The 288,358-nt window shown below is 40.4% G+C and overlaps 3 protein-coding genes across 5 annotated transcripts in view; 1 reads left to right on the top strand and 2 right to left on the bottom strand.

Annotated features, from left to right (window-relative positions):
• The first annotated feature begins 80,492 nt into the window (after window positions 1-80,492).
• Window positions 80,493-211,920, top strand: FBXL7 (F-box and leucine rich repeat protein 7). Of its 2 annotated transcripts, none has more exons than XM_054164331.1 (4): window positions 80,493-80,727; window positions 117,502-117,591; window positions 204,095-204,706; window positions 209,279-211,920. In XM_054164331.1, exons 1-4 carry the CDS (start codon window positions 80,691-80,693, stop codon window positions 210,013-210,015), a joined length of 1,476 nt encoding a protein of 491 aa, XP_054020306.1. In that variant the 5' UTR covers window positions 80,493-80,690; the 3' UTR covers window positions 210,016-211,920. The 2 variants fall into 2 exon arrangements, with proteins under 2 accessions (XP_054020306.1, XP_009907486.2); XM_009909184.2 differs by lacking the exon at window positions 80,493-80,727 and adding an exon at window positions 107,675-107,720.
• Window positions 211,921-231,988: 20,068 nt separating this feature from the next.
• On the bottom strand, window positions 231,989-258,987 carry MARCHF11 (membrane associated ring-CH-type finger 11). Its single transcript, XM_054164211.1, has 4 exons — window positions 258,238-258,987; window positions 256,963-257,118; window positions 239,587-239,779; window positions 231,989-232,629 (listed from the first exon to the last, which is right to left on the bottom strand). Exons 1-4 carry the CDS (start codon window positions 258,541-258,543, stop codon window positions 232,307-232,309), a joined length of 978 nt encoding a protein of 325 aa, XP_054020186.1. The 5' UTR covers window positions 258,544-258,987; the 3' UTR covers window positions 231,989-232,306.
• Window positions 258,988-285,864: 26,877 nt separating this feature from the next.
• Window positions 285,865-288,358, bottom strand: part of ZNF622 (zinc finger protein 622) — a 7,580-nt gene continuing 5,086 nt past the window's right edge. For both annotated transcript variants that reach the window (XM_054164329.1, XM_009909183.2), the window contains 3 exons: window positions 287,810-287,922; window positions 286,870-287,013; window positions 285,865-286,282 (listed from right to left, as the gene is read on the bottom strand). In XM_054164329.1, the coding sequence (XP_054020304.1) occupies window positions 286,155-286,282; window positions 286,870-287,013; window positions 287,810-287,922 (385 nt within the window). In that variant the 3' untranslated portion in view covers window positions 285,865-286,154. The remainder of the gene's footprint in view (window positions 286,283-286,869; window positions 287,014-287,809; window positions 287,923-288,358) is intronic.

Raw genomic sequence — 288,358 nt, forward strand, 5'->3', positions numbered from 1 at the left:
TCCCACCTGGTGATATTCATCTTCTGTTTGGAGTCCTTCTGGTTATAATTATGGAAAAAAAGTTATTTCTGATACACCAATAAATGTGCTCACTTGCTAGTCCTAAAAAAACAACTCCCTGCAATTATGAGTGTGGTGACTGCACATACTAAGTGATAGAGTCAGTGCTGAAATTTTTGTTGTCATAACTAACCTTTTAAAATGTAGAATTTCAAATAAGCACCATGCTTGGTTTGTAGTTTATGCTTCAGATACTTCAGAACACATACTACAAGTTGAAAACTCATTTCTGCCATGAAAATGGATGATATGGGTATTTGGTGGAATAACATTAGGCTTTTTTGTTTCTGTCCTGTGTGTAGTTTTTATGCTGGAAAGGCATGGAGCACTGAAGTTAGCATCCTATTTCCTGCATCTGCTGGACTTTGAAATTAACTTGAGAGTCAGTATTTTTATTGTCAGAAATGCAGAGATAAATAAATGGGAGTTAAATGTCTCTTGCTTTTTACTACAGAGTTGAAACAGGATGAACTTCCTTGGCCACCTAGGCATACATTGTCTTTTTCTTATCTAAAATTAAGTTTAGAAATAAACATTTTTATTCTGAGATACAAACATCCTTCCTGATTAGTTATGGAATTAATTAAACTCTAAGTCCACACTCTAATACTTTTCTGAAGGCTGTGGAATCTTTGAAAAGCTAGAGAACATACAAAACTGCAGTTGTAATATGACTGACTTTCTGGGGAAGAGTTTCCAAGCTTCTAGAGAGGTTTTAGGCAAAATGCCAGTCTGACTCTAATACACTTACATTTTATTATTTTTATAGAAGCTCTTTAAGGATTGATGTAATTGTCACTAGTGCAAGTATGTCTGTTGTCATCTGCTACACACTTGCTAGGTTTGCTATGGCCCCTAGAGGATTTTGGCTTTGGGCTGAGTCTCTGTTCAGGCCTGCCTAGGGCTCTGCTACTCAAGGACTTAGACCCTGCTCCTCAAGAATTAAAAGCACACTGGGAAAGCTTCAGTCTTGCAAACAGATGTTTTATTTCCCATAGGAAGTGATAGCTGCAAATGTGGGAGGTTTTTGTTTTGTTTTATTTTGGGTTTGGTTTTTTTTTCCCCCTCTAAATAACTTTAAGCTGTTTGAGAAAGAAGTTACCATGCCCAAAGCCTGCCTCAGTTTTCCCACTGTTGTTCTAGGACATGTTTAATTCAGAACCATGCCCCTTCAGTCAGACAGAACAAGGTTCCTTCTCTCAAAGAGCATGAATATACTCTCCTTCTTGGTAAGGTGACCTGTAGTTTTTAGAGCAGCCAAAACTGAAGGAAGGTGAATGCAAGAAATGTCTGCTAGTTCTTCCTGGTTTCTCTTCACTGGTACCTTAACTTTTCTTTCACTTCTGTGAAAATGTCACTGCTTTGGTAGCAGCCTGGTGGCTACATTCAGCTGGTCTGGTTCCTTTAAGCCTTAAAGTCATTCTATCAGCATGAATTGATCTACTTTTAAACAAAAAGCTTTATTTATACCATTAAACAGAACAAAAAATATTATTGTCCTTGGTCTTGGTGAGAAACAATGAGACCTTTGTGATGGCTCATGAAATGAGGAGGGGAAATAGTTACCTGAAACAATCAGCCTACATCAGCTGTATGCTGTGCTCAAGTTATTCCTGCACAGGTTTGAGTGTGTTGCTCCATGGTGATGCACTGTATTAAATTCTGGGTGGAAAAGACATCTTTCTGGGTTAAATAAATTATCTTCTGGCTAGGTAATTATGCCTTTCATCTGAGCAAGAGAAAGGTGATAAGATGAAGCAGGTATGCCTCTGCACTGAAGCAGTCAGTGTGGGAATGAAACCCAAGGGGCAAATCTTGGGCAAAGCAGCCAATCCTAACCACACCCAGAGCTGAACTACTTACTGTCACAACTTAAACTCCTTTAGGATTTGCTTATTTCAAATGCTGGAGATCTAAACCTCATCTAAACAGGTCCTGTGAGTTTTGAGAAGGTTAGATCCTGTGACTTCTGAAAACTGCAGGGTTCAGTGATACACAATGCTTCCTGCAACCTGGCTTGTTCCCAGGAGCTAAAACCTGCTGTTTCAGTGGCTCAAAACTCCAATGTACCTGTGCTCTAGACCAGGTGTTAGTAGTCACTATTGCAAGTCCTCAAGCTTAAATTAAGTAATATGATGCTGCTTCTGTGTCTTCTCCTTAAATTCACTATAATGTGACGGTAATGAAGTGGTAACTGTTAGTGAGTCTGAATGTAGTTGTACTCATACATATGACTCGAATATGTGCATGTGTATATATAAGTATACTGAAGGCTAGATGTACAGATGTACACTTTTTCTCTGCTTGTGCAGTGAAGACATGTACATGCACAATTTGATATCCTTGGATCAAATATAGCCTCTTCCTACTGTCCTAACAATTTCCATTCTGGATAGTACTGGTGGTGTGAGATGGCAAAGTGAGGAGAGGATCCTGTCACTTGTCTATGTGAGCTTAGCTCCAAGAAGCTTGAATTGGAGATGAGATTTCATTAGCCAAGTGAGGCTGCTCCTCTCGTCTTTCCCCTTTTTCCCTCTGCCTTAGCTGCATTGGCCTGAGTAGGACTGAACCCTCTGCTGATTGATGCTTTCTGTTATGCACTGATCTGCTCTTTTTTTTCCACTCCAAGTTAAAACACAGCCTAGCCTTGGCATATGACTGTTACTCAGACAAGTCTATACCATGTCTTTAATATTTTAATTTCTTGAGAGGAAGTGGATTTCTTCAAGTAAGCAACCTGTTTCATGCTCTGGCTGAATCTTCCCACAAGTTTAGAACATGGGTTTTGGTTCTATCATGCTCTGTAGCCTTTCTCCCTAAGAACACAGGCCTGCAGCTACTTTCTGTCTCTCATTGGAAGGGCAAGGCTACCTCTGAATGGCTCATAGCTTAATTTTCCCAGATTCAATCCCTATGCATTTAATTCTGATTGGTTTTTGCATCTTTGCTGTGTTAGCAGTTTCAAAGAAATCAGTAAAATTCTAAAATCTAACATGTAAAATACACAGACCAAGATCAGCCACTTGGCACTTCCCCTGCAGCTCTGAAGAATCAGTTGAGCTGAGGCAGTTTCACAATGTTGGTTTAATTTTCTTCTTTTTCTTTTTTTTTTTTTTTTTTTTTTTTTTTTGAGTCTTGGAACTGTATCTAGGAAATCTAGCTCTAGGTAACAGTGATGGTATCTGTAGTGGAACCAAATCTCTTCTGTGGCAGAATTTTCAGTTCTGTTTGTCCTCTTTAATCCTTTCAGTAGTTATGAAAAGTTCACTACAATCTCTCTTTCTTGAGCCTGATGAAAGATATGAGGAAACCTGACCAGTAGATGAAAGAGCCAGAAGAAGAAATATTTCTTACCAGAGAAGGTAACCAGTGAAGTTTAATAACTGGCTACTGTTTGTATTTTGTAAAGCCCAAGTTTGTTTTGGGCTGTGAGAGACTTTATGTTTAGGGCAAAAGGTTTCTTGAAAGAGAAACAAAGCTAGAAAGTGTTTCAATTTTTCAGGGCTTTGATACAAATATGGTACTATGTGACTTGGAAAAGGCTATACCGATTTGCACCAGTTGGAGAGGAAGTGACAATACCGAGGCATGAGCAGAGCTGTGACTGTTTAATTTCTTCCGCATCATGGGAAGGAAAAACTGTGCTTGAGGTTTCTAATGCATTGATGGTGAATTTTGGTACTTGCCATGATCACTGTACTACCTGGGAAGTAAGAATTGATCAACAGGAAATATTTTTTTCTTTCCCTTCAATATCAAAATGCTTATCAGTCAGAATTCAGCTTTGTCCCTACAGTAGCTGCTGTGTTGCTTTGTACTACTGTGATTATTGGTAAGGAAGTGAGGATTTCTATTAGTTTCCTGGCATGAAGGCTGGATAATTTTTTTCTGCACTGATGTGAAGAAAAATGAATGCAGTGTGTGAAAGCTCATCTGAAAAACTTAATGACTCTGTTCTGCTTTTGGTCAAACAGTTTTTAGCACTGTCTTTGCTGTCTTGGCAGGGGCACAGGAAGAAATATGATCTTGTACAGAATCTTAATCCTTGCTGGGAAGCCCAAGCACAGTGCTCCTGTGAGTGGCAGAAACTACCACAGATCAAGCATCAGTAGTTGGTCACTTGGCTGAGAGTAAAGCCAACACCTTCAGTCAGCTTTCTTGATAAGGCAGTTGATAGTGGTCATCCAAGTGGATTAGGCCCTCTGGGAAGTGTGTCTCTGTGGCACTTTAATAACTTAGATGATTTGTTTGCCTGAGGTACAGTTCATCACAATAAAATATTTTTTTAGACATAGTATTGTTTCTGCTTCTTCCTCTCCTATGCAACAAAATGCAGGGCTGTGTTTATTTTTAGTGCTTTGTGATTGTTATCAAAGCCTTTGAAGTCAACTATAAGATTAGTTACTAATTTGAAGTGTGTCACTTAGAAAATGTCAGATATCAAAGGATTATTTTTTTTAGCAAATACAGTAACTTGTGTTGTAGCTGTCTTCCAGCAAGCCTTATGGAGTATATGAGCTACAGTGTCAGCTGGTCCAAAAAAGAGGGTGTAGTATAGTATAGCAAATGAAGAGGCTAGGATTTATCTAACAATCAGTGACTTCAGAAATAGAAACACTTATCAGAGGGGATGTCATGGCTAGTTCTTTTTACAGAGTGGATGGTTATAAAAACATCTAGAATATATAGATAATTCTAGCTATATTCTGTATGTTGAGAGTGCTGGATCCAGTATCCCAACAGAGAGGAGGCTGCCATAGCTCCATGCTCTTTGCTTCAACCACTGATGGGGCTGAGTGAGTATTCCATGTATGTGCATGCACACACCACCCTGCACAACTACCACACACACATGTCCTGCTGACCACATAGACCAACACAGGCAGGTATGCGAATGGCAACACTGGCCTCATGTTATTCTCTCTGGCTGAATAATATGAAGGTCTCTTATTGTGAAACACTAATACATAATTATATATGTACACAACATTCATTATATATTATTAAGATGTTAACTATGTATCCTATAATTAATATATAATTATTTCTAGTAATTATAGAATTGCTGTCAATGGTTACCATTAATTATTACTAATATGGTTAAATATATAGTTATGTTTGCATATGTATATGTACAATGACAATCTTTCCAACATCTAGGCTTAGGCATGCAGACTACCAGATAGCCACCCCTGGACTCTTCAGTTTTTAGCATGTGAACATATGAGCCCACAGGTCCCCCAGTTCCCCTCCTGCTATTGGTGCAGACCTCTTCATGCACACACCTTGCCAGGACCCCCTGGATTCTTCAGATTATAAGTCCACTTGGCTATTGGAGAGACACAGGCACATGAGGTGGGTCTCTGATTGACCCCCAGGTCCTACAGCCTTTTGAGCAGCTGGTTGGACTCAACTGATTCTTCCATAGCCAGCTCCTCCAGTGGTCTCACCTTTGAAGACAGACAGCCCATTGGCTCCCAGTGTGCTTCACCTACTCACCATCATGCATTACTTGATATTTGCAAAGGGAGCAATGATGTGCTCCCTTACAAACCTGTATTTGTGACAGTTGCAGGTAGCTGGAGTCCTGAATACACACATGCACATGCATGCACCCAGAATAGAGAGTCATCCCCTCAAAAAACCAAGAGTTTAATGAGAAAACAGCTCTTTCTGTCCCACCTGGGAACTGTTGTGCTTCTTAAGAACTGTTTAATCATTAAACACACAAGGAATGGTCTTCCCAGCAGAACATGATTTATGCTTTTCAACTGGTATGAAAATTTTCAAGCAGTGAAACTATTTTCCCTACTCACCTGGTATCAATAAAAATGAAGGCTTACTTGCAACTTGTCTAATTATTTTTCTTCTTTATCTAATTTCATATGCAAATTGATAGACGAGTGACACACTTGAGCATCACACTTTTTTTCCCCACCCTTTTTGGAAAACAATATCTTCATATATAAGTAGAAGAGTAATACATTTATTCTGTACAGGACTGTTTTTGGGAAGGAGTGAAAATGTTTCATGGGAACATCATAACAGGGCTCAGAGTGAATTTGTATAATAAAAGTTGTAAATCCTTAAGATTACTCACTAGCATTAGTAGAATCCTGCAAGGAAATCAGCCCAAATCCTCTTCCTCTTTCTCCTTTGTTAAAATGTTAGAATGCACCTCATTAAGACTTAATCGTTTTAATGGAAGAGAGGTTTATTTTCAGTTATGACTAGGGACTTTACTATGGCAAAATTGATAAATACATGTGCCACATGCAAAAGATTAAGTTTGTCATTGAAAGGCATGGATGACACTTTAATGGGAAGGAGGAACAGCAGAGGGATAAGGGTCAGTGGGAAGGAAAGTATTTGGTAGTCAGTAAGTGTACAAATAGTCATGTAGCCTCGTTGACATGCATCTCCTTTGCACACGTTTGAAACAGAGTTTGACATCAAGGAACATACCGCCGTCAAAAGTAAGAAAGGGCTAAATGTTGACCTTGCCTTAGGGCTCCTTTAGGCTTATTAAAGGGCATCTGTTGCCCTCTAGTGTTCCACCCTGCACTTCAGCTCTTACTGGTGAGTGCCTCCTCAGAAATATTGGGCAGGAAATGTGATGTGGCTGTAGGTGGAGCATTCAGTAGCATCAGGTGTAAAAAGGACTGAGAAAGTTTTGTCTGGGAAACTTTACTAAATATATGTCTGATTTAATTTGGCTCCTAGTTCACATGAAAACTGAGGTAAACCAGACAGCACTCTTGATTTCACTGAAACTTTTACTGTGATTGGGAATTGGGAGCAGTACAAAGCCTTTCATTCTGAGGGAAGAGTTCAGTTCAAGGCACAGTTCAGTAGGCAGTTGAGTGATTTCCTCAGCACTTTGCTCGGTTTCTGTGTCCTTCCTTCAAGGGGAGCGTGCAAACATATACAAAAACTTCTTATAAGGTTAAATTACCAATACTGAACTCTGAAATGTCATCTGTGCACAGAAATCAGGAGAGATCTGAGTCACAGAAGGGGTTTATGAGGCCAGGCCCAGGTCACAGATGAGAATCAAAAATATGTGATTTTTTTTTTTTTTAGACTGATATCAAAAACCCCAATGTAGCATGTATATATCACATGGGTTTATTTCCCAGTCACAGTCATGCATTCTTTCAAGAAATCTTGCTCAGTCATAATCCTGAATAAATCCACATGTGTTTGTGTGTTATAGGGAGCATTGTTAAGGGGGGGTTGGGGGACAGTTGTGGTTTTTGGTGTTTTTGTGGGGAAGGGTTTGGGGTTTTTTTGTTATTTTTGTTTGTTTGGGTTTTGTTTGTTTCATGAACCACCACTTAAGATGCTATGCTGCACTCATGAGACCTCTCATTCAGTCAACAAGCTTTTGGTTTCTCCTACACCTGAATTCACAGAATCACAGAATGTTAGGGGCTGGAAGGGACCTCCAAAGATCATCTAATCCAACCTTCCTGCCAGAGCAGAATCACCTATATCGGGTCACACAGGAACACAGCCAGGCGGGTCTTGAATATCTCCAGAGAGGGAGACACCAAACTCCCCTGAGCAGCCTGCTCCAGTGTTCTGTCACAGTGAAAATTTTTTTCCTCGTGTTTCCTTTACCTCAACATCCACCCATTACCCCTTGTCCAGTCATTGGGCATCACCAAAAAGAGCCTGGCTCCATGCTCTTGGCACTCACCCTTTACATATTTATAAACACTAATGAGGTTACCCCTTAGTCCTCTCCTCTCCAAGCCAAATAGCCCCAGCTTCCTCAGTCTCCTCACAAGGAAGATGTTCCACTCCCCTAATAATTTTTTGTGGCTCTGCGCTGGACTCTTAAGCAGTTCCCTGAGGTCCTTCTTGAACTGAGGGGCCCAGAACTGGATACAATATTCCAGAGGCAGCCTCACCAGGGCAGAGTAGAGGGGAAGGAGAACTTCTTTCAACCTACTAACCATAGCCCTTCTAATACACCCCAGAATGGTGTTGTCCATAATTTCTGGACTACAAAGACAGTACTGAAGAAAGATTCTACAAATGCTCCTAATTTGTGAGTAAACTAAATATTTTCTTATAAAGTTTCTGTTAAGGTTTGTGCCAAACCACTCTGTTTTGTCACCAGCAAGCCTCCTCTCTTTTTAAATTAAGTTTTGTTTCTACATTTCTAAATTCTCTAATTCATGTAAACAGTTCAAATTGTCCTCTGCTAATAACTAGATGCTTTAACTGCCAGATGTATTAAAGGTAATATGACTCTTTACTATGGGAATAACATAGTTGCTTATGAAAACTTAGAACCTCTTATGTCTCAGGTGCTACATTGAGGTATTTAACTCTGTTGTAATTTCCATCTACATTTTGCTCTCTGTCTGCAGTGCCATAAGGAGAATCCAGCAGTAGGTTTGGGAGTGAAGTGCTGTCAACAGCAACACCTCTTGCGGATTATGTAAACCAAAAGTATTCTGATTTCGCACTTTATTGGTTATGTCTCTGTGAAGCAAAGAAGCATTAGCACAGCAGGGAGGTCTTGCTAAGGCAATGTGAGAATTGAAATGCGATCAAAAGTCTCTTGGTTACTTCCTTTCTTTTCATTCCTACTGAGTTAATGTAGGTGAATCTGCTCTGTGAGCCTGCTCTGTGAGTTGGCGCTGGTTAGGTACAGCTGGCTTTTAATGAATAGAGGTCATAGTGCCAAAAAGCCATCCTGCTTCACATTATTATGGTTTTCTCCGCTCTTTCTGGAAGGAGGAGGAAATTTCCAAGCAAATGGGATATTTGCAGAATGTTTTGTGCTTTATGCTATACCTTCTTTTCTGGAATATTATATGTGTCTAACAGGTGCAGACATTAAATCAAAAGGTAAAAATGTAAAGAAAAGCTCTGGTAACTGGTAAATACATATGTATTCCAGTTTACTTAACACTTGCTCAAATCTCTGACAGCTGGAATGAAAATGCCTTATTAGAACAAGGTGTGATTTTCAAGTCTGTCTCAGAGCTGAGGTTTGTTGTAGATGTGCAATTCAAGTCTTATTTTAAACTCGCTTGCTTTTAAAGGATCACAGCTTACTACTATAGATAAGGAAAACAAAGCACTAGAATGTATTCTTCTGGGGAAAACTAGGATTCTGATACAGGATGCTGAAGACTTTTCCAAGGAACTTTTTATTTATTTATTTATTTATTTTGTAAACCAATGCTGAGGTGGAAAGGTGTCTGAATAAGTTCATTTATTTGCATGATCAGCTAGACTGGAAAATTACTAAGTTTTATAAACAGTAAAAACAGTAAAGAAGCAAGAAGTTTTCCTGTGTTATTTGTAAGCTTTTCTGTTTTTATAGATTGGACTGCATATTGCATTTCAGTATCTGAAGGGGACCTGCAGGAAGGCCAGGAAAGGACTGTTTATAGAGGCATGTAGCAATAGCACAAGGGGTAATGGTTTTGCACTAGAGCAGGGTAGATATAGGTTGGATATTAGGAGGGAACTCTTCACAATGAGGGTAGTATAATACTGTAACATGTTGTCCAGATACCTGGTGGAGGCCCCATCCCTGGAGACATTCAAGGTCTGGCTCGATGGGACCCTGAGCAATCTGATCTAGTTAAAGATGTTCCTGTTCACTGCAGGGGGGTTGGACAAGATGACCTTTGAGGATCCCTTGCAACCTGATGCATTCTATGGTTCTGTTTATCCTGTTGATTGTGAAATGAGGCTGTTGAAGCACCTTCTCTGAGAAAAGTGACCAGTGTGTTCAATTATTATCCCAGGAAGAAACAGAGAGAGGAAATGCAGAATTCTGGTTTTAAGAACAGGGACTTAAATAAGAAGCAATTAAGGGAGATAACAGCAATGGTTAAGGTGGAGTCAGATTTACTGGTCTCCCTGATCTTTTCTCTGGGATGATGAGAGAAAAAGAGAAACTTTGTGAGTGCAGAATTCAGATGCATTTCAAGTATCATCCAATGTGCTAAATAAAACTGAAATTTCTGATATCCATGAATACCTAAGTCTGCCTCAGTGTCTCCTTGAAATACAATTGCTGTCCAAACTATTTGGTTGATTGATTTTGGGTTGGGTTCTTTTGCTGCATGTTTTCTGTTGTGGTTCTTTTTATTTTATTTTCTTATTTTCTTTTTTTTTTTTTTTGTTGTTGTTGTTGTTGTTTTGTTTTTTTTTCCTCATTGAAATGCTACTCTTGAAATCCAAGTGGTGTAAGCCTGCCAAATTTTGCGTTGTCTATGGACTGCCACAGGATGGCAATATTATTTCTGTGCTTAGTGAGACATGAGTTGATTTTTAGCAAAATATGAGCTTTGTACTGAAGGCAAAGACTCATGGAGATAACTTCCTTCTTGGTAAAGGCTGGCATGTGTTAGGCTCACCTAACCTAAAAATGAGGTTTAAACTGATTTTGGTGTTGCAAACAAATACACGGTGCCATGTGATACCATGCTGAGTTTAGATCCATTTGGTATCCTTTCTATAGAAATAACATACCTTTATAATAGCCTAATCTGAAGCATGTACCCAGTAAATGAAATACCAAGCAAACCACACTGCTCATTTTAGTCCATATTTCACAAAAGGTAACTGGACTTCTGTTTTTAATTAACTATCCCCTTCTATCTTCAGTCTAAGCACTTGTCTGGTTACCTGGACTGGTGTTCGGTGCTGGGGTGTGACTCCTAAGAATTTCAATGACTGCAGAGTGCAAGTATCATCACCTGTGAACTGTCCATCTTTTTTTTTAAGTAGTGTGATTCTTTGACTACATGTTGCAAAATTAGCTGTGATGTCACCTTCCCAAAGTCTAATGCAGAAGTTCCAAGAGTGAATAAAGGAAATATAATATTACTGGCTATGCAGTTATCTTTGGATGGTCTCCAGGTTGAAGACATTTTTTCATTGTAAACTATTAGAAGTCTCAGTGTGAGACCATTTCTTTGGACCCACCACAGGGAACCCATGAATGCCAAACCCAGAGGAGGAGGAGAATTATTGTCAAATACTCAAGAAAACCCAGCAAGTGTGGTTTCATCACCACATAAATCCCCACTTAAGGCAGTTTTGTTGCATGGCTTCTTTGTCAAGCCTCTTTTTAAAGCTCCACTGGAAAAAAAAATTGAAGTAAAAATAAAAATGTGTAAGAAATTGGCTTGGACAAGTGGATTTTCAGTTCCTAGTGCAAGTGAACTAAATTCTTGCTCAAATGGCAAGTGCAAGGTCCTACACCTGGGGGCAATCCCAAGCACAAATATAGGCTGGACAAAGAGTGGCTCAAGGGCGGTCTTGAGAAGGAGGACTTGGGGGTGTGAGCTGAAAAACTCAGCATAAGTTGGCAATGTGTGCTTGCAGCCCAGAAGGCCAACTGTATCCTGGGCTGCAAGCACATGTGGCCGACTCACGGCTGTATGAAAAGAAGTGTGACCAGCAAGATGAGAGAGGTGATTCTCCCTCTCCACCCTGCTTTCATGAGACCCCACCTGGAGCATTGGTGCCCTGTGGCAGTACATCCAAAATGTCTCCCATCCACCTCCCATGGAGCTCAGATATGGGGAAAACAGAGAAGCATGGGAAAAGGGAGCAGGGGGAAGGCACCTACCTCTCCCCAAGGCTGTGGTCAGTGGACACACATGTGCCCTTCCCCCCAAGCCACATGTCAGGCACAGAGCCCCATGCCAGGGCAAGCCTGGGCATGTTTAAGCAAAGAACTGATGATAATCAGTTTCTGCACTTTTCAGCTTTTGGAATATGCTTTCTGGTAATGTTTACGACAACAAAAATTAGCATGGGTTTAAATGGGTAAGCTGCAGAGCTCTCTCTTGTTGGTTTTTTTCCTCACCACACATGGCCCACTATCCCCTACCTCCATGGAGACAGCAGGGAAGCTGTCATGCCCTCCCACAAATGTTCCAGGCTTGTCTCTATCAAGCCTGTTTTTTCCCATTCTCCACTTCCAATCTAGTTTAGAGCTCTGTCAATGAGCCTGGTCAACTGCTGTGATAACATCCTTCTCCTTCTTTGGGAGATGTGTAATCCCCTTTGCTGCTGGCAGGCCTGGCATCATATAAATTGACCCATGATCAAAAAAACCCAAAATTTGTAAAGGCCTGGTGGGATGCTTTATCCTATTGTGTTGAGGGGTTAATGTAGACAGACATCACAACTCAGTGGAAATGTTGAGGAGCTTCAGTTGCTTTTAGGCTCCCAAAAGGAATGAAGGATGACTTGCTAGCTAAAACGTGAAAAAGATTACTTGATCAATGCTGGCTCACGTTGGTAAACTCAACATGAGCTGGCAATGTGCACTTGCATCCCGCAAGGCCAACCATATCCCAGGATGTATCAAAAGAAGTGTGACCAGCAGGATATGGGAGGTGATTCTCCCCCTCTACTCTGCTGTTGTGAGACCCCACCTGGAGTTTGGCATCCAGTTCTGGTGTCCCCAGCATAAGAGGGACATAGAGCTGTTACAGTGGGTCCAGAGGAGGGCCATGAAGATAACCAGAGGGCTGAAGAACCTCCCCTATGGGGACAGTCTGTGAAAGTTTGGGCTGTTCAGCCTGGAGAAAAGAAGGCTCTTGGGAGAACCTATGGCAGCCTTCCAGTACCTGAAGGGTGCCTACAACAATGCTGGGAAGGGACTTTTTACAAGGGCTTATAGTGACAGAACAAGAGGCAATGGCTTTAAGCTTGAGGAGAGTAGATTTAGACCAGACATTATGAAGAAATTCTTTACAGTGAGGGTAGTGAGATACTGCAACGTGTTGCCCAGGGAGGTCATGGATGTCCCCTCCCCAGAGGTGTTCAAGGCCAGGCTGGATGAGGCCTTGAGCAACCCGGTGTAATGGAAAGTGTCCCTGCTCATGGCGGTCCCTTCTAAGCTAAACCATCTTATTTTCATTGAATAAAAATCATAGAATCAATGAATGACTTAGGTTGGAAGGGACCTTAGAGGTCATCTACTCCAACCTCCCTCTCAACTAGACTTAGTCACTCAAGGCTTCATCTAACCTGATCTTGAACACCTCCAGGGAAGGGGCATTCACAACCTCTCTTGGATACCTATTTCAGCATCTCACCACCCTCATACTGAAGAAAAAGATATAGTATCATGCAGTAACTGGAAACTAAAGCCAGACTATTGCAGACTGAACAGACTATTTAATATGGAAGAAATTAACCTTTGGAAAACGTGATGAAAGGGTAGTGGTGACTTCTGTACTGACAGACCTGTCCATTCCAGTCTGCCTGAAAGACGGGATTTTTCTGGTTTGTTTTAAGTAAGCCTTATGTCCCATACTTGCACATTTTATTGGACCATTCTTTTCTGGCCTTACTGTATGAACACTAATGTCTCAAGAAAAGGGTCTTCTCAGTACCTCAGCCTCAGTTCTGCTTTTGATTCAGTTGATATTGCTCATGGCCCTGAAGCACAGTGCGGATAGTTTGACAGCTGGACTCTTAATCTTAGAGGTCTTTTCCCACTGCAACAATTCTATGATTTTATGATTGAGACAATGGTTTGCTGTTTCCAAAATTTATGATGTTGCTTGAATTTTTTACAGAAATTTGACATTCCAAACCTGAAATTTGGAAAGGTGTGGGTTTTTTTCTGTAGCATGTATTCTGTATTTGTTGCCTCCAAACATAACTGGAGGCAAATCACTGAAACCAAGGCTTCCTTGTTGTGTTTTTGATGGAGAAAAATATAACAGTTCTAGGGGTTGGAGCCAGGCTATCATGTATTTTTAAAAGATCTCTAATGAGTAAAATGGTAAAAATTATGTAAGAAGAAAAAGCTTCCATGGTGAAAGAAATTTCCTAGCAATGCCAGCGGCTTAAACCAAACTGTCTCTGGAAAAGTCTTCTACGAACGGTTGGCATTGGGTTTTGGAGGTGACAGGATACTTTGTCTGTGTTGGAGATCTCACCTTCTTTACCATTTCCCTTCCACTCTTCCAACTCTCAGACATATTTTCTTAGTTTTAGTGGCACCTACCCAGTAGCAAGTTTGTGTAATACTTCACACAAGCACTTCTTGCAGAAGGTATCTGAAGGTATGGATGGTGTCATGGGTGTTCTTGAAGTCTCTGGTTTTACCCTTTCTCCATTCCAACTGACATCCTTGTTATGCTAATGACAGAAGGAAATAGTTGACTAGTTATATTTTTAAAAGGAGTTATTTATTATGTACAAGTGATGGTAATTGTCTTTTCTAGCCTCCAGTCTTTCTCAAAAAGTATGCAGTAGGAAAATAAAAGCACAGAAGCAGTCATATTGAAACCATTGACTTTGAAACTTCTGGCTGAAAATCTAGAGGTTGTTTAACCTTTAAAAATATTAAAATTTAAAAGAAGAACTGGTGCAAACCAATATTAATCTTCCATTTTGGATAGCCTGTATTTGTAATACTAGTGAATTTTTCAGTGATTAGTCTTAAATTGAACGGAGTACCTGCATTATCTGTGAGTGACAGCTTTGCTTTCTTCTGAAACATAATTTCAGACTGGACTGAGCTGAAGTTGGCACCATTCCCTGTGCTTCCCATGATATCAAAGTGCACCATATATTTTAACTTTTTATTAGCTTCTGCCAATGAAAACAAAAGTTGTAATTAATAGTCTCAGTAGTTCTGTTGCCAGTGGTTCCAGGCCACAGTCCTTGGTTTGTTTTATGCTGCAGATGCATACCTCTGAACCTTGTTAACAATTTTTTTTTTCCTTACCAATGATTAAACACTACTGCTGTCCAAAGAACTAGCCCTACTGCAAAAAGAGAAGTGTCATAGATTGAATTGAATCTGCTGCTTTTATTCATACCGTGCTGCACTCATGCCAGCTTCAAAGATTAAAGTACTGGCTGGAGCAAAGTATTGTGGAGCTTGAAGTTCAGATTGCAATATGGGAGGCTTCCTGTTCTGGTTGCTGCTTCTGGGTTCTGGGTTCTTGGGTGTTGGCTCTCTTCTGCAGGGATGGTGGGGAGATGTGTGGGTGTGGGGTAGCTCCCTGGTTTTGGTTGTCTGTTTTGTGCTGTTTTTTTTCCCTGTGTTTCACTGTGCTTATTCTGCAAATAAGATAAGCTAAGTAATCATGCATTCTATTAATAGAATAATCAGATTATTAGCTAAGGTAATTGTGCATCATGATTATATCTTACAATATGTTAAGCTCTTATCTCTTTATCTCAGGTCTGAGTTTTGTGTGTTACTTTTCCCCTCAATTTTGTGTTGGGGAAGCACTAAACCGTTACAAGAAGAAAATAAATCACAGCCATTAAAATTTATAAGGCATTTACAAACACTTTAAAGGAACTAAGACTCTTTTTTTATAGTGCTTAGTGACTGTACAGCATGAAATTTCAAATGGAAACTGCAAAGTTAAAAGATCTATCTGTAATTTGCCATGTCATTTCCAATATTGACATTTCTAGATTTCATCTACCTTTTCAGAACTATGATTGAAGATAACTAATTAAATGTTCTAGTGCTAGCTCAGCATTCTGTGAACACCTGAGATGTCCCAGCAGGTAGTGCCTAATGTGTCTCAAATTTAGCTTTGTCTCCTTTTTAAATATGATTCTCCTCCCTCCTCTGATTCTCCATTCACCTGGTAATATGCTGTTTTTACATTTTCTCATCTGTATTTTGCATTTATTACACTCCTCTATACCAAGTCATTTTTTCCAGTAGGAGACTTTGACATGCTCATGTAATTCAGGTAATTCTTAATTATGCTCCAATGGGTCCTACCTCTAGAGGTCTTGCATTGCTGATAGGATGTCTAGGAGGACAGGCTCCCCTTATCAAAGCTATTATGAAGCACTTCTTAGTCTCTGAGGAGGTTATGGAAGACACTTCAGTACTGCTGAGCAGCAAAATGGAACTCCCTTTAGTCTGTGACAAGAACCAATGAACAGGAACATACTTACTCTCCATATCATAGTTTGCTTAATAAAATGGAGGCATTTGACATCTTGACAGCTTGTCATCGCTAGAACATTGTCTGTTTGGATAATAGAAAAAAGTAGTGAGACAAAGCAAACATATTAACCTTCATAGTCAAGCACTGAAACCACTTGGAACTATAAGCTTTCTCTGTTCCCATAACTTCTTGCTATGATTCTTTTCCACTGGTTTACATAGAAACATGCATCCAGCAGGACTGTACATCTGGAGTATTCTGTATAGAGAAATGACTCTTTGTGTGGAAGAACTGATGGGGTAATACTATGTGTTGTGAAAAGTAAAACTGGAAAATTAAAACCTGACTGTCTTAAAACAGAAATATCATCTATTTGCACTTTACAAAAGCTTACTAGAGTTCATAAGCAGACAGTGGCATTTCCTTGCTTCTCTTCATTACTGGTATTTGTCATCCAAAAAGCTGATGTAGTCCATGGTTAACTTGGGATCATTCCGACAATTTTATGCATATTAGTAGAAGTAACCATATTGAAAATATCTCCAGTCCATCTTGCAAGATATCTGTTCTGCAGTGTGTATGGATCTGAACTGTGTTCCTTCAGCAGGTATCATGCCAGGAAAGTTTAGAAGCAGGCAAATGACTTACAGAATCACAGAATTATTTGCCTTTAAAAGGATCTCTAGTGGTCACCTGGTCCAACCTCATGTCTAGAGCAGGATGAACTCACATCATGGCCACCAGCACATAATGTAGAATGAAGAGATATTATTTAACTTCTTAGTGAAAAAAGTGTGTAGTCTTGCCCACTGCACACAGAAGTAGTTAATCTTGCTCTGAGTTACTAGCTATAAGCTGCATTAATGGGAGCATGCTCGATTAGTCACTATCTGGTAAGCAGCTACCATCACAGCTTTACAAAGGTGCAGCTATCATTTAGAAAGAACCAAAAAAAGCCCTGAAAGACAGCTTGGCTTTGGCTCTTTGAAATGGTGTATTCTTTGAGGAAGCACAGCATATGGGTACAAGTAGCACTGTGTAAACAGCAGTGTGTGGTAGCACCTAACTGACAGTCTTCCTGGCCAAAAAATATGCCCTGTTGAATCTGATGAACTATTTGGAAGCTCTTTCTGAAGCCATCTTATGGGGAAAATTGCAAGCCCTTCATTCTTGCATATGAAATCTTGTGAGTTCTGAAGGCATGCATCTGCTACTGACTGTTCATCTGCAAGAGGGAAGACTCTGAAAATCTATATGTAAAACTGCTTTTTACAAGTTGTATAGCTGGCAGGGTGTGGTAAATGCTAATAATGAAGGCTTAGGAAAGACTTTAATTAAAGTAAGAGCTCCACTAATTATGTTTGAGGCTACACAGTTTGGAGCCAAATACTGGAAAAAACTTTCAGACTGTTGGAGGAGACAAAAATAATTACAGTCCCAGTCACAAGTTGAGGTCATTTATTTAAAAGGAAATACTTAGTGCTGTGGTGATTCATAATTTATATGACTGGGTACGCTTTACATAGCTGGACTTGTAATGTGATATTCACTTTTACGCTTAATGTTATTATGTTCTTAAAAAGAGACTGTGCTCCAAAGAGCTAAAATTAAAATTCCCTAACAGCAGGTGGTGGCATTCTTCACTGAAAGCAAGCTTTATGATTTCTTTTGCTGCTGTGAATCCTGGTGGCACTTTGAAAGCTGTTCAACACAATAGTGTGGATATTGCATATTAGTTCCTGATTTATTCTAATAATGTGAAAAGCAGAGGAAGATGTGGTTTGCTAGCAGTGCTGTGGTTCATGGAATGATAGAGACAAAATTTTAAGCTGCTCTTGTGCAACACTGGCAAATTCCTCCTATAATGACAGCAGGTGAAGTGTGAACCCACCATTACCTGTGGGCTAATGATGTTTCCATTCTTGTTTAGATTTCTCAGTCTTGGGCTGAAATGCAACACAGATGAAACAAATAGCCATAGTTACACTGACCTTTGTTAAAGGAAGTTGCTTGTCCCAGGCCAGATGTATATTTTTGCATCCGTGTTCTGCAACTGTATGGCTTAGGTAGCACCATCATTTTAAGTAAAAAGGTGCAAAAGTTTTGAAATATAATGAAAATTGATTTTTTGGTGTGGTGGAGAGAGGATTCCTTATGGAAAGAACTACTTCAAACTTAACAGTTGTACTGGAATGTTTATGTATCGGGACTGTAGGTTATCAAATTTGACCTGCAAATAGCAATTACAGACATGTTTATTACAGTATAATAATGGAATGAGAAGATTGAACTAAAAACAACCTAATGCAGCTTCCTAGTGTTTGCTTAATAAAATCTGTTACTGGGAAGTAGAAAAGAAAGCTATAGAAACCTCTATATTAATTGTGTGTATCATTGTGAATATTGGACAATGTTGTCGCATAGACCAACAGACAGTAATATGAGAAACTAAACCAAAAGCTGTTCATTTGTTGTTGCATTGTGTGCTTGTTTTAAAGTTATCATGGGAAGCTAGAGGGATTTTTTTCAGTCCTTTGTATTTTTATTTGTAAAGTACTTATTGCCATTCACTTTCATCATAAGCAGTTTAACAAATGTATTCCTTCTGCAAAATGGAACTGAAATGGGCTGATAACCATTGTTGAAAAACACATTTTAAGGGATGAAAAAAACATTAGGCAAACTAAAACCCGTGACTTGAAACAAGACATGAAGCTGCCAACCCTTGTAATCGAGTTCAAACTGTCTTATTTGAATGTTGATGTATAAGGAATGGTTTTCCTGTGGTAAAATACAACAGTAGAACCACAACTGGAAAGCAAGGGGTAATATTTACAGAACATTATCCAGATGGAGTGGAAAGACTTATTTTTCACTTCATAAATTTTTCAGGTTTGAAGAGTATATTTTATGTTTTCTACTTTTGTAACACATTTGTGCTGTGTCTGTGGAATGGAAGCTCCTAATTCATAATGGCTGTTTGAGAGATCTTCAACTACGGTGACATTTATGAGCACAAGACTATTTTTATTTTGATCTTTTTTTCCTAATTTTTTGTATATTCCAAGGAATAGAAAACATTTCATTTTCCTTTTATTAATCACTTTAAATATGCTAAAGTAAGAAAATGAAATCTGGAAAGAACTGAATAGACCACAGAGCATGAGAATAATTTCTTGCTAATTATTTTTTTTTTAACCTCACAAACTGGACACACTACCCTTCATGTGCAAATAGAGGGGAATAAACAATTCCTTTAGCTTTCTATCATACATCATGTATGTAGTTGGTTTTCTGTGCTGCAAGGGCACACTGCTGACTCCAGCTGTCTGTCTGTCAGGTATTCTTTGCATACTTTCTAGTTTATCAGCCCCTGCCCTGTGAGTTTATTCCACCCATGTGTAACGCTTGACACCTCAATTTGTTAGACTTCTCAAGCTTCCTTGCCAGACATGTTTTCAGGTTTCTAGGTTCCTCTGAGTATCAGCCTCCTCCAGTGTATTGATTCCTCCCAATCTGATATCTTGCATCTATTTACTGAGAGTTCATTCTGCCAGTAGTGTGAGGATTGCTGATTTTGGCTTATGGGTCCCTTCGAATTTAAGATATGCAATGATTCTATTTAATTTACCAAGGATATTTAGTTTTGCTGTCACCAGTATCTTTGTGACTGCATCTTATGTAGAGATATACATAACTCTTCTGGGTCAGAAAGTAGATAAATCTTTCAATGCACTGTCCTTTAATTGTATGTGGAGAAAACACCAAACAAACACACAAAAAGAAACCAACAACAAACAACAGCAACAACAAAAAAAACCCCAAACATTGCCAACATTCTTGTCACAATTTTTCCCTTAACATATTTTAAAACTCCTTCTGTATTGAGTATCTGTCTTTAATTTTGGGTGGAGTGTAGGGTAAGAAGTGTGAAACTCAAATTCTAAAAGTGTTTAAAACCAGAATCTGAATATTTTCCCATTTGTTCAGCATTTTTTTGTAAGAGTTTGTTTCAGAATGCTTCTATAGAGCTGACAGACAGGTTGTGCCAAGGGAGGCTGTCCCTGTGATGGAGATGTGTCTTGTCACTTCTATGTTCTCTGGGCATTCCTGTCCACTCTCATTAAATTCAGAAGTTTGCTGGGTATATCCTAGCCTGGAGCTTGGCAGGAATTTTTCCTGGTGTTTGGTTCCTGATCTAGCCCATTATGCTTGGACTGTCTGTTTATTTCTTAACTTGGTACTGCTTTCATACAACCAAGCTATTTTTTAATATCATTGATCTTTGGTTGCTGGAGACTGTGTGGTTCTGAAAAATCCCCCAGTGAGGGAAAGCCCAGGTAAGACAGATGTGGCAATACTAAGGTGGATTTGTTGTCAGGTGGCTGATGGGCCTGGCTGCATCCATTCTGAGATCTTCAGAACAAGCTGAAGGAGACAGCTTCTCAGTCTTGGGTATGCTGTCTTGTCTCATAGGCTGAATGCAGTGTTAGCTATATGGCCAGTGTGGATATCAATACCGAACTGTACCCAATATGACAACTGCTCTCAGAGCAGTAAAATGGGATAAAGTCACCTATCTGTTTTTGGAGAAGCAGGGCCATCTGGGACCATCAGCTTTGGCTGAGTCCCATCTCTGCTTGAATTATCTTGTTATTGCACTCCTTCATGCTTTCATGGCAGAGAAGTTAAAAGTTGTCATTCTAGAAAGCCACCTTAGGGTTAGTGGGACCTCAGCTACCAAAATAATTTGTATTTCAGCTAGAGAAACTAGTTAATGAGCTGGCCTTTGGATATGGGTGGTTGCTCATGCATGGCCATATTACTCAGCTGATGAGTCTGCAGGCACACAGCCTGATTTTGCAGAGCACTGGTTTGCAGAGCAGCTTACAGGGAGAGTTAACAAGAAATGTCACAAGAAATGCCTGGTCACCAGATTTATCTGATTCAATGGTGTTCACTCAGGAAACAGGTGATTCTTCACTGAGGTGTGGTTTCTAATTTTTGGATACAACTAGAATATTTTGTTGTTTCTTTCAGTCTCATGATTGCTAATGGAAACTGAGGTGATGTAGGTGCCACACAATACAGTTCTTTTTGGATACATATTAGTTTTATCTCAGCTGGAGCAAGCAGAAAGCATTGAAAACGTAATGCTAGTTACCATAACCACTGAAAGAGTCATTGTTTCATGGAGTGACAAAAATTAAGAAATAAAGCTAAAAAAGCCCCAAAGCACAAACCAAACCCTTAGGTGTTCAACATACACAAAATGTATGACAATGTAATGATTTTCTTAAAACTTGTTGATAGCTAGCTTTGATCATTGAAGAATGGAGTTAATAGGCAGTTATGAGAAACTGAATCATCCCACTGTGTTTGACTTCAGATTTCAGAGCCATCTTTTCACATCATATATAAAGACACCTCCTCTGCAGAACGCAGCCACTTAAGATTCATTCAAATGGCCACTGGATGCCAGTATTGCTCTGCAGAAACTTGTAGTAGAAAGCTTATTTTTGTGACTAATAATGCAAGGGCTGCTCTAATGTCAGAACCATTATATCACTTGTTTTCTGAACTGAGATAAAGTGCCATTAAAGTGCTGGAATGAAACATAAACTTCATTTTACTTTCTTGTGAGGCTGAATACAGAGGAGTTGTTGATTTATATTTGACTGGTATTAAAGTACACGAAATTTTAGAATCATGCAGAGCAGCATACATCGTAATGAAAATAACATCATCTTTGCAGTTGGTCCTTTTCAGACTGTCATTGATCTGCTCTGCTGCTGGTCTCTGCCACTTTGAAAGAGCTTGCAGGACAAATAATTTTTTGCTAATTCAAGACTGAGAATCCTGATACTGACTGAATAAATCTGTAACATCTGTGCCAGTTTTAAAAATCTGATACGCACATGAGCAGAATTCCAGGATGGGCAGGACTTGGGAAATTGAAGATAGTGACTTCCCTCCTTATGGCTAGGAGTTCATGCTTGAAGGCATGGTGGAGAGAGAACTTTATTCACTGTCCTAATTGTGTTAAAATGTTTGTCAAGGAGATGCTTCTAATGACTATTAGATGCTGAAATGAGGGTCTGCACTGCTTGTTGGTTTTTTGTTTGTTTGTTTTTAGAGAGATGCCTTTTGCTGGTGAAGGCTCGGAAATTGTGAAGCTGCCAACTTGGCTGCTATTGCCACAAAGATCAGAATGCAGAATACTCAAAGGAGCATGCCACTGTTCACTTCATGCTGTACATTCATTCAACATGGAGACACTGAGTTTGGCAAATGTAACGGCCATATTGAAACATTTGAGTGGGAAAATATGCTTCCCGTTTCATGTCAGTCCAATGACTGGAGATAGCACACAAAAATCATTGCACCCCAGAGGAGCAGTCCCTGGGTAAGTAATCAATGGATGAAATGGAAATGATGATGACTTCATTATTCAGCCTTTACTTGCCATGCTTTTATTTTGCTTTGTAAGTAACATACCTTAGCAATAACATTAGTCTGTTAGTAGCTGGATTTAGTTCTGTGGGAGAGGAAAACAACTTCTTTGAAGTTTTATTAGCTGATATGTAGGAATGGAAACAAAAAAAAGTTTCTATAAAATCCTTCTGTCGTAGGGGAAGTGAGAGGCTGCTTAACTGGAGGTTCCATTTGTTGCATTTTAAAGGAATCATTGTAGGAAGAAGACTGTGAGGCACAAGCCTAACTTTAATTAGGATTAGTGTACTGATGAGCTGCCTGTCTAGAACACAGAATGCTGTTGGGGATTAAGAGGTTGAAGTAACTCTGATGGCTTATATAGTCAGATGCCAAAAACATTGTGCTATTTAGTAGTTAGTTACTCTGACTTCTGTTCTTGGTAGTCTTGACGTGCAGTGTGCATTGTGACTCACTGTGAGGACTTCTAAGGGTCTTTTCCCTCTGGGATGTGTGGCTGCTGAGGTCCATGACCAGTTTAGTGGTGGTGCAGATGAAGGCAGGCAGATGCCTCTGTGTGATGCTTGTTCTTAACTGCAGCCCTATCAGTAGAAGGGCAAGAGGCTGAGCCCAGAGTTTGCAAGAGTAAGGAATGGTGCAGGCAGAATCCTGCTTGGGGGAATGCAGCAGGCAGGCTCTGGGTAGAGGGTTTGATGAGCACATCTTCCACATGTGGAGCAGGGTGTCTGAGTAGCCTGTGGTGTGAATCAGAAGTGGTTCAGAACCATGACATGCTCTCATGAAAGCCTGGGATTCTTCACTTCTGGCTGAGAAATAGTGGAGCATTTTGTGTGACCTATCTCAAGAAAGATTTAAACAGCAAAGCAAAGTAGTTAGGCAAGAATTTTCTCATGTGTTGCAAGAAAACAAAACCAAACAAACAAATGAAAGGGGGGTGGGATGGGGGGCTGGGGGTGGGAGGAGGGTGAGGGAAGAATTGAAATGTTTTAAAAAAAGGAGAGAGAATGAAGGATCTGTGCAGTCCAGACAAAAGCTGGAGCCAGATGCAGAAAAGAGGGCTCTCTGGATTTGGAGATGCTCTGACCTCCTGCAGCTTGTGTAAAGGAAGTCCTCCAGAATGGGAAGAGAAAAAAGCCTTGCAGAAACACCAGCCTGTTTTCATTGCTACAACATCCCTGATGTTCAGAAGCATAAGTTCTTTTGTAAAAGCAATATAATTATTTTCTGGAACCATTTGGAACTGAATTTGATTCCTAATCTGCATAAGTTTTGGGCGAGGAGAATATAATAGCCAACACGTATGTCCAAAATCTGTGACATTTTTACCCCGTTGCTTCCAAAATCAGTTTTATTTAAAAGCCTTACTGTGTGCTATTTATCTATCTATTTATTTTTAGAAATACTTAAGGAAGCAGAGCAGTTAAAAATCTATAAAGTGCATAGAATGCAGCATAGAATACAGACATTCTTGTTTCCTTTTTTCTTAGTGTCATTTAAGATTGAGACAAAGCTAAACAACAGAGAGAAATACTACTTTACATAAAATGCAATGTTTCTTTTGTGGTGTGTTTTTTTTCCCTCTTTAAATAAATTCTATTCTTGTCTGGCAATAGACAAAAAAAACACTTTTCTGAAGGAGCAGTCAAGAGCTGATCCATTCATCTTTGCAAAAACTCCCCAAAAGCAGAAACCCTTCAAATATGCCCAGGTCCCTACAGTTAGCTCACAGAAGCTAAAAGCTCTGTTAAACTGTGTACTTGACTTTTTTTTTTCTTGCAAGCGTTTCCCCAGAGGCCTGGGGCTCTGAGCAGACATTACTGTTCAGTATCAGAATTCTTTGGCAGTGTTGAGCACTACTTTAGCTAAAAAAATTTTCTAACATCAGTAAAAACCCAGACTGTAACAAAACAAATAAAAAATTTCCTTGGATAACAAAGGGCTGCTAAATGCCCTTTTATTATACTCTGAAACTCAGGATGCAAAGACTTCCATATATGACCCTCTTAGCATCAGAGAGATTGACTTCTACCACACCTCAAAAGACTTAAAAAGACATTTTTTGTCCACCACCTCCAAGGGCTGAAATTCAGAGGCATCACTGATAGGTTTTGTGGTAAAAACCTCTTCTGTACATACACAGAGGAGCACAATGGGACAATGGCAGTGGGAGATGCAAGTAATACCCTGGTCAAGCTGCTCCCAGACCCATCTCAGGAAGCATAAGCCTATCAAAGTCACATCTCCACAAGTTAGAGGAGCACAGGGGCCAAAGGCAAGCAGGAATGCATATTATGGACTCAGAGGAAGGTTGAAGGTTCCTTCCAGACAAATGTGTCAAGTCAGAACAGAATAGAATAGAATTAACCAGATTGGAAAAGACCTTCGAGATCATCACGTCCACCCCATCACCCAACACCATCTAATCAACTAAACCACTGCACTAAGTGCCTCATCCAGTCTCTTCTTAAACACCTCCAGTGATGGTGACCCCACTGCCTCCCCAGGCAGCCCATTCCAATGGCCAATCACTCTTTCTGTGAAGACCTTCCTCCTGACATCCAGCCTAAACCTCCCCTGCTGCAGCTTGAGACTGTGTCCTCTTGTTCTGTTGGTGGTTGCCTAGAAGAAGAGACCAGCCCCCACCTGCCTACAACCTCCCTTCAGGTAGTTTTAGACAGCAATAAGGTCTCCCCTGAGCCTCCTCTTCTCCAGGCTAAGCAACCCCAGCTCCCTCAGCCTCTCCACATAGGGCTTCTGCTCCAAACCCTTCACCAGCTTTGTTGCCTTTCTTTGGACACGTTCCAGCATCTCAAGGCCTCTATTATGGCTGTCACAGGAGAGTGTTAACCCTGGTGTCCTGTTGTGAAACACCTCAAGGTAAGTCAATGGGAGCTACTCTGCAGAGCACTGTTGCTATTGGTCATATAAAAATTCCCAAAACAAAGCCCAGGAACAGCTTTTAACACTTTCTGAAAAGCAAACGAGGGAACTGTTATGGGGAGTTTGAATAGGGTAGCTTGGTAGAGGCTGTATTAAACACCATCCAGGAAGGCTGGCATCAAAGTCTTGTGGCTTGTTTGTTTGTTTTTAAAATCACAGAATCAACCAGGTTGGAAGAGACCTCCAAGATCATCTAGTCCAACCTATCACCCAGCCTTATCCAGTCAACTAGACCATGGCACTAAGTCCCTCATCCAGTCTTTTCTTGAAGATCTCCAGGGATGCGGACTCCACCATATCCCTGGGCAGCCCGTTCCAATGGCAAATCAGTCTCTCTGTGAAGAACTTCTTCCTAATATCCAGCCTGAACCTCCCCTGGCACAACTTGAGACTGTGTCCTCTCGTCCTGTTGCTGGTTGCCTGGGAGAACAGACCAACCCCCACCTAGCTACAACTTCCCTTCAGGTAGTTGTAGGCAGCAATGAGGTCTCCCCTGAGCCTCCTCTTCTCCAGGCTAAACAGCCCCAGCTCCCTCAGCCTCTCATCATAAGGCTTGTGTTCCAGGCACTTCACCAGTTTTGTCACCCTTCTCTGGACACGTTCCAGCAAGTCAACATCTCTCTTGAATTGAGAGACCCGGAACTGGACACAGTACTCAAGGTGTGGCCTAACCAGTGCTGAGTACAGGGGAAGAATTACCTCCCTTGTCCTGATGGCCACACTATTCCTGATACAGGGCAGGATGTCATTGGCCTTCTTGGCCATCTGGGCACACCCCTTTGTTTTTAAGGGCTGTTTCCCAAGGAATTGTCCAAGTTAGTTCCTTAAATAAGATGAAGTCTGACCTTCGGATGTCCAGTGTGGAGGTTTTGTTGATGCCCCTCCTGGTTTCATGGTATATTGAAAACTCTATTATTTCATGGTCACTGGACCCCAGACACCCTCTGACCACCACATCTCCCACCAGCCCTTCTCTATTTGTAAACAGCAGGTCGATCAGGGCTGCACCCCTGGTAGGTTTATGTAACAGCTGGGATAAGCAGCTATCCTCCACACACTGTAGGAACCTTCTAGACTGCCTCTTCTCTGCAGTGTTAAATTCCCAGCAGATGTCTGGCAGGTTAAAGTTGCCCACAAGGACAAGGGCAAGTGATCTTGAAGCAGCCTCCAGCTGCTTAAATAATAATGAACCATCTCTTTTTCCTGGTTGGGTGGTCTACAACCACCAAATTAGTTGAAGGCAGAAGTGCTGAGGTACGGATAGGCTGAGCCTTGCTGTTACTTCTGCCTCAGAGTGGTTCCAAAGATTGTTTATAGGTATGGTGATAGGTACTTTATAAATATAACTAGAAATAACTAGAAATATATATATATATATATATATATAAAAGCCTGGAGTATTGCAGCTCCAAGCCTAATCATAATGAGGATGAGCATGTGCTCCAAACAGATACACATATACAAACACCCACGTGCCACACATATGTGCATGTGGCTGGATGTGTAGATCGGCACAGATGCACTCAGCACACAAACCCAGAAATGGCACCAGTGGCTTCACCCTGCTCCCTTTGGTGAATCAGAGCCAATGCCTGTTAGTGGGAAACACACACATGCATATGACACAGCTGGGAACCACATTTGCAACTTTCAAGCAACTATCGCCCACAGGCACCTGGTGAGATGGGATTAAGGATCTTCATAGAATCATAGAATTCCAACAACTTAGATTGGAAGAGACCTTAGAGGTTGTCTACTCTGAACTCTCTGCCATGGGCAGGGATGCCTCTCCATTAGATTCAACTGCTCAAGGCCTCATCTAACCTGGCCTTGAACACATCCAGGGAGGAGGCCCCCCACTACCTCTCAGGGCAACCTATTCCAGAGTCTTGAACAGTAGAAGACATTTTTGTAATTTAGAGTGCACATCCTATACCTAGTTATCCTATTTCCTGCAAGAAAAAGTTGATCTTGATCCTTAATCCAGTGCTGAGATATGTTAAGACTTTGGCTTATGTGTTCTCCTGAAGTTCACCTTCAGAGCATTATTCAGGGTCTCAGCTCATTGGAAACTTTTTGTGAAAGGCTATGTAAGAAGCACAGTGTGTGGCAGCCAGTATACTTTGGAGACAGACTTGTGATACCTAGGGATGAAGGAGTGCCTGATTGCTCTTCTGAATACACATTTACTATCCTTTAAATGCAGTTTTTCTAATGGTAGCCTTTTGGGTGGCATAAATTAGGATTCTCGCATAAGTTCTCAAGCGTGTCAGTCATGACAGAGATACCCGTTCAGTTCTTGAAGCTGCAAAATAATCTTAGCAAAACATGCTACAAAAATGTCATTTACTAACATTTGAGACATTGTACAGAACTCCATCTAACTAAGGGGCAGTAGTGGTAGATGGCTGTTCCATTTTAGGTCCCTTCCCCCTCCTCCTCCTTCACTGTAAACCCTTAGCTGAGGAAAGCGGTTTCTGTGTGAAGCTTTGGGGAAGAATGTTCACCTTTCTTCAGCATCCATTTTCTTTAATATTTTAAGAAATTTGTTGTTTATCTCTTCAGTGTGCCTAGTTAAACTGTTCAGATTCCATTCAGATGCAGTGTCCATTCTAGGCAAAATGTTTGTGAAATACCGGTAAGTGTATATGTTTCTTTTATTTAGTCCTTGCTAGGGAGGATGCTTTCTACGAGCTATAGCTCTGAGAAAGATGTAATAAGCAAATATTTGCCATTTAGTGTACATTGCTGTAGCCATGACTTCAGTCATGTTAACTTAAATTATCTGAAGTTTGCATGTCTAGGCTGTTTCTCCATTAATTATAAAGGGAGTTATGAGACAAATCTAGTTGGCTACTTCATGTGATTAGCTGAACATTTGCTGTGGTTAAATAAAGCAACTGAATGCATTTCCATACTGCTTTAAAGTGAAGGTTAACCTGAAAACAGGAAGAGTTATAATCTAAGCACTTACAACCCCTCAGCATTTCTTCCTTGAAAGCCAGAAAATTCAGTACAAACCTATGCTCATCTTTGCTTCTTCTGTCTTCTATTTAATAAGAGCTGCATCCATCAGCTCCTGTTTTTCAGATACAGGAGTTGTTTTTTTTAGGAACAATAGACAATGGGCCATCTTCTTTTCTTTCCTTGAATCAATTTAATTGCATATGTTTCCCAGACAGTACTACTGCTAATGCAACAAAGCACATGTGCGTGCTGCTAAAACTCTTGTAAAAGACAGATCAAGATTTCACATTTCTGCAGAAGGCAAACACAATTAAATCCTTGCAATCAGCCCATGTTTGCTCTGCTGTTCTAGAACTATTAATGTTTTATGGAAACACTGGGATTTTATGTACATTCATCCTTTAAACAGAAGAATAGGTCTTAATCCACTGAGGACTTGTCTTACTAGAGCTGTGAATCCTCTGGCCGTTCCACTCCTGCTGTGTGTAGCTTTCTGGAATATGGGAGGACATGCACACCAGAGCTCCGCTGAGCTCCAGTGCAGACGGCACCTGAAAGGCGACAGCTTTGTTGCTAAGCAGACTGCTTAAGAGTATCAAATAGTAACGTAGTTACTGCAGTATGTTTCTGATTAAAAAGAAAAAAAAAAGTTCATTGTGCATTCCTCATTCCCAAACCACACTCAGTGATGCCAAAAGAAGCAATAAAGTGATCCTCCTTACTTAGCAAAAACACAAGAAAACCTACTAGTGCTGAGAGGTTAGCGTCCAACTTTGATACATAAACACTATGATCCTTTACCTTATTGCTGAAGGGTTCACTGATAAGGGGGGAATCTATGCCATTGTTCAAGTGGTCTAATCAGATCATGCCTTCTGGCTTGAAAATATTACTGTGGTTTGCCTTCCCCCTCCCCCCGCCTTCCTTTTGCATTTTGTCTTTATTGTTTGTTTGTTTTTCTCTTTGATGAAAAGCCCTTGAAACAGCTATTAAATAAAAGCAAACAGCTGACAGTCCTTTTCTTCCATGAAAGCATGGAAAGATAGGTCTGCCTTTCTATGAATTGCAAGGGAAGGAGGAGAAAATTATGCTAAATATCTGAGGAATGATGAAGTAAGGCGAGCTGTGCACTCTGACTTTTTGGATCAGCTGCATAACTCATTGATTACTATAACAGTTTGCAGCTGGGGATACTGCTTGACTCTAATATGAACTGTAGTGGTAGATGGAAACATCCTGGTGAGTTCTCTGGCTAGTGTAGTTGTGAGGCCTCTGCTATTACTCATAATGGCTTGTAAATGCTTCTCTGTTGCTGTTAAGAAAACCAGTATAGTTTTAAACAAAAAGCTTGAGTGACTTCTGACTCCTGGAAAGGTCTAGACTGATGACCTGCAGTTCCAATTTTGGTTAGGTTTGATTTTTGAAAATTCTTTGGAGTGGCATGCACACTGCAACCTTCTTTGTGTTTTCCTAACCATTTCCTTTGCTCCACACACAGGAAAACTGTAAGTAGAATCTGAATTTCAGAAGAACGGGATTATGTGTTATTGTCCTCTCACTAAAATGATTGCCAGTAGTTCAAATAATGAAACATTTTCATTTCTGCCTTGCTCTTCCCTTTTCTTTTGTCTATTCTGACTATTTTTCTCCCTGTCTTCTTCCCCAAATTTTTCTTCTTTACTTAGCCTCCTGTCCTGCCTGAACATTCTACTGTCAGGTTTGAATTCTAGCCTCTCCCAGTTTTAACAGTCCCTACGTCCTGGCAGTTTTCCCTACTGTCAGTCTTCCAGATACTGTTAGAAGAGCACAAGCTCTGGGACCTAGGAAGCAGGGTAACAGTAATAGAAGCAAGTGAGTCTCTCCTAGGAAAAGTAGAATGACTGAGATATGCTGATGTCCTTCCAAGCTACTAGTGCTCACAGTTGCATTGGAATGCAATAGCAGCATTTGGAATGCATGATGTATGGTTTCAGTAAAGAGAGATAGCCTAAATGGAAAGAGGTTTTGGAAACTTTTCAAGCTAAGTTTTGAATTTCAGGGGTTTAGCAAAGTTCATAAATTCCTTCCCTAGATATTTAACATTTTCGTTACAGTTTGCATAGTATATATTAAGTTTTGGTAGCTGTGTTTTTCTGAGAAGTCTGCAGTTCTGCTTTTTAAGGGACCATTTCTATTCCTATGTTACTGTAAATAACTGCTGTCTGTACCAGATTTCTCTGCTGGCTTTTCTCATTTACTTTCAAAAGATTCTGAGCAGGCTTCAGTGCAGTAATGTTATGATCTATAGGAGAAGCTGTTAGTGAAAAATGTGTTTTCAGCACAACAGTATCCTACTTTAATTGTAGGACTGGCATAACTCTAACAGTCTTATTTTTTCCACTTAACCTTTTGAATACTAGAAAAGATATTTTATCCAGCATTTGTCAGTTTCAATATAGCAAGTATTTATTGGAATGGCATCACTGTACTGGCTAGTGGAAAAGGAAGAGAATTTTTCTTTCTTTCTTTCTTGAACATGAGGAACATGGTGTACTAAATAACATGTACACGTACCAAGTGGTTTGCTACCTTTCAATCAAGCCTTCTGTTCAGTCTAGCATTTGCATCATCAAGAGTATCCACTTTCCCCTTTCCAAAGCCTTGCGGCTTACATAGTACAGGCTGTTTCCCAAAGATCTAACTTTTTGTCATTGTTGCAGCTACTAGAGGTAAATTATCTTTCCCATAAAAAAAAACAGAGGGAAGGAGGTCAGAATAAATACTTGTGTCCCATGGTTAGTATCCTTAGAATGGGCTGAGATGAAGAATGGGCTTGAGGGCTTAGAAGCCTCGCAGAATGTTAGGTGGCAAGCTTGGCTATGAACCATGTTTTGTCTTTCCATAGCACTACTTTTCCTTGCTCAAGAAAGCCCATTTCACATTTTGGTTTTCTGGCTGTCTTTTGGTATAAAAGGAATATTCCTCTCCCCTCTTCTCCACCCCCTTCCCCCCCACCAAAGCTTTTAGTTTTATTTTTCTTGGCTTAGACTTAATGTTGGGTTTATAAAATAAATAAGCTGCTGAGTTTTATAATAGTTAGAAATATAAAATTGACTGTAAATATAGAATTGACTTTCATAAAGCTAAATAAGACTGTAAATGGGTTTAGAGAGGGTTGAGAAGAGGATTCAGTTAAGGGTTGAAGCTTGTTAAGTTTTTTTTTGTTGTTGTTTTAGTTGTTTGGTTTGTTGTTGTTTTTTCCCCCCCCTTTTCTGTTGGGTGTTGTATTTCCTTTCTGGGTGCTGATGTGATGGGGTCCTGTATGTGCTTGTGGTGGTGCAAGAGAAAAGAAGTAGTTTGTCCTGCAAAAGATAAGAACGAACTGGGGAACAAAAGAGAGCTGTTTACTGTTTGCTCACACAGCATTTATCAGGCTTTGGAAGATGGCCAAGGTCAGTGGATGGAACTAGCAGAGGCCTCAGGAAGTGAGGAAAATCTCTCCTCCCCTGTACAACCCTGTGTTTCAGCCATGAGGAACAGATGCTCCCCTGTCTGAAGGAGAGAGTCTGGGAGATAGACACCATGGTGTACCTTGTGATTTTACTTGCATGACCACGGGGAGGACATGAGGAAATGGGGTGGAAAACCCACTACAGTCCTAGCTGCACAAGTACGTGGATTACAGGGGAAATCTTAAGAATCTGAAACTTAAGAATCTGAAGAATCTGAATCTTAAGAATCTGAAGAATATGAAGAATGCAGCCTGTTTCCAGTGGAAAAATCACCTAAGAAGAGCACACAAGCTGATACTGCTTCTGATTCTTCTGAAAGGACTCCCAAAACATCTTCAAAAGATGCAGGTGATCCCAGAGGGGCTGTGGTGATTAGAGAGCCCTGCCTCCAACCAGATGGAGGACAGAGACAACTGGGTTTATTGGACTGTATGGAACCAATGGCTTGGCAGGTTGAAGAGATGGAACCTATCTGTGTTTCAGAGGTCCCTTCCAACCCAGTTCATTCTATGATTACAAGAGATTTTGCACGTAAAGCAGCCAATTAAAAATGCTAAACAAGCTGAGCAATCCTCTGACATCCTTTGCTATGTGGGTTGCTCTTTTTTGCTGTGAATTTCTTTCCAAATCATGTGAGTCATAAGTATATTTCTGCTCTGGGTTTCAGTTACTTCAAAGGCATGATGATACTCTGTACAGCTAATGCTAGGTCCCTCCTCTTTCTCTATTTTATGTCTTAGAACTGACAATACTGGCACTCCCTTCTAACACAAACTTTTTCCCATATTCCAGAAAATGTGTTTGTCTCTTTTATGAGAATATGTATTACTTGTTGAGGAGATATTCTGTGCATATTCCCAAGCAACAGACTAAAGCAAATATCACTCAGCTGGAAAACCATGAAACCTGGGCAGTTTCTTTTTGCCTGGAAAAAAACTGCTATTTTGCATGCATTCTATAAAAACTTGGTTCCACTAATTGTTAGTTTACTGCTGCCATAAAGGACTTAAACTTACTCCCTTTCATGAAGATGTGCAGCAGAAGCCCTTGGTTACAGGTAAACACCTGTAGGTGCAATTACCTGTAGCTAATACCTACGGTAATTGTAAATTGCCTCTAAACCCCAGAACTAATCCTTTTATCCTTCCCTGCAAAGTTCCCCCCTGCAATGCCCACCTACATATCCAAATATACGTTTGGGGGGCTCATCTCCAGTGTCTGGGCTAATGTCTGATTGTTTTAAAATACAGATATATATATATATATATATATATATACACACACATACGCTGACAGCATAATCATTATCTTGGTGAAGAAATGCTTAGCTGCTAAAATGTGGGTTAAGTTTTGTAGCTTTCTGCTTCATATGACTATGTTTCATTCCCATCAGAACAGGCAAAATTTTCAGGCTGTTCTATAGGCAGGCAAATTTGGAGCTTGTAGTTACTGAATTCATTTAAACAGAAATAATGGGGTATGGTTGTGAAAAAAGGATGTCACAAATTTGTGATGGTCTGAAAATGTTGTGATATTGGACTCAAATGGCCTAAGACAAAGACAGTGAGAAACTCCAAGCCATACCCAGAACTAGATCAGCACTGTTTCAGCACTGCTGAAACAATTTGGCAGAAAAATCCCACTCTCAGGTCACGTTACAGCCTTCTAACAGCTGTGTGCTCTCTTCATCCAAACCCATGAAAAAGACCTGTAATTCATTGGCAAGCATGTTAAATTATTTACATGTGTTACTTGGAGCATTTGAAAGTTAATTTTAGAGGCATGATACTAGCCTAGGTGATAATGTAATTCATAATGCCCAGTATTTCCTGTTGTAAAAATTGCGCACTCAGTTTTCCATTTTTATTTTTTTCTTTGCTAGATTTAACAGCTTGAACAGAATTTTTCCATTTTGGACATCTGTCTCAAGTGGATCTGTAGGTAGGGAAATGAGCTAAAACTTCTTTGATGAAGACTAAACAATTTCAAAGAACCAAGTTGATGATATCTTCTCCTTTCTTGAAGTTTAGCAGCCTTGTACTTTGAAGAAATTGCTTCATGTTTAGTAGGAGGCTGCCTCCATATGAAATATTTTCTTGTTCATCTGGGGAAGGGTAAAAATAATCTCAACTTGGTTAAAAATACTTTTAAAATTCTGTGAAAATGGCAGTTGAGTCAAGAGCAGACACCTGCAAAATTTAATTGATAATTAATTCACATGACTGAATTACTCCACTGTGTGAAATACGATGGGAATACAGTCATTGAGAGTTAACAGTTCCTTACAGCACTGATACGGTCATACCTTGTCTTTTCCTCTGGAAGGTGAGGATAAGCCCTATTCAGTGTATGGCTACAGATTCATTTTCGTGAGCCCCTCATGTTTTAGTAATAGTGCTGTAAACATAACCATATTGTGTAGTAAAGAGAGTACAGGGTGGTACATTGAGCAGCAAGCAAACAGCAAAATGTTGAGCAACTTCTCTGTAAAGGAATGCTGGTCACGCACGGCTGGTCTGGTGAGCAATCTGTGGACAAACTAGTCAGTGGATGTAACACAGTACAATATCTTCTGTGTATACACAGACATATATACATGCACATACATATATACACAGTCTCAAGCTGTGCCAGGGGAAGTTTAGGCTCAAGGTGAGGAGAAAGCTCTTCACAGAGAGAGTTGTTAGCCATGGGAATGGACTGCACAGGGAGGTGGTGGAGTCACCATCCCTGGAGGTGTTCAAGAGGGGATTGGACGTGGCACTTGGAGCCATGGTCTAGTATTCATGAGGTCTTGGGTGACAGGTTGGACTTGATGATCTTTGAGGTCTTTTCCAACCTTGTTGATTCTATAATTCTAAGCTATATGCACGCATGTATCACTACATGCAGAGATGTATGTGTAGGAAAATATAGGCTAGAGCACATAAAGATTAACTTTGTAATCACTTTTTTTTTTCATATATGTACTGCAGAAACACAGGAAAATATTGTAACAAAGAGCAAAATTCTAATCAAAAGGTTGATTGTATTACTCTGTTAAAAGCCATATTAATGCTGTTTAACTTATTTCTAAAAATCACTGTGTTAAATTTGTAACAAAATCAAACTGCAGGTTTAATTTCTTTTGGAAATAAAATATGAACAAATGTTTTAACTGTTGATAAGGTCTGAATTTCAGTTTCCCCATGGTCCTAGGACAGATGTTTCAGATAATGAAGTGAGTGCTCCGTTAACTATAATACAAACTTGAGTGATCAGTGGACAGCCAGAGTTCAAAATATCCCCATTGTTTTAGATTGTTATGCCATTCACTAGGAATCTTTAAGCAGGATTTTGCTTTGGCCTTAAATGGTGTAAGCTGCTAGTCCTGGAATTTCCCTGCCCTTCAATATTTATTTGAAGCCTAACTTTAATATTTCTTTTTCAGTTAAAATTCTTTTTAGTGTAAAAACGAAGCTGATAATGGTAACCAAGAATGTGTCTGGTGTTAGAGCTGGCATTCTGACAATGTCTGTTCAGGAAGCAAGCTTCTGTTACTCTGATTTATGTGTTGTGAATCTTTTCATTTGTGACTGGACCCCACCTGGAATACTGTGTCCAATTCTGGAGCCCCTATTACAAGAAAGATATGGATGTGCTGGAATGTGTCCTGAGAGGGGCCACGAGAATGATCAGAATGCTGGAGCACCTCTCTTATGAGGACAGGCTGAGGGAGTTGGGATTCTAATTTTGGAGAAGAGAAGGCTCCAAAGTGACCTTATTGTGGTCTTCCAATATCTGAAGGGGGCCTACAAGAAATCTGGTGAGAGACTTTTTAGGATGTTGAGTAGTGATAGGACTAGGGGGAATGGATCCAAGCTAGAGAAGGGTAGATTTTGAGTAGATGTTAGGAAGAAGTTCTCCACCACGAAGGTGGTGAGACACTGCAACAGGTTGCCCAAAGAGGTGGTGGAAGCCTCATCCCTGGATGTTTTTAAGGCCAGGCTGGATGTGGCTCTGGGCAACCTGATCTAGTGTGAGGTGTCCCTGCCCGTGGCAAGGGGGTTGGAACTAGATGGTCCTTGGGTTGCCTTCAAACCCTGACAATTCTGTGATTGGAACATGAAGTTCATGAATTGATGAGGTTTGGGAATACCCGAGTCTTTTTAGTTTTTGAAAGAGCAATTTATCTCAAGCACTTGTTTGTTTGTTTGTTTTTAATTTCCATTGCTAAAAAAAAAAATTCAAAAAATAAATTTTATTCAATCAAATGTTGAACCATGGTTGTCACTCAGATGAAGGCTAGAAAAACAGTATCTCCCCAGACAGAGTTGCTGCATCAGCGTGCAGGAGTCCAGGCTGCCGGCTGGACCAGTATGCTCAGGTTCCTGATAAGGCCAACAGCATTCTGGCTTGCATCAGAAACAATGTGGCTAGCAGGACTAAAGAAGTGATTGTTACCCTGTATTCAGCACTGCTGAGGCCACATATTGAATGCTGTGTTCAGTTTTGAGTCCCCAGTACAAAAAGGCAATTGAGGTGCTAGAGCATGTCCAGAGAAGGAACAAAACTGGTGAGGGATATGGAGAAAAAGTTTTAATGAGGAGAAACTGAAGGAATTGGGATTCTTTAGTCTGGAGAAGAGGAGGTAGAGGGGAAACCTTATTGCTCTCTACAACTATATGAAAGGAGGTTTTAATGATCTGGGGGTCAGCCTGTTCTCCCAAGTACCAAGTGATAGGGCAAGAGGAAACAGCCTCAAATTGTGCCAGGGAAAGTTTCACAGAAAGTTATCAAGCCCTGGAACAGGCTACCCAGGAAAGTGGTTGAGTCACCATCCCTGAAATGTATAGATGTGGTGTTGAGGGACATGTTGAGGGCACATAGATGTGGTATTGAGAGACATGGCTTAACCTGGCAGTGCTGGGTTAACAGCTGGATTAGATTATCTGAAAAAAACTTTCTTCCAACAAAAAAGAATCTATGATTTTTAGCTGTTTGAATAATGAAAAAGTCTTTTGAGCACCATATATCAGCATGCATTAGTTATTACTGTAGCCTAAGGTTTATGAAACCACAGAAAAGCAATGAGCAGAGATAGTGAAGTTCTGTAGAGCCTCCTATAGACATGAATTTAGCTTTATTTCCTTCAAGACATCTTACAGGACTTGTATTTTTGTGGGGGTTGTTTTGTTTTGTTTTACTTTGCCCTTTAAACAGCCTCCAGATCATATTAAATAGGAACAAAAAAAAGGAAGAGGAGGTATATGGTATCCATTTTCTGCAAAGCAGACTGCATTTATTTGTCTAAGTGAGACAGAATCTCAATGTCTTCGTGTTTCTTAAAAGTAGATTTAAGCAAATCATCCAGGCAGCCAGCCAGGCAGAATGTGCATTTTTAGGCACTGACTCAAAGACAGTGTCAAGACATATTAACCCTTGTGCCTAGAAATAATACACATGATTTTTTTTTAAAGGATACTAGATCATCTTACCACAATTGTGGCTAATTATTTGATATACGACAAAGAGAAATTGCATTGCAAGCCATAAAAGGGTGATGAAAAATGCTTTGAAACATTAAGCTCATTAAGTATGTAGGGCTTAATGTCACCTAGTTGCCACTTCTCAGATACTTGTCATACATCACCTGCATCTAGTCTACAAAGAAGGTGAGTCAAACCAAACCACCACCTTGTCAGAAAAAAATGTACTTTCTGAATTATTTACTTGTGTGGAAAACTTGCTTAACTGATTGTATATCTCATGAGGAGATTAGAATAGAATAGAATAGACCAGGTTGGAAGAGACCTTCAAGATCATCACATCCAACCTATCACCCAACCCACCTAATCAGCTAAACCATGTAACCAAGCACCCTATCAAGTCTCCTCCTGAACACCTCCAATGATGGCAACTCCACCACCTCCCCAGGCAGCCCATTCCAATGGGCACTCACTCTCTCTGTGTAGAACTTCTTCGTAACCTCCAGCCTAAACCTCCCCTGGCACAGCCTGAGACTGTCCTCTTCTTGTAGTGCTGGTTGCATGGGAGAAGAGACCAACCTCCACCTGTCTACAACCTCCCTTCAGGTAGTTGTAGAGTATATTACTAGAGCAGAGTATATTACTATGTAGAGTATATTACTAGGATGGAGCAACTGCATTGATTTCCCCCTTTGTTTTAATATATGTGTGCAGCAGCACACCCACCAAGTATCATTTATATGATGAGTAACTGATTTTGTTCTTAATCTTAACAGCTGAGTATTTTCCTCATCTTTGAGAAAAGCAACAATCACAGATAAACAGTTTTCAAGGCATGATTTAATAAGTTTCCTTTTCAATTTCAGCACATTATAAACAGTAATGTAGTACTTATTTATACCTGCTGACTGTACCTTTTATCTAACGTACTTTTCAAGGCATACTAGGATTCACAGATGGTGCTGTGTGGTCTTAAACTAATTCCTAGGATGAGAGGGAAACCCTCTCTAAAGGTTCTTCCTCTGAGACAATTACAGGCAGCCTTAATAAGGGATTTTTTTTAGTTAAGAATGGACAGGAATGATTTGGTGAGGTTTTATGTGGCTGTAAAACCTGTACCAAAAGAAAAAGAAGAAGAAAAAAAGCTATAAGTAGGTCATACAGTTTAAAGGCAAGACTGCAGACCAGTCAGCCTCATCTCTGTCTCTGGATGGAGCAGCTCATTGTGGAGGTCATCTTTCAGCACGTGGAAGAAAAGAAAATTATTGGAAGTAGCCATCATGGATTTACTAAAGGGAAATCATGTTTGACTCATCTGACAGCTTTCTGTAATGGTGTGACTGAATGGATAGATGTGGGAAGAGCAATGGATGTTGTCTACCTTGTCTGTAGTAAGGTTTTTGACATGAACTCACATAACATCCTTGTAGGTAAGTTCAGGAAATGTGGGTTGAAAGAGTAGACAGTGAAATGCATTGAGAACAGGCTAAACAATAAGATCATGACCAACAGTGCAGAGTCTAATTGAAGACCTGTAGCTCCCCACAGGTCAGTACTGGGTCCAGTCTTGTTCAACATATTCATCAATGACCTGGATGAAGAGACAGAGTCTACACTCAGCAGGCTTGTTGATGATATGAAACTGGGATGATTGGCTGATACACCAAAAGGCTGTGCTGCCATTCAGCAAGATCTGGACAGACTGGAAAGTTAGGCAAAGATGGACCTAATGCAGTTCAACAAGGATAAGTGCAGAGTCCTGCACCGGAGGAGGAATAACACCACACAAAAGTACAGATTAGGGGTTGACCTGCTGGAAAGCAGCTCCACAAAGGACCTTGGAGTTCTGGTGGACAGAACTCCATGGGACAGCAATGTGCCCTTGTGGCCAAGCAGGCCAACGGTATCCTGGGGTGCATTAAGAAGAACATGGCCAGCAGGTGAAGGAAGGTTCTCCTCCCCTTCTACTCTGCCCTAGTGAGACCACATCTGGATTACTGTGCCTATTTCTTGTTTCCCCAGTTCAAGAGGATGGGGCAAACCCCCTCTCCTCCTGCTCCCCCCACAGAGGTGGGATGGTGGGAACCCAGAGAAGTGTGGGAAAAGGGAGCAGAGGAAGGCATCTTCCCATCCCCAAGGCTGTGGTCAGTGGATACATGTGGGCCCATCCCCGCAAGCCATGTGCCAGGCACAGACCCCTGTGCTGGGGCAAACTCGGGCATGTTTAAGCAGAGAACTCCTCTCTACAGACCTGTGTTTCAGCTGTGAAGAAATTGTTTTAAGGGGTCCATCAACTCAAAAAGAACATGTCCTGTTCCTCCCATCTGTGTGGCAAGAGGGGGTTATGAAAGCAGGCTGTGTTAAACCACCATACCTGTTTACAGTTGGGAGCTTAGCTGTTGAGAGATTGAGGACAGTAAGAAATACAAGCTCTCTCAGGATAGTAGAAGGTAAGGCAGCCTAAGACAGTGGGAAATTAGGGCAACATTAGCTTACAGTCCAGGTCTGGGCCAGTCTTAGCCATTTAAGTAGCCTACATGATGGATAAACTGAAAGGATTTCATCTGTTTAATGAGCAGCATTGCCTTTTTAAAACAAATAGATGTCACTAAAGTATCAGTCTGCTGCCTCCCACAATGCTCCCAGATGGTGGGCAAGGTTTCTTTCTGGGTGTTGTAGACAATCCCTGGAGCAAAAAATATGTCAAGTTACTGTGTTGACTTTTGGAAGGATAGGTGGAGATCACAAACACAAAAGCATCCCTTTGTCAAGTACCCCCAGACATACCTCTTCATCCTGAGTCTACCTCAGCCAAACTGTCAAGAGCATAAAATAGCTATTTTTATATTACATCTGGCTGATATGCCATGAAGTCCTCCCTTTGCTATGCACTGTAAAGCACACTCAATCTCTTTATTTTTTTAAGACCAGAGAAGATGCTTGTGATTCAGAAAACACTTCACTGAAAACCATGTTTGTAGCTGGTACACTCAAACTGTAAGGAAAATTTCCTGCTAAGGCGCAGTGATGGGCAAGCAATGATATGAGATGATGTTTTGCTCTTATTACGTATTTAATATGTCATTGACTCTTATAGAGCCACAAACAAGTGTATAGATCAGGCCAGGAGAAATATGTGGAGATGTAGACATGGTATTAACCTGAATGCTTTATTTCATAAGTAATTTACATTTTTTATGGAGAAAAGCTGCTTTACAATCCATTTAGATGAACATTAAGTTGTTTAATGTTTAGTTTCATTCCTAGTAGAGCAGTGATTAAAATCTATTTAATCTGAAGGAAAAGTAAGAGAACTGTAAGTGTTTTGACTTAATTTGAATATTGCTAATGATAAGGGATCAACTCTTGAAAATGAGTCCAAACAATTAGCTATTTACATAATATTTGAGTCACTTGATTGGACCACCATCTCCTTATCTTTGCAAGCACAAGACTATTCTAGCCTTCACAGAAGTGCTCTCAGAAGCCTGGATCCCAGCCTCTAAGCTCTAAAAAACTGAACATGCTTAATTAAGCGGTTGCTGAAATGAGAGTAGCCACAAACATTACAGATTTTACAAACAGATGATTGAATCTGAGTCTGAGTGTATGAAATCCTGAAACCTGAAATCAGACTCTGGGCTGTGTGGCATCCACAGTCTTATAGGAAGTCTGTGACATAAAGCAGTTTGCAAGTAAACCAAGTTTGCAGTCTTAGAACCATTAATAAAGCTGGCAGTGCTCACTTTCCTCATCAATATACTGCTTTCTATGAGATTCAATACATGCCCCAAATACCAATGAATGATCACCTCAGACAGAGAACCAGACTGTTCCACTTACAAGCAATTATTCTCTGTGCCCAGAAATGGCTTTTCAGAGGGATGCTTTACTCCTTATGTCCTTGCATGCTGTTCTAGCTCATGCTTACACTTGTGATTGTTCTGGTTGCACCTGTCAGACACACCCAGAAGTTGAGAGGCACACATGGAATTGCTTGAACTGTAATACTCATTTTCATTTGCTGAATGTAGGGTGGACTTCTTCCTCCATTTAAATCACTGAAATTCTGAAGTATTTTTGCATAGTTCTGTGCTTTTGGTGGAAACTGCTAAATCTTATGCTGTGACTTACTGGTAAGGAACAACCCCATCAAATGTTGAATAAAGACAATCTCATCCATAGCAGTTACTCTGTCTAAAGGTTGTCATGTCTGAGAGAAAATCAGGAAGAAGCAGATGTCTGCCTGCAGGAAGTTAAGTTACTATTAAGAGCCACGAGCTCATAGATTGTGTTTTTACTGTCAAATCATGTTGTTTGCTCCAGTAGGTGACACCAGCAGTGACAATCAGAGCTCCACTACAAAATTTCCCACAGGATGCTTTTGTCTAATAACCCAGCCCTGTTGAATTATTTATGTGAAGTCTAAACTATTCTATGACAGTTCTTGTTTCCTGTGTAAGGAAAAAACCAAACCAAACCAAAACAAAACCCAAACAGTACTGGAATACTTTATGAATTTCTGCTGATTCACTTGTAACCTAGGAAGCATTTCCTCGGGATGTCACATTTGTCAGTTGTGTTCTGCATTTGTTGCACTGTTGCTACAGTGGTGGCTGTGATGCAAAGGCAAATGTCAGTGTTCCCTTTGTGAGTGTGCCCCATGATCACTGCAGGCAACACTGAAATGAGCAACTGGACCTGTGCTTTGAGTTACCTAGGAATATTTGTGGTATATCTGATTATTCAAATGCCTATGGTATTCTCATATAAGGCAAGCAGCAGAACTGAGGTATTTTAACCTTAATTTACTTCTAAAACATTTCACTGCATTTGACATCCTCTCTCTTTTTCTTTTTTTTTTTTGTTCTATTGCTCAGGAGTTCTATAGGTGTTTGGTATCCCACACTAACAAATGGTTGAAGGCAGTCCTCACTGGTGCTTCTACATGTACTTATACAAAGATGAACAGTGTCTTCTCATTCAATGAAAGGCCACAGAGCTTTGCCTTTCTTACTGCCCAAAACATTCTTCTGTCCCTGTACTGGTGTTCCTCTTAGGTTCCAGCTTTACAATTTAGTACTTGCAACTGCTCCTTTCTGCTTCTTTTCTCAGAAAAGAGATGAGTAAAAGGAAGGGAAAGAGAGGAAAAGGTATGGGCATGCCAGGAGGTGGCTGTAATAGTACAGGCTGAGAACCTTCAAAAGTCTCTAAGACACACATTCATGCAGTACCCTCGGGAATCACTAATATATATAAACATAAATAACTGTTCACTTCCTCTTTATCCTGTTCATTTTTCAAGGCTAATCTGCTGTGCTGTCCATGTGTAAAAGTGGCAGCCTGGGCACTGCTTTATTTTGATACCAAATCTTCTGAAAGGAGTCTTTTGAACTGAAAAAGGTTCATAAAATGATGTCTCTCTCACAGAAGTTGAATCTGTTGAAGCAGTGGAAAAAGCAATCATTTAATTTCCATCTTCTGTTTGTGCTTACCACAGGAAGGTAACTGCTGAGTTGCCCTGACCCTGTCATTCCCGTGGCATTGGCTGGTACACTCAGATGTCATCTCAGCAGGTGATTCATTCTTGTAGCTGATCCATGGCAGGCTGCTGGGCAGTTGAGGTGATTTAAATCCTACATCGAAGGGAAGGGATAATTCAGGCCATATGTCAGGGCTGCTTATGTAGAATTGTGTGGGTGAGGGACCATAGCAGAAGTGGAGAAATAAGCACTTCATACAGCAGCACAAATGATTGAAATTCATCCAAAGCATATTGCCTGTGATTTTGGTAATGCCTGCAGTATTACTAATGATGAAGCTGGGAGGTTTGGAGTTCCATTGATTGGCAGCTGTGTCCTCACGGGGAAAGTTTTTCATCTGTCAGGATCTCATTATTTGCAGTGGAGTCTGACAGCTCTAAGGTTACATGTATATAAATCATCTGCATGTATAAATCAGACTACATGTATATACATCAGTCAGGCAGAAGAGGAAGCAACAGTGATTTCATTTTGTAATGGCACAAGCAGAGAATTGTCATTCTCGAGTCTGAGTGCTGTCACCGTCTTGTACTTAGCAAGTATATACCATTCCTTAGTCGCTTCTGTCCCTCCTGCTAGCACTGGAGCCTTCCTCCTGACAGCTGCTCTCCTACACCTTTCTCCAGTTTCTGAGAGAGGCTGAGGCATCCAGCAATGCTTGCTTGTTCCCCTGAGCTGTATGGAGCTGAGATTGCAGCTGTATTAATTTCCTACGCTGTCATGTCACTGCTTCCTCTCCTCCCAGTAGCAGGAAAGGCTGGCAGGGAGGAGTTCCACTAGCCTCTAAAGTGGGAGTCTTGGTGCAAGAACAAGACAAATTTTCTAGGAATAAAATTAATCCCAAAAAAACAACCCAAAAGTTGGAGCTGGGGTTACCAGGATCTCATGGCAGGCTTTCCTGCCAACATCTTTAGCTGGACCTGAAAGAACTCAGTTTGGTTTATATTTGTTTAATCAGACCTGGAAGAAATAATCCATATACATATCAGTTTCTAAATGTTTTTTCTCCTATTCAGCTTGTGAGTCATGTGGATTCAGATTTCTCATTTTAATTCAGATACTGAAGTTGGATGTGCCATAAACTGCATAGACTTTCTGAGGTGAGTGATTCAGTTTCCATATCTGGCAATATATGGTAATTCTGCCAGGTCTTCAACTTGGGTTTCAAAGCATCAGTTGCTAGTGGCATGGAGAGGATACATAATACCTTATCAGAAATTAGATGGGAGGTCTAGTGGCATGATTGGCCCCCTCTGCTTGGCATGGGTGAAGACACATCTCAAATACTGTGTTTAGTTTTGGGCCCCTCACTGCAAAAAGACATTGAATTACTGAAGCGTGTCCAAAGACACACTAAGCTGGTAAAGGGCCTTGAATACAAGTCATACAAGGAATGGCTGAGGGAACTGCAGTTTATTATAGTCTTCAGAAGAGGAGGCTGAAGGGAGACCTCATCACCCTCTACAACTACCTCAAAGGAGGTTGGAGCGAGATGGGGGTCAATCTTTTCTCATAGGCAACCAGTGACAGAACAAAGGAAAGCAGCCTTAAGTTGTGTTGGGGGGTGAGGTTAGACACTATGAAAAAAAAATTCACAGAAAGGGTTATCAAGCTTTGGAACAGGCTTCCCAGTGAAGTAGTAGAGTCACCATCCCTAGAGGTATTCAAAAGACATGTGGATGTGGTGCTTAGGGACATGGTTTAGTGCTACTGTTTTAGCAGTAGTAATGGGATTGTGAGCTCTAGGTGAGCAGTTGGATGTGATGATCTCAAAGGTCTCTTTAAGCCTTGACAGTTCTAGGATTCTATCTGACATATTTTCTAAGGGATAAAAGTGAGGTAAGGAAGCAGAAGATGGCAGAGAAGAACTGCTTTGCTATTTATCATGCTCCAAAGAAATACTAAACTTCCACTTATTTAAAAAGCGTTTAAATGAAGCACTGCAGAAGATGTTTGTGACAGAAGACATAGTCCTGATTTCTGAACCTATTGTAACAGACTTCTTGATTTTCCCTGCAGGATAGCCTAAAGTGAGGCACAGAGCTGTGTGTCAGTTCACTTGAAATTCTAGATCTACTTAGGAAGTTTCAGGCTGCAATCTGTGGACAGGGCACATGACTCCCCTGTGTGGGTAATGAAGCATTTCAGTTAGGACTAGTTATACACCAGTGATTCCCAACCATATTCAACCTTTTTCATAACAACATGTGCTGCTTTTTTCTGTCTCTCATCTTGACAGCAAACCCCAGAATATTTTTGCTGCCCCTGCCTTCCTCTACTGCTGTCAGTTTGAGAAAATGCCAGTGGAAAATCTTAGATGATCAGCCAAGCAAAGCATATTAATTTGATCTCTCATCTCTAATGCTGATATTCAAGACAGGGAAGTTATTTTAATTGGAATGCAGTACTGGAGACAATTATTAACTTTTTTTTCCCCCCTGGAACCTGATTGTGTTAAATTTGAGATTAACATTAAAATTGATTAAATTTAATCTGGAGCCAGATTAACTTTCTAGCACTTCACAGTGGCTTCCACAGCACAGAAGGAAAAAAAATAATTACAGCAGACAGAGCACGGGATGTGTCAATCTCAGGTATTAATCTTTAGCATATTACAGGAAGCTAGGGTGTTTGAACTGTAAGAGAGGAACAGGCTAGATTTAGAAGTGCTAAATATTTCAGAGCATTCCTGGTACACGTACATTTTAGATGCTAAAGCTTCCTGAATATCAGACCTATAGAGTACAGAGTATGTCCAAAGCACTTGCATTATAAAATGAAAAAACCTAGAGTTCCTATTCTCTCACTGTTGTGTTTTGGGGATTTTTGTTTGTTTAGGGTTTTGTTTGGTTTTGGTTGTTTTTTGTTTGTTTGGTTGTTTTTCTTTCCTATTACTCAACTGCAAATTATTGAAACCTACTGACAGTGTTTCTTCTCCCCCCTGTTTTATTAATTCACGACGAATTCTGTTTTCTGGTTGACATCAGAACCCTGTTGTGTTTCAAAACCCCCCGAATGCTTGGTTGGCTTCTTGCTTGCTTGCTGACTGCAAAAGAAAACAAAAACCAGTGTTTGTATCAGGATTTTTGGAAAGCAACAAAACTGGTGGCTCATCAGGAAAAAACAATACTAATTATTATGGTCTGTTTTTTTCTGATTTTTTCCTTTTGTTACACCGCTGACAGTGTAGTAACCTCACTAGGATGTGGCATTTTGTGCACACACTGGGGCCAGCCTTTCCAGATGGTACAATACCTTTGAGAAAACTCTCAAATATTCCTGTGTTCCATTTTTGTTTCCCCACTTGAATTTCACACACATCTCACAGTCACCTGCCACTGTATGCAAGTCCTCTCAAATTATTAGGTTAGACCTTAAGGTCACCTCATGTAGTTATTGTCAAAGACGGGTGCAAAGTTTTATGATACGAGATGATGATTTTCACCTACATAGTGCTCTTGGTGCCAAAAATTCTCCACTAAAATAAAACTAAGAAATTGCTGATGGGCAGTTCCTTCTGTTAAAAGATGTTCCCTCTACAGTGATGTTTTTAATACCAAAAAAAAAAAGGACTGCATATGTCATTAACTTACACTAATCAAGTGCAGTCTAAGAACATTTCCAGAAAGCCAACAAAAACTGTGGTTATGATGATCCATGACTTACTGCACTGATTTACATTTTGGTCTCTTGCACATAGTGCCTAACAAGAGATCACTTGGAGAAATTATGTTCTGAATAATACTGTTAATGAGTTAGGGTCTTTTGCTTCATAGGTCAAATGAGTTTGGTTCCTCGAACAAAACAATAGGATAATGGTAAATCCTGCTTCTACAGATAAAGAGTGGCAAGGCAGAGAATTAGTAAAAAATATAAACATTCATAAATCTAAACCCTGTCACCCATGTAACTATATACAAAATTACAAAAATTATACAGATTTGGTGTTCAGTTGAAAATATCTTCTCTCTCTCTCTCTCTCTCTATATATATATATATATATGAGAACATTGTTACAAAACTGAAAAACAGTATTTGGAAAAGATGAATCCACAAGCAGTGAATGTTTCCCACTAACAGGAGGCAGGCCTTTCCTAGTTACTCTAGGATATATCCCAGTTTTACTCACAAGGCGGCGTTGGTAACTGTGAGAAATCCTCTTATGGTTTCCTGTTCTTGGAAAAACCTTCCAGAACTGCTGCTTATAGTCCACATCCATGATGCAAGCAAGAGAGTGTGTGTGAGAGAGCATGCTTTTCAGCTCACTCCTTTTCAGTATCTCCCAACTAAGTGCTGTTGTAATGTCACCAAAGAGTGGGCAACTCAGCCCATAGCATCCTGGCCTTGCCCCAGCATAGGGTTCTAGCACATGGCTTGGGGAAGGGTCCCATATGTCCACTGACTATGGCCTTAGGAGGGGAAGGTGTGTTCCCCTGCTCCTTTCTTGTGCTTTTCCCTTTCCTTCATCTCCAGAAGGTAGAGAAAAAGGGGGTTTGAGCACACTACCACACCTGCCTAGTTTATAAAACTGTTCTTATTTCTTAGTATGCTCTCAAAATGCTTGAGCATCCTGACACCACATGGATTTGTTGTTGTTGTTCGGCACCTAACTAAAAGCAATTTTCTCGCTGGATAGCCAAATTAATTTGGAATGCATTATCTACAGTCAAATTATCTGCCACATGTTGAGACTGGTAGTTGGCTGTATGACCAGCAAACATGGACTTTCAGGTCTTTGGAGATTCTCTTTCTGATATATTTTCGTAAATAGCTACTTTCATCTTTGGGTTTTCAACTGAGGGTCACATGTGCTTCACTGAATATCTGTCTTCCTTTTTCTTTCTTTGCTTAACAGAATGCTGTTCCTGTTTTACTGTGTCCAGCTGGCACATCCTCAACATACTGATTTCATTTAAAAAATCACTACTTATTGTAGAAGCCAGATGTAGCTGAATAGCAATGTTTTACTCATTGTATCACTCTGACGGGTGAACTTTTCAAAGGGCTATTCCTTCAAACAGTGCAGTAAGTACTTGTTCCATACTGCCTTTTTGGACTGGGTGAATCTTGGAAGCTGGGTGGCAAATGGCAACCTCTTCCTCTGCTCTGAGTGAGTATCCAAGCAGCACTGCCTTACACGCTGCCAACGAGGACAGAGAGGAAGACTGGAAAGAAGTTCCTGGTGCTGCAGAAGGAAGGAGGTTTGGCTCAGCAAGCACATGGGAACCCAGGCTTGTGGAGGGGGTCAGCTAGAAACAAGGGCTACAGATAGTCTGTGGGAGCAGAATGGGAGCTGGTGAAGAAAGGGATAGGGGATGGAGAGGAGGAAGCTCTGAGGAAGAAGGAACCGAAGAAGGTTTCATGGTTACAGCAGTGACACAGAATCAGAAAACAGTGCTAAGGCTCTTTTTCCTGCTCTCCTCTTTCCCATTCCCATTTTCTTGAATTCACAGAATCACAGAATCACCAAATCACAGAATCACCAAGGTTGGAAGAGACCTCAAAGATCATCAAGTCCAACCTGTCACCACAGACTTCATGACTAAACCATGGCACCAAGTGCCACATCCAATCACCTCTTGAACACCTCCAGGGATGGTGATTCCACCACCTCCCTGGGCAGCCCATTCCAATGGCTAACAACTCTCTCAGTGAAGAACTTTCTCCTCACCTTGAGCCTAAACTTCCCCTGGTGCAGCTTGAGACTGTGTCCACTTGTTCTAGTGCTGGTTGCCTGGGAGAATTGACCAACCCCCTTCTGGCTACAACCTCCCTTCAGGTAGTTGTAGACAGCAAGAAGGTCTCCCCTGAGCCTCCTCTTCTCCAGGCTAAGCAACCCCAGCTCCCTCAGCCTCTCCTCATAGGGCTTGTGCTCGAGGCCTCTCACCAGCGTCGTTGCCCTTCTCTGGACATGTTCAAGTGTCTCAATGTCCTTCTTAAACTGAGTGGCCCAGAACTGGACACAGGACTCAAGGTGTGGCCTAACCAGTGCTGAGTACAGGGGAACAATGACTTCCCTGCTCCTGCTGGCCACACTATTCTTGATGCAGGCCAGGATGCCATTGGCCTTTTTGGCCACCTGGGCACACTGCTGGCTCATGTTCAGCCAGCTGTCAATCAGCATCCCCAGGTCCCTTTTGTTTGGCAGCTCTCCAGCCACTCCACCCCAGCCTGTAGCTCTGTATGGGGTTATTCTGGCCAAAGTGCAGCACCCGGCACTTGGATTTGTTAAGTATCAACTTGTTGGACTCCGTCCATCTGTCCAGTCAGTCGAGGTCCCTCTGCAGAGCCCTTCTACCCTCTAACAGATCAACATCTGCTCCCAGCTTGGTGTCATCTGCCCTGTCCAGCCTCACTTTGAGTATCTCCAGGGGTGGGGCCCCAACCACCTACCTGGGCCTTACTAAAAGAGTAGAAAATGTTACAGTGTAAATAGGTATCACCAATTTAAAGTCTGCATGTCCAGGTTTAGCTTTACTACAAAGTACAGTATATTCTTATTTTGTGATTGTATGTTCTTTTTCATATGTGCAGTATGTGGCCTCTGTTCCTTGAAAATAAATGTTAACAAGTTGTGATCATGAGATAAAGCCTAAGATTTGCATCACCTGACTTTGAACATTCTTGGTATCACATTTCATACATTAACGCACAGATATGAAACCAAACCATTTGGAATAGCAAAGAAGTTAAGTGATAGCTAAACTGAAAAAAAAACAACCCAAGAAGTTATGTTATTTTGACAGATTATTAGTTTTGGAGAATGGTTAATGAATGGAGGGAAGGAAAAGTGGCAAAGATCAAAGCAAGCAATTTATTCCAGCGTTCTTACTTTTCCTACATTTATGTAAGAGTACTGTAGGTATTCACATGTTGATGAAATGAAGGAACTTCCTTCATCAGCAACCAATACAGGCCAACACATCCACAGCTAGACAGGGTTAATACTATGGTTACAAGTTACATTGCCTCAGTGGAGGGGGAATGTTATTTCACAGAGAGCAGGGCAGAAAGACATCAGCATGTAACTACCCTAGCAGAAAATTGATATGTTTCTGAGCACAAAGCCATTTGTAACTTTTAATATTGGGGTCACCAAATACAGTGGGAAGTTAGCTGCTTTTGATGCTGCTTGAGTGCAGCTCTGTGGCGGTCTGCTGGGCTCTGCCAGTGAAACTGAAGCAAAGGATTTGGCTTGCAGCCTAGTTTTAATCTGCATGTATGGTATCAATTTTGGAAGCATTTTCTGGTTGTCCTCACAGTTATAAAATGGTGGAAAAATATAGTTATTCTCTTCGCCTGTAAAAACCCAGACTTTTGTTAACTCATTTGTGCTGATTCTCTACCTGAAAAGTGCAATCCTAGCTTCGTCTTCAGTTTTGCCACAGGATTGGCCTTTCTACTAATAAATACCTTTGCTGTTCATCATAAAGGAAATACTGCTTTGAAGAAATCATCTTGCCCCATCAGATCCCAAATCTTTCCTGCATGTGTAGCAATGAGGGACAATATGCTATGCATAACAATGCATAGCATAGCATGGGGACAATAAGCTACAGGTCCCCTTTCTGATTATAAGCGTTAGAGTTCCCTGCCCACCAGTCTTCTTGCTCCTTCTTCTCAACATGTTCATCCAATTGTTTACTTGCAGATGAGGAGCATCATGGAATTATGGGATGTTGTCAATAATTGTGTGCACTTTCAGCCAGCTACTGAAGGAGGAGTATCTTCTCATGCTCACTGAAGTCTTCAGCTTTTGTGATGAGCAATGTAGTCATCAGCCATTAATAGGTGTCTGATCCTGTGGACAAGATGTGACCCACTCAGATCTCCATCTCAAGCAGTGTCATGCCTTTCCTAGTTGGTGGTTTCCTGTAAGGTATTTCTGTGGTAGTTTCAGGACACGTTCCATGCTTTTGCTCCATTATGCAATGCTTTATGTCACCCCTTTCTTTGAGACTTCTGAGAAAGTCCAGCAGCTCCTGACCCTCCATAAGAAGCTACTTGTACCAGGGATTTTGGCTTTCCTGTATAACTGCTAATTGCATTCACATTTTCTTCAGAATCTGAGGAAACATATATGAAAGACAATTAAGCCCGTCCAGCAGTTTTTTTTGCTTTTGTTGTTCTTGTTGTTTTCTCATTAATTTATAATTTTTCTTCACACCAATTGCTTCTTCTTTTGTCTTTCCACCATAATTTTGCATTCTGCTTTTTAAATTTCTTTTACCTTGACACTCATTCAGCACTCAGGACCAAAATTATCATGTGGCTGTACAGACCTATTACTTCTTGACTCTTTTAATAGACCTAAAAATCCCCTTTAGCATGTAATAATCTAATAAATAACATAACCATTTACGAAGTGACTGAACAATGTCAGGCTGCATGTGATAAACTTAGCTTTAATTATGCTAATAAGAAATAACATGACTAGAAAACACAGGAGGTGAGAAAATTCTGAAGTAGGGACATGAGCCAAGGTTGTTGGGTGCAGAGTCATAGAGACAGCCCTTAGATAATACTTGCCACTTTGAACTTCTAGTGACAGCTGTCCATGTGTGCCAATACTATTATTGTAGGTTAACAAATACATAGAATACATAGAATAAACCAGGTTGGAAGAGACCTTCAAGATCATCACATCCAACCCATCAACCAATCCAACACCACCTAAACAACTAACCCACGGCACCAAGCACCACATCAAGTCTTCTCCTGAAAACCTCCAGTGATGGCGACTCCACCACTTCCCCAGGCAGCCCATTCCAATGGGCAATCACTCTTTCTGTATAGAACTTTTTCCTAACATCTAGCCTGAACCTCCCCTGGTGCAGCCTGAGGCTGTGTCCTCTTGTCCTGGTACTGGCTGCCTGGGAGAAGAGACCAACATCATTGGAAGTTCTCATTATTTCTCACAAACTGTCACTGCAATTGCTTCTAGCAATTTCCCTAGATACCTTGAGCCTGTAGTATCAATAGTTCATAATGATTAAAATAAGAAGTAAAGCAGCAATTTTGTCATGCTTTCTAGACCATGGTGCTGTTTTGATATTTTATGTGGCTCAAAACCAGCACACCATAGTTTTCATGTTTAAGTTTGGATAGTGATAGCAATGGTGGGAAATCTTAGCTAATCAGGCCATTGAACAAAAGTGTGCCAGTTGCATTGTGTGTCTGAGGTCTATCATTGCACCACGAGGCAAGTTCTGGCCATTGTGTTCATTGCAAATTTAGATGTGTGTGACCCATCTGACAATAATTTCTGGGTAACATTGGGATAGGTTTATGACATGTCCAAAACCTCAGGCTGTTTTGCACTGCATGACACATTGTCAGTTTGTAAACACTGATTTGCTAACTCCGTATAATTCTTGCATCACTAGTGGGCTAAACAAGGCTATTGAATTGTTTTACTGAGGTTTAAGGATTTTTACACAAGGGCAAATATGACAGCTTATTTACAATTTTATCCTACAAAAGATGAAGTCTGGGGACAATTAAAATGGGAAGAAACCCACAGAAAACAAACTTAGATAATGCCTTCACATATTCAGGACTAGATTATCAGGCAGACATTATTTGAATGGATTTGTCCAGTAAAATAGCATTTCTGTACACAGCATACTTTGACCTCTTTTAATCTTGCATCATAAAACAGACTACAAAAAAATCTCACAACTGTGTTAAACAAACACAGTTGTTTGATTGCACCAAGTTTTTGTTCCAGCAATGGAATTAATTGAAGCAGCATGTCCTACACATTGCCATCAGGTCATCAGTGCTTGCTTGAATCAGGTTCCTGACCTTTATTTTCTCTCACCTAGTCTGCTAGATTGACTTGTCCATGGACTGTTAAAATTACTGATATGTATAAGACTCTTTTATGCATAGCTGAGAATATTTTCACAGGAGTGCTTGTTGGTTTTCTTTGGTAGTTATCAACTAGTTTATTTTATAAGAAGTCAGACACTTAATTGTAAATAGCTGCTGAACAGTATGAAATAAAAAGATTTTTTCCCTCACTTACAGAAAACTTAAATGCACTCAGAAAACTCTTTAGGATTTGAGGTATGTTTTTTTCTTTGATGGGATGGTCAGAGTGTCATCTCAAGCAGCTACTCAATAGTTTATGTTCTGTAATTCTCTAGTCTGTTGTTTTGGTGCTTTTATAAGAGCAAAGGAGGTTAAATTCTTCTAGAGTGTTACCCCACCAATATTTCAAATAAAATATGCCTCCTACACTCTACTCAAATTGGAAAATAGTAATGAGCTCTCAGAGGTCCAGCTCAGCATGCCTCCAACCTCTATGCCTAAGCATTGTATTTCACCCTGTTTTGGTTATGTCACTGACCATAAGCACTGAACATCCATACAAGTCCAAACGTCAGGCCAACTCCTACAGTAGAGCCATTATCTAGAATCAAGAAATGATACCTTCTTTGCCTATATCCACAGATGTTCTCAAAACAGGCCTATGCACAAGAGTCTACAAATGCAACAGTGGTTGCTGTTCTCTCGTGTTGAGTTGGAAAGCAGGAAAAGGTAGTGACTACCATATTTTTCCTCTCAGGAAGTGGAAAATTTTGATTCAACTCTCCTTGGCCTGAGGGTGGCTGAAACCTGAAACACTTCCAAAATAATCTGCCAATTTGTTTTAGCGGTAAAGCATGCTGCAGAGTGACAACTCTGACATCTTCAGTCAACACCAAAGAATACCAAATAATCTGAGCTGCAGTGTAAAATGCAGGTATGGCTGTCTGTGGATGACATGGATATTCATGTGGGTGAGGGGAGATGTATGTTCCGCTTTCTGCTGGGACCACTTAGAGTGGCACCTCTGCCATTTTGCTCCTGCTAGGCACCTCCTTCCAAAGAGACCCATGATCAGTTCTTGGGAAGAGGCTGACAAGCAATCTGTGCAGCAGAGAGCAGCTGATTTGACCTCCTCCTGCCACTCCCCCTCTTCATTTTTTCCTTTCGTGAGAGCTCCTTTTATCAGGTAGTTTTAAGTGACCTTTATGCAATGTCTGGTTTCAGGCAGCTTCTAACTTAGAGGCTGACTAATTTGAATTCTTTTGTTAGATCTTTAATTCTTGCAGTGTGCTGTCAAAGAGGACCTTAGATTTTGGATCTCTCCTTGGAAACCAGGCACCCCACAAGATAGGGGCTACCATGGTCAGATCTGTGGCATTTACATAATTTGGGTTTCACCTTTCATGCTTATTCCTGTAAAGACTTGTGGATAGTTTTGAATGCTGGCTTGTACTCCAGAAGCAAAAGTCTGTGATGAAAGCAAATGCAGTGATTCCAGGATGTGCATTTAACAACCTGCCCTTCCTGCCACAAGTAGTCTACGAAAGATTTGAGGCTCTGTACGGATGTCTCCTGTAATGAATGTGCACTAGCTTCATGCAGGTCAGATAACTTACAGCAAAAATATCTACTTCGAGAGCTTACTCTGAATAATAATTAACTTAGTGGTGTATTCCTAATTGATCACCACAGACTGCAGAGAGATATGAAACAAATGTGACAAAATCCTTCGCCTGTTTGTTCTGGTTTTACAAAACAAATATATTGTACATTAATGAATTACCCAAATATGTCTTGTTTGACCTGAATATTTCAATAAGAGCTGTTTCCTGTTGATCAGATTTTGGCTTTCCCACAGTAGACAACTACACAGATGTCCTTTATATCCTTGATCCACCAAAACAGCTTTGCTGGAACAAATAATTTTCCTTAAATGATCATCAGGGTGTGAAGAAGAAAATACAGAGAATTTTGCATGAAGAAGGGGGTGCTTTGCTCTTTGTCAGTGCCGTTCTTATAATTTCAACAGACTTTAGGCAGATTTATTTATGCAACTTTTGTGTGCAAGTTTTGTCGTGGTTATGAAATATGTGAGACCATATGCATTTGCAACAAGATATGAGACATCATTTTGCAGTGTGCTTGGTATGTGGCATATCTGTTTAGAATTTACCTGAGAGGAAAGAGCTGCTCAAATGAGAAATAGTGTGAGAAATTGTTATATTTGGCTTTCACAAGGGGAAGGTGGGCGCTGGTGGGTGCCGGTGGGTGCTGGTGTTGCTGGGGACTGCGGGACTCGATTCTTAAGCTGATTGGCTTAAGCTGGTTGTGGTCTGTGTGGTGTAGGATGTGTATTGGGAGAGAAATGGAGGGAGGGTAAGGCATTGAGATGTCAGAGATTGGCTGGGTCAAGAGTGCAAACCATTATCACAGCCCTGAAGACCGCAGTCAACAACAGGCGGGACTGGGAATGGGGGTGTGGGGGTGGAGTGTGCTTGGGAAATGTAAAGAGATTTGTGGAGATATTTATGAATATGTATGTTTGACATCTGTATAAGCTCAACATGGCACACCTCTAGTGAATCTGCTATGTGCCCAGTGCTGTTTTGCCTTTATTTTATAATAAACTATTTGTATTTAAAATTTAGCAGTGAGCTCGTTCCTCAGAATGGTAATTTGGTTTTGAAACATACATTAGACTTTACTGATAGGTTACCCTATGAACACCTAGTGGCCTGGGGAACATTGGGTCAAAGTAAAATCTTCACTTCGGTGCTGGAATTTGAAAAATGGTGGTAAGATATCACAGTAACAATGTGGCTCCATATTTCTTTTCTTCATTCTCTCCCATCCTGCCCATCTGAACTGGCAACAAAAGGAATGTAAAGTCTGCCTGCACTGAGTGATGCAAAGATGAAGCTGAGCATCTTGGACCTGTTCTGAGTTTGGTATGAATTTGTTATGTGTCCACCATCCCTGTCCTCGTGGGGACCTTTTGGTCCATTCCTGTGTGCATCAAAGGACAGATCTGTGTGTTGCCTCTTGAGATCTTCTACAATGCTAGTATTGCATGAGGCTAGTTAACTATGGATATTGTTAGAAGTGAAATTAATTTCAGAGTTTAATGTTAGGTAAGGGAACATTGGTTCTTACATAGCAACATATCCCTAAGAATGAAGTTATACAATTTAGAGTATCTGACTTTTTTAGGCATTTATTATAGCATGGTGAATGTATTTCTTTTCAATGTGAGTTCCAAGGCAAATAAGCAAGTACATGCATTACAGAAATCGCTCAAAGAAGCAGCTTGAGTGAAGCAACTTCAGTGCTGCTTCGAGAGTGCAGAATACCATGTCATAATTTAAACTTTGCCTTAATAAGCATCTATTCCATTGGCATTTTAGAGATTTCTTAATACACCAAGTTCAGTTATCACAAAATACTCTGTCAGAGATTTGATCTGCTTAAAAGTGACACAGTAGTAACCAAACCATCAAGAGAGGTTGTCACGATGGGCATCTAGGTTGTGTGAACCACTGACTAAATAAATAACTAAAATAATTAGCAAAATGTAATTTTTAGATTTTTTTCTTCTTTCATTTTTTTCCTTTTTTTCCTTTTTCTTTAATTTTTTTTTCTTCCCCCCCACCCCCTTTTTTTTTCTTTCTTTTCTTTTTCCTTTCCTTTTTTTTCTTTCTTTTTTAACCCCAGTTCTCTGGTTTTGTGCTGTAAGGCATAAAAGGCCCATCTGCAGCCTCAAAAGAATCACCTAATGTGAAAGAACAGTAACCCCAGCTCTGGGTTTTTCTGTGTGTTTAAAGCCCTACATAAATCAAGAAGAGGCCCACAAAGGGAAGACTGTTTGGTTTCAGGGACTGGTCTTGATTTTCTGCTTAGGATAATCAAGATCAGGACTCCATCGCTAATTAAAGGCAAACAGAAAATATGTAGGACTTTCACTTACATTCTTTCCATACTCATAGTTTCATAGTTTAACATGTGATTTATACAATATACTTTTCCTTTAATTCAACTTCCTCAAATTATGTGCAGACAGCTTCAGCTGCAGGGAAAGGTGGGAGTATTTAAGATATCCAGAATTTAACTGTTTCGTTCCTACTACCTTCTTTATCAGAGGTATTCAATAGAAATGTGGTTTCTATTTTCAACTGAAAACCTCAGTGATTCTGTGTGATTCTGCTGAGTGGGGATTTTGTTGGGGGTTTTTTATGGTTTGTTTGGTTTTTCTTTTGTTTTTAAATCAATTGATTTTAGTGAAGATGTTGATTTGGATTCTTTAAAGAGATAGATGCTTTTTCTTTTAACAAACACAGTGCCTTTTCCTTGCCTGCTTCTGTTGTAACTCTGGGGGGTTTTGCAGTGATTTTCTATGTAAGTATCATTCAAGTGAATGAGATTTAATCGGGATGTGGATTTTGTCATTTTGGTGGTGATGTAGTTTCCCAGATTTAAGTTTTTCATTAAGAAATTAATATTGGCAGACTGGGTATTACAGTAAACTGAACAAACGAGTATGCATTAGGACCATATAATTTTGCATGGTGATGTTCAAGTTCTTCTCTCCACACAGTAAAGTCTGTGGTTGATTTACACAAATTCTGAGATTCCAACAGCAGCACTCTGTAAGTTGAACTATTCCTCATGCTTTTGGATCCCTTTCTGAGGCATATTGCTGACACTTTCATCACTGAGTCAGTATAGCCCAATGAATCAATGTCTGATATCTAGTGTTTAATAGAGGAAAAGGTTCATGATGATATATGTGGTTGCAATTAATTCTGTGTCAATAAGATGGATGAAGACTAAAGTATGGCTCAGACCATTTTATCTTGATATCCTCTTCACCTAATGCTCAGAAACCGCTTACTCACATGACTTGACACTCTCCATTAAATGTGCTTCCCATACTTAATAAAGCTACCTGTGTTGAACTAAATGTCAAGAGCCAGCACAGCCTTCTACTAGGCCTGTTATTCAGAGTGGTTTAAATTGGAAGATCTTCAGAGAGGCAATACTGAGGTAATTTTCAATCAAGCCAGAGTCAATATCTCCAGCAAAGCTGTTTTCTGAGAGAAAACAAACACACACAAACAAACAAAACAAACAACCAACCACCAAACCCCAATAAGAGTCAGTGTCCTCTAATAAAAGAGTGAATGGCTAATGTAAGATTAGTACTTGCTGTGCAAGGAATACTGGAATACTTTTTGTAATGACTATGTATTTCTGTGGGCTGATGGTCAACTAGTTAGAGGCTTCCAGTAAACAATTTATACTAAAGTGGGTATTTTTGAGATATGTATTTTTCAACAAGTTTATTTAAAACAATAAAAGAAGACATGCACGGCTCAGTTTTCAGAACCAGTGCATCCTTGGTTCTGACTTTCCTTCTCTTCTGTTCATATGGACTTCACCATTTACTCCTCTGAAAAAAAGGGAACTCTAAGCAAAGGCTGAAAATGGAAAGCAGGCAGCTAGATCTAAAATAATTCATAAGTACACCACTGCAGAGGGAAGCTTAGCTTCACCATAACACAGCTGAACTGCCCATTCTGCCTGCATTGTTATAGAATTGCATCCCCTCCAGAAAACCAGGTACCTTTTGCTTTCTGATTATTCTCGTCCCTGAGCTGTTGCAGCATGCACCCGTTCTTGCTCAAATTTGATGAGTTACTGTGACTTTCATGGTCTCTTTTCTCTTCCATGTTGATAAGCCTGTGGGTCTTCCTTGTGGCTATTACTTTGCTGCAACTCCTTCATTCATTCTGCTCTACCACAGTTTGCCTTTTTTGGGGCACAATGTAGCCTTTGGTTAAGGCACCAACTCATGAACCAAGGATGACTTCAACTGAAGTGTAACTAGTGAACATGAGGGAACAGCCTCAAGCTGTACCAGAAAGATTTAGGCTAGACATTAGGAAAAAAAAAGTCTCTGAAAAATTGTCAGGCTTTGGAACAGGCTGCCCAGAAGGTGGTTGAGTTACTATAGTGGATGTGTTTAAAAGCCATGTAGATGTGGTGCTTGGGGATATGGTTTAGTGATGGACTTGGAGGAGTAGGGTTAATAGAATAGAGTAGAATTAACCAGGTTGGAAAAGACCTTTGAGATCATCAAGTCCACCCCATCACTCAACACCATCTAATCAACTAAACCATGGCACCAAGTGCTTCTTCCAATCTCTTCCTAAACACCTCCAGTGATGGTGATTCCACCACCTCCCTGGGCAGCCCATTGCAATGGCCAATCACTCTTTCTATGAAGAACTTCTTCCTAACATCCAGTCTAAACCTCCCCTAGTGCAGCTTGAGACTGTGTCCTCTTGTTCTGTTGGTGGTTGCCTGGAAGAAGAGACCAACCCCCACCTGGCTACAACCTCCCTTCAGGTAGTTGTAGAGAGCAGTAAGGTCTCCTCTGAGCCTCCTCTTCTCTGCATTAAGCAACCCCAGCTCCCTCAGTGGTTGGACTCGATCTTCCCTTTCCTTTCCCCTTCCCTCTCAGTTGTTTTTTCTTTATAGTGTTGGACTCTGAGTGTGTTTTCCAAGCTTCTTAAAAAGAGCTTCGTAAAACCATCTCCACAATACTCATTCCTATCCGCCAAACAATTGTCGAAAGTTTCCTAGAAACATTGTGCTCCCATTGCCTTTGCTGTGCTAATTGCTGGGTTTAGGATTTTAAGCTTTGCACATGCTGATCTATAGTCTCTTAATTTGAGAGAGACCAAACTTTTCTTTCCAGTCTCGAGTCTCATTCTACTGCATGTTGCTTGATGCAGCCAGTTTACTTATGTAACTGGTATTGTTTGGTCTTCAGTAGCTGAACTCCTCATGAAATATAAGACTGCTGAGCATGTGAAAAAAAAAAAAAAAGAGAGAGAGAGAGCGCTGTAGTTAAGTCTGAGCTGTATACTCCTGAGGGCATGCTGACTTTTTTTGTTTGAGTAAGAAAACACACTTCAGGTTAGCATTGTCCTGTATAATGAACCCCCACTGCTTGACCTGCACTTTTACTAGTCCAAGAAAGAATGAAAACGTTGTGGAATTTACATGCCCTGTGGACTTTAAGTCTGTTGATAAAGTAAAGAAGAAATAAAAGTTAAGTGCATGCAATTTTGAGTCATCTGCTAACTGACTATAAATCTGCAGCAGTCTATTTATCACTTCCGCCAAGGCTACAGCAATTCAAACAGGCAAGAGAATACAGCTGCCTGTGCCTGTATGCAGAACCTATAGATGGGTCAACAGTAGAATTTAAGTAACAAGCTGCTGCATAAAAGACAAAGCCCGAAGTCCAAGGGAGAAATGGAGCTGCAGCTGCATGTGGAGTAGCTTCCAGTACTGCACAGGACAGTAAGGTTCTGAGAAGGTTTTAACTTGAATGATAAAGTGATGTGGTTGAAATTGTGCCTGGGTCTGGGTGCTGCACTTAGAAACTCTTACAGACTAAGGAGAGAGAATCCAAGACCAATTGTGAAGATGATCAAAAGGGAAGGTATGATAACTCTGTTCACATATACGAGCATGTCCATGGTGGGGAGAGCAAAATCTGGTGAGGTGTAGCAAGGAAGTTTCAAATTTGATATTAGGAAATAAGTTCTGATGACAAGCACATGGAAGTAGTGGAAAAGTTGTCTTCATCACCAAAAGTCTTTGCAACTGGATTAGATAAACATGGGCCAGGAATAGTTTGTGTAATGCCTGCATTTCCCATGTGACTTTTGAGACTCTTACCAGCCTTGTGATTTCTGTTGGAAGACAACCTACATTTCTCGTATCAATGCACTTGAATAATGTAGTATGGGTTTTTTCCCCCCAAACCTTCCAGTGACCTAGCCTAAAAGTAATGGTATCTACTTAAGCACCCAGTCCTACTGTTGTTAACTGTTCCAGTTTGGGTTTTGTGAGAGGTTCTAGACTTTATAAGTATTTTATAGGTGTCTTAACTAAAGATATACAATTATCAAGGTTTTAGCAACATCTTCAGAAAGTCTTGGAACAGAGATCACCATCCTGAACAAGAAGAAATGCATCCCTTAGGTGTAGGTACAGCCTGTCAGAGCATACCAGTCCTGAGACAGCTTGTTAGTCTAGTCACTTCACCAGCCTTCACCAACCCACCTGAAATAAGCATTTACAAAGAGCACTTGACTGTTAAGCCTGATTTTTTATACTCTTTTGCACCTTCATAACTGATTGAATTTGAGTTGTTCTTAAATTTTTCAAGGCAAAAGAGCACACACACTTCAAAATAATAATGATGCTATAATAAAATTGAGTTGCATTGTTCTGACAAATGAGAGGTGTGAGTATCCAGGGTCAGGAGCCCTGGGGTATTTGGGGTGCTCTTTTAATAAACTGCAGGGGCCTCACTGTAGACTAAACTCAGGGTTCCAGGTCAGTGTTGAGATGTCTTCTTTAAGTGTTAGCCAGAATTTGTTGGCAGGCAGCAGGGAACTGGAGAGAGGACTCGAAGGTCAGATGTGATTGCAAGTTTGTCACAAGCATGCATTATGGAACATCATTGTGGAGGTGGACAGGGCTGAGATGCTGGATTTAAGCAGGAGATGGGTGCCTGACACAATCATCATTGCAGACAGGATTGCAGATAAAAGAACATAAAATTACAATGATGTTTTTCTTCAGTCTTGTGAAAAAATGAAGTAACTATAAGGCTGCCCATAATATATTCATGTAATCCAGATCTATCTGGTACAGAAAACATGATTGCTTATTTTAATAGTTTTGAGGTATGCCTGATGAATGTCATGTGGATCACCAATGGTGCAGTTGTAAGCAGGACAGATTTTAACTGCCTATGAAGAAGGACATAAACTCTCTAAATAGAATAGAATAGAATAGAATAGAGTAAACCAGGTTGGAAGAGACCTTCAAGATCATCGTGTCATGCTCTACAAAATCAGACCAGCCATCTTGCCCAGTACACTTTCTCTTCAGCAGCGTGGACAACTAACTACATTTGCTATTTCGTGAGAGCATGAAAGCTTAGTCATTTCCTCTAGTCTCTTCCCATTGCATTGCAATTGGTCTACCACTGTTAGATTAGGGATTTTACAAAGTGCATACCCTCATGTTGCCTTTCTGTGGACCTACAGTCCATAAATGTTTAAGATCCTTTCTGATGTCACTGATGCTGTCTGTCCCCATCATCTCCTGTGGCAGCAAGTTTCACAAGCCTCACATGAGGTATAGTGTGATTTTTTTCATAAGAGAAACTCCTGACCCTGCCTTTATGATTTTCATTCTAGAAAGTTTTTGTTCCTGAACCATGGTCACTTCAAAATAATAACTTTGAAGTGTGAGGAGCTGAGGTGGAGTTTTACTTCTGCTGCTCCATTTGCACATACCTGTAGATTTTCTGTTGGCTACCAGTGGAACTGCATTGAGGTAAAAGCATCCTTAAAGCCTTTAACCTCCTTTCTTCAATGTGATGTATCCTTGAGATGGTGTCCATATTTCACCATGTAGTAACAAAACTAGTGAAAGTATTAACTGAAACACTCCCATCTTAATCTCTTTAATGTCTGGGGTTTAGCATTTAATCAATGAGTTTTATGCGACCACATCCTGCTGCAGGGCAGTGAGTGGTGTAACCTATATAATAGGTAAGAAACTGTAAAGAGTACTCCTCCCATTAAATTTATACTTTTTGAAGGGGAAGTGTTTGATCCAGTGTTGACAATATGGGTTGAGGCTTACTCTCCATATCCTTGGTCTCTCTCTTGTGAGTGAAATCATTCCTATGGACACCCTGCCTCTGCCACTGCTCTAAGTATCCTCAGTTTGCTGTAGGAAAGGCCCATGGTAGAGCAGACACTGGAACTACTCATGTCTCTTGCAGATCCACTTTTCAGAAGGATTTGAACACACAGAGGTTTACTTCGATAAAAGGCCTGAATAGCCTAAGGCTTCCAGAATTTTCCAGATGGCTCTTGAATGTTCACAAGATAACTTCACTTGTAAAATGTTAAGCCAGCCTTTCTTCCTCTGAAATGCACTCTGCAGCCATGATGAATTTTGTATTGCAGGAGTGAAAGAAAAGGGAAAAACCCTTTGACCTTGTTAATCAAGCACACAGAATTTTCTGTGGCTGGAAATATTACATCATCTGCATGTCAGTTTTACAGTATCTTTCTGACTAACCACACTGTGAACTATGGCCAGTGGTGCATTTTCAAAGCTTGTATCTGGAGCTCCTAAAAAATTACTTTACTGAATTTGAGTGGTGATGGTAGCTCACTGGGTATTACTAGAGACAAGGAAGTGGTTAAATTTGGATGAAAGAAACAAAAGAGTAAAAGAATGCTAGAATGCTCATTTACAATAAAAGTATGCTTGATTTTTAGTATGGATTTATCTTTTTTTCCCTATAGGTTAAAATCTCTCGGAAGCCTGGAGGGAAATAGGAGCTCAGAACATTTCAACTTAATGCTTTTGGGTGCAATATCACAGGAAAAAAAAAATAAATTGAAGTTTTGAAACTTGGGGTGGTTTAAGTATTCAGTGGAATACCTATCTTGAAACAAACAGAAAAAATGTTAAAAAGAGTAGGTTTGCATTTGTCATATACATCAAGATATACTTACACATACACACAACTCACATTTCATTTTACCTTCTCGTTGATAATTGCTGAAGGCCAAACCAGTGAAATCTTGATTTCTTGTGCCTCAGAAAACAACATCCTCCTTTCAGATGCTTTTGGCAGGAAAGAGCACCATTAGTGTAACAGAGCACTGCTGGCTGTCTTGAAAATGCAGTCAATACAGATGACAGCAGCACTTTGTCTCAGTGGAAATGCTTTGTAGACTGAGTCATGCCTTGTCCCTTCAGACATGCTCAGTACAGCTCCCCCTGTCCTTCACACCCTTCAGCCAGCCTTCCTTAAACGCATTTCCCTCAACAGGGAGGGATCCTATGTTGAGGGTAAACATACAGATCCATCTATTTCCCTTTTTGTTTTACTTAATTTCAGGTTTTCAATATTATTTAGGAGTAAGATATAGCATATTGCAGAATGGGAATTCATCCAACACTTCTTTAAAAATCAAAAATGTTCAGAAGCAAATTTAATGCTTTCTCTTGCCCATATTCCTACTGCGCGAGTCATCAGTGAATGCAGTTATTTATAGCTGTTGGTATATTGAAGTATTGTAATAAGATAATTTCAGAGGATTCAAATGCTTCAAACTTATCAGAGGTATCTCAGAAAATTAGGAACTGTGTGATATCAGTTGCTTTATTCATTTATGGACTAATCTTAAAAAATAATTCTGTTTTCATTTTCACTTGCTTTCTTCTAACCCTTGCTGAAACAGCAGAAACATCTGCCTCTCTTCCTTCATCGAGGGGAGTCATTTACGAGTTCCAGATTTACCAACAGTATCAGTTTACAGCCAGCAAACCTCACTCTTGGTCTTATTAGTTACTTTCCATCTGCTTTTCCCTCAGGCATCTCGGTTAGCAGAAAAATGCTGGCAATCATCAGCAGTGGCTTCTTAAGTTAGTTAGTTATTAATCCAAGCCTTCTGTAGATATAGTTTCAATAAATACATTAGTTTGTTTGTTGGTGCTTTTTTTAGAGTCATCTTTGAACTGGACCTAGTTGAAACACAAAACTACAATTCCAGCAGCTGGTGACAGTATGGAAGGGGAGAACAGTTTGGTTTTAAAATATTTTATTTTAAACTGACTCATGGTTTTAGCCTCTACTTTGAACTTTAAAGATGAAGGAAGCACCACTTGCATTCTGTAGTTGTATGCTCAAATAATAGAAAAAGCAGATCTGCATAAGCTGCTGTTAGAAGCAGTTATCATGGGCAGAAGGAAATGATCATACTAGAATTTGGGGGTTTGTTATTTTCTTTCTTGTTGTTTTTTTTTGGGGGGTGGGGTGGGGTGGTTGTTGTTGTTTTGTAGTTTTGTTTGGTTTTGTTTGTTTGTTTGTTTTTGTTCAAGTGAACATTTCTATTCCACCGCGCCCCCCCCCATGATTTGTTCCTCTTTTCGCTAGGTTGCTCCCTCAGCCTCCTATTGGGAAAGCAGCATTCAACTTGCAGTGCTGAAAAGATGATTAATGACAGGCAAAACTGTATACAACACATAGTTTATTTGAGAGGAAGAGCACACAGTGAAATGCTGCATTGGAGAATTCTAGGCAAATGGTGTGTGAAATTGTTGACAAATTGCCCTCATTAAGCTTAGTAAATGAATGCTTTCATGAGAACATTGGCTTGATATCACCTCGTAGAATGTAACTTCTACTTGAAATTGCTGTGCTGCTATTCTTATCTTTTAAGATTGTAACAGCCTTAACGTCCTGATAAAGCCAACCATTGTAGCTGTCTTCACTGTTTGCTACCAGGGAGTTAAAAGGAAATTGCTGGAGGTGGTTTCCATGAGTGGTTCTGAATTATTCATTAATGTATCCATTATAATGAACCATTCTAAGCCTGGTCACCAGAGTTCATAAATGCCAAAGAATTTATTTTAAAATGCCTTGTATTCCTCAGACTCTTTAACTTGATGTCTATCAATGAAAGGGGCAGTAAAAGGACAAGTTATAGAAGCCTCTGTTTTAGAAAATGCAACTCTAGATACTATTTAGCCTTGCTGATAGTAGAAAACTTCCAGAAAAAAAATTGTCTTAAAGAGGATGGAGCCTGATGATCCAGCAAATTAACTGTTATTTGAGTAAGGTCGTTGTGTACTACACATTTGCCCTGCCAAGCTGAATTCTGGCCATCAGCCTGAATTTGCCCTGCTGGGCAAATAATGAAGTGTAAAGCCTTCACAGGGAGAACTGCGTAGACTACTGAGACCTTCAAAGATGAAGGTCAGGCCATAGCCTAGTGTCCAAGGTTGCACCATACATAGTGCATCACTATAGTTAAGAGAGAAAGTATCCATGCAAAAAAAATCTACCAGTCTAAACTGTTTACCTTTGATTAAGCAGTTGCAAAGTTGATTTAACCTGCTGCAAAGGAATAGATGACAGTCAACCTATACTTATAAATGAATCATACAATGAAAATTTGAAAAATCCCTGTTCTAAACTAAACATCTATCAGACAGAAAATTACATAAGTATAGATATAAGGCTGTCTTTGTGCTGAAGGCTGCTCATAATTTTGACCAGGAATCATAGTATAGGAAGGAAAATGTGGCATGAATGTATTGTCAACCAGTGCTGCTCTTGGGGTAAAACCAGATGTGACTGGTCCTTAGAGCTTTACTGCAACGAGAGCCTGGCTGGAAAGATGCATTGTACAGGAACAAGAGGGAAAGCACATCACATAAACAAGAGAATGCGAGACTGGTTTTTCCTCGTCTTTCTTGTCTATCACACAGTGCATCTTTTCAGCTCATACTCTTGCATGGCTCCAGTAGCCCCCCTTCCTTTCATTACAGCTAGGTCACCATGAATACAGGTACATCTGGAAATTTGGGAGAGATTTTTCATTTTGCAACTTGGCTTTCCAGTTATGGGAAACTGGTTTCCCAGTTATGGGAAAGATTGGGAGTGACTGAGATACATCAGTTTTTATTGTTATGAGCTGCTCTAGGAAATTGCATGAGCAGCTAGAGACAGGGAAGAGTTTGCTCTGTACTTGGCCTCAGGGAACCTTTGTGGACTTTTAAGCTCCCCTTGCTGACTTCAAATTAAAGGACTCCGAGGAGAGTACCTTTGACAGTAACATGGAGGGTATGAATACACCTATGGAAATTGACTGGTACAAGCACCTGGTAACATAAACATTCAGATCTGTTAAGATGTTGTAAGGCAGGTTATTTAGCTTATTTTCTTGCTTTGGGATGAGTGTGAACATGTCTTCCCCACTACCACTAACTACACAGACCAGTTTCTCACATTTAAGGAAATCTCAGATGAGCTCCATCACCTTGGTAAACTATATCCCTGACTATGGTGTATCCCCTGCTATGAAAATCTAGATATTCCATGGCTGTGATGTACTGAGGCTAAAGCTTAGGTGGGAGTACCACTTGGGGTTCAAACTTGACTTCTGTTTACTAGGCAAGAACTTGAACCAACTAAGCTGTTCTTGCAAATACATATGTAAACTATATCCTCACTGATCACCCTGCTGTACAGAGAAGTCTGGAGTGATCTTTCCATTGGTCACTAGTGTCATTGACTAGAAAGTATATTGGCCCTGAATTTGTTTTAAAAGTTTTTTAGAGAGGCAGCAAATGGATTGTTATCAACACTGAGCATTCTGGTACCTCATAAATAGAGCACATAAACTATGCATGTCATTTTATGTAGTACAGGATTTAAAGCTTGTCATATAAAGTTATTTTTCTAAGACTGGTAAGTCCAAAATTCCTCTGCTTTAGTATAAGAAATAAGTGACTTAAAAGAGCTGTTGATATGTCCTCTATATCAAATCTGCTAATGTTTGCAGACTAATGCCCTATCTGAGGAATTTTAGACTTAGCAGGTTACAAAATCAAGGAATTATGACAGTGTCCACATTAACACACTGTGTTTAACCTAAAAGTTAAGATTTACTGGGGAAAAGGGCAAGAAGGAAGAAATAAAAACTGTGAGGAACATGGAGAAATGAATAATCTGGTGCTTGGGCAGGACTAGTGTCTCTACTGAATATGTGGGACAGATAGTACACGATCAGTACAAGCAGCCTATCTTTATAAGAAACCTCACCTGGGAGGTGTCCCTTGAAAACTCCAAGGATTATGGCACAAGATGTCCAAGTGTTCATAAATACGCTAGTAATCAGGGTAGTAAGTGTGGGCTTTTTAGGCATCCCCAAGCCTTCATTGACAGAGACAGTTTGAGACTAGATGGGATGTAAGAAAAATTCACAACCTCCACAAGGAAGTGCACCCAAAGATATGGCAGGCCTGCAACAAAACTTGTAGCAGCTTTTTGCAGCTTCATGGAACAACAGACTGAGCTGGCAAGGCTGCCTGGGATCTGGAAGGTATCTGACCCTTGACTGACCAATGGCTCAGTCCCAAGTACTCCCTGTTGGAGTAAACCATATCTAACTTCTAATGCCTTGATGGTCTACTGATTCTGCTGAGAATAACTACGTTAAAGGCATCATAAGCTTGTATTTTGTGTCTTGCTCTTAAGTATCTTGCAGCATTATGACCTGAAAAAAAACCAAAGTGAAGTGTACTGTTTCTCCTAGAAACTAAATGGCAGTGAGACCCTGGCTCATGGTCCTGATATGAGAACATAACCAGGTGGATAAATGATGGTAGAGCAGTCAATCTGTTTTATCTTGATTTCAATAAAGCATTTGTCACCATTTCCCACAGCATTGTTGCAGCTAACCTGAGGAAGTGTGGTCTGGATAATCAGGTAGTGAGGTGGATTGTGATTTGACTGAAGGAAAGAAGTCAGAGAGCTGTGGTCAATGGGACAGAGTCCAGATGGAGACCTGTACCTAGTGGAGGCCCTCAGAGGTCAGTACTGGGACCAGTACTATTCAGTATATTCATCAATGACCTGGATAAGGGCTGATGACACAAAACTGGGTGGTGTGGCTGACTCACCAGAGGGTTGTGCTGCCACTCAGAGAGATTTTGACAGGCTGGAGAGTTGGGCAGGGAGAAATGAAATGAAATTCAGCAAGGGCAAGTGTAGAGTCTTGCACATGGGAAAGAAAAACCCCATGTATCAGTATAGATTGGGGACTGACCTGTTGGAGAGCAGTGAAGAGGAAAAGGACCTGGGGGCCCTAGTGGGTGGGAGGTTGATCATGAGTCAGAAATGGGCTCTTGTGGCCAAGAAGGCCAACGCCATTCTGGGGTGTATTAGAAGGACTGTGGTAGTAGGATGAGAGAGGTTCTTCTCCCCCTCTACTCTGCCCTGGTGAATCCACATCTGGAATATTGTGTCCAGTTCTGGGCCCCTCAGTTTGATGACTTCAAGGAACTGCTTGAAAGAGTCCAGTGCTGAGCCACAAAAATGATTAAGGGAGTGGAACATCTTCCTTATGAGGAGAGACTGAGGGAGCTGGGTCTTTTTAATCTGGAGAGGAGTCATCTAAGGGGTGATCTCATTAATGTTTATAAAGATGTAAAGGGTGAGTGCCAAGAGGATGGAGTCAGGCTCTTCTTGGTGATGCACAATGACAGGACGAGAGGCAATGGGTGGAAGCTGAGGCACAGGAACTTCCATGTAAACATAGGGAAAATTCTTTTCACTGTGAGGGTGACAGAACACTGAAACAGGCTGCCCAGGGGGGTTGTGGAGTCTCTCTCTCTGGAGATATTCAAAACCCACCTGGATGTATTCTTGTGTGATCTGGTATTAGGTGATCCTCCTCTGGCAGAGGGGTTGGACTAGATTATCCTTCCAGGTCTCTTCCAGCCCCTAACATTCTGTGCTTTTGTGATTCCTTCAAGGGGCTGTGGAAAGTTTGTTATCCCACTGTCCTTCACCTATTTGTGATGTCCATCTATTTCCCATGAACATGATGTGAAGCAGAAGCAGGTCTTTTCTTGCCCAGATGCCCATCATTCCATTGTGCTAACACAAATCTGCATTTATCAGGGAAGTGAAAATTCATTCAACACAGCCTGCTTCCTTCCAACACAGAAGTGAGGGAAAGTGACACAAAACCCTCCAGGTTGTGATGATGAGTTGAGATAATACAGTGCACAATTACCTTAGCCTATTTGCAGAAAAAGCAGCAAAATGCAGATGCATCAACAGAAGACAACAACCTAGCCCCCCTACCCCTGCCTTCCCAAAGCCCCATGTGAAAGCAGCAACCAGAAAAGGAAGCTTCTTATGTTACAATCTGAACTTCAAGCCCCATAATACTTTGCTCCACCCAGTGCTTTGATTTTGAAGCTTGTATGACAGCACCATGGTATTGAGTATCAGCCACAGATTCAAGTCAACCCATGTCATTTGCACCTTAACCAGACATGGCTGAGAAATAGTGCTCAGATATTAAGTCATTTTGGCGACAAAGCAGAGAACACACGACTTGAGATGGTAAAAATTAAATACTGACAAAGCAAATTCTACCAGAAGAAATCTATTGAAGGCTTATAGACATTTCACAGTTCCTGTGGAGGTTGCAAGATGCCAGCTTTGAAAGTAGTCTTAATTTAAACTACTATATTGTAATGGGTTGGGGGCAGGTCCCCTCCCCACCACAGGCAGAAATAACGACCCAGGCAAACGGATTGCAAAAGTGATGAAAGTTTAAATAGAAAGCAGTGAATGTTACAGAAAACCCAAAGCGCAGTGACAAAGAAAGATCCCATCCCCACCTGAGGCTGCATGCAAAACCCCCAGGGCTCCTTCTTCCCCCTCCCTCTGCTGGGCTAGTCTCAGCTGGCCAGGCCTGAGACTGCCCATCCCCCTGTGGCCTTGGGCCCAATCAGGCCCATGGCCGGGAGATCTCTCCCCCAGTTACCAAGTCTCGGAGAGGGAAGGAAAGAGGAAGTGCCAGACTCCGCACTGGATCTTATAGTGGTGCAAAGAATTATGGTAGGAAATACACAATTTCCTGTGTCCATCCCTCTGGGCTGGACTTCTGGACACAGGAAGTGAATGCACCAGGGGGGCACCCAGCTCAAACTACAACATGCCACCCCTGTATTTCATACCATAACCTTTGCACCCAAACACATCATCAGATCAGAAAACTTCTGATGACATGTCCGGCGAAGTCCATATCTTCATCTGGGCGTCCACTCAAACAGTCTCTCATTCAGGCTCAAGCATCAGTCCATTCCAGTTGTTCTTCCTCATGTGATGGAACCTCCCAGCGACGCAGTCCTTCTCCTGCAGCGTGAATTCCTTGTGGACTCCTTGGGACATCCTGGTCACCTGGAAATACCTCACAACTTCTCAGCCAAGCCTTTACTCTCCTATTCAGCGGCAAATTCCACCCCTGGGGCAGGCCAGTCGGAACAATCCGGCTCCACGACTGCCTTTTTCAATCCATCCAGGGTGCCGCAGCCAACCGCTTTCACAGCTCAAACTACAACATATATAAAACTAGTCTTAATTTAAACTATTAATTTTGATATTCCTTGAAGCAGTATTTATTAGATTTTGACATATAAAGAGAAGGGAGTGGAGTGAAAAAACCCAAACATCTAAAGAGAACATATATGGAGCCTTAGCAACAGACAATATTTCACAGGATGTTAGGGGTTGGAAGGGACCTCTGGAGATCTCTGAGTCTAACATCCCTTCCAGAGCAGGACCATGTAATCATATAACCTAGTGCAGGTCACACAAGAGCACATCCAGACAGATATTGAAAGTCTCCGGGGAAGGAGACTTCACAACCTCTCTGGGGACTTTACAGTGAAGAAGTTTCTCCTCATGCTGAGGTGGAACTTCCTGTGCTGTAGTTTATATCCATTGCCCCTTGTTCTAGTATTTCAATATGGAATTTGACGTTTTAAGTCACTCTACTGATTACTACCAACATCTTCTTGATCTCTGTCCAAGGGAAATGAATGAGTTAGGTACTTGATCCCAGTTATCTGAAGGTCTCCTCTTAATTTCCATACATCAGATCCAGAAGAGAGGATTTACCCTTCTCTGTTGCACTCTTTGCACCATCATAGGGTGTCTCTTTGAGCCAAGCTTGGTCATAATGAAAAAGGCAGGCTCCTCCTGGAACCATCAATGAGCGGCATGTTGTGTGATGAAGGGCAGAGTTCCACAAAGCAGAAGTATCAATGAAAATTAAGTTGAAAAAGTTATACTTCAGCTGTTGGCTCACTTTGTAATAAGATCTGTATAATATTTCTTTTAACTATGAAGGACATGTGCAAGTTATTTAATATGTATGGGCAAAAATATTTAGGACAATAAATCTGATTGTTAGGAATGAAGCAATGACACTTTGTTTCCCAGAAGCAGTTGATTGATTTAATTAAGCCAGAAATTAGCCTATTAGGTGATGGCTCATAAATTTTTTTGAAATATCAAATGAATGCTAATTGTGCTGGCTTTACTTGCAGACACTGTCTTTATGGCACTCCACTGGAATATTTGCCATTGGCAGAGAAAACTTGCTCTGTTATTATATGAAAAACTTCCTAGAGGAGCACACAAAGAAGACTGTCCTATTGTGTGGGGGTAAGTATCCATGCTTTTCATAGATTCATGCTTGAACCATTCCTTTGCATTGGGACAGCTGCCATCAGTGTCCTCTGTGGATTCATGCCTAGCATTTGCACCTTAGCTTTGTTCCAACAGGTAAATGCTGACGTGTACATATATGTGCTTTTCTTAGCATATCAGTCCAGCTTACAGTTTTGGAAGAGCTTCTTGGGCATGCTTCCTCAAGTGCCCATTTTTGTCAGAGTACTAATTAAGATTGAAAGACATATGATGATAGAGTGGCATTAGCCTTACTGATAACAGAGGCACCATATGTTGGCTTTACTTGTGGGAGAAAGAACATAGGTTGCTCTCAATGGATGCAAGCTGCCTCACAGCAAACCCTGTGGTTTACAGGTCCATCTGTAATTTGAGTGACCTAGTGACTGGGTAAGACAGAATTCTACAAGGTCTTTGAGGATATCTAGGGGCATCAAAGAGATTATTTTTCTCTCCCAGTAAGCCTTGTGCAGAGCTATCTGTGAAATATTCACTGAAAACTGGGGGAAGTCAAGCCAGAATGTGTGAAGGAAGTCCAAGCTGGCTGTGCAGGGAGTGACACCACCAAAGGAAAATGAGGCATTTTGGCTGCAGGCTGGACAAGTCAGGTGTGATGTCTCAGGAAGTTCTGAAAGACAACAAAACTTTCTCACAGAAATTTGGTGAAAATCCCTTTCATGTGGCTGAATTGTGTTGTGTCTCCTTATGAAAGGAGTAAAGTTCTGGGAGGGAGTCCATTGTGGCTGAACAATTCAAGAACCATTGCCTGTGAATTTCCTTAGGATGTTTTGCATCAACATCAGTCTGAGGGAGAAGAATGGAACTGGTGGCAGCAAAGGTGAGAGACCAAAAGAAAGCAGTTGATTCAGGGAACACTGATAAAAAATGAATATAGAGGAAAATTAGTGGAGATCCCTTCCAACCCTAACAATTCCAAGACCAGATGGCTGGAAGGGAGCTTTGTTGAGTGAAGCATCTAGGATAAATAGGTCCTGAGAAGCTGAGAATACAACTCGCCAGATTTGAGGAAAGGATGTGAAATTGCACATGATGTGGTGCTATTTGTATGAGTACCGAAGAAAGGTGAAATCATAAGGAGTAGTGCTTATAGAGATGCAATGCTGAGAAGAAATTCAGTCTAATGAAGTGTCCTTTGTCTAACATCCCATGGTCCTGCAGCACCTGCTGCTTCTTGGGAGATGATACAGATAACTGAAAAAAATACTTTATCTTTCCCCAGTATGGTTTCCTGAAGTCTGTTTCTAGACAGAGATTTCCAGGTTTGTCCACATCACTCTTCAGGGAGCATCCACAGTGCGAGTATCTACTACAGGCAACTCAGGCACAAATATCACCATCCTCTATTTTTCACAGAAAGGAAACCTGACAACACTAGTTGCACAGTGTGCTGCAGTTAGGCTCCCAAGAGAGACAGAATAGGCACAACCATGGTGTTTAAACAATCTTCATTGCCATCAGTGTTTCTCTTAGTTCAACTAAACTGTTTAGCAGAGCTTATGCTTCCAACCCTGCAGATGATCACTGTAGATGTCAAGGAGATGAGACAATGTATGTTCTTATGTTTATTCTTTGCTTAATTCTTGGAGAATGCACCAGCTAACCCTGTGTTTTATACCAAACAAAAAACTCCTACATCAAAATTGTAAAGCAAGACATAAGCTATGAAACACCAGAGTTAATTTTGCCTCTACTATGCATCCATTGTGCTTAAGCATTATAGTACCATAATTTATCTAACTGAAAACTGCTTATGGCAGAAGTGGTTTCATATCATTGACTGTAGGCCTTAGTCTTGTCTGTTGTGGGAGGTATTTTGTGGATAAGGCAAGGGAGATCAAGATGGTGGTTCTGGAGTTGCACACAATCTTCATTCCTGTGTTTTCTGATACTTGAGACGTAGGAGCTTGGCTTTGCAAACTCACTGTTCTTTTCAACAGACTTTATATGTAATGTAAAACATGTTTCAACACAGTCTGAACTTTATTGCTTTTGCTGTTGGAAGAAGGGGAAAATCAAGTTGGAGTGAGGACTTTCTCATATAAAACTGAAAAGTATCAGAAAAAATGTTTTAAAATCACATATGAGAATAATTTTTAAGATTTGAATTAGTTGAAGTTCTGAGAAAAAATAGAATAAAACTGAATCTTTATTTCATAGATTGCCTGTACTTCATCTGTTCTGTGATCCCATCAGCACCTATCATAAGACAAACTCACTATAGTCCAGTGTCCCAGAACTTGAGCACCACTTTGATTTAACACATTTTAATCAGACATATTGAAGTCAGTGTGGTACCAGAGCCTTTGCTTGGCTGAAGCAGCCTGACTTCATGTGAGAGCATGCTATGAGAGTTCTCAGCCAGCAGAACAGACTCTGCTAAAACCTATGCCTTACCATACAATCTGAGCTGTCCTTAGATCCTCCAGCTTTTTAATCATGTAGATCAAGTCACTAATAATTATACTGAGGCTACTAATGATGAAATTACACATAATCTTAGATCATACAGCGATGAGGCCATAACTTTGATCTATAGTATTAATAGATCATTTTGTAGTTAACAAAACAATCTGCTTTTAATAATTTCTTTAAGTTGTCAGCAATACATTAGTCACATTTTGTTTGGATTCTTTTTCACTTCAGAATGCTCAAAAGCAGTCAGCATAGATATTATCACGGAGCATTCAAAATATATATGCAGCCATATGAACATGGTGATGTAAAAGTAAAATTAATTAGAAAGATATTACTTGGCTTCTGCTGTCTTTAAAAGGATAGTAATTTTAAAAAATAATTTTATTTAGATGCAGAACCTGAAACAAATGCTTAAAATGCCTCAAATGTGAAAAATCAAATTTTCCTACACCAAGTAGGAAACTAGCCTTAGTTTTGTTGCTGGAGTTTGAAGAGCTGCATTCCAAATGGCTTTTAAATTGAAGTTTGACATAAAGCTACTTAGAAATAATTAGAAGTTTTTGATTTTTGTGTCTTCTTATCTCAAAGAGGAAAGTTTAGACTAAAACTGAAGGAAAACAAAACAAACCAAACCCCAAATACCACACACACCAAAGCCTACTGTGGCAAAAGTTCCAGAGACAGAATATGTAGTCCTGGAATTGCTGGGTATTGCCTTATGGAAATAATTAATTTGCTTTCAATTTATTTTTTTTCCTCTTTATCCAGAACCCTTTGTTATGATACTTCTTTCAAAATTGATATGGTTTTATTCATGGAATAGAAAAAATGGTGCATCATGAGACATGTAACACACCACACAGGGAGGCCCATAATAAACAGAGATGTAACACAAATGCTCCCAGGAACAATTGTAGCAACACATCCAAGTAGAAACATTTCAGCCCCTAGCTTTCTTGTTCTTCCTCAGCCCTAATAATTTCTATGTTCCTCTCACTGGGACAGGACACAAGTCAAAGAAAAATGTATTAATGTTCCCCCATGAATGAAAATAGCAATACAGGAAGGCATGTCTTATATAACAATGCATCTTTCTCAGTTGTGCAAAAACAGTAGTTGAGAGTACTTCATCTCCTCTTCTCTTACTTGGGCTCATATCACTTCTATTTAGAGGAACAAACCTGGAAGTTATTCTTGTCCATAGAAAAAGCACTACATCTCCTTTGGGTTGTTGAAAAGATGGCAGAACTGATGTGCTTTCAGAGTCTTTGCATCATCACTCAGGGGTGACCTTATTACTCTCTACAACTACCTGAAGGGAGGTTGTAGACAGACGGATGTTGGCCTCTTCTCCCAGGTGGCCAGTACCAGAACAAGAGGACACAGTCTCAGGCTGCGCCAGGGGAGGTTCAGGCTGGATGTTAGGAAAAAGTTCTATACAGAAAGAGTGATTGCCCATTGGAATGGGCTGCCTGGGGAGGTGGTGGAGTCGCCATCACTGGAGGTTTTCAGGAGAAGACTTGATGGGGTGCTTGGTGCCGTGGGTTAGTTGTTTGGGTGGTGTTGGATTGGTTGATGGGTTGGACGCGATGATCTTGAAGGTCTCTTCCAACCTGGTTTATTCTATGTATCCTATGTATTCTATGTATATTCTATGTATCTTGAAGCTAGGGTAACTTAAAGGGTTATTGTAAATAGTTTCACAAAGGAATTACATGATGTGGTTCAGGCAGTTTAACTCTGTCCCAGCCAAGAGACTCCTACCAATCCTTTGTATTTATGTATAAATACACTGTGTTTGCAGCTCAAGCTGAATAGTCTCAACATATGTGGTACAGACCAACTGGAAGACAAGGAGGAAAACAATAAGAGAGAAAAAAAATGAAAGACTGCTGTATAGCTTTGCACAAATGAATGAAACATCTCTGAAACTGTTAAATTATCTTCTTGGGTCTCATCCACAGGCACCATAATGTTACTAAGTGCCAAACCATGTGGCTAGGCATAGTAGGCCTCCTGGACTCCCATAGCAAATCTCACAGTGAGCCAAGTATTTGGTAAATGCTGAAGGGCTGTAAGATGACTCAGTCTTAGTTGAGACTTGTAGGTCCTCTCTGAACTATAATTTCCCAAATTTTTCATTCATGCTCGAAGATTGACTGTCCTAAATGCCTTGCACAAAACAGTTGCCCATTGTCAGTAGTATCTTCTGCAACAAATACACTTCTGCTGAAAGTTTTATGTCTTTGCACCAAAATGAATTTGGTAATTTATGCTTTCTGCATGTGCTCTCCATCTCATCTCATCTCACCTCATCTCATCTCATCTCATCTCATCTCATCTCATCTCATCTCCTTCTCTTCTAGAAAGAATGTAGAAGGGTATGTAGCAGAAATGTTCAGTCCTTCATCTGAAAGCTGAATTCAGATTTCCTAAACAGATATTCTTTCTTTCCTCTCTAGGCTTTGTGTGTGTGCGTTTTGTTAATTTGTTTGTTTTCTTTTTATTTGGTAGGTGTTGGTTGTTCGGGTTGGTTTTTTTTTTGTTTTTCCTTTTCATTCTGGTCATGTCAGAATAGTTGTGTGATTTATACCATAAACTTGATGGAGTGGCAAGTTATCTAATATCTTTATTCTCTACAGGTTGCCTTTGATGGCTGAACTTCCTGTCTCACAAAGCACTAGGCTATGCTGCTTTTGATGAGCAAAAATACTCCTTGGCAAAGATTCATTTTAGTTGTGGTGCATCAAATTTTGAGTTTGGAAGGCAACTGCTACATGTTCTCACAGGAGCTCTGTTCTTTCTGAGTCCCACAAAATTATTTGCATACGTATGTGTACTTTGGTCTATGTGATATTATCTTTCCTAAAAAATTTCTCTGATATGCAAGAAAGGTTGCTGTAACAAATGCACAGCCTTCGAGGCACTAGAATTCTGTCTTCTATCTGATCAGAAGTCTGTCTTTTCCTTATCCAGACAGTTAAACTTTCAGGTAATTGACCACTGTGGGATACACAGCACAAAGACTACATGAGTCACTGAGGGGTTGCCTAGGAAGCTCTTTGCAGTGATGACTCCCATCAATGTATTTCAGGCTAAGCACAGCTGGGTAGCACATGGAGCTGGGTTGCACATGGAGCAGTAATACATTTTGGTTTCAGCCTGTGTGTGCTCTCTCACAGCTGAAGACTAGAATTACCCTGCAATACCTTCTGAGAGGGAGGATGGTATTGCTGGATGTGCTAGCCACATTTTCCCACCCCTAAGTTGGAGGTGAGGACTTAAGTGACAGAAGTAGTGTCATAGAAAGCACAGGGCATTTTAACATCCTACACTTAAGTGAGTTCCTAACAAGTGTTTAGGCTGGGTTTTTCAAAGCCTACAAGCCACGTTACAGTTAAAAAAAGCATTTAGTTGCATGTCTTTATTGGCAGTGTGGGGGCCTGTATGTGAGGCAAACATTTAGCTCATACCACAGCTTTTTGCCATTTTACAGAAGGCAGATTGCTTCTTTCTCACTCCCTGGACAGACAACTCTCAAAAAGAATACAGATGTTGGAAGCAGACAATTGTGTCAAAGTTTACCTGTTTTGGTGCAGTAAAAAGTTTGTTTAATATCAACAGTTAGAAATTATCCTTTGGTTAGAGAAAACTGTATTTTTTTAGACACTCACATTTTATTTTGAAAACCTAGGATGATTGTTTGATAAGTCTGATCCCAGAAAGCAGTATTTTCTTAGACTTGCACTGATTTTTGAGAATTGAAGGATGTGTGTAGTCACCTGGAATCGGGATCAAAACTTTTTCATGAGAAGCATTAATGACAAGTATGTGACAGGATTAGAGCCTAATAAGTGTTGTCTAATCACTTGTCAGTCATCTGTGCTGCTGGTACTCACTTCGATTTCAGCTATCAGCCCACCTCTTAATAAAAATGCACATTTTTTTCTTTTTAACTTAACCTTCCATCCCCCAAAACTGCAGGTTTTAGAAGCTTTCTCTGTAGTGCTGTCTGTATTGACACTTTTGCCTCTAGAGTTTCATATGCCATTTGCATATGTTGACAAAGATGTAATTTGCTCAGAATTATCTGTACATGCTGTGAATGTCTTGTGTATGTGGTAATATATTTCATAAGACAGGCTTTTCATACATAAGCTCATAGTGTGGTTCAGGGAAAAGTACTCAACTCATGGTTTAAATCAAATCAGGACTGAAGCGGTTTTGTCCTTTTAATAAGGACATGTAATGACCTGGTAATCAGTGAGCTGTATGCTGAGGATCAGTACCAGCAATGGAACACATAAACCACAATAGCAGATACTTGCAAAATGTTAGTAAATATCCATAAACTTCTAAAAACTCTTCTATAACTAATCCTGCAGTGTCTTAGTCTCACACAGGCAAGACTGTGAGCATGTCACTCCCCAGGCTGTGTGGGTTGCAAGGACACACCCCTCTTCCAGGTTTGTGGGCGTCCTATTCACACACATCTCCTGCAGGTATCGGTGTAACCCACATTTTAGGTATAGTTACATGTACCTGTGTTGCTTCCTGTGCCAAAGTGTGTGCCACAAGTATTCCCACACTCCCAGCTCATTGTACCCTGACCTGCTGTCAGAGAGCCAGCGCCATCAGACTGAGGCAGAGGTGAGATGCCAGGGAAGTGACTTTTGGCAGCCCCAAATCATGACTGATCTGCTGCACTGTGCCTGCTCCAAGGTCTCTCTCCACCTATTGCAAACTTCCATCCTTCTGTTTTACTTTGCAATCTGGCTCTTCCAAAAGTCCTTTGGTAACCCCGTATCACTACTTAATCTGGTTAACAGTTGCCCTAAGGAAACTTTTGTTTGTTTTGTTTTGCATAGATATTTTGGAGGTCCATGCCCTTAATATGCCACATTAACCCTCACTTCCATTTGGCAGTGCCTTTTGATATCCAGCCCCTTCTGCTGGGCAGAGGTGATGTGAACTTCCCTGCAGTAGTGAAAACTTCATTTCCCAGTTCTGTTGTTAGAGTGGGCTGCCCTTGGGAGAGGGCATCACTGCTGTCCTTTACACCATTTAAACCTCTGAGCATAGTCCACCATTTCAGGTAAATGCCTGTTTAAAGGACACTGGCAATGGTAGGTGAGTCTTTGTCAGATTTTGTAATAACAGCCCTAATGTTTATGCTGAACAGGCACAAATTTGCTTCTGATTTCCCGACAATCCCTGTGGTCTTGAGAGTTAAGGACTCTGTCTTTGACGGTGAAAGAAGAGGCTAAATTAAGTTGGCTGTTTCTCCTCGATGCGGTGACAAAGGCCAGGAGTGATTCACTGTAGCCGAGTGTGGTGGCAAAGGAGAAAACAGCCCGAAAAACGGAGAAGCCAGGCACGACAGGCAAACGGACCGCCTGTGTGCACACTCCTTGTACACACGGTGACTTTGTGACAGCTCCTGAGAGCTGCACAGGGTTAGAAGGTGCCACGAAAGTGTCCTATCCGCAGCATCTAGAACACAGGTTCAAACGCCCTCCAGTCCCACCGCAGACAGACAGACAGCGAGCTGTGCTGGGCAGCGCCGCTCCACAGCCTCCGCGGCCTGGAGCGAGCTGGGGACGGCCAGAGAGCGGCGGGGCTGGGGCGGACCCCTGCTAGAAGAAGAACGGGAAGGCCGGGCCGGTGCTGGCCACCGCCGGCGGGAAGGGCAGCGGCCGGGAAGATACCGAGGGAGGCAGAAGGGCAATCGTAAGCGGAGTCCCGGGGCCGGACGCTTCGGCTTTAAAGGCCGGGACCGGCCTTGGGTTCTATCTCTCCCCACTCCCAGCCCTGGGTTCCATCTCTCCCCACTCCCGGCCCGGAGGCGCTTGGCGCCGGGAGGAGGCGCTTGCCGCTAACAAAAGTCTGAGGCGGCGGCTCTCCCTTTCCTCCCTCCCCAGGCAACAAGTGGCTGGCAGCAGTTTCCCGGCGGAGCGGCGCTAAAGTGCTGGAGGAGCCCCAGCGCCGTCTGTGGGGCGGCAGAGCCTGCGCCCGGAGGCCGTCCCGCCCGTCCTGCTTGTGGATTACAACTGGAGCCGCCTCCCCCTACCCTGACACCCCGGCTGGAAACCGGGGAGGGGAAGGCGTATCGATAAATCACATTTTTAAAAGTTTTTTTTTCTTTCTTTCTCTCTCTTTTTTCCAACAATTTAAAAAAAACATTTTTGAAGGGGAGTGGAGGAGGGAGGGTCGACCACCCGAGAAGAAAGCGGAGGAAGTCGTAAGGCTGCAAGGCTGCTTTGGACATGTCGCCGTGAAAACTCCCTGGAATTCCCCCCTACCCCACGCCCACACTCCCTGCTCCCCTCCATCATCCGCGATCGCTCGGCACCCCGCGGTAGAGATGCTGCGCGGCAGCGTGGGGAGGAGGCGGCGAGCATGAAGTCGGCAGGATGGGCGCGAACAATGGCAAGCAGTACGGCAGCGAGGGTGAGTCGAGGGGGAGAAAAGGACTACTGGGGCAGCAGCGGGGCGTCGCACAGGGCCGGAATGTGGGGTACTCGGGCGAGAGGGTCCGTAGCTGGATCCCCCTTCTCTCGGCCCGGGACAATCCGCCAGGAACCGGGACACGGCACTCGGCCTCCTGCTATGCTGAAATCCCTTAAAATACCCTTAGTTACTTTGTTTTGAGTTGCTTGTGTGGTGGTGGTGGTTGGTTCCCCCCCCCCCCCTTACCCCCCCGCTTTCCCCCCCCCCCTTTTTTTTTTTTCATAGATGGGGAGGAACTGCCATCTTGGTTCAGCGGTGTGTCTTAAAATGTGGAGGCAGCTCAAGGGTTATGGCAGGGTTAACTATGCTAAAAAAACCTTTTTGAGTTCTCTTTGTAATCCTTTTCTACTTGTCTTTATATCCCAGGATCCTTATATTATGCAGTATGGTATATGACTACTTCCTGTCTGAACAGAAAAAAAAAGTAACTCCAGGAAAGGGAGGGGGAAGAGTTAATGTTCTCCAGCTGTTATCCATAGATTGTACTCCTGCAATTTCGCTTCAGTGAAACTTTAGTGGGTTTGGTTTTAGATACACAGGGCCTGATTCATTCTTGTGGAAACGTCTTAGTCTGACTGGAGTTGCATCAAGGGATGAATTTCAGCCGTTTTGCTGCTAGTGTGAAGGACTACTGGAGCAGTCATCTGGTATCAGGGAAACCAATGGCAAGTACAGAGATTGTCTTTCTGCCAACTAGTTTTAAGCTTTCTTCAATTTTTAGCTGTCTTATGTATGACTTGCCCTCATAATAGTTAGGTAACTATATAGGATCAGAACATACAGCCCATTCCCTGATTGTTGTTTTTGTTGTTGATGAGGTTTTGTGGGTGGAGGGAGCATGAGAATTTCCTATGTTCTATTACTTGGGAGTGCAGAAGACCAACTACCAATGAATACACCACTCTCACACCCAGAGTATGCATGAAAATTGTGCAAAGGAAAAGGCATAACCACCACTTCTCTAAGAGACTCTGCAGTTCCTTCCATCTATTGTTAAATAAGTTATGCTTTCAGGAGAGTTGGAGTCAGAATCTTTAAGCTAAAGGTATTCTCAAGGTTGTGGGGTTTGACCCACAGGATCACAAGATGTTAGGGGTTGGAAGGCATCTCTGAGATCTTTGAGTCCAACCCCCCTGCCAGAGCAGGACTGTATAATTTATCATATTTTGCACAGGAACGCATCCAGACAGGTCTTGAAAGTCTCCAGAGAAGGAGACTTTCCCCACAGCCTCTCTGGGGAGCCTGTTCCAGTGCTCTGTGACCCTTACAATAAAGAAGTTTTTCCTCATGTTGAGGTGGAACTTCCTGTGCTGTAGTTTACATCCATTGCCCCTTGTCCTATTACAGGGCACACTTGATACCATCACTAGAATAACTTCTGCATAAACGGGTTGAAACCAGAAGTTGTGGTTAAAGCCTCTTTGGATTCCTTCTGAAAAGGGAAATCCTAGTTTGTCCCCAGAGTTGAAAGAATTGGTGGTTAAAGTTCTGGACACATGCTAAAAATCCTGTTTCCAGGGGAGATAAGATGGTGTAGTGGCATCTTCAAACTTTCCTGAGTTCAGTTCAATTAGTCTACAGTTCTGGGGGAGGAACGTGATGACATTGTCTTCTGCAGTCCTTGGTGAAGTGGAGAAGAGCTTTACTGTTCCAGAACTGCCTTACAGGAGGTGTGAAGGAGAGGAGGATTCGTGCGACGAGGATGGTCTCAATTTTTTCTGCTCTTTCCTCCATTCGGAGTGGAGGTTGGATCCTAGGAAGGCAGACTACATGTGGCAAATTAATCTTCGCTGTGCAGACCATTAGCAGGGTTGAGAAATAGGTAGAATATTCGTTTAAAAAAACCAAACCAAAATAAAATAAGTTCCCCAATCCCATGGCCCAAACTTTGATCCTTTGTTTTAGAGTGCTTATTGATCTGGGTTTGCAGCCAACTTCTGTGCATTGCTGTGAAGCTCTTGTTTGCTACTTGTTTTCTGGGTAATGCAGAGGACAACAAATCTAAATTTGTTAAAGGGAGGCCTTTTCCTGAGCTGCTGGGGGATTTGGTGCCTGCTAAACTGTCATAAAACGTTGTTTTGCAGTAGAGCAATTAGAATCGGTTGTGGAGGGGGGTAGTGCTCTGAGGAAGCAGTTGCTGTGTGCTTTAAAGGTAACATGAATATCTGGGTTAAAGTTCATAGAGTGGCATTTTTGGGTAAGTGTGTGGCACATAGTTTTCAGCATAATGGGTTTTGTGGGCTAACATTGTACTACAGTATGCCATTTATGGATGGAGAAAAGTACTTTTGTTAGCTGAACTTCTTGAATGCTGTTTTCTGATTTGCTATTTAATAATATCCTAGGTAAGATGTCAGAAAGACAACTACAAATGATGTTTAAAATGGCTGTGGTTTTTCATGTGGCCTTCCCATCTGCTGTGAAACTGCAGAATACCAGGAATTTGCCTGAGTTGCTTCTCATCTTAAAACTGAAGAGATATGTTAAGGGAAGGATCACTTCTCCTCAAGATAGGATAACCTTTATTACTAGGATATTAGGTTGCATGGATTGTTACGTTGCTACACTTAGCAGTACTAGAGAAGTTTTTTACATTCACTTGTGCACCATATATGTAATCTCAGGCAGCTAAGTGTTTCTGAATAATCACATAACTACACTGTACTGCCTTTACTCATTTATTTGCTCAACAAGGATTTATTGTACAGAATTTTATTGGAAGCTACAATTATCATGTTAAGATGGACAAGATAGCTGCCTGCTGCAGTCTAAATGATTATTTATTTTTTTAAACAGCATTTGTGGAAAAATTTGTGGCACCTTTGAGTTTTGTCTGTTTTCCATAAATTTGATGTTTTTAAGACAAGCTAAAACTTGCTCTGAGTGAAGCTTTAATGTGACTCAATTATCTGAAAAATCATGTCATGCAGATGGGTTACGAACACAGCACTAATTATTAAAAAACATAAATTAGATCGTGCCAAAGTTTGTCTATAGCAGTTTAATTCTTTTAAAAAGTCAATTATTAAATACAAGTTTATCTTCTTAATTTTCATTTGACTTTCAAAGTGTCACAATAGTAGACATAGTTTTTGAAAACTTGCCTACCCGGAAAAATTGGGACCTTGAGGTTACAGACTTAAAGTTTGCAATGGATTCTGCCTGAAGTGTTAAAGCTTGTAGTTAGCCTTTCTGAGTGCGTTCCAGCAGTCGTGTTTGACTAGCATGACTGAAGCTAATAGATTACTGAAACAATAAATCCATCTGATCATGGAGCAGTTCTTGTAAGGCTTGCACCTATGCAGTGGAAATGTGTCATCAGTTACTGTGATGGTTTGGCCCACCAGCGTTAACAAAAACTTGGCTCTCGCAGTCGGAAAAGCAAATGGAAGCTATATTTACAAGCAAAACTACACTCTACAATGGAATGCAATTAATATGTACAAATATACAGTATTTACAATATCATACAGGTATTTACAATCAGAAAACAGCATGGACCCCCACCCCCCCCAATTCCCTAATGGGATCCCCAAAAGGAGCGGGGGGCAACTGCTCCACTTCTCCCCTAACCTCCCCCCATCCCCACTTTTTCATCTGTTTAATTAGAAGAAAAGAGAAAAGACATGTTAGAGAGTTAGAGCTCTTATCTCAGGGTTAGCTGATAAGGTTCTCCCAGCAAAGCAGAGCAGAAAGCAGCTTGCCAGCAAAGGAAGAAAGGAATGAAGTGGGTTGTGAGATATTGCTAGAGGTACATCTCACATCTGGCCAATGAAATTTGTTTAGAACAATCTCTTGTTTTCCTTTTTACACCCAACTGTATTTGTTTATACTTCTCCACTCTTCTGCTCGAAAATCTGCAGCTAACTTTTAAAGGCATAGCCTAAAACTGCCACAGTTACCTTAGCAAGAATGCTTGTTATTGTCCTTCACTCTCTTGCCTTAGGGACAAATCATTGACCTTTCTGTCACTGATTTAGCTCTTTGCTTTTTAAGTAAGAGGACACATACCTGTGCCTCCTGCCTGATAGCAGGAGCAGCCTTGTGTGGAAGCTATCAAAAAAGCAGTATTTTTGTTCAAAGACCTTTGTTAAAATGTGTTGCTGAAGAGAATTGCAGTTAGACACAATTCATTGTTATGGATGACAAGGCCGAATTGAAGTTTGTTTTAACTATTGTCAAGTTAATTGGACACCTATGCAGTTTATATTTCTACTTTGCCACACACTGTCAAGGCCCAGTCCTCCCCTTACCAAACCTGGTCAGCAGGGTGTTGGGGGTAGCTGTACTAAGGTTCAAATAATTCCCTTGGAGTAAATAAAGTTGAAACTACACCAAACATATGATGAACTGGGTTTATTAGATTGAACTGGTGCAGAAGGAAAATACAAGGGAAAAGCAGTGGGGGAAAATGCATATCAAAGATAAGGGATATCACTGCTTCCCTCACTTGAAAATCGTGGCATTTTCTCAGGAGCAGTTCCAAGTTTCTTGATGGTGGTGGGGAGCAGGGCTATGCCACATGGTCTTCTCTAGGCTGGAGGCAGTGCGAAGCAGGGCTGTGCCATGTGGTTTGTCTCTGGGATGTGGGCAAAGAGGCTGTGGGGAGCCAAGTGGTACGGTAGGAGCGTCATGGCTTCCTTTGGCCCCCTGCTGCTGCTGGCTTCCCCAAAAGTCCCCCAGGTTTCTTTGCCCTCCCTGGGAGCCAGGGTAGCACCCCTAGGGCTGCAAAGTGCTGTGGGCATTCCCACCTTTCAGTAGTGCTGTTTGAGACAAGCCCAACACTTGGGGTCTCACGTTTCTCCCCTGGCTCAAACACTGGGTGTGCTGCTCCTATCTTCTTTTCTTCAGGGTGGTGATATGAACACAGTTCCAGGGAAAGAGAGAAAAGAAAGCAATTGGAATTCAGTAAACAAAGTAATACCAACCATATAAGCCATCTTCCCCACCCCCTGAATCTCAAAGCTCTTCCAATGCAATGCATGATGCTGGTGCTAGTCCATTGAATCAGTCCTTTTGCCTTTGATTGCAGAACAATTCAGAGGTCTGGTTGGGGATTTCTTTCAGCTCAGCTTGGCCTCATCAACAGAGGTGGTGGGGTGATGTAACAGTCCTGTAGCAGCAACATCCTGGAGAACAGTAACAGATTATTCTGCAATGCAAACCCTATCAGTCTGGGGAGGAGAGAAGGGGTCCTCATGTCTTTTTCCAAAGGGGACATTCTTCCTGCCTTTCAAATATAATGCCATCTCAACACAGGATTCCAGATTTTAAAAGTGAGTTTGGCCCACTTGTAGCAGAATGGGAAAACAGTAATTTAATGCTTCCTCCCACAAAATGGAGGGGTTTGATCAAATTGTTTAGCCAGGGGCACTGAATTCAGTAGGGAACCTCCCCCACTGGCCCTTTCTAGTGTTCCACTCTCTGTTGAGAGCTGTCATAGAGGTGGTACAAGCAAATAACAATTTACAAGCAACACAAAAAAAACTTTAATCAGTTGCTAGGCAAGGTTTGCAATAAGGAGAAGGGTCCCCCAAGACCAGCAATTAAACAATTCACATGTGCACAGCCAATAGCCAAACAATAAAAAAATCAATTGTTGAACAAATTATGAACATAACTATCACACATGTTATGTTTTAACAAGGAAGAACACAGTCTTAAAAAGAGGGAACAATCTGATGAGTATTGATTCTGTGTTCCTTGCTGTGGGTGTCAGTGGCTATCCAGGTGCACATATCCAGGGGAATTTTCAGTGAGCTTTCAAAAATGAATTCACTACCCACCCCCTGGATCACTTAGTGGAGATGAACTTATACTGACTTATCCCCATTGTGAGGGGATGTTAGCAGCAATTTTCTTTTCCCCAAATCTTTATCTGGTCCCTTCTACATTCTCATCAGCAACTGCGCATTAGTAAAGGAAAGGCCATCCATTGCCTCTTTCGGTATCCCCTTGCCAAGGCACTCTCTCCAGAGCTGGTTCCTGTAAGTTCCCAGGCCTAAGAATTTTTTAGGGGTTTTCAAACCCTCCCACTTTTGCTCTCCTAATTATAGCCTTGGTTTTTAAGTCTCCCACAAGGCGACTATAGCAGGTTAACTCTTGGGCAACCCCCCACCAGGTGAGAGAAGAATCAGAAATCATTGCTGCTGTAGACAAACTTCCCTGCCCTGGGGCCAGAGCTGAGGGTGCAGCCCTCAGGTATTCCTGGATTTGGATGGCATGCACTTTCAAAGACTCAGGATGTCTGAATTGCAATTAAACACATTATTATATGGTGTGCTAAACATGAAGTTTGACATGTAGCTTGTATTGCTGTCTTGTTTTTACTATTCTGATCCTTTTCCAGGTCATACATTGAGATAAAGTATCTTGCTCTTGTAGCGTCTTTTTGTTGTTGTTGTTGTTCTGGTTTGGCTAGTCTTCTCTAATACACTTCCTCAGTGCATAATAGTTGCAGTCAAACCATGACATGCTCCATAGGACTACTGTAAATATTATAGTGTTTCTCAATGCAACTTTGTGTGTTGCACTACTTATGTGATGGTGTTCTGCTTTCTGGTGTCCTGCCACGGCTGGTTCTTGCATTCATCTGTAGCTGGGTTTCAGTGTGCTGCATTCAAAGGCTTGAGACTTGGCTCTTACAGCAAGACAGGAACAGGAAATACAACAATATTCAAAATGTCAGTCCTTCAAGAAGTGTTGCTTTTTTTGTTTTTAAAAGTGAATGTGCACTCTGGCAATGGCTGGTTGCTGCTAACCAAAAGTAACCTTCATAAATGCTGCACATGATACTTTCAACTGAGTGATGAAAAAGGATCGTGTGTGTTTACTCAGTTTGTCTCCAAAAAATAAAGTTACTTTAAGCTCAGTGCTTATGTTGCTTCTTGTTGTTCAGATCTCATGGCAGGGGCAAAAGGAGGGTTGGACACAGCACTTAACTGAGCTGCTATGCTGCTTTCAGCTTCTCATAATACAGTATTTTCTCTTATTAAAAATGAACTGCCTGTGTGTGTGTGTAGGCAGGCATGTGTGTTTATATAGGCCCACATGAAGTAACAGATTTGAGGTGGATTTACGCTTTAAAAATGTTGTTAATGTTATCTGTAGCAATGCTGGAAGGTAACTTAGTGGCTCACATGCATGTTTCTTCATAAATGTTACTGTTTCATTAAATGTTTCTGCAGGAAGCTAGGGCATTTTCTATTTTATTATTTTATTAATGTATATAAGCTACCAAACTGTACTCTAGGGAGTTATTTTTGACTTGAGTTGTTGCTTCATCCTGCTGCAAAATTGACTGGATGCTCTCTCTTTTGTACATTCGAAAAAATAAATAAATTGTGTGCCAGCTGGAGGCCTGAATAAACTTTGGTGCTGGTGATGCATGATGTGGAAAGCTTCCAAGAGATCTTTCTCAGCTAAGCAGTAGGAGTGTAGTACTTGCATGCCTTAGTCCTTCTTTTACCCACCCTTCTTAGACACAGATCGCTCTGGTAACATTCCTAAATTGAAATGGTAGTTTTATTTTCCTGAAAGGAAGTCTTGACAACCTGGACTTCATAAAAGTCAAGCTGAACTTGATACTGTATCATTTCCCTGTGGAAAAACACATATGTGTGTGTGTGTGTGTGTGTGTGTTCAGAATTTGGTAGGTAGTTGTAAGTCTATTTTGCTAACTGCAAAAATCTCATCAAAGTTAATTTTCTGGCACTTTCAGTCCTTTGGCTACTTCTAGATTCCTCATTTCTGTGAACAATTCCTAACTAGGAATTGGTTTGCTTCTTTGTGGGTCTTGTTTGTGTTAGGAAAGTGATTGGCAGAAAGCAGTGGATGACATTTGAATGCTGAAATGCACAAATGGTTTATTTCTGCTCTTTGTTTTGTGTTTAGCTATGCCTGTATTATTTAATACAGGACAAATGCTTTGCTAAATTAGGGCAACCCTTTAATTAAGGAGTAAAAACTTCAAAACTTGAAAAATGGGTGGTGGGCTGCCAGTAGAAGCTGTTCCTACTTTCAAGTAGTGCCTTTAAGGAAAGGCTTGAGTTGGCTGTGTTTGAACAGTTTATTAAGAAAAAAGCTGCAGCTCTGTGCCAGTATTCAAACTCAACCAAAGTAATTTCTTGGCAAAGTAGTTCTGTTCACCATATACATTTTTGTGACCTCTGCCTTAAATAAGGGTGAAAAAAAAAAAGGTGATATTTACTTATTTTTTTATTACTTTCTGTCTTTTTTTCCCAATATGTGCTTCCCACAGCATAAGTTGAAACCCCTGTTGTAAGAATACCTGTCCGTCAAAATGGATGTTTAACACTGGTATCTGTACTTATTTGAACTGGTTAATTACCACAGGGAGCTGTGCTCAACAGCATGTTCACTGAAAATGCAGTCCTAGGCTTTATTTGTGTGCATAGGCTTTTAGACAGAGGAATCTATAATGGCCTATCATTTATTGCTCTGATTTCAGTGGATCTTTGCTCAGTGGGAAGACTTTATCTAACACATCTGTCTTCAGAGTTCAGATATGAAAATGCATAATGTACATCAACTTGCATTCAGAAACAGGTGGCATAGTGACTCTCTGGAGCTGAAAAGTCATGTAGCTATACTTACACTGCCATCAGATCCTCTCAGTAGTGTGCATAGTAGTACAGTACTGTAATGTGGAGCTCTGTGTTTCAGACAGGCTGTGCTAGTAAACCTTTTCTAATATACTTCTTGGAGTAAAGAGAGAAACAGGAAGGTCTCTTCCATGCCCATGTTTTGAGTAAGGAAATGCCTGTCTGTCATACATAAATTTGTCATATCAACGTTTTAAATCATGTGATGTTTCTATTTCTCGGAGATCAGTGTACAAATGTGTATAATAGCAGAAGCAACTCTATATTGAAGCCTTCTCAAACAATACACTAACTTGGAGGAAGATGTTTTAATACTGTTTTTCAGTGAATCTGTTTTTTTCTGTTTTAAAAATTATCTTCCTCAGTTTCCTTCTTTATTCCTGCAAGGAAACTAATGAAATTTTCATATGATATTATAAGAGGAGCAGTTATGGGGTCAAATATCTTTTTTCTTTGTTTGTTTGTTTTTAATTTTCCCATAAGAAATAAAAGAATAAGGAGACACCAGAAACACTGGCATAATACCACCGAATTACTTTTGTTCATGTTACACAGTATCGTTTGACATTGAAAGGAGAATTTGGATCAAGTCTAGTTCTCACATGAGAAGTGTAATCTTGTCAGCTTGTGGGGAGCCCAGACTTATTTTTTGTATGACTGCAAGCATTGTGAAGAAGCAAGGCACTGGTATTACTTTGTTGCCAAATTGCACACAATTCTTTTTCTGTGTTAAATTTGACTGCATGGGATAGAAGACCTTAGAGGTGTTTTTGTGCATTGTGTTTGGTGTTTTTGTTTTTGTTTTTGTTTTTGTTTTTTTTTACAATGTATGATAACTACTTAACTAGTATTAAATTTAAATCCTATCTTTGAGAGGTACTAATACTATTATGGGAACTAACAAACAGAAGGTACCTGTATTTGAGCTTTTGAGCTTTTAACAGTGCTAATGGCTCTTGAAATATGTTGCTGTAGGGGTAGTACTTGATCTAGCTCACTGCAAGACAAAAGGCAACAGCTCAGTTCCAACAAATACTGAACAAATAGTTTTTTCTGTAGTAGCTAGCAAAACATATTTCTATTCTCTGTATTCGATTTACTCTGACAATCCCTATAAACTGTTCAACATGGAAGAATAGAATAGTTTGGGTTGGAACGGAGCTTTAATGATCATTTAGTCCAATCTTCCTGCAATGAGAAAGTATGTCTTCAACTAGGTCAGTTTGCTCAGACCTGCCCAGCCTGACCTTAAATTTTCCCAAGTATGGGGCTTCTACCCTGTCTATGGGTAACCTGTTCCAGTTTTTCCACCGATACTGCAAAAAATTTCTTACTTATCTAGTCCAAATCTACGCTCTTTTAGTTTAAAACCATTAACTCTTGTCCAATTACAATAGGTCCTGCTGAAAAGTTTGTCCCCATCTTTCTTATAAGCCCCCTTTAGTTAATTGGTCTCCCCAAAGTCTTCTCTTCTTCAGGCTGAACAGTCCCAATTCAGACTTTCCTCATGAGAAATGTTCAATCCCTCTGATAATTTTTGTGGCTTTTCTCTGGAACTCCTCCAACAGGACCATGTCTTTCCTATGCTGATGAACCTATATCTGGACACGATGCTCCAGGTAGAGTCTTACATAACTTTTTAAAACTAAGGTGATGGAAACAGCAAGTTATTGTTGGAATACAAGGTGAACATTCTTGATATTACATGCTTTTAGAATTTTTGGAACTTTAAGATTTACTAAAAGAGGTATAAGTAAAAGCCTCAGAGGACAAGGATTTCAATTGCAGTTAGCCATGCCAGCATGAAGTTGAAACGAACAATGCGCTCTTGTGTGTCATGTAGTTCATGTTTGATTGTACTCTTTTGTAGCCAGTAAGTTTGAAGGTCCTCCTCTGTCTTTAGCAGGGTTTGAGAACATAGGTAGTCTTACTCCAAAGATTCTTGCAGAGGAATTGCTCTCTTGTTCTGGAATACTAGACTGGCAGTGGAGATCAGTGCAAGCAGTAAGTTATATTACAACAATTTCCAATCAACTTCTGGCCATATGTCAATGTCTACTTTAGAGCATCAAGTATGAAAACTCACATATTGGAAGTTTGAAGGCTGGAACTGGACCCAGCACTGAAGATGTAGCCCCACTGAGTAGAGGGGAAGGATAAGCTCTCTCAATCTGCTAGTGATGCTTTCTGATGGCAATGAAGGCTTGGATATAATTGGGTGTGTTTGCTTGTTAGGACACATTGCTGGCTCATGTTCAACATGATGTCCATCAGAACCCACAGATCATTGTCTGCTAAGCTGCTTTTCAGGTGCAGGGCTCTGCACTTCCATTTATTGAGCTATCTACCTGCAGCTCTTATTGGGACATTTGTCATCCTGTTGGGCTCCATATGAATGGCAGCAACCCTTTAATGTATCAGATACTCCTCTCAGTTCTGTATTATCTGTGAACTTTTTGAGGGTGCATTTTGTCCCATCATCCAGGTCACTGCAAGTCATGGCGCTCTAGCTGACCAGCAATTTGAGCCCAGCGGCTTAGCCAGTTTGCAGTTGTCTCACTGTCCATTTAGCTAGCCTGTGCTTCATCATTGTGTCTATGAGTGTGCTATGGGAAACAGAGCTGGAATGTTTTCCTGGTCAGGATAAACTACTCTATGTGTTGTACTCCCCTCATCCACTGAGACAGTCATTTCATTATCACTGTCTGTCAGGTTGGTCAGACATGGCTTCCACTTGTAAATCCACACTAGTAACTCCTGATCACCTTCCTGACTTAGAATTTTTTCTGGGAGTGCCTATCACTTTTCCTGAATTGAGGTGATGCTGATCAGCCTGTGGTATTCTACATTGTCCACCCTGCCCTTCTTGAAGGTAGGGGTCATTTTTGCTTTTGTCCAGTCCTCAAGAACCTCTCCTGCTTGTGATTTACCTTTCCAAGATAATATAGAGTGACTGTTATGGCATTGGCCAGATCACTCAGCCCTCAGAATTGCCTCCCATCAGGTCTCATGGATTTGTATATGTCCAATTTATTTAGATACTCCCTAACCTAATCCTCCTGTACTTCTACTGGCTACTTATGTTTAAAAACATACTACGATACTTTCAGAATCAACAGAGCTCAACTGCAGCAGGTTCTGACAAGTGTTAAGGTTGTCTTACAGTATTTGAGTATCTCTAAACAGTATCTGTGAACTTCTGTATACAGCTGGTTTGGATTTTTTTTAGCTATAATTAAGATTTTTTAAAGTTTTAGTTTCCACTATATAAAGAAACTCACTCTTTCTCAATGACCAGGCTTTCTTTTGGCAGAGATCACATAAAAAATAGAATTCTTTTTATGAGTTGTGGTAGAATCTGGCTCTATTTTTTTGTTGTTGCTTTATTTTTGCTGTTTCTGGCAGTATAAGTGGTCTGTGCTTTTATAAGTAGCTTATTCAATGGAGTTTTGTTTCATAAAGAATAGCTAGCTCAGGATTACTTTTAATTATTTTTTTTTCATAGAAAATTAAGATTATCACTTTAATTAATGAAGAAGTATTTGTATTAACCAGCACCAGAGCATGAGGACACAGTCTCAAGCTGTGCCAGGTGAGGTTATGCTGGATATTAGGAAGAAGTTCTTCATAGAAAGAGAGACTGGCCATCGGAATGGGCTGCCCGGGGAGGTGGTGGAGTCACCATCACTGGAGGTGTTTAGGAAGAGACTGGATGGGGTGCTTGGTGCCATGGTTTAGTTGATTAGATAGTGTTGGATACAGTGATCTCAAACGTCTTTTCCAACCTGGTTAATTCCATTCCATTCCATTCCATTCCATTCCATTCCATTCCATTCCATTCCATTCCATTCCATTCCATTCCATTCCATTCCATTCCATTCTGTTCATCATAGCCAGAAATAATTTTGGCAGTTTTTCAAGCTAATGCAGGAATGGCTGGCAAAAATACTTGACAGTAATCTATATTCTGTGGTACAAAGACTTGCTTCTTTCCGCACATTCTAGAATTGTATCCAAAGGGATTTAAATCCTCCATTTAAATTAGGGCACAGAGGTATGGTACTATTCCAGTTTAGCAGAAACAGCTCATTTTTCATAGGTGAAATAATGAAATATGATTATCTCAAATTTTCTTCTGATAATGGAAAACAATCATTACTGGATGGCATGGTTGATCTTTAATGCTCTAAAGTGTTAGGAGATACTTCTTAAGTTAGAATCTTCTGTTTAAAACTAAAGGCATGTACAAGATCACAATGTGTGTTGGTTATTGCTATGTATTATCACAGAATCACAGAATCACCAAGGTTGAAAGAGACCTCAAAGATCATTGAGTCCAACCTGTCACCACAGACCTCATGACTAAACCACAGCACCAAGTGCTATGTCCAGTCCCCTCTTGAACACCTCCAGGGATGGTGACTCCACCACCTTCCTGGGCAGCCCATTCCAATGGCGAACAACTCTCTCAGTGAAGAACTTTCTCCTCACCTCGAGCCTGAACTTCCCCTGGCTCAGCTTGAGACTGTGTCCTCTTGTTCTGGTGCTGGTTGCCTGGGAGAAGAGACCAACTCCCTCCTGGCTACAACCTCCCTTCAAGTAGTTGTAGACAGCAATAAGGTCTGCCCTGAGCCTCCTCTTCTCCAGGCTAAACAATCCCAGCTCCCTCAGCCTCTCCTCATAGGGCTTGTGCTCAAGGCCTCTCACCAGCCTCGTTGCCCTTCTCTGGACATGTTCAAGTGTCTTAATGTCCTTCTTAAACTGAGGGGCCCAGAGCTGGACACAGTACTCAAGGAATGGCCTAACCAGTGCAGAGTACAGGGGCATAATTATGTTACTTAGCAGTGGAATTTTTATTTTGTTTTTAGTACTGAAAATCTAGGTTAATTCACCTGTTAGCATTATCTATTTCTTGAATGTTTGTTCTGTGTGGGAGAGGGATAACTTTGTACAATGGTGGAAGATTAAGTGCCTTGTGACATAATCAGGTCTATGAAAGTTATTGGGATCAAAACTCTCTGCAGTGCCTGAAACATATTCATCATAAACATAAAAGTTTTTTCAAGCTATTTTTCTTTCCATTTGTATGTATAAACTATACAGTGTACTCCAGTATGAAGTTGTCTTTGGCCCTTGTTAGGCATAAGCACAGTATTTTGCTTATGTCTTCATTTCTCTTGGGAAATTATTGCTCTTTAATCCCTATGGGTGTAACTTATTTTGCCCTGCATGGTTGTTTTTATGGCAAAACAAATGCTTGTTATGGGCATTTATTTCTCTTGCCAAGAACTGCTGGAACAAAGGTGAATGTGAGGCTTCCTCTCCCTCAAACAATTACAAGCTTTCCCTGTGTTGTCTCTGTCTTCTAGAGGCTCTATGAGTGAGAGCTTTTCTCATATATGAGAAATTATCTGACTGTAAGTGGGCTTAGAGTTTATCAAGAGGTAGCACAGGAATTGTAAGGGGAATGGTTAGTTTCAGTTTGGTTGTCCAGGCATTTATTGATTGAAGTATTGTATTTTTATTTAGGACTTTGGTAATGATGCCTTTTGCTTCTCACTGTGAAAGTACATAGTATGTCAAGCTGTATTTCTGTCTCTGAGAGCTGAACTGGAATGACTGACCATTATCTTAAAAATCATGTTTTCCTAGTTGTGGGTAAGGAAATGAAGTACAGTTGAACTACCTCATCACTTAACACTTTTGAGCACAGGAAGAAACGTTGGTAGCTGAAGTTGGACACAAGCGAATGCTACAGACCTGTTCTTTTCTGTGTTTCCTGCTTTTATTTTGCCAGGCCTCACTTTCTATAGAAAATAAACTTGTGCCTTCTGTGGATAAGGACTCCTCCTGCCCTACCCCCTCCTGTGACCCGCATTGAAGTGTAAGGTTTCTTCATTAAGTTCCTACATGAGCCCAAACATTCCTCGAAAGTGAAGCTTGGCTTCCACAGGATTAAAATCTAAACCAGAATAAGTCTAGTCAGACACAGGAGCCTTTCACACAGTAAAGCTGGCTGTTAGTGATTGTGTGGTTTGTCTGTTTGTGCTTTTTAAGCACAAATTAATCCTACCCCATGTTTTCCTCAATTTTCTTCCTAGTTGAAGTTATCTGCAATTGGTTGAAAGGAGGTAGGACACAAAGCCTGGTCTTTTTGTAAAATGAGTCATACTGATAAGTACCTTGTTCATACTGCTAGCCATCCATGGTTTTGATGAAATGTAAGACAAGTTGTGAAGGATTCTGAAAATTGAGGTGGTATGTTTGAGCAATGGCCAGGTATAAGACTCCTCTCACAGTCTTGATTCTAACCCTTTAGATGCTTGCTTATCAGTAGCAAACAGAGTTGGACAAATACAGCCAGCAGAACTCATTCTACTGTTTTTTCTTTGTTAGTTGAACAAAGCCTGTACTTGTAGAGGGCTGAAAGTGGTGGGCAGTCCTGTGAGGAGAGCTGTCAAGCCTGCTGGGTCATACTCAAAAGCAATTGTATTGTACAAGATGAGTCTTTTACCTTGCATGATAAATTCTTCCAGTAGGTAGCATTTTTCAGAAATAATGAACATATTTTAGCACAAAATCTCTCTAATGAATAGGATAGATCAGGCTTATCTATTGGTATGTCACAGTCTAGTGATGTAATCCTAGATGGCTGATGAGCAAGCCAGGTCTTGTACTCAGGTGGGGAAGAAGGTGGTGTCTCTAGTGGTTCCCAACTTTTCACACAAATCCTTAAGTAGTAGGCAGCATGATTGCATTTAAGTGTGCTGTGTTTTATTTTTGATTTTACAAGAGAAATCTGGTCTTGGTTTTTGTGTTTTTAACCTGTAGCAGTGCTGGAGGTGCAGGATGAGCAATGTGAGAGTTCAAGGGCAGATGCAAAGAATTCTCATGATTTTTGTTGATTTCTAATCCACTATGATTTAGCATACTCTCCAGAAACTGCATGATGATGACAGTGCTGCTTTGTAGTACCTTTTGCACTCAGCTTTTTCCAACTGTCCTTTAAGTCCTCCACAATTGTTTACATCTCTCCAGAGCTTTACCTTTCCATGGGAATAAAAGGTATACAGTTTCTTTTTGCAGGTGCTATGCTTTACCTGGTTGGGATTTGACATGTTTGAGGTTATGGTGTGTTCAATGAGGAAGAGCTGCTGCTATCTTTTTGCATTCTCGTAAGCTTGGATGTGTTGCCAATACAGATTATTACTACTTAAATCAAGTATGGTTGTTAGAAAATTGAGGATTGCTCTTTAGGTGGTAGCAATGGATCACCATTCCCTGGATTCAGCTTGTAGAATTATCACAGGACCAGCCTCAAGTTTTTGGCAGCAGGTGCACTCTTTGAAAAGGGGACCTTCTGTGGCAGCGTGGTGTGGAGCTGGTGGAGCGGTGTGAGCAGAGTGAGCTGTCTGGGCTGCATTAGGCAGTGCAGAGGGGAGTGGCAGTGGGAGCCAGGGGATGGATAGTGAGGAGCTGACAGGTGGCACAGAATGGTGCAGAGCATAGGGCGCAGCGTAGCAGTGCAGGCTGTGCTGAGTGGAGCCCTTGGATGTACTGCTAATGTGTGGCTGCCATTCCTCCATCACCCACTGTGGGCCAGGGGCAATGCCTCCAGAGTTGTGCAGAGTACAGTATGCACATTGGCCTTTCAGTGGCACTGTTGCTGTGCTTCCAAAGCAAGGAAAGGGAGAGTTCCCACCTCCACAAAAACAACCTCTTTTATGCCATGCCGTCATACCATGTCACACCCTGTTTGAGGCAAAGCAGTTGGTATCTCACAAACAGATATATACATCTTGAAATCTGATGGGTTTTATGTAGGTGGTATTTTTTCACCAGTGGTGTTCTTTTTTTAATACCTTCCCAGGTAATTAAAAGCTTTAGCAGTATCTACATGAAAAGCACAATGTATGTTTGTTTGTTTGTTTGGGGGTTTTGTGTGGTATTTGTGTGTAGTTTTTTTCTTTTGTATGTTTGTAGTCTTTGTAGTACTATCTCTTTCTGGTGGAGAAGAGCGTATTGGGTTGGACTGAGTTGCCTGGCTTCAAACCAGGACAATGAGATATCAAATGTAAAGAGCTGGGTATTCCCCTGGGACATTTTGATGGGGTGTTCTGTGATGGAGGAGGTGGATGATGTATCCTATAAAGTGGAGCTGTGCAATTATAAGTTTTGTGAACTGAAACAAATTTATTTTCCATTTACTAAGGGACTGACTTTCTCTTTCCCAATATATAAAAATAACTAGAGTAGCTTAATATGATCTTTCCTGTTTGGTCATAATCTAAGACACCTCAGAGATTTGGCACATCGGGCACTCTTTCAGTGCTTTCTACGTTGGGAAGAGTATCACTAGTTTGATTTTTCTTGAAAATTGACTCTACAGTAGACATAAGAAGACACTTACTAAGAGATCATACCAGTTTTGAACAGTAAATGGACAACTCTTCCTATTTTATGCTTTATAGTTACTTAGCCACGTAATGTGAAGATATATTCTGAAGTGCAACGGGTTTGTGATTTAATAACATTGTACAGATAGATAACACCATTTAGGTAAGTGACACAAGGGCTTTCAAAAGATTTTTAAGGAAAGCTTGCTAATTCAATTACTTCCTATGCTATCTTACAGTATGAGCTGCTGTAAAGCTTTGCAACAATGTTGGAACAGTAAAGACTAGGTATGAAAGACATCCTGATTTTTTCAGGTGGGACTTTGAGTGTTTTAATAAAGTTGATAATGGAACAGGTAAGGAATCCATGTAGAACCTGCCAAAGGAACTGAAGTTTGTAATTTGTGGTGAAATATGATATCACTTCTTCAAGAGCTGCCTCTCAAACTCTCTCTGCAACTAAAACCAAACTTCAATCTAAGTTCTATATGTATTCACCTTATTGAATTCTGAGAGATCATCACTGGTTGTCTCTGATTCTCAGATCCTTGGAGTCACTGAATCAAATTTCCTACTCTACTTTTGTAAAGTCTGACAACAGCTCCTCATAGTTGGATTATCTTCAAAGTAAATAAAACTTCAGGTATGCTCCTATGTGGAGGTGTTTGGCTGTCTGCAACTGCTTGATTTTACAGCTAAGGTAGTGTTTTTCTGTACTAGTGTAGTTCATGTAGTCCAGAAGTGTTTAACATCCTGAAGAATTTCCCCTTGCACCTCCTAATCTCTTTTGAGTAAATTGTGAAGTAGCTGTCTCCTTAAATGAGTGTAATTATTTCTCTTCTGCTGTGGAGTTTGAGAACTGGAAGTGCTTTTGTTGGTTTGAAACTGTTTGTTGAGATCTGGATGAAAATTAATGTCTGGAATATTTCTCTCTGTTGTCTATAGGAGGCATAGCAAATAACAGCCAGCAAACTTCCCTGAAGTGAAGAAAAATTTAGGGGTGACAGAACTGGGCCTTGCTGCCCATTGGATCTCTGTTGCACATTTCTCATAAATCTGGTGACAGAACTGGATCAAGGCTCCTTTATTTCCAGAAAAGCAGAGGGGAAAATGAAGCCAGAGGTTCAGAGACAGATTATCAAGTAGTAAAGGGGGAAACCTATCTTCCTTTTTTCAGAGGTATGAGTGATACCTGAAAGCAGGAATGAGAGAGATGTGGGCGTGCTTTTCTTGTTAGATATTCACTTCAGTAGTCAGTAGAAGTGAAATGCTGCAGTCGTGTTTGTGTTTAAAAATTAAATGCTGCAAATTGTGATCATGCATCACTACAGTAATCTGAAATTGTTTGTTTCTGACACCTTGTGGTTGAGCTCCAGAGCAGCAGCAATATGAGACAATTAATTATAGAGGGCAATTGTTTCTCTTTACTGTATAACACGGCTTTTCTACCTCTACTCCAAAAGTACTCCTTGTTGTGTGACAATGTCTTAACCTAGTTGTGTTAGTTACTCCTCTCAAGATGATAACATTTCATTGAAGCACCAAGAATTTGCATTGAACTGTGAAGATATTTTTCCTTTTTGGTAGGGTTCTGGAAACTCAATTTAGTCATGTGTAGTATATCCCTAAATATTGGATTTAGGGACCATAAGAAATAAAACTGATTTTTTCCAAGTGTTTTGGTGGTTTTTTAAAAATTTTTCCTGCATAAGCATTTTTATTGTTCATCTGTTTCCAATAGCTCTCAATAAGGGATGGGTTTTATAAAACATTTTTATGGTAAAAAGCTTTGAAGCATATTGTTGCTTGAGTTCATCTTACCATAAAACAGCTTTTCTCAAATCCTTTGCTTGTGTCCCATGCGGTTGCTGTAGCTCCAAATTCTGGCTTGAGCTTAATGGGTCTGACTAGGACAACTTTCATTGCAAGTAACTCAGCAAGTCTAAGCCTTGGTTTGCATGCAGAAGAGATGCCTATTCTTCTGGAAGGCCCTACTTCAGAACAATGAGACTACTTTAAAACTGAGGGTGGATACATGGTGAGAGCTAACCTACTAGGTAGGTGTAGCTATAAGACCTCTTAGTTTTAGTTTGGCTTTTATGGGGAAAAGGGCATTTTCAAATGTAGTCTGAAATGGTTTTCTCAGATCTAGTAAAATGCCAGCAATAAATGGACTGAGGTTCTCACCCATGTAAAAGCTTTGTGTGGGAAGAAATGCTGTATCCTAGGGACATCACTTATTCAGCAGAAAAATAATGTTGATCTAGCCTGTGAATTTAAAATTTGTGCAGAATTCCTTTATGGACTTGAAGCCCTTCCAGGGGGTTAAGAATAATAAGGTTGTGGTGTCTGTTTCATTCTTGGTAGGGATATAAGACAGGCAAGCAGACACATTTACTATCTGTGATTATTGGCTGAATTCTGCAAAAAGCAGATTTTGTAACTTGATAACGGCTGTGACTCGAAGCTGCAAAACTTGCATGTCTCTCTGTTTGTAATTATCTAATCCTGCTTAGGCTTACTTTTCCGGAATACTGGTTTTTGTGATGAGCATTTCCTGCAGTACACGACTGATATTCTTTCCTATTGCACAGAAGGTTGCTCCATATTTAAACAGATGTCTGGTAGTAATGGTTTCTTTCTTTTCTGACTCATTCTGTAGATCATATTTCTCTTCAGACCTAAATGAGGACTGTTACTCTTGTCTGGACTATACATTTAAGAGAAGAATGCTAAGTACTCTGAATATGTTAGGTGCTTTACTATGTTAGGTGCACACGCTGCTCTCTACCCAGGAGTATTTTTGTTGCTGGTCAGTTTGTTCTCCTCATAGCTAGACATCAGATACCTGCTGGCATGTCAACATGGCTCTGCTTTGTGCCTTGAGGAATCATGCTAATGCTCTGGATTAAACACAGCAACCAGGATCTGGAAACACAGAGTTACTGCTTGCCATCGTCCCAGTTTAACTTACCCAACAACTGTAAGAGGTGGTTCAAACTGGGGGGAACCCATTTCAGAGAAAATTGTTCATCAGAAGAATAAGTAGAGAGGAAACTTAAACCTGAGGATGTTTTTATCTATGTGTGTTGAATTTTGGGTATGCTGTTGATTTATAGCATTCTAAAAATACAGAGGCAATTAAACCACTTTTTAGTTAAATGTCCAGTCTTCATTTAAAGCTAAAGAACTTCCATGATTTCCCAGTCATTGATTGATTTGTATATAAAAAAAAAAAAATAAAATTGTCAAGATAAGTTCCAAAAAGGTAATAGTGAGATATAGTTCTTGCTTCATACACAAGTCCAAAATTAAGAAACATATGGAAAATAGGGCAGCCTAATCAGATATAATATTGTGCTGCCAGTTTGACTAGGTGTTCAGAAGTTTTTCCAAGCAGACATTCAGACTTCCTGCTCTGACAGAATCAAGGTAAATGTTTTGCTTGGTTTTAACAGCAAATCATATATAAATTGTTTTTATTTTCTGTTTATTTGTGCCTTCTATTAGCATCCATTCATTGAGGCTTACTTTTGTTATTAGTTTTCTGTTTCTGTTCCTATTCTTGTCTGAATTATCTGCACCAGGCACATGACCCAGAAAGCTTAAGCAGTCTGTCTAGGCTGTTTAAGACCTCTACTATTCAAGCTAGCAGCAGTCTGTGTTAAGCCCTGATAATAAGTTGTTGTTGTTCCTAGGAATTTGTTTATTCAGCTGCACAGTTGATCAACACAGCAAATATTATTTAGGAATCATGGTTGCATATCTTTTTAAATATGGTTTTGCCTAAAGATTAGGATGGTGATTTGGGTAATTACAAGTACCCCAGTATTTACAACTGTGACAAAGAGCTCTATCTTTTTAATATATTGTTCTGAAGATCTGCTAGGCAGTTAAAATTGTTTCAGGAAACATTTAGCAGTCATTCTAGTTCTCACTCTTGTATGTGTGTTCTTGGGCAGCCTTTAATGCAAGTGGTATTGCAGAGTTCTCAAAGGCTATGTAGACTGTGAAGCGTTTGTAGTGTTAATTCTCACAATAATTGTCATGTAGTAACTCAGTAATGGTTAAGAAATAGCTGGTTAAAAATAACTCTTTAATAAAACTATGGGTACCAATGCATATAGTTTGCCAATACATATGTAGTTACATACACTGTTGTTTAAAGAAGATTGAGTAAACTTTCTGAGATGAGATCTGACACTTCTACTTTGCTGGCTCTAAGTGGTATAAGCTTCTGTATAAGCAGAGGTGTTCCTCTGTTTTGATTCATCCATGCTCTGTTTTGCATACCTGCTACAGTACTTCTCTCTGCTCTGGATGTAGTGATTTAGTAGAGGTCTTGGGAAACATATTGAAGAAGTCAGATCTAAAATATGAGTGCACAGGACTGCTATCGCCTCCTGCTTAGGTATAATAGAAATTACAGGCCTAGTCATAGCCATAACGTAGGAAATAACAATGTTATTCATAATGGTTTCAAACAGATGGACAAAACAATCAGCTGTTATTAATCTTGACAGTAGAAATTGCTTTCACCAGCTTTCAAGATGTCTTTGATTGTGTTTTGGAATTTTTTGCTGTCATATGAATTTTGACAGGCTTTAGGTAGTAGGATTTTTGTGGAGAATTTTCATCTCCATTTTAACAAATGTCTTTCTTTCCAGAGTTAAAATGACCACGCCTACAGGAACTTAAAATCTGGTATGTCACATGGGATTACATTTGAAATTTAGTGTTTGCTACTGTGTCTGTTAGAAATGCAGTCCTGGTGTTTGAACTCATCGTGCTGCAGCTATTGTATACAGCAGAGAATTTTTGAAAGGTTCCCAATTCCCACAAATTTTTGTTTGAATGTGCAATGTGTTTGTAAAGACAGTCTAACCTCACATCTTCCCTATATGGTACTCTGTCTGGAAGCTGCTCAGTTTAATGAGATCTGATGGCCAAATGTACAGTTATTTTTTTATACATTTGGAGCACTACAGTGTTTGTATAATGGGATCAGCTGTTCTTGAAAATGTGGGTTAGACTTACAACAAATAACTTGACTTTTGTAATATTTCAATTTTTAGTTGCAGTTCAGTCCTGTTTTGGAATTCCCTTCCTGCCTGAAGTGGTAATCCTTTGTTGTAGAGGGCCAAAGATCTCTTTGCAGTAACAACTGCAAAAAACCCAAAACTGCACAGCAGCAGGTTTCTTAGGGGAGGGAGGAGATGGTGGTGATTTGAGTGCAGAAGGGAGAAATTGAGTATCATAGAATCATAGAATGGTCTGGATTGAAAGCGACCTCCAAAGGTCATCTGGTCCAACCCCTTCTGCAGTAAGCAGGGACATCCTCAACTAGATCAGGTTGCCCAGAGCTGTGTTGAGCCAGTGTTCCACTCCCCTCATGGTAAAGAACTTGTTCCTGACATCCAATCTAAATCTACTCTTCTCTAGTTTGAAGGTTTTGCTGCTTGTCCTAGCACTACAGGCCTTTGTAAACAGTCTCTCTCCATCCTTCTTGCAGGTCCCCTTCAGGTACTGGAAGGCCGCTATTTGGTCTCCCCAGAGCCTTCTTTCCTCCAAGCTGAACAACCCCACCTCCCTCAGCCTGTCTTTGTAGCAGAGGTGCTCCAACCCCCTGATCATTTTTGTGGCCCTCCTCTGGACCCACACCATCAGGTCCATATCCTTCCTGTATTGAGGGCTCCAGACCTGGATACAGTACCATAGGTGAGGTCTCACCAGAGCAAAGTGGGAGAATCACCTCTCAGTCTGCTGGAAATGCAGGTTGTGATTAGCCTCAATATGTGAGTACTCAACATAAATAATTCAGGTAGTTGTTCTGGTTAATTTTTCTTCTCTTTATTCTCCAATTTTGTTTGGATTTGAAAGTAAGAGATCAAGCACAAGAGTTAAACAAAGATGCCACCATGTCAAAGATGAGTTCTTTCTAGATGAGATGTAAGACAATTGATGTCTTGCATCTTCTGTATTAGCCTTGCCCATGTAGATTTAATTAAATCTTCTGATACATCTTTCTGTTGAGGAAAAAAAGGGGTATTGAAATAACACTGTTATAATGGTGCTGACATTTCTCTGCAAGACCGGGAAAAAGTCACTTTCTAGGTAAAAATACCTCAAATATCCTGACTGTCGTGCTTGCTATTTTGTTACCTTCCTGTTGAACCTTACATTTCTAAGTGTCTGGGGGAAATGTGGTGGCGTGGCAACTCGATGTATGCTTTCTCATAGGAGAAGGCAGTCTGGAAAGACCCAGACAGTCTTTTCCTAATAGTGGTTGCAGAACTTTCATTTTCCTGAAGTCAGCTGTTATTTTCACTGTTCCTGGAAACTGAGTGGCTTTTGTACTTCTAGGTGTAGACTACTTTCTTTAGCCTGACTTTTAGGCACCTAATGATCTGAAATGCTGCATTCCTGGTAGAACAGGACTGCTCCTGAAGTCAGTACTGGGCCAGAGGAAAAGAGCTACTATGAGGCATATCATCAGGCCTCTGTGTCGCTTGGGCAGCCCTACTGTGGGCTTTGCTTCAAAAAATGGCTGTTTAATAAATGCTAGAACTCTTGCCAAATTCCACTATGATATAATTGAAACATTCTCCACAGGCAAACTAAGCAGTCAGCCTTGATCAGAAACCTGGTCACCCTGGGGATCATGCTCTGTTTGAATAGAGGCCAAAAAGGGATGAACAGATGGGGAGCAAATAAGCTCATCTGTAGTACTGTAAAGTTTTTAGTGAACTGAATCTCCTCTGCTTGCATGTGCAGAATTAGTAACAAATAGCCATTTGCAAGCACACAGCAGTCATTAATTAGTTACTGATACTTCTATGAATTTTAACAATGCTGTCATGAAAGTCAGTCTAGTTCAGTGCATTTTATCAGTGCAGACTTTTTTAGATGAAGAGAGTGACATGACCACCTACATTACCCTATGATTTTTGTAACTTTTGTTGAAGGAATAAATCACTGTGGAAGACACTGCATGTCACGACCCTACATTCCTTTGCAGTGATCCTGTTATGTGTCACTTGGCAGTTTATTTTACCCACTGTGGTGGGTACTTGGATCAACTTGCAGAGAAGTTTTTTTTCCTCTGCTGTTCTTTTCAGTGAAAATTGGGAGATTAACTGCTTGCCCTAGTGAGAAATAGGAGAAAAATCTTTCCCTGGACTTTTCCAGAATTGAAATGCTGGCTGGGTTGTTTTTCCTGCTGCTGGACTGCAGCAATAGAATAAAATTCCAGTCCTCCACAGCTTGTTGTCTTGTCTTGAATAAGTCAGATAGATATAGAAAGATAGATTTAAGTAAACAAATAGTATCTAATACTAGTTGGCTTGGCAGATATTCACCTACCTCCTGTTAGACTGCTTAAGTCATGGAGAACTTCATCTGAGAGGCTCAAAGGGGGAGGTTGCTTTGAAGAGGTTTTATGACCTTGAGGGGCATCTTTGAGAAAGTGCCTGTGGATGTTACTAGGAAGTAGATGGAGCTGAAGGCTGTGAGGGAACAGCTGTTTGGCTAATTTGTTTCAGCTGTCCCATGGGCATAATGGGTACAGAAAACAATAAATATGTTTGAATCAACCAGTCATGTGTCCCTTCTGTGTGGTAGTGCCTGGAGATAGTTTTGTTGTGTTAAAAAAAAATAAATTCATAAAAATTAAGTGAACAGTGCATGTCATGTGAGTTCTTGCCATAAGATGTTTTTTCTTAGCTGTGCCAGTTTTGGAAAGGGAGACTGCCAGAATGCTAAAAGGTAATAAGCCAGAGGAGTGGGGCTATGAAAGCTGAGGTTGAGATTCACCTCTCTGAAGTAAGGAAAGTTTAACATAGTGAAAGATCACCCTGGTGACAGATCAATCTTTACATTATGGATTCCTCATAAAAGTTTCCTTTTTAAATAGTTATTTACTAATGGTTGTTATGTGGTTTTAAGGTAGAGAAAGTGACAAGGGTATGATAGTAGTCCTTTCTGAGAGAGGTGTGTTTTTCTTCAGAGTCAGATATAATTGTGCCAAAAAGGCATCTGCTCTCTGTCGTTGTCAGCTGGAGCGCAGAGATGTATCAACCTTTCTGTTTGATCCAGTCCAGTGCATGTGTGCCCAGTATCCATCTTTGTGTGTCAAAAACATTTTTGCAAAGGATCTTCAATAGTTACGTAGATTTCTAAATGCTTTAGATAGTAGATTCAAAAGGTCATTTGTGAATGGACTTGCTTACTAGAGATGCTTGCAATTAATAGATTCCTTTGCTTACAGCTTCAGATTTTATAGTGATACTTTCTGAAGCTAAATTTTACTACTGTGGCTCAAATCAGATACTTCAATAGAAGGTGTGCTGTATTGCAAAGGAAAAAGTCAGGGAGTATCACCTTCCGAACTGGTGAGAAAGCTCGCTGTGAGGTGTTCACTGATGTGAAATACAAGTCATGAATTTCAAACTAGTAATTGTGGTGTAGTTGTTGAATTGTATCACAGTATCACAGTATCACAGTAACTAAGGTTGGAAGAGACCCCAAGGATCATCAAGTCCAACCTGTTCCAACAGACCTCACAATTAGACCATGGCACCAAGTGCCACGTCCAATCTCCCCTTGAACACCTCCAGGGACGGTGACTCCACCACCTCCCTGGGCAGCCCATTCCAATGACGAATGACTCGCTCAGTGAAGAACTTTCTCCTCACCTCAAGTCTAAACCTCCCCTGGCACAACTTGAGACTGCGTCCCCTTGTTCTGGTGCTGGTTGCCTGGGAGAAGAGACCAACCACCTCCTGTCTACAACCACCTTTCAGGTAGTTGTAGAGGGCAATGAGGTCACCTCTGATCCTTCTCTTCTCCAGGCTAAACAATCCCAGCTCCCTCAGCCTCTCCTCATAGGGCTTGTGCTCAAGGCCTCTCACCAGCCTTGTTGCCCTTCTCTGGACACGTTCAAGTGTCTCAATGTCCTTCTTAAACTGAGGGGCCCAGAACTGGAGACAGTACTCAAGGTGTGGCCTAACCAGTGCAGAGTACAGGGGCACAATGACCTCCCTGCTCCTGCTGGCCACACTATTCCTAATACAGGCCAGGATGCCATTGGCCCTCTTGGCCACCTGGGCACACTGCTGGCTCATGTTTAGGTGGGTGTCAATCAGCACCCCCAGGTCCCTCTCTGTTTGGCAGCTCTAATTGTGCAAGTTTCATTTCTGAATTGATCTCAAAAATGAAAATGCTATTACATTTCTCAATTGCAGGCATCTGTGTGTGTATTTTTCTATGTAGAAATAAAGTCCCTTGCTGAGTTTTCAAGACAGCATGGATGTTCATATGGCATTTAATCTTTTGTTTAAGTATCAATTACTAGTTGTGCCATGCTGATCAGCTGCAGTACAGATCTTTCTAGAAAAGGCACCATGGTATTTTAATGTCTAAAACTCTTACTGTTTCTTTTTGCAGATTTTTATTTCAGAGGTGTAGTATGATCATTCTGTACAATCATCTGCTCCATACTGTTGGAAGCATAGGAAGCTACTACCTAACAGCTTGCATATATTTCTACTTACCTTGCAACACAAGCACAGGATAAGTTTTTCTTGTATTGTTTAGTTCTTCCTTCCTTCCTTCCTTCCTTTACAGACTGCCACTGCTTTTGAGCAAGTAATATCTAATAGTTTGTGGCTTCTTTGGTCAAAGGCTATGACAGACAGTGGAAAAACAGGTGTGAGGATTTTAAGTATTCTTGCCTTCTCTCAGGTCCTCTGGCAGCACATCTAAGATGAGTGTGCAATTACTGGCACAAGTGGAAAAAAATCCTGTTTGTTTTAAAATGCCTCTGGAACTGCCTTGAACAGATTTGTGCGCCGAGACACATGCTGTGCAAGAATGGGGGCTGCTCCACCAGTTGCAAGTATTTCTTACCACCAGTGTAAGCAAGGGTAATCATAGTATCGACTGCTGCTGTGCTGGGACCTGGTCTGAGTACTCAGTCTGCTTCTGTCCAGAGTTTGTGGGATTGATTGTTCCAGCTTGGTGTAGTTTTTTGATGGTCTTCCTGCTGCTTTAGGGCTTGTACCTATGTTAGCCTTTGGTTTCCTCTAATGAAGTTAAAGACTACCCAAGGAGTTACTGAGATAACATTTAAGTGAGAAATTGCTGCTTCAGTATTGGTTTCAAGTGTGTTGTATAGTATTGGAGATACCTGCTTTAGTAAAGGAGTGTGTTTCAATATTAATACATGTCCCATTGGCAGTGATGCCCTGGCATTACTTCTGCATTTCAATTCAATTGTATTTTGCATTACATGCTAATGAACTGGTAGAAGTGTGTCTCAATACCTTCTGAGGGCCCTTGCTGTGTTAGGGCAGTGGTTTAGCCTAGGGATTTTTCCCTGAATGTAGCACTGACTAGCATAACAGAGAATGAGATAAATGAGCAAAATTTCTAACTGGGCTTGACAAGCAGTACTGAACTGGTCCTTGTTGTCACAGTACAGATGGTTTCTGAAGACTAAATTTTAAGAGGAGTAAGTCAGCTTCTTGGCACGGTGTGCAGTATTCCTCAAATTATTTTATAGTGGCATTTAGTTAAAACATATGTTAGAAAAAGAAAATCATATGAGCAGTTAACAACTCTCCTAAGTGTAGTTATCAAAGAATAAGCTGTCCTTTTAAAAAGATAATTGTGGATATGAGCACTGGAGCAAGCTTCCTGCACCTGTGTCTCTTTGACATCAGCAATGTTTTGATCTAATATGTGGCCAGATGCAGGTGTTTCCCTCTGTCTCATGTGAAATATGTGCTTCCCTGGAAATTAAATATGACTTGCTGTTGCTTGCAACTACAAAAGTAGATGCCTGCAAGTTAAGGAAGTGCTTGGGTATGAAAGGTGCTAAATAGTGCTAGACTTTTTTTTTCAAAAGGGAGGTAGCGGGAGGAAATGCACAACTGCTGTCAATTGCCAGGACCTAACTTCTCTTCTCCATGCCCTGCTTCTGCATACAAAAGTCCAGACTTGCTCTGCTAGCAAAAACTTACTAACGTGATTATGAATTTCATTACATTTCTTTGCTAGAAGTCATCAGAGACATGTTGGAGCAAAAGCAGGAAGATGCAAAATAAATCCCAAATGGCTAAATTGTCAGACATCACTTTGGGAAATGTTTGTCAAACAGGTTGTGGTCAAGAAATTGGAGTGGTTCTCACAGAAATGAATTAGCAGTGATGACTGATCTAGTGGGGGGTGTCCCTGCCCATGGCAGGGGGGTTGGAACTAGATGATCCTTGTGGTCCCTTCCAACCCTGACTGATACTATGATACTGTGACTGCTTTCAACAAAATTAAGCTAGTGAGAGAATAAAAGAATAAAGTGCTAACCCTTAAGTTGATCCAATTGGGTAACCTCCCTTTGTTAAACTGCATAGGTAGCATTGTCAGTTTCAGAATGATGCAAAAACCGTTAAAATGAATAAATGAGTGGAAATTTATGAAAGGACACAATCAGATGGAGTTCACAGATAGTATGGTTGGACTTCAGCCTGATGACCACAGAGCCTGGTCTGTGTTTTCAATTAGCTTCAGACCAGTTGACATTTGGATTTCTAGTTCTATTCCCTTGTTACCAACCTGATTCTTGATAGTATTTTCTGGAGACAGCAACCTGCTGCTTCTGTAGTCATTGCTGTTGCATACTACCATAGATAATGGCACCCTCTGAACTTCTAACAACTCTCTTGGTTATTACAAAGCTTAACAATGCATTTTGTTGGATTATTTTAGAGATTTTTTAAAATTCATATTTCTTTGGTGTGGCTTCTGTTAGTTTTTACTAGTACTCTGTAATTTCAAAGTGGTAAAGTGAGAGCAAGGAGCAGAGATGATTTACTGAGGTTATACTGAGTGCTTCAGGGCGCTTGCATGCCATTGTGGTAAGTGTAGTGCATATTTGGTGTCAAATGACAGAATGTTAGTGTAAGCAGCATGTCTTTCTCTGTCCCCCTTTCTACACAGGTGATGAGCTGGGTCTCAGGAATAAACCATTAATAAAAGAACATTAGAAGAGTCATTGTGGTATGGGGCAGGATGGTGGGGAACTGTAGACCAGCCCTTCTGTGGCATTGCAGAGTCAGGGAGTGATGGCCTTGGCAGAGCTGAAATGTGGTTCTGGGCTGAGGGCAGCTGAGAGGAGGCACAAGAGGATGGGGAGTGATCATGGATAGACAGGGCTAACAGTGACTACCAGGCCGTAACAGTAGTGACTTTCCTCTGGTATGGTTCATGGTTCCCAGAAACCATCCAGACAAGATCAGCTTAGCAAGAGACTGGGCTGTTGTGTAATGGTCACCAGCATACTCGCTTTATGTAAAAAGTGGCTAGCCCCTTTGGCTTCCAGTGACCAACTCAACCTATACCTTTGCCAAAGACTGGTGATGTTACAGACCTAATCTACTTGTTATCTTTTCTGGTTTTGTCTTAGATACAGGTGGTCTAGGCTGGTTAAAGTTGAACTGTGAGCTGCTCTGGTTGTGTCAAACTATGGTTAAGTAGTCACTATCCTGACCTTTCTTCCAGTGGCTTATCTTGGTGCTGGCTATTAGCGTCCATCCTGTTGTTTCTGCTCCCTTCTGCTGCAGATGTAGTCTAGTTTCAATATTTTGTTTCCTCTAATGAATTGTTAATACTGAATACTGCAACTATGTTTTATCATACCCAAGAACAGAATTATTTCTTGTCGGTACTGCAGAACAAGAGGATTGAAGCATGTATTTTCGTGCTTTTCTTCATATTTGATACAACATTTTTGAAAGCAGTGCTGTTCTGAAACAGTTTCAGAATTACCCAGTTCAAGCTGAGCTTCACAGCTACAATTCAGAAGGGATCTTGTTTTTTCTTATCTTCAAAGTGTAACCAAACAATCTTTATGGTAGTGACACATATACTACTAAAGAGAACGAAAAAAAAATAGTTGAAATTAATTACTGATTAATCAACAAGAGTATATATTAGTTACCTTCTTTTGTCCCTTAATATGTTGTTCCCCCCACCATATACCTGTAGGGGTTATAAATAATAGAGCCTTGGAGAAGGTTGCAGGGCAGGTTAAAAAGTTCGGTTTCTTGTTATGCTTAAAAGGGATAAGGATATTCTAATGCCTTGTGGCTTATGCATTTACATTTAACTCTTCTGAGAGCTGCCATGTCGTGTTCCCATGTTGCCTTAAAGGAAGGTTTTTGTGCAAGACAGCTGAAACATAGGTAATGTTGCAGAAGAAACAAAAATGCTGAATTGCCACTGAAAGACATTATTTCTATGGAGAATTACTATCCTACTCATATTCTAGCAACAGATGAGCCTCTGTGGTGTTTTGAATAACCATCTATTCTCATTGTTCAGGCAGTCACTACAGGAACAAATTGTAGTCTGCTCAGTTTCCATACAGTTGAGACTAGAAGGTGATTAAGTTGTGCAATTGCAACTACACAAATTTTCAGTTGGTATTATGGAATTCTTTCTATTGCAATAAAATGATCTATTACAACTGTGTTAAAAACCAAACCTGCAGCAGGTACAGAGGTTTTTGTGGCTGTTGTTGGGTTTTGCTTGTTTGTTTTAAATTTCTATTTTGCTTGCTAATGTTGCCAGACATCTGCAGTTAGTGCAGCTTTAGAGCTTCTTTAGAATTCTTTTTCCATGCATTCTTTTAAATTCAAACTTGATTGTCAAATGCACATTGTGAAGCCTCAGCTTGAGTCAGTTTTCTTTTGTAAGCGTGGCTTCTTTCATACTTTTAATTGTTTTAAATTTGGCTACATATGCTGATGGGTTTGGTTTCTCATCCTGCTAGCATGCTAAACTTAATGATCAATGGAAAAAGTATGCATATTTCTCAAGTGTACATCCTCTCCTTTAATATGCTTTAAGATACCACTTTGTATCACTCTGTGTCTTGTTCACAAATCTGTAAGTTTTGTAATACCACAATTTTTCTACGTCTCCTTTAGCTTGTAGCCTTGATTGGGTCACTTCCCTTTCCCACTCTCCCCCTCCCTGTATCCATCAGTGAAGAAAAGCTGGAAGTGACTGTGCTTATCTAAAGGATTAAAGTGATCTTTGACTGTTTTTCCTTAGATGTCAGTTTCTTTTGTTCTTCCGTACTTAAGATGTCTTAGGCTTTCAGATCTGTATTTTCATGTGAAAATTTTTTGCATCACTTTCCACAGTGTATATTGATACCAGAGCACTTTGGACACTGCCCAGATAAAGGTATTTCAATCAGATTGGCAATCAATGCTATAGCAACACAATCTATGCTATGCCAACATAGTATCAGACCAGGAAAATAAAACACCTTTAATAAAGTTGTGTGCGTACTTTCAGAATGGTACCTAAACTTCTTTAGATTTCAAATACCATCAAAAGTAGGCTGTGGAAATACTCATACCATGGGAGAAGTCTTAGAGATCTGTTGTCTGACTTAAGTACACTGAAGTTCTTGTTTGAATGGAGAGACTGTAAAAATCTAGACTGAAGTTGAGCTTGACAGATGTCATGCCAGTTGCCTTCATACACTCTGCTGCTGCTGTATTTGTTTGGGTAAGTTGGAGAACTTGCCTTCACTTGTTAAGCTTTCCCAAAGCTTTCCTGCTCTGCAAAACGGTCATGGTAATAATCAAGTCCACAAGGGAGGCAAAGAGCAGGGACCAATGAAAGCTTAGCCAGCCAAGGAAAGGTCTAGTGAAGTTAACACTAGTAGTGTGTAGCAAGATTTCAGTACAAGAGACAAGTGAGCTATAGAAAGCTGAAAGAAAATAGCTGGAAAGTGAACTGGGACCAAGACTTGCCTTGGATCCTTGTGGGTAAGCAAGTGGAGTTGTGCAGCCAGACTGACTGGCCAGTTTTTGATTTTAGACACTTTTGGATAGAGGCATGAGGCATAACTGAGGACTAAACACTGTATTCAAGAAAAGGTTATGTATGCCCTGTAGTTGCATCTTGAGGTGCTGATTAAACTCCATCTGTGAGACCAATGATGTCTTGTAAGCTGTAAGCAGGATATCTGGGGCCTTGATACTAGAATATTTATAACTACTTTTGACTGTGAACACAGGGCATCTGTTCATGCAGCAGTAATAGGTGCTTTGTGTTTGGCTGCGTGTTTTGGATGCAGTTCTAATAAATGGATGAAAATTATCATTGAGAATGTAACAACTTCTGTGCTTTAAGTGAAATGAGCAATAAAATTGACAGTGCAAGTTTAATATAAAACGTCTGTGTTCAAATGCTGCCACTAATTGTTTTGGAAATCTAAATACAGATTTTAAGTATTAATGGTATTAATGTGGAAGACAACCATACATTTGGTGATTTTGTTTTTGGACTTCTGAACAGTATGTTGTTATCTAATGAAATTCAGACCTATACAAAATGCCTGTTGAGTTCCAGAGCAATGGCAGGTTCTGCAGCCACTTCAGAGTCTATACTGGAGATCCTCTCAAGGCTGCCTCTGCTCATTGGCATGTCTTGGGTGGCAACATGCAAATGAACTCTCTAGCATTTTATTTGATATTAAACTGAATAGCCCTTGCTTTTTCTGAGTAGATGGGATTAGAATTTTGTTTAAATTACAGTGGAGTTGAGGAAACTCAAACTTAAGGCATCTATTAGTGGAGAATTGACTTTGTGACCTAATTGCCAAGAGATAGAATAAAGCCAGAAATAGGACTTATTTTGTTTTGTTCTGACTCAATTGTGTTTATTAATTTCTTATGTTGTCTTAATAATTTTTGGCTATTGGATTAAAACAGTAGAGTTAAGGCTGGGTAGCATATACTAAGGAAGTGGTGTCTTCAACTAAATTTTAGAACAGTGTTTCTTGCAAAATTACCCTCTTAGGACATAGTGACTGAAAGATAATTTGTAATGAAAAGCCCAATATTAAATGACGGTATCAGGTTCTGAAAATAATTCTGTGATTGCTAGGAAGGCCAAAGTTTTATTTCCCTATTTCTTGCAGAAGAGTAGGTGGCTACAGAGTAGGAATGACATTTGGAATACAAGCTAAGTCATTTCAGTAGTAAAGGGTGGTATTTTAAGATTTGGTATTTTAAGATGCTACTCCTGTTAAGGAATAAAAAATAGGATGCTACAGTTTTCGTACTTTGAATTCAAGCAATAAATGTATTTGTGTTCTTTCCTTCTTAGACAGCATTACTGAAATGATATTTACCTCCTAGACTAAATTGTTCATGGGCTTTTACCAGTGTTTGACATGTAAAACTTAACACTTAAAGTGGGTGCAAAGCTTGGCTGCAAGTAGACATTACTTTCAGGCGTTCAGGCTGCTTAGTAGGCTTCAAGGAGAGACCTTGTACCAAGTAATTATTTTTTCTTTATAAACTCAGCAATGGTGTGTGCTGTTCATCATTGAGAAAGTATTACGTAGAGGGATGTACTATATTTAGCAGCTCTGTTTAGCAGTTCTTGGTGAACAAACCTCATCTGCTAGTGTAGTAATTCTCCAAAAAAGATATTAATATCATCATCTGTTACCTGGGGAGTGCAAAGGTACAGGAATAAGACAGGTTACCTCTGAGAACTTAAAATATATCCCTTGCCTCATTTTAGACATTAGATTAGATGAGTCCACTTGAAGACTTTGTTAAATAAAGTCTTTATCCATTCTGAAATCATGGTGAGATATTTGGCATTAAGACGTGAATTAAGGCTGTCACAATTACAAACCCAGTAGGATTACAGCCCGCTGCAACAAGTGTCTAAATGAACAAACTTATTTAAACTTTACACTTTCAATCCAGCCTTTGTGAATAGCTTGCCTTTCTAGAAATAAACATTCTGCTAAACAGTTCTGAAAAGTTCAGTCCTATGCATTCATTTTTAGGTAAGTTGTTCAAGCTTTTCAGGGTGTAGTAGATAAACCATTGCCTCATACTAGCTGCAGAACTTTCATGGTCATACTTACATCATAATTAAATCAATCCTTATTGCCCTTGGTATTACATCTTTGCTTTGCAAATGCCTTGTTGAATCTTGTTTTAATGCTGATTTTAAAAGGCAGTGCCAAGAGGCAGCGTCACAAGGCTTTGATACTCTGAGGTACCTGCCTGTGGCTGAAGGACTCAGCTGTGCCCTGCAGCAGGACTGTTGGAGCCAACTGGAACCCGCCCTTCTCAGGGGCCAGCCTAGCAGCCCTGCACATTCTTCCCCAAATGTAGGACTTGGAATTTTCTTCTGTTGAACTAACTTCCTGCTGTTCTTATTAGCCCATTTTTCTCAGCCTGAGGAGGTCCCTCTGAATGGTAGAAACATCTTAGTGTATCAACCATTCTTCCATGTTTTGTGTCATCTGGTAACTTGCTGAGGGTGTTCTCTCTTCTGTTAACAAACCCAGGAGGGGTTTTGTTTGGAGGATACTTAAATAATCTTACTTGTTAGCTCTTGCAAGTGTTCATGAGTCTGCAGTAGCCAAATCTAGCCTGTTAGAAGTGAATAGCATTGTTTTGCCCTAAAAGATTTGTCTTAGTCAGTTTCAAATATTGAAAATTCACTAGAAAGTATCTCCCGCTTCCCCTCCACCTGAATGGAGACTTTCAGAATAGAAAGTGAGGATGATGGCTTATTTGGGGGCTGTATGCAGTAAGAGAAGAATCTATACTTTTAATATTTTGATACTGTCAAATTGGAGGAAGAGCTGTTATCCAACCAAAGTAGTGACTGCTATGAATTCTTTTTCTCTTGATTTTTAGTTTTCACTTGTATCAATGAACAAGAAATCAATGTTTCAAAGGTCAAGTCGATTTAAATGGCAAATATTTAGACTCATATCTGGTGTTTCACAGTTTCTGCAGAAGCATGCAATATGAGACTATGCTATCAGATGTACTGGCAGTCAGCACACTGTAATGGGCAAAAGATTTCTGTTGTGCTTTCTTAGGCTTGCTTGTGTGTGGTATAAACAAATTTTATTGATGTTACTGGAAGAGGCATGAAGCATTTACTTTGTGAAAACAAACTATGAAACATCAACAGTTCTGAACTCTGCTGTGTTTGGTATCACTGGCTTCTCTTTCCACCCCAAAAATACTTTGGGTTTTAGTTGTCGTTTGGGTTTGGGTTTTTTTTTTTTGGTTGGTTGTTGTTATTGTGTTTGTTTTGTTTGTGTTTATTTAGCCTTCTCTTTTCTCAGTTTTTTTCCTTTTTTCCCCCCTACTCTTACTGTGGTTGCTTTATCTGGAGAGCTATTTTGGGGCAGTTGTTTCTGTAAAGACCACAGTCCATTACTCCCAACTCATGACAGTTTAAAAGCAATTGAAGTGATATTCTAGAGGCACTGCTTCTTGGGTTTGCTTAACTTCTTAAAGAAATGCGAAAAGCAGTTAGTGAATCACTGAAAATATACCTTTTGGGGTTTTTTTTGTATTCACCTTACTCAGCTACTAACCTCAGCCATGTATTTTTAACTTTTTTTCTGGCCTTTTTAATATGCATTCATTCCAAAATAATTTCTCAAATCAGAGCATGTTAACTTTAGCAACTTCACGTTGAGAATGATTCTCTAGGGCTGGTTGACGGATTAAGTGGCAGTAGCTTGCTTGTGAAGCAACCTACGTTTGCACATTCTCCAGTTGTTTCCCATTAAAGCTTAAATCTTTGTTCTGTTGTGGCACCTTTTAAAAAGCAGACCTCCTTACATCTAAATGTTATGAAAACCAGGCGTACTGTAACCCAGAACCCCAAGGAATGCTTGATTGAAATAACAGATCAGAAAACTCTCTTGCTAACATTCCTATGATTATAGTTTTACTTAGGTGACAGAAATGTGGTGTCAGCTAGCTTTCTGAATACAGCCTAATTTTGGTGCAAACCCCGACATTACTCTTAAAAGCTTCACTGATTCAGTGTTTGTGGAAATAGGTGATTACTTACAATGAAACAGTATTCATGACTTTTCCTCTCTAGAATTAATCTCATGTATTGCTGATTAGGTGGTTGGTCTGGTTCCTGCTGCAGAGCAGAATGTATTCCCTGTTAGTAGTTATTGAGATTAAGCAAAGGGAAACAGATGTGACTTGCTTGTAGATCCTCACAAGTAAAAAGACAACTTTGGTTTATCCCTCTTAGCTCTTCCATGGTGTCTCTCTCAGTTAATGTTTTCTTTGTATTTGCATTTCTTTCTTTGATAACTTGTACCTGGTTTGACATCCTGCATGTAGGCCTGAGGTCTTGAAGATAATAGAAGAAACATCCGTTGATTCTGTTTTGAGGTTATGAAGTGAAAGGTGAAGAACCGCAACTGTAGAAGTTGTTTATAAACTGTTGCATTACACCAAGCATCGAGCATGTGTGCTGTGTGCTGATGACGGTGTCAGAGATACTTGAATGCGAAAAGTCATCATGAAAATTCTTTCAATGTTGTTAATCACAAGCTTCTAATTTCCAGTGGAGTTTAGCAAATACATGATGATAGCCTCGGTATTACAGGAGGTTGTTTACAGCCATAGCACATGTGAAGGTAGACATTCTCTGAGTTATATTGTCGTTAACTCTGACCCCAGCCTGCTGTAGCACATCAGGTGCTTTAAACTTAGTTTAAAACTTCCTGAAATTATTCCATGTTGTGATGTGGAAGATCTTCCTATTTTTCTGTTGATAATTATATTTGTTCTTTCTTTCCCACCCTTTACACTTTGCAGGCAAAGGCAGCTCAAGCATCTCATCCGACGTGAGTTCAAGTACAGATCACACACCCACCAAAGCCCAGAAGAATGCAGCTACCAGTGAAGGTAGGCAGCTGGTATTCATTACCCAGATCAGGCCCCCCAAAATAACCCTAGCAGTGTTTAGGAGTGGAACCCCTCCTGCTCATTCATTCTGTATGCAGTGCCATCAAATTACTAGAAAGTGAAAAACAGTTCTCCTTCCTGTTACAATTTCTGTTCTTACCTGATGCAGTTTCTGATTTAAACTTGTGAAAAAATATTTAAGATATTTCTGAAAAAATAAATAAAGAAATAGAGGGTATGAGTAATTTTGCATGTTACTCTTTAAGCAAAGGCTTTTATACATAAGATTTGATGTGATCTGATTTTGAACTTATTTTCAAAGAATATAATTAATGGAAACTTTTTTGCATGCATTATAGGTTAAATGTCAGCGTCTTATTGAAGGAATTTTAGAAGACTACAGTGAATGATGGAATAAGAAGCTACTTTTGAAAATTTCATGAACTGTAGAAAGACAGCTTGAGCTTTATCAATATGTGCAATCTCTGAAAGCAGTCATTTTGTATTCTCCTATGAGGACAGACTGAAAGAGTTGGGGCTGTTCAGTCTGGAGAAGAGAAGGCTTCGAGGTGACCTAAGTGTGGCCTTCCAGTATCTGAAGGGGGCCTACAAGAAGGCTGGGGAGGGACTTCTCAGGATATCAGGTAGTAATAGGACTAGGGGGAATGGAATGAAGCTGGAGGTGGGGAAATTCAGGCTGGACATGAGGAGAATCCCTGGAATGGGTTGTCCAGGGAGGTGGTTGAGGCCCTGTCCGGTGTTTAAGAGCAGGCTGGATGAGGCTCTGGCCAGCCTGATCTAGTGTGGGGTGTCCCTGCCCATGGCAGGGGGGTTGGAACTAGATGATCCTTGTGGTCCCTTCCAACCCTGACTGATACTATGATACTATGATTATTTTCTGTGTCCAAGAACGATAAACACAGATGTCATGCTTTGTCTTGGCTTTCATACTCAGAGGTATAGAAAACTTCTTCTCCAGAAAAACTTGAGCTCTAATCAGAATAATAATCAGAAAAAGTTTATCACAACTCTACAAGGGGATATATTAAGTGACATTTCTTGAACACAGAAAGATTTGGGTTGTATCTTTCATTTCACCTTAGAAGTGAGGCAACAAAGTACATGTTATAGGATATTATCAGGGAGGACATACATCATTCTGTTAATTTTTCTTGGCTTTATAATCACATTCTTTCAAAAGACTGGGTGTCTTCTAGATCTCCAACTACTTTTTAATTGATTCAGTGGATTTGAGAGGAGGAGTAGTGGTGGTGTGCACAATGATGGGCACTACACAAAATTTTGGAAAGATGGAATAGGTCCTTTTCTACTGAATGAGTCTGGTGTTTCAGAAGGAGGTTAAAAATCTCAGGGAACCAGTTTGTTAATAGGCAACTCTTCTGTGTATTAAGATTTGCATCATAAGGTAGGGAGCTATGTTTAATATACTGGAGTTCCTTTGAAGGTTTGGAGTGGTTTGTGTATCCTCTCAGGACATTAAGCTGATTAAATGTTGTGACAAAAGACTATTGCTGAAAAGAGATGCTGTTTTCCAAGCAAATTTTCTTGACAATCCTTTTGGGAGAAAGAGCTCATTTGATTCCTTCCTACATCTGACACCTGTTAAGAAATCTTGTCCCACTTCAGTTCTTTAATATTTTTCCTTTAATATTCTGTTTCACATTAGAAGCTTACCAACCTAGTATTTGAAATGAAACCTGTATATGCTCTTTTTGGATGCATGCAAACATATGCATAATTCCTAATTCTTAGGATAGCTGTCCTATTTATATCTGTCCTCGTGTCATTGCAGTGCCTCTTACTGGGAATTTGGGCTCTTGGTTTCATTGAAGTACTGTCTAAGCAGACTTTCCACATACCAAACTGTGTCTGAATTTGATATGAATGTCTAAGTTTGCCCCTGCTTAGTTGGAACTGGGCTGAAATTCAGTTGGCTTTGAATGAATTGGCACTGTTTTGAGTTGTAGTGAAACTGGAGGCCAGGTGCATTTTCTGGGGTGCGTTTTACTTTTGTACCAATGGAGTTTTCTGGAAAAGTGAAATGTTGCATTGCTGGATGTGACAAAACAGAATCATTTGTATCCAAAATACTGGTGAAAAATGAAAAGGGGTGGGAGATGTCATAGTTAATAAATCCACAACTGTAAACACTTTGGCAGAATAAACAGAGATCACTTTTAAGATTCCTTTTAATCAATATATCTGAATGCATATTCTAATATAATGAATTACCTTGAGCAGTATGTGAATGTACAAAGTAGTATGAATGTGGTTCTTAAGCATTACTTTCCTTTGTTTTACCACATCTTGTTATACTTTTGCTATCTAATAGGCAGCATTCCTGCAAAGCTGTTCTGCTAATTGCAACAATACCATTGCAACCAGCATTTAAATCAGAGTTCAAATGCAAGGCAAAAGTAGTTGGGACATTGGCAAAGTTAAAGCTGTAAATTGAAGCCTTATGTTATTCTGGCAAATTTGTACTGAAATGCTATAGCCAAATGTTTAAAACTTGCACAAACAATACTAGAAACAAATTGGAAAGGTACATAAAACTGCAGTCTTATTTGATTTGCTGCCAGAAATGTGAGACCTACCAGGGAAAATGCACTTATATCATATTTAAAGAGAAATGATCCAAACTTAAAAAAAATGGCATTAACTTTTCCAAAGTGAGGTCTGATGCTTGGTGCTACAAATAAAGAGGGCTGAGGGGGGGAATTAATAAAAATATAAATTATTTATTAAGTTATCTCCACCACCAACAGAACTAACAAGTTATGAAATATTTATACAGGTTCTTATGTTTGGTTATAGGAATATAGGCATATAGAAATGGTTACAGTTTGAGAAAAGAGTATTTGGAAAAGATAACTCCAAAAGCAGTATGTTACCCCTACTAACAAAAGGCAGGTATTTCTTGGAGACTCTAGGAATCTATCAATTTATTCACAATGCTGCTTGCTGATTGTGGGAATTACTCTGGTGTCTCTTTTTATTGGAAAATCCTCCTGGAACTGCTGCTCCTTATAATCCACATGTGTGGGGGGCAAAAACCCAAGAGAGAGAGCAAGAGAGAGCGTGCTCTGCAGCTGCCTTACTTAAACACTCATCCTAACTTGTGTCTCAAACAGTACCAGAAAGCATGTCTTTGCTTAAACATGCCCAGGCTTGTCCTGGCATGGGGGTCTGTTCCTGACATGTGGCTTGGGGAGAAAGGGCCCATGTGCATCCACTGATGACAGCCTTGGGGAAGGAGAGATGTCTTCCTCCTGGTCCCTTTTCCCATGCTTTGCTGTTCCCCCCTCCCCATCCTGGTTTCATGAGAAGGGGTTTTGGATGTACTGCCACACTTGGTGGGCATGATTACGGTTTATTCAATTACCTGCAAACTGGATTTTTGAGGAATGCATGATCCCAAATGTAGTTCTTTCCATAAAATGCTGTACCAAACTACTTAAATACTGTTATCACAGGGAGATTCTGACACTAAACTGTTTGTTTGTTATTGCCTGTGCTATATATTTGAAGTAGTTTCTGTCCCTTAAAAGTGAAAAGTCATCTTGAAGGATCTGATTGCTTATCTTTTGCTAGTTTAATAGCCATTCTTCTTGAATGCTAGAGTGCTTGAAAGATATATACAACCTGATAATGCATATGTAAATAGCAGGCTTATCCCTTTTTTAGAATTTATGAACTAACATTAGAAGAATAATTTTAGCACTTGACTGAAATAATGAAATAAGATTGAAACAGCAAGTTTTTGCCTTTAACTTGACAATCATTCTTAGATTGCTGTTAGTTTAAATTTATCACACAAAATATCCTACCTTACTTTCCTGTATCTTTTTTTATCCCAGCATGTCAAATGACTGCAGGGTTTTTATGCATCAGAAGTGTGGCCAGCAGGCTGAGAAAGGTGCTTCTCCCCCTCTACGCTGTTCTTGTGAAACCCCACCTGGACTACTGTGTCCAGTTCTGGAGCTCCTATTGTGAGAAGTATACAGACATGCTGGAACGTGTCCAGAGAAGGGCCACGAGGATGATCAGAGGGCTGGAGCACCTCTTCTATGGAGACAGACTGAGAGAGTTGGGGTTGTTCAGTCTGGAGAAGAGAAGGCTCTGAGGAAACCTTGTTGTGGCCTTTGAGTATCTCAAGGGGACCTACAAGAAAGGTGGTGAGGGACTTTTTAGGGTGTCCGATAGTAATAGGACTAGGGGGAATGGATCCAAGCCAAAGGAGGGTAGATTTAGATTAGATGTCAGGGAGAAGTTCTTCACCATGAGGGTGGTGAGACAGTGGAACAGGTTGTCCAGGGAGGTGGTGGAAGCTCCATCCTTGGAAGTTTTTAAGGCCGGGCTGGATGTGGCTCTGAGCAACCTGATCTAGTGTGAAGTGTCCCTGACCATGGCAGGGGGGGTTGGAACTAGATGATCCTTGAGGTCTTTTCCAACCCTAACAATTCTATGATTCTATGAAATCCATTTCAGCTATAAAAAATGGCATGGATGAGCTAAGATGAAAGTCCTTGTTTACTTGGAATGCAGCAGAAACTACTTTCTGTTGTTCATAGAACACTACTGATTCAGTATTATAATCATAGAATCATTATGTTTACATAGAATAGAATATCTATGTAGAAGAGCAAATTACATATGCTTTTAACTCATTCAAGAAGGACAGCTATGGAATAAAAATGGACATTGAAAGTTCTAATGTTTAACTGAAGATTACACTGGAAACAGTTGAGAGTTCAATTCTTCTCTCACTGGAAAATCCTATAGAGAATACTTTATTTCTTTAGCATGATGCTCAGACATGCAAGTCAGACATCAAAATCCTTTTATTTTTTGTCTGCTTTACTATGGCAACAGGAAAGGTCTTTTTGCATGGCCCTGGTTTTGCCATTGCTTTGGCAAAGTTTGATAGATATCAGTAACCAATATACCAGAAATCCATTGGATGATGGAAAAGCTATGGGTTTAATGATGTGTATGCTTCCTCTCTCATGACCAAAGCTTGTTTTGCTGGGTACTGTGTTCCCTTGGTCACGTGGATGATATAAGACTCCATTCATGTTAAGTTCAGCTTCTGGAAATATCTTGCCATTCCTCATTTTCACACCAGTTTTCTACATTCTGAATGCAAGATGAAGCTGTGCTTGCTGCCATATTATTGTTTTTCTGAACATGCACGTTATGAATCAGCAAGTTCACCGATGGTACAAAACTGGGGGGGATGTGGCCAACACCCCATCAGGCTGTGCAGCCATACAATGAGATTTGGACATGCTGGAGAACTGGGTGAAGGCAAACCTCATAAAGTTAAATAAGGACAACTTCAGGGTCCTGCATATGGGGAGGAGTAACAACAGGCACCAGTACAGTTTAGGGGATACCCTGCTGGAAAGCAGCTCCATGGAGAAAGACGTTGGAATCCTGGTGGACAGCAAGTTCTCCATGGGACAGCAATATGCCCTTGTGACCAAGAGAACAAATGGTATCCTGGGGTCATCAAAAAAAGTGTGTCCAGCATGTCTAAGGAGGTTCTTCTGCCCTGGTGAGACCATACCTGGAATACTGTGTCCAGTTTTGGGCTCAGTAGTTCAAGGAAGACAGGGAACTGCTGGAGAGAGTCCAATGGAGAGCCACAAAGATGATTAGGGGACTTGAGCTTCTCCCCTATGAAGAGCGACTGAGAGACCTGGGGCTGTTTAGTCTTGAGAAGACTGAGAGGATGTGATCAATGTCTATAAATATCTGAGGGGTGGGTCTCAAGTGGATGGGGCCAATCCTTTTTTCAGTGGCACGCAGGAACAATGGGTACAAACTTGAACACAGAAGGTTTCACCTCAACATGAGGAGAAGCTTCTTTACGGTGATGGTGACGGAGCACTGGAACAGGCTGCCCAGAGAGGTTGTGGAGTCTCCTTCTCTGGAGACTTTTACAACCCCCATGGATGTGTTCCAGTGCAGACTACCTTAGGTGATCCTGCTTTGGCTGGGGGGTTGGACTTGATTATTTCTGGAGGTCCCTTCCAACCTCTAAGGTTCTGTGATTCTCTGATTCTATGCTGACTGTGTTGAAGTGATACACATCCTATTACAGGCTGCTTGCTGCCAAATTTTAGTCAGACATATATTGCTCAAGCTGAAAACCTCCAAAACAAACACAGAGAGGAAATAAAAATTAAATTAATCCTCTCCAAGGATGTATAAAGTATGGTTGCACTAAGGTTTACAAGTTGAGGGTGCGATGGACTATGGGTTGTGTAGGAGACAGAAGCTGCTGGTATGCATACTCCTTTTCTATTGCATTGCTTATTTGGTCTGGAGTTGCTTAGCATGAGGACCTTAAGGTTAACCATTAGAATGAGGGCATTTTTGGCAGATTGTATTCACAGAGTTAAAGGCAAATGAATCATCAGTTTCTCTGGAGCCCTCAGAGCTGTGCATTTGCTTCATGTGATGCAGTCAAAGCATCTTTGCTGAGATTGAGAGAAGCTCTGGAGTACTCACTTTTGGACATGGTGTAAAGGTTGAGAGGATCGTTTTAGGGACAGTGCTTAATTTGGTTGTATGGTGGCTTTCCTTCTTAATGCTGGGTTTGGGCTTGCCATCTGGGGAAATCAGTGTTTCTTGAAGGCTTTGGTGCCCTCTCTTAGCTTAGCATGAGGGGTGAAGTTATGAAGTAGTGGCTGCTAGCTTTCTTGAAACACCTAATGGCACCTAGTCTGTTTTCATGTGGAAAGCAGAGTGAGTACTTATCTGAAGGAGATGAGAATTGAATGGCATGTTGTGGCAGAAATTTGTGCAATTGCAAAGTAAACCTGAATGCTGTTTCATCCAGAAAAATGCTTGAGTGGTTGTTTATTTGTCTGTTTGGTTTTGTGCATGGATTTTTTAATGTGTGAGTTTTTTGTTGTTGCATGGAGAATTTTGTTGTTTTGGGCTTTTTTGGTAACCTTTTCTCTGGAGGTTCAGGCTTTGGATTTTGATAATCACATTTTAAATGAAATGATGTCCCATATTGTATAGTTATTGAGGAAAAAAATGTCTTATAATAAGCAATGGCAGTCATAAAGGAATCAATCTCCTCCCACAAACAGAAGAACAGGCTTGATTGCTTAAGTGACAGTCATGACTATTCCTCACCAAATACTGTGCACAGGAAGAAGAAAATAGAAACCTTGATGTGTTTTGTTTGTTTTGTTTGTGTTTGGTTGCTGCTGCTGCAGGGGTTGCTTTTCCTATAAGCTTCAGAAGGCGTCTGGAATGTAAACTTAATATGGAATGTGAACAGTGGTCACTATGATCTACCTGCTGCTTGCTCTGAAGTTTAATGAGTTATTACAAACAGTTAGTTGTCTTGGATGATTTTAATTGTCTGGTTAAATTCATTTGAGACATAAAGCTGTAACTGAGTAACTTAACCTGGAGTTGTTCTGAGGGAAGAATCTTTGCAAATGAACACACTTAAAGTACATGAGTTCATGGGTTGAAAATGTGCCCTGTTTATCCTGCTAATACAGAGGAAATCATCTGCTTGCAGTCTTGCAATATTATCTGTACTGAGACTTTGCTATTACTCCCTGTTGTTCAAGATGAGACCTGCAGAGAATAGTAAAGCTTTTCCAGAAGAGCTCCTGTGGTGGTGAGTTACTGGTATGCTGTCCTGCTGCAAATTATCTGTCTCGTCTTTTGTAAGCTCAGTCTTTATACAAGTCCTGTATGATTAATTTCTACCAATAGGCAAAAAATTTTCTGTGGCCTCCTTGTTAAATATATCGATTTACATTACTGGTGAAACTCATATGTCACTAATGACACACATAATGTAGACCTAGAAAGGAGAATAAGAATTATTGTCTATACTTCTTGACAACTGTACAAGAATTGACTGCTTGACATAACAGTTGAGAGTTGAAGTAATGTACAGTGACTGTCAACTTGCTGATCTGCAGACCTGAAAACTTTTCCATGGAGTACAGAGCCCAGTACAAACATAAGTGTGCTGACACTAGGCTTGCTTTATATACATATATCTCAAATTGATAGTGAAAGTTCTGAACCCTCAGGTAGAAACTTCTGCTCTAAGGAGACCTCTGCTGAAAGAGGAGCTGTTCTGGGGAGAAACTTGAAAGTTGAATGTTAATCTTGACAACTCCTTTAGCTGTACTATTTTTCCTTCTATATGTAATACACAAGCATTAAGTATCCATCAATTTGATACTCAATGACTCTGAATTAAGTTAAAGCTCTGACTTAAATTGTACTATGTAGCAAAAGGTTGAACCACAAGACCGACTCAGAGCATGTGCTCTACTTGATAGTTAGCTGTGTAACACAGCAGAAAATACAGTAGGAAGGGTGGCATGTATCTTGCAGTATTACTTAAAAATGCTCAACAGATTTGACAAAGCTGCTTTGGGAGTTACATGATCATAAGAATACAGTTTCTTCTGTGAACAACACCATTAAAATTATTATAAGATATATTTATTAACTAACGGAGACATTATTTAAGATGAAAAATATCATGCCAATGGGTAATGTTTTCTCATTGCTTATTCTTGCTCTTGCCATGTTGTAGATAGCAATGTCTGGCAAGCTTTCACAGAAGTCAAATGCAGACCCAAATAAAAAGGAATGGTGTAATTTTAGGACATTTATTTTTCATAATCCATTAACATCCATAACTGAATGGATAGATGTTGGGAGACCTGTGGATGTAGTCTACCTTGCCCTTAGTAAGGCTTTTGACACTGTCTCCCATAACATCCTTGTGAGCAAGCTCAGGAAGTGTGGCACAGAAGAACAGACGGTAAGATGGATTAGGAACTGCTTACAAAACAGAGTCCAAAAGTGTTGGTCAGTGGTGCTGTGCCCAGCTGGAGAGCGGTGACTAGTGGAGTCCCCCAGTGCTGGGTCTGGTCCTGTTCAACATCTTCCTCAGTGACACTGATGAGGGGACAGTGTCTGCTCAGCAAGTTTGCCGATGATACCAAGCTGGGAGGCTTGGCTGATACCCCTGAAGGTTGCGCAGCCATTCAGTGAGACCTGGACAGACTGGAGGGCTGGGCAGAGAGGAACCGAGTGAGGGTCAACAAGGTAAGTGCAGAGCCCTGCCTCTTGGAAGGAATAATAAACGGCACCAGTACAGGTTAGGAGGCAATCTGCTAGAGAGCAGCCCTGTGGAGAAGCACTTGGGGGTCCTGGTAGATAACAAGTTATCCGTGAAAAAGCAATATGCCCATGTGGCCAAGAGGGCCAATGGGATCCTGGGGTGCATTAAGAGGAGTGTGTCCAGCAGATTGAAGGAGGTCCTTCTCCCCTGCTACTCTGCCCTAATGAAACCACACATGGACTATTGCATCCAACTTTGGGCTCCCTAGTTCAAAAGGGACAGGGATCTACTTGAGAGAGTCCAACAGAGGGCTACAAGCATGATTAAGGGACTGGAGCATGTGCATTATGAGGAGAGGCTGAGAGAGCTGGGGCTTTGTAGTCTGGAGAAGAGAAGACTGAGAGGGAATTTAATAAATGTTTACAAATATCTGAGGGCTGGGTGTCAAGAGGGAGGGGACAGGCTCTTCTCTGTTGCACCCTGTGATAGGACAAAGGGCAATGGATATAAACTACAGCACAGGAGGTTCAACCTCAACATGAGGAGGAACTTCTTCACTGTGAGGGTCACAGAGCACTGGAATGGGCTCCTCAGAGAGGTTGTGGAATCTCCTTCTCTGGAGACTTTCATGACCCATCTGGATGCATTCCTGTGCAACCTGCACTAGATTCTATGGTCCTGCTCTGGCAGGGGAATTGGACTCAATGAGCTTCGGAGGTCCCTTCCAACCCCTAACATCCTGTGACCCTGTGAACTTAATTTAAAATTAATGTGGTTGTGGCTTACTGAAATATCTGAGAATAAAATGGGAGCTGAATTTTGTCAAAGTTACATACTAAACTAGAATAAGGATTTTGTCTTTTTTTTTTTTTAAGTTTTATAGTTCAATGAATGACAGTGATTAGCCAATTATTTTTGGTTTTGTTTATGTTCTAAGCTGTTACAAAAGTTCTTTTGCATTTGGAAAGCTCTTATTTATTTAAATAGATACCTAAGCATGCATGTTTTGTAACTGTTTCCTGGTAGCATGTCTAAATGAAGCATTAGCAGTGTGAAACAGAAGCTTCCCTTGAAAAGACAGTGTAAAATGTAGTGTAGCTTTTTAATCACTGTAACAGAGTAACTTTATATTCCCATTAGAAAATGTATGCTGGATATATAGTATATATGTATTAATAGCACATATATTTGTAGTCAGTTAATTAATGTATGAATAAAAATGTACATGACTGGAAGCTAGTCAGTCATGCAAGAAATACTAGCAACTGCCTGGTTTAGGCAGTTCTAGTAAAACACTCAAATGATGGAAAATATGCATACTTTCCCTTTTCTATCTTAACCAAAAATTATCCCAAGGTATTATTTATGTTTGATGACTTTTCATAAAAATAGGTTTTTATATTTAGTTAACATTGTCCTATTCAAGTAGCATGGCTTGAAAAGTTGTCTTCTGGTCTTCAGATTTCAAGTATGTTTGTTATTTTTCCCCACCTGCCTTCCACTTTTGTTCTGCACACAAAACTGTAGCGAGAATATTAATGGTATTGAATTGCATGAGTTTTTCCTCTTTTCTCCTTGTCTTACTTTAGAGGCCAACTTAATGCTCCATTTTCGTAGACTTGATAAATGGAATTGTTCCAAGTCCTGTGTGTGAAAACAAGGCAAGGACAGACTAGAGAGCTGAAAATCTGCCAAAACAAACTTGAGTGGAATAGCTTGGTTCGTCCAGCACTGCACTTTCTAACACCATGGGGCTTTTGAAAGGTATTTCCGTTCTCAGATGTGGCCCACTGGGTGTCATGAGAAGCAAGTGTCTTTGTAATGAATGAAGTCCATGTGCTGCAGCAATTAGGTGGGATTTCAGCCAGCTTGATAAGGAAGATGAGCTAGGCCCAAGCATATCATTTGACACCATAGAAGCTTGTAGTACTTACAGTAAAGTCTGCTATTATGTATATAGGTGGCAACAAGCACTTATGGAGTCTTAAGAAGGCAAGTTTATGTAAATTAAGTTCTCTCAGAGTTCCTTCAGGTTGGCATTTCAGATGCCTTCCTTCAGTTTGCAAGGCATTTAATCAGAATGTGCCAGCTTCTCTGGATTGAAGTACTTTGCATTTTAAGCTTTATGTTTACTTTTAAGAAGCACCTTGGTAGTAGATTTTGAGAGTTTGAGTGTATTATATTAGAAGTGTAATAAAGTCCAAGGGAAAACAAGAATAAACAGAAGCCAGGAAAGATGACCTACTGGGGACATCACTGAAAATTTTGTATTTAGCCTGGGATAAGTTTGGGGAAGGAAGAGAAAATAAGTGTGTCTTTGAATACAGGAAAAATTATTGTTAGGGAGAAAGGATGAAGATCCTGTCCAGGGATTCTATGGGTGAATTAGATTTTTTTGGTATTTTTTTCTTATGTGCTTTAAACTAGACTGAGGTAAGTTCATGGGTCTCTGCTGAGCAGGAACAAAAGAGATTGACTTAGATATTTGTAGGACTTATGCTATGAGCTGACACTGTTGTGAAATAAAAGAACTAAAGATGAAATGGGATTATTAATGACCTTTTGTTGGTTCTTTGTGTCAAATTTTTTCACAAAGGAACATTTTCCTCATGACAGTGCTAGTTTTGCCCAGTAAATTGGAAATGGATTGTCATTTATGAATGAGGAGTGTAGTTGCATTGTGTACAGACTCCCTGTCTCTGTGAAAAATAACATCCTTCCAACTTTACTGCAAAATTTTGGGTTTTTTTCCTTTAGATTATACCAACCTAAAGAAAACAGGGATTCAAATTGCCTCAGGCTAGGAAAGCATCACAGACAATGTAACTGCCAAGGTAGTTTTCTTGGAACTACAGAAAGCCTTCAGTAACTTTGATTATCTGTTTTATCTTCGAATCAACTTTTACAGACATCAAAACTATAGCAAAATCTATCAGAAGGGCACATGGGATAAAAAAACCTAACAAGTCTTTGGCTTCTTTCTTCATAGAAACACAAGATAAAACACAACTTTGATGATACCCTGTGCATGAGAAGGACTTACATGTGTAGGGAGTTCACTGAAAGTAAATGAATAAATTAATAAAATATTGTGCTAGGGCAAAGGCCAGGCACCCAGCTCAAACTGCAACAACCTTACTCTGAAGTGTGATAGAGTTAGAATTTACTTCCATATTCTAGATGCTTAATGTCATAATTCTTTCTTTATTACATTAAAGTCCTGTAGTTTCACCTGTAGTTTCCTGTAAGATTTTCTTGCCTTTTGTTTTGGATGATAATTGCTGTCTTATACTACCTTTCCCAAAAACGTCTCAGTTTTCTTAGTAAACTGATAAGGCTGTAGGCTTAGAGTATTTTCTATATATGGAATCACTCTCCCCCTCCCTTCTCCAGCTTGGACGTAAGGTACATATGTGTGGGTTTGCTGTATGCAAGCGACGGTGAGCATTATTACTAGGAAAAGCTGAAAACTTTCTTTCCTGAAAGTGAAATTGGTTAGCACTGCAAAGTATAAATAATAAACAGGGAAGATCCTTGAAGGTAAAGAGGAAAAGTTTACTTCGAGGAGCAAAATGGCTTAAAAAGTCCCCATTGAGCTGTCCTTCTACTTTCCAGTCTAGAGAAATGTTTAAGTAAAATTACTGCTTGAAAAAATATTGCTCTGTTGTCTAATTTTGAAAGTTCTAGGCCTGCAAGCAACCAAGAACAGGTTTAGCATGAAAAAAAATGGAAAAAAACAACAATTAGATGAAATTGAACTTTTTCTTATGGAAAGCAGTGTTTTTGAAGTATTTCAGGTACAAAATTGTGGTAGCATTGAAAAAAATTAAATATGATCCAATCTAATAGCAAGATAAAATATAATTCATTTTAGCAAATAATTTTAGACCTTTCAGAGAAACAGATAAGCTTCTTATTTTGAATCAGTGCTCTTGAATGTGTGGTAAAGCTGTTCAACCATTAAGATAACCTACACGACATTTTCAAGAAAGCTTGACAGAAGTTCAATTGCATCACTTATTGATGTGCATATGTGGTATTTGCTATTGGTCTTTACCTTTTTCAGACCTTTTTCCTTGCAGTAGATTTCACTGTTTCTGTTAAGCTGAATTGAGAAAAATATTTTGTAATTATACTGTGGTGTTTAGTGGAGTTTTATTGTTTATTTCTCTAGCTGTGGAATACAGAGTCCCTGGTTTGCATTAGGATAGTGCTTGTCAAAAGCAGGTACCCTTGGGGGGTCTGACCCAAATTATGTTGAGTTACAAACACTGAAACATTCAGTTTGGCTATTTAATGTAGATTGTTAGAGCTTAGCATTTAAAACATTGTCACCATCAACATGACGTAAGATCTTTTGCAGAGTTACTAAAACTGATAAACTGCTTTCTAATTCCCCATTGCCATCTCTCTGCTGCTTGCACAAATGCTGTGATTTGGACTGAGAAGGCAGAGAAAGAAAATAAGCAAGGGTGAACAACTTGTGAAGAAAAAACCCCCAAACAAACAAACAAAAACCCCATAACAAGGATAACAACAAACCCTGCCAAACAAATCAACAAACAACCCCACCTTCTTCATGGTCGCACCCTGCACCTCCAAAGTCTAGAAAATAGGAACACACATTGGATGAGGAAGTGTTTGTGATTTACAGCTTTGTGTGAAAAATAAGCTGGTTCAGCTATCTGAAGGGGGAAGGAACATAAGAATAAGTCCTTGCCTGGTCAGGAAAATCTGTAAAACTGTGTAACTTGCCTTAGTCATGTTTACACATTCTAAAAATCTTCATTTCAGAGCTTTTCTGCCTCAACTGTTATTAAGACCAGAGGGTACTCATTAATACAGTTAACTGTGAACACTCTAACTGTGGTACCAGTATTTCAGATAGTCCTCACAACATAATTTAGAGAAAGCTATTCCCCTATCTTTCTGATGTGTCAAGAAAGCTTCGAGGTTTGTGGCATATAACCACTCTCCAGTTGCCTATGAGTTCTTGAACATACAATGACAGCTTCTTTCCCAGGGGCTCTTTTTCTGGGTGAAAGGAAGCTCTCCTCTTTGGTACCTTGTTCTTCTGGGCCCAAGAGAGTGAGTGGTGGCTTCTTCAGACAAAGAAGGGTTTTACATGGCTCCTCTCCTTTCCTTTCTCTCATTATGTACAACTATTCTCCTAACGTCCAGCACCAGCTCCTACTCCATGCACTTCCGTTTCCTTATCCTGCACTCAAAGAGTTCAGGATGTTAAGGTACTTTTGAGCTTCTTGTGCAGGTGGTCTCTGTGTTAAGAACTTATGACCTTAAAAACTGGTTTCCTTTCATCATCCTCTGTTCTATTGTTCAGGAGGTATGCTAAACTACAAGGGATGAAGTCAAGAATGATGTGTAATCATCACAGAGCCATTAATCAGTGCGGTCACTGTAGCTTTTCCAGGTGGAAAATACTAACAACCGTTAGTTGTGCTCACATCTGCATGGAATATGTACCACAAATTAAGCACAAAATCAAACATCTTCTAAGGGCATGCTTATTTAGGGCATGCTTCCAGAAGTACAAAATGCCCAACCCACTTGATAAGCAGGTAGTTGCATCATTCTAATGCAGATGTCTGCTGAGACAAAAGATTGGAGCAAAGTGGGTTCACAAATGAGTTTGTTGTCTTGAGTCCACCCAGTTAATGTGAGATTAGTTTCCTTGGGAAGCCTTTTTCTCTGTATGTGATTCAGATGTTAAGCTTAAAGGTCAATAACTTTTCAGTGCTGACTTCTGACTTTCAGCAAATTCTTTGCTGAGATGAATGTAGGAATTATATGCAGGAGTGAGCTATGCTAAAACTGCTTTTGAACATCAAGTTTTAGATCAGTAGATTGACACTTTTAAAGGGCCATTTTAGATCAAAAAGAGGCTGTTCTTGGTGATCTGATAAATGTGGTTGTCCATGAAATCTATCCATATCTCTGTGGTCTAGATTTGAAGTCAGTTGGAAACGCTTACATTTCATTCCTAAACAACAGTGAGTTGCTTTACTTTTGTACTGGACACATGTTTTCCTGTAGTAACATCCCTGTAAGGATTTCTGTGCTGACCACTCCTGTAAACTAGAATCCTTACTATCTGAAAATTCAGGAGTTTCCAGTGTGCCTAGTTGTTTGTCCATGCAACATAGAATCTTCTTAGGAGCTGTGTCGGTCCATGGCTTGCACAGACTTGTGGAAGGGCAGAGACAGTCCTTTTAGTTTTCTGTTTCTGTTGCAGGATGATCCAGCTCTGAGCTGCAGAGTAGAATAACACAACTAGACCTGGCAAAAACTGAATATGGTGTTTCAGTTTGTGGTCATGGTGAGCAGAGGCTCCTGGACACATTCCTTTGTGACCTGCTCTAGCTGATGCTGCTCTGACAGGGGGGTTGGACTAGATGAAATTTTGAGGTCCCTTCCAACCCCTAACATTCTGTGATTTATCCTCCTACATTGGAGGAAGACTCCAGTGTAAGAGTTAAGACTGTTAAACTGTGATTCCAAGCACCTCCAGTCTCATCTGGGCCTTATTTTACGAACTTGTGTATGTATGGGCCACATAGTGATAACTTAGTGTAAAAAGCCTTTGCACTGCTGCTGTTCTTGTGTGCCTTTGGTTTGTTTCATATTATTTAAGGTGGGAATGAGGCTCTTGACCTAAATGGTGTATTAATATTTCACTTGTCTTCTGTTAGATGTTTTCATGAGGTTGTAAGTGTACTGAAAGACAAGAAGCTTAAAGAAGTTGTTTAGCTGAACTTAGAATATTCTATCTTGGAGCAAAACAGAGAAAGAGAGAAAGAATAGTGGAAAAAAGGCAGCAACTGAAGGGGGTGGGGAGGAAGCTGGATGGGTTTTACAACCATAAATGGTAAAAGTAACCTTACTCTGCTGCCAGCAAGCAGAACGATGGAATAAGGTTTTGATTTACAGGAACAGCTCAGCATGGGCCTTGTAGAGTGCTTCATGCCTGCTATAAAATTGTGATTAGCTATAAAATGGGAGATTTAACAAGAGAATGTAAGCATCAGCAGCAGTCCCGTTTCACACGGAATGTGGATGCCTGCACTTAAAGAGTTCTGGGAACACAAGCTAGTTTGGAAAAAATGAAGTTTTCCAAGTGAGAATGCGGATTCTTTTGATTTACTATTTGAACATGTTAAATTTTGGTTCTTTGTCCATTCATCATGAGGTTTCTAAAATTAAGCAACCTTTGTCATTGTAATTATTTCTTCAGATAATTGTCTCCAGGAGTTAGGTTTACATTAAGCTGTCTGAGGACATACAGGTAGATGGGAAATGTTTTCCCTTAATTTCAGTATTCTGTCTTTAGTATGTATAGTTACTGCCTATCTGCATATCACAACTTTATTCAAGGTAAATTTTCAAGCTTTAAGCTCATGTCATCTCTTGACCGGTAAAACTTCACAGTTGTGGACTGGAAAAGCCTTCCACCACTTTGCTATTCCCTAGCCTCCAGACCTGGAATGATGAAAGCTTGATGTCTAAGTTTTTGCAACAGAAAGCTCATGAGCAAATGACCTATCACCAAATGGGCCAAGAGATGTTTGGAGAATAGAGGAGAGGGAATAGTATCAATTTTGGATACCTAGTATTGTTCCTTCAGAGGATTCCACTGGAGGGGAGTATAAGAGAGGAAATGTGAAGTTCTTTCTGAGAATCAAAGAATTCTCTGTCCCTGTTAAAATCCAAGGCTCTGTTTCCTTTAAAGGACTTGCTCTTAGTCAAAGACAGGAGAAGGGAGGACTCAGTTGCATACCACTGTATGACTTAAGCTGAAACAAAATGTTGGGGCTATCACTCTTAATCAAGCCAAATCAAGCCTTCATAATTTGTGTAAATTGTATCTCCATAATATTATTTGATATTTCAGATAGTTCAGAAACAGCTAGTTTAAGAGGAAACACATCCCTCAAAGTGTGCAAGAAGCAAGACTTAATTATTAATGCCAATTATTTTCTTTACATTGGGAAGAAACTTGAAGATTGTGGGATACACAATCTTTGCCAATAAACTTCTGGGCATCTTAAAATACTTTATTTGCTTCTTATTAAATCTTAATCTTGAATGAGAAACAAAAGAGGTTTTTATCTTGGTTGTTTTTATGGATTATCTGAAGACTGTTGATGTGAATGTCCTCCCTTAACAGGAATCTAAAAGATGATTTGAAGTTTTATTTTTGTGTTTTGAGGTGTCAAAATTACACATCTGAAGAACTGGATTTAATTTGCCATGTCTAAAACATTAATAAGCTTTCTAAGTGTGTATAACTGAAAGCTAATAAACACTAATTCATATGTAGACATGAATTTGTGCAACTATTGAAATGTTTCTGCCAATATTTCAATTCTAAACTTCTAAACTTCTCATTTCAAGGTTTTGAAATTACACTGTGATAAAACTGAATTCCAAACTGCCTGGAGGACTTTATCCTCAAGAGGTCAGGGATAAAAGATCAATACTAGAAGTATTTACTGTTTTGGTTTTTTGTGGTTGTTGTGGGGTTCTTTTTTGTTTGGTTTTAAAGTTTTGTAGCATGAACAAAGCAAATGGATGCAGTATGATGAATATGATCATAAAATCATTTAGGCTCTAGAAGACTCTTAAGATCTTCTTGTCTAAGTGGGACCACATCTACATGTCTTTTAAATACCTCCAGGGATGGTGACTCAACCACTTCCCTGGGCACCCTGTGTTGGGGTTTTACAAGCCTAGTGAAAAAGGGTGCAACTTGAGACTGTTTTCTTTTGTGTTATTGCTTGTTACTTGGGAGGAGAGACAGACCCCCACCTTGCCACAACTTTTTTTCAGGTAATTGTATAGAGAGATAAGGTCTCCCCTGAGCCTCCTTCTCTCCAGGCTTTAACAATCCCAGTTCCCTCAGCTAATCATTGCAGGACTTGTTCTCTACGCTCTTCACCATAGTCCTTGGTCTTCTTTGGACCCACTCCAGCACCCTTAATATTCTTGTAGTGAGAGACCCAAAAGTGAACCCAGTACTCCAGGTGGGGTCTCACCAGAGTGAAGTAGAGGGGGAGAATTGCCTCTTTCGACTTGCTGGCCACAATTCTCTTGATGCAGCTTTCTGGGCTGCAAGTGCACATTGGTTGCTCATGTTGAGCTTCTCATCTACCAGAACTCCAAAGTCCTTTTCTTCAGGGGTGCTCTCAAGCCAGTCACTGCCCAGCCTGCATCAGTTGCCTGGGATTGCCCCAGCCCAGATGCAGGATCCTGCACTTGTTCTTGAACCTCATGGGGTTCTGTGATTCTCCTATGGTGCACAGCACAGTGGCTGGCTTGTCTGAATATGACAGCAGATACCAGGGCAGTGTCAGGTTGATAAGAAATGAAATCTACTTGTGTTCTAAGCAAAAAAAATAGTTGAAAGTCTTGTGTATTGATAAGCTAACCTCTTACTTTGGATGAAGATTACAAGAATATAAATTCAATTTTGTCTTTAAACCAGTTTTCTACTGAACACAATACACTATATGAAAAATGTTGGGTGTGTGATTTCTAGCTATTGGTGTGGCATTTTTTTTCCCCCTGGAGTTGTTCAAAGGACTGATCCATGGATTTGGGAGAGGTCTATCAATGCAATTATTGGAAGAGGCAGTACCTTAAGTTATCCTTCACTGTAAAAGTGGAACTTTAGAAAAAAGGAAATATTGGTAAATGACTGCAATTATTTTGGCAAATATTGTGGAAACAAGAAAGGCAAAATTTGATAACTATACAGGCCTGTTGGTTTTTCTCTGAGATCATCATGAAGTTGTGAACCCTTTTCTCACCCCCTACTTGCACAGGGTTGTTCAGTGTTTTATATAAGTGGCGGTATAAGAGGCTAACCTCATGATGAGCTGACATGGTGGGTTCAACCCTACTTGGAATGAAGTGTGCTTGTAAATCCATTATTGTTGGTCAGTGTTGCTTCTTACAAACTTTTGTCTTAATGTGCAGACCTATGTTACTAAATGTGCATCAAGTGGACAATGCTTTCTGACCATATATAGTCTGCCTGAGAAAATGTACTTCAGTGAAAGTAGTATAGAAGCTATCTAAACATTATTAAAACCCAACACATACGGCTGACTTAGTACAGGGTTGTGGCAATGGAATCAGATTTTTATAACCAAATATTGTTGTGCTGAATGATTTCCTTATGCACATATACATCTCTGCTACTTAGCCAAAAGTGCAGGTGAATGAGATCCCAAGTCCCAAACCCTTTCTTCTATGCCAGTACAAAACAGCAGTAAAAAGTAAACAAAATCTTAACAGTTCCAGTATATTTCCATTTAGAATAGAATAGAATAGACCAGGTTGGAAGAGACCTTCAAGATCATTGTGTCCAACCTATCAACCAATCCAACCCACCTAATCAACTACATACGTTTAGCTTGGTCAGCTGCTGCTTTACTGGCATTAAGCTTGCAATGAGTTTGCTTAAAGATTTGATGAGGACAGTAAGTCACTTGAGGGCTTGTTTTGTTACAGAATTTGGCTATTTAATGATTTTAGATTGCTTTGAAAATTCTAATTGTGCTGCTCCAGTGTGAAATTGCTCATGTTTTCAAAAGCAGCTACTGTCCTCCAGTGTAGAAATATGGTATGCTTCAACTCTAAGTACGCCCATTTTTATTTATCCTAGCAAATCTGTTCTCTGAGTTTTAACTTGTCAAAAGCTAACTCCATCTGGTTCATTCAGGCAGAATCCACTGTTCTTTTACATCACTGTAGTTGTAACAAAGTCTTCTCAAGTTCTGTATTATTGTGGCCATACCAAATTCCACGTGTCTGTCTCACCCAAAGAGTGTGATAGATGAATTTTTGTCCCTGAATGACCGCAGCTTTTTCACTTGCTCTTCGTATTTCAGGAAGGCTCTCTACGTATTGCTGCTAGTTAAAATTCAGTGTTGCATTACTTGTTGCAAAGCTGTTGACTATAGTGACAGAAAGGGGGAAGAAAAGGTTGAATTTGTTTAATTTGCAGTGGTTTTTCTGGCACACTGGCATGGTCTTGATGATGCTATTTATGAAAGCCCATTGCCAGAAGTAACATTAATGTCATACACTGTATGGTTGAAAAAAAATATCTCTCCAGCATGTTACCATATTTAAGCCATTTGTTCACACTCTGCTATTACTTCTTGTTTTAAATCCCTTCACATAGTTTAAAATCTGCTTGTACTGTATTTTCTTTTGCACTTAAGAAAAGAGATCTGTAGTTCAGTAGTGGAAAGCTGGTTCTGGCAGATGTAAGAAAAGAAGTTTTACAGTAATTTTGCAGCTCTTTGTTTTGTGTATCTAAACTGCTTTCTCAGACATGCATAACTGTAACTCTCCCACTGGTCAGCTACTGTTCCTTTTATTGTATATAAAAGAGTTTTTCTGAGTAGTAGCATTCGCTTTCCACGGGAAGAAGAGAGCTGTTCTTTGTTGTCCAAGACAAATACAGTTTTCAAGTCTTAAAGCACAGGTTTTTATCTGAATTCCCAAGTTTCTTGTTTGGTGGTAGTATTCAGCTAGCATCTGTGATGAAGAGCATGCTCTTCTGTGCTGTGTGAGTGGCCAATATCCACTCCCAAGATGCTATGAATTGCATGTAGTTACGAGGTTTTCATTCAAATACTTGAGTTTAATTTTGATGGGAGCTCAGCATTGTTTTGGGATGTTTTTGTTTGGTTTGGTTATTTTTTCCTGAGAATGAGCATCTGTTATAGATAAGCTGAATCACAATGGAATTCCATTTTTAAAGGGAATTGAGATCCCTGTTTGCTTTCCTGGGGATACCTATTGCAAGTATGTACATTTGTAAGGCAAACTAGTTTTCTAACAGTCAACGCTACCAACTACAATGTCTATGTCTGTCTGCAGCTGCCCATCTTGGATAATCTAATCAGCTGCTGAGACTGATCAAGTCATTTAGCAGTTCAGGACTGAAAGGAATTAAACAGCATGAAGGAAGGCCAATCTCCACTGCACAGCTGTCAAGCTTGCATCTCTTTCCAGAAGAAAGACGTTATTTGCTAACATAGTACCTCAAATGGCAAATATGCTCGGGTTCTTTTGCTTGCCTCGGAACAGCTATAGTCTTGGAAGGGATGGCAGAACATGGGCGCCAAGTGAATGACCCAGAACTCCAGGGGACTCTTTCTTGCAATTCATTTGGGATCTGGAAATCAAATCTGCAAAGCAAGAGAAACTTCCTTAGCAAGACAAGGCTGTTAAGGAATAATGCCATGACATGGCAATAAAGCTACCTGTAGCATTTTTAAATGTAAAATATTAATTTGTTTCTTGTGAGTTTAGTTTGGTTTGGTTTGTGGTTGGTTGGTTTGTGTTTGTGGGTTTTCTGTTCTTGGTTTTGCTGTGAAGTTTTTGGGTTGGTGGGGGTTTCTTTTGTGTTGTTTCAGGGGTGGTTTGTTTTCTTTTTAGTTTTGCCTTTTTTGGATTTTGTTTTGTTTCTTTTTTTAGATTAAAAGGACACATGATCCTACGTCACTAGGACATACAGAGATAGGTACTCCATAGTGATTAACCCTATCTAACTAAAACCATACTAATAGAAAAGCTTTTGTATCCTGAGGCAGATTATGCCTGTTTGTTTGAAACATAACAGCTGTCTGGAAATGTGCAGCTCATTGAATTCTGAAGTGAGGGAAAGACTTTTTTTGCTTCACTGCATGTCAGACCCTTTGTATTGATTTCAATCTCTCTCTATTTTTTTTTTCCCTGAAGGCAAAATGGGGAGCTGCTTTTAAACATTACTCTTTTGCTTATTCAATGTTTGTGAGCATTTTTACTAAGGAGAATTTTGTATTTTTCATAAATGTGCCATGTTTCTACTGTAGTAGCAGCATGTTGTCTTTCCCCTTTCTACAGGGGAAAACCTACTATGTTAATGCATTGAAACACCAGCAATAGTTCCATCCACTGATCACAGAATCACAGAATCACCAAGGCTGGAAGAGACCTCAAAGATCATCAAGTCCAACCTGTCACCACAGACCTCATGACTAAACCATGGCACCAAGTGCCACGTCCAATCCCCTCTTGAACACCTCCAGGGATGGTGACTCCACCACCTCCCTGGGCAGCACATTCCAATGACGAACGACTGTCTCAGTGAAGAACTTTCTCTGCACCTCGAGCCTAAACATCCCCTGGTGCAGCTTGAGACTGTGTCCTCTTGTTCTGGTGCTGGCTGCCTGGGAGAAGAGACCAACCCCCTCCTGGCTACAACTACCCTTCAGGTAGTTGTAGACAGTGATAAGGTCTCCCCTGAGCCTCCTCTTCTCTGGCTCACTCAGACTCTCTTCATAGGGCTTGTGCTCAAGGCCTCTCACCAGCCTTGTTGCCCTGCTCTGGACATGTTCAAGTAATGTTTTCCTGTAAAAATCAAATAGTATTTTCCAAAATTATAGAATAATTCAGGTTGAAGACAACTTAAGCTGAGTAGCTACAGCTGCTTGCTCAGAGCAGGGTCAGTTATGTCACACCAGGTTTCCTTGGTCTTCATCCAGCTGGGTTTTGCAAACCTCCAATGACAGTGGCTGCACAAGCTCTGAGCATTCTATTTAACTGCTTGACTCACCTGAGGGTAAAAAAGACTTTCCCTTTTATAGTGTCTGAACTCCTCATTTCAACGTATGCTCATTGCCTTTTGTCCTCACACTGTTCACCATGGTGAAGAGCTTTTCCGTATCTTCTTGATAACCTTCTCCTAGGAACAGCAAACTGGTTTTAACCTTCTCCCCACCACCATTTCCCCAAGCTGTCAGTTCCTTAGTCTGTCCTCACAGGATAAGCATTGCAGTGCCCTAATTGCTCTGAGGGCCTTCTGCTGGACTTGTTCTAGTTTTTTAATGTCTAGTTGATATCAGGGAATCCAAAACTGGAAGCATTGAAACTGTGGTCTCTTGAATTCTGAGCAGAGCAATCTTAACTGGGTGATCTCAAGCCTGTATTATTGGGTGATATTAGTGTTACTTAGTTCAGGACTTTTCATTTGTCCTTGATGAGTATCATGAGGTTCCCATTCCTCCAGTCTGTCCAGGTCTCTAAGGATGTCAGCCTGCCCTCAAATGTTCTCCCCAGTTCAGTGTGATCTGCAGACTTGGCGAGCCTGTGCTGTATTGTCCTCCAGATCACTGATAATGATATTAAAACAGGAGATATCCTCGGACTGACACCTGGTGCTTGTTACTAGACTGAATAGAGAACAACCAAGTGATCACTACCCTCCGGGGCATATCATCCAACCTTGTTTTTTTGCCCATCTGGTTGTTCAGCCATCTAGACCTCGATGTACCAATTTAGTAAACAAGAATTAAAAGGCTTTAAAAAGCCGTTAAATTGCATTTCATTGTAGATTGTAGTTTTGCTTGTAAGTACAGCTTTATTTGCTCCCAGCTGGGCTGGTCTGGCAATTCAATGCTGGGGGGGAATTTTCATCCCACCACAGTTAAGCAGCAACTTGTTGCCTAAGATACCAGGCTTAGCTGTTCAAAGTTGCTTAAAGAGTTGAAATGGCAAAGCTCTGCACACACAAATGAAATGTAAAAAATTGCTGTCTTTCAAAAGGCAATTGTTTTAAGCAAGTAGGCTACTCTTGTTCTCTGTAAAATTCTCTAATAGAAAATCTCTCCACCCATTTCCATGAATTATTTATACAAGTTAAAAGCTTGCTATTTACCTTTGGACAGAAATGGAGTTGTGACTGTTCTCACAACTTTTGTTCTCGAGATGCTGCTGGCTTAGTCTTCTGCAGGCTTACACCTCAATGTGAATTTCACCTATATGAACAACTCCTCCTGTAAAAACCTGGTGAAAGCTAGGCAATTTTGTTGTGATTTGAGGTAAGGAAGAGTTCAGAGATTATTTGAGGTCTGCCTAAGGCTTTGTTTGGTACGTTGTCTCCAAGTTATTTGCTTTGCTTTTTGAAATTGAGCTAGTATTTGAGGCCCCTGAACAACCCCATGATGAGTAAATTTTGAAGTACCACCTGCACCACTGATCATACCTTCAGGAGCTGGAAAGGGAAGAACCACCCAGCAAACTCTTGTGGGTATAATTTGCCACCAATGAGGTAAATGTATCTGAAATGAAGACTTAATGTTTAAATGGCAAATTTTCCTCAGCCAGCTTACATACAGCATTTTTGGGTTTGTTTTCTTCCCTGTGAGGAACAAATACTAATTTGTCTGTTTAGTTTAGTAGAAGACTAGGAAAAGTGTATGGGATGCTTAAGGTGTCATAGGCTGGCCAGAAAAAAAAAGGAATCAATATGGCAACAATGCAGGGGAAATATGAAAAACAATTAAGCTGACAGAGATCTTGCAGCTGTAGATACTTAATAATGGGGGGGTCTTGTCTTACCAATACCTTGGATTTTTAACATTATGCTCTGAAACTATCAAACTGTGAATAATCTGTGTACAGTTAGGGAGGGCAAAGGTTTCTTATATCCAGAGAGAGATACTAAGTGCTGCATAGAAGGTCAAATGAATCCTGTGCAGCGTCAAAAGAAGTATGGTTTTGGGGTCAAGAGACGTGATTCTACACATCTACTTTGCTCTTGTAGTACTCTGCCTAGAGTATTGTGTTCAGCTCTGGAGCCCTCAACACAAGAAGGACATGGAACTGTCAAAGCAGATCCAGAGGGGAGACATGAAGATAATCAGAAGGATGGAACACCTCTCCTATGAAGAAGGGCCAAGAGAGTTGGAGTTCTTTAGCCTAGAGAAGAGAAGGCTATGGAGAGATGTTATTGCAGCCTTCCAGTACTTAAAGGGAGCCTACAGGAAAGATGGGGAGGACTCTGCCTGGGAGTGTAGTGATAGGATGAGAGAGGTAATGCTTTTAAATGGAAGGAGGGTAGATTTAGATTAGTTATTAGGAAGGCATTCTTTGCTGTAAGGGTAGTGAGACACTGGAACAGGTTGTCCAGAGAAGTTGTGGATCCCCCTTCTTGGAATTATTCACAGGCAGAATAGATGAGTCTTTGAGCAACCTGATCTAGTAGGAAGTGTCCTTCCCCATGGCAGGGTGATTGGAAATAGATGATCTTTAAGGTCCCTTCCAACCCAAGCCATTCTATGATTATGTGATTCTATGAACAGAGAGTAGACTTGTTTTTTGCATTTATTCCAGGTTGTTTGGGTGTGTGGTTCCAGACAATAATTTGAGGAGTGTAAGGTGTGTTGCAGGTAGTTGGTCATATATCAATGGGATATGCCTGCACTCGTACTGCCAGAAATGTTTGTGCAAGCTGCTCTCAGTCTGGTTTGAAATGTCAACAGTACTTCTAGGAAGTTTATATCTGTGGGTCAATTGCAGTGAGGTTTTTAATTTCTTTCATACCACCTCAGCCACAATTTCATGTGATGAAGCTCACTTGAAGTTTAGAAGGTTGAATAATTACATGAGTTAATGCAAGGTAAATGTAATGGAAGGTATCTAAAATTAAATTTAAGTTGGTAATAACACAATATTCAGTTCTTTTCATGTGTGATGCCTTGGTGATAGCTGTGATGTTTCTTCTTTCTTTTTCTTTCTTAATTTATGCCACACTCTAAGTGACAATTTTGTAGGGTTTGGAATATATGGAGTATGTCAGCAATGCATTGTAGAAATAAACATAATATGCAACACTCCTCCAGTAAACTTCAATTCTTTTATATAAACAGAATATATCTCAACTCAGTAGAGTTGGAAGCAAATAACTTCTAGCACTTAGAGAGGCATGATCTATCAAACTTCATGGCAGTTTAATGATTTGGTAGACCAAATGAATCAGAAACAACTTTCAATAAACTGTAAAGTGATTAAAATCTGCATGTATTGATTTCATTTCCCCGCTCTGCCCCCTGGTGTGTGTGTGTGTTCCCCCCCCCCCCCCCCCCCCTTTTTTTTTTTTAGGAAATACTTGCTAAAAATATCTTGTTTACCTGTTGCCAGTTGCTTAAGAATATTAACTATGCATTAAACAATAGACCACAACTAATGCCTTGTGTGGGAAGAGTATGAAGGTGTGCCAAGTAATCTCCATACTTAATCCAGAGTCAGCATCATCCAAAGATCTGCCTATTGTTTGCTCAATAAGCAGCTACCTGCACAAATGGAACTTTGCCCTTTCTTTTGCTCGCTCCCCATTCATTTTTCCAAATGAAGCAGGGAGATGTGCAGAGGTATCACGAAAAAATGTGAAGTGCACAATTGCAGATCATTCAAGCAAGGTAATAGGATCAGCTTGTATGCAATTACTTATCTCTGTTTCAAAGTGCTGGAGTTGAAAACTGTCCTTCTTTGCCTCCCTGTTTTGGGAGGGTACAGCAGAAGGTGCATATAGAGGGAATAGGATGTTATGAGAGGTATTGTGTTGCATATTGTGTTGATGTTGGAAGGAATACGATTCTTCAATTTCCTCTCCTTTGTTCCAGTGTGCTGCTGAGTAATATACAGCATCAAATTTTTAAGTAGGGAATTTCCTTTTCTCTCCTTCTGAAAATAATTATAGCAGAGTTTGCACCAAAAATATTTCTGCTTTCTTATCTAGTGCAAGGATACACTGCAGCTCTCCAGCACGGTGGCAGCAAGAATTACTCTTGCTGTGGTGCGTGGAACTTGGGTTATGTAGGAACTGTTCTCTATATCACAAATAGCTCAAAAGACCTGGAACATGCATGCGAATGTTCATTTTTCTAGACAATGAACCCAGCTGATCTTGTAGTAAATCCAGTAGCCTATTCCAAGTTGTAGCTAGGTATGACTTTGGCCTACTCCCTGAAGTAAGTGCCCATGAATACTTCAATTCATGTGTGCAGAGCAGTAAGAGTTCCTGTTACGTCTCTGATCTGTGTGAGGCGGCACAAAGTTTCCTGAAATCGTGCTGCCTTGCTTGGATACAAGCTTACAAGCTGTTAAGTAATTTTAAGTAAGGAATCAGTCTACATATGTCTCCTCTTCTGTAAGTATATTAATTTTCCATCTTTTTAAAGGAAACAGGTATTTTTCTGAATTCTATCAAAATTCCAGGTGTTTTATCTCATGGTAGTGAGAATGAGTAACCTCATCCTTGAGATGTATTTCTGTTTTGCTTCTGACTTTTTTGTAAGTATGGAGGGAGATATTCTCAGACTTCAAGAAATATTACAATGAGATTTAAAAATTAGTAATTAGGTGTCTTATTTAGGGGTTTGTGGTTTCTGAATGTAATATTGAAAATTTGTCAGGGGTTTGTTCTCATCCTCTTTTATAGTTTAGAGTAAAACTTGTCCCTACAGTATTGTAGTTCTAGAATGGTTTATAATCTCTAACCACATGTCAGATTTTGCTGTTCTCTTTAATAGTTGTTTGTTGGGTTTTTTTTTAATGTCAAGTAGGATGAGGGTGAAGAACAAGCTGCTGGTGCCAAGGGAACTGTTGGCAGCTGGCCACCTTATTCAGTGCTTTATTTCCTTCATGACCTATTGTTGTCTATCTCCACCTTGGTTTGAGCTTGTAGGCCCTGGCAACAGTGAGATCAGAGTCTGGTAACTACTATATTGTTTTAAAATCACTAGACTTAAGTACAGCAGACTTAAGTACAGCAGTCTTCAGTGTAGCTTTGTATCAAGATTTTCAACCAAAACCCAAGATACAGATGTATTTGAATAAAATGACTTTGTTTCACTCCTCACTGCTACAATAGACTAAAACTTCCATCGGATTTCAGATTTATACTTCAAGGTTAAAAATCTCTGATTTGACCTCAGTGCCACTTGTTAAGGTCAAGGGTTTTATAAATTCTGTATTCATCCTACTGATTGCTGGAAACTAATATGTTCCTTTTTAAAAAGCTATAGTGTAGAAATTATGAATTTTACCATAAATTACTATCTTTTTTGTAACATAAGTGTAATTCTTCATTAACCATCAAAAAAATGACAAATACATTGACAAATTCTACTTTGTTACTCCACTGCAGTTACAGGGTTCTATTGCCTTGATACAGCTGAGAAGAGAACCTGGATAGCAGAAGCTGTTGGCACTGCTTAAAGGCAGAATTTCCCTGGGTTTCTGGTAGCACCTCTTTTTACAGTACATTTTGGAAAGGTTAATGAACAATCTTGGGGGAAGAAGTTAGCAAACTTAGTTATAAGAGACAAGTGTATATTAATGAGAACTATATTTGAGACTTTGGGAGGAATTTTGTCTTCAGTATCACTAAAAGCAGAGAGGAATGCTTGAAGACTAATTTAAAAATAAGCAGAAGTAATTACTATGTTGTGTGACCACGGCTTGAAAATGCTAAAGGCCCGTTGTTAGAGACCTGATGCAGCTTTTGTCACTCAAATCTTGAAGTAAGCTTGAGCTGGCAAATCTGTCGAGCACTTCTAGCCCTCACCCTTAAAAAAGTCAGCAAAATAGACATCTTTAGTGAAGTCCTCTGCCTCCTCCTAATTTTTAATTTTGCTTCATGTTTCAGAACTGATTTGTATTCTCCTTCCCCTCCACTCCCCCTGGGTTATGTGGTTATGGTATACTGTAATTTAATTAAGACTTGAAAACACTTTCTTTTAGCCAAGGTACTGTGATAGTCCTTCACTAGTAGGCATTACCTTTTAATTGATTCTCAATAGACTCAGGATCTGAAGTGACAGAAATTCTGTTGCTGGTTCTCATTTATCATGGGCTAACGTGATGGACTGGGTGCAAAGACCCAGTGACTGGACACTGTTGGGATATAGATTTTTCTGATTAATAGGTATAAGATACTTTTCATTATAAATGACTGATGTACCTCATTGAAGTCTTAACAGTTGTTCAGTGGTAACTCCTTGGCAGCATCAGTATGGCCCTGGTTTGCCCTGTGCTGTTAAACTGTTAAAGGCTGCTCAGTTTTTCACTGTTGTTAGGAACTCTTCCCGTTGTAGTAGTATTCACCCTCTTTGTTTTCTCATCTGCACCCATCTGTGATACATTTAAAAATGTGATTGAGTCTGATGTTCACCATATGTGAAGTTAATACTTGGAATGTGAGAAATTTTTGTTGTTCATTGCTTCTTTCATACACACACACACATATATATATATAAAATTATATCTATTTTTAATGAGGCAGCAGCCAAGGCATTGAGATCAAAAAGAGAGGGAATGAAAACTGAGGCATCTCCTTCTTGCCAAAGCCTCACTTATATGCACATCTTGCAAAACATTTTCCTGTCCTTTCTTTGACACAGAGGAAGATAACCCAGCTAACTGTAATTCAATGGTTCTTAAACCAATTATAATGAAAAAAACAACAAGAAACCACACCCAAACCCCAAATGTGTTCCATTTTTCTGGTAGTTGAATGATTAGATGACCTGCCTGTCTTATTTTACTAGAAAAGCAAAATGGAAATCTAAATGAATGAAGCAAAAATGGAGTAGTATGTGTATCTTTTCCCATAGGTGTAAAATCTCTTGCATATATAAAAACATATCTCTGACCCAAGAATCATCTCTGTTTAGAAGTGCAATTTTGCTATTGCCTTTCACATAGAAAAGAGGATGAAAATTTGCATATGTCATGGGATGTTGGGCTTTCCTCCTATGTGTGGAAAACTGCACTGTGATCACAGCTTGCACACACCACTTTAATTTGTGTTTCCTCATACAGCAATGGGGCCTTTAGTATTTTCTTTACTAAGTATCATCTCAGTTGACCAGAAGACTCTTAGTTTTCCTTCTTGACACTAGGTCTGCCTTCCACCACTCAACAAAAAACAAACACACCCAAACTAACTAAACAAACCCAAAGCAAACAAGCAAAAATGCCACTCTCTCCCCTTCACCCCTGAAAAAAAACAAACCAACAATAGAAAAACAAAACAAAACAAATCCCCACACCTCAAAACAAACAAACATCCCCATAAAGCCCACCCTCAAACACCCACTTTCAGCAGAGATGCTTTGGCACAGGATCATGTTAGAAATCTGAACTTCTTTAGGTAGGGCAATTTCTGGGGCAAGTAATATTCGTAGTCGATTCCTAATCAGATATTCATCCAAATAACCAGGGTAGACAGAGGAAGCTTTATAGCTGGCAGAGTCCAGCATCCTCTGGAGGCAGCTGCTGCATCAAGTTCATTCCAATTTGCTCTGCCTCTGCTGTTCTTTATGTAGCTGAGCGATTATATCTTTGCTTACTAGTAACTTTCCATCCTCTTCTGGTTATCTCACAAGCTGTGTACAGCTTGATTGTCAAAAGTTTCCATGGTGATTGATGTATCACCCTTTCTGAGGAAATGGATGTGGACGTACCTGACACAAGGATCCCAACTCAAATAGACATCATAGATTCCATAGATTCCATAAGTGATTCCATAAGTTTTGCTGGCACCATTTAATGAAGCATTGTATAGTCAGTTTGAAAGGGTCTGGTTTGCATTCCCGCTACTGTCCAGGTATCTGCTCAGTGGCATAAGGGCTGTGCTTGAAGCATGCAGCTTGCAGTCTGTTAATGACAGCACCTATAGATGCATAAGCAGGAGAGCAAGAGCTCCATCACCTGTATGTTGGACCACCTCAACCAAGTTGAATGTTTTTAGGTGCTCCCCTCATCCTACCTCTAAAACTTCACAAGAATAAGATGATTTGGACAATATTTTTTAAACCTTAAAAACTTTTAAAAAAAAGTTTCTGACTGTTCAGGGAATTATAGAATCATAGAGTTGTTAGGATTAGAAAGGACCTCAAGGACCATCCAGTTGCAACCCCCATGCCATGGGCAGGGACACCTCAGGTTGCTCAGAGCCACATCCAGCCTGGCCTTAAAAATTCCAGGGATGGGGCTTCCACCACCTCCCTGGGCAACCTGTTCCAGTGTCTCACCACCCTCATGTTAAAAACTTTCTTCCTAAAATCCAATCTGAATCTACCCATTTCTATTTTTGTTCCATTCTCCCTTGTCCTATCATTACCTGACACTAATAGGACACTACAGATCCTGGAAGGACACAATAAGGTCTCCTCGGTGCTTTCTCTCCAGTCAGTCCTCATTTACAAGGACAAGGGAGGAAAGCAGGAGCTACATTCTGAGGTCTACACCTGAACTCAGTTTCAGCTTCTGATTTTAGGAACTGACCCCAGAGAACTTTCACGATGCCTTGCTTCCAACACTGCCCTTCAAATACACCTTCTGTTGGTTTTCCTTTATTGCCATTGCCATGACTGAGAATACCCTGAAACCTGCTCTGAATCCTGAGTGGTATGAGGAAACACATTATGAACAAGACTTGTAAGACAGGAGTCTTAAACTTGCTGTGGCCACTATGTACACACCCAGTTTATCTCTAGGATGATCTTATCTAGCACACTGCTCACTGTTTGTGGAAAAACGAAGAAATAGCAAAATGTGTGATTGGAAGCTGCAGTCCTACACACCAACAGTAAACCAGATTCATAATTGGGAAAAACATGAAGTTTAAAACAGCCTAAAGGTTTTCTGAAGGGAAGTTTGTAGACTGTCATTTCTTGAGGCCTATTCTTTGTCCTCAAAGTATTTTTTGCAGGTGCTAGAAAAGACACCGAGTTTATCTGCTGAGTGATGGTTGTTATTTTAAAGAAGCCTTATGTTAGAAAAGCAGGCGCCACTAAACAAGAAGACTTAACAGTTCCATCTGTAATGTTTTTGCTGGCAAAGTGAATTAGATATTGTTCCAAGGTCTGTACAATGCATGCTGCAAACCTCTAACACTGGAAAGAACTTGAGGGTTTAATGTGTTCTGGCTTCATGTTACATAAACAGGGGTCCCCACAGTCCTGTATTGATTCGGCTTGTGTTCCACCACTGGTTTTGTGGGTATATGCTAGCTCATAAAATCACATTTTTGTTTTTGTCTGCCAACTCTCTTCTATTGCTTTGTCTATTAGGCTGTAGTGGTAAGTGCTACAGCTGGTGTGCTCTAGGATCCAATGTACAGCAGTCAGACTGCTCAGTTTTGGGCTGCTGAGGCTGGGAGAAACCATAGCAATTTGATAGTGCAATTAAATGTATGTCATGAATTTCTAGAGTTACTTTATGCTGTTTTGAAAATGAGTGTGTATCCCTTGTTATCAGCACAGGCTAACATCAGAAGCGCCTCAAATACTTTGCAGGACATCTCTAGCAGACATAGCCTATTAAAACAACTGCTGTTTGTAATGCAGGGTAGTCAGATGGGGAGAAGAGCAGTGAAAGATGATGTTTTGTATACTCCCAGTTATTTCATCTGTTCCCTGTCTGTAATAGTTTTAGTGTGACGGATAAACTCCTCCACTTCCACCACTCCCCCTCCTGTTTCTTCTCTCCTCTCTCTCCTTACCAGGAGATACAAAAGGGAGGGGGAAAAAAAAAGGCAGAGGGGGAATTTTCAGTTGATTTACACAGAATATTTTACTCCTTTGCTACAAAGATATCAGATTACATCAGCCTAAATGTAGAGAACAGAATGAAAAGGGAAAGGAATACCCATCCGAATCCCGTAACAAGCGAAAAAGCAGCTGCCTGCTCAAGGACGGGAAAGGCGAGAGCCAGGCTGAGACACTTGTGTGGTTTTTATTGTTGTTGGTGGTGGTTTTGTTTGTTTGTGTTTGTTTTGTTGTTTTGGTTTTTTTAAGGTCATAACACCACACAGATGTAAATACTGTAGTCATAAATTCATGATTCTGATAGTGGGGAATATTATGTGGTTCAAGCCACTACACTCTCTTAGCCTTCAATTTTTCGGGTTTTGAGTAAAACTGCATTATCCTTGCATTAAGTTTTACTGAGATCAGGAAGCCTTCCTAGCTTTCCTGACTGGTTGATACTTGACTACAGTGTAGAATTTAGGAAGTCATCAAACTTCCAGGAATTTTTTTTTCTTTCGCAGACAGCAGTTAAACTGGCTTAATAAAACTTGCAGCTTCCATTCCCATCTTGTATAGTTGTTTGCTGTGTTTGGATTTCATCAAAATATTGGCTTAAAAAAAGGATGTCTGGTGTGTGGTGAAGGAGTCTGGAGACTGGCATTCTTGGACTCTATTTATTTTAGGTAGCCTTCTGTTGCTTAGAGATAAATTCTCTGGTCTATAACCCTCCCTTCCAAACTTATACTATTCTATTTTGTCATCTCTAGAAGAGCAGTGTGAAACCTTTGCTTAGTTCTGCACTGGTTTGCAGTGCCTCTTTGACACATGTAGGTCCATTTTCTTCCATGTATCCCTTTCGAACATTTCAGCTGCAGATATTCCTGTGATCTTTTGTGCCTTAGCTGAGTCTGCAGGAGTTTCCACTATCATGTGCCCATCTGCAGTTAGCTTGATGGTGAGGATCAGATGACACTTGTATAGTAGGGCTAAAGTTTAGGTGGGAGTGATGTGGTGAGGAAAAAGAGCATCTTTTTATTAAACTTTCTTGGCTGTCCCCAATGACCATGTAAGTTCCTGATAACTATTTCTATTGCCATGGAGTAAATGACAATACACTTACTTCTAGGTAATGAAGTCATCCTCACACCTTCATTGGTTGTTGATATGTAAGTTGTTAGGGCTAGCATGCTTATTTCTCTAGGTTTACCTGAGCTGGCCTCCTTAGGACTTTATCCCAAAATAATTCATTTGTGTTTTCTCACTGAATGGGAAAAATGCACTGGTCAGCAGATGTATGTGTGTGTTTGTTTATTTTCCTGTCTGCAAATTCTATCCTTGTGGTCTCTTCTCTTTCATCTGTTTTTACAACACTCCCATGTACTGTGCCAGAAGGAGGTAGTGATTACTTGACAGAATTGGATCAAAGTTTAACATGTTGTTCTGCCACAAGTTAAGCAAAGATTCACCACAGCTGTTTGCATGTAAGTTATGAACAGTGCATCTTAGCACTGTGTCATGTGCCATCCCATAAGGTTAAATCTTTCTTAAACTACTGTCTTTTACAGAAAAAGAATTTCATTGACTTCCCTGTGGAGTTAGTGCAACCATGCTAAAGTGAGATGATGCCTATGCAAAAGTAAGCTGCAAAAATAATACCATTGCAAGAGAAAACTGCTGAATCTTAGGGCCTATTGATAAAACATTTGCTCATGTAAACTATAGAAACCAATACTGGAATAATTTAAAATTAAGCTAGAGGGAGTCTTTCCAGCATGCACCTGCACTCTGGACTTCTAGTAGAATGATCTTACAATAAAAAGGCTTTCATTGAGTGACTGTCATGTTATATGACAGCAAGCAGTTGAGAGGTCAAGAACTTTGGATTTATGCTAGTTGATTTTATTGTGGGTATAATATTCAGGTGTACTTACTTGTAAATGAACTTCAGAAAATGAAAGTCTGTGTAAATTTGAATTGAAATATTAATATATTTATAGTGAGGTGACAGAGTAAGCTGTGTCCTAGGTCATCTACCACATCTAGTAATTGCAAAGATACTCTTTGCTCTCTAATTCTCTTTTGGCAAGGATTGCATTACCAAAGTCATCACTGTGAGACAAAAGGAAGTTTAACAGTATTAGAGACTAAGGATATTCCAGTGGTTTGAATTCATTTTCTGATGAGATAAATAACAATAACAATTGCTCTAGTTAATAAAGTCCTGTGTCACTGAAGGGGATGCACTGTGTAAAGAAAAAATGACCATTGCCAAGCTAGCTGTTGGTTGTCTAAGGCAATGTTTTTGCTCATCCATTTCTTACTGTAGCACTTACCAGGATCAGAAACTGGCAAACCTACTGGACTCCCATTGTGGACTCACAAGTGAGAGTGTTTCCCCAGTTATTAGCTCATATGGGAAAGGTAAAGCTGAGGCAGGGAAACTAAAATGTCCACAGTTAAAGCTCCAGCACATATAGCTTCCTTAACTATCACAGCTTCTGTAAAGATTCTGTCTTTTGGTTGTCAGTTTCCTAGTAGCAACTCTGGTTGCTTCTTGCCTTTGCTTGGATGGGTTTCTATCTGATAGCGTGGGGATGCTGAACAAGACAGGTCTTCGTATGAAATACACAGCCTAAAAGCCTGGGATGTGTTTAGTTTGGGGAGGATTTAAGTGTCTTATTCCTACTTTCAGCTTCCATAATTTTGGCAGATGAAAGACAAAATACTGTAAAATAATCTTTAACTTAAATTCTTGGTGTAATAGAACTTTTTGCACTATTTTAAGACCTGTGTTTGTTTTGGACACTTCATTCACCAAATTTTTTTTTGGACTGATCATTTTATGTGCAGTCTTAATGTTCATTCTGTTGATTTTCACATACATCCTACAGATGATGTCTAAGATGTGATAGCTAATGTTCTACCATACTGTTGTAAATTCTTTATCTGTATGTTGTCTAGAAAATAACTAGATGTTAAATTTGAAATTTGAAGTACTTTACAGTTTCTTTTAGTATATAACTATAATATCTATTATTGTAACACATTCAAATATACTGTTATGAAGAATTATACTTGAAATACTTTGTTTTATAAAAAATAATTTTCTTTAACAATGTATGGATTTTTTTTCTGCTGTTGCTTCAGTTAGTTTTGCCTGGCAGGTTAAGCTTATATTTAGTTGAATAAATGCATAGCAGGGAAACTAGAATTTTATCATGAACCAAAGCAGGGATGAGCCAGCAGTGTGGCCAAGGCAGCCAATGGCATCCTGGCCTGCATCAAGAATAGTGTGGCCAGCAGGAGCAAGGAAGTCATTGTGCCCCTGTACTCTGCACTGGTTAGGCCACACCTTAAGTACTGTGTCCAGTTCTGCGCCCCTCAGTTTAAGAAGGACATCGAGACACTTGAACGTGTCCAGAGAAGGGCAACGAGGCTGGGGAGAGGCTTTGAGCACAAGCCCTGCGAGGAGAGGCTGAGAGAGCTGGGATTGTTTAGCCTAGAGAAGAGGAGGCTCACGGGGCTCAGGGGAGACCTTATTGCTGTCTACAACTACCTGAAGGGTATCTTATTATCTGTATTTCTTGCTGGACATTTAATTTGTATGGCATTGCAGAATGGGATATGCAGCCTTTAGCATGATTGGTCACCACATGCAAAATAGACCATGCCAGAACCATCACCTCTTCACCTAGAAGTAACAGATATACTTTTCAGCAAAGGATTTTAGAATTGTGAAAAGTTTCACCCATGAGTTTGGTGCATAGTTCACTTTTGCCAAGTGAAGGACTAGGGATTCTAGGAGTAGTTTGCAGCCCAGCTGCTACATTTGGTTAATTAGCTGCAGCATAGTGATGGCAGCAGAAGGGTGTCTAAGGTGGGTGGGCTTCATCTAATTCTCCCTTTATTTTTTTCAAGATGAATGATTTGGTCTTAAGACTGAACATTACAAAAAATTTCTACATGCCTGTGGGATTCTGACCCACTGAAAACAGAAGCACAACATAGTATGGCTGCTAGTATGGCTGAGTGAAGCACCTAACTGAAATCCTTCAGCACTACAGAGACCAGGCACAGAGGTAAACCAGCTGAAGTCTTGCACAATGACTATTGCTGCTGCACTCTAAGAAGCTATATCATAACCAGCACAAAACATTTCCAGAAAAGTCTCTTCATTTGTGGAATGATACTTCTTCCTGGCTTGCACAGTAATTTTGTTATGTGGATATCCTCCACAATGACTACATGATTGGGAGCTTGACCTTTGTAGGCTGGACCTACTTTGCAGATGCTGAACAGGGAGTTAAACAGCTTAAGGAATTAAACAGCTCAGTGTCTCAGACCCTCCCTCATGTTCAGGGACATAGTTATGAAATTATTACAAATAAATATTCTACCTCTAGGTCAGTGTTCTCATTTCTCCTAAGGATATTTATGGTCAGAATAATTAATCATTTAAGCAGTCAAAACTGACAGTAGTTATTTGATGAAGGAAATCATACGAGGAAAGAGAAATTGGCAAGAAGTTGTGGGAATACAGAAGTGGCCTTCTGCATTGTTGAAAGTGACAATTTTGTTCATTGTTTTCCTTGGACCGTCCTTTATCTTCTCACTAGTCAGCTGGATATCTTTGTGCCTGCCTTGTTCTGGAAATGTTGGGACACAAGGCTGTGTGATGATCACACAATTGTGCACAGGGCTTTGGCTCCTGTGTTCTTGCCATAGAACAAAAAGCCTATTGTTTCCACACTAATAATGAAACAGGAAAAAAAAATCACGGAGGTCTTTCCTCCAGATAGAAGGCTGGCTTAGCAACAGACAGCAGAGAGTTAGTAAGGAGCTTATCTGCTGGAAGTGGCTTCACAAGTTTGCATTTTCTTTTCATCTTGTTATACTGATGGCTGGAGAAGATACTTCATAACACAACTGCAGAAACAGGTAGGGTAGGTTTCTGACTCTGAGCTGATGATACCAAAAAGTCTAGCACTGGAAATTGAGCATTTTCAGTGTGTTACAGTTTGGATTTTAGAATGCACTTGTTAGGAGCAGCATACATCAGCAAGAAAATACTCAACAACTTGCCAAAATTGTATAAACAGTACCCATTAATCCTGAGAAGCAAGTTCTCCAAAGTAAAATAGGATATGAAGCCTCTTCTAGGAAAGACTTGGCATATTCTCCTTCATCCCTCTCTTGGTTCAAAGGGGCTGTGTGTAAGGCTAGAGTAGTATTACATGTGCAGAGTCATAATTTGTGGTATGATAACTTCTAGGGTCACATCCAGGTGGTGGGACTGTGACTTTCAGTCTTAATCCACATTTCAGGAAGCAGATACAGAAACTACTTTCCCACATCTGGCCTACTGCCATTGCCAGTGTGGCTTCTTACTGTGTCTTATTCCTCTGTCAGTAGCATAGCCTGGTGCTGACCCAATGCTTCTATTCACAAAATGTACAAAATGCTTTTAAAGAAGCAAATATAATATGGGATGGTGCAGAATCTACATAACTCAGTGATTCTTCACTGTTAAGAAATGCTGTTAATGGTACCATTTTAAAAACAGTGGTAACAGAAAATTTAAGTTGTCCTTATGCAAGGAGTTAACTCAGGAGTTCTGAAATCTTGTTCATAAATTTTGTTCCACTGAGTGGTGGAATTCAACAAAACACAGAAGCAAGATGCTAGTTGTGATAACTAATGGGTAGGGTTCCATTTCCTTTCAGAAGAAGGAAAGGTAATAACTGAACTAACTTTCCTTTGTCACAACCAGGTTACTGAAAGGATTTTAAATGAAATGTGGTATTCCTCAGTGTAGTGGATTTAATAATCAGGCCATTACAGAACTAAAACTGGAAGTATGATGGGCTATCTGGAGAAGAAATGGCTGAAGGATGCATGAGGTTTAGTAAGCAAAGTGTTTAGATAACGCTAGCAATTTTGGTTTAGAATTTAATTAAATGCTAGCCATATACCTCAACTATTAATTAAATTACTTACTTTACTTTTTCCCCTTTACTTTGATGCATCTTGAGTGGATACAGTGGAATAGTTAATATAGCATATTGAAAGACCAGGGTGAAATTATTCCTTTTTCTAAATTAAGTTGTTAGGACTCAATTTAGGCTATAGGAGTATTTCAGGCAATATTTCCACATTTCTGCAATTCCTTGCACACTGCTGTTGTCATTCAAATGTCATTTCAGTTTAGGTGACGGACTTCATTTAACGTAGTGCCCAGCACTCACTGGTATATGCTTTTGACCTGGCATTAGACTTGTATGATAGCAGTAAGCACTGCATTAACATTGCATGTTGGGTTTTGAGAGATAATGATGGTGATTTTGCATAGAAATATTTTTTTAGAGGTAGAGGTTTGGGCCTTTATTGAACTGCTGCTTGAGCAGCTTTTCCTTTTGCTGCTTTGTGCTGATTATTAATGTGACTAGGAGACTGCTCTGATTATTCCAACTTAATGGATCATCAGTTTCATATTTTTTGCTGTGGCATATGGAAGTTTTAAAATGTGAATTTTTGCTTTGATCCTCAAACGTCTTCGGCATGGGTTGGACTAGGCAATAGGAATGTGAGGCCAGTCATGCAGCACGTGCATGTCCTTCTGAGTTAGTTGGTAGGGAAAGGAATGCACATAGCAGTACATCCCTCATCAGAGGCACATAAGTGGCTGCTGTTTTGGTGAAAGAGTATGTGAGGTTCGACAGGGAAGAGACGCGTAGAGGGAGAAAAGGATGGTCACAGGACACATAGAAAAAAGTTATTATAATCAAAGACTATCTAATAAATTGCAAAGAATGTCTCCTACAACTGAGTTTCATGGGAGAGGCTCTGTAGTTGCACACTTTTTGTTTGCATTGGGTTTTGTGGTTTTTGTCAACTGACTAGTCTGAGCAGTTGGAAAGAACAGTTGCTTGAATTTTCCTATGCTGTTTTATGACAAAGATTGTACTTCTGCCACTGACAAAAGACAAAATGCTAATAATTTGTCCTGCTTAGTACTTTCAGTTTAGATGCAGACCACTGGACCTTGTCTGTAGTGATACTGAACTGACCTTTAGTTTTCTTTAACAGTGGTTTTCAGGAGACTGCTTACAGTTTGTGACTGAACAGACTGCACGCAGGTACCAATCTTGCACCAGTACAGAGTTAACATGGTTTGGCTGACTAAAGAAGGTACTTGTCTTTCTACTTTGTGTGTGTCTTAATGGAAAACTTTGTCTGCTCTCATGTGAATTACAGGTACAGGGTGGTATTTTGTTCTCCTTAAGCTAACACTGACTCCAGCCATTTTTACCTTTCATGGCCTTTTGAGTATTTTCAACTGAGCCTGTACAGGTTGACTTACACACAACCACATTTACACTAGGAGTTCATGGCCTGTAAAATTCTAATCAAAGCAAGCAAATGAACTTTTAGAGCTTCTAGATTTAAAACTTCCTTTTTAACACGATTTGACTATTGCTGTGAAAATCTGTTTTCCAGTTTGGGGTTGCTTAATACTATGTTGTGAGAAATCAGAGCATTTTCTTTCTACTATTCACACAGCAACTGTTTTGATAAATGATTGTGCGATTAAAGGCTCTGTAGTTGAATACTAATGACTGAATCCTTGTGGGTTTTCTGTGTAACAAACACATTCATCAGTACACAGTTTTCAATAGCTAGGCAGGCAGTTGTTCAACAGTGACAAAGTGAAGCAAGCAGTTGAACAAAAACCCTGCTGTCACTTGGCAGCCCTGTTGTTAGCAAAACCTGTAGTAATGTTTGAGACCACTAATGTTTGGTATGTTGCTGGCAAACTGCTCTCTTTATCTTATTTTATTTTTTTTGTGATGGCAGATCCCAGTTTGTCTGTCTGCTGCAGCACATAGCAGTAGGTGCAGCCAGAATTCACATACACCAATTTCTCCTTAAAGTACTTTTGGGTTTTTTTCTTTTCACAGATGAACAGTTGAGCATAGGAATTATTTTCTTTTCCTGCTTCTTTTCATCCTGTCATTCCTTTCCTAGCTCAGTGTGTAACAACCCTTTGGCCTTTTGTGTACAGGTAATGGACACTGAGATCTTTGCATTGTTTAAGTCTTATCTAAGTATTGCTGCTTTTATTTTGGAGACAACTCTGTTATTTTTAAACCTTTTACCAGCATCTCTGTTGTGTGTTTTTTTTTTTAAAGGTTTTCAGAGCCATTAGTGATTTTCTTTAATTTTTTTTTTTACCTTTAAAAAATAAAATATTTCATTTCTAAGATCCTCTGAATCTTGAAAGTCACACAAGCACTGAAAATTTGCAAGTGTTAAAAACTAAATCCTGTAATTGTCTTTAGATGGTAGAAAATAAAATTTAGTTTTAAAAAAGAAGAAAGGCTTTTTTCAGTTTGTAGCTTTATTTTCTAAGTTATAAACATTAAAGATCTGCTAATCTTACCTCATACTACCACATTTAAGTATTTTTGTCTCTCCTTGCACTTAAAATGAACTGCACACAGGGGAAATGAATACGAAGTCAGTCTGGTCTTCAGTCCTAACCTGAAACTTGGCCTAGGAGCAGAAAATCCCTATTTGTCAAAAATTATTTTAAACAATCTAGGCCTCAGTGAAGGTCTGCTCAGTCGAGTCTAGTGCAGTTTCTACCTTTACTATACAAGCTTTTTCACTACTTTATGACCCTTAAGTCAAACAAAACTAGGGATTTCTGGATGGTTTTGTTGTGTTGTAATGCAGGTCAGAAAGCAACAAAATTCTCAGTGTCAAGCCTGTGAAGATAAAAGCTGCCAAGTCCCTTACAAGCTTGATTTGAGCTGTGTATGAACACTGGTGTTTGAGATAAATACAAGCTGTCCCATGAAGCTGGTAGGAGAGAAGAGACTTGTTGCTTTCAGCAGGTGACTCTTCATATTTGTGGGATTCTTTTTTTTGTCAGTTTTTACATAAAAAACTCTGCTGTAGTAGAGAAGGGAATACAAACATATCAGAAACCTGTGTTGTAGCAAGGGAGCAAAACACTCTGATTTTCAATAACCATATGTTGAAAATCATAGAAAGCAGTTGCATCTAAAAATCCTTCTTCAGGCGCTGCCCTAAAGTTCTATTTAATCCATTTTCTTGGCACTTCATGGAAACTTAGGATGTGGCTTTGCATGGCACTGATTTAGCTGCATAGCTATTCTCAAGGTAGGATTTTTGCCTTCATTTTGATCCTGTCCATGTTAGCTGGGAGGAAATTACCAATCAAGTCAGCCAGCTAAACCAGCTAATGAGTACTCAGTACCATGCTGGTAAAGTATTCAATACATTCAATTCATGCTAACATCATGCCTACTGTATAATGAAAGCATTTCTGGGGCAATGGGACTTGGAGTTCGGGCTCTAACCTGTGACTCTTCCTGTTTCGTTGCTTTCTCATTCCTCTTCTGCTTCCAGCCTTTGGCCCCTTCCTTCTACCTGCCCTGTTGCTGGCTGGCTGGCTTGCTTTCTCTCTCTCCATAGACTCATAGACTCATAGAATGGTTTGGGTTGAAAGGAAAATTTAATTCCATTAATTTAATTCAAATTAATTAAATTAATTAATTCCATTAATTAATTCAAATAAAATTCACAGGGCTGGTTTTTTCTTTTGCCATATTCACTGATGGGTCCTGTTACATTGTGGGAAAACAATGAAGGTGGAAGGCCACTATGTGGATTCCTACACTACAGGTTGTGGAAGCTGCTGAGAGCACAGGTGAATTGAGGTGCAGAGGTGAAAGCCATCCAACTGGCTTTAGATATTGCTGAGTGAGAAAGGTGGCCAATGCTCATGGATGGTGGCAAATGCTTTGTGGGGGTGGTTACAGCAATGGAAGAAAAGCAGCTGGCAGCACAGAGGTAAACCCATCTGGGCAGCTGAATTATGGCAAGATATTGATGCTCAGGTAGAGAACTTGGTGGTCAGAGTACATCATGTGGATGCCCATGTACGCGAGAATCTGTTATAAAACATTCCCACCAGGAATGAGCGGCAGAGATAGTAATGAAAATGTTGATCATTACTTATGTACAAACTATGCCACACATTATTTACAGTTGATATTTACAGGTACTGGTATTCAGTTGGAAGAACTATCTCTTTAGAAATAGTGGATCTCTGAAAAGGTTTGAAAATTGCTTGGCTGAACTTACAGCACCTCTAGGACTACTGCAGACATGCTGAAGCTGGAAAAGGAAACCTTGTCAACTGAGCAGGCTTGCAGCAGCCAAGATCTATAGCTTTAAATTTTATTTGAATACTAATTTCTGCTACTAATTTAGAAGTTCTGTACATAGTCTTATCTTTCATCAGTCCAGGGGAGACTTGTTGCCATATTAACAAATTCTTTTAGGACACTCTTTTGTTATTTAACACAGGCTTGGCAGAGCATCAGACAAAATAGCTCTTCTGTTCTCCCTGAGCTATTGTTCTTTCCCTCTAATGTTTCCCAAAGTCTGTTACAGGATCCTACTTCTCTTCTGCAATTTTTGTCAATCATTTCTCAAAAAAATCATCCTAACAACCCAAACCAATGTAAAACCCAAAACACCCTGTCCCCTAGCCTGCCACATTTCATAATGTGGGTGTGGTGCTCTGTTCTAGTGCTGCATTCTCTGAAATGAATGTATGTCTAAATATGCATGTAATTTAGTCATCTACTTTATTTCATGACTGTTAGATCTTAGATAGCAATAGAAGTGTGTATTTTGTGTGGCTGTAATTTGCACCAATGTGTACACTTCTGTAGGAAAGCTATATGTAGCTTGGACAACACCTTTCTGCTAGTGGTGCTGGATGTGCTCACTCACAGGGGCATTTTCCCCACCTGCTATAGACAGAGAAACCACCTTGTCCTCCTTGGTATTCAGTACTGCTGCATCTCCTTACCACATTGTGTAAATGAATAAAGATGGATGCAAGATGAGCATCAGAGGCAAGAAAACATTAATGAACAGCACTGATCAATTTTCAGATGAGAAATAACTCTATGGAATGAGCATTCCTCACTAACTCGATTATATTAGATTTTAAAAGATCAAACTTCGGTGTGTTCAAGGCAGTAGCAAGTGCTGGAAGTTGTTCAAGAGCACTCTCCTAGATGCACAAAACCAATCCATCCCCTTTAAAGGCAAGGGAAGTAGGAGAAACACGGGACCCTGATGGCTTAACTCTGAGCTTCTGGGTGCAGAACAAAAAGGGAAACATATCAGAGATGGAAAAGTGGAATATTATCTATTGAAGATTACAAGGGCATTACCAGGGTATGCAAAAATGCAGTTAGGAAAACAAAAACTCAGCTTGAACTGAAATTGTCCAGAGATGTCAAAAACTTCAAGAAAGGATATTTCAGATACATTAACAACAAGCAGCAACAGAAGCAGACTATTGGCGTGCTATTAAACAGGAGACATGAACTAGTCACCAACAACACTGAAAAGGTAAATGTCTTCAACACCTTCTTCACTTCTGTCTTTACCAAAGCTGTTGTCCCAGGCTATGGGAACAGTGCAGGTTTATCCAGACATAGACTGTCACGGAATCACATATTCACAGAATGTTAGGGGCTGGAAGGGACCTTGAAAGATCATCTGGACCAACCCCCCTGCCAGAGCAGTATCACCTAGAGCAGATCACACAGGAACTCATCCAGGCAGGTCTTGAATATTTCCAGAGAGTGAAAGAAGAGTTGGTGTGTCAGCTATTACATGAACTTGATCCATACAGATCAAGGGGCCTGGATGTCATCCACCCAAGGGTGGTAAGAGCTGGCTTGTGTCATTGCAAGGCTGCTTTCCATAATCTTTGAGAAGTCATGAAGACTGGGAGACATCCCTGAGGACTGGAAGAAGGCTATTGCCACTCCCATCTAGAAGAAGAGGACCCAGGTGATTATAGACCCATTAACCTCACTCAGTCCCTGGAAAAGTTATGGAACAAATCCACCAGCGCAGTGAGTTGAGGCACTGGAAAAAAGAGGCAAACATTAATTTTGTCAAATAGTTCCAGTAAGAGTCCTGAACTCTGAGACAGGCAGACATTGGCATCTTTCCCATAACATGACAACATAGGAAACAAACCTCTGTTAGGATAGACACTGGGAAGTGTTTTCATAAAAAAGAGTTTCAATGAATGTTTGGGTTTTTTGGTGGTGGTGGTGGTGGTTTTGGTTTGTTTTTTGTATTCTGTCCATGCTAAGTAAGGTGAGTTAACTTCAATTTGTGCTGTCACCCTGGCTGTCAGATTAACATACTTGGCTGTGCTGTTGTTTTCTCAGCAGCACAAGGTAAATCCTATTACTCAACTTTCCATCACTATTTCCAATACTTATGTAGTACTGAGGTCTACCAAAAGATCTATTTATTGACGTAGTCATACAAATAGTGGCTGTATAACATCTTCTGGTATTGTCATGCCAGAATTTTGATAGCCTAGATAGCTCCTAGGAAGCTTTTAAATTTTTGAACTTGAGTGAAAAAAACAATAAAATCAAACACCTCTTGCCCTTGTGTATTTGTGGTTTGGAAGGATAGTTCTAATGTAAAATCTTGATTAGAAACAGAAGTCTCTTGAAAACACTGAAATAAGTTATTGATCAGTCCTTACTCAGAATAGGTTACATTTAATGGATAGGGGAAAGTATTTAAGCTATTTACATACAGCTTGCATTCTTATAGCTAAGTGTGTAGAAGCCAGCAGATTTGCCAAGACATGAAGGGATGCCATTTTCTTAATGAGAGGGGAGTAGAAGGTCTTACCCAGCAATACATTAAGTACACAGAGTCTGTTCAGGAAAAAAATCTGCCTTTCTTCATTACTTTGCAGAAGGGATTTAGCACATCATTGCTTGTGCTGTTCAATGAGCTCAATGGCCATGAAATTTGCAGTCTTTGAACCTCTGATAGCAATAGTATGACCCAAGTTCTTGTATATCAGTTTGTGTGTTTTTGTCTGCTTTAGGACCTTTGAGGGACTGAGGGGGAAGGAGTTTATCTAGGTTTTATTCCAGCACTTTCATTGTAGCTTTTGTCCCAAGAATGTGCTACTGTTGTATAGTTATGCAAGAGAAAAACAAAATAAAGGAGATTTGGGGGAAGAAACAACATCTAAACATAAATATCTGTAGGATGTTCAAGTAAGACAGCTTTTGCTCAACCTGTGGTAGAACTATGAAACTGCAGAGGAGAATCAAATAGTGAAGAAGCAGCAGGAACAAAGCTGGGAACAGTATTAATAGCCAACTTGTTCATTTCCCAAGAAGGAGAATCTTGCTATGTAAGGCTCTCCAAGGAACACACAACTATCAACTTTTTCATTCACAGTGATAACACTGAATGTTATTAAATCTGTCAAATAAATTGGCTTCACATACTCAGTTAAACAGTATGTGCTTTGGGTAGGAACAAAACTTGGGAGTCAGGTCTGCATTGACTGGAGTGCAAACAATTGTGTGGGTTGGGTCATTTCTAGTATATTGGAAATGGTTTAATTTTAAGCCTGTTTACATTTGACTTATGAAGCTGAAGACATTCTTTCTCCATTAGTCTTGGCTTGAGAAGCTTCTCTGTTTAGAGATTAGATGAACTGGAACAAATGAGACTGAATTGCTTTTTCCAAATGTTTATAGACTGTAATAGTGCATGCTATGATCTAGAAAACATCACCTGCAGGTTTTTTTAGTTGGGGTTTGCTTTCTCTTCAGGGTTTCTTAGTATCTTTAAAGTGAGGGGTTTGTCCTTGTTTTGAATGGTTTAAGTGCCAGAGATCTAAGAAATATTTTTCAATATAATTCTGCTTCCAATAGCCCTATATGACCCTAATTTTATTTTTTTTTTCTTTATCCTCATGAGTTCATTCCCATGTCTGAAAATATGTGAAAATTCTAATAATGTTGAATTCAGTATTTGGATTCGTTCTTCTGTCTTAACACTTCGTCCTTTTCATGTCTGTTCTGTGTCCATCCACTTTGTAGCATATGCATTGCTTCACAACTGGAAGGCCTTTTTCTTTATCAGGCCTCCCAAACTCTCTGGAGTTCCCACCATATGAGTCAAGGGTGGGGGGAAGGGGTCATTTTCTAATTTAAGTTGCGCTCCCAAGATTTTTATTCTAACCAGGGGAGGAAAGCATGAGATTCTGAAGCATGTGTCCAGCGACAATTTTATGGTCCTCTACCTGCAGAATGTCCTTCCCAGATTGCTGCTGTTACTCTTTTTAAAGCTGACCTGTCAGACAGGAAGCAGGTACTGTAGGAGTGTTGATGGAACATGCAGCATTCTCCCTTTAGGTTAAAGGCTCAGATTCACAACTTTCCTTACAACTGGAGGTGGACTAATGCCACATGTGTTGCCTACCATATTGGTTGACTATGCTGTCTCATGTCTGATTTCTCATGGAGGGTGGCCAGAGTATGGAGAGAGGGGAAGAAATCTTTTGCTTGGTTGGAAAATTGGCATGAAAACTATGTGAATGGATTCTAGTATTTGTTGGATGACTCAGCAATGAATTTATGGCACAAATACTACTGACAAATTTCAAGTTAAACTGTTGTAAACTGTCATCTGATTCCTTGCTAAGTCAGATTACCTGAGGTCATGGTTGCTTTACTAAGGCTTCCTGATGGATTTCTTCTTAAAAGTTCTTGAATAATTGTTAATATAAACAGTATAGAAAGCTGACTTAGGAAAGGTCTCCTATATTTTTCACTTCAGTAAGAAATCCTGCCAGCCCCTCAGCTAACTGGAATCCTAAGTGCCCTTTCATTCACCTTACTCCATAGCATCTTCCTTTGGATGATGTAGGACTGGAATGAGTATACAACTAGAGCAGGCAACAAATGTAGAGTTTGAACACTCATTTTCTAACATAAGTTGTCTGAAGTTTAACATATGTTAATTAGCTGCTTCATGTAATGCTAATTTTTTCTAAGCTTGCTTATTTTAAGTGCTGAATATCACCCATAAATGAGTGGACACCTTGAGTTCCCTCTTAGGCACTAACACTTGCTAAGTTAATCCCTCTTCCTCTGTGTATGTTTTCTAGGTAAAATCCAAGCCTTCATATATGCATTACACAAAGCACCAGACACATTTTGTCTGGGACTTGTTTTCATCTGAGATACCTACAACTGGTGCATTTTTGATGAATTTATTAGAATTTATTAGTTTCCCATCCTGATTGTCATTAAGGTTGTATACATTGGTTGCCTGCAATGGGTTGTAACACAAATTAAGAGGACATGAGTCAGCTGCCAAACTGCATGAGTAACGTGAAGGAAAAGAGCTTTTGGTTGTATAACCTCTACTGACTTGGGGAAAATGTAGTTTGCTGCTGGATGTCTCATTTTCAGTGTTGCAAAAGCCTTGCTAAGGCAATTTTGCTTTTGTGTGACTGGTGTTCTTTGGCTACCATTATCCAAGTACAGTTACTGTAGTAGAGGAATATTAGCCATAGAAATTGTAAAGCCAGCGACAAATTCCCTAAAGTTCAGATTTCTTGACTGGGCTTTTGGTTCAGATCTGCTAATTTGTTAAGGTCTACTTCTGTTTTAGGGAAAAAAAAATAATCTGAGAACATACAGAGACACATTACACCAGAAATAATGGTAGGAATAAGAATTTTCCACTTGCAAATGGGCATTTTGGCTACTCCTGTCATGCTCATGGGTTTAAATACAAAACAGTCTTAAGTTGCACTAATTCTCTATATATGAAGTATAATGAAACTTAAGTAAAAACAAAACCCTGTTGCTGTTTTGTTTGGATATTGGCAGAGTTTGAAGCATGTTTTTTCTTCGCCCTTTAGTAACTATTTCAGTAAAGTGCAGACAAAATTAACTAAGAGTTACTCTGTCCCTGTTCATAAATGAAAACATGCATCTCTGAAAGCTCTGTCTATTGTTAAGGTATGCACAGTATTGGTATAACACAGAATATTTTGTTCCTTCTGTGGAACTACATTTTGCAACTTCATTACTGGAGAATAGTTTTAGTCTTTAGAAGAAAAAAAAAATCTTCAGAAAGAATAATTAAAGGAGGTGTGAAAAACCTTTAAAAGTAGCACTGTGCATGGTCTGATGTGTGAAGAGCTCCAAAGAAAGAGTATTTTTCCAGTATCATCCACTGTTTTTTTTCTTTTTCCTCCCTCTGTCATACTGAATCCTCACCCATAATCAGTGTTCTAACTGTAAGGCAAAAAATCAGTCTACACTACATGCAGATGGAACCTGAGAGCCTGTCAAGCCAAGAATGAAAAAACTTTAGGTGCTGAAAATACTTCCTTCATTATTAGCCTGTGACATGATGTCTTCACAGTAGATTTCATTTGCCTTCATACTCTCAATGTTTAGTTACTCTGAGCCCCCTGAACTGGGCCCTTTTTGCTTTAACAGCATGTTTAAAGTGTTGCCTTGCATTACCAGTTGCCTCAGAAAAGTTTCTTTCAGCTTTTTCCAGAGCTGTGGATTGGCAGTTGAGGTATGGCCTTGCTTAAACTTTTGAGGATGAAGCTCTCAGTTAAATGAGAAACCATTAACTAAATGGGGTGTCTTAGTATGTGTCTTAAGGTAGTGAGTCATCTCACAAGCTTGAAGATGCTGTCTTTTAAACCACAAACTCCTGTTTCACTGATTCTGATATATTTTGAATTTCTGATGTGTTTTTTCCCCCGAATTTTTCTCTTAGTATTTTATTTCTTTACTCATGACCCTTATGTCTGACTCCTTATGCTTTTGATTCTCTTGAATTTGCAAGTACATTTTTCCACAAATGTTTTATTTTCATTATTGTGGTAAATAAGAGGATATAAATCCAAGGTACATTCACTGTAACTGCGGGAGCCTAGTCTTAAACCAGATGCTGTGCTGGAATGGTGCAGGGGAGAATCAGGCACAAAATAATGATTGATTTTAATTTATTGTAAACATGGGATTTTTTTTTTCCCAAGCAGCAGTTTTTGGGGGGATGAAAAGTACCCAGAATGTCTGAATCGACTATAACATTACAGCCATCCAAAACATTCATAATAAAATCCAAACCAGCTCAAACATACTTGATTTTTAGTGTTTCATTATAAACCCGTAACTCAGCCAAGGTTAGTAACCCCTCTGAAAATCTGGCCAGAACCATGAGGGAATCTAAGAACGAGAGAATCTAGGCCAGTTTATTCTTTGTGGATGGAAACATGTAAAACTTGAAGGGCTTACATGGTTTCAGCTTTTTGGCCAGGCAAAAATTCAAAGGTGCATTAACGTCCAACTGAGTGGCCTGCCTCCTTCATTTCTCCTCCCCTTGCCTGAGCTGATTCAGGTTCCAGTGACTTGCATTGGGTTTGTGAAGAAGAGAACCATACTCAGCACTAGTTTTGCATGTGGCACAAAAGAAATCTATACGTTGCCTTTATTTAGCATTTTGGGCCGTTATTTCAGAGCACAGGGCAAGCAAGAGAGAGAACTAAGGATTGATTTTCTATCAAAGGACAATGGGTTGACCCTGCCACATGCAATGCTGTCTGTTGCAGTATGTGTCCTTTGGCACCATGGGAAGGAAACACTTATTGGGTTCATAATGCTGACTATAGAACCAGAGTGCACTAGACAGACACATGAGAAAAAGGATTTTCTGTCTTCAGCACATAGGGCTTGTTTGTCCCCAATAGCTTGGCATGCTTTTGGTATGTCTGAAGGAGAGGGGAAGAATGTGCCTAGTTGTGGCAGTTTAGGCTGGGTGCCTCCTGTGAGGCAGAGAGGGAGTATTAGAAAAGCAAAGCACAAAAAATGAAGTCATTGAAACAGGGCTTGGTGTTTCTGATCTGATTCTCCATATTTTAGGAGCTCCTGTATAATTGTAGGAATGGACAGAACTAAATTTTGTTTCTGTAAGTGAAGTATAAAGAGAAGAATATACTAAATACATGTTGTTTGAGTACTATTTCCAATATAAAGCAGCTATCCATGGTTTAGTTGATTAGATAGTGTTGGATGTTAGGTTGGACTCGATGATCTCAAAGATCTCTTCCAACCTGGTTAATTCTATTCTATTCTATTCTATTCTATTCTATTCTATTCTATTCTATTCTATTCTATTCTATTCTATTCTATCCACAAAATCCAATTCTGCTTATTGATGATTACAGTTATTTTAACAAGACCATTTACATCTGATTAGGACTGATTTATAAGGCAACAATAGAAGAAAAAGAGATAGTAAAGAAGCTAAATAGCCCAATACCTTCAGAAAAAGGCACAGAACTGATTTTCATTCAGACCCTTCAATTAATTTTATTGTCATTTCTTCTAAGACATTGCTATCTTATAGAGGTCGATGCTTGTAGTCAGCCTGCAGGTTGTTCAGGCTGTGAAAATGTGGATGGAGTCCTATGAGGTGTTCCAGCCTGGCTCTTACAGAGGTCCCTTGCTCTTGATGCAACCCAAAAAGCAGGATTTCTTCCTGTGCTATCGCGGCCTGGTTAGTGTGTCTGCTGAATCCCTGTTTGAGGTCTGCCTGCTTGTCTGGTCATGCCCTGCCAAACATGGACAGCTTTTGTCTTGCAGGGGATTGACAAAAGTGCGTGTTTTCTATGCCAGAGAGTGTTGCACAAGACAGGAGACTGGCTGTTGTGTGCAGAAATCTTGAGAGTCACTGGAAAAGGGTGTGCAGGCTGAAAGTAATTAATTCAGTTTAGGCATCAGGCTGGTAATACCACTTAGATATGAGACTGATAATACCACTATTGAAGGCTTTGAGTGTGGGACGATGCCCTGAAATGAATGAAACTTCACTGAAAATTCTTCCTGTGCTGTCTGTATTAGTTAGGCATTATAACGTAGTGATAGGACTAGGGGGAATGGAATGAAGCTGGAGGTGGGGAGATTCAGGCTGGACGTAAGGAGGAAGCTCTTCACCATGAGAGTGGTGAAGCCCTGGGATGTGTTGTCCAGGGAGGTGGTTGAGGCCCCGTCCCTGGCAGTGTTTAATACCAGGCTGGATGAGGCTCTGGCCAGTCTGATCTAGTGTGAGGTGTCCCTGCCCATGGCAGGGGGGTTGGAATTAGATGATCCTTGTGGTCCCTTCCAACCCTGACTGATACTATGACCCTATGATACTATGATAAACATGTTTTCACCTTCAAATTCACAGGGAAAGAAATTAATATGAATTCATACATGAAATTAAAAAAAAATGAAGCTTTCAATTTACACTTCGCTAGTGATCCTAATCTTCCTGTAATATATGTAAAATGTCAGTTGGAGCTTGAGAATATGTTTTGTTTAAACTGCTGGTTTTCACTCCATGTCTTGATGGAGGGTCGGGATGCTGCCGGCAATCGGGTGCTAGCGGCTCCCTCTTGTGGCTAGCGGAAAAAAAACGGGGCGGGGGAGGGGAAAGGTAATTAAAAATGACATTGGTATTGGTTCTAGAATGGGGATAACTGTACTGTGACGGCTTTAATACCTGTTAGAGAGAGTGACTTTCCTGTATCCAAAACCTTTCTAGATGCTTCCCCTGTGTTTTCTTTAAAAGTTTAACATAGGAAGGGGAAGCATAATATAATAAAGGACTACAGTTTAGTAGAATAGAATAGAATAGAATAGAATAGAATAGAATAGAATAGAATAGAATAGAATAGAATAGAATAGAATAGAATAGAAGTAACAGTCTATCTCATATACAGGTGATCATTTGTGTTGAGACAGGCTTTAGTGCAGGGAATTAGTCTGCTGACTCTTTTCAAGCATATAGTCCATACCCCTGCTCTGTCATCTAAATATTTCTGTGTTTCAGTGTTTTCATATTCAATATATATAAATATATCCCTGTGTGTAAAGAGTTACACAAGGGTTGCTGTTTACATTTCAAATAATGGTTTGAGTACATTACCAAAATTTTCATTTCCACAATCACTCAACTGAGGAAGCTGTAGGTGCATTAGAATGTATAGTCAGTAATTAGATTTCCTTCAGATTCTTCTAATGAAATAGCATTTTTATGTGCTTACTCGCTTTTTTAAATATCCAAATAGTAATACTGAAGTGTGACACAGTACAGACTTCTAGATACCACTCTATTTGTGAGGTTAGCAATAACTGTTCTTTTCCTGTCTCTGTCATTTTCATTCACTTCAGTTAAGACTACACTGGAGGAAATGGTTAAGATTTCTGTGAATTTGTCATGTTTCTTTGCCTTGGGTTTGTTTTGGTGTTTGTTTTGTTTTGTTTTGTTTTGTTTTTATGCCATCCGATTTCTGTTGTTAAAGGCTTAAGTTTGCAAGTGCATCTTAGTGGCCTTGCCTGTTGGGGGTTTTGGGTTTGTTTTTTGGTTGGTTGGAGTTTTCTGTGTGGTTTTTGGTTTTGTATTTTTTGTTTCTTTGTTTGTTTTCCTATTCACAGCAATGTGAGATTCTTTGCTTTTACTAGCACATGTTCCCCGTGCTGTTCCAAGGCACTGTTTTCGTATGGCATTGAACCACAACATCAGGTATTTAATAGATTACAATGCCTTCATTCTCAAAATGAAGGATTAAAACCTTGTTCATCTGCTCTTAGAAACACTAGTCCTCATGACTAAAGAAACTGTGTGCTTAAGAAAAACTGTTAAATGAAAAGTTACATTGTTTGTTATAGTGCTTTTAACTTTTTCTTTCTTTCTTTGCTTGCCAGTTAAGATGTATATAATGTTCAGCATTAAAGGAACAGGATGTTTTTCCCTATTGTCTTCAGGAATTATTTAAAATACATAAACCAAAATATTTAGTAGAACTCTTAACTGGCATCACCACAGTTAGGATAGTTTAACTACAGGCTTGATCACAGAAATATTGAATTGAAAATATTGAGGTCTTGTTCAATAGATGTAGAGATCTTTCTTAGAACCACATGATATTTTGGTTTTAGACTGCATCCTGCCTTTGTTCCATGCATTAGAGTGCTGCTTCTCTTAAGCACTGCACACAGATTATTGGTTCCATTTGGTCTAGTTGGTGATTACTACTAATCTGTCTGGTTATGACACCTGTTTGAAACACCTGGTCTCTTGACACACATACAAAGTTGGTATGAGCTACAGAGGAGAGGAAAGCTAGGAGTGGACATTTACTCCTTTCACATACTTATGCTGCTCTCTATCAAATGTGCCATGCCACTACATGGCTTGGACAGCCCTGGGACATGTCTGCAGGTATCAACACCAAAAACTGTACAGTTTAAGTAGCAGGGCACCCAAATGCAACAAAAGCTTTTAATCAGCACCAAGGAAAGAATATCACCTCAGTTTCTTTAATGCTTCAGATTTTGCTTCCCTATCAGTTGAGCTAGGGATCCAGCTGAAAAATCTTCCATCTTGTTCCATCTGGCCTGGAGTAGTACCACAGGTCTGTTGACTGATTTGAAAAACTATTGATCCACCAGGAGCTGTAGGAGACAACTGCTTAATGGCTTTAAAGAATTTTGAGTGTGCATTTAATTGTTGTTTAGCTTCTAGAACCCATAGTCAGGCATACTTCAGCTTCTGATAATGCACAGACATATGGTGTAAATGTGAGTAGATGCACTGACATGAGTAGCAGTACTTGCAGCTGCTGCTTAATGAGCCATGAGGCCTTCTTATCCTGACAGGGAGCAAAACTATGTGCTCCTCTAAAGTGCTGCTCCAGTTGACTCCCTCACCTCTCACTTTGATTTGGGAAGTAATTGAAAATACATTTCTAACAACACTGGAAAATACACTTTTAACCATATTTGCCATCCATAAAATAGTTTTTGTTTTGAAATATCTTTATGGCTTTTGTTGCTCTGTGCTCTAATACATTATCAAAAGCAGAATTAAGCCTATAGGTAAACCTCTGAAGACAATCTAAAGACTATTTTTACATTTTGTTAAAACATGAAACAAAGCTGAAGTTTGAACTCCTAAAAATCTCATCTTTGTTTTACCACGTATTTTCCAGGGCCATGGAGTTCCTGTATTTTACAGTATTTCAAAAGTCACAAGGATTAAAAATTAGCTCCATTATATCTTCAAAGGATGAGTGTGTATTTCCAGCTTCTAAGGAAAATCTAGGTATACATATATACCAAGTACATTCTGACTCATGACCCAGGCTTTTGACAGTGTAACGCTAGACAAGTCATTTAAATGCCAAGGCAGGTTACAAAGTAGGCTGTGTCAGATTTGGGATTAGAATGAATGTTTCTGGCTTTTTGCTGATCATACCATCAAAGTGAATTCTGAAGCCTTTGACCTTGGTTAATAATTTTTTTATGTCAGTCAGCTCTTAATGTAGCACTCTGTTGGGCAGTAATAGCTTTCTTGTCACTGGTGCGGCCAAAAGCTTCTGCACTGTGTTCAATTCTGAGCACCACAGTATAGGAAAGTAATTGAGGTCCTGGAGTGTGTCTGGAGAAGAGCAGCAAAGCTGGAGAAGGCTTTGGAGGGCATGTCATACAAGGAGTGGCTGAGAGATCTGGGATTGTTTAGTCTGGATAAGAGAAGGCTAAGGGGGATTTTACTGCTCTCTACCGCTACCTGAAAGGAGGTTGTATTGAGACCGGTGTTGGACTCTTCTCCCAAGTAATTAGAGATAGGATGAAAGGAAATGGGTTTAATTGTACCAGAGGAGGTTTAAATTGGACATTAGGAAAAACTTCTGTACTGAGAGAGCAGTGAGGCATTGGAACAGGCTGCTTAGGGAATCTGTGGAATCACCATCCCTGGAGGTGTTGCCCAATTGTGTAGATGTGGTGCTTCAGGGCATGGTTTAGTGGTCATGGTAGCTGGGTTACAGTTGGGTTCAATGTTCTTAAAGGTCTTTTCCAGCCTTAGTGACTCTATGATTCTACAGATTAGTTGATTTGTGGATCTTGTATTGTATCCTTTGTCATTCTTGCTGCATACATTCCAGCTGCAACTTGCCTCACTAGTGATAAAAGCACAGTGACTGTCACATTTTGAGCTCAGGACAGCAGAGTTCTAGATCATTTCTCTCTGCAGCAAACCTTGGGTTTCATTCTGGCCCCTGCGAGATGATGTGGAGCATTACATCTACTGACATTTAGAAGAGATGGTTTTGGCCTCTTAAAACTGGCCTCATTTTGACTGTAGCACAGCATGTACTACCTGGGGTTCACTGATCCGTTTCTTTTGGCATGCAGGAGAAGAGACTGTGATGCTGCCTTCTCAAAAAGTGAGCTAGAGCTGAACTTCTGAGCAGCAGGATTCTGCTGTGTGAGTCATATAGTGCTGTGACACGATAGGATGCTCTTACAACTAGAGCATTTCAGCCATCCAGTGAATGATGCAGCTCCACTTGGACTAGCATCAATCCAGTTGACAGGGTGAAACTTTCTGTGTCTGGCTTGGTGCTGAAGAAAATATATCTTGTAACTTTGTCCTGTGGTGTGACAGGTTTCCAGAAGAACAGAAACAAGCTGTTAATCAAGGGCAGATGGTATTTTGCTCCTTAAACTAAGAAATTGTTCCATGAATAGTGAGAAATCCCTTGGAACATTTCATCTTGTCTGTCCCTTTGGAGCTTGTGTTAAATGCTGCAGAGTTGTTTTCTGTAAGAATAATTGCATTCTGTTCCTTCATGCTCCTGCTTTTAGAGAGCTTTTCTGACCCTGTGTGCCAAAGTAGTGCCATTGTGGTTCTTTCAGCGTGTAGTTTCTCTAGTATGAGTAACCTTAAGAGAATGCAGAAACATGTTAAATTATTGAAAGCACTGGATACGTATGTCTGAGTTGTCCAGAATCTCAGGTAATGGTCTTGAGGAATTTCTCTAGAACTGGCCATATTTTTCCTTCCAGAGAGCATGAAAGGGTTTATCTGTGCCCATAGATGATGTAGTATACTTCAGTGATAAGCACATTGATAGCTTACTTTGTGTGCAAGTTCTGTCTGCTTTTAGAACTACAGTAGCTTTTAAAGAAGAAGGCAATTAGTCTCAGGGTTTTTCTGCTATAGAAGTGCAATAGTAATGACAAGTAATTAAAACATTTTCAATAGCAACTATAGCTGGCTGAAAGGTACATAAAGGGATAATTTTATGGCATTACAAAAATGTACATATTCTATAGATGTTATACATCTTTGCAAATAAATGAAATTAGAGTTTCCATAGGATAGGTACTGAATTTAGGGTGGGCTCTTGGGTGCAGCTGCACCAATATCAGTCTGTAATACTCTTAATTTTTAACAGTATCCGAGCAAGTCATGAAACAAAAGTGCAGAAGATTCAGTAATGATCCCAGGAACCAGCCATTCATTACTTCATGACAATCCATAGGACTGCAAAGATTAACCTTGTATAGGATAGCTTTTATTTACCTTCAAATATTTCTGTATTTAGGTAAAATCTTAACCATGCAGAACTCAAGCATCTCTTGTACTATATGTGCAGTGCTTATATTCAACCTGGACTTTGCAGGTTCTTTTTGCTTGTAGAGCAAAGTTGACTTCAAACTGCACTTGTGGCCCACAAATCATTGTTTTCCTTGTGTTGCTTCAGCCACACAAAGTTGCAGTTGAAAGTTGGTTTGGTGGAAATGTTACAATGGTATGGCAGATTATGCTTGCATCTTCCATCTTCATTCTCTTTCCTGTGCCCCATTGCAGAGGCTTAAGCAGCTTTTTACAGTTATTATGGATGTAGTCACTTATCTGAGCATTCAGAATTAGTGGATCCCAGAAACCTGAGTGCTCTCATGAAGTATGGAAATCTTGGCCCCACATGCAATTTCCAAATGGGCAAGAGCTCTTCCATGTGTTCTTGGAAAAAGAGATGTAAATAGCATCCATGAAAAAGTTAATGATGCACTAACCTAACCTATAAAGTTTATGGAGTTGCCTTTAAATAATGCTAAAGAGATCATGGCTTGCAAAAGAAACTAATGACTGTCTGTTGCAAATGCTGTGAGGAGGACAAAGTGAAAATGCTTTGGAGCATTTCTAGAAACAAAATGGAAATATTAGGAATAATTGCAGAGGATAATAATGTGCAGGAGTACAGTGTAAAGCATTATGGCAACTTAAACTAAACAAATGAACATAAAGACCTTGTATCACAGTTTCTGTCTTCTTGTCGTAAATTCTTGTTGTAAGAATCAGTCAAATTACCATCTCAATGTCGTGTGACTCTGAAATTGCTACTAACACAGGTTTCAGAATGGCTTTCTGGACACATTCTAGTCTTACACCTCTTATATTAATATCTCTGCTTCTCAGACATGGAATCTTGCAGTAATCAAAGAGGAATGCTTTACTTGGTCAAGAAAAAATTTCCTGGAACTGAGGAGAGTAAAGGCATCAGTTCAGTTTCCAGCAGAATCTGACCCTTACATTGGCTTTCTTGATCTTATTTATGGCACAAATATTTCAAGAAGCAACTGATTAAAAACTGAAAATTAAACATCTGATTTTGGTACTAGGATCTCATTCAGAGTTACTGGTCTTATAATAAATGTTACTGTTTGAGAGATGCTATTAAAGGTAAAATTGAATTTTTACCATAAAATATATATGATCATTTTATTCTTGTTGCTTTCCCTAGAGCCACTTGCATTTTAAATAAAGTACATTAAAAGTTAAATACTGTTCTGGCTGGGTTAGGATGGTTATATGTTAGGATACTTTTTCCTTACCTTTTTACAAAGATAAAAGTTTCTGTGTTGGAGTGAAAGGCTGCATTCAGGAAAACTTTGTAGTCACATCAAATCAGAGTGGAAATGGAATAGTTTTGCCACTTTTTAATAGGAGTGAAGCTTTCAGAACACCCTGCAATATGAATGTGAACCTCAGAAATTTGGAAGAAGGGGCAAGAATAAACACAGAGATCCAGATTATAACATGTTTTACTTGGCACTTATTAGGCTAGTGCATAACTTTGTAAGCTTCTCCTTCTAAGTGTCTGATTTTTTTAATTTTAAAAAAAAGTAAAGGAACTAATTAAACATTAAATTATTTGTTAACCTTAAACTCTTGATTCTCTTGATACTCTTGAAACTCTTGATTCTCTTGATATTTACAGGTTTTAATACAATATGACTTGTTAAATAGAACACTTTTATATTACTTTCCTCTAGACAGGATCAAATGCATTTTATTTTACACTGCACTGTAGTTTCTCTCCTTGTGTGCAATGAATGCTTAACTTCTGTAGGCAAACTGAAACTTTGACGCTGAAAACTAAAACTCTGGGCATGTCTCTTTGAAGATGTGTCTTAAAAAGTGCTGACTTAAACTGCTGCACAACACCATCTCTTCCTGCTAAGAGGCACACAGGCAAGGCAAACTCCAAGAGCTTACATGACCCTGTGTAGAGGATTTTGGTTAGGGATAGCTATTTGACTTTGAATCCAGCACTTTAGAACACAAACCTTTTTGCTTTGTTTTCCCTTTCTTTGTTTCTGACAAGAAAAAGGTTTTCCAGACTTTTTGCTTTTGCTTTCCTTTTCTCTCTCTCTTTTTTTTTTCTTTTCTTTTTTAAACTGGTTCATAATTTGGCTCAACCCATTCCAGCGTTTGCAGAACTGTAATCAGTGTTTACTGGGTAAACTGGAATAGCTCTGTTTTTTTTCTGTAGTAATTGTGTTTCTCCAATCAGTTCTGTGTTGTTTCCTTCCTAAATGTGCAAAGGCTATGGACACTATAAAAAGTCTATTACAGTGTAAAGAAGTGGGAATATAAACCAGCAATATAGATTTCCTTTGGAGCTTTATTACATGAAGGATTTATAAGATGGAGGCTAACAAGTTTCCCTTGGCTGCAAACTGGTTAATCTCCATGAACTACACTTGGGTTCAGAGGAGAATTAAAAATGATAGAGGTGGAAAAGAGGACAGGATTTTGCATAATCTAGGAGAAACTACTTTGGGAACACAGAGATGCTTGATGACCTATTTGCTGCACAACTAAGAAGACAGAGTCTCTGGGTGAGACAGGGCTGCTTTTTCATGCTAGAAGGTCAACCGAGCTGTAAAGCAACTGCAAAAAGGGCTGTGGGCATTAGGGAACATGGACTGGTAAGTACCACACATACAACTTTTTATCCCTAGTTCTGGGTGACTTTTATGCCATTTGAAAACATGATCTGGGAAGGACATTGAACAATATAGGTTACCTATGCTCTAAGAACATTTGGATCTGCTGAAGATCTCAAATGGCAGGATTCTGTCCCAGGAAAAGGCACGTTCCTGATCGAAGAGGTGCACTTGGAAAGAATTGGAGATATGTCAGTGATGAAACTAGCACAGTAGCAATGGTATTTCGTATCTGTAACAGTTTTAAGAGACTGGGCAGTGCTGTGCTCTATTCCACAATTCAATAAGAAAAGATAGGTATGATAAGCATATGAATTTACATATCCTGAAACAGACATCTTAGGAGGTGTTACGAAAAAATAGAAATATTATGAAAAACACTGAAGAGGATTATGGCAAGAGGCAAGAATTCCTTAAACTTTCAAAATTTGTCCTGGACGTGGTGAAGAGAGGATTGAAATCAAGTGATGTTGCTACACTTAGTCTTTTGCATAAACATTTAAGTTGGATGGTCATGTGGACACTAAACAATATGACAGCAGTCTTTTAGAAAGAAATGCTAGAATTAGTAGCATAAAGTTCCAAAGATTAAGCTAGTCAAATAAAGCAGGCTGAGATAAACACACTAAATAGGAAACTATTTTTAAATAGCAGCACAGAATAGAGACAACCATTGCCTTAAACTGCAGAGGTGAGGCAAGTGGTGACTTAGGTGAGATGGAACTTATAGTACTTTAAAAAAAATAATTTTAATTATTTTTGGGGTTTTTTTCCTACAAGTAATGTCAGTTAAACTTACGAAGCTCTTCTCTGAGGTATGTTACTGTCCTGAGTTAACACAGCCCACTCTCACAAGCACCCCTTCCCCCCACAGATGAGGGAGAGGAAAAAAAAGGGCCCAGGAGGACAGAGTTGTTAGTTGAGATAAGGAAAGTTTACTATTCTGTTGCAGGAATATCAGATTGCACAAAAGAAAACAGGAAAGAAAATACCAGTGTATGCAGCAGCAGGGAACTCTGACAGAACTGACCCCCTTCATGAACCTCACAAGCTGAAACCAGAGCAGCAAAAGAGCTGCACCCCTGCCCAGAAGTCAGGGAAGAAATCACAAAAGCCTGGAACAGGAAACTTTACAAGATACAAAATATATTTTAAGTTCCAAAAGCCCCAGCCAACTAGTATCCCTTTGGATCCTTGAAATATCCCCTCCTAAGGTAGTCTATACCAAGGATGCACAGGCCTGCTGGGCCAGTAAAAATAGGATATTTGTGCCATTCTTTCCCGGTTAGGCTCACTTCAGCTTCTAACACACTCAGCTTTTGGGATCCCCCTGTTATCCCAGAAATAATAGGTAGGTTCCACACTTGCATATTTTTATGGCATGAGAGTATGTTGTGCACCTGTATCCACCAAAGCCTGAGGTTTTTCATCCACATCTGATCCACACAGTCCTGACTGTCCCTGTCTTCTACCTGGTTAGAGGCAGGGCCCCTCTAACCCTGATTGGAACCACTTGTATATTCTAAGAATGCCTTAGAAGTCACTTCAAGAGGATCAGAAGCAGTATCAATCTGCCTGTTCTTTTTGGAAGATTTTCCACTGGAAACTGGGGCAGTGTTCTTCTGGGAAGAGTTTCCTTGTAATTCACAGACTTGTGCAGCTGGGACTGAAAAGGACTTTCCATCCCACATTGTCATGTCCTCACTCTGGTCATTTAATTAAAACCAGAGGCTGTGTCATGATGTGTGCTTCCCAGATTCTCTCTCTAGTACACGAAGATGTCTGCTTCTAATAGCTGAAATATTAGACTGCACAGATGTGGAGTAGGACATGTTCTCCTGGATTCAGTTGACCCTTCGGGACAGTTTCTTCACAGCTGAAGCACAGGCCCATACACGAGGAGACTTCCCTCATATTGCTAGAGCAGGCTAATAATTTCATCCACTGTTTGCCCTTGGCCATCTTTTATGGCTCGGGTTGCTATTGACAGTGAACTGGCATATAAGGGAGGTGCACTTCTAGGAAGTTTCTCCACATGGCTGGTGTACATACAACTTTATCTGAGTCTGTATGCTGAGGATTGCCATTTGTGCTGTTACGGAGCATTTCCAGCACAGCTAGTTCGCTCAAGCATTGGATGCCTTTCTCCATGGTGACTCATATTTTTCTTGAAGGAGTGCCTATCCTTTACACCTACTAGAAGTCATTTTCAGAGGCTGAAGGTTTGAGCCATTTTTCTGATAACTCTGTCAATGGCCCCTTGCCTAGACAGGGATCCCAACTGCTTGGCTTCCCTGCCTTCTAATTCCAAACTACTGGCTCCACTTCCCCAGCATCAGAGCAGGCAGGTCATATGGGCTCACCTGAGTGGTGGCTGAAGTCCTTTCATATGTCCCACAGCTCACACAGGGATAAGGATCAAGTGATTACCTCTGGCTCTTCCTCTTGTTCCCATGATGGCTCTGGTTCATCCTCATCCTTTGCAGGATGAGCTGTTTTTCTTGTGTACTCCTTTTTCTGTACTGGGGCAACTGATACTGGCATAGGCTGGCTCTGTTGCAACTGCCATGCCTGTTGGTCTGTTTGTAGGCCCAGAGACCTCCTCTTCATCTTCTTCTGTATTCTGAACATCACTGAGAAAGGCCCAACAGGCATGAGCCAGGCACCAACACATTGCAGTGGTTTGTATCTCTCTGGAATTTCTGATCTGACAACATCCTTTTTTCCAAACATCCTAACAGCTTGTCAGGATTTTGCGCTTGCTCAGGGGTGAAATTCCAAAGCACTGGAAGTGACCACCGTCCTCCTAGGCATTTGCCTATACTCTTCCACGTAGTCTGTGACTCATAAGCATCCAACCCCAGGGAAGGTCTCCAGATGGTCTTGGGAAAGATTTGTATTACTATGGTCAAGAGCAGGCACACATTTAAGAGACACAACAACAGAAGGTGTTTAATGTTGGAGACCCAAGGATATTTGAAATCCTCAAAAGGTGAACAAGTTCTCTCTTCTGTTCCATTCATCATCTGGGTCTACCAAACAACCAGTGAAATAATCCAATCATTGCATATCAGACATGCCATTGAACAGCACAGTACCACCATTGCCTTAAGCCATTTCCCCAAGGTGACCAACAGCACCAAGGAGGATACCATAGGGAGAACAAATACATAAAATGCATAAAAGTTAATGTAACTTAACCAGAAAAGGCAACACAACCAGAGAATTGACTTAACCTGAAGGGAAACATACTAAAGCAAACATAGGGTGAAGAAATTTACTCTAGAAGAATTCAATTCTCTTGTTGTCTCAACTAGGCACTCAGGCCCAGGCCTGGCCCCAGAAAGGGACACCAAATATGGATTGTCCTGGATTAACACTGCCTGCTCTCACAAGCCCCCCACCCTCCCCACACACAGATGGGGGAAAGTGAAAAAGGGCCCAAGAGGCTGGGTTGTTAGTTGAGATAAGGCCAATTTACTACTCTGTTGCAGGGTTATCAGATTACACAAAAGAAAACAGGAAATAAAAGATTGGCTGAGATGGATTGAAATTACACCCCATCTAATTTGAAGAAAATGCCCCCAAATTAAATTGCCAGATTAGCTCAGAAGGGTTTGGAATCAAATGAAGCTATATTTACAAGCAAACTACAATCTAGAAATATGAAATGCAATGAATATGTACAAAATATATTGCAATGTATGCACTCTATATATATATATATATATTTACAATTTATAAACAACACAGAAACTCCTCAGTCCCTGGATGGATCCAGGGGGGTTGTTCACCTCCTCCTCCACTCCCTCCCTCCTTCCTGTTACCTCACACAGTAGTCAAAACAGAGATACCCTGGCATGGCCACGAGAGACAGAGAGAGGGAGAGAGAGAGAGAGAAGTTGCAAGCAGAAGCAACAGAAGAAGAAAAGAGAGAAAAAACTGTTTATGCCTCTTCTCTATATCCCTATTAGCAATCCAATTAATTATATAGACATTATTTTCCTTTCATAACCAATGGTAATTTATTTTACTTTCAGTCTTTGCAGTCAGGATCTAGGCTGAAGTTCCCCCTTCAAACTGTAACACTGGTGTATGCAGCAGCAGGGGAAACCAGAAGAACTCAAACCCCTCCATGAACCTCTCAAAACAAAACTGGAACAAAAAAAAAAGCCTCTGCCCAGAAGTCAGGGAAGAAACCACAAAAACCCGGAACAGGAAATTTACAAGCTGTTCAATATATTTAAGATCTCATAAGCCCCAGCCAACCTCTTCCTGTCATGCCATGAGCATGATGTTAGCATGGTGTAGAATATATGATATAGCTGGCACTGCACCACTGCAGGGGGAAATGAGGTGGGTAGCCCTGTCCCTCATCCCTTCTAGTGGGGACAGTCAGCTTAAACCAGATATATGCCTTTGTGCATATAGTTTTGGTGCATTGACAGCAACCTCAGCTATTACTTGTGGGAATGTGATTGAGTTATAGCTCCCCATTGTCAAGTAAGCAGGGCTAACCTCCAGGACAGGGTGGGCCAAGTTCTGCCTACTCTAATAGATAGATGAATGTCTTCAGTGGCTGGACACCACAACTCCTAAAAACATGGTGGTGAATCTTTTCTTCTGAAAGTTTATGTGAGAAGAGATGGATTTTGTTTGTTTGTTTGGTTTGTTTGTTTTTGTTCTGGATTTTCATTATTCCTGGAGTACAGCAGACCACTTCAGATACAGCAATAGTGTTGAAAAGTGTACAAAATGTATGAAAATTGAACCCCCTTGAAGTCTGAGCATTATGTTTTGTTTTTATGCTTTTTCATTATATTGCTTTCTTGCCTTCTTCCTCTAACCAAGCCCTTTAAAAACACCTTGGTGGAGTTTCCTTGTTTTATCAATCACAGATCCACACTGTTTTCAGCACTACTGTTAAAATAATGCTTTTGATAGTGACATGGTAAAAGACTTAATGATCACTGTAATCATTAAGTGGCATCCATTGGTTTATTGAGCATGAATGGATTTGCAGTGGATTATTCCAAAAGGCTGCAAACCCTGAACAAAGCTAATTACACCCTTTATAGAGAGCTTAACAATATATATGCGTTAGGATTTCTGGATACATATTTTGCATAGAAAAGGTCCTTTCACTCCTGGGTCTTCTCTGTCACCTTCTGGTCTTCTGACAATGTTACTGCTGAATCTTCTTCTTCTAGTTAATTCATCTTGTTGGTTTCCAGCCAATCTTCAAGTGGCTGAGAATTTTTATCTTGGCCCCCTCCACATTCAGCAGCTGTGTCTGGCAGCTGTAACTTTATCTGAGCTCAAGGTTGTACCAATACCTATGTTAATTAAACTACTTTTTATTTACGTCTAAAAACCTATCTCTTGTGCTACTGGGCAAGTTTTCTAACAGACAGAAAGTCTATCAGAGAGAAAAACACTTAAAGAAAAACATTCCAACAGAAAGACAATACTTAATGAAAAATGATTAGTGAATCTCCTTACTTCAATAGCGTTGCTTATTTGATTAGATAGTGTTGGATGATAGGTGGGACTTGATGATCTCAAAGGTCTTTTCCAACCTGGTTCATTCTATTCTATTCTATTCTATTCTATTCTATTCTATTCTATTCTATTCTATTCTATTCTATTCTATTCTATTCTATTCTATTCTATTCTATTTAGCAAAAGTGACCTTTCTGCACTGGTGAAATTAGGGCAGTCTTGAAGGTCAGCATGAAAAATTCACTGAAGCACCTTCAATCCAAGCTGATTTCTCCCTTCATGGGATTAAACCACTTGCTCTTGGTACACTATCTGCCTTTTACACTGCTCTGGCAGCAATCCAGTTCTGCTTCAAAGCAGTACTCACAGCTGCAAGGCAGCAAAAGCTGCTTGCTACTCTGCTTGCATACTTCTTAGAGCTGCTTGATGTTGTAACTACATGCAACTAAAAGGACATCGTAGCATAAGTACACTCAAGGAAGATTAATTGCATTTTGGCTGGGCAGTATGTGGTGTGTGCAGTACAGATAACTACAAGCCATGGTACTGCCTGGCAGCCTTTCTGTAGTATTCTGGGCCCTGGGGAGGTGTCTTAAATCACTACAAAAACTCAGTCATGTGCATGAGTAGAGAGATACTAAAGGGGTGAGAGAGGAAAAACATATCCTGGGAAAATGCCACTGCAGTTACCCTGTAAATCATGCTGAAACACCACAACTTGGGCTTAGGCTGTCTCATAATTCTGTGCAGTCCCAGAGCAGGTGTGGCAACTTAACCACTTCTCCTTCCCATGCCAGTGCCGCCCTTCTTGTCCTCAGATGATAACAGTAGCTTTTACTTCTTTATTCACTGGAAACAAATTGCTTTTTCCACATCAGGCATTTACAGATTGGGGGTACTATGTGTGCACTGCTAGTGTGAGCCTGTTCCTCAGCTTCTGTTACCTCTCTTGCCCTGAAGAGAGAGGTGTTTCTTCTGTATTACATCCTTCTTCTCTGACAATAACAAGCAATAACCTTTAGATCCTATTTGCATTAAACTTAGTCTTTCCTTGCCATATACCTTCTACAGTTCTGTTTATTTATCCTGAGATTTGGATAGCTGGAAAAATATTCTTCTTTCTTTCTTGACTACATTTAAATAAACTGGTGTCAAATGCTAACCATTTTCTGGATGTTTTTGTCTTGCAGGGACTTCTAGGGAAATAAAATTCCCTTTGCTTCCATTGGAGTTCTTGTATAACACTGCAGGTGGTCAGGCATAGGTCACAACTCTCTTGTATGATTTTCACAGATTGTCTTTGGCTAAAATTTTTTAACTCTGATGAGAAAATTGTGTCAGCTCTACAGAACTCAAAGTTCATTTGGAGTATTGTTAACCAAAGCCATTGGCCACTGTGTAGGTACTGGGAAGGCTGTTTCCAAACAGTAGTCAAGGAACTACGCTCCCAGCTCTCTGAGGTTCAGGAAGGCTGTGATGCAGTTACGGCACTGGCAAGCACAGGAGCTTGCGTAGGCACCACACACACACACACACACCACTCTTCTGACTTAAATCCTGTGTGCGTTACCTAGGTCTAGCTTATCTTTATGCTTACCTTTGTACACAGCCCATCTCCTGCTGTTCTTTTGCTTTCTCTTACCTTCAGATGTATTTATTAGGAAGAGCAGTGTTAACCTGCTTAAGCAATTGACTGCACATTATTTTTTTCAGTCCTAAATATCATATTGCCTGTTTGTTACTAAACATTTTCTTGACCCTGTTCACAGCTTACTTTCTTGACTTATGAACCTCAGCATCACTTTGCCACCATTTGGCTCCAGATAGTCTAACAAAAAGGGACATTTAATTGCACCTTCTAGGTGCAATCTCCTATCTCAAGACAGGAGAAAGACAAAATAGCCTTTCTAAACAAACAAAGGATACTTGCTCTTGTAAATGTGGGTCCTCACAGTTTAAGAGTCATAATGTATATAATTAGGAAGCCTTATAAACAGAGAGGGGAGACAAGGATTAGATTTGTGTTCAATAAAAAGTCCAACTCAACAAGGCCCTTGGTTATTAAGCTGTGTATTTTCCGAGCCCCTGCCAAGTTTACTTGTTAGATGCACTGTACTGTGTGTGCTGACAGTGGCACAAAGGACCAAGCACTGGGAGTTTCTCTACAGAGTCCTAGGAGCTGAAGAGAACCTTGGAGGCACACAAGAACTGTCCTATGGATGGCAAATCTCTGTTGTGGTGTGCAACAAGAAATTTTGTGGTTTGAAGGTGGAAGGCTCACATACAATGGTTAAATCTGGTATGTGCTAATAGTACAGCATATAGAAAACTAAAATGTGTCATGTATTGGCCAGATGGTAGAAACCAGTAGTTAAAGCTTTAACTTCACCATCACCACAGGCCTCTGTCAGTAGGTAACTCCATGTTTTAGGCGAGGCTGGTTAATTTCACACATAATCACAGAATGTTAGGGGTTGGAAGGGACCTCAAAAGATGATTTAGTCCAACCCTGCTGCCAGAGCAGGATCACCTAGAGTAGATCGCAGAGGAATGCATCCAGGCAGGTTTTGAATGTCTCCAGAGAAGAAGACTACACAACTTTCTTTGGGCAGCTTGTTCCAGCATTGTTACCCACACAGTGGAAAAGTTTTTCTTTGTTTCCATGTGGAACCTCCTGTGCTCCAGCTTGCACCTGTTGCCCCTTGTCCTATCAGTAGACATCACTGAGAAGAGCCTGGCTTCGTCCTCCCAATACTCATCCTTCACAGATTTATAAATGTTATTGAGGTCACCCCTTTGTCTCCTTCAAGCTAAAGACCCAGCTCCCTCAGCCTTTCCTCACCCCTGGAGGGATGCTCCACTCCCTTCATCAGCTTTGATTTCTTTTTATAAGTATCATCAAGTCATTCCTAATAGGATTTCAAAACAATTACTGAGCGAAAGCTTGAAAGCCCCCGCCTTGAACAGACTTTGTTGTGATTATTGATCTACTAGCAGAAACCCCACAACATGTCAGAGCTTGCATAAATTAACTATTTCAAAAGTCACCCTTAGGATTGCCAGAGTTCTTTGCAGGATGCTGGAGATTCCAAACTGCATAGTACAGTGGCATACCCAAGAGAGTTTTATTTAAGGTCTGCTTGCATCTCCAACTTGAGATGTTTGAGAATTTTGTGTTGTTTTGTGCATTAGATTGGTTCCCAAGCACCTGCAACTGGCTTGCTTTTCCTTTTTGTGTTTGTTTGGTTGGGGTTTTTTTGCCTTTATGCTTTTTTTTACCCCCCCCCTTCCTTTCTTTCCTTTAAACAAATGCACTTTGTATCTGCATATCCAGATTTTGTCTGTCACAACTACTGCCTGGCAGACAGGCTGATGGTGCCCAAGTTACACCTGGTCTTGCATTAGTGCATTCACAGGCTTCAGTGCCCCACTAGCTGAGCTGGAGATGACTTGAAGACCAGATACAGCCCAAAATCATTCTCAAGGTTTATTGTGTTTGTGCTTGTCCCACTTTGCTGAAAGGGGAAAAATGTTTAATAAGGAATAATAGAGTTAAAACATGGGTAGGAGTCTGGAAAACTCTATAGCATAGTCATGCATCTCATAGGTTAGTACAACTATAAGTAGGAAGGAAAATGAGAAGGAAAATGAGAAGGGCCATTGCCTGGCTGGGTTACAAGGATGCACTGGACACACTGGAAGCTGCTCACTTTGTGGTGTAAATTCATTGTTACCATATTTCAGTAACTTGGAATATTCAAAGTTTTACAGCTCATATCTATCCGTTTTCTGACCAGTGCAATCAGTTTGAAACACAGCAGATGAGCCTTTGTAAGTGCCCCTTATTGTAAAAGTATATCAAATACTTGTCAGAAAAAAATATTCTGTGGCTTAACTAATTAATTTTTAATTAATTTTATCATAATGAGATAAATTTAACTCAGCTTAAAAAATAAGTCATCGCTAGTGTGCCTCTGATTCTTTTGTTTTGATATATATATGCTTTTCTGCAAAGAAACTCTTCTCTTGTACCATGCAAATTCATGATCTTAAATATTTTAAGGCAAAAAATTAGAAAAGACAGAAAGTCAATAGGATAAAATCCTTCTGGCTTAATTGTGTGATTGGACAATCCTCATAAGGATTTTTACACCTTTCCCTAGAAAAATGTTTTGAATAATTTATCTAATTTTCTTTAATTTGGTTTCTTAATGATACCAAGTATGTATTATTAAGTTTTCCTTGGCACATATTTTCATATGTGAAAGGTAAGCTTTTCATTCAATCCTAGCACTTCTGTGGTTTCCACTACTTCCCATATTCAGTAAGAAAAGTCAGAGCCAGTTTCATTTCTGGTCATCTGTGATTATAATAATCTGCCTACAGGTATAGCCAAATAGAACTTTATATGGAAATAATCCACATATATGTGCAGAGAGAGAATTAGCTTTTACCAAAGTTGTGATTCCCATCTGGAGGTTGAGAGTCTAAATCAGCTGCAGTCCTTGCCAAGGCAGAATGTGCAGGTGTTTAGCATCTCCCTGTTGCTCCACTATGCAGTGCTACCAGTACTTCACAAATCCACAGTGAGATCTAGGTTGCTTTTGGAGTTTGTCCATACCTTTTCTAAGCAGTGGCTTGTTGCAGCTGGTTAAACAACACTCTTTCATCCTTAGCTTTATTTTGGAACTCTCATCAACACCTGCTGTAAATTAGTTTTCTCATCCTTAATGTAACAGAAACAAATGGCAGTGAGTAATGAATGAAAGCCACGTGCAGCAATTAAGTACTATTCAGCTCACAGAGTTTAACCCAAATTTAGGATCAAAGTAGTTTAATAATGACATAAAATTAATCAATAGACAATAAAGTGCAGATTTGGAATCAGTATGTGTAATGTCACAGGTTGTCCTCATTTAGAGTGTTTGCCCCAAAAGGGGCAAAAGAATAACACTCACACAAATGGATTGGATAGTAATGGAAAGTTTAAATGGAAAAGCATTTCATATACTACAAAAACTACAAAGCATGGTGGTGAGCATAGCAAAGTCCCTTTACACCACACCAAAAACTCCCCTTCTCCCCACCAGGGGTTCACCAAATATCCCAGGGCTATTTCTTCTCCCTCCCATCCCCCATTGCTAGGTGGTTTCAGGCTAGCCAGGCCTGAACTGCCTGTTTTTACCCTGGCATTAGGTCTAAACAGGCCAAGATTACGCAGGCAAAAAAAAAAGAGTTACTCAGACCAAAGAGGCCTGTGATACTGCCCCATTGTTACCAGATAAGAGAGCATCTCTCTCTCACAGGAGTAGAGAGGGAAGAAAGAGAAAGACAATAACTTTGCAGCCAGATTTATAAGGGTGCAGGATTTGTGGATAATAGTACACTATTTCCTTTGTCCACCCACTGGGCTGGACACTCTAGATGCTGGAGGTCTCAACTCTGCAGCCACACAGATAAATGTCACAGTCCAACACTGAATAAATGTTAGTAACTAGAGATGAACACCTTCAGTTCCCAAAAGTTCTGTACATACTTACAGACATGTGTGGATTACAAAGTCCCTCTTGCCCCATATTCTGCAGGAGTTGTGGGTGATCTCACCTCGTGGGGTCCTGTGCTGTGACTTCTAGCCAGTGTGGCAGCACCTGTGAGTTCACATGCACCCTGGATAGTGTAGGTCTCTGTCCACAGCAGCCTGCCTGAAAGCAGGCGGCTCAAGGCATCACACTGGGAGGCTGCTCTGCCTGGCTGGTGATTTTCTTTGTCTTTAAGGTGACTAGATGAAGGGTGATGCTCTTCTTCCATTTAACATGATCAGTTTTGGAAAGTACCCTTTGGTTTTACGCATTTTTTCACACATGCACACCAAAAATGCTTCTCTCACATTCCAGTCCTAAAAGGTAGTGTTACTCAGACCATTTGCCAAGGTTCAACCATGCCATCATGGAGGTTGGAGCAGATAATCTCTAAGGTCCCTTCCAGCCTAGGGCACTCTGTGATTCCATGATTCATTTTGGTATCATCAGTAATTTCATGTTCCACGGGCAGGGGGTAGGAGCGTGTCCACCACTCATACCGTTGTGTACGCTAAAGCTGCTAAATGCAGTTCATGTGTGTTGAGATTGCTTCATGTTCTTGACATTTTGGAGGTTTTCTGTAAACAAAAATCTGCAGTCTGTTCAAGGCTCAAACAGCTGGTCGCAGAAAGGCTGGCGAACTTGCTGCAAAGTGCTGCAGGCAAATGAGACTTTGTTGCGTTACAAGGCAATTTCCAAAGGAGCAGGCTCTGCCAGATGCAGAGTCAGATACAGTAACTTTGTCTAAATCATTCCCCAAATACAGCTGCACTTGTATGAAAGTCATTATATTCAGTGAAGATCAGCACCATTACTCGTGAATGCTGTAAATACAAAATGTAATGGAGAGAAGTGGCTGACTGGAGTGTGCAGGAACCATGGCTCAGTCCCCAGGCAGGCAATCCTACCTCTGTTTGGAGGAAGGAAAAGGTGATGTCCATGTTTAATGATGAGCCCTTGGGAGTGGAGGCGCTGTGCACCTCTCTGAAGCCTTTTCTTATTGTGGGGTTTTCCAATAGCTTCTGTCTGCTTTTTACTGGGAATATAGGCTTGTCTTTTTCCAGGGTTTATGAAATAAAGATTTCTAAATCAACAGACCATTCTTCATAAAAGCCTTGTAAATTCAATATCACTTCAGCAAATTCAAAGCCTTATAAGGTGTTTTCCTTAAAAAGGCAAGATGCTTAAGGCCAGGTGTTTGTTCAATAAGGGGCAATGTTCTAATATAAATTCTTTTTATCTCCTCATTAGATGTGACTTTATGATCTCTCTGTATTGGTGTGCTCCATGTTTCCAAATTAGACTAAAAAATGTTAGAAATGCATTTTTATACTTTTCTTTTGTTAGTCTTTTGCTTGAAGTCATACACAATTAAGAAGGAAAAGATGAAGTTATTACTATAATTTGTCCACCTGAAACTTCAGTAGCTAGTGGAACTGTGGCATGGTATTAAATGCTTTTTTAGTGCCCAAGGCTCACTACATGTATGTTATGTAAAATCACACATCCCACAAACACAACCTTATCGCTTTGCTGCTTAAATACAGTAGTAATACACCATTCGGGCATGGCTTTGCTCTCTGTTCAGCGTAACAGAACATAACTTTTGCCTGTGCTCTGTGTATGTCTAACTTCTGAAGTTGGTCTTATGAGGAAAAGTGTCAGGTAGTCTGAGTGTGAATTCACAAGATTTCAGTGCCATCTTAGTAGTTCACCTGGTCTTTGTCCACAAGCTTAATGCAATGCATCCCACCAAGAAATGTGTAGCCTCAACTCTGTAAAGAAGAACAAATTCCTCCTTCATTTCAATGCTACACTTCAATTGACATTTCAGTGCTACATTTCAATCAGCATTTCAATGCTTCATTTTCTGCACCAAAGAGGAAGACTAGCAATGGACTGTGCTGCTCAGAAGCCCCAGAACTGAGGGTCCTGAATGCTGTCATTCATAGTAAAGTTATAATTTACAAAGATCTTCAATATATTCATCATACCATAGGGGGGGAAAAAAGAAGAGAGAGAGCATCTAGGGGAATTTTCACTGAGGTGCAGCAGCCTCATCAGCCCAGATTAGCAGGATGTAATATACTTTTGTGGGTCATGTATATTGCAGTGAACTTCATCCTCTTTTCTCTCAAAATGGAGAATAGTATGTATATTATGCAGCAGGACTTAAAAATCTGGAAAGAAGTGTCTAGCAAAGCAATGCTGAAAAACATAGAGTGAGTTCATTACCTCTCAGTACAAAGTCTGTATCTGTGACAACATGCTGGAAAAGTGACACAGGTTTGCTGATGAAAATAAGCATTGATTATTCACTGTTATTCTGTCCTTAATTTTTCACATACCCAGAAAACTTCTTTCAGTAAGAGCTTTACTTCTATGTTTTGGAAAGATGGCGATGGTTTGGGAATCAGAACTGGCTGATGATAAAGGGTGAGAAAGTTCTTGGGTCATCTTGAGCAGCTTAACAAAGAATTTTCTTCATAGATTAATTCCTCTATCGTTGTGTTGGTTTTGTTGCATTGGTTTTTTTTAATCTTCCTGCTTCCTAGAAAGCTCTAGGTGTTGATCACAACTCTCAGCTGCCTATGCCTTGATTGGATTGTATATGGTGTGATATTTTTTACGCTTCAACTACAGTGTTTTCTCTTAGTATCAAACTTTGCTGCTGCTCCTTTTTACACAGCTTCTCAAGTACAGTAAACTTCCCATCACCTCCAAATTCTTCTACATGTATTGGAGGTAATGTACATGTTAGCATATGTTTTTCAATATTCAGCTATGCAGTTCAAGATTGCTTAACCTCTTAAAGTTTGTGAACTAACATATTTATTATTACACTGTCATGAGGGTTTGACTTCCTTTAATTAGGCATAGTTTGTTCTCTATGCAAGGCCTTAAAGAGAACAGGTTTGATGAGTTCAGTTGAATTGGTAGACACATAATAGTCGAGTTTAGAAGGCACCTTTAGAGCTGAATACAACACCCTGTCCAGGACAGTCTTCATAGACAGAGACACCACACTGCTCTGGGTAACCTAATCTCAAGCCTGACCACTCCCAGCATGAAACCTTTTTTTGAAATAGGAATTTCCTGTATATGAATTTGAACTCCTGTCTTGTTTCTATTCCCTGTGCTGGTACATAGGGTTATTTCTTCCAGGTATCAGGCTTTTCATTTTGCTTTGTTGAACTTCATGATGTTTCTGTCAGCCTATTTTTCTCAAGCCTGTCAAGGTCTCTGTGGGTGGCAGCATGATCCTCTGGCATATCAGCCACTCCTTCCTCTCCTGTGTCATCTGCAAACTTGCTTTGGGCATGCTCTGTCCCATTATCTAGGTCATTAATCATCATTAAGTGATATTAGCTCCAGCACACCTGTCATGACTGGCTTCTAGCTGGACTTTGTGTCCTTGATGATAACCCTTTGAGCCCAGGAGTTCAGTCAGATTTCAGTCCAGCTCACTGTCCACTTACCTAGTGTGTACTTCACCAGCTTGTTGATAAGAAAGTTCTGCAAAGACTATTTATGTAATAGTTCAAGAGCATTTTTTAAATTCAAATATCATGTGATGAGGGTTTTACTGGAAGTTTTGAGGGAGACTAGTTTTTCACTAAACTCTGACTAAAAGTGTCCATCCCTTCTACAGCTACCAAGAGCCAATTCTGTGGACTGGGGCAAACAATGCAGAATAAGTATCCCTTAAGCCAGTTCTCACTAACGGCTGCTTCAACAACTGACAATATTGGCATCCTTGAGCTTTAGCATGTAACAGTGGTGGGTGATCATCTCAGTCACAAAAGATGTTTTGAACAGGAAAATTATGTACTAGTTGAGATGGAGCTTGAGTTGGTCTTATGAAGAAAAAACAAAACAAAAAACCAAAAAAACAAACTATGCAAAATTCTAATGATGGGAGATCAGATTTGAAGATACCTGGATCCATAGTGTAAAGGTTTATACAGTAACTGGAAGTGAGATTTAAACTTCATGTGTTTGTTGGAAGGGATCTCTGGAGATCATCTGATCTAAAACTCGTGCTCAAGAAGGGATGCTTAGAACGGGACCATGTCCAGACAGATTTTTAATATCACCAAGGACAGAGATTCCACAACCTCTCTGGGATGCCTGTGCCAGTGCTCAGTCATGCATACAGTGAGAAATGTTTCCTGGTGATTTTCAGTGGGAACCTCCTGTGTTTCAGTTTGTGACCATTGCTTCTGGTCCTGTCCCTGAGCACCAACTGAAAAAGGCCAGGTTATGGAGCATGTCCAGAGAAGGGCAACAAGGTTGGTGAGTGGTCTGGAGAACGTGTCTTACGCAGAGTGGCTGAGTGAGCTGGGATTCTTTGTTCTGGAGAAGAGAAGGCTGAGGGGAGATCTTATTGCTGAAAGGAGGTTGTAGTGAGGTGGATGTTAGTCTCTTCTCTCAAGTAACTAGTGATAGGACAATAGGAAATGCCCTCAAGTTGCACCAGGGGAGGTTTAGATTGGATGTTAGGAAAAATTTCTTTACTGAAAGAGTGGTCAAGCTTTGGAACAGGCTGCCCAGGGAAGCGGTAGAGTCATCGTCCCTGGAGGTGTTTAAAAAACATGTAGACATGACACTTCAGGATATGGTTTAGTGGTCATGGTAGTGTTGGGTTGACAGTTGGACTTGAAGCTCTTGGAGGTCTTTTCCAACCTTAATGATCCTATGATTCTATGAAAATTAAATTAAAACAATCAGTGAATAATTTTGTTTACCTCATTTCAGTAAATTGAAATTACAGTGTATTGAAAAGGAATAACTACAGTCAGAATATTTTTATGAACACTGAGGCAATTATTTATCATGACTTTCCCACTAGACTGGAAAGTAATTGAAGTTCCCCTAAGTACAGAATTCTTGATTTACTTGCATGTGTGTACATCTGATACTCCTCAAATGTCAGAGTACCATATGCTATTGTGTATAAGTGGCAATCTGCAATTTACACATCTCAAGTCACAGACACAGCAAGTGGGACCTCCAACAGTAGGGCTGGGCTTCAGAGGATGGCTCATTCACTGCTTTTACAGTTTTAGGTACTGTCTGTTTTGATACAGTCTGGGACTACTTCACACTGGTGGTCAGGAGTCTGTGTAACTTAGTGAATTTGGGCTTGAGCCAGTCAGATTTTTGAGTAGGAGAGAGCTGCTGGTGGCCATGTCTCTTTCCCATCTGAAGTCCCAAATTTCCCATAAACAAAATTTTAATCCCTGTGGTTCTGAACAAGCACTATGTGCTTGCTTAGTGCATCATCGTAGGTATCCTGTGTGCTTGTAACAGAAGAGGACATCACTCCAGGACTCGTATAACATGAAATGTGTATTACGAATAATCCTTGGTTTACACATCTTTGTTAGAAAGGTGTTGGATAAGTTACATTGTGCTGGTGTCCTGGGTTTCTGCTTTGGAGACCTACATTTCTTCTCATTCCGCCTCTCCAGAGTGTTCCTCTCACCCAGGTCTCAAAGGCAGTGTGTTGGGGAACTGGCTTTGGCCATCTCTTTGCTGAATTTATTCCTTTGTTGGTAAGTATAGTGATAACATTGTGGATTTGTAAGAAATGTAAAACTGATGAGTATGTGAAGCTTTCTACCATTCCTTCACAAAGCCCTAAAGACCAGCTCTGCTTTCTCAGTTTGGCCAAGTGTCAAAAGGAAAAAGGGATGCAACCCTTGAAATTAAATATTTTCCTGCAAAATGAAAGAATCCCTGCCAGGATGCTAGCAGTGCTTTTGAACGAATCTCATTCCTGGGAAAGAAAATAAACTTGGGAAACTGAAGTGCAAAGGGATCTGACCTGATTAGGAACAAGCATTGCACATCAGCCTTCAGTTATGCTTTGCACAGTTCAACTACATTTCTGTAATCCGTAGCCATCCTACAGACGCAGGCAGTGCTCTTGATGGAATCTCTCCTAATCTGCAAAAATGTAATTCTTTGAGTAAACACTTCTGATTAGTAGCCTGGAAAGCTCTTACTGCTTCAGTGTAATTCTGCTGAAAAGAGCTCACCCTGCCTACCCTGGAGTGAGCAATGACATGGTGACTAATCGAGCAACTTCTGCAGAAGCAGGTTATGTTCTCTTTTCTATTGGCAGCATCTTTTGTTGTTGTTTTGTTATCACTCTCTTACCGATAACTTAGCTGGTAGAGGAATATGTCATCTCTTCTGATGTGCACCTCCTTAGCTGGGACACCAAGTGGGTACTTGCATGTATTTCACAAAATAATCCAGAAGGAGCTGGGCTAAACCAAGATGAGTTGTTTGAGTTTTGTTTGTTTGTTTGGTGGTGGTGGTGGTAGTGCTGTACAGCTCTGTCCCATAATTTAGGTCTATTCCCAAATTATCAGCAAAACCTATATTTACAAAGTCTGAATTTATGTTTAGGATATTTGGACTATTCTAAATTACATTGATGTCATGAGTTGAATTGAATCTGTTGATGTGTATTCAAAATGAAAGTGCTGGCTGGAGCAAAGTATTATGGAACTTGAAGTTCAGATTGTAACCCGAGAGGCTTCCTTTTTCTGGTTGTTGCTTCTGGTTTCCAGTCTTGAGAGGAGCTTGTTAGATCAGGCTATGTTAACCCAGGACTACTGATTTAATAAATCTTTAGCATCTAAACTTGGGTGTTAGGAGAGGAGCACAACTTTGTATCGTTGAATCTCTTGTGACTGTTCTTTCTATTGTTTAGCCTATTCCTTACTGTTTATTTCTCTGATTTTGAAGGTCAAATCCAGAATCCCCTGTAAATTCAGAAGTATTCATTTCTGAGGGTTGTGGTATTTTTAAAATTCCAGTATTTGATTCTAAAAAATAATGTTCTTTTACACTAATAATTCACTTTTGGTAAAACTGCCAGAAACAGTCACTCTCAGGAGAGTTATTTGTCTGCTCTAAGTTTCCTACCAACTGGATGTAAGTGATGTGGATTACACAATGAAGTGATTATATTGTCAGCTTTCCCCAGAGGCAATAATTCCTACTTTGTATATTAGTTTCCATTTAGAACAACACACATCTACCAGATATACATTCAGGTTTTTCCAAGTCCTCTTGATTTTGAGCTGGGAATTTTGAAAAGGTTTTCTTCCCATAAATTTATGTCCAGCAACTTAACTTGAAGTTCTGTAACAATGTAAACTGATACATCTTTCATTCCAAATTTTTCCAGTTTTGTGAGGTAAAACAGTGGAGCAGCTACACCTGACTGAAGCAGCTGACTGAATTTCTGCATTTTAAAGCTGGGAGCCATTAGACTTTTGTTCCACTTTCCTACATTAATTGCAAAAGTAAATTTTCATCAGCATAAACTCCACATCAGCATCTCAAATACAATATAGGATCTGTTTGCCCCAGTTTAATATTGCTGTAAGCAACATTGTGGTTCTGGCCACATACATGTAGCTTGAGAGCCACTGTTGAGCAATGTGTCCTCATCTTACCTATATTTATGTAACGTGGGTTCAAAAGGAAAAGATAAAATTAATACATAAAAAAATGCAACACAGAAATGTGAATGTTACCCAGTCAGGCAGAAAAGTGTTTTACCTTACAAGTTTTGACATTGGAGAATGTAAGAATAACTCAAAGAAAAGGCAAAAACACTTGTAAGCTTCTTTTACTGAACAAAGTCATTCTCTGGACCAGAACAAAGGGACACAGTCTCAAGCTGCGCCAGGGGAAGTTTAGGCTTGAGGTGAGGAGAAAGTTCTTCACTGAGAGAGTCATTTGTCATTGGAATGGGCTGCCCAGGGAGGTGGGGGAGTCACCGTCCTTGGAGGTGTTCAAGAGGAGATAGGATGTGACACTTGGTGCCATGGTCTAGTCAGGAGGTCTGTGGTGACAGGTTGGACTTGATGATCTTTGAGGTCTCTTCCAACCTTAGTGATTCTGTGATACTGTGAATTGGGAAGGTGTTTTTGCATTCCCCAGGCTGGTGAATACCAGCTTGTCATGTGGAGAGAGGATGACAGGCTTTTTAGTATGACTTTGAAATTAAGCAAGGTTGCTATCTTTTTGTTGTCTTACTTATCTTAAACCTTTATATAAAAAGTATGCAGCAGATGCTTATATATATAAACATCTTGTAAACTGTTCTTTTTATTTTCTCTACAGTTGGTTTGCACATTGCTGTTCACTGCATTTATAATTTTTTTAAGCATATGACCCCCATTGGTGTGATAATCCCCAAAATCAGGGACAGTGAAATACATGTTCAGTCCATTGGTAATCCAGTCCTGGGAACCCAGCATGGTACAGGATGCTTCTCCTCTAGGTCATGGTAGGTGGTAACTCATGATTTGGAGGAGGTGGACAAGTGGGTTTTTACAGACTAGTGTGCTCACCTACGTTAGCATTTTTGTTCAGTTTTGAAATTACTCTTGCCTTAGTCCCCGCTTACTGTGTTTTAGTTAACACCACAAATTATATGAACCCAGTTCATATAAGCTGGGATTGTTTAGCCTGGAGAAGAGAAGGATCAGAGGTGACCTCATTGCCCTCTACAACTACCTGAAAGGTGGTTGTAGACAGGAGGGGGTTGGTCTCTTCTCCCAGGCAACCAGCACCAGAACAAGGGGACACAGTCTCAAGCTGTGCCAGGGGAGGTTTAGACTCGAGGTGAGGAAAAAGTTCTTCACTGAGCGAGTCATTCATCATTGGAATGGGCTGCCCAGGGAGGTGGTGGAGTCGCCGTCCCTGGAGGTGTTCAAGGGGAGATTGGACGTGGCACTTGGTGCCATGGTCTAGTTGTGAGGTCTGTTGGAACAGGTTGGACTTGATGATCCTTGGGGTCTCTTCCAACCTTAGTTACTGTGATACTGTGATACTGTGATACTCTCAAGCGAAACCAAACCAAGAAATATGTTCTGACAGGACACCTGAAGTGTCAAAGGCAACCCCTACTAGGCATTCAGGTTTGGGGGATTAAATTAAACATTGTCCAAAAACTAACATCCACATACCCTACAGAGCTCCTGTTGCTGCACTCCTTGCCAGTGTTAGATATAGCTCAGCTGGAGGAGCTCCGTGGCATACCCCTAGGAGCTGGGAGAGGATCTGTCCCAAAGGAGCTTAAGAAGAGCTTGTACTTAAGCATGTATGAAATTCATTTTGGGGTTAGATATTTACAGGACATGGAAAAAAAATGCACCATCCCTTTTATCTAGCAGCAAGGTATAGAATACATAGAATACATAGAATAAACCAGGTTGGAAGAGACCTTCAAGATCACTGCGTCCAACCCATCAACCAATCAAACACCACCCAAACAACTAGCCCACGGCACCAAGCACCCCATCAAGTCTCCTCCTGAAAAAACCCATCTCTCAAAACTGATGTGCTCCTACAATAATTGGTATCAAAGACAAAATTAAGATGTTTTGACTTCATAAATTAATAGATGGGTTGCTTTTTGTTTTTCTTTTTTTACCTCCCAGTCTTCATATTTTTAGCTGTGCTCGAAACTGTGGGGATAAAAATAACTGCCACGTTGCAGTGGACAAAGTCAGTAGGGGATAAATTAGTTCCAGCTTTTGACAAATAAAGTGCTTAATAAAATTATAACAATTGCTTCACTTGCAGTGCTGTCTGACTTTAAGCATCTAGTATGAATATGCCAGGAATGCAAGATTGTGGTCTCCAAACGTACATAGAGATGTTTATAGACGAAAGAAAACTGGAGCTTACCATCACAGGGAAGTTAAACCAGTATAATCCAAGGTGTGAAATGTCACACAAAAACTACTATGAAATTGCTTCAAATTTAAGTTAACATATCTCTCTTCCACGTGGTCTTGTGATAATGCTTCTAGTCTTGTATGATAGGTACAGCTTCTTATTACATTCAATGGGAGGTTTTTATAAGCTACAAAAGACTAAGTTCTGTGGAACTCTTCTTTCCATGAGTATGTGAATGTGATTACTTCATGGGCTTCGAGGCTGCTTATTCTTACATTGAAAAATTGAGCTTTGCTGTAGGTCCTTGCTCTCAAAGAGAGTTACACAACCTACAACATCTCATAGAACAAGAAATAAGTTTTCATCTTTCCTAAAGATTTTCTTGTTCCTTCAATATTACCTTTTAATCTAATTTTCTATGTTGGTAAGAATAATTTTTTTGGTGAGAAGGAAGCAGTAGCTGTAACCTTCCTCAGGGTTTTTAATTTTATCTTGGAAACAAGCTGGTGAAATATGGACTAAATGAAATCATCATAAGGTGGCCACTGAAGGGGATTGGTATATTGCACAGTTATCACTGAGTATTTGTCAACTGTGATGATGCTTCAAGAAGGCCCCTTTTAGGGATCTGCCCTGCTATACCTTACAGTATTCATTAATAGGTTGATATACTTTCTGTCACTCTTCAGAAGCCATCTGTTTAACTGAGACACAAAGCTACCAATATACAGAGGCCTATCTTAAAATTTATGACACTGCACCTGCAATCTATTTGGAAAACTGGAAATGAGCACAATATGAGAAGGTTGCTTTGTACTCCAAATGCTCTCAAAAACCCAACCAAACAAAAAACCAACAAAAAACAGAAGATCAAGGAGAAAGAAAACATACCTCATTCTAAGGAGACAGGTGTGGGGAAGATGAATAGTTATATAAACTTATATGAGGAAAATGAATGGCCAGGCAGCTGTGTATGTGTTGAACTGCACGGTGAATGAGCCATCCCTGAGACTGTTGAAATCTGAAAGGTTGATGATGTGATTTCCATGAAATATAGGTGAGAAGGACTCCACTTTAGCCACTGCTTAGTGAGGTGTGGTGTTCAGTTTGGGAGAAATACACATGAATTGGAGAAATTATAAAGGAAAAACTAGGAGAAACTGAGTGTTAGTAATGTGACTAGAAAGAAATGGCTGAAGTTTGAGCAAATGCATGTGAGAAATCCATGCAGGAATATGGAGAGCTTCTTGAATGAGTTGAGTAAGAGGGAAAAGTTAGAAATTTGATAAGGTGACGGCACTGAACAGGCATCTTACAAAGCTGAGTAATAGCTGTCCCTGGAAGTTGAGAGCTGGGCAGACACAAGCACATAGGAGATTATTTAAGTGTACTTGGTGTACTTGGAGAGAGACAAGAGAGCTCATCCAACTCCATTTCACATTCTGTACATTCTTGATTGTAAAAGTTATAAAATCACATGGGTATCTCCACTGAACTACTCTTTCTTCTGGCATACTGGAACGCTAAAGCCCTGTGCAAGTTTGCACACTGAATTTTATTCCATCTGCCTTTCAGCTAACACAGGCTTTTTGATCCCTCTCAGTCTCCTATAGCTGAGGTCAGTAGAGCAACAACCTGAGAGAAACACCTGAGGATGTTTGCAATGTGGAAGATACTCTTTTGTAGGTATATATCTTTCCAGGACCTCATTCATGGCTGGGCCCTATGTGGAAGCATAGAGAGCTTGCTGGAACTTCCTGCTCCCCTAAATAGAGAACAGCACAAAAGGGGAGAGGATAACTTGATCCCGGGGACTCCCACCAGGGTTGGGTTCCACAGGCAGGAAAGAGGAGGGAATAAACTGACCCAATGACTCCTACTGGAGTCAGGTTCCCACCTGCCCAACAGTTAACCCTTAAACCACCAACATTTTTGTTTTAATCCTGATAACTTTAGGAGCTCAGTGTAGGACTGACTCAAAAAAAACACCTACATCTGCAATACTGTAGTGAAAGATGCAGTTGAATGGAGTCACTAATGGAGTCATGCTTTAAGCATGGATTATGGTTCAGTAATAAAAAGTCCATGCTGGGGTCTGGACATTATGTGTCCCATGTTTTGTGTTATAACAAAAATACTATGCTTTTTTTCCCCCTGTCTGGTTCTGAAATCAGAGACTGCATACTGTTGTCTGGAGCAGAGACTAGATCTTGGTTTAAATAATGGATATTTAAAGGCTTCTTTTCTCCAGATGTATATTAATTGAGAAACAACATTGGGGAAAAAACAAACTCTTTAAAATAAACCAGATTCCTAACAGAGTAAGAAAACTCCCTCCAGTGCATTTTCTTCCCCTGTGTCAGCTTTTATAGTTCTGTATCTGTCTTTTGAGGTTTCTTTAAAAATTGTTAAGAAATTCTCTCTTACATCAACAAACATTTTTTAGAGCCCAAGCAAAGATTTAATAATCAGCATCTTGCACAAAGGATCGGTCATTGGAAAAGGGGCAAAAGTAGTATTTATTATTGGCACACTGGTGTTAAGCTGCCTTGTCTCAGATTAACTCAGCCTGTTAGCCAGCACTCAATAAATGGTGAAGAACAAAATCCAAAGGAAAACTCTTAGAGATTCAGATAGTGCTATAGGAAGCCCCTCCAACAATACTTTGAAAAGATTGGGAAATGTGCAATGCACCAAGTGTTCTGCTGAAGCTTTAAATGCTAGCAAAGAGCTTTGCTATTGTATTCGTTTCCCCTTAGGGGTGTACAGTGACTAGAAAGTGGGAATACCTCTAGTTTCAGAGTTTAGCTGAGTTACCAGCAAAATTGCTGTAGAGAGCATATTGCATTAAGGGCTCATCAGACCAATAACACACCCTCTACTCTCTTGTTTAAACATAGTTACAACACTGCTGTCTTTTTCCAAAATACTTTGGGGTGGAGAGACGAGGTGCCTGCATATGCCTGACTAAGTGTCTGTATGGAAGCCTGTGCCCCAAAGGTGGAGGGAGCAAGTTTCAGATGATGTACCTTCAGAATTGAAGGTAAAGGAAATACAGGATGTGCATCTGGAACTGCTATACTAATGAGAGGATTAAGAAAGCATGGAGCAAGCATGGAGTATACTCATAAAACAGAAGGTCAAACATTTGTTAGCTCTAGGTCTAAGTTAAAAAAGTTAAGTTAAAAAACACATATTAAGTTAAAAAACACATACTAAGTTAAAAAACACATGCTGGTAATTCATTATGCATCCAGAATGTCTAAGGTATTGATTATTCACAGAGTGCCCAGGAGTGATGAAGGAATGCCACTTTTAAACCAAAAGGAGTAGAGACTTATCTGTATTAGTTTGGTGCTTTGATCACCAGAGAAGGGGAAAGAATTAAATGGTATTTTTTCTATACTTAAGTAGAAATTAAAAGTAGAGAAGAATGTAACCTTACAGAGATTTTCAAGTGTTTCTAACAATAACTGACTAAATGTGAGTTTTCAAAACATAATTGAAGAATGTGTTGCAGAAGATAATCATTCCCACAGTACTAAAAACTGTTTACAGCAGATGTTAAAAAATGAAACTCCTTGATTTTAGTTCAGTCTGGTTTGTGTTGTAGAAACAAATGTTTGTTCTGTGAGTTTCATTTAATTCATTCTGCGTTCCTGTTTTGTGCTGGTTTGCAAAAACAAACAAACGACAAACCAAACAAAAGGCCCAAAGCAAATCAAAAATAAGGAAAGGAGAGGAATTTGCAATACCAAATATATGTAGTAGTGGAAGACACATCCAGCCCTTGAAAAAAATGTGTATGCAATTGTATTAGAAGTATCCTTGTCCTACAATCTCAAGAAAAGAGGAGAATGTGAAGGCTCCAAGTTTGTCACATCTTCTCCATTTTTTTTCAACTTCAGACACTGTGGTGGTTTTGGTGGTAATCTGAGAGGTTGAACATATGGGAAGTCCTTGCAAAAATTAATCTGGATGACCATTGCCTAAGCGTTCGGTGAAGTCAGTACTTGCCCCCAGCAGTCTGGCTGCTGCTGGTGTTTTGTTTTTTTTAATTTCCAGCTGCAAATTTCATTTTTAAAATGCCAGAATATACCAAATACTTTGCAAATAACATTCCTCAATGCAATTATTTGCAATAGCTGCCAGGTATTAGAAGGTCTTAGAAGGGAGCAGAGTGTCTACAAAACCCACTGCATAGAGATACAGTTCTTACTCAAAAAATACACAAATTCCAGGGTTAAGTCCATCTCCTTATAACATAGACTCACAAGCACTGACAAAAATGGTTTTTCCCATCAACTGCTGAAATAGTTGGGTTTAGAAGTAAAAATGAGATACTGAAGAGGAAGGGGGAAGGAGCTGGGCAGTATAGGTTTTTCCTTCACTGTATGAAATGATGATTTTGATCTCTCTGCAGCTGAACAGGGTAAACTTAGGCAAGCCGCTGGACTTTGTGTGTAGGGTTCTTCAGCTAAATAGTCATGCCCCTTGCCCTTGCCCCTCTCTGTGAAAATGAAGGCCTGTGGTTGCTACTGTTGTATTGTAGTTAGTGAAATCACACCATGCCTGTGCTGGGCTAAGTAAAATGTGTAATACATTGATCAAAATGTACTACATTTTAAAACTTCGCCTAAACCCAGATTTTGTTAGGTTTGTTGAATAAATTAATGACTCTACACTGTTTAGCCTGTATGTATGCTGTCACAGTCACAGAGCTGTATAATTGGTGTTACTTAAGGAAGGGCTTTGCATGCTTCCATAAAATGTCTGAACACTGAAGTGATAACAGAAAATGTGGAGGAGCGCTTGGTGTTCTCAAATCACTGTTCTTGTGGGGGTTTTCTTTTTGTTATTCCAACGGGCACTGAACTGTGATCCCCGTATTCACCTCTGAATGGTGCAGTCCTTCATGAAGACTTTTTATTGAGAGGTTGGAGACAGAAAGCATGTTCTCAGCAGCAGCATTCATCTCTCATATGCTGATTGCATCTTGTGCAACATAGTACTGAATCATCTCAGGGTCTCTAAATGTATTGCCAATGGCATTTTCTTGGCTATCAAAATTATAGCCTAGTTGTCTTCCTGTCTTTTACTGGCTTTTCTTGGAGAGCTGGGAGGAAGAGTGGAAATGACTCATAGACAGCAATGTCAGCACAGAGGTTAAACAGGAAAGACAACCTTTCTTAGTAGCAGAGGCCTTTCATTTTTGTGAGTGCTTTTTGCCCATAAAGTGAAATAAAGAAAGTAAAGGAGTAGCAAATTTGGTTTGTGCGTTGTCTTTTTTGGGTTGAGTGCTTCCAGTGTGACAACCATTCCGAGCAAAAAGATTGTGCAACAACTCTGCAACAGTTCAAATTGTTTCTTTGCCACTTACTTTTCTGGACTTCACCCCCATCCCCCCACCCCCACCCCCAATCAACTGAAGTATACTTTTGTCCATTGGAAAGGAGCATTTTCTGCATGCAGATGAAGAGAGGCAGCCAGCCTTCCTTCAAGAACTAGTCACTGGGATCTTGATGGAACTGCTGAGTCCCAGTTTGCAAGAATGAAAAATTAATTTCTTTAATGACACATGAAAATATAGGTACAGGGATGTGCTTTTCACAGGTGTGGTGAAGGAAATAGTATTTGCTTTGTGAGCTCTTCTTTGGCCTCCTTCTGTGGTTGAAGGAGCTAAGGGATGAAGGACCACCATATTCCTACTTTAACAGCTCACAGCTGCATAGGTAATGCCCAGGTTATGTGAAAAAAACAACAACCTGTGACTCAAATGTTCTCATTTCTTGCAGTGTTTAATTGAGGGTATGAAAAATTAAAATCCCAGGACTTCTGCTGCCATCTCCACTACAGGGCTCAGACCTTTGCTAGCTTATCTATGATAGCACAGATAGGGAGGCATCTTTGCCATGTACCCAACACTAAGGTGAACAGTGTTTTCAGAGTTTCAGATAAATATTAAAAATATGTGTTTCCTCACTCTCTCTGGTAAAAATGACTGCCTAACCCCCACCAAATTCCAAAGCCCACTGGTGGGCTGGCAGGGTGCTGTGCTATGCAAAGATCTGCATCTGTCCACTGCTTACTCCGCTCGTGTGTTTTATCTTTCAGACTCCGACCTGAGCATGCGGACACTGAGCACACCCAGTCCAGCATTAATATTTCCACCAAACTCCCCTGGTTTCCAAAATGGCAGAGCATCATCAACATCTTCATCCTCAGTCACTGGGGAAACTGTTGCCATGGTCCACTCACCGCCTCCAACCCGTCTCACTCATCCTCTTATCCGGCTGGCATCCAAGCACCAGAAGGAACAGGCCAACATAGACCGGCTGCCTGACCACTCCATGATCCAGATATTCTCCTTCCTGCCTACCAACCAGCTGTGCCGCTGTGCCCACGTGTGCCGCCGCTGGTACAACCTTGCCTGGGACCCCCGACTCTGGAGGACTATTCGCCTGACTGGTGAGACAATCAACGTAGACAGGGCTCTTAAAGTGCTGACCCGAAGGCTTTGTCAGGATACACCCAACGTATGTCTCATGTTGGAGACAGTAATTGTTAGTGGCTGCAGGCGGCTCACAGACAGAGGACTCTACACCATTGCCCAGTGCTGTCCAGAACTGAGGAGGCTGGAGGTATCTGGCTGCTACAACATCTCCAATGAGGCAATCTTTGATGTCGTGTCACTGTGCCCAAACCTGGAACATCTGGATGTGTCAGGTAATGGGAAATATTTCAATATAGATGCCTTTGATTCTAAAAGCCTCGTGTTTGTCAAACCAGTGGCCCCACAACTTCACACTTTCCATTTCTGTATTGTCTTTTGAAACTGCAAGGCTATTCTCCCAACAGAGTACCAGTGACACAGGCACCTCTGGAATCTCAATGCCCTAAATGTCAGTAGCACTTCTTTAGTGGCCAGGCTGCCTCCAGTGGAGACAAGCTAAGAGAGTTGGTCCATTCAAATAGCATGAAGAGTACTCACAGATTTTTGCACAAAGCAACTCTGCAAGGGCTTACATTGCAGTCAGTGTTAACTAGCCTTCATATGGTGAAGGCTAGTTACTGGGCAAACGGTTGCCAGGGTTCACTCGCCACTTCCAATCCGTCTCACTCATCCTCTCAACTGGCTGGCATCCAAGCACCAGAAGGAACAGGCCTTCATGTTTAGTTACCTCAGAAAAGTATCATTTTCCTTTTTTTTTCCAATTTTTATATGTAACTTGAAGAGAAGCTCCAAATCAGTGATTGGCTTTTGTGTGGATCTAAATATCAGTTGGTATCCATAGCTAAACTTCAAGGTCCTCTTGTTTCCCTTGCTATTTTAACCACACTTAGCTAGCTTGGACTTTTTAATTTGATTATTTTTAATAGTGTATATATTTGCTTAGTGACTTTCTGCTTTTCCTTTCACCCAGTTACAATGTATCACTGCAGCTGATTAGATCAACAGAAATATTTTAAACTCTTTTCATAAGACCTGTTCTGGGGAAACAAGATGATTTTTCTCAAGATCAGCCACACAGAAATACCTCTCTGCAAATAGATTGGCACTTAATGGAAAGGTTGTAGCCAAACAGAGCACTGAGGTAAATTTGGTGTTTGATACATACTTTTTTTTATCTCATTGCTATCAGTCTAATGTTATTCTTAACTGTCTGGACCAGATGTGCCATCACAGAGGTGCTAGTGGCAATAAACAGGATGATATGGGGGTAGGATGCGATGCCGGTGAGTCACCAGTACCCAGATGAATGGACTTTTTCCAAGGCTGGTTTACACTGATTTGTGTTCTTTTTTTCTGCCTTTTATTTTTTGAACTGATTTATCAAAATAAATAGCAACAAATCAGAATGATAAACCACAGGTGATAAGAGCGTCCTTTCTCATGGAATCTATTCACAATGAGCTTGCATACAAATTACTTATTGTTACTGACATTGGTTCTGGACACACTTCAGGCTGAAGCATCTTCAACACCAGGAGAAAATATCTGTGCCCTTGTGATTTATACCTACATAGCACTTTGAAGGTTGGCTGTATCCTTGGCATATTGATGCTTTTCTTCCTACGTCCTCTAGGGTGGTATGGACAGTTGAGTGGCTTATATATGCTGGGCCTCAAGAGATAGGACAAGTAGCATTGCTGAGCTGACAGTGAACTGCCCTGGCACACCAGTCTGTTAGCTGACACTCTGGGTACATTTGGGGGCTGGTAGGTGGCTGAAAATGCATCGGTCCTACTGACACATAAGACCTTTTCAAAAGTAGAGTAAATTAAAAGATGATACTACATCTTGAAATAGATTCTTTTGGAGTCTGTCTTCATTTATGTTTTCTGCAAAGCCTGTTACTTTCAGACCTGGAAGATGGTGTCTGTCCCTGGGAGCTCATCAGTTTCATCCAAAGTGTGTAGGGGGCAAGTAAAATACCTGCCATCCTTGAATTATTTTCTGATCAACAGGACAGGAAGGTAATTTTAATCTCACATTTTTCTTTTTGGAGCAGGTGAGGGGAAAATCCTGGATTTGAACATGCTCAGAAATCAGAGTGTTTTGGTTCAAACATGTCTTTTGCTGCCTGTGCCTGCCTATGAATTGAGGATAATTTATCTCTGGGCGTCTTGTTTTGAGTCCGCTTTTTTCATTCTGATGTGGGTGATTTTGGAGGATCTTTTGGAAGTGTTCACAGTTGTACATATAGTTGAATAATTCTCCACTTGGCAGCAATAACACCAAAATCTTAAATGTCAAAACCAGATGTTTGTATTAACTGTAAGAGTTTTCCACAATGTAAGTTCTGTCACTTTCAACATCCACTTTGTGAGCAGGTCTGAGATATCTCTACAAGTTGGTTGAGCTTGACTGCAAGTTATTATCTAACACACTAGCCAACACTATTTTTGTTCAATCTGTTTGTCAGTTTCTCTTCCCTTTAAAAAAATCAGTTGTACTTACTTTATGGAAAATCCTGCTAAAAGAGCTTTGGGGGTTGCGTTTTTTCACTACTTAGGACAAAAAAAAATGTGCAGATCCAGGAACCTGTCATTTTGCCTAAGATTCAGACAGTTCTGTATCAACATGGACTCCTTCTCTGGTGAAATAATTTGGAATATCCTTCCCATTAAATATTTTACACTGTAGCCAAAATAACTAGGCTAGCTAGCTAGGATGCTGAGTTTGTCAAAACAGTGATCACACACTGATGTACATGACTCCAACCCTGCTGTGAGACTTCTGACCTATTCACTTTCTGATTGTGGTTATTAAAGCATTCTTCCCCTCTTGCCGGAACGTTCTCCTTGGCCTTGTGGACTCCTCATTCTTAGTTAGCTAGATTTTAAAATCAAATTATGGTCAGCATGCAAAATAACCAGGCTTAGCTTCTTAATCCAGCAGCCTCCTCAGGCAAATGCAACAGTGACAGCCAAACCAAGTCCAGCAGAAATCTGCCTAGGTGCTATCTTCTGTGGAAATCCAGCACAAGAATGGGAACTCCTGTGGTGCATTTTATATCACCTACTCCAAAGAACATACTAGAGGTGAAATTTTCATACCATTAGCACTGTACTACTTCCCTTTAGAAAATTTGCTTTGCATTATTGGGCATGTGTATAGTACTTATTTGAAGGCAAATGTATTTCCAAAGATTGCACCATAACATGGATGGATCTGCAACACAGTCTGAAGAGGAAAGAGCAGCATTCAGTTTTATGAAGATGTTATTCGTTGAACAAAGTACTTTGCTTCAAGGTCCCAGAGATTCTGCATGACCTGTGGACAATTTGCCTGTTTCATTGTGTGAGGACTAAGGTAAATTTTGCATCTGTTCAAATAAATTTGAAGCCTAAATTAAAGATCCAGCTGCAATATCAGACTATTAATGTAGAACTCTAATTGCAGGTGGTGAACTGTTTCAAATCCGTATCTCATGCTCCTTAACAGCATTTTTGTGATCCCTCTGAATTATCTAGAGATTTTTTTTTCCTTTTTTTCATTAAGATCTGAAGTATACCCATGCCTTCCACTGAGCCTCTAAATGAGAAGCTGTTGTATCAAGTGGTATGGATTTGGGTCATTCACTTTGAGCATGGTCTCATTTTTGAGGTGGTCTCAGCGCATTGTCATGCTCTTTATTTCCAGACTACAAGATCTGTCAGTGTTTCTGGTACATGGAGCTCTAAGGCTATCATCCTAACTTTTCTGGCTTTTCATGGGTCACTTCATCCCCATTGGCCAGTGTTTCACCAATATAGAAAACCTCTTTTTCTCCCTATCTGAGGGCATCTCTTTAGGCATAAAATGCAGAATCTGAGTAGACATTTATGGCTAAAATTCTTGGACCTTGATCACTAACAGGTAAATCCTCCCTTACTCCTTGCAGCTGTTCCTAGCTATGCCAATGTAAAGTGCCTAGCTGAACTTGGCACAGATAAGAATTTCCCTTCAGGAGCTTGAGGCTGCCAGTTTGCAGTAGAGCAGAAACAGCACTTTCCAAAGAAAGCTTTCATTCACTACCATACACAGAGTGGAGGTTAAAAATAGGGAAATCTTGTGAGCATGGGTTCCCCTTTAATCTAGCTCTTTATCTTTCCTTGCAAGGTCTGGTGTTTCTCTTCTAGTCTAGTTATGTCCATCTATGGCCAGACTTTCTCACTTGAAACAGTTCTTCTCTGCATCTGTCCATGTCTTCCCATGCCCTGGCCATTCTGTTGGCTCCTGCTGACTCTCCCCATTCTCCTTAGGTTTTGCATCCTTCCCACATTGCAGGCTTGGGGCTGGATTCACATCTGCTCTCCAAATGCTTCTTGGAGAGTGGGTGGGGTTTGTCTTTTTTATAATGGGGTTGGATGGTAAAAAAACTTCTGATGTTTGTTTACCAACTCAGCCAGTCAGCCATGAGACTGCCCCTGATTAAAATGCTGCATTGGTTGTCATGCAGTAGCATTTTCTCAAACTGGCACTGGATTTATATTGCAGTTACAGGTGGTAGGCCATCCCTGGATAAACCTAGGACCATCATTTTACATTTTGGATATGGACAAAGTTGCTCTGTTGCTTTGCTGGTGCTCAGAATCTCAAATCAACCTCTCTGACTTCAGTGTAGTTCATCATTTCCTATGGTGTAGAGATGCTTCACAGCAAATCCAGGCTAGTCATTCAGGATAATTCTGTTCTCACAACATGAGGATATCTACATCACATTCAGCACACAATTTCATACCCACCTTTCCAGTCTTGCAGTGTGATCTGCTTTTACTGCTTGCTTAAATTCACTGTGTTTTTCCACCTAGGCTGCTCCAAAGTAACGTGCATCAGTTTGACTCGCGAAGCCTCCATCAAGCTGTCTCCCTTACATGGGAAACAAATCTCCATTCGCTACTTGGACATGACAGACTGCTTCGTCCTGGAGGATGAAGGACTGCACACCATTGCTGTGCACTGCACTCAGCTGACCCACCTGTACCTGCGCCGCTGCGTCCGCATCACCGACGAGGGTCTCCGCTACCTGATGATTTACTGCACATCCATCAAGGAATTGAGTGTGAGCGACTGCCGCTTTGTCAGTGACTTTGGCATGCGGGAGATTGCCAAGCTGGAGTCGCGTCTCCGATACCTTAGCATCGCTCACTGCGGCCGTATCACAGACGTGGGCATCCGTTACATAGCCAAATACTGCAGCAAGCTGCGCTACCTCAACGCGCGGGGCTGCGAGGGCATCACGGACCATGGCGTGGAGTACCTCGCCAAAAATTGCACAAAACTCAAATCTCTAGATATTGGCAAGTGCCCTCTGGTCTCAGACACCGGCCTGGAGTTTCTAGCCCTCAACTGCTTCAACCTGAAGCGCCTGAGCCTGAAATCATGTGAGAGTATCACTGGGCAGGGCCTGCAGATTGTAGCTGCCAACTGTTTTGACCTGCAGATGTTGAACGTGCAGGACTGTGATGTCTCTGTGGATGCTCTGCGATTTGTTAAGAGGCACTGCAAACGCTGTATTATAGAGCACACCAACCCTGCTTTCTTCTGAAAGGACACCCCACACCTGTCATTACAACGCAGTATTAAAACCACTGATGTATAAACATGTGCTCCCATATTCAGTAATGCTGACTTTTCTATAGCTCACAGCAATCAGCTTTCCTTTTATGTTGTGGGTGAAGGGGTTTTCTAGAGGACTAATTTGTTTGCTTTCTGTTTGATCACTTTTTAAGGTGCGGTAGGTCTCCATGGAGAGGCTACCTTAATGCAAAAGCAATGAGTGCTCAACATCCCCAGTGGGCTGCATTTTCATAACAGCCATGACCTTGTCCCAGGCTACAGTAGCTAACTCCAAAGGAAATAGCACATAATCCCTCCTTTGGAAATGTTGCTAAGCTGTGTCAAATACATCTGAGCTCGTGAAGCTGACTATGCAATATGTGTCTGTGGTCTCCAACTTCTTCCAGTATGGCTGATAAAGCATCCCCTTGTCTCCAAGTAGTTTTCCTATGGTAGTCATCCATTGTAGTCCCTCAGGAAATACTGGGTAATGTTCTTAAACGTACTTGACTGATACAAAACAAGATCTACTGGCTATTGCTGAGCACTCTGTTGAACGAATCTGGAGATTGTGTCCATGCATGAACTCCCTCGGAAAGCCCATCTCCAGGTCATCACTACTTGCCTTCATTTAGAAATCCTCCCTATTCTGCATGTGTAGTACCACTGTCTGCTAGGAGATAGGGACTTCTACTATGCAATGACATACTCACCTGAGTGAAGGAAAACAGATGAGATATCGGTGCACTGGCAAAGGGAAAAGCCAGCAAATTCATCCTGAGAAGCTGCTGTAATTCTGAAACAAGCTGAGATAGCACTGTAGTACACTGGGGACTCTCTTGAGGTGTTGTGGAGCAGCTTGCACAGGGCAGTCCCAATTGCTGTGCTGTTGGGGCTGTTGCCAGAAATTCTTTGTTCCTTCACTGTATCTCTTCAGCAGCTGTGGCATCATTGCAGCTGACACTCCTTGAGCAAGTCAGACATGTGCATTGAGGTAAATTCAGTGTGTGCTGTCATACACATAGAAACCTGACCTTTTTCTGTGGCCCTCCTGTTCAAGGGAGAGATGACTGATCTCAAGATTTCAGAGATATCAGCCTGATGCTCAATAGCCCCCCTGGGGACAGAGGGCCTTAGAGTGTTATTCACATTAGATTTAGTTTTTGTGAATCCTTATCTGTGTGTGTTCCCTTAAGCCGGAGAAACAGCTGCTGTTCAACAGGAATTAAAATGCCAGTGTTGCCCTGTGACACTGGGAGCCTCCTATATTCTCATGGTCATCCAGTGATTTGGAGGTTCCCCCATCTCACTGTCTCCTTCCCTAGAGCATGTGGCCATTGCATGATTACTTTCTTCACCATTTTCTAGCAGCTGTTTCTCTGCATTTTCACATGTAATGCTCAGATCTGAAAGCCAGACACGTTAGGGATGATGATATTTGCAGGCAGACCCCCTGCACCTGACTGACAGATGAATTCATACATTCAGCTCAAAAACTATAAACGTCTTGGTAGAGAACATAAGAAGGGAAGCCTGGTTTTCATAAGCACTAGTTCCATCATCTCCAGACAACACTAATAAAATCATTCATATGAATTGAAAATCCATATGCTTAAGAAAAATACACAACAGCTGAGGAAGCAATGATTTGGACATGTCCCTTCAGTGGGAACCTACCCTGCTGCTGCAGAAATTCCTGTAATTATGTGTGTTCTCTGATTTTGAGTTGCTTAACATACAAGATGTAATCAGCTCTGAATTATAAATCAGATTGCACTAAAGCAAAGGGGGCCATGGGAAATAAATTTGTCATTGCTACTTTTACTGGTCAGTGACTAATAGGGGTTGATACCATCCTTTGGCCAGTTACTATCATATTCCTGTGTTTTTAAAACTAGAGATTCTTTTCCAGCAAGTAATACAGTATATTTTATTCAAGGCAGCTGTACTCTGTTTATCCTTTATCTCAAATGGCCCCAAGGATAGTGAAATGTTAAGCCCTTTCCTGAGGATGGTGGGATTTTTGAGCCATTTGCACTCATGAAATATAAGGCCTCATTAGTTACATTTAACTGTTTATTACAAAAAGATAAAGAAAGCTACTTCTCTGGTTATGCTAAATCGAGTGAATAGTGCTACATGGTTTTTAAGGTTTCTAATGTTTAAATTGGTCTGTACTGTACAAACCTCACTATAAAGCCTTAATTTGCTACCAAGAAATAAAGCAATATATTGGTAACTAATGAGCAGTCATCATTTGCACTAATTGATTAACTCCTGGTAAAACCAGAGAAGGTTGAATAATTGCAAACCTTCTCTTGAAAGGCAGAGCAGTGAATGAGCCCAGCAGTGTATCAGGTAGGTAGATAACAGTATTAAGAAAAGAAAAGGGAAGAAAATGTTAGAGATTGTGACCTTACCCATCTGCCTCTTTAAAATTTTCTCTTCTTCATGTGGTTCCTCTTCACCCTGAAACATAATCAGTAACTGGAAGTTGCTCAGCGCCAGGAAAAGACATGGAGCAGATCACCATGAGTGACATCGTGTGTCACACACAAGATGATTTGGCCCAGTCAGCATGGGGTCATGAAAGGCAAATCTTGTTTGACCAATCTGATCTCCTTCTATGACAAGGTGACCCACCTGGTGGATGAGGGAAAGGCTGTCAATATTACCCACCCTGATTTTAGTAAGCTTTCAACACAGTTCCCACAGCATTGTCCTGGAGAAACTGGCTACTCATGGCTTGGACAGGCACACACTCTGTTGGATAAAGAGCTGGCTGAGTCCAGAGACTTGTGGTGAATGGAGTTAAATTCAGCTCACAGCAGGTTACAAGTGGTGTTCCCCAGGGCTCTGTACTGGGCCTAGTTCTGTTTAACATCTCTGTCAATGATTTGGATGAGGGGATCAAGTGCACCCTCAGTAAATTTGCAAACGACACCAAGTTGGGTGGCTGTTTGTCTGCTGGAGAGTGGGAAGGCTCTGCAGATGGACAGACTAGATAGATAGGCTGAGGCAAACAGTATGAGATCAAGTGCTGAGTGCTGCACTTGGGCCACAGCAACCCTATGCAGTGACACAGGCTTGGGGAAGAGTGGCTGGAGAGCTGCTAGGAGAAGAAGGACCTGGGTGTGTTGATTGATGTCCAGCTGACTATGAGCTAGCAGTATGCTCAGGTGGCCAAGAACATAAATGGTATCCTGTCTTGCGCCAGGAGAAGTGTGGCCAGCAGGTCTAGGGATGTGACTGCCCCACTCTACTCAGCCCTGGTGAGGCCACACCTCAAGTATTATGCTCAGTTTTGGACCACTCACTACAAGAAGGACATTGAAGTGATGAAGCATGTCCAAAGAAGAGCAACTAAGATGGTGAAGGGCCTTGAACACAAGCCTTATGAGGAACAGCTGAGGAAACGACTTGTTTAGTCTGGAGAAGAAGAGGCTGAAGGGAGACCTCATTGCTCTCTACAACTAAATACCTGAAAAGAAGTTGGAGCAAGGTGGGGGTTGGTCTCTTCTTGCATGCAAGAAGTGATAGGACAAGAGGAAACAGTGTCAGGTTGTCCCAGGGGAGGTTTAGGTTGAGTGTTAAGAAAAATTTCTTCATAGAAAGAGTTATCAAGCATTGGAATGGGGAGCCCAGAAGGTGGGGGAGCACCATCCCTGCAGGTATTTGAAAGATGCATGGATGTGGTGTTTAGGGACATGGTTTAGTGGTAGTAGCTTAGCAGGAATGTTGGGATTGTGAGTTCTAGGCAAGCAGCTGGCCTGTTCAATGATCCCTTCCAACCTCAACAGTTCTAGGATTCTAAATGTAGGTAAAAGAAAAAAACAAACTACAACAAGCAGATGTATAAAAATTTCAGGAGAGCCTCTGCATTGATTTAGAGGCAAGTTAACATATCTGGTGTGAAAAGTGTAATAACTGAATGGGTAGAGCACTTACTAGTGCAGTGCTACCTTTGGAATGTTCTAAAAAACCCATTCTGGGGGGCACTGGTGCAAAATGAATAAATGTATTTTTTCTAAGCCAAACACTTTTAGGTATATAGTCTTATATGGTCCCAGTTGGTACTCTAAGACTGCTACTGCTTCAAGAAAATTCAAATTTGACTTACTGATACAGCTTGCCTGTTTTGACTTCTACCCTTTTCCCTATGTCTGTTTGCAAAATGACATGACTGGAAATGAAACTGAAATAGTGCAAGTGGAGCTGAGTTTGCTGGAAAGGTTGCAACGTGTGACTGGTATGTCTTCGCTCCAGTCTGCAGTTGGCAAAGACTACAAATTTTCTGAGTGAATGCATTGCTGATTCTTGAACCATAAAATCTGGGCTCAGGCACTGACACTTCTGCTCTGCAATAGCATGTGGTGAGCTCATCAAAGCAAGCAACAACGAATCACATCAGGCTGGCATGTTTAGGGCTTTGGAATAATTTGTGTTCTATAGAGACTTCTTAGAACAGGCACATCTAAGTTACTATATCCTGTGATTATAGTCAAAGCTCTGTATATAGATATTCATCTTATTCCCTTGGCTTTCATGAAAAATGGAGCTTTATTTTTCTAGTTTGTGGCAGGAGATTGATGTGAAGTGTAACACTTTTACCTTTTTAGGGTATGCTCATCTAGCTTCCTAAAAAATGCAGACTGGCTTCTGTTGAAGGTCTTTGGTAGTGGGTTACTTGATTTCTGACAACTTCTAGACTTTGAACTGGGAATTTGCAAAGCTAGTGAAAGACCTAATTTTAGCACTAGGCTTGAAGCAGGTCCAAACTCTCATTCAAAAGAAATGTAGTAACCATTTGGACTGCAGATTGGCTGCTCCGCAGCTGCCAGTGTTATTTTAAGGGGGAAGAGTTCTCTGACAGTTGGTGCATGACTCCTCTTCCCCAGTGTTCCCCAGGAAAGTAGCCTGCCCTCAGTTTGTCATAATTTTGTCACTTTAGCTATTCATGCTGAAACTTCCCATCCTGAGCTCTGAAAGTGTTAGTTGAAATGGTTCATCTGGTTCTGTAAATCTAGGATGAAATGTCATTTTGCTCATGGTGACTTTTCCTTTGAAAATTGTTCATTGCTCTTCATCACCTCTAAGGCCTTCAAGAGTGAAAGTGTGAGCCTTTCAGGAGGTCAGCTTTGGGACTATGGCAGTTTTAGGCTGATGCCTAGGAAAATTTTCCCCAGATGGAGTAGAAAAGTAACAGAATGTAAATAAATTACCATTGGATGTAAAAGAAAAAAAATTATAAGGTCTAAATAATCCCATTAGTCTGATCACTAACATGAAGTTAGTTGTATAACCTAACTTTCTCTCTTTTCAGCTTCTTTACTCTGCAGATACTAGCTGGTCCTTTGATTGTTGCCAAGGAAGCGTCTTACTGATCTCCAAGTTAAAATTTACCCAAATTTAGCTATGTTACATGAGTCTGAACATCTCCAACCCCATGAGAAAAGGGGCATGCTCAGATCTATCAGAGCAACCATTTTTCCGCTCGCTATAAGGTCACTGAGTTACCGGACTGGGTCCAGAGAAGGGCAAAAAAGCTGGTGAAAGTTCTAGAGAACAGTTATTGTGAGGAGCAGCTGAGGGAACTGGGATCATTTAGTCTGTAGAAGAGAAGGCTCAGGGGAGACTGCATTGATGTCTACAACTACCTGAAAGGAGGTAGTAGTGAGGTGGGTGTTCATCTGTTCTCCCAAGTAACTAGCAATAGGACAAGAAGAAATAGCCTCAAGTCACACCAAGGGAGGTTTAGATTCAACAGTAGGGAAAATGTCTTTGCTGAAAGAGTGATCAGGCATTGGAACAGGCTGTCCAAGGAAGTGGTGAAGTCACTATCGCTGGAGGTGTTTCAAAAACATGTAAGCCTGGCACTTTGGGAGATGGTTTAATGGCCCTGGTGGTGTTGGATTGATGGTTGATGATCTTAGATTCTGATTCTGTGATCTTTTGGAGCTTGTGGTCTGGTGAGGCTGAGATTTGGCAAACCTAAGAGGTGTTTATCACTCTGGCAGTGTGAAGGAGGAAATTACGTATTATATGGAGGCTGCCTGGAAAGTCAGGGCAGAGCTGAAAGATGGAGTTTTGAAAACTAGGACAAGAAGGAGAAGTAAATTTCCTGGGCAAAGGAAACTGGGACTGAGATGAAAAGAGACTGAATGATCATCTATTCTTCCTTTGGCATTATTTTTCTGCAACACCATCTGTTCAGCTTTACCAAGGTAGAGGCATCAGTGTGGAGCCAAATTCATGCCCTTTTGATGACTGTTAAAGGTCATAGTTAATAATAATAGGTTCAAGTTACTGCCAGGCAGCAGACATCAGAATTCAGACTTCACTTAACAGAAGTATATTTAACTAAACAGCATTGCTGGGTGGTATTAAACAGTTTTCTCTATGAAGTTGTGGAGCTTTGTTTATCTTTACACACTCCTGCCATACAGCTGGATGCAGGGTTCCCCTCAACTTTTGTCTTCTTTCAAAACTAGACAGAAATATCAGGTCATTTTTCCTTTGTCCACTGCGATTTAAACTGGTTGATGGAAATTTTTTCCATGTAGGCTCTGCTAATGCCACGAGTGTAACAGTCCAGTTTGCCACAGATATGTCAAATTAAGCCTTTGTAAAAGTTACTAAACAGGCCCCAGAGAGAGAACCAGAGGGATCAGGAGGAAGAACCTTTAAAAAAAATTAAAAAGGCCAGAGCTTTTATAAATGGGCCTGATACTTCTAATGCAGAACAAAAACTCTAACCACTCCTTCTAGCACCAAGCCCAGAGAGTGGTAGTGAACGGTGCCACATTCAGCTGGCAGCCAGTCACTAGTGGTGGTCCCCAGGGATCAGTGCTGGGCCCCATCCTCTTTAATTTCTTCACTGATGATCTGGATGAGGGGACCGAGATGGTCATCAGCAAATCTGCAGATGACACCAAGTTGGGAGCAGATGTTGATCTGTTAGAGGACAGAAGGACTCTGCAGAGAGACCTCAACCGACTGGACAGATGGACGGAGTCCAGTAGGATGGCATTCAACAAATCCAAGTGCCGGGTGCTGAACTTTGGCCGCAACAACCCCATGCAGAGCTACAGGCTGGGGTCAGAGTGGCTGGAGGGATGCCAAACAAAAAGGGACCTGGGGGTGCTGATTGACAGCTGCCTTTTACTTTCTTTTCAGTTTTTCCTTCAGATGGCCTAACCAGGAAGATTTTACTGTAAACCATTACCTGCATGTATTAAAGAAGACCTGTTGAAAGATATCCCTCAAAATATTTTGGGGTATTTTTGGTAGCTACCACAGTTGATAGGCTCTTTGCAAGTAAAGGCTGCTTTGTGTGTAAAAATGTGGTGACTATTGACAGTATAAAATTAAATTTGTGCATGGATGAATGTATGTTTTCCTGCAAAACAGTCATCCTGGATCATTACCCAAGGTGAAAGATTCTTGTGAAAATGATAAATGTTTGTGTTGAATCACAACATTCGTGATACTCACTGAAGGCAGTATCAGCTCTTGTTGCTAAGCAACAGTGCCTACTTTAAAAAGGTAAGGATCTCTCTTCTAGTCTCATAAAATGTAAGAGAGTATCTTGGTTTCTTTTGTAAGAAGGAGTTGTTAATGGGTTTATTTCACAGAGAATATTTTCCACCTCTCCTCCATTAAAGTGTCTTAATGAACAAGGTGATCATGTTTGAATTTCACTTAAGTAGAAATTACCCTAAACAAAGCCATGTATTGTCACAATATTGTTAAATTATCCTCAACAAAGCCATGCATTGTCTCAACAGTGTTAGATTCAAAACTATGGGTCCTGTAACAGTTCATTCTCATATTGGACTGTTACACTAGGAAAAATTATTTCACCCAAGCCAAACCGCCTTATATTTGAAATACCAAATTATCCAAGTGTCAGTTTGAAATTATAATAGATATGAGAAGTGTTGTGATTGCACAGCTCCTAAGTGTTCATATAAATCTTGAAAATCAGATTCTAGCGTTTATATTTCTTTCATCTTGCGATGGCCCTCTTGCAAGAGGGCTTTCTGCTGCCTGCATCTTGCCGAGAAAAACAGTACCTCTTGAGAGCAAGGCAGACTTCTTCCAAAGAGCTGGAAGCAGAGATCCTTCAGCAGAGTTTTGCAATCTGAAAAAAGCTTTCCTCTGCTAAAGATGTGTCATCATGCAGTAGCTCATTGGAATTCTTTGTTTCTAAAAGAAAAGGAGTAGGTGTGTTTTGTCACATGCACTCACAACAAGGTCCAGGTAAGACTCTGACAGATTCAGTTACAAATCAGTGAAGAGTTTGTGGTTCTGTACCATGAATAACTAAATGTTTTCATAGTGTCACACAAAGCCTGGGACCTGGCCTTAGTTGCTCACTCAGTATGAAAGCAGTATATTAAGTACATGAATTTACGTTCATCATATTTTTTCATTAGTGACATTAGTTAATGTCACAGCTCCTGATGTTCCTGGATTACTGTTGTTTCCACATAGTCTGACTAGATTCAAAATACAGAGAACTGTCATACTGGGACATGTACTTGTTACTTGGCACACTCTTGTGGGTAACATCTGTCTCAGTATTATAATCAAGTTCTCTGCTGCACTGGCAGCCAAGAAATGTGGTGCTTTGGGGTAAAAACTATTTCTGGCTTTGTTCTTGCAAAAGGAAAAAAAAATAGATGAAACTACTTAATTCCACATGAATTGTGAAATGAGATCAGTTTCTACTGGCAGAGGATCAAAATATTTTCAAAACAATTAAAAAACCCCTTTTTTACATGCTGGGCTTTTCACCTTGGATTGGATAAAACCTGTGTTACATTCTCATCCTTCCGAGCCTGACCAGCTTCCTGCCCAACCCGACTAGCCTCCCTCCAAAAAATGTTTCCATTTGCTGTTCAAATAGGAAAACTTATAAACAACTCAGTAAAATGAGGGCAGCTTCCAAATAAAACATTTGGAGTTCATCAACATGTATCATTTTACTGTGTTTAGCATGATTCATTTGGATGTATAATTCTACTCTGTGAACACTTTTTAAATTGTTTTCTCTTAGCTCAATATAAACCAAAATTTCAACTCTGCAGTATTTTAGGGGGAAATGGCATTTGCAAATTTATGTTGTCTCTTTTCAGGAAACATAGCTTGCTGTGCTCAGCCACTCATTGTTCCTCTTGTATAAGTGGCAAACTATAACACACACCTTACCAGTGCAAGCACAGATCGATTCATAAATGAGTCCTACAGAAAGGTCAGCTTCTAATCACAAGGAATGATAGGAAATGGAATCAACACACTGTCACATTTTACAGGTTCCAGCAGAATGAGATCTATTCCTGGCAAAAAAGAACAACCAAATCCTTCATGGTCACTTGACAACTCTGCTTATGTGCAAGTCCCACTGTGATACTGATCCCCTATTAGGCCAGCTGTAAGCTGTCTGTCCTGCTCTACACTTCCACACCATCCTGACTTCTCCTGGAATTTTCTAATAAACCCAGGTCAATTAATACAAATCTCCCAGAGTGATAAAACCGTGGCAGTCTGACAGGACTGAGCAATACAAATCCAGCCCTGCTCAGTGTGGTTTCCCCTGGTGGAGCTCAGCAGCCACACTCTGCTTGCTGAGCAAGGGCTCCATCTGCGGGAAAAGGACCAGCAGCCTAGCCAGGAGTTGCTGCATCCTTATTAGAAGAGGAAAAGCCTCGGGTGTTCTTCGTCTCCACATGCATTGTGAATTATTGTTTTGCTAAAATGCATTGCCTGCAAAACCCACAAAGAAAAAGTAACACTCTGAATTCATGTTTAAGTGACAAGTAACAAGCAAGGCAAGCATTTGGCATTGTACCTGTCAGAGGGAACATCTTCTGTACACATACTCCTGTCCAGTGTCACTCAGCAGCAGCAGTTGGCATTCCTAGATAGTGTTACGGTGGAAGAGTAGCTTAACATTGATGCTCCTGGAAATGCCTAGCAGGGTGGACATTTTCTCACAGCTCTTGTTCATAACAATTCAGCAGCTGTTCCCTAGTACCTTTTCTTTTTTTTCCTTTTGTCTTGTGTAATTTGCCTGCAAGCTCTCATTTTCTGGGTTCATATATGGCAAAGTGCAATCCCTCAGCTTAGCAAGGTAGAAACATATCTCACTGATAGCTGAGGTCTGTTCTGCCTTTGTGAAAATGACAGTGGTTTATTTCTGAGGCTAGAGACCTCTTAGCTGTTATCTGTTGCTTCTGTCATCAGCTAATGAAGTGTCCCACACTTTACCATGCTGGATGACCTTAATGAGATTTTTTTTTCTTTCTTCAGAAAGTCCAAGCTCAGTTAATTATTAGTAAAAGAGAGCTGAGGATTCCTTCAACATTCCCATACGGGCCCTGCATTTTCCAGTTTGACCTCTGCAGGATACCAACCTGGCTTGTGAAAATTATTCCTTCAGGCCTTATAAGTTAGGAATCCATATCAGTGATTTCTCACATAAGAGTCCTTCTATAGCTTGGCAAATGACTTAGCATGAGCCCAAGATTCAGTGACTCTGGGTGAAGCATGAAACACTGCTGTAAATCTGCTCTGTGTAATCTTTTTGCAGAAAAACAAACCTGTCAAGTCAGTAAGTGTTCTTATAGCCACAGAGAGCAAAATCCAGAGCTAACAGGACTGAATGCATGCAGGGTGTTCAGTTTCAAACCTCTTCTGGCCAGCATTGTGATAGCTGAATAAAGTCAACCCTTAAAAACCCAGGCAGACTCCTACCCTTTTCTAGGAGGCCATGTTGCTCCTCTTCAGTCATCTTTTTGCTGGCTGGCCTGGTAATGCTGAATGTAGTCTCCCCACCAGCCAGCCATGGGAGAGTTGCACATATACATGGAGGGTCCAGGGCATTTGCCTTCAGGGTGTGTACAAAGGGCTGCAGCACATTGCCTTTCCATCCAGATATTTCTCTGAGCACACTGCTAACTGGCCCAGGAGTTTGATACTGAAGTGAGACTTCCCAGGCCATCATTTCTTCCTCTAAATAGATGATGTATTTCTACCAGAAAAAAAAAAGCTAAGTAGCATTAGGTTAAGGCATAAAAGTGGTAGCTTTTTACCCAAAGTATTAAGAGGAAGCTCTTGTGCTTTAACAACAATCTTTTTACCTTGATGGATTAAAACAGCTGACCAGAAGATATTTTCTAATTATTAGTCACATGAAATTCTCTCTGGCTTTACTACAAAATGATCTCTTTCCTTGCTGTGTAATAGGGTCAGTTTCTGAATTATACTCTGTACTCTTTTCTGGTTTGTTTTCTTACGATACTCATCACATAAGACTTAGGAAATACCTTTACTGCTGTTCCTCTGTATACATAACTGCTTGCTTACCTTGTAAAACGTGAAGGCCACAACCATTAGCAGTGTCACTGCACCATTTCCCCCCTCAGTGTTACTGAAGTAAACATTTCCAAAATAAGTCTCCTAAAAGCTCCCTAGGGAACAAAAGTATGTATTGTAATTCACGAAATTTCCTTTCCTTGCTTGCAGAACTGTTAACACTGTGTCCTTGCCTGCGCTGATTAGTTGTGCTGCTTTTAATGTGATTAGCACATTAACCATTAGGCAGGCCAGCTGTCAAGCTAAGTTCAGTCACAGCAGACAGGCAGTAACTGCCTTTGTGATTCTGCATTTCTAACTGATTATCCCAAGAAGATATAAACCCCAAATCTCCCTGGCCTGCTTGTTCCAGGCATTAAAAAACTCCATAACTGGTAATAGTACTGGCTTAATTAACCTAGCTTGAAGAGGTCATTGTGCAACAGCAAAATTGAATCAAATTTCTTCTTTTTAAGGAACAAACTGCATGCATTTTAGATAGTGAAATTGCATATGCACCCAATATTCAATTACATCTGTCTCTAGATGAGAAAACACTTATCAGACAAATTGAATGCTACTTCTGAAATGTGCACATTGATAGCAATGCATAACAGGATGTCAAGATGGAGTGGGGAGAGGAGCTGGTTCTCTTACAGGTCTTTGCATCACTGCCTATCACTTCACTCTTAAATGGAGAGAGCAGACAGAGCTGTCATCCAGAAGCATAATTTGAAACAAACAACCCAAACAACAACGAACACCACCACAAAACCAAGAAACAACAACAAAAACATGCACAAAAAACAACAAAAAACCCCAACCAAACAAAAAACTTCTCATCCTCATTTTTTTTAATGGTGGCAAATGAATTCTGTGTCTTAACTGAACCATTCCTGCTGTAATTTGAGAAATTCTTATCTGCAGCATTAGATTCCAGCCTGTGTATTACACAGCAGCTGAGCACACATACAGTTTCTTTTCCTTTATGGACACCTCCTCTGATGCTGTGGTCTTTGTCACTGACAATAGTTATCTAGTTCTTCTTTTCAGGCAAAATGACTGTGGAATGTGTAAGATATTGTGGTTTATCAAGAGTTGGTTTTATTCAGACTTCTGTCATAAACATATGTGTGCTTGTTCACTGGCAGCCTAGACCAGATTTCAAGAGGAGCCCCTTAGTCATCAAGTAACCGCATCTGCTTGCAAACTGCAAAGCCTAAACTTCGACTCAGAAATAATATTAAGAATGGGAGCACCTTTGTGGAAAATTACCCATTCCCCTATCGTCTGTAGCAAAATTGGTATCTACACTATCTAGTGTTCAACTGTTTAAAACAGCTTGTTTAGTGGGGCAGGGCACGAAGGCTGCAGCACATCTACCCTTACTAATTTTTCTCTTCCTCTACTAAAACATAAGCTCTACAGGAACAAACAAGTCTCTGACCACTGCATCTGAAAGCTGAATAGACTTTCAGTGCTAGAATAACAATCACAGTCTAGATCTAGTAATTTTAACTTCTAAAGGACTACTGTAAGTAGGTTCAAACAGTCTAAAACGTGTAACGTAGTTAATGTAGAACAAGTATTTCACTGTCACAAAGCGGCTGGTGTACAGGTACAATTGTTGCCTGGCAAATGTTAAGATCTGAGCTCATTGCAGCAGGGACAACTGATGCTCTCTCTGACACTTAAGAGGTGGCTGACACAGTAAGCAAGCCAAATAGAAGCATTTCCTGGATTCAGTAAGACAGAATTCTATCATGTTTGTCACTACTGAAAGTAATTTTCTTTCCCTTTTGGTACTTGTCACGATTATGATCTTCTAAATCCAGGTATTTAAATCATGCATTTCCTCCAAAACCAACACCCAACAACTATGAGTGGGTTTGAAACGTGCACATAGGGAAACTAGCATGAGATTTTTATGTTCTTCATGGTCAGGGAGTGGCTTTGAGTTCAAATTCCTACAGGTGGATTTCTGCATTACTTGAACCTCTTTAAATAAAACATGCTTTTAAACACACTGTGATGTAAGAAAAGCTCTCCAGAAAATCAAACCTCTCCTCTGTAATATTTCTCTCTTCTGCTCTAATTTATCCTTTGAACAATAGTGTGCAGCTCACTGGCATTAATCTGAAGAGAACAAATAAGAGACAGCTCACAAATAAGTACAGTTATCACGTTTCCCTGCTACCATCAAGGTTAATCTCTAACTTGCAGATAAGACCAAGGAAAGGTTAGATTGTAAGTGAGAATGGATTCTCTTTATAAAAGTGGAGGAAAAATTTAGTCAGCATAATTCTACTCTGTGGACTGCAACATTTTTTGTAGTCTGGGTTACAATAGCATTATTGCTTGGTTTTGTACAACAGCAACAGCCCTAGGTTTAGTTTTCCAGAAGAAACCTCTGTATCACTGTTCATGCAGACAGTATGCACAATGTTAAGTCTAAGACTAGTAGCCCAGTATGACTACAGAGGAACAGCATAGTAAAGCAGAGAAGGTTACATAGAGTTGCCAAAATGGTAATGTTTCTATGATTAATAATCACCTACTACCTTTTCCCCTCTACCACATGTTGCACCTTCAGTGTAATGAATTCCCCCCACCTCATCTGAACATCTCTTTATCCTGGTGTTTTGGCTGTCCTCCACCTTGGCTGAGTAAGATGGTTTTGTCATTGTGAAACCACTGGAGAATTTGAATTGAGCAGGACAAAAGGAAAAAAACAAAAAACTGAAAGAGCAAATAGGAGCTCAGTTTGAACGAGACCTCATGTAAGCAGAGAGGCCCAGGATGGCAAAAACTGAAATGCTTCAGGGTATTCAGTTTCTTTGCAAAATCTGGATGGTATTTTTTTTTAATACACTTTTTGTTTTATAGAGGAGGACACTATTGAAATGTTGGTGAGGCTCTTTTTCACAAATTCTGGCCTCAAAATCTTAATCATTGGATTTCTATTTTATTTTTAAATCCCCCCTCTCGATCAAAATGAAGGTGTCTCAGTACACCTGTGTGGTTGTGTAAATGCTTCCTGGAAACAGTAAATCTGTCTTACCAAATCTGCATGTGTTTTCCTACACTTCCTCCAATTAATTATCAGATTAATTGTATTCAAGCCATCATCAAATGCTGGATTCATTTTTAGTACAAGTTTAGTATTATTGTGGTGAGCGAGGATGCTGTTACATTACATTGTGTTACATTTAGGTGGGCTTTAAAAGGCTTTTAAAAGGAGAGTGAACATGCTGAAAATGGTAAGCATGGAGAAAAAAAATTTCTTCCTGTTGAAGATGTTACGAGTAGATGCAACAGCAAAACAGCCTCTGACAAGGTGCCCAGTTGTTTGTATGTAGTGTTCAGGAAGACACTCTATAGTAGTCTTAAATACTAATATTTTTCCCTAAATGCATTTTCTAAAACTGAATGTGCTGATCATCCCAAGTGTCCACTTCAAACTGACTGTCAATTTGTTTTTCACTCAGGCTCTACTTCTAGAAGTGGTTTCCAGCTCTGTAGGTATCTTTACAATATCTATAAATACCCAGAATCGATAATGTGTCTCTTCAGGGCTTCTGCCTGCACCAGAAAGCCAGCCAATGGTGATGAAGCCCACCAAGGCTTCCCGTGGACTGAGTCAGTTCCCAGGCAGCAGTATTGCACTAGGTAAAGCCTTACTGCAAGGGCATGGTGAAGGGGGAGCATTGCTCACGTTCAGTTTGTCTCTGACAGCAGAGTTCAGGTTTCCCCTCTTTGCAGACCTAGCTGCTCAAGTTCAACGTTTTGAATTATAGCAAAATCTGGATGAGAATAATGTGGTGACTTGGATATGCTCCCTTAGAAAAACAAAGTTTGGTGGTTTTGTCTGCTTTCCATGCCCCTGCCCCATCTTTTTCAAGACTGTCAGAGCAAAAGTTGAAAATAAGGGAGGGGAAAACTGCTCTCCTCTAGAAGTAGGTCAGGTCTAGAAACTGGAACCTGTGGATGAATTATTCAGCATAGTTTTTGATCTCTGAAATTTTTCTGTACCTCTTCCAGCTTCATGTGTAAGACAGAGCAAAATTTTGGGCCAGGAAGGAGTTTTCAAAGCTGGAGAAAGTTCTCTGGGTCACCAAGCCACTGCTGTTCAACCTTGTTTCATTCACCTTAACTCTTGCTCTTGCAACGACCTTAGTACCACTTCTGGTCTCTGTCCATAGCTGATCTGAGTTCTGGCACTCAGACAAACTTGCCAGTATGGACCTGATTCAACAGTTTGCTCAGACTGGTGTTAAGCCACATTCTGTGGTTGGCTCCAGCCCTCTGCATCATGCTGCAAATGTCATTTTAAAGAGAGTGTAGGCGGGGGTGGGGGTGAGGAAGACTGATATTCCTCACTACCAGAAATCCTGAATTTACAGCCCTGGGACATTACCAACCATGACAGGGGATTCTGGATCGCTTTCTCACTTTCTGGGTCCTGAGTGTGTGGGTGTTTTCATTTGTTTGGGGGATTTCTGGATTGTATTTTTTTTATGTCTGATGCAGTCTGATACTTTTGTAGTGGAGAAGTAAATATTCTTTGTAAACCAACTAGAAAAACTCTCCCTGCTTTTTTCCCCCTCTCCCTATCTCTTAGTAAGAGAAGAGGGAGGAGGCAGAAGGGAGAAAGGGGGGAGGAGCACCAATACCATAACAGAGGATTTCACAGATTTTTATGCAGATGGAAAGTCATTCAGAGGACAGCCATTCAAAGAGCAGTCATTCAAATCCACTGCTAAGGTCTTCTGAAATAATGGAGTAAATGGTAGTGGAGAGAGGGCAGGAGGGGGAAAGGGGGGGTGAGGAGCACCAATACCATAACAGAGGATTTTACAGATTTTTATGCAGATGGAAAGTAATTCAGGGGACAGTCATTCAAAGGACAGTCATTCGAACCCACTGCTAAGGTCTTGTGAAATAATGGAGTAAATAGTGATGAGTCAGGGTCAAATTCAGCCAGAGTTTGTACATGTGGGGACCACAGGGGAAGGATAGTTTCAGTCTGTCAGGCAAGAACTCGTTAAGCTCATGGTTTTCTACGTGCCTGCAGGATGATTGACTGGTCACAGCAGGAGAAAATTATGCTACTGATTGCTATTTTTCTATTATCTGTGGGAGATCTTTGAAAATTGTTTATGCTTTCCAGGGACCTGTCTCCTGGAGTTTCCTTTCTACTTTTGGCTGTGGAACTGGTTTTAATGTATGCATCAGACTGTGGTTGCGCTCTGCAGTGCGTTATAAATATCTCTGCATAAACCCAGGATAAATGTCAGTAAATGCCTGAAAAATTTCAAAATGTGCAAAGATCTGAAACCTCATTTCTGGTTTTAATAAAGTGAAATACAAGTATTACCAATTTTTAAAGACATCTCTGACGTCCTCTCTGAGGTAGTAAATTCAGCTCTGACCACTGCTGTATCTCCACTTACACAAGTTACAGGTAGTTCTGGGAACTGGGAATTTACTGTCTTGGTTTTATAAAATTATTATGGGGTCTATACAAATTAATTATTTTAGGTAAGGCAAACAAGGAAGATTCTGTGTTTTAAAAAGCATCTTAGTTTCTCTTCAGAAAAACTGCTAACAGTTCATATTGTGACAGGTTGGACTCGGTGATCTTTGAGGTCTCTTCCAACCTTATTGATTCCATGATTCTATTAGTGCATCATTAGAAAATGTTCATGTTTCTTAAAACATAATTAATGGAGCTACAGATGTGACAGGTGATAAACCATTTTCAAATTTAGTCTACTAGAACTCTTTAGTTCTCTCTAGCTCACCTGTTAGGGCTTCAAAGGGAGAAGTATGCTTTTCACTTATGTATTACCAACTTGTATTGTCCTGTGCTGCCATATGTAGGTAGGGGTAGATTTCAATATTGCTAATCACTGCATGGATATATAATGTACAGAACAGAGATGCAATAAACTAAGATATTCTGAGGTTAAAATACCCAAAACATTACCAAGTAATCAGTATGAAATGTCACCAATCATATATTTTTTTTCCTCAAATTTTCTGTTGTGCTGGAGTTCAAGTTGCAAAGGAATTCCTAAGTAGCTAACAGCAGTTTGCTTTGTTATCATAATGGATTCAATGGTATCTTACAAATGGAGTTAAAAAAATCCTGTCAAACTGCTGTGGCTTCACCTGGAGCATAGTCAGACTGGAAGAGCTCAGTGTGTGGCTTATTTCATTGCAGTGCTGTTCAAATTGTTAAATTTGATATTCACACACCAGAACAGGGTAATACTGCTGATACAGTGAGTATGGTGAGTCTGTGCTAAGTTGAAAGAGGTTGCTGAGGGCTATGTGATTGATAGGGTATTGGGGAGGAGGAAGACTTGTGGGTGATTTTATAGGTCTTAGGGGGTACCAGTGGGGCAGGGTGGACACTTGTGACCCACATTACAGGCAGCAGATATTTCCCTGAGAAGCCTGCCTCTTGGGGAGATGTGAAGAAGAAGAAAGGGGAAGGGTCCTGAAATGGAAATAAGTCCTCTTTGTAAGATGGACTCCGAGTGTTGGGTGTTTCCAAAGCATTGCTTTGGAGCTCTTTCTGTTCCACACATCTTCACAGATCTTCCAGGCATCAACATTCATCCTTTACTTGAAGGCGAGCTTAAGAGCACACATAAAGCTTGAGTTTGTGAGGAGAGGCTGAGGGAGCTGGGGTTGCACAGCCTGGAGAAGAGGAGGCTCAGAGGAGACCTTATTGCTGTCTACAACTACCTGAAGGGAGGTTGTAGGCAGGTGGGGGTTGGTCTCTTCTCCCAGGCAACCAGCACCAGAATAAGAGAACACAGTCTCAAGCTGTGACAGGGGAGGTTAAGGCTGGATGTTAGGAAGAAGTTCTTCACAGAAAGAGTGATTGGCCATTGGCAAGGGCTGCCCAGGGAGGTGGTAGAGTCACCATCGCTGAAGTGTTTAAGAAGAGACTGGATGATGCCCTTGGTGCCATGGTTTAGTTAGATGGTGTTGGGTGATAGGTTGGACTCAATTTTGAAGGTCTTTTCCAACTTGGTTAATTCTGTATTTCTGTATGAAGGATGGGTATTCACTTGTCACAATCTCCCTTTCTCAGTGATTCTTTCTGTAGAGAAGTGTGACTGAGATTTCCAACCCAGTCTGAACTTTTTTCCCCCTCTGCATTTACCACCATGAAACATAACCACAATGGAGAAGATTAAGTCTTTTCCTGTCTGTTCTTTATGATATTTGTCTTGTGATTCATAAGAAGTGATTCTCACTTTCCAGCCTGCCCCTCTTCCTGAAGGTTTCCTCTTCAGAGTTGATTGATAAGTGAATGTATTTTCCAGTAGTGCTTTATTGCTTTTTTTTCCCCCCCTCCTTTCCTTGTTTCTGAAAAGATGCAGTGAGGGGGAAGAAATGGTCTGTAAATGAGGCACAAAAGCAGAGATTTACTGGATGATGAGAGCAGACTCAAGGGGGCTCCAGGTAAAAATAGCATAATTAGCATAATATCATATGACTAAACAGCTCCTGCTCCACCACCACCATTTTTGCATCCATCCCAGAGCCAGGGGCAAGACTCTCACAAACCAAGATCCCAAACAGAGGAGCTCAGCCCCAGTTAGGAAGCCCAGCCAGCACCTGTGAATGATATTGCAGTGGTTATCAACTCTGTTCCTATCTAGCCGGGGGGCCACCAGGCCCCCCGGCCTTTGTTGTCACCACCACCATCACCCAGTGTGCACCATGGGCACTCACCAGTGATGAGAGGAGGATCCTCAGCCCAGAAGGGCTCAGCTTAGGGCTTCTGCCTTCCCTGGAGGCGATTAAAAAGGGGAGTGGGTGGGGAGAGCCAAGTGGCCGCACCTGGGGTGGGAGGAGACTCCAACAGAGCCCAGGTGCTCTGGGATGGGAGGGGATAAAGGGGGGAAATGGGGCAGGTGAGGGACCTTTAGGGTGTCAGGTAATGATAGGACTAGGGAGAATGGAAAAAAAATAGAAATGGGTAGATTCAGATTGGTTGTTGGGAAGAAATTCTTCACCATGAGGGTGGTGAGATACTGGAACAATTTGCCCAGGGAGGTGGTGGAAGCCCCATCCTTGAAGGTTTTTAAGATCAGGCTGGAGCCACTTTGGGCAACCTGCTGTAGTGTGAGGTGTCCCTGCCCATGGCAGAGCGGTTGGAACTGGATGATCCTTGAGGTCCCCTCCAACCCCAACAATTATATGATTCTAAAATAATTTTGCAGTTTAGGCTGGATGTTAGGAAGAAGGCTGGATGTTAGCCAGTTTGGCTCGATAGCCGGTCAGAACCGCTGCCTCGGGACAGCACCGCTCGCTTTGTGAGTTTCTGCTTGGCTTTTCGCCTTGCTTTTGGGGTTTAGCGGGTCGGGAGGAGGGAATATTCTAGCCACAGCACTCCAGCTACTGTAACAACTAACTCTCAAACATTTACGCCATTGGTTACAAGTTATTTTGAAACATAAAAATGTTTAGCTGTGCACTGGGTGCAGGTGGCCTTGGGGTGGGAGCTGCAGGAGGAGAGGCCAGACACAGATGATCTCAAGCAGAAATTCCCTGGTGCAGCAGCTGTTTTCCTGCAGCTCATGGAGAGAACCAAGACATGCTGGTACAGATATCTGCACTGAAGTTCCTGGAAGACTCCACATCACAGCAGCTGGAAATGGGCTGAAGGAACTGTGGCCCTTGAAGAGTCTACCCTGGAGATTTATCCTCAAGGATTGTAACCTGTGGTAAGGCCTCAGGCAGGAGGAAGAAAAAGTGTGAGAAAGAAGCAGCAGCAGAGAGGATCTGTAATGGGCTGAATGCAGCCCCCCATTCCTCATCCACCTGAGCTGGAGGATTCCTACACCCATCTGGGAGTAGGAGTTAGAGGAATTGTGAGTGAAGAGGTGAAGCTGAGCCTGGGAAGATGGGGTATGGGTGGAAGGAAGATGTTTTAGCTTTGTCTTTGTTTCTCACCATCCTACTCTGTTTTAATTTGCAATAAATTATTTTTCCTGTATTGTCTCATTTTTGCACATAATGGTAATTGGTAATTGATGCCCTTCTCTTTGTGTGGATCCACATTCTTTTTCATCTTACTTTCTCCCCCTGTCCTGTTAAGGATGGAGAATGAGAGCAGCTGGGTTGGGGATCTGAAAACCAGCCGAGGTCAATTGATACAAACTCTTTTAAGCAAGATAGTGCTCTTGCAGTCATTTCAGCCCTACTTTTTCATCTTAATCTTCAACAAACTTAATTTGGAAATTATTTCCATTTCCATTTTATTAAATACTAGAAAATTTTCCATAAGACAAAAACAGAGAAGCAAAATTCACAGGATTGATTAGTTATCATGATAAATCATAGGAATCATAGATTTTTGTTTTCAGCTGGAAAAGACCTTTAAGATCACCGAGTCCAACCATTACCTGATTCCACCAAGTCTCATGGTAAACCCTGTCTCTGACTGTAGTTCTCCATATGCTCCTTTCACCCCTTCTTGTAGATGGGCTTCACATTTGCCAGTTTCCAGACAAATGGAGCCAAGACTGCTGATAAAATTATGGACAGTGGCTTAGTGAGCACTTTCACCAGCTCCCTCATTACCCTTGGGTGTATTTCATCCTGCCCCATGGACTTGTGCATATTTTAGTGGCACAGCAGGTCAGTAATTGTCTCCTCTTGGAGTACAGGGCTTCATTCTGCTCCCCATCCCTGTTTTCCAGCTCAGAGGACTGGGTATCCAGTAAACAATTGGTCCTACTACTAAAGACGGAGGCAAAGAAAGTATTGAGTACTTCAGCCTGTTCTTTATCCTTGACCACTGTGTTCCCCCCTGCATTCAACAAAAGACAGAGACTTGCCTAAGTCCTCTTTCGTTGCTAATATATTTGTAGAACCATTTCTTGGGTTTAACAGCTGAAGCCAGGAAGATGAATGATGGCTCATTTTTAATGTCAGTTTGTTACCTGACAAAATTAGGGCTCTGAATTATTTATACTTCAGTTTCCATTAGGATTTATTATTATTCCAGAGATTGCAATGTACCTTTATTCTTTTTTAATAAAACAAAACAAAGCAAACCAAAAAACCTCTGAGATGTCAATGCCTTATAGTTAGGATGGCACTAGAAATTCACAGGCTTTTAGCACCACACATTTAGCACCATGACTTGCAAGGTCATGTCCTTTCTGTGCACAGGCACAGCACCAGCACCCTACAGATCGTAGAGACGCAAGAAGAAGTGCAAGACTCTTTCCCTGTTTGTGTTATACTTATGTCTGACATCTTGCACATCCATGTGAAAGAGAGAAAAGAGAAGATTTCACCTCTTCCCTTATGTTTTGTAGAACACCCAATGGACTTTTTTTGCCTTTAAGGCAAGGGAGAATGTATCCCTTAGTTACTTTCATACACCCAAAGTGAGCTACAAACAACAAAATAAAGACAGAACAGAAAGAATATTTGACTTGTGCCAACATTCCTTTTCTTTTTGGAAGAAGGGTTTTCATTTCAGTCCTCATGAAAGTGAAAAAAACCACAGTAATGTATTAAAGCCAGAGTTAATGAAAATACATTTACTTTTTTCTTTTCTTTTCTTTTTTTTTTTTTTTTACTTAAAAATCAGTTTCCTCACCACTCAAAGACCTAGAAGTTACACTATATTGTATACACCTCAGGTACAAATTGACAAAAGATCTAATAAACCAGACTATATAAAAATCAAGACACTGGGTTCTTTTTCCAGCAAAAATGTACTTGTGTTTTAGCTGATCTTATAAAAAGCATTCTTTTTTTCTTTAAAAAAAAAAGTATGTCTATTTTTTCAAGTGTTTATGCTTTCACCATTCATCACAACCACATTTCAAAGTCCATTAACATCAGAGCACATTATCTGTGTAGCACAGTGAACATAATCTTTACACTGAGGTCACTCTCATCACTACTTCCCCAGAGCCATTATCCTCTGATGAATCTTCCTGAGGTCTCATGCGGTTGAACAGGTGTAAGAATACATAGCCACACTGAAATCTTGGTGAACTTAGCTGTGTTGGATGAACTAAACTTCTATTTCTAAATGCAGTCAGTGGTAGCCACAATGTCCTTCCTGCTGAAGATTCTCCCCGGTTGCTCTCTTCTATGTCTGTGGCTTTATCATAATTTAACACATCCCAGTGCAGATTCACAGCCCTCCAGCGCTTAAACACTCGATAAACAGATGCACCTTCATGGACTATGAGCCCTGAAATTAAGAGAAGAAAAAAAGAGAAAAAGTTTGTACAGAATGTCAGTAGATAACCTTCTGAGAGCAAACAGAGAGGTAACACATTGTAAGGAATATGGCAACTGCCAGAGCCTATTAAAGAACTTGTAACTGTACCTATGCAACATAACTGGTTATCCATGTGGTTAAGACTGGGAGGGAGGAATGTGTGGATGAAATAAAATTGTTCTGAATGCAAGCTCAACATAGCCAATTCTGAAATGATCTGAGCATGCCTAACTAAATAAAATATTTAGACATAAGTAACCCAGTATATAAGAACCTTACTGGTAGATTTGTAAATGGACTGTTTACACTAGTGTTATCCTTGTTCATGCTAAGTACTATTTAGTTACTGAGATTTGGACTGGTTTAATCAGATCTTTAAATGGGTCAGACCTGTAATGGGCAGGATGGCCTTAAATTTGTTTAAGAATGTTTTGTAGAATTCAGCACAGGTGCAAATGTCACTCTTTTCACATTCTTAGTTCAACTTGGGAGTATGGAAGACATATGAAAACCTGAAACATCTTAAGTATAGTGACTTTCCCATCTTGCTTCAGTAGAGAAGAAATTGAATGTTACTATCAGCTACAATGAGCATGGCAAAGATGACAGATTTTCTTCTTTCTCTTCAAAATTCAGTAGACAAAAGTTGAGAAACATATTTTTTGTTGTGATCCAGGAAGTCTTTTAAAAGATCCTTTAAGGAAAATACAGATTATCTGGAGTCCTCAACAGACAAATGTGCTTATGAACTTCAGTGTAGCTAATATTTATGCTTATTGTATGCATTCAAGCAATTTGCTTAAGTGAAGCTCTTTCTTTTTAATATGTATCTATAAATGTACATTTATTTATACATATGCTCTCTATGTGTATGGATTTGCTGGGGACATGAGTGAGGCTTCCTTCTTATTGGATTTTCCCCTCAAACAGCCTGTAACTTACATGGTTCTGAGCAACATGGCTTTTTTATCTCTGGCTCCCTGCCAAAAACATTTATATGCTCTTGTCCAGTGTGTTTCTTGCCTAAAACTTTACTACACATGGCCACATCTGTAAAATGATCTGCGGTGTCCTTTATCCCAAGAAATTGTACCCCACCTCTTCCTACTCAACAAAATTGTGATTCAAGTGGCTGAGGTCTCTTAGCATGGTTAACTGATACCACAAAGGAGATGTTCAAAGAAAGATGACACAAGCAGAAAGGATGATTAAAACATTTATATGAACAGCAAACCTCAGATTCAAGGGCAATGGTTTGCAGATAGCAATGCCTACACAGTTTTAAAGATTACACTGGAAGATGGATAAACACAAAGATAGCTTTCAGAAGGACATGGCAGCAAATGTAGCATCTCTGTAAGGCTTTTAAGTTGCCTAGAATTCACTGAGCATCTGATACAACAAAATTAACAGAAAATAAACTTAAATGTTAAATATTTAAATACATTTTGTATCAGCATAGAATTTTAGTGCAAAACTAAAGATGTCTATCTTCACCTTCTCAGATATATACAAAGGAACCTGTCCTAAAAATGAACCAGCCACATTAATAGAAAAATGGACCTTCAAGAGTGGCTATATTGTCTTTAAAAGCATAAATGTATTTGATCACTTGCAGAATGTACAAACCAAATATGCCATCACTTTATTGCTGTGACAAAGATAGCTCTCCCCCTCTTTTCTTGAATTTCCTATAGAATGTAAGAGAGATGGGCATAATTTTCCCTCTACTTGTCACTGAATCATTGTATTCTTTGGCCCAATTTTCTTCAGGACAATGCTGAAGGAAAACTGAGAGAACCTATTTACCCTAATGAAAAGTTTTTTGATACCTGCTTAAATTCCACTGGGAAGGAACAATGTATTTCAGAGTTGAGAAGGGAGCAGTTGAGAATAGATCAATGAGGTACATGAAGTACATTTGAACAGTCAAAATATCCTCCCAAAATTATGACAGAAGAAGTTGTAGAACGACTTCTTTTAGTGAACTCTGATTTTTTACCAATTTTGAGCTTTCAGGATTCACTGGAATGATGTTTTCAAAGTTTTAAAAACAATGCCAAGAGAGGTTCTCTCTAACATGGAATCTGTTAGTCACATTCTCTGAAAGAGCTACTGAGCCAAATGACCAAATACTGCAAGACTTGTAATAAAGCAGTGCTAAAGGGGAAAAGGAGCATTTTCATATTCTTCCCATAAAAAAGCTTTATTTCCCATCAAATAAAACTACAAAGACCTATGCAGAAAAGATGAAATAATTCAAACAGGTAATTTGTCTTTCCAGGAGACACGGGGCGGGGGGAAAGCTCTCACCACCAACAGTTTCAAGATCACAAATAAAGTGAAATCTGGGTAAGGATTAAATCATAGAATCATTTCAGCTGGAAAAGACCTCTAGGATCATTGAGTCTAACAGTCAACCTAACATCACCATGGCCATTAACACCTCCCAAAAATGCCGAAGATTTTCAGGTCCAGACAAGTTCTGATGCTCAAAATGTAAGTAGCTAGTCACTAGTGGGAAGCTGTAAAAGAAGAGTAAAGAATACACTTTTTCTCATGAGCTCCATGGAAATGAATGAGGATATGAATAGAAAGCAAGGATAAATCCATGAACAATACTGACTTGTTCAAAATATCATGATTCTAATGGCACAGAGGACACAGCTGCACAATCCTAGGGGAAAAAAGAAATGTACCTATTTGGCCCAAGAGGAAGTGTTAGAATTCACTACCGTTAGATGTTCTGATGTTCTGTCCAATTAATATCACAAGGAATTGAGTTTTGGGACCAGGAAAAGTGTCCTAAGGCTCTAGAAAGACCACACCATGAGGATTTATTTCTGTGATGTGGGAATTGTAGTAGGATCCAGACAACAGGATTACAGAGACACCAACATTTTCTTTTCTTTTACTGCCAAGTACTGTGAGATTCTTTCACTCTGTTTACAAAGGATTTTTTATGCTGAGTCACAAGAGCACTTGAAATTTTTCATACTGAATGTTTTTACAAGCAGGTAACTCATCTCAGTTCATTCAGGTTTTGTGGTACTAGGTTCCTAATAGGTTTCATTTATCACACTAATTTTACTTATAATCACTTTGGAATGGTCCTCCCAGAAAAATCACAAGTTTTCACTAGGGAATAAAAGACCCTTTGCAGAAACAGACTTTGCCACTGGACAAAATGCCATGCCTTCATACTATTCTAGGGCACAAAAGATACTGGGGAAAAAAAAAGTCAATAAATTGCTCAAAGCACTGAAGCAAAACATGTTCACTCCAAACCCTGCAATAGAACTCCTCTGAACTATTTAGAACTAATGTGAAGAAAGAAAAAAAAAATTAAAAAATACTTTCTGACTAGAGAAATATTAAGTGCATCTAGTGTTCATTTTACGTAACTTTGGCCTGTATATTTTTACAACTAAGTTGTTACATGAATGTTACAAGAGCAGGGGAGAAGAAAGAGTCTTTCAGATGACTATTCGCAGCTCCAGTCGGCTCCTCCCATCTCTCAGTCCCTTGCCATAGGTCTACTGGCACCACCTATATTTCTAGTGCAATATTATAACTGATTTTCACACTAAAGGAATTGCTCTGGTGTTCAGAGATTGCAAATGAGCTGTTATTATGTGTGAGAGATTTTGTTCATGTTAGAACCATTTATGACTACTAATTAGGATTGCATTCCAGTGAAGATACATACAATTATATGACTTAACTGTTGCAAGAATTGTTATGTCTCCTAATAGAGTGGCAAAGGCTGGGTGTACTCTCCTCCAGTGGCTATGTAAGGGATTTATATTATTCACTGTTTTCATACTAATTCATTAACTCACTCTCTTTGGTAATCCCTACATGGATGATCTGATCCTAGCACTATCACTGCAATAGCTTTGGGTTTCAGACAACAGTTCTACTTGATTAAAGTATTCAAGGTTTGCCTGAGGTAAATTTCCACCAAAAGCAAATTTCAGAGAGAACAGCTTTATACCTAGCTTAGGTACAGAAAAGTGCAAACTAGTGACTTGTCCTGTTGAAACTAAAACAGATAAGCAGAGATGACCCTGTTTGAAATAATTCTTAAAAAAAATAAATAGAGTAGAACAAGGTGAACAATGAAAATACAATACTGGAATGAACAGAACATATCATATTGGTAATCTGTACTCTTTGGGATATTTCTTTTGGTGATAAGTAAAACAAGACCAAGAATTACTTGATATGCTACGTGTGATATATAAATCAGTCATTGGGAAAACGAATATGTGTGAGTTTGCAAAATTGCCACATAAATATTCAGTACCTTCAGGCAAACTGCTTTTAAAAATATGACCACGCAACATTTCCAAAAGTATGGCTATTTACACTTCACAAATGACCAAAAATATTCACATTGGTTATGCAAAGCTATAGGAAGGCATAACTGAAGTCTTGGTCATATCACAAATAACTCAAGCACTTGTTTTGAAACGTGTTGCCCAGGAAAACCTGTATGTCTGAATAGACTTTTCATTGAATTAAAGAAAGAGTCCAGTTGGAGTACAGGTATTCACTCACTGCAAATCTGGTTGGAAACCAAGAGAATGTCATGGATGACTAAACGCAAATGAGAGGAGATACTAAGTGAGAACTGTGTCTGGCTGTAAGCATTACAAACCTTATGATAGTAGAGATTATCTACAACATGCAATGGTCAAATCACATGATCATGCCTTTGGGGAGTCATCAGCATAATGGACAGTGTTGTGGAGTTCTAAAAATCATTCATGAGCAATCATTACATCCATCTATTAGAAAACTTTAATTCAATGTTTTAATCTAAAACTATCCATTTACAATTCCTTGCTTTCTGCTGAAAGAAACAGACAAAACAGGCTTTACAAGCTCAGAGAAAGCAGATTACATGAAATTATTTGTGAGTAAGTGGGCTGAACAAATCTGGATCATCAGAATTTTGCAATTACAAAGCCTCCTTTACACAGCATCCTGAATTTCCAGATACACTTTGGTAAACTGTTAAGTCATATTTGCACTGAACTTCATAATTACATGTCAGTGTCCAAATAAGCTTATAGTCAATTTTACATTAAAATATCTAATTATTATTTATGATAGGATGATAAATTATGGATTTATGTAATTGTAGGCAAGTCAGTTTATCTGGTGGGTGAAGACAGCTGCATATATGCTTTGTTCATGCATGGTGCCAGTTAGGCTAGAAACTCCACAGTCAAATGAGGTACGTATTCAGTAGTTTCCAGTTCAGAGGTGGCTTGAGCCTGACTGCATTGAAAGGCAGCTACCTGACTGCATGTACCAGTCAACTGAAGACTCACCTTCCAACAGTTCACTTCTATAGATCATCTGATCACCCACAGATGTCCTCAGATGATATTGAGATTAATTGGGCTTAGGTGTTTTAACAGCCAAAGAAATGGAAAGAAACAAATAGTCTGAAGTAACTGGCTATTCACAATAATTGGTGCATACCAAAGCAATTTTTCTGCAATCTTAAGTAATCTTTGGGGGGGGAAAAAGGGCAAAAAAAAAAGGCAGAACAAAATGAAGAACCCAAAAAAACAACAGAATTCCATATAAATGAAATGTTTAGAATACCTGAAAGTACATTTTGCCTTCACTGATTTTTTTTAAACCAAAGTAAAAACCCTGTACTGAGGGTAGAGCTGGAAAAAGAAGCATTCAGAAATTAGTATGTAAGAGGACATGTAGATGAGCACTTTTTTTTTATTATTTAAAAGCTGAACACTTGTCCAGAGTAACAAAGACATGGATTCTCTTAATTTTTCTGTCTGAGAAGAGCTGGGTTCACAGAAAAAAAACCCTGTGCTCTAAAATTTTCTAGAGTGGGCTTCTCATAAAAATTGCAAAATAAGCATAACTGCTTATTCAGATTAAACACAATTTCTTCTACAGTAATGGGATGGTTTCAATAAAAGATGATATGGCTTTATGGTTGGAGGAAAAAACCTTGATACTAGGAATCATTGATTCTTTGCACCTTAATTATCAGAAATCAGCACTGTCCTTCTGAATTCCTATTTATGAAATCAGGATAACAGCAACATTTTCCACTCAGAAATCTCAAAACATTTCAATTCTGGATTTTCTTGGAATTGCAATTCCAAGAATGTGTTTTAATGTTTACTGCAATTATTATTTTTTATCTACAAATAATAGCAACTACTTTTATAATAAATTCAAGGCTGTTTTATCAAACACTGAAAATACTTCTATTTAAATACTTCTGGATTCAGTATATTGGCAGAAATTTCAAAACTGATCAAAATAGCTTTGTAGTGCTTTGAATTTTCTTTTGTTTCAGCTACAATTAAATGACAGGACAGTTTTTAACAGTAAAGTGACTATAGTTAGCCCTGTAAGAGTGTTTCATAACCTTTTGTGATGTATAAATAAAGAACTAACTCATGCCTGTCTTCTCTGCTCTTCTCTATTAGTAGCACAGTGACCTATGTAAGCCTGTGCAAATTAATTTTGGAAATGTAGTTTGATGATATCCTCAAGGGCTTCCTCGGGGCTTCATGATGGTACAATCAGATGCAAAGTGGCATTAACACGTTAGACATTTCATAATGTCTTTGTCACTTTCTTCTATTTAACTTCCTGAACTTAGCTAGCTGCCTGTTTTTTTCAAGAAATTGAAACTTATCCTGTTCTCTTCACTAGTATCTTGGGAAGACACTTTGGTGAATCTGAGGGTAAAGCTTCTTTGGTTCTCTTTGCAGTATTTGTAACGCTGTAAAAAGCAGTATTTGCCAAAGGTATGAGCTGAGAATAGATCTGCAAAGAACTAGAGTGATCGATTAGAGTGACCAATTAGAAAAATAAAGACAGCCACATTCTTAAACCACAGTCTGTGCTGTTTAAAGATTTTGAGCTTACCTATGCATACTAGATCCATAAAACCATACATTCCATAGCAGATTTGAAAAAGGATGTCCTTTCTTTGCCATACTGCATAAGGGCTGAAGGCTGACCATAGAAGCCAAGTCACACTTGCTACTAAGAACAGAGATCCTAGGATTACAGCAACCATCTGCACTTTCTCAACCAGTGTTATAGTAATGCTTTGCCACTAAAAAAGAAACAAAGTTGTATAAGATACAAATGTTATTTTCTGTGATGGTACATTCAACTCCACTTTTTGTCCCAAAACCAGAAATTTTTAATATTTATACATATCTTCATAGATCTTTACTAATATCCTCAATCCTGACTTTTTATCCTATGTCACTTTCAGTTAAAGTGAAATAACTGTTGCTTCCCCATCCCCTCCAGCATCACTATCATCATCAACTAGCTAGGAACTTCAGAAGAATTCATAGTTTCGTTTCTGTTTTGAATAAATTGGCAAAAAATATTTAGTCTTAGGAATGGAACACAGCCTTTCATATTAGGAAGCAAATTAATAGACTTAAAAAAAAGAAATGTTGGGAGCACAAGCTTAATTATGTTTTATGTTAGTGTGACAAGTTGAAAGTGACAACTTTCCTTTCCATCCCACACCCTCAAAGTCTGAAGCCATTTTCCACTTTCCTGCTGCACATCAAAGAAGTTCCAGACATATCGAGGGAGTTAGCTTTCTCTGCATAAACCAGTGCCAACAGCAGAAAGAGGCACCTGCAGCCTCAGGTGTCCAACTAAGATAGGCAGAAAAAAGCATTTATTTTCATTGCACCCCAATTATGTCCACCTTTCCAGAGAAGGCTGTATCCTCCATGTGAGGTGACTCAGATTTATGCTGTGACAAGATTTAAATGAAAAAAACAAAACGCTTACTGAATTCTGTCAAGATAAGAATAGAAATAAAATTACGTTAAAACAGAGTCACAAAAGCAAAACACAGCATAAGATTACCCTTAACATACACGGTCTTTCTTGGCCATAATTGTCTAAATGATCTTGGCAAACTCTACTGCCATCATCTATTCCAGAGCCAGTATGCAGACTCTGTACACTGCCATCTTTCCTGTTCCTAATTTTGAACATATCTGCCCCTTATAAAACTGCAACAGGGAACAGCTGGAGAAAGCTGGAGAAAGTAAGGGTTGTATTACCTCTTTTCCAGTCTGGCAATAATTTTTCTTTTCCTGTTGCTTTATGAAAACTCCCTCTTTTTACTAGCAATTTGGTACCCAGTACTGTATGACCAGAGGATGAAGAACTCCCGTTGCAAGGGGCTGTGGGAGGTGTCTAGGTCAACTTTCTACTCAAATCACCATCTATAAGCAACCTGTTTGCTTCTCGACTGTCTGCAGGTTGAAATGTCAGGACTGAAATTCATAAAACTTGCTTTAGGCTCTATAGAGTTATGTTCAACAAAATAATTTTTCATTTCTCATGTAAAGCCAAATAGCACAACTTGGCAGAAAATGGTCACAAATGCTATTATTTATGTATTTCTTTCTATCTTCTTTCATTCTTGGTGGGAGACAGACCTGTAATAAATATGTTCATAATGCCTGAAATCAAAGTATATATACACGAAGTAAAGATTTAACTATCACAAAATACTAAACAGTCAAATTCATGGAAGAAGCTGGCAATAAATTGAAAAGACTGGTTTAATTTTCTTTTCCTATAAGTTTTACTGAGTGTGGGGACAAAATAAAGGAATTGAACAGATCATACTGAGACTGGCACATTTTTCACATAATAAAGGTATTCTGTAGCTATGAAACTATACACATGTAGTAAGTTTGGAAAGTTCAGTACTCCACTTAACCATGCACAGTACTAGTAATTAGGCAACAAGAGGAACTACACAGGATTGTATTGTTTGGTAGCATTGCATTTCATAACAAGGCTTGTGAAAAGGAACTGCAGTTGTAGTCGTATTATTTTCTTCTACCTGAAGTCTTACTCATAGCATAACTAATATGCATGTGCATACACTGTAACAGACACCCAGGAACAAAAGACTCTTTTTTTCTAAGAGTAAGATTCTTTTTAGAGTACCAACAATCACTTAAACCATATCTGATTTCTCACAATCATTTATGCTATTGTATGCCCTGTCGCTTCACCTTTTAATGTCAAATGAATAGCTTACAATAAAGAGATCACAAAAATCATGTAGTAAAAATAATTCAGGGATAGTTAGTGTTGATAAATTGCATTTAGTATTTGACAAACTGAATTGTTTAACATTCTGAATTTAATGATCTCATTATTAGAGTGTCATATTTTAAATCCATTATTTCCATAAATGTTTCTCATTTTCTTCATACAACTTGCCTCACAACTCTTAATTGCTCATGATTATAAATTGGCTTCCTAATTTGTTTTTGTCGTTTGCCATAACTGGTAACTGTTCTTTTAGGCAATTTCATCAAGTTAGAAAAGCTCTATACAGCCTTTTAGTGTCAGCTTCTGTAAAGTACATGACACTAAAAGATATTATGAGAAAGATTACTATTTTCCCCATAAAAATTAGAAATTGAAAGAAAATATTAAATTTTATGTAACTAACTATAATAAATGTAATTTTTCAAGGATTCATTAATAATAATTTAAATTTTTATGAAATACAATTTCCTTTCCTATTCCTTCCCATGGTATCTGTGGTGTCATGATGTACTATTCAATTTCTGCTGTCCATAAAAAGAACACATTTTACTTTAATTGACAATGATGATAAAATCTTCCCTTGAAAATGGTGCCTTCATAAACAAACTATAATTCATGCTTTTTATTTTAATGTAATATTGTCCATCCCTTGAAAACTTTCTACACATTTACTTCTGTTGACACTTCCTTATGTTTGGATTCTACCATCTTTTATTTACTACTGCTCTTCATTTTAAGAATCAGCTGGTAGACTAGAACATAAACAGTACACTGTAGTCCTAGTGCTGACCTCAGAAATATTGCTCCTCTTTTCTTCTAAGGGCTTTGTCAAGTAGAAATACTGCATGACCCTTTTTGTTTGGGTTTTGTGGGGTTTTTTTGAGGTTGAAAGAGGTTCAAAGGTTGAAAGAAAGATATTGCTTTGATGGCCTAATTGTTAAAGAATAAGGTTAACATAGCTACATGCATGTGCTTATTAAGATGAAGAAAAATATAATATTCAAAGATCTGTCATCTTCAAGGTAAATCAGTATTAACTTAGAACTTTTTTAATGGTGTCTTGTAAAAGCCCATTGATCATTGTACAAGATATAGCAGAAAGGTAAACTGAAAAGTACTGTGCTTGTGCTTAGAATATATGAAAAACACCTGCAATTAAGTTTAGTCTAGAAGCCTATTCCATCAGCATTATAAACATTCCATTGATATGAATATATTTGATGAAAGGCAGTGAGTTAAAAATACTACTTGATGTGAAAAAATACTATTTCTACTATAAAGTAGGAACTACTTAAGTTGCAGCTTTATGGGAAATACTGAGTTTCATTTCTACCTAGATGCACTCTTGATAGCATTATCTGAAAATTACTTAAGAACAAATGAAGGAAATCAAAGCCTGACATGGCTGTTTCATTCTCTGCAGCCAAAAGATGATCTGCAAAACTGAAAACTTAGGTCAAGTGTAGACTGTTATGTTATAGATAGATCTGCATTCCTGGAAAAACACTGAGGAAGAAAAGACGCAAACCCACAACATTCTATTTACTCAGAGGATGTAAGTCTCATCAAGAGTATAAATGAGATGTGTGAAGGAGATATTAACAATTTTCATTCTGTCTAGTCACTTCAGGGAGTTAACCATGCTTGCCTGTGCACCTCCATACTCTATGGACACAAACAGAGAGTGTCAATAAAAGGGTTCTGGAATTGCTTTTTCATTTTCTTCCAGGGAAGGAACTGTTTGTAAATTCTAGCTAAAACTGTTGAATACTCTTAACTGAAAAAAAAAAGGTGCTGAGCATGAACCTATGATTGTGTATCTCATTATGATATTAATGCACTCACCAAAGATGCATAAAAATCGCTCAGCATAGAAGGACAGAACACAAATACTCTTCCTCAAAAATACCCTGGCCACTAGCCACTATATAGAAGGACCATAAGTTCCTGAGCATTTCTGTTGATGTCCTTTCATCTATCTTGTTAGTAATCTATCTTATATCTATCTATCTTATAAGTAATTCAATTCATTTACTGCAGCTCATATTTCATCTGCTAGCTGGACTTTCTGAAAGTGTTGGCTATTCTTTCTCTTTTTGACTATATGAATATAGTATTACAACCCATGAAAGGTTTTTCTGAGAACATTCTGCATTGTAAAGATTGGTGTATTCCTTTGTGAGAGACCTTGACTCAAACCCGTCGTTCATCTGAGTTAAAGCACAAATTTCACATTCCACCACTAAAGATACCATTTTAATAACTGAGATTTACACAATATTAAGGATATTCAGTAGTAGAACTCCTTCCAAGAAATGGATTGGAACACTTCCAGTCACAATAGCTGTTCCCTTAACCAAAGAGAAAGCAAATGTAATTCTTTGTAATATATATAAAAAAGGAACTTCAGATGATGAGGGTAACAAAAAGACTAAAGAAACATAAACTGAGCTTTTGCCTTGTCTAATCCCTGAACAAGACGATGTGTATCTTGGGTGAAGATTGAAAGACAGGATGATAAGAATACCAAGCTATTATCTACTAACATGTAACCGTGAACAAGACAATCTGTGGTTCTCTCTTATACAAAATCTGGCAGAATCTCCTCTAAAATGGGCTAGAATATAACTTATCAGAAAATCTAATTGTTTTGCTAATCAATCAAATTTGCAATAAATCTTCACTTGGAGACAATTTAGTCAAAATCATTAAGTTTTAGACTGCAGAAATGAGTATGGCAACATACTACTTGAACATTTTGCCTAATGAAAGAATTAACTCATTATTACAAGTGTTTCATATATCATAAATTATGTATAATAATTTCACCATTATAGGAATTATGCACACATTTATAATTCTAGTAATATAATGCATTCTTGTTATATTATTAGCAATAATTAATTACATCAGTTATTATTTCAAATATATAATAAACAGGAAAATTTAAATAGTTACCTTAGTTTTTTTTCAGGTACTGCTACGTAGTCACAAATACAAGCTATTAAATATTTTTCTTTGACTCTAATTCTAATAGTTTGGGGTTGATCATTGAGTTAGCTATAAGACTCCATTTTTAAGATCAGAAAAAGTGTAAGAGGTAGCACTTAATTACAGAAAATGGCAATCTGCAAACTAAGTATCATAAAATATGATAGTTCTATCTGTCAAGGAAACAGTTGCCTTTATAGTGCATGGTACATCAGAAACTCTGTTTCTCTCTAACTTTATCATGAATATGTCTGAAAACCCTTGGAGTAATTAAATTCAGCTGCACAATATAACTGATGCTTTTGAACACTGAAAATAGCTGGGTTTCTGACTTGTGTTGTGCATCAGCAAGCAGCAATGTTCATAAGTATCAAAACCTGTAATATCCATTCATATTATTGTGTTTGAAAATCCCCAAACTATAAATTGTTCTTGGCTTAATAGTGCATTTATGACTTATACATAACCCATGTACAATGTCTTGAAGTACAAATACAGACATTAACCAGCCTCACTTTATCTCAAATTTAAGCAGCAGCTAAGAGAATAAAAGGCAAGTGTATGGTGTCCATGTGGAAAACACACTTTTCAAGGAACTGCTCTACAAATTGTAATTTTTCGAGTTTACGTTTATAAACATAGTCACATCCTGTTGTCTCTACACAATAGTCCCCTCTTTACATTTGCTAATGACATGTAACAGAGGTATTGGTCTTCTTTTCAGAACAGCAGCTCTCAGATTGCTCTGTCCTACAGTCATTACTATTTCTGGATTCTTTAATATTTACTGTAACACCTGAGCTATGAAGAAACTAGTTTAGGGCACTCTTGGAAAAACAACCTAGCGGTACCAATAGGAGTAAGTCCTGAGACAACTTGCTATGCAGTTGGGAAAGTATTTGCACATGAACTCCTGCTCTTTTTAATCTCTCTGGAATGGATAGAAACAGGCAAGTAGATCTTCAAATGCTCCTGGTTCTGCCATTTTATTAAGACACACAATTATCAATAGCCAAACTGTCCTTAGAAGGATGACCCCTAATGAAGCAAACAGGGAAGGTTTTTCCATTTCATGTAGAATTCTTGCTGCTCACTAGACTTTAAGAAACATGAAGACTACAAGCTGAGAAAATGCAGAGCATCTAAGATTAGTGACTACAAACAGAGCTAATGGAATATGTCTCAGCTATTATAAGATCTAATGACTCAGACATCTGGTAAGGGAAGGACTTTATACACTTCTTTGGGTATATTTGCCCAGTCAAATCTGACTGGCTGTAACTTCCCCAGAGCATCTGACTCTGAAGTAGAGAATATTGATATGGCTCAATATCCTAAAGAACTACACACAAAAAGAAAAAAATTAAAAAAAAGAAAAAAAGAGGAAAACAGCCAGTATTCTGACACTGACACCAGACAGCCTTTGCCAAGCTGTAGTGAAGTGGACCATTTCTACCATATTTGCCTTAATTCATAGGGGTAAGGAAGTCACGGGAGAAGAGAGATCAAAAGAATAAATGTGTGATTTATCCAGTTGAAGAAGTGGGAATATGTTGGCAGCCTCCCTGCTGGAGGAGAAAGGTTGGTACTTTTTTGTGTCTACGAATACAAGCCTCAGCAACTTTCCAATAGAAGAACAGCTTTTAGAATGTCACTTTTGAATGCCTGCTCATGGTCCACCAAAGTGAAGCTGCTCAGGATCTCAGCCAATATGTTAACCAAGTCCAGTGGCAGAATTCTCCAACAGACAGCTATGCAGCTGCTACTTCGGACCCACAACTCCCTGCAGAGAGGCTGAGCACCACAGACATACTGAGCAGTATGATCATGCTTTTCCAGAGTATATGGAAATTTTTATCAACTGATTTGTTTTTATTAATGGAACTAAACAAGAGATGAAAACTAATTACCCCTTTGGAGCAAAGCAAACCCCCACAAAAATCTGAGTCTTAAAGTTATTGAACAATGGCAAAACTCTGGAATGGATTTTTAGAGATTGTGAATGCCCCTCCCTGGAGACGTTCAAGGCCAGATGGGATGGACCTTGAGTAACCTAGTCTAGTTGAGAGATGTCCCTGCATATGGCAAGAGGTTGGATTAGATGATCTCTAAGGTCTCTTCAAGTCTAAGCCATTCTATGAACATCATAAAGTAATTTTCATTTCGTAAAACACATTCTGCAAAACTATTCCCTCTTAAGGGAGCCTACAGGAAAGACAGGGAGTTAATTGTTTTACCTGGGAGTTGACTGATAGGACAAGGAATAATGGTTTTAAACTGAGAGGGAAGATTCAGATATTGGAAAAAATCTCTTTGCTGTGAGGGTGGTGAGACACTGGAACAGGCTGCCCAGAGATATTGTGGATGCCTGTTGCAGTTTTGACTCAGACAGCAGCTGAGTTCCAACACAGCTGCTCACACAAAACCTCCCCACACACCACCCTCTCAGTGGGATGGGAAGGAAGATTGGAAGCAAAACAAAAGCCCTGTAGTTTGAGATATGGAGAGTTTAATGGAATAATACATAAACCTATCAGATGTTTTTTCAGAGCAAGAAAGCAAGCCAGCCAGCAAGCAACAGCTAAAGCAGAAGGAAGAGACAAAAGCCCAGAAGCAGAAGAAAGAGAAAGCACCAATATCAGAAAGCATTACAGATCACAGTCCAATCTCCAAGTCCCATCCTTGGAGAAGAGAATCCCCGGAAGCAATACGGCACTCGGCCGCAGGGGGTGACTCAGCAAGAACCATAAATACAGGAGGCAATAAACTAGTTACTCACAAAGAGTTCCACCCAAATATAGGGGTGCTGCTGCTGTATATCAGCTGTTAAGGCTGTAAGGGTGCCAATGCGGTCTTGAGGCTGCTCTGGCTCCAGCAGGATGGGACTCTGCCAGGCTGAGGCCATAAAAGTCCACAGGCCTGTGGCCATAAGCCTGGTCTGGGAGAAGCAGTGGCCACTACACATGCTCCTATCCTTCAAAAAGGAGACTCTTTTTACCAGACATGTTGGTGCCTGTTCTTTTGTCCCTTTTCCTGCATTACCCCGACTCCTGCAGGAGGGAGGGAGAGAGGGGGACCATGTCTAGACCAGGACCTGCTCTCTCTCTTTACTTCAATAAGTGAGAACTCTATCATTTCATCATTGCTGTGTCCATGATGGCTTCTATCTGTTACACCACCCACAAGTATTTCTCTGTTCACAATCAGCAGATCCAGCTGAGCACTTTCCCAGCAGACTGGACAGTCTTCCTGGGATGCCAGACACTGAAGAAAGGGCTTGACCCTTGTGATCCCTCGGCTTTACACCAAATATGATGTATATGGAATTGAATGCCTGTTGGCCAGGTGTGGGTCACCTGTCCTGTCTGCCACTTCCCAAAAGTGTGATCTTTCACTTACAGCACTCTAACATGGCACAAAATATTTAGCTGTGACCATGGTTTCGCTATGAGCAAGTATAAGCACGTGCCTTTCTGCATACCAATCCTTGGCAGTAACTATAATCACCAAGCATTATCACTCTTAGAAGCAGTCACTGTCTGAAAAATATGCCATTAACTTCAGAAAGTGCAGTTACTTAGAAGAGACTTAGCTGAAAAGCAAAATTACTGAACGGTGAATTGATTCTGATTTTGCTCAAACCAAGACACCCCATGAAGAATTTGATGGTCCCTGTCTTTACACAATGTAGTGGATGATACGAAGGTCTTATCCTTTAATTCTGAAGATATCAGGAGGCATCAGTAATTAATATTTTTTTTTTAATTCAGTGCAAGCATCCAGAAAACAATGAGATGATACACAATGCTCTCTAAATGCTGCTTGAGCAGAAGGTGCACCCCTTTATTAAGTCTCAAGGAGATCTTAAGTCATCATTGCTTACTCACACACAGCTAAAGTATACTTTTTGGAAGATGACAGCAAATGACTGAAGGTTTTGATGATTCTTGTGGTCACTAAAGAAGAAGATTATGGGGAGGAGAGTGTTGCAAGTACAGGAAAAGGCTGCAAGTGTAAGACTCCTGTATTCTGTTTATGTTATTCTGATGTGTATCAGTGAAACCACATAAACTGTTATGCCAGTCCTTTCAACTAAAATATGTCATATTGTTTTTCTCCTATGAAACAGCAGCCCTAAAATAGAGATTCATAATTTATTCATCCAAGGGGGAACACAATGTGCTGGGAGTAATCACAAGTTACAGTCTGCAAACTGCAGAATGCTCAGACACATAAAAGTATTCCATTAAGAAGCAGACTGCCTATTCTTGCCCAGGGAGCAGTGGGAACTTCCTTAAAATGAAATAAGAGAAGGTATACTGAAGTTTACTCTTATTTCTTCATGGAACAGTTTCCTGTCCAGCCCCTTCCTGTCATGCAGAGAACATAATGTTAGCATGATGTAGAATATATGATCCAGTTTGCACTGTGCCACTGGTGAGGGGAAGGGACAGTCCCATCTCCCATTCGCTTGTTGTTTGTAGTGGGGCCACTCAGCTAAACCAATACAAGGTATAAAAGCAGCACACCATCATTTATTAACAAGTTTTCATATTAAGAAATAGAAGAAGCATGCTGAAACAATCAGTACTTGGTTGGAATGCTTTTCACTAATCTCTGCTAATTTGAATTAGACTGAATAACCAGGATTTTGGACATAAGACAAAAAGGAAAAAAAATGTATTTGTAATACTTACAAATCTTTATGGCTAAATAAATTTTATTGATTTTAGGCTAGAAGGTAAAAGACTCAAAGATTCCCAAATGTAGGTCCCACGACACATCCTAAGCCTTGTATTTTCCACTTAGATATCCTAACCATTTAAAATGGCAGTACCTGTGTATATGCAGCAATGTTGATTCCCATTCACACTGCCCTTTACTTGTGGCTGTGTTTTTCTAATGGAAATTCCAGTAACAACTGTTGTGCAATATATTTATTCTGAAAAACACCCTGGCACCATGTCTCATGGCAGTAATTTTGCCCCATGAAGATCTTAGACTCAAAGGAATCCAACTCTTTTCCTTGAAGTAGTTAATCCACTGTTTTATAATGACACTCCTTAAGTCTGTATCAATGCCTATATCTATATGACTTTCCACTAGATTAGGATGACACCTGTCTTTCCAGGTATAGTTCACAGTTTACATTGTGTGATTGTTTCACACCATTCACGCAAACTACCCTGGGCAGAATTTATGCATTCACAAAATAAACAACATCTTTTTTAATAATGTGCAGGAAATAAAAGATTAACATAGGAGGGGCACACTCCCATGTACCTTTAATGCTACTTTTCCTAAAACACACTTATTTATTTATCTTGCATATGTACTTTTATTATCCTAGTATACATGAGTCCAAAAGAACTGCCTAAAAATCACTATCCTCATGTTAGTACAAAATTGTTCTCTGTGCTATAATCACCATTGCTTTGCCTAAGCAATTTTTCACTGATAATCTTCTGCCTTAGACAGATGTGAGCACCGAAGTGGCTTGTCCCTGCATGGTGTACATGATGCTCTTACATGAGTAAGAGATTTCCTGATTTCTATCAGTTGAGATGTCACCTTTGACCAAATGTTCCATCTAGCAAAGCATGAACATACAGAGACTCAGAAAAGCAGATCTCAGATGTTTGCTGGTGGCACTCCAACCACTGTAGCAAAATCCCAAATATTAACTACACCTTCTAGATCACCACTTCAATCTTGATCTATTCCAACCAGCAAGAAAGCGTAATTTTTGCTGTTCAATGTTAAAGTCCTGGCTAGACTAGAAATATCCACATCTCTGAACTGAATCAGGTTTCAAATAGTTGGCTTCCAAGATAGGGCAGTTCTGACCTAAATCTTACCCCCACTTCCTCACTCTCAGTTCTTTCATTAGACTGTAAAACTAAATCAATCTCCTTTCCCTCTTTCAAGCTTTTATTTTCTGTGCACTTCACCACTTTCTACTTCATCCTTCCAATTTAGATTCTTGACTCTCTATAATCTCCTATATTCCTTCCTGATGGCTTCAGCTACTATGCTGATGACCACTCTGTCCTTTTAGATGAATATAATCTCTCCAGACTGAACTTAAAAATTTGCTTCTGTGTTCATAGTCAACAAATGTCCGTTTGTTGTTTTCATTAGCTTTTCACCTAGGTCTATGTATAGTCTTTTGTATTAGTTCTTCTTACCCTTACCTATCACTGTGAAAGAATCAGTTCATTTGTTCACATATTAGTTTTCATTATTTCATGACTTTCAGATTATTGGTACTGATGATTCTTCCATCTCTGGCATTACTGACCAATTTTCTCCATCCTTTTAAATCTTCTGCAGTTTTGCTCCTCCTTTCCACTGTAATGCTCATCTTACACTCCTTCAGCTCTGTTTGCACTGAGGTGTTTTTTCTCATAGGATACAAGTAGTACATCAGTGGTCTCCTCATTTGCTCCACAACAAATTTATTATCCTCTGAATGGCTAACAAAACATTATTTTCAAGCTTCACTGACTTTTGTCTACACACCTTTTTTTCTGCATTTATTTTCCAACTATCTACATTTATCTCTGAGTGTCTCTGCATTAATTATAAGAAAACAAAGAAACTATAATATGATGTGAAATTCATTATCTCCTTATAATTTTCTTTCTGATGCCTTCTATTGTTGCATTTCTTACAGTAAGAAGCATCAGGCAGTAGGTTTTTACTGTCCTTTCTTCTTTTATAATCTCTCTACTTTGCACTAGTGTCCTTCCTCCTGATCCACTTGCTTACCCCAATTATCTTTTCCAGTCTCTCATTAACCTTTGTATCTTTTCCAAAAGGTACACAGGAAATATATTGTGCCACAACTAACACTACAGTCCACTCCAACAGCCCTGCCATCCTTCTGTTTCAAAACTTACAATGCATACTATTTAGAACAAATAATAATCACCAGCTTCTACTCAGTGCATGTCAGTGAAACAACCTGAAGTGTATCAAACCCAAAAGTCTGTCTTTTCTAGCAACTTCTCCCTAGAAGCACAGAAAAGTAGATGCTTAGGAAAAGAAAAGAGTATGAAAAGTACAACTACTGTCTATGCTGATGACTGACTGATGTACTTTTCTGTTTCATAGTTCTCCCTCCTGCCAATATTAAAATATTCATCTCTTTCTGTCACCTTTTGTACAGATCTAACTGTACATTTAAGTTCATGAAAATCTCTAGAATTTTTATGTCCCTGCCCTCCACAAGCAGTATGGATTCATCATCCTGTTCACAGTATTTCTTGAAGGTGCTTTCTACACAGCATATCTAAGACCATTCACATTTTTAAAATTAATTTATCCTCACTATTTACATCGTGTATCACAATTACTGTAACACAGCTTTTAGGCTCATGACAACTGTAATTTTCTCAGCAACCACAGGACAACTTCAAATGCAACTTTTTTTAGTCCATTAGTTTGACCGTGTTACTGCCCTTCTTTCTCCACTGTGCTATCTCCTCTCTTCCTTATCACATTAAAAAAAAAAATAAAAAACCCTTCATCCTTCCAGGCTTTTACTGGCATGCTGCATTCTAATGACTACTCAGACACTGAATCTCATCTCTCTTCAGTTCATGATACCTATCTCAGCCAAGTATTTTATTTTGTAATAGCCTTTCTATACTGTCTTCACATTCAAAGTTTCATTGTTTTCTTTTCAAGAGACATCACAAAACTCATCCCATTTGAAATGGGATATTTAGAAATGGTGAGTGTACAGAGACCACTGGTTTTATATATCACTACAAACTTGTCCCTTATCTCTTGTTCAAGCTTCTTCATAAATTGTCCAAGACTGGGACAATCCATTTTGTTCTTTGCCTGTGTTGACATACTGAATAGCACAATGTATCCTCCTGGATCTTCATTACAGGCAATGTAACAGTGACAACTGCAATAGATTGTTGTTAATACTTAGTGTAGTTTGAAAGTAATAATTGGAGCTTGAGCCTTCTCCCTGTATCCTTCTTAGTAATTCCTGCAAAATGTTCTCATCCAGCTGAGCATAGTCATTAGTGATACTTTCTACTAAACACTTACTACGTTTTTTCCTAACACTGGCCTCTATGTTGAAGTATTTGAAGAACTTGAATTTTGCACTTTTTAATACACATGTGCATACACACAGTCTGCTACAATCTTGTTCGTGCTTACCAAATTAATGCCAGTGAGATTACTCAAATGTGTCAGGACTACTCACATCAACAAAACACAAAAAATTGAAGCTGTAGCTTTTTTTTTTTTTTTTTAATAACAGTTTTGTGATTTTCCTGATGACATAAAAGGTGGTGACTTGACATGCAATTAACTTTTAAATTAGCACATCAATCTACTGCATGACTTTTGGAATAGGTCCAGTTCACCTAAAGTACCAGAATACAATGTTTTAATGAAGAGAAACACTGGATATCTTGAACATCTAATGTAATGCTATTTTATGGCAGACTATAGTAACACTCCAGAAAAGGCTATTCTCTAAATATTTTTATTGCTCACTTTTATAGAAGTTATGAGGTTCAGCGTCATGGTTTGACATGGGTGCCTTTAAGAACCATGGAGTTACAGACCTCCAGAGATTCACTGGAATAGAATAGAATTAACCAGGTTGGAAAAGACTTTTGAGATCAAGTCCAACCTATCATCCAACACTAATCAAATAAGCAATGCTATTGAAGTAAGGAGATTCACTAATCATTTTTCATTAAGTATTGTCTTTCTGTTGGTATAGAGATCCAGCACATGAACTGAAAAGTGTAATTTTTGTTATTTCATTCCCAGAATGACTGCATCTAGCCTTTATAAGGGGACAGCACAAGCCACCTCTTTCCCTTCTACTCCTTCACTCTCTCTCTTCCTGGCTGGCTCCCTTATCCTGCTTTGTGTGGGAGCTGGGCTTGGAGGGGCCTGGCTGGGCCCTAGAGCTGGCAAGCTAATTTCTAGCTGCGTCATTTTTGGCTCACGCGTGGCGGGGAGTAGAGAGGCATTGCGGGGGGAGGGGGGCATTTGAGGCCTAGATATTTGGCCTGGTTAGGTGGAAGTTGGGGAGAATTTTGACTTAGTGGGCTTCTGTATTAAGGCCAGACAGTGGATTTTGTGCATTTTATATGCTTTGCTCTGTAGTATTAGTTATAAATAGCACTGCAATTTAAACTCTTCAATTCTATCCAATCCATGTGTGGAGTGTTTTTTCTTTAACTACCTTGAGAAGAGTTAAGGAGAGCCTGCCTCACTCCTTAAACTGAGACATTCAGCAACAAAGTATCTTTTCCCACCCTTCAGGAGACCATGCTCCACCTTTAAAAATCATCTCTGAATCTCACAGGAGAATTGACATCCTTCAATACACATTCGTGCTAAACTGAAAGTTTAGTGAACTCATTTGTTAGCATCTGAATAATTATATATCACCATTAAAAAAGAAAACTATTTTATTTATATTTCCCATACAACAAAAATCTGTACAAATTATAAAGATCAGCAAACCTATTGTTGTTCTTTTTTTGTTCTTTCTTTCTCTTTTGTAAGTCTGAAATTTCCTTTAAATGTGTTTAATTTCCAAGTCAGACATTTACAGCTTTTATCCTCCTTTTAAAATTGCTTCAAAAACCCTTCAAAGCTCCTTGCCCAAAGGATTGTTTGTTCTCCCCTCATTATAGTTGGTGGGGTTTTCTAGTTAGTAACAGAGTCTTGTCTATTATTGGATCAAATTCCACCCCACCCTAAGGACCCAGTCCAGCAACATGAATGTGTGTTTTCATTAATGGGTTAGTGCACAGTTAAAGACATCTTTCAGTTATGATCTTGAGGATGCTGAAAAAAATCCAAATTTGCATTTCCCTGTGAAACACTATATTATATGTCATCAATTTGTTTATGTGCTCATCTCCTACTGTTAGTCCATTGGTTAATTTGCTATTTTTTTATGTTTTAAGATCTATTCCTGTATTAAAAGTCTATGTGTTTACAGGACTGGGTTCCTGAGGCTTAGTTAAGTAGTAGGTACTGAAATATAGAAAGTGACACTAGAAAAACACCCAGAGTAGTCATTTACCATAGTAAATTTTGTTGTTCTAATGTACTGCCTCCAAAAAGGCACCAGTTTGGAATGACTTTCCCTGTCATGAAGCAACAGAAACTGTTAAAAAATATTAGATATAATTTGGAGTATTCACATCTACTCTAATGTTCTGAAAGAACACACAGAAAAAAACCTCCTATTTCTTAACTGCCTACACATTGCTACATTACATAAATACAGGAGGTAGAAGTAAAGAGCATCCTTCTTCTCTTACAACACTGCCTATACAGATCTAGTAAGTTAAATACTGGTGGAGATAACTCTGGGAACATGGACTGGGGCTGACCCTTAGTTGTAGAGACAGTGAACTACTCCTGTCCAAATATAGTATCTAATATAATGCAAGAAGTCCTGATTGATTGGGAACTTTAAAGTGTGTTAGCGACCCCAATGAAGATCTTGTAAACTACTTGAATATTGTAATGTCCTTAGCTTTTTACCAAGCCTGACTGAAAATGGTACCTTTAAAAAGTCTTTTGCTGAGTCAAGCAAATGATTCAGTACATGTCCAAAAAGTTTAAACAAAACCAACATCCAGGACAGCTGCAAAAAATTGCCAATACTATCACACTCAAAAGTATGGGAGAGGAGTGAGGGCACTGTCAAGCCTGATCATCCTTACAAAAATACAGGCAATTGCAGTTTTGAGAATTTCTCTTAGATTCTGTAACTACAAGAGGAATACTCAGTATAGTAGAATGTCTCTCCAAAGAGGGACAGATAGGTGTCTAATGACATTTCAGATGTCCTTTAACATCCCACTTGACCTCCAGCTGTAGTTGGAGACTCTCATAAGTTGTGTCATATCTGCTACCCCTTGTAGCTATTTTGGCTACTTTGGAACATCTCAAATAGTACTAGGTGCCTCTTTGCAGGCAACTGTGTCATGTCTTTTCAGAGTCTGTGACTGCAAATTGATAATCTAACCTTTGCTAGGAAAATCACGAGATTGCTGTGGATAGAGAGAAAACAAAGATTTTTTTAAAGGCTTAAAAAAAAAAAGTCAGAAGGATCAAACAGAATACACTGTACCAAGTCTATGTAGAAACAGAATCTGCCACCTTCATTTTCCAGAATGTTTTACAAATCTCTTACTTTTTTACATCAGAAAGTTTTTACATCAGAAAGTTTCCTTTATGGATTCATAAAGGAGAAAACCTGAAGGTACAACTGGCTCTGAAAGTACTTGCACCTAATTGGGAAATCTGTAAGCAAATACTCCAGGCATCCTACATCCAAAGAATGCTTATCGCTCTCACACAACTGCCATTACCATCCAGGCATGTCTTTTCTGTAAAATTCCAATCAAATTCAAGTGTAGAAAAATTACCTGAGTGCTCTGGCCTTTGAGAGCTCCATCATCTCTGAGCTCCTAGGATTAGAACTTCAAAAAGATACAGGTATCTTACTAAATGTGTTCCTCAGATGTTATGAAATACAGTTTCTAGGATGGAATTTCAAATCTCAAAAGAATCCTAAAGTGGTATTAAGGCTTCCTTAACAGATCTGCTGAAACTTTGAGTTTCCCCTTCCCTCTCCCTGAACATGCCAACATTGTAACATTCTAACTTTCAGCTGTAAAAAACATTTCAGCTTCTGAAACAACGAATTGCTAGGAAAAGCTTAAAGAGCATTCCGCTATTCTGGATTGTGTCCAGACTTATTTTTTTACAGTAGATGAATACACAGGCATCAGAAATGTTCTTTGCCTCCCTCCTCTTGACCCCAAGATTGATGAATAAATGAAATCAACCTTTGACTGAGCCTTTAACAAGCTACAAAGATCTGTTTACATTTTTGAAGTGAATCAGGGAGATCTAAGTTGTTCTGTCATGACTCAGTGTGATTTACCCAATTACAGAATTTAACAATCTCTGAAGACTATTTCTATGGCAAGTGAAAAGCTACAGGAATGTGACAGAGTCAAATGATCACCATTTTCATATGAAACTGGTCTTAAAAATTAACTTCAAGTGGCTGCAAGTGCTAACCAATGAAGCCGTGTTTTCCAAAAAACCTTGAAGAAAATGTAAGAATAATTTTGGTTTTAAAATGACTGGAAAGACGTATTTTAAAAACAAACATATTACCTGACAAGGCTTTTTCATTTTAATTGCTATGATATGGTATCTGTAACAGCAGAGTTCACAGGTCCATGATCCCCTTTCACTTATCCACTTCAACAGGCAAAGCTGATGAGTGTATCGTACTGAACCATCACAGCGGCAAGGATTTAACAATTCGCCCTAAAAAAGGAAACACAAAAACATTGATTTTAAAGCGAGATTTTACACTCATGTATACTCAACTCCAAAATATACAGAGGTCTGTAACAATGAACTGGTTTGAGTCTCAATACATGAAAAAGTTTGTCATTTTGGCCACAAAAATAATCAAACATTAAACTGCCTCAGGCACTTCTAATGAGTCAAACCCACATAACTATGTATGTATATGTACATATGTGAAACAAGTGAAAGATTACCGTGCACCAAACAACAATTGCATTAGCCTTTTCAACTTGTACCTAAAAGTGGCATTTCTCTGACAGTTATTTGCAGTCATTACTAGGATTGAATTGGGTGATGTCACAGAGAACCACGCTCTTGCAGCAAGGCTCTGCATGGTCTGGCTAGTCAGCTGTCACACAGGACCTCAAATAATGTAACTAAACAGTCCTCTCAGTAGTTCACATATTTCTATAATGTGCAAATCTGCTATTCTCTTCTTTCCTTGAAAAGAAGGTTTGTGAGGTTTGTTTTTTTTAGTTAAGCTACAAGACAAGCTATGAAATGCTCGCTATAGACCCATTGCTGATATTGTGTCCAGTAATGTAACAAGAAGATACTTGGGGGTCTTCTCAACAGTACCTGTAAGCTAGCATTCATTTTCAAATCTAACGGAAGCTGGAGAAATTTGCGTTGTTTAAAAGTCCCTGAGGGGAGAGCCAATGAGCATGATGACAACACGTACGGGGTGCAAGCCAGCTACAGCAAACCGCTGAATTTTCGTAAAGCTCTGCGCCGGCTCATAAATTGTCCCAAGCGCTTGTTAGAACCACTACGTTCAGCAGCCGAGGCTTGCTGTGCCCACCTGGCCGCGTCACAGAGGAGAGCTGGAACGACCAGGGGACGCTGGGCCTTGCTCGGCAGCGGGCGGCAGCGCTCATGCCGCCGGGTGAGAGGCGTGGCGGCGCGAGCAGGGCACGCTGTGCTGAGCCCTGTCCCCGGTGCTGATCTCCACGCCGCCGGCCCACCCGGGCCTCGCCGTGTCGCCCTAGATAGCGGTATGGGTGTGGAGTCTGAGGAGTCGGTCCGTCTGCGCTGGTCGCAGCGGAGCCGCCCCGCCTGCCCCGCTCTCCTTACCTGCTCGGCGCCCTGGAAGCAGATCTTGCAGATGGGGCCGGCCCCGCCGAGGTGGCTGCCGCTGCCGCTCCCGCTGCTGCACACCGAGCGGGTGTCGGATTTGTCGCCAGCGGCGGCCCCCACCTTGGAGCAGCCGCTCTCCGAGCGGCATCTCCGGCCCTCGCTGGCGCTGGAGTCGCCGCTCCCTCCGTCCTCTAGGGCATCCCCACTGGCCTCCCCGGCTCCGTCCGGCAGCCCCAGTGGGACGGCACGGTCTCGCTGCGGCTCCTCGGGAGGGACGACGACGCTCCCCCCGGCGCAGCTCATGCCCGCGCCGGCCCGGGGCACCCACTCACCCGGGGCGGTGACGGCCCAAAGCTGGCGACGGAGGACGCCGGGGCGGCGCGGCGGAGGAGAGAGAGAGAGGCAGGTCCGGCAACGCTGCGGGTCGGGTCCGCTCGCCAACAGCCGCCCCCAAACGGCCAAGTGAGCGCGAGCGGGGGACCGTTACTCGGCGTGAAGCACGGCGGGGGCGGGGGCCGCGAGAGTCATTCACCACAACCGCTACGGACCCGCAGCTGCCGAGGCACCTCCCCCGCCTCCACCGCACCGGTGCGGTAAATGCCGCGACGGGCCGGCGCCCGGGACGGGGAAGCCTTCACCCTCGCCAGCGCCCCGGCGCCGGCCCGAGCCGGGGAAAACCCTTCCCCGCCCCTGGACGCTACAGTCGCACATGCCCTCCTGCCGGCTCCCTGCGTCCCTCCCATCAACACCGGCTTCCCTCACACCCCAGCGGCCACGGCACCCCTACCCCCTCGCTGGGAAGGCTTAGCGTTGTTCACTGCCATTTCCCCTGCGGCCACCCCGGTGGCCCTGTGTTTTGCCTCAGCCTTAACAGTGGTGAGTTGTTTTCCTCTCCTCGGCCACGTAAATCCTGATCCCACTGTTTGTCACGGCACCCCAGTGTTCACAGGGTTTCTCAAACCTGTCCCGCCAGTGGAGGATCCAATCCTTTACGGGACTCTTAACAGTCCTTTTTTCTTTATTTTTTTTTTTTTCACTGCACGTATAACAACAGAAGGAATGTTCAACAGTTGTTCTTTGGTTGTGAAACAGTAGTCCTCCATGTCTTTGGTGATTGGCGTTCTTGTGTATATATATATCTCCATTACATCACTTTATTTTCAAAATTAAATTCGCTAAAAACATCATGATCGAGTATCTTCTAAAAAAACCCACACCACTGTGGTTAGAAATTCTTTAAAGTTTGGCTGGGGCTGCTGAAGGAAGGTGTCAATTTTAGCGTCAAGTATAACATCAGTGAGCATTTCAGTTGGTGAATATGACAGCAACAGCCTGTGTGGGGAAAGAAAAAGAAAAAAAAACATCAAAAAACAATTGTTGAGCCATATGCTCTCCCATAGCCACTTTTAGATTCAAAGTGTGATCAAATCACCCATATTCTTCTTCAGTTGCTTCCTGTGTAAGTCTCAAGATGAGGGTATACCTCAATGAGCTCAGCCACTGCTGTTACCAGCCATGTTTTAATAGCAGTGTCTTCCTTGGTATGGACCAAAGAAGTGCACAGAACTGAAATGGCATCCATCAGCCCATGATCTGTCAAGCTCTTGGGGGAGGCTGGTTGGAGATCAGCTCAGGCAATACACTATCTGCAGAAAAGCAGCAGCCTTATGTTACAGGATTGTGACATTCAAACTAATTGAGGCAAGGTGCAGTTAATGCCCTTTTGGTCCTCCTACAGTCTGTACATATTAGAGAGGCCATGTAATTGATACACTAAGGACAAAGAACAAAACTGCTGATTATGGCATTGCTCTAAATTGCATATTGCAAGGTTGTCTTCCTATAGCGAAACAAGAGGTATCATTATACCTTTTGTCATCATCCACTGGTGCCCATTCTCATGACAGCTCTGCATTAGCTGAGCCAGAGCTGGCCATTTGGCTTGGCATTAGGACAAGGTGTTCCAACACAAAAATTACTTCAGTTTACAGAGTGGTTGTTAAGTAGGTAAGTAGCATGAATCCAACCACATTTGGTAATGTAAACCTAAAAATGCCACGTTGACAGTGACATTTTCATGAACTACAGATGCTGTGGAGTTAATAAATTCTTCTATATGTGTTTTGTTTTCATAGCAAAGTAGGAGTTGCTAGAGAGGCTAGCTACTGTCAAACCACTGACTGTCATATTTGAAAAGTCTGGTGAAGTCCCTGCTGACTGGGAATCAAGAAACATAACCTCCATCTTCAAAAAGGAAAAAACATAAGACCCCAGAAGCTATAGGTCAGCCAGTCATGTCTCTGCGTGGCAAGGTCATGAAGCAGATCCTCTGGAAGGCTTTGTTAAGGCATATGGAAAATGAAGAAAAGGTGATTGGTGGTAGCAAATGTGGCTTCACCAAAGGCAAGTCATGCCTGCTGAATTTGGTGGCTTTTTATTATGGAGTTCCAGCATCAGTGGATATGGAAGAGCAACTGATGTCATCTACCTATACTCATGTAAAGATTTTGACACTGTCTCACATGACATCTGGTCATCAAGTTGGAAAAGTATGGACTTGAGGAGTGGACCACTCACTGGGTAAGGAATTGGCTGGATGGCCGCACTCAGTTGCAATCAACAGCTCAGTGTCCAAATGGAGACCAGTGGCAAGTGGCATCCCTCAGGGGTCAGTTCTGGGACCAGTCTGTTTAACATCATTGTCAGTGATATGAAGAGCAAAATTGAGTGCACCCTCACCAAGTTAATGGATAAAAGCAAGCTGTGTATCCAGTTGATACACTAGAGGGAACAGATGCCATTCTCAGGGACTTGGACAGGCTTAAGAGGTGAGCCAAAGCCAACTTCATGAAAGTGCAAGGTCCTACGCCTGGGTCAGTGCAATCCCAAGCATAAATATAGGCTGGGTGAGGAGTGGCTCAAGAGCAGTCTCAAAGACAAGGACTTGGGGGTGTCAGCTGACAAAAATGTCAACATTAGACAACAATGTGAGCTTGCAGATCTGAAGGCCAATTGTATCCTGGGCTGCATCAAAAGAAGTGTGACTAGAAAGATGAGGGAGGTGATTCTTCCCCTCTGCTCTGCTGAAGACCCCACTTGGACTGCTTTGTCCAGTTCTGGTGCCCCCAAGAAAGATATTGAACTGCTGGAGCAGGTCCAGAGGAGGGCCACAAAGATGATCAGAGAGCTGAAGCACCTTCTCTGTGGGGACAGGCTATATGAGTTGGGGCTGTTCAGCCTGGAGAAAAGGTCTGGGGACACCTTATAGAAGCCTTCCAGTACCTGAAGAGGGCTTAAAAGAAAGTGGGAAAGGGACTTTTCACAAGGGCTTGTTGTAATAGGATGAGACCGAATGGATTGACGCTTGGGGAGGGTAGTTTTAGACTAGACATTTGAAATAAATTCTTTACAATGAGGGTGGTGACACACTGGAACAGGTGGACCTGTGAAACTGTGGATGTCCTCTCTCTGGAGGTGGTCAAGGCCAGGTTGGATGAGGCCTTGAGCAACCTGTTCTCATGGAAGGTGTCACTGCCCATGGCAGGAGGATTTAAACTAGATGACCTTTAAGGTCCCTTCCAACACAAACCATTCTATGACAACATAGAAGAAGACTAAAGCAGAAGCAAAAGGGGGGAAAATGGGCAAACTAAAGCAGTGAAGTGAAAAATGAATGCTAAAAAGTTACTCATCTTCATTAGAGGAATACCACATGCCCTCACCATTTGCTGTGAGGGTTTATGCCAGTTTTCTTTCTCATCCTTTTGCTTGTCAGCAAAAAATCAATAAATAACATAGCTTTTGGGAAGGGTATAAAGATAAAAATATCAACACAGAAATGGTATGACTTCTTATTGACAGGAAAAGAAAGATGTCACTATAGACAATAATAAAGTGGGTGAAGGTCAATCTTTTCTACTTAATATTGCCCAAAGTAATGTATAACATGACTCATTTTAATAGGGAACACACCTAATCCAAATTAAAGAGTGTTTCTTTCTTACATATGTGATGGATTTGGAGAGCTGATCGTGAGTGGGACATGAGTTTTTTCAACACATTACCTGCATACGTGTCTACCAAAAGCTACTGGTACACTAGCTAAAATAAAATTGCAAAGGCTGTCGGTCCCTGTATTGCAGAATACATTAGAGTTGTTTGGAATGCTGGGGATGGGAGGATATGCTGACAAAAGAGCAGAAGAGGTGGAGCGTATTATATAACATGGCCTCCCACTGAAGCCTTTGGATGAGTGGGAGAGGGGGACAGGAGCCAAAAGCAAAGACTGAAACAGAAAGAACAATCTAAAGCACAAAAGGATATTTTGCTTCAAAACAGTAAGAAAGAAAGAAAAGAAAAGAAAAGAAAGGAAAAAAAAGAAAAGAAAAGAAAAGAAAAGAAAAGAAAAAAGAAAAGAAAAGAAAAGAAAAGAAAAGAAAAGAAAAGAAAAGAAAAGAAAAGAAAAGAAAAGAAAAGAGGAGAAAAGAAAAGAAAAGAAAAGAGAAGGAAAGAAGGAAGAAGGAAGGAAGGAGGGAAGGAAGGAAGAAAGAAAGAAAGGAAGATAGAAAGAAAGAAAGAAAGAGAAAGAGAGAAAGAAAGAAAGAGAAAGAAAGAAAGAAAGAAAAAGAAAGAAAGAAAAAGAAAGAAAGAAATAAAGAAAAAGAAAGAAAGAAAAAGAAAGAAAGAGAGAAAGAAAAAGAAAGAAAGAAAGAAAGAAAGAGAAAAAAGGAGAAAGTGAAAACAGAATTAGTATGAGAATAAGACAGTGAACTGGCGCTCATGGGATTTATGTTCAACCACAGCTTTGCTATGAATTCCCTGAACAACCTTGAGCAAGTGACCTCAAGTGGGCTGAATGTAGGCATCTGGTTACCTAAACACAGGCACCTAACTGTGTTCCCAGAGAGGTGTTCAACAGCCCCCAGAGGACCATGGCTGTCACATCTGCCATCTCTTTTGGGAAAAGTGGGATGTTCAAAATGGAACTAAACTCCTAGATGCAGGCATATCTCCCTCAGACTCTCTCGCTGTTGTTTTCTACATAAAACTGAAACAATACTTTGCTTTCTCTGTTCTTATTCCTGCCTCTTCCATTAGAATTTGGAATATTTTACTGGCAGATTGAGGCCATATTTGTATAGTCTTGATCTTGGCTGAGGTACCTAGATATTATTACAAGACAATTATTATTACAAGACAGCGATACAGATAAAAATATCGATGAGGTAATAAGACTGTGGAACAGTGGAATTAATTGCATTTTCAGTAGGCAGTGGAAAAGGCAGGAGAACTACAATCCTTCAGGGATGAAAGTTACCTCATCCCTTTTTTTTCTCTCAGATCTGCTGCAGATACATTCTTTTTCCCACTAAGTCAGCTAGGCGCTGTTCACTTTTCCCCTCCAAATAAACTAACAGCAACACAAGCCCAATTTTTTTACCTCAGCATGATCAGCTGTAGGTAGAAAGTCTAAGAAGAAAAAAAGAGAAGGTGGCATTTAAATGAAAGGGAGATGATCAGGGAATGGACAGAACAGGTTTTTTAAAAGAAATTATTGTCTATCAAGATAAACCTTGTAAGAGAAATTTTATGAAGAGGTTTCACAGGAATAACGTATGCAGGTAACCAACTACTTCAGGGATATGGTAAGAATAGAAGCATTGTGTTACTGCACATTTAGAAACCAACTCTTGCTCTTGTTTGTTTTTTTTTCTCAAGAAGTTTCCATAATGCATTGTCCTGTGCCATAAATGCAGTAACCGCTCCCTGATGGGGTTGCTCTGTTTTGCTGCTTCCTGTATCGCCGAGGAAAACAAGATATGTTTTTAAAATATTAATAGAGAAGTAAAGAGAATAATTGTCAAGGTATGACATTCAAAATGAAGTACTAATGAGGTAGCAGAAAGAGAAATCTACTTAAACAGCGATACAGACACATTATCCTACTGAATTTACCGAATAGTACGTGCATGTCCCTTTCAGAATAAAACTCAGGTGGATGGTTCTCTGCAAGATCATCTCTTCTGTATCATCCAAATAGCAATTGTCATCCTTCTACTGGTGACTGATGAAAACATACATGCAGTAATTATTTCAGCATGGTTTCAGATGCTTACGTTGACATGATATAAAAATTTCAAATTTTTATTTCAGTGTAATTTTTCTCTTTTTAAATATTATGCCATTCATAACCACTATTATTTACTTATTATTTATTTTTATTATTTTATTATATTATTATTATGATTTACTTATAATTATTTACTTATTACATTCCTGTCTTATTTTCAAGCATTTTTTTTCCCAAAGCTGCCAATTTATTTTTTAAACATTTGAAACTACCAACAATTATTTTTTATCCAGTGTGAAATACATATGAAGTATAGTCTCCCTTTTGATCTTTAACCCTTTGTAAGGGGTTTTTTAAATGTTTTCCTTGTACCAGTTGTTGGGGGCGGGAGGAAAGATTTAGCATGGCTTCCAGAATGAGGTAATCTTTGTTTGCAAATAAATTTAGTTCCTTGAGTTATTTTGGAAAGAGATCAGCTGTCATGAGTTCTCAGCATCACTGAGTTCAGTTCATTGAAACTGAAATGACAGAATATTAATTAGCATTTCCAAAAAACTACTTTTCAAGGCAAAAGTGAATTTATCTTAGTATCAGCTGTACAGATTCCTTTTTTATCTGTTCACAATGAAAAATATTTTTTAATAAGCATTTTCCTTGGATTTCCTTTCTATAAGTATCAGAATGATTGCAATGTGCAGTACAGACAACCTCAAACCTTGAATAGTGGTGAGTCATCAGAAATAATGTAACAGCTTCCCAAATCATTACCCTTGGCTTTTAGTCCATTCTGTACACCTCCACTATATGTCTGACAACTGTAAAAGCTTCAAACTGTCCAATATTTGTATCAAGGCAGTGAAATGTGGCTTCTACTACTGAAATGCCTTGTGGGGGATACCACCATAATTTGAGCCCTAATGTGATCAGAACTTTGGTACATACAGAATCACAGAATCACAGTATCACCAAGGTTGGAAGAGACCTCAAAGATCATCAAGTCCAACCCATCACCATAGACCTCATGACTAGACCACAGCACCAAGTGCCACATCCAATCCCCTCTTGAACACCTCCAGGGATGGTGACTCCACCACCTCCCTGGGCAGCCCATTCCAATGGCAAACAACTCTCTCGGTGAAGAACTTTCTCCTCACCTCAAGCCTAAACTTCCCCTGGTGCAGCTTGAGACTGTGTCCTCTTGTTCTGGTGCTGGTCGCCTGGAAGAAGAGACCAACCCCCTCCTGGCTACAACGACTCTTCAGGCAGTTGTAGACAGCAATAAGGTCTCCCCTGAGCCTCCTCATCTCTAGGCTAAATAATCCCAGCTCCCTCAGCCTCTCTTCATAGGGCTTGTGCTCAAGACCTCTCACCAGCCTCATTGCCCTTCTCTGGACACGTTCAAGTGTCTCGATGTCCTTCTTAAACTGAGGGGCCCAGAACTGGACACAGTACTCAAAGTGTGGCCTAACCAGTGCTGGAGAGAAAATTTCCTTTAAGTAGTTGCATGCAAGAAGGAAACACAAGAGTGAGTTTATGATGGTGGGAACTGGAAAGTGTCACACATAAAAACTCACATCAGATACTCATTAAACAACAATATAAAGGGCAACAAAACATCTATTTTGCTGAAATATTTTACTCCCATGTATGTGGTGAAAGGAAAAGGGCATGCATCCAGATCTGAGATGTTAATTCCTGGCTGAGGAAACATTGGTCTTGTCATTTCTCACACCATAGACAATTCTTGACTGTTTTGTCTCCAAAGGTTCAGTCTCATTCTGGAAGTAAAAATACAAGGACCTCTTACTTGAGCTAAAGAACAGACCTTACACCATTGATGCAGCGGCCATTGTAAACTTCTCTGTGTGGTCTAAGCCACAGAAGGTGTCACAGCTGTAACCAGTGTAGTTTACAGAGCTACCAAATATAGTGTTTTTTGAGAAACTGGCAAAAGTGCAAACTGTCAGGTTTGCATCTGGTTCATCTGAGAGTTTTGCAGCTCTACCAGTAGTGACCTGTGGAAGTTACTGGTTATCTGTTATATAGCTGCTAGAAAAGAGAACAACTTTTCCAGGTATGAAACTTTGCTTCCTAAGGAGTCCAAAAGCATTAAAGTGAGTTGACAGAAGAGCTAGAGAGAGAATTTATAATCTGAAGGCTGCACCCTGAGTATGCTTTTCTGTGAAATGTTCTCTTTATCTTGCTACCCACTCGCCCTCTCAAAAACAAACAAACAAACAAAGCCACCAACAACAAGAAAAAAACAACAAAAAACCACCCCACAAAACTTTTATCTCATGGCTTTGCCCAAAAATACCAGGAGCCAAAAATTCTGCTTCTTGTGATAAATACCTAAGTATATAATAGTCCCCACTGGCCACGATGGATTAGATTAGGAAGGTCTTGTATCACTGAAGAAGGTCTTCTAGCTTTTACAAAATCTACTGTATTTGCCAGATAAATAATCTAGTTTTAGAAGGACAGTTATATAAACCAGAAGAAATTACAGCTTCTATGCTTTTTGAAGGGGAAAGAGTAAATAATCCATTCTCACTGATCCCACAGACCTGCCAGATGACTACTTTATTGAGCTGATATATTAGCTAAATCTGTTATTTTTAACTTCTTTTCGCCTTTGTTTTTCATCTTCTGAGGGCAGCTGCAGAAAATGTGAGGTAATGCAGGAGCATGTCATCTGGTGCAGATTTAGTCAGTTGTTCTATCATCCAGTGACACACCCCACGCCTCATGGGTTGAAGTAGATAAAATAGGACTAATCTCCCTGATATTAATACAGATACTAATAGAAAGTACACAAATTTATATTTAGCCATGTAGTTGTCTCAATTTGCAGTAAATGCTAGATGTCAAGCACTGCAAGCACCACAGCTCCAGCAGAAATATGACACTTAGAGCAAAAACAGGAGAGTAGGCTGTGGGAATAGAATATTGGGTAAGATCCTCCAGGGATGGCAGTCATCAAGAGAAAAGACTGTCCCTAGTAAACTTACTGATTTATAATGAACATGACATTTATGATATAGAATACTTCTGTTGGCCAGCTTTGGTCAGCTGCTCTGGCTTTCAGTCTTCATAGCTTTAGCATCTGGCTAACTCAAAACTGCTGAATACCTCGGTCACTATTGAGCTCCACATACTATAGCTAGTCACGTGTCTTACCAACTTTGTTCTCACCAAATTGAGTTCTTAGGTCTTCTCAAAAATGCAGCTTTCTTGAATAGAAATCTGATTATATGATTCTTTCCTAGGAAAACCAGGACAGAGGGACAAGAAAAGGAAATGTCTGGTTTTGTTGGAAGTTCATGAATATTTAGTCAAGGTCTGTGGCCTGAAATCTATAGTAAAGGAAATGCACGACTTCCTGTGCTTTGGTGTGTGCTGGGTTAACATAACTTGCTCTCACTACCCCCTTTCCCCATGCCACTGTGGTGGGCAGCCCCACCTCCTCTGTCTGTCATCCCCACTAGAGGGGCCAATCAACTTAAACCAATACATCATCCACCCTTTATTCTACACTGTCTACATCATGCTCCGCAGCAATTAACATCATTGAACATATCTCATTTACTGTGTATGTAACCCAAAGTGAGACCACCTTCCGTCACACAACAAACTTCTCCATTCTCCTGCATTACCCACTAGGTACATCCACTGATAACACAACAGGCTCAAATAGGGAGCCCTAACCAGCTAGGAATCAGAAGTCATCACAAACTGGCTAGAAGGCAGAGATTTTGGGATGTCACCAGAAGAAACAGAGGTGATATGCTGAGGAGGCTCTCCCCATCACTGCCTGTGCCCTAGAGAACACCATGTGGTATGGCCCTGCTCCCCACCACCACCAAGAAACTTGGGACCGCTCTTGCGACAATGCCATGATTTTCAAGCCAAGGAAATGGTGATATCCCTTCTCTTTGATACGTATTTTCCCACTGCTTTTCCATACCATTTTGCCTGTGCTCCATTTCAACCTAACAAACCCAGTTCATTAACTGTTTGGCATGTTTCACCTTCATTTAGTCCAAGGGAATTATTTGAACCTCAGTACAGCCACACCCCACACCCAGCTGACCAGGGTTGGTAAGGGGAACAGCAGATCGTGACAGCCATGCAGTGGTTGCTTCCAACATTGTAAGCATATAGCATTTGCCTTGGCAGGTTTGTGGCAGTGTGATGTACTCAATCTGCCAGGCTTCTCCATATTTATATTTTAGCCATTGGCCTCCCTACCACAGAGGCTTTACCCATTTGGCCTGTTTGATTGCAGCACATATTTCACATCCATGGATAACCTGTACAATCATGTCCATGGTTAAGCTCACCCCTTGATCTGGAGATCATCTGTATGTCACATGCCTTCCCTGATGACCTGAGATATTGTGGGCCCACCAAGCTAGAAATAATTCATTTCTATGTTGCCAGATCCACCTGGGCCACTCTAATCTTATCAGCTTAATCTACCTGCTTGTTGTGATGTTCTTCAGTGGCTCAACTTTTGGGTACAGGGGCATCCACATGACGTTACTGACTATGATGTTTGCCTGAGCAGCAATATCTTTCTACAATTCAGCTGCCCAGCTGGGTTTACCTCTGTGCTGCCAGTTGGTTTCTTTCCATTGCTGTAGCCACCCCCATAAAGCATTTTCCACCATCCATGAATCTGTATAGAGACAGAAAATTGGCCATTTTCCTTGCTCAGCAATATCCAAAGCCAGTTGGATGGCTTTCACTTCTGCAAACTGACTCACTTCACCTTCTGCCTCAGCAGCTTCTGCAGTCATGTAGGACTCCACACAGTGGCCTTCCACCTTCAGTGTTTTCCGCAATGCAGCAGAACCTATCAGTGAAAAGGGAGTATCACTTTTCATTATCTGGCAGTTTGGTATATGGGGGAGCCTCCTCAGCACATCACCTCTGTTTCTTCTGGTGATATCCCAAAATCTCTGCCTTCTGGCCAGTTTGTGATGACTTCTAAGATTCCTAGCTGGTTAGGGCTCCCTATTTGAGCCTGTTGTGTTATCAGTGCAATCCACTTGTTCCACATGGCATCAGTTGCATGATGGGTAGAAGACACTCTTCCTTTGAACATCCAGCCTAGCACAGGTAGTCGGGGTGCCAGGAGTAGCTGTGTTTCAGTACCGATCACCTCTGAGGCAGCTCAAACTCCCTCATGCTGCCAGTATCTCTTTTTCTGTCAGAGTGTAATTTGCCTCAGCTCCTTTATGGCTTCAGCTCCAGAATCTAGGGTTTCACCTTGGATCTCCCTGGATGTTTTCTGCCAAAGGCTCCATGTGGGACCATTCTTCCCAGCTGCAGTATAGAGCACATTTGTAACATCTTGTCCTGCCTGGACGGGCCCAAGGGCTACTGCATGAAGAATCTGTTTGATTTTTCCAAAAGCCTGTTGCTGATCAGGGTCCCATTGAAAATCATTCTTCTTCTGAGTCACCTGGTAGAGAGGACTCACAATAACACTGCAGTCTGGGATATGTATCCTCCAGAAATGTACACGTTTACTAACACCAAAATGGTATTAAACACATGAACACTGAAAGAGCAGAGTTTCATTTTCTCTTGGCTTTGGCAGCTTGTTACTCTGGAGCTTTGCAGCTATGCAAGAGAGTGGTTGCTTCTGATGCTTGGGAAGCTTGGCAGTGCTGCTGGCTGGTCTCTGAAGTGGTCCTTCCTCGGGGGGAATGGGGAAGCAGCTCTCTCCCATGATTTGCAGTGTGCAGCGGGTTTCAGGGTGCACTGAATGCTGCCAAAGGGCAGGTTCACCTGGAAGGCTATGGGGCACAGTTTTCCCATTGACAGCCACATTGCAGAGTTTGCAGAACACAGTGACTGGTACAGACAGTGCTCTGGATTGCCCTGGCTCTCAGGGCTGTGGAGCGCTGCAACCTATGGGCAGTGGCTCCTTTCCCAGCTCAGGTTTCTTCTGACTCATGTAACTCCCAGGTCTCCATGGCCATGGACCAGGCTGGCCACAGATGGCTGCTCCTTCTCTCTCCTTGAGAGTGAGTGAGTCTCTCAAATGGTTCCTGCACTCAGTGCTGCAGGATCGGGCCCCTCAGACCAGGTGTGCTATGGTTTGCATTGGTCACGCTTAGAACAGCCAAAAAGGGGTTTGGGCAGGTTCTCCACCAGCTGGCAGATATAGAATCTCTTGCAATTCAGGTGAGGTCCTGATTCTCCCCAGGGCTCAGCCTCCCATGCCTGTGTCTCTTTCTGCATGGGACTGGTATGACACATTGCTGCGAAGGGCACTTTACTGGTTCTGGGTAAACTGAGACACAGCTTGGTTCCAGGTTCCAGGCAGACACAAGGCTCAAGGTATTTCCCAGGTAGCAAAAAAGCTTGATGGGACTTCTTTCTGGACAGCATGCAAGGCACATTGTTTACAACCTTGGCTTGTATTTATCATTTGCAGACACATGGGTTACCCAATGGAAAAAGTCGGTAAACACATCAATTAACCTCCAGCAGAGCATTTGGCCAGAATTCTTTCATACATGGAAGAAGCATAAACACAAACCTAAGGAAAGCACTGGTAAATTGCATGAGCCTTGTTACCACAAGGAGAAAAACATCCCCAGGCAGGTTTTTTACCCAGACTTACTGACACCTGGTTCCTTTGTCTTCAGCTCTGGGTTGAAGTACCCAGGGGGGAAAGGGGTTTGAGCAAAACATGTCCCTACATGTTTTGGGCTTATTTTGGGCATAATTCTGGGTAATATGCACCCTTCCACCACACTGCCTTACTTACTTACTTACTTACACTTACTTACTTACCAACTGGTATTGGACATGTCAGCATGTCTGAAACAGCAGCAGTCATGGCTTGTGTGACCTCATTCAGAGCACAGTAGTCCACTGTTAGTCTCCATTCACTGTTAGTCTCCATTCACCATTAGATTTCTGTGCTGGCCATATGGGGCTGTTGAAGGGTGAATGACTTTTACTGATCACCTCTCATCTCACCAGTTGCCAAATTAGTTTATAAATAGGGGTCAGGGAATCCCTACTGGTCAATCCCTACTAATTAAAGCCCAAATCAATCACCTCTAGATAAACGAGAGTGGGGCAAAGTCAGCCTGCACTTAAGTGCATCTCAGCCTTTCATTGGATTTCTTGAGAACTAATGCCTTACCATTCCCACTTCTGCTTTGGCAGGGTTCCCTTTCTTGCTGTCATTTGGGATGGTGATGTTAAAGAAAGTGATATGTGGGCAATGATAAACCCAATGAACAGATCCTGGATACAGCTTTAAAATGTTCCTAGATTAAGCCTATTGCTAATCGTGAACCTACAATTAGTGAACATGACCCTTGTTCTGGTAACAAATACTTCTATCTGGAACACTTCTCTCTTGAAACAGCGAGCAATTACTTTCTTCTGTACATTTGATTACTAATTTCTTACCAGAACAATACAACCCAGGTCATTTCCAGTTCTCAGATTTTAATTTTGTTTCTGCTGCCAAAGTGTGCCTTGCTTCTGCTTTGTGTATTTGATGTGCAGCTGTGGTAGGAAGCCACAAATAGCAGCACAACAGTTTTTATGAGCTGTGCTGCCAAGGGTGAAAGCACCCTGTAGAGCAGCTATTCTGAGGGAGCCATCCTAGCTGTTTGGAAAGTGGCAAATCATGTAATCATGTTGTGATGCAAAAGGTGCAAAGTTAACTAGACAATTGTTCTTTTTCCTACTTTTCCCATTCAGGAACGATAGTAGCTTTTGGCCAATGTACACAAAAGAAATCAGTACCTTTTCTCACTAGTTTGAGAAGCAGAAATAGGCTGTTCTAGATGCCTTATATATTTATGGAGGCATGACACAGTGTAGAAGTATTATACCGCATACTGCCATTTATGCTTTTTACCCACTGTAACAGATGAGGCATATGTACAAATAAGTATCTGTAGGATGCCATAGGATTGACTAAAAGGCTGGTTTTCTCATCATTTACAATAAGGGTGGAAACCTGACATTGTTTAACTGAAGAACCTTATACACTCAGGAGAGGAAGGGAAGCACCCTTTACCAGCGCATACTAGAAACTAATTGCTATCTCTTACTGAATTACAATGCATTAATATGCATGGAACCGTGGCTGTCTTCAGTGAAATAGGGCGGCTTTAAGAAACCTTATGTGATTAGCTGTGAGTTTGTAAAATGATGCATATTCCAAAGCCTCCTGTCTCTTTGTAGCTGTCATGAGTTCAGTTGAATATGCTGCTGATATTCAATACCATGCTGCCATCATGCCAGCTTCAAAATGAAAGTGCTGGCTGGAGTAAAGTATTTTGGCGCTTGAAGTTCAGGTTGTAACATGAGAGACTTCCTGTTCTGGTTGCTGCTTTCAGTTTCTGGGGTTTGGGGCCCTTCCACTGGGCAGGTTGTGTGCTGAAGGATGGGAGAGTCACTGGCTTCTGCTGCTGCTTCTGCATTTTGCTTCTGCGAATAGGCTAAGGTAATAGAGCACTGTATTATCTCATTATATTCTTTACCCCAAGCCAGAGGGGATTTTTGGTGTTACTTTCCCTCCTGTCTGTGTGTGCAGAGGGGAGCTTGTGAGAGTGGGCTGTTAACCCAGGAGATAGTCAAGAGCTTGAAGCATAGCATAACTTGAAAGGTGGGACTGCTTACAAAGTAAGGTGAAACCACCATAGGGAAACTAGTTTCTTTACAAGGAGTAAAACTAAATCAATCTAGTTTTGAAACTAAATCAGTCTAGCTTGTAAGTTTTTACTTATTAATAATTTTCTCAGCTCAAGTCATGGTTTGTATTAGTGCCTCTTGTTCAATCTATTAGAATATTGGGATGATGACTGCAGCACAGAGAGGAAGCAGTTTATCTGATTTTGCTTGTAAAATAAATGCTTTCAAAATTCTGTTTATGAATCCTGGAAAAGAATGGGTTTGATTTTCCCTCGAGAAATGGGTTGAAGCATTTTTGTAAATAAGTATCCTTTTCAGATAGAAACTTTATCCATTCTGGTCCTACTGAATGGTTTCAGAGCCATGCACTCTAGCAGTAATAATACTGTCAGCTTTGCTCATATTAAATTCACACTTGAGGAGCTGTAGATGATGAATTTCAGATTTCTCTAACCCTTGGTGCTGTTTTCAGATTTTATGTAAACTTAAGAAAAGCTGTTTGCTGAAGGAGGTCAATAAAGAGTCTGTCAATAAGGGTCTGAGCCTTGGGGATATATAGTAAAACCCTTAAAATAACACTATATATATATATATATATATTTGCATTGTATCAATTAATCTATAGGTAGGACAATGACCTTCCTTTAGGCCATCTTAAATCAGATATTATAAGCTTCCCTCTTTCTGTTTAGGCATGTATATGTACTACTCAATGGGGGATAGAAGTGAGGCAATTTCTGTGCCCTGTTTGTCTATACAACGTCTTGAACATTTAATCAGGAAGATGTGCCTAGGGTAGATGCAAGCATGACTACCTTCCTGGCCTGTATTAGGAATAGTGTGGCCAGCAGGAGCAGGGAGGTCATTGTGCCCCTGTACTCTGCATTGGTTAGGCCACACCTTGAGTACTGTGTCCAGTTCTGGGCCCCTCAGTTTAAGAAGGACATTGAGACACTTGAGCATGTCCAGAGAAGGGCAACAAGGCTGGTGAGAGGCCTTGAGCATAACCCCTATGAGGAGAGGCTGAGGGAGCTGGGATTGTTTAGCCTGGAGAAGAGGAGGTTCAGGGGTGACCTCATTGCCCTCTACAACTACCTGAAAGGTGGTTGTAGCCAGGAAGGGGTTGGTCTCTTCTCCCAGGCAACCAGCACCAGAACAAGGGGACACAGTCTCAAGCTGCGCCAGGGGAGGTTTAGACTCGAGGTGAGGAGAAAGTTCTTCACCGAGCGAGTCGTTCGTCATTGGAATGGGCTGCCCAGGGAGGTGGTGGAGTCACCGTCCCTGGAGGTGTTCAAGGGGAGATTGGACGTGGCACTTGGTGCCATGGTCTAGTTGTGAGGTCTGTCGAGACAGGTTGGACTCGATGATCCTTGGGGTCTCTTCCAACCTTAGTTATACTGTGATACTGTGATACTTTACACAGTGACCTTGAGCTCCATATTTACTTTTGTGAAACAAGCATCAGCATGATGCCATCATGTTGGACTCTGCCCATCTGTCCAGCCTGTCAAAGTCCCTCTGCAGAGCCCTTCTACCCTCTAACATATCAACACCTGCTCTGAACTTGGTGTCATCTGCAAACTTACTAATGGTGGACTCAATACCCTCATCTAGATGATCAGTAAAGATATTGAATAGGGTTGGGCCCAGCACTGATCCCTGGGGGACACCACTAGTGACTGGCTGCCAGCTGGATGTGGCTCCATTCACCACCACTCTCTGGGCTTGGCCCTTCAGCCAGTTTCTATCCCAGCGCAGAGTGTACCAACTGATCCAAGTACAAACTGGCATGGGTAACACAACATGCATCTCTGGTGAGCAGTCAGAAAAGTGAATAAGGAGCGATTTTAGGAGGTTGACTATACGCCAGCAATGTGCTCTTGTGGCCAAGAAGGCCAATGCCATTCTGGGGTGTATTAGAAAGGGTGTGGCTAGTAGGTTGAGAGAGGTTCTCCTTCCCCTCTACTCTGTCCTGGTGAGGCCACAACTGGAATATTGTGTCCAGTTCTGGGCTCCTCAGTTCAAGAAGAACAGGGAACTGCTTGAAAGAGTCCAGCACAGAGCCACAAAAATGATGGAGGGAGTAGAACATCTTCCTTATGAGGAGAGACTGAGGGAGCTGGGTCTCTTCAGCTTGGAGAAGAGTAGACTAAGGGGTGACCTCATTAATGTTTATAAATGTGTAAAGGGTGAGTGCCAGGAAGATGGAGTCAGTCTCTTCTTAGTGATGCCCAATGATAGGACAAGGGGCAATGGGTGGAAGTTGAGGCATAGGAAGTTCCATGGAAACAGGAGGAAACATTTTTTCACTGTGAGGGTGACAGAACAGTGGAACAGGCTGCCCAAGGGGGTTGTGGAGTCTCCCTCTCGAGATATTCAAGACCTGCCTGGATGCATTCCAGTGTGATCTGGTATACGTGATCCTGCTCTGGCAGGGGGTTGGACTAGATGATCTTTCGAGGTCTCTTCTGCCCCCTGCTATTCTGTGTGATTCTGTGTAACCCAAGTTAGTACTAGCTACTACTCAGTACTGAAGTACTGAGGAAAGCTGAAACATACCCAATTCCCTAAACCTATGTCTTAAACATGGTAGCAGCCAGGTTCTCTACACACTATAGATTCTGCAAAGAGAGTAAATGCTTTCTAATGTACTTCAGACAACAGGTGGTGGAAGCTTAGAACCAGTACACATGCAAATGTACCCTTGCTAATCCAATCAGAAGTCCTTCCTATGCCTCACAAGGAAAATATTTCAAGAGAAAAGTAATCATAAAAGAAGCAAACAAAAGGTTCCTGTATGCTGAAATGTTTCGAAGCAGCACCAAATCTAGGGAACCTTCAGATTAGGTTTCACACTGGAGTACTCAGATTTGTCAGTGGTATATTGGTAGCACTTGGATATCAGAAAAATAAAAGGATTTCCTGTCAGGATCATTCAAATTCATGGCTATTTGAGGCACTCTAAAAAGCAGTGGCATACAGGTATCCTGAGCTGAACTGGTGAAATGCCTTATTCCAGGTCACCACTGCACAGTAATGATGAGCACAAAACTTCTGCATCACAGCTCTTGCTGGGCATTTTACAGCACAATCTCTCATTCAATCTCTCCATCCTGTCTAAAGACAGAAATGAAGCAGCATCAGGACAACAATTTGCTCTTGTATTGTGGTTTTCTTCTTTTCCACATTTTAGCAGCATGTAGATGTTTCTATGATTTCCTGATCTAAGTTCTCCCTGTGTGTGGAGATGTTGCTAATAGCTAATTGTATTAATGAAATTCTAGCAGGGGATATATTTCAGAATACTGCACATCCTGCATTTATTCTTAATCAGGAAGCTCAGCCTCTGCGGAAGTGTGCTGATACATCTCCTTTATTTTTATGTCTGGCACCTTACCAAAAAAAAGCCCCAAACAATTGGCAAGATCTCTCTTTACTAGACTAAGATTTAACTCCTTCAGAGCCTTGTGTTAAGGAAAGATGAATTCATTTGAATAATAGAGTGTCTTCATCCTTCATGCTGTACATATGGTGAAATCTGCTAGTGCTCTGAGGGTGGAATATCAAAGTAATCATATTCCTCCTTTCATATGTAAGCAGGAATTTGAAAATGCAGATATCACCAGCCTACTCAAAACATTTCCAAATATGCCAGCTACATCATGAGATCTTCAGTTGCAGCACTGAAGCTGATCAGTTTCTCTGTGTCTCTTGCAGTTTGTGCATCCCTAGAGAGACATATACGAAGTGAGGAATATTATTTATCTCTCTTTTCAAGTCAGAAGGTATTCAAAGCCCACAAAAGTCAAAAGCCACAATTACATTTCATGCCATTGTTAACTAGCAGATTTCTTAAAAGCAAGTGCACAATTAGCTGGCCATATACAAAAATACACCCTGCCTCAGACTAAAACCAAACACTTAATTTCTGCTGAGCACAGAGGATGCTTCATTGGAGTGAATTTCCTTAGGCTACTGTATGGCTCAATAGGTAACCGGTCTCCAAAGACAGGCCAAGAGGTAAAAGAATGCATTAGAATACACTCATAGATATTATGCTGAAAAACCTAGAGTCGTGTTTCTCAAGCAGTGATCATGAATAGTGGCAGACAGAAGGTTTCTAGGAAAAGATGTCAATGCTAATTTTTAAGATTCTCTTTAAAAAATATTTTAAAAACCTCTTTTCAAAGCTTGTTTAAATTATATTTAAGTTCCTAGTAAAATGGGTTTGGGAACAGTAACTTTCTACAGAATTATTCAGGCAATTCGGGAAATGGCCTAGTTAGGATTGTAGTTCAAACTGCATCTCAGCCTGGTAGTGTGTGTGGGAGTACATTGGTAACTCTACATGTATACACAACTGCATGTATTATGCCTTTTAGTGCTGATTCACAAATTCAAATTGATTGGAAAGTACCTAGGGACTGAGAATAGGGGAGCTGGACCACCGTGTTACAGTGGTGTCAAATGGGATACTCACTGAGCTGAGAAAATTCAGAAAGGGAATCTAGACTCAGGCTGCCCCAGAAAGACCCCACACAGCTTGCCCTGAGCTCTGCCAATATTAGAAAACAACAACGGGAGTTGTAGGAAGCAACAGCTACTTCCCTTCCACTTGCTTGGGGCAGCAGAAGATTGCCTTTTGATTTGTTTTATTGTGCCTTTTGATTATTTTTGTTATTTTGAGCAACTGCCTTTTGAGTATCTAACAGTGCTATTTCCACTGGATGATTTTCCATGCTTCAGTAATGCAGACACCTCAACTATACATGATGACGCATTGTCTTGAGCAGTTCTTAATGCACAAATTATGGGGAAGAGAGCAGGGAGAGCATATAGACAGGGCAAGTGCTTGCACACAGTACAAACCATTAAGTTCATAGCTGCTTCTAGAACAAAACCACAGCTCTAGATAATTTGTGCTTTGGCTGATAATCTTATTAGTATTTATGGGAATTGCTGTGTAAAGTTACATATGAAGTTTCTTGCCAAATGATCAATTTAATGTTCTGCCCCTAAGGTGCATCAATTGTCTGAATAGTTTCCTCTTTATAGATTTGGGCAATATGAGACTGCATTTTCAGATATTTCTGGCTGAGATCCAGTCTAAGATCCACAGACACATTGATTCACAGAATGAAATTAAGGGGATGGAGAGAAATATGTGGAAGTACAGACCAGATAGTCTTTATCAGATAGATTGAATCATTCTTCTACTGCCTGCATTGGAGAGACTGTACCAATCAAAGATATGTTTTAGAAATGGCTCTGAATCACTGAGCTATTTCTAAGCTAAAAGGTTGATGAACATCACAGTAATGTAACCAGGATGATTACACTACTGTGATCTTTACCAACCTTTCAAAATTCTTATTTAAAAACATAGTTATGATTGTGTCTACTACTTACCATATTGACACCTGTCAAAATGAACATTGACCTGTCAAAATGGGGTTGGAAGCAGGTTCCCCATCCCATTGTCTTCAAGCATTAGTTTCATTCAATAGAATTTCAGATCCATTGATCTACTTGGCAACTCTTCCTCAGGATCTGGAGTGCCATTTTTAACAATTTCTCTACCCAAAGTAGAATCACATTCAAAAATGGTGCCCATCTTGCCTGTCCCCTCTGAAGATAACTTGCCATCTTCACCTTTCCTCTGAACATCTTTATCTCAGTCAAGGCTGGGAAAGTCCTGATAGTCAGTCTGATTTCCTTAATTTGTGCAGTGCCCACAGAGCTAAAATAGGGGCAATAAAATTATTGACAAATTAGTAAGAGGAGAAGATAAGCTGATACATGCAAAATATGTTTAAAGAGGGGAGACTGTTAAGAGCTGCTTGACCATAAACTGGTTCAGCTAGGTACAGTCAGAAACAGACACGTTTTCAGCAAGCTTGCTGATTCTTTAAATAGAAGTATTTTCTATAGATCACATAATTTAACTGGATTTTGTCAGGAATTCTGCTAGAAATCTGCCTGTTTTCCTGCTGTTATTCTTCCCAGATCTAGGGTTCTCGTTGTTGGACATGGGGAGAGTGGAAATGTCTGATTCACAGTGTCCCAAGATCCTGAGTGACTTTCTATGCCTGTGGCTCTACAGTTTTCTTTCCTTTCATAAAAGGAAAGACATAATTGCATGAAGAGATATTACCCCAGATATCACCATAACCCAGCTCCCCATCAGATGGAGAAATTAATTCTTTCATCTCAGTTTTCACTGTCTCACTTCCAGCTCTTCAAAATAGGCGGGGAGGGAGGGAGCATGATGTGTAATCACTTAGAAAGATGTAAGGGCACAGCCAACTCACTCAAGAACATTTTATTAGCAACAAAGAAAAAGCTAAAACAAAAACCCCAAACATGACAGCTGTAGCTAAATGGTGTTTTAAAAAATTATACCTTTAAGAGACATTCATGAGGTGCAACTGAGCTATGTGTAATATATAGAACACTCTGCCTGACATGGTGCCAGGGTTTAAAAAAAACCCTCTGATGCTTTTCTTTTTTCTCCCCTAATCCTTCTCTTGCTTGTGTTTCACAGCAGATGAGGTTAAAAGGGTTTTCTACCATCTTAATGTATGTTAGGCGTAAGGTTGTAATATAATCTGTTGTGCAAACATCTGATGCATTTGGTATTTATACTTACAAGGGTAAATTTCATGCCAGATACTTTTTTTCCTCCACAGATATATGCTCCTTTACATCTGTGTAGATGTTGCCTAACTAAAAAAAGATATCTTGCAGATGAACACTTGTGTTTCTCTGAATAATTGCTGTTTCCACCAGAGCTGCATATTCACCCTCTGCTGGAAACAGAACTGTATCCACCTTCTGGAAACTGAGCTATCATTAGATTTAATCTTGTGGTACTTTACCCACACTGTGACTCCTAGAAAGAAAGAAATTGCTACAGAATGGAAAGGACAGGACAATGATAAACAAAAATAAGTTCAACGTCTGTCTTCAGCCAGATACGCTCAAAGTAGAAAGTAAGTGTTCTTTCAAAAAAGGCATTACAGCATCATGGATTCAGCTGGAAAGCAGCCCCGTGGAAAAGGATCTGGGAGTGCTGCTGGATGGCCAGCAGTGTGCCCGGGTGGCCAAGAAGGCCGATGGCATCCTGCCTTGTGTCAAAACCAGTGCACACAGCAGGAATAAGGAAGTGATCATGCCCCTGTACTTGGCCCTGATGAGGCCACAGCTTGAGTACCCTCTTCAGTTCTGGGTGTCACAGTATAGGAAAGACATTGAGGTCCTGCAGGGTGTCCAGAGAAGAGCAACAAGGCTAGTGAGGAGTTTGGTGAGGGGTTTGGAGGGCGTGTCAAATGAGGAATGTCTGAGGGAACTGGGGTTGTTTAGTCTGGAGTAGAGAAGGCTAAGGGAGATCTTACTGGTCTCACTACAACTACCTGAAAGGAAGCTGTAGTGAGGCCAGTGTTGATCTTTTCTCCCAAGTAACTAGTGATAGGATGAGAGGAAATGGGTTTAAGTTATGCCAGGGGAGGTTTAGACTGGGCATTAGGAAAAACTTCTTTACTGAGAGAATGGCAAGGTGTTGGAACAGACTGCTCAGGGAGGAGCTGGTGCCACCAATCCTGGAGATGTTTAAGAAACATATAGATGTGGCACTTCAGGATATAGTTTAGTGGTCATGGTAATTGAGTTAAGGTCTTTTCCACCCTTATTCTATGATTCTGTCATCTATGGGCATGAAATGGCATGAGACTTGTTGTTACATGTATCTGCAATCAACTGGAGTTAGCCAAACTGGAAGATCTACTTAAATTCTGTGTATTGATTGTGCAACACCACAGAAGCCACTGGAAGATTGACATGCTGGGGGAAGAAGAAAAAAAAAAGGTGCACATGAGAGGGGTGGCAAATGAGAAACAAAGGAGAAAGAGAACTAGAAAAGTTGATTTTGATTGACAAGTGTTCCTATCCATTGTTGGGGGTTACGCTTCTGACCTGTTGTTACTGACTTTCATGAGTGTAAATCCACTTTCATCTGTTTCTGGAAGACACTGTCCTGTCTGTCAGTCCAAAGGAATTTTCTCCTTTGATGATGACAGAAAATAGTCTCTCATAGAGACTGCAAGTATATCTGTGCTAATTTCTCCATTAAGTAACAGGTTCTGTCAAAGACACTTGAAACCTGCCTGTGAAACTGACAAAAATTCAGTGTTTTGCTAAACCAGTTGCATTACCAATTACAAGTCCATCCTCTGAAACGTGAAAAAGTTCTCGGGGTGAACAAACACTTTCAGATTGCCTTCAGCTAGCAGCTACACTGTGTACAGAAATGCTTTCTGGGTTGTTTTCCTACTCTCAGCCATCTGTTACAATGGAATCCAGGCAGCTGAGAAATCCTTGGGTTTGTTTTGTTGATGTGTATGTGCCAATATAATAAATACAATAAATACAATAACAACAACAACAACAACAACAACAACAACAACAATAATAGTTGTTGCTATTAGTTTGACAAAGACAGGCTATCATAATTCTGCAAGGGCCACTTCTCCTATTGGAAGTCTCAAGGAAAAGACTGCCAACCACCTGTCTTATTTCCCAGCAAGGCACTTTGGTACCGTGGTGATGAATGCAGACAGGATTGAACACTGATTTGCTATCAGATAAGAAATCAGAATCCTTTCAAAGCATGGAAGGAAATATTAGTAAAAGAGGTCCATACCATTAAAAAATGCAAAAAAGTGCAAGAATATATTTTCCTTGTAGTCTGACTGCAGAGCCAAATTAATAGTAATTCTTCTTTAATTTATCTGCCAGGACTACTTCCATAAAATCTATAGTTAATAGAGTAGAGTAGAATAGAATAGAATAGAATAGACCAGACTAGGTTGGAAAGGACCTTCAGGATCATCAAGTCCAACCTATCACCCAACACTATCTAATCAACTAAACCATGCCACCACACACCCCATCCAATCTCTTCTTAAACACCTCAAGTGATGATGACTCCACCACCTCCCTGGAGAGCCCATTCCAATGGCTAACAACTCTCCCAGTGAAGAACTTTCTCCTCCCCTTGAGCCTAAATTTCCCCTGGCACAGCTTGAGACTGTGTCCTCTTGTTCTGGTGCTGGTTGCTTGAGAGCAGAGACCAACCCTGGCTACAACCACCCTTTAGGTAGTTGTAGACAGCAATAAAGTCTCCCCTGAGCCTCCTCTTCTCCAGGCCAAACAACCCCAGCTGCGTCAGCCTCTCCTCACAGGGCTTGCGTTCCAAACCCCTCCCCAGCTTTGTTGCATGTTCCAGCAACTCAACATCTTTTCTAAACTGGGGGGCACAGAACTGAACACAGTACTCAAGGTGTGGCCTAACCAGTGCAGGGTACAGGGGCAGAATGACTTCCTTGCTCCTGCTGGCCATACTATTCCTGATACAGGCCATTGGCCTTTGTGGCCACCTGGGCACACTGCTGTCTCATTTCAGCCTACTATTGACCAGTACCCCCAGGTCCCTCTCTGCCTGGCTGCTCTCCAGCCACTCTGACCCCAGCCTGTAGCACTGCATGGGGTTGTTGTGGCCAATGTGTAGAACCCTGCACTTAGATATGTTAAATCTCATGCTATTGGAGTCTGCCCGTCTGTCCAGCCTGTCAAGGTCCCCCTGCAGAGCTTTCCTACCCTCTAACAGATCAACACCTGCCCCCAGCTTGGTGTCATCTGCAAATTTACTGATGATAGACTCAATGCCCTCATCCAGATCAGCGATAAAGATATTAAAGAGCGTGGGTCCCAGAACTGGCTCCTGGGGGACCCCTCTAGTGACTGGCTGCCAGCTGGCTGTAGTACCATTCACCACCACTCTCTGGGCTCAGCCCTCCAGCCAGTTCCTAACCCAGCACAGTTTGCTGACACCTATTTAATCACACAAGGTGACAGACCTGAAAGGAGGTTAAAAAACCCAGGCATTTTGAACCAACAGCAAATGAAAAAGCTGTTGCAGTTCAGCTGGGAGGCTGGGGAAGGCATGCTGGACAGAGAAGCTGTCATTTCCTTTAGGATTACATAGGATTTCTGACTACTGGACTGGACCATCAGATTCAGTTTGCCATTTCTCTGACTGTGCACACAGGTCTGCTTGTAATGCAAAGGCTAATCCTTGTTTTCTCCTGGCTGAAAATCCTAGGGACTTGACATTTGGCTAGAACCTAAATTTGGTCGTGGACAGGCTGTAGAAGTGGTGTGGGGCAGGTGGAGAAAGTATGTGTGAAACTAGGCAGAGTGGGGGAGGCAGCAGTGGCTGCATGTGCTCAGAGTCGCACAGATCGAGTGCCAGAGGGAGCACACGAGCCACCTAAACCATGTTCCTCCAGTTCCGTGAAGGAAGCCTCAACGCTTCCTACCCATATGGTGTTTGAGCTAACATTAGAAGCATTTGGTTTGTGTGAAGTACCAGCTCAGGGAAACGTAACAAGACTGCGCCTAACAAATGTGAAACTCCTCATCCACTTGCCCCCACATGCCATCTGTCCAGTTCATCACCTGTGTGAGAGCAAGCTAGAAGCAGTTCCAGGGCAACCAGGCTAGTGAAAGCAGAGAGAAATGGGGAGGTTGTCCTCAAGAGTCCTTCCAGCATCATTTGGAAAACTGGCATCACAACTGGTGCCCATGCTTTCGGAAACATGCAGTCATACTACTTACTGGAGACCAGTTTTCTGTCACAGTTGCATATAGTTTGGTCAGTCAAGCACTCCTGTATTCAGAGTAACATCAACATATCAGCTGCAATTGGCAGTGTGATTGGCCTGAAGTCCTGACCATGTTTCTCTCCTAGGCAGAAACACAATCACCTTGTAAGAGTAAAGGTGAGGTGATCTTTACTACAATACTTCCCCCCCGCCATGTGAGTCAGTCCTGGCATATTTGCCCCATTCCCTCTCTTTTTATCTAACTTCAGGGCTCTCAGGAAAGGTTTTCCCTTATCAAAACATTTGCTTATTACTCAGTGTTTTCAAGCACAGGTTCAGGAGAGTCAGATCTTTTATTTTCTGCTTTCAGCCCAATGAACTGAGACCCAAGCACTAGGCAACAGCCTACACTGGATTCTCCCACTGCATATACAATGCATGAGCCTGGGATGGAAGACCCCTAGCTCTGCAGGTTGCCTTAGGGTCTCTCCGTGGCTGCAGGAGTGTTTGGCCTCTCACAAACACTCTGAGCACAAGGGGCTGTAATGTAAGCTGGATTTCGGTGAAAGCTGTAAAAGTGCAGCATAGAAGCTCTTACAATCCTGATAAGCTGGACTAAGCTGCTTTGGGGTAGCTGGCTGCAGCTTACTTTGTGGTGCTTGACTTCTGGAGACAACTCATTCCTGTGTCCCAGATAGAGGATAGGTTCCACTCCCCTCCTGTACTGGCAAGGGTCTCAGCTTTCAGGAGAAAGCATTCTCCTGTAAGGCCTGCTTGAGAGACATAATACACAGAAGACATCCTGGTTTCTTTCCTTTGTAATCATGGGGAAGACATGACAAGTTGGGAAGGAAAACCTACTTCTGTCTGCCAAGTGTGCATGTAGGAGTTGCAAGGTAAAAGGATCACAAAAGGAGGGCTCTTCCAGGAAACACATTCACTTTCCAGTGGGCAGCCTGTGAGATGGTGTCAGTGGGCTTCAGATCCTTATTTATGAGACCGATCTACAGTCCATGTGAGTTGCTTACCTCATGTAAGTGCTTACCTCCTTACATGAAGGCCAGAACTGGCAAGGTCATGGAAGGTTTTAACATCTGCATGAGGACTAACACTAGCACTGCTGCACTAGCTCTTTAACAAGCAGGTTTTCATTACCCTGCCTGTAATGGGGATCTACTGGAAAGGGTCCAACAAAGAGCTACAAGGATGATAAAGGGACTTGAACATCTATGGGAAAAGACTGAGAGACCTGGGACTGTTTAGTCTGGAGAAGGGAATCTTCTTCAGGTCTATAAATATCTGAGGGGTGGGTGCCAAGAGGAAGGGGACAGGCTCTTTTCAGTGGTACCCAGTAACAGAGTAGAATAGAAAAGAATAGAATAGACCAGACCAGGTTGGAAGAGATCTTTGAGAATAGGACAAGGAGTAATGGATATAAGCCAGAACACAGGAAGTTCCACCTCAACATGAGAAACTTTTTTACTGTAAGGGTGGTGGAGCACTGGAACAGGCCCACAGAGGTTGTGGAGTCTCCTTCTCTGGAGACTTTAAAAGCCAACCTGAACAGGTTCCTGTGTTACCTGCCCTAAGTGATCCTGCCTTGGCGGGGAGGGGGGGGGAGGGAAGGGAGGGAGGGTTGGACCCAATGATCTCTGGAGGTCCCTTCCAACCCCTAACATTCTATGATTCTACAATTTGCTTAAGTGGGAAAATATGCCTCTACTCCAGCCAACACGTATCTTTGGTCACTTTCCTTCAGCAAGATCATCTGAAAAACCAGTACCCAATGGGAACAACAAAAGCTCACACAAATAGTAACTTCAGAATTTTAATCAGGAAATCTTTAACAAATTATCAGGAATTTTGACTGACATTCATGTAAATGTTATGGTAATTTTGAGCAGTTTATAGATAATGGAAATTGATTAAATTCAACATGCACTGGAAATTGTTCATCCAGCCCTGAGCTGAAGCATTTAGCAAGTACAGTCAACTTCTGGGGACAGTATTAGTCCTGAAGTTGTGTTTTCCATCAGATCATTTTTTCAAATAATTATCACTTAACAGCTACAATCTAAACCACCTCACTTACTTATATCTGGCAACACAAGTGAAAACTTTCAGTACACTCCATCTGAAGCTCTTCGATTTCTCTTGGCCTCAACCATTTTGCAGAATTGGAAAGTGAAAATGTTCAGACATATGACAATGTCGACTGTCCCACAGATCACACAAAGATGGGCAGCAGGATTATGCATACCTCTTTATTCATAGCCATGACTACTTTGCCACACATCCCATTTCAGGTATTTTTTAAGTTAAGACAACCATTATTTCATTGGAGGAGACAAGCTCCCTGCTCTTCTTCCCAAAGATAGGAAAGCACACCAGCATATGTATCTTCATTTGATAGGTAACAAGGCCATTTTAATAACAGAATCCTCAACCCAGAAACCATTAAATCCTCCTTCCCAAAACCAGCTGCACGCAACTTTCTTGGGAACTCAAAACCTGACTTGCGCTCGGAAATGCATCTGCTTTGTAGCATTGTTACTCATTCCTGTCTTGAGCATCCACTTTGACTTCATCCTCTGCAGGTACTGCATATCACGCTGCTGAGCAAAGGCTGCTCCTTCAGAGAGAGATGGGGAAGAGAAAGAGGCATAAATGTCTGTAGGGTTACTTACTACTCATAAGCAAACCAGTTTATCTGTCCGCTTACATCAACAGTTAGCTGTGTATTTTTCTTCCTATACTGCCACACTTTTCACTCTGCTCTTGGGAAAGGCAAATTACCCTCTATGAACACCCATAACTGATTAAAGGAAAAGACTGTTTTGCATGCAACTTTTTTATTTTCAAAGAGGATACAGATCATTGCTCCACCTGTCAGAGAATGATCTATGTTACACCATTAAATAGCAAAATAGTAGTTTTGACAGGTAAAGATTATTATCCTAGAAACCAACTTCTTAAGAAGTCACCAAATATAACATGCCTGCTAATGAACTGAAGAGCTTACACAGAAGCTACAATGGATTTTAGACACAAATGACTTCCTGTAACTTCTTCTTGGATGTCAGGAAAGAAAGGGAACTTAGCAGAAGCCAAACTGCTGCACAAAACCCCGTGAATGCGAAATGAACTTGACCAATTTAACTGTAGAGTGATAACATCCTAGAACCTCCTCCTCTGCAAAACCCTCACATTGTCACTTACCTGTTTGACTTGTCCATCCCAAAGCTCTGTACTGCTGCAACACTCGACCCACTGCTTTCTTATTTTTTGCAACAGCCACTGTTCTTGACAGACCAAAGCGCTGCTTGTAGTATCTCATTAAAGAACGGTGACCCACCCTTGCACCTGTTCAAAGGAGGCAGTAGTTTGCTATGCGTTTATCAAGTAGCTTCTGAAATGCAGTAGTTGAATTTATTGTGAAAACTGTGAAAATCCCTATGCTGAGGCATGCTTTTAAAAGGCCCAGAACCTTAAAATCTTTCACAAAAAATCTATCACAAATTCAATGTAATTCCTTCAAGAGCTGCTGAACTGCACTCTACCTTGAAGTAAAAAAATGGGTAAAGAGTGCTCTTGTCCAAGAGTGCCTTAGCTTAGCTAACGCTCAAGCAGTTATCAGAAAAGTTTAATTAGGGGAATGAACAGAAAGGCAATGAATGCTGTTTCAGGTAACAAGAGAAGTAAATGAACAAACAAAAAAAGATGCAAGAATGCCAAGAGCTACACATGGCAAGGATAAAATTGTTTAAATAATTCAATTGAACTAATTTACTAAATTACTTACCAATTGCCCCTCTGAAAAATAACTAGGCTAAAACAAATTATAACCTCTCCAAGTTACACTAAAACAAGATATGGAAACTCTTGAAGCATATCATTTAAGTCACATGTTGATGAAGAGATAAAGTGGACAAAGGAACCACCTGCCCCAGTCAACATATACATTAATGCTAAAGAAGTTGAACTACTTGGAAGTGATAATAACAGAAGGTGAGAACAAAACCCCAAAGACACTGAGATGCAAAATTACCTTCTCCCTTGCCAAAGGAAAACACTTACCACAATGACCTGTGCTGCAGGTAATGGCTGCTACTATGAGAAATACAGAGAAAGTATGTCATTACACAAATTTTATGCCTACCTGAAGGAAGGATCAGCTCCATGGTGTCATCATCATAATCTAAATCTCTCTCTGCTGGGCGGTCTCCAGGCGCATCCACACCTTCCCCATCCTTGTGATCAGGGTAACTGCTCCTGTAGAAAATTAGCAGTACATGGCTATTCAGACATATTACACACACAAACTGCTACAGCAAGCCTGAAACATTTTCACTCTTCACTTACCTTGCTGTGAGACTTTTCCCTAGTACCACCCTGTCCTGAACAGAGGCTGAAGGACCACTCTTCCTCCACCTGGTTCTACAACTCAGCATAGTTCTGCTGCTGCACATCTGACAGTGACTTAGGATGAGATGCCTCCACTGTGCAGCACACCAGCTTTGCACAGCTACTGAATGGGCACTCCCAGAACATCCACTAAATCCACCTTGTCATCACAATAGGAGGCATTTCAGAGCAAAATTAACACAGCGCAGGACACGTTAGAGGAAGTTCAACAAGAGACTTCCAAATCACAGCAGTCCTGTTTTAACTCCAGCTACTGGAAATGGATACTGAAAATCTACAGTAG

The sequence above is a fragment of the Dryobates pubescens genome, chromosome 9 (genome assembly GCF_014839835.1).
Source record: "Dryobates pubescens isolate bDryPub1 chromosome 9, bDryPub1.pri, whole genome shotgun sequence".
Classification (NCBI taxonomy): domain Eukaryota; kingdom Metazoa; phylum Chordata; class Aves; order Piciformes; family Picidae; genus Dryobates; species Dryobates pubescens.

Bases quoted from the DNA above. Each gene is read 5' to 3' on its own strand.
- FBXL7 (XM_009909184.2), top strand. From the start codon at position 107,678: ATGGGGGCTGCTCCACCAGTTGCAAGTATTTCTTACCACCAGT. The intron at 107,721-117,501 runs GTAAGCAAGGGT...TACACTTTGCAG, and splicing joins AAGTATTTCTTACCACCAGT to GCAAAGGCAGCTCAAGCATC. The intron at 204,707-209,278 runs GTAATGGGAAAT...TTTTCCACCTAG, and splicing joins GGAACATCTGGATGTGTCAG to GCTGCTCCAAAGTAACGTGC.
- MARCHF11 (XM_054164211.1), bottom strand. From the start codon at position 258,543: ATGAGCTGCGCCGGGGGGAGCGTCGTCGTCCCTCCCGAGGAGCCGCAG. The intron at 257,119-258,237 runs GTAAGGAGAGCG...TTCCTTTTTTAG, and splicing joins GCTTCCAGGGCGCCGAGCAG to GGCGAATTGTTAAATCCTTG. The intron at 239,780-256,962 runs GTAATATGTTTG...TTTCTTTTTTAG, and splicing joins AAATGAAAAAGCCTTGTCAG to TGGCAAAGCATTACTATAAC.